Source organism: Echiichthys vipera (genome assembly GCF_963691815.1).
Source record: "Echiichthys vipera genome assembly, chromosome: X".
Taxonomy (NCBI): Eukaryota; Metazoa; Chordata; class Actinopteri; order Perciformes; family Trachinidae; genus Echiichthys; species Echiichthys vipera.
The window spans coordinates 22,245,651-22,534,008 of record NC_139825.1 but is presented as its reverse complement, the minus strand read 5'-3'; the positions used below and the strand labels follow the sequence as shown (position 1 = coordinate 22,534,008).

At 40.6% G+C, this 288,358-nt stretch overlaps 8 protein-coding genes across 13 annotated transcripts in view; 5 read left to right on the top strand and 3 right to left on the bottom strand.

The window, feature by feature from the left end:
* The window catches only part of pax7a (paired box 7a), a gene marked incomplete at its 3' end in the record, with an annotated part of 42,903 nt that extends 13,076 nt beyond the window's left edge, over nucleotides 1-29,827 (top strand). For both annotated transcript variants that reach the window (XM_083939753.1, XM_083939754.1), the window contains exons 5-9: nucleotides 8,259-8,458; nucleotides 16,107-16,272; nucleotides 16,739-16,935; nucleotides 28,353-28,596; nucleotides 29,712-29,827. In XM_083939753.1, the coding sequence (XP_083795879.1) occupies nucleotides 8,259-8,458; nucleotides 16,107-16,272; nucleotides 16,739-16,935; nucleotides 28,353-28,596; nucleotides 29,712-29,827 (923 nt within the window). The remainder of the gene's footprint in view (nucleotides 1-8,258; nucleotides 8,459-16,106; nucleotides 16,273-16,738; nucleotides 16,936-28,352; nucleotides 28,597-29,711) is intronic.
* Nucleotides 29,828-56,327: 26,500 nt separating this feature from the next.
* Nucleotides 56,328-61,364, top strand: park7 (parkinson protein 7). Its single transcript, XM_083939008.1, has 6 exons — nucleotides 56,328-56,505; nucleotides 57,027-57,128; nucleotides 57,901-57,960; nucleotides 58,841-58,910; nucleotides 60,440-60,526; nucleotides 60,866-61,364. The coding sequence occupies exons 1-6, from the start codon at nucleotides 56,416-56,418 to the stop codon at nucleotides 61,024-61,026; spliced, it is 570 nt and encodes a 189-aa protein (XP_083795134.1). The 5' UTR covers nucleotides 56,328-56,415; the 3' UTR covers nucleotides 61,027-61,364.
* A 293-nt stretch (nucleotides 61,365-61,657) lies between these two features.
* On the top strand, nucleotides 61,658-161,891 carry kcnab2a (potassium voltage-gated channel subfamily A regulatory beta subunit 2a; the record flags this gene model as incomplete). Of its 5 annotated transcripts, none has more annotated exons than XM_083939501.1 (16): nucleotides 61,658-61,706; nucleotides 104,029-104,197; nucleotides 106,895-106,936; nucleotides 145,923-145,966; nucleotides 146,901-146,938; nucleotides 147,239-147,318; nucleotides 151,732-151,776; nucleotides 152,300-152,344; nucleotides 152,582-152,625; nucleotides 152,888-152,974; nucleotides 154,436-154,521; nucleotides 154,965-155,085; nucleotides 155,319-155,413; nucleotides 157,023-157,143; nucleotides 158,989-159,077; nucleotides 160,414-161,891. In XM_083939501.1, the coding sequence occupies 15 exons, from the start codon at nucleotides 104,121-104,123 to the stop codon at nucleotides 160,501-160,503; spliced, it is 1,104 nt and encodes a 367-aa protein (XP_083795627.1). In that variant the 3' UTR covers nucleotides 160,504-161,891. The 5 variants fall into 5 exon arrangements, with proteins under 5 accessions (XP_083795627.1, XP_083795629.1, XP_083795628.1 ...); XM_083939502.1 differs by lacking the exon at nucleotides 61,658-61,706 and adding an exon at nucleotides 68,174-68,395; XM_083939503.1 differs by lacking the exon at nucleotides 106,895-106,936.
* A 3,083-nt stretch (nucleotides 161,892-164,974) lies between these two features.
* On the bottom strand, nucleotides 164,975-227,672 carry megf6b (multiple EGF-like-domains 6b). Its single transcript, XM_083938352.1, has 38 exons — nucleotides 227,535-227,672; nucleotides 225,856-225,990; nucleotides 224,584-224,693; nucleotides 216,816-216,920; nucleotides 194,590-194,712; nucleotides 186,501-186,623; nucleotides 183,507-183,632; nucleotides 182,682-182,804; nucleotides 181,571-181,693; nucleotides 181,318-181,455; nucleotides 180,141-180,263; nucleotides 179,786-179,908; nucleotides 179,032-179,202; nucleotides 178,212-178,343; nucleotides 177,834-177,962; nucleotides 176,960-177,088; nucleotides 176,569-176,703; nucleotides 175,917-176,051; nucleotides 175,340-175,465; nucleotides 175,108-175,239; nucleotides 174,581-174,709; nucleotides 174,312-174,443; nucleotides 173,003-173,131; nucleotides 172,793-172,921; nucleotides 172,370-172,498; nucleotides 172,148-172,276; nucleotides 170,671-170,799; nucleotides 170,393-170,521; nucleotides 169,768-169,896; nucleotides 169,483-169,614; nucleotides 169,257-169,385; nucleotides 169,037-169,165; nucleotides 168,177-168,305; nucleotides 167,895-168,023; nucleotides 166,791-166,919; nucleotides 166,562-166,690; nucleotides 165,414-165,542; nucleotides 164,975-165,118 (listed from the first exon to the last, which is right to left on the bottom strand). The coding sequence occupies exons 1-38, from the start codon at nucleotides 227,624-227,626 to the stop codon at nucleotides 165,054-165,056; spliced, it is 4,797 nt and encodes a 1,598-aa protein (XP_083794478.1). The 5' UTR covers nucleotides 227,627-227,672; the 3' UTR covers nucleotides 164,975-165,053.
* Nucleotides 227,673-231,131: 3,459 nt separating this feature from the next.
* Nucleotides 231,132-235,784, top strand: akr7a3 (aldo-keto reductase family 7, member A3 (aflatoxin aldehyde reductase)). The gene is made up of 7 exons (XM_083939516.1): nucleotides 231,132-231,438; nucleotides 232,839-233,026; nucleotides 233,178-233,282; nucleotides 233,713-233,809; nucleotides 234,273-234,372; nucleotides 234,475-234,604; nucleotides 235,466-235,784. The coding sequence occupies exons 1-7, from the start codon at nucleotides 231,141-231,143 to the stop codon at nucleotides 235,625-235,627; spliced, it is 1,080 nt and encodes a 359-aa protein (XP_083795642.1). The 5' UTR covers nucleotides 231,132-231,140; the 3' UTR covers nucleotides 235,628-235,784.
* Nucleotides 235,785-235,908: 124 nt separating this feature from the next.
* On the bottom strand, nucleotides 235,909-238,955 carry mrto4 (MRT4 homolog, ribosome maturation factor). The gene is made up of 8 exons (XM_083939517.1): nucleotides 238,886-238,955; nucleotides 238,599-238,657; nucleotides 237,934-238,037; nucleotides 237,750-237,831; nucleotides 237,590-237,657; nucleotides 237,349-237,500; nucleotides 236,386-236,462; nucleotides 235,909-236,284 (listed from the first exon to the last, which is right to left on the bottom strand). The coding sequence occupies exons 1-8, from the start codon at nucleotides 238,911-238,913 to the stop codon at nucleotides 236,144-236,146; spliced, it is 711 nt and encodes a 236-aa protein (XP_083795643.1). The 5' UTR covers nucleotides 238,914-238,955; the 3' UTR covers nucleotides 235,909-236,143.
* A 2,923-nt stretch (nucleotides 238,956-241,878) lies between these two features.
* Nucleotides 241,879-271,364, top strand: iffo2b (intermediate filament family orphan 2b). Its single transcript, XM_083939231.1, has 8 exons — nucleotides 241,879-242,871; nucleotides 261,193-261,253; nucleotides 263,211-263,306; nucleotides 265,382-265,552; nucleotides 266,486-266,631; nucleotides 267,134-267,305; nucleotides 267,436-267,534; nucleotides 268,228-271,364. Exons 1-8 carry the CDS (start codon nucleotides 242,399-242,401, stop codon nucleotides 268,459-268,461), a joined length of 1,452 nt encoding a protein of 483 aa, XP_083795357.1. The 5' UTR covers nucleotides 241,879-242,398; the 3' UTR covers nucleotides 268,462-271,364.
* A 519-nt stretch (nucleotides 271,365-271,883) lies between these two features.
* Nucleotides 271,884-278,580, bottom strand: terf2ip (telomeric repeat binding factor 2, interacting protein). The gene is made up of 9 exons (XM_083938693.1): nucleotides 278,542-278,580; nucleotides 277,493-277,738; nucleotides 276,279-276,427; nucleotides 275,879-276,114; nucleotides 274,979-275,074; nucleotides 274,227-274,851; nucleotides 273,979-274,082; nucleotides 272,971-273,321; nucleotides 271,884-272,396 (listed from the first exon to the last, which is right to left on the bottom strand). The coding sequence occupies exons 2-9, from the start codon at nucleotides 277,720-277,722 to the stop codon at nucleotides 272,175-272,177; spliced, it is 2,013 nt and encodes a 670-aa protein (XP_083794819.1). The 5' UTR covers nucleotides 277,723-277,738; nucleotides 278,542-278,580; the 3' UTR covers nucleotides 271,884-272,174.
* Nucleotides 278,581-288,358: the final 9,778 nt, after the last annotated feature.

Here is a 288,358-nt window from a genome sequence, read left to right as displayed (position 1 = left end):
GATCTTTGTCTTGGTGATTAAACCATTGTTATCCTGCCAAACAATAAAGCTGAAGGATCACACAATGAGCATACAGTACATCAGGACATCTCAAGCTGTATTATGTCCATGTTAAATTGCACAATGGATGAGCAGGTCAGAGCCACATAATTTATTGAAAGAAATGTAGTTTCCTCCAATTCGCCTTGCCACCTAAGGTTGTCAAACTCTGACAGCTGGCACAGATCGGGGACAGTGTGATGCATTATGGCCATCCACTGGTTACCATGGAGCTGCATTAGAAAAGACAAAAGGCATTTCTGGCTAATTTTATTACAATACAGGAATAGCCCACATAATGTGCAACAGTAATTACGTTTAGCACAGTGTGCCCGTGCTCTCCCTCAGTGATGAATGAGAAACATTGACCATGGTCTGCTAGTTTAAAAATCGCCATTAGCCTATGCTACTTAGGGCCAGAACATTTCACATTTTATGCTCTTGATCTGCTTCACCAATGCAATATTCATTTGTTTTAATTGTGCATGTTGTTTTTTTCACAACCACAAAGACAATAAACATGTTCCCTAAGTGTTGCAAATCAGAAATGTGTTTTTCCCACCAAGTTAAAATGTGTAAGCGGTTGTCCAAACAGTGGGGTGGAGCTCCTGTCCTTGCCGACAAAATAACAACTTCTAATGTTGTCCCCTATTTTCAACTAATGGGCTTATTTCTGCATCGTCAGTCATTCTCTCCTTGGGGAACATGTAGTCTCAGTATAAAAAGCTTTTCTACTCTGCCACATTACAACCCCTCAATATGGAGGGATCGCAGAAATTAATGCCAAGCGCTGTAATGCTTCACTGTGCCCAGAAAAAAGCTCTTCACAAGAAATTTTCATTAAATTGTTTCATATAAAGGAAACCATTTGTTTACTTGCAATCCACTACAACAAGTGGAGTATAATAGTATTTTTGGTTAAATTTCACATCATTTATAAAGATTATAATGTAGCCATTTTTTCTGAGGTTTCGAAACCAGCTATATTGTTTTTATTTCGTTTAGTTTCAGAGATGACTCGGTGTCAGGGATCACAGGATTTAAGAAATATTCAAACATATAAAACAGAAGTAAGAAGGCCATAATAGCTCTAAAAACAGCCAAGTAAATGAAGTGTTTTCTGTAGAGATAAACCTCCCCATTAATTAAATACATATATAGTTTTTGGGGGCTTTATATTCACGTCAATCCTGAGCTTTTATTAAAGTTTTCATCATTCTTCACAACTTTTCTTTGCTTCCTAGTGTCCTCTATATCGCACAAACTTTTCCACAATATTTGCTGCCCAGCCTTGTCCAGAAAATTAGGAAACTATCCTTGGGCACATAAAAATGTCCGCTGTGCATTCCTATACTGTGCCCAGTAATCTCTCTTTGGCTTTGTTGAGAAAATGATTTGTTCCTCCAGGAGACCTCAGCTCATAGCCCTGAGACGTTACTGTTTGATTTCCTGCGTAGGTTTTTTAGAGCTTTTCGTTGGGGGACCGGGGCTCTGGCTCTAGTGCCATTTGGCAAAGGCCCCCATGGGCTCTTTTTTACTTTCTTGTAGTCTGTTAATTTCATTACTTTCGCTGTGACCTCAATTAGCAAAGACTCGAAGCTCAGGCAGTGACATTCTGCTTGACAGAAGCGGAAACCTAGTGCAAAGCTCAGTCCTTAGTGAGAGGAGAAGTGAGAGGTGGCAACAGTCTTCCTAACAGGGTTCACATTTTGTATCCTCTGAAGTCTTTATGGGTCCAATTGGCTCTGTTAATGCCTTTCAAATCTGCCTTTGTTCTGCCACAGTAGGACATTATATCATCATTTAGCAAGTAAATTCATATATGCTCATAAAATGTGTGATTTTGCATTGTGTGAATTATGAAAACTAACTTATTTGCAATGTTTGGTAAGTACATTTTCCCTAATAAGAGAAGTCTTTCAAAACAGTAATTTATGTATTATAAATAAATAAAAACCTAAACAGCGATGGAGAATAGTATTCTCCTCAAAGTATATTTTAGGGTTAAAGACAAACTGATTTTTTAGTATCCATAGTTTTAGTCAGGAGTTTATTAAAGAAAAATAATCCCACCCTTCAAGCCCTTCACGCTTTCACACTCAGGCAGCACAGAGACATGGGGAGTCAATATGTCAGCGTTTATGGATGCCCTGCGGAGCTGCACAGGGCTGTCAGGCCCCTATTCATGCTCTAATGGCCCCCCGAGGAGCTCGTCTCTCTGGGCTGAAAAGGCCGGGAGGCCCAGTGGACACCCTGTTGTTGAAGGTGAGCGTGCGCTCTCATGGACGCGCCGCGCCTTCATCCATATGACAAGAGCCATAAAAGAGCATCGCTTTCGCTGCTTCTCCCTCTCTGTCTCCTCTGCTTTCTCTTGCGTCTCCCCCACCCTCCCTCTTCTCTACCACTTTCTCCCCACCTCAGACAGAGAAAAGGGGGCTAATTGTTTGTTGTGAGAGCCAAAGATTATAGAGCCTCCCATCTTTCTTCCTCCCTTGCCTTTTTCTCCTCTTTTTCAAGCCCCCTACTCCTTTTCTAAAGAATGTGATTCTGTCCGAGAGACAAGGGAAGAAAAGTGTTGGAATTTTCCTGAGGAATGTAAAAGAGAATACAACTCTGACACTGGCAGAGAGAGGTTGTGCATTTCATAGCTTTTCTATTTTCATCAGGCAGTTTGTTTGAAGTTTTTAACAGCGACCTCTTATGTTAAAAAGTAAATTTAAAAACGTACAAGTTTTAGAGCACTTGCTCACTCCTACTTACCTTTCTCACTTGTCTCATATTACTACTTGAAGCAGATCTTGGTCCACCTGCCATAAACTGGTAATTGACATGATAGGCATGAGACAAAGCTGAATCCAATGACATCTGTCCATAAAGGTGAACTGAGAATGATTTTTTATTTGATAGATGGAAGATTTTTAATATTCTTATGTAAAGTTACACATCTCGTCCAGATTCAATTTCAGCTAAATGTCAAATTACAGCCCAGAGAAGGTCACTGACAACCAGAGGAAATTGATGATGCCTTTTGGCACGTTACCAAACCAAGTAAACAGTTAACTTGATTTTGCCACATGCAGCTTTTTTACAAATTATTTAAGAGTGTTGATCTGAATATTGTAATATATATATGAATAAGTTCCGATAATGCGGAGGCTATGCTTACTTTTGGAGTTTGTTTTTGTTTTTCAGTTGCAGGGAGAAAACTATAGGAGAAGATTATTCATAGAGAATTTGTCTTTAAACCATTCTGTTTATCGCTCTCGTCTATCTTGTATTCACATAAGGCTCCTATCTCAGAGACATCCTTCAGTAAATGCCTTGAATCACATGCCTCCTTTAACTTGGCAACCCCTTTAGGAGGAACAGGCAAGTGCATTAAGCAGAGATGCCGCACCATTCTCAGAAAAATGCAAATTGGGAAGTTGTTAGTTATTTGATGTTGCTGCACGATCCCCCCGCCCCCGAAACATCCCTTCACTCCAGTGTTGGTGGTTGAATCGCATGCAGTCCTGGGGACAGGAAGGGCTGTTTATATGCAGGCCTGGAGCAGCAAAGACAGCACAGAGACAGATGCATGTCAGAGATAGCAGATCCCATCTCAGGCAGATGCCTCTTATCACAGGCCTGTTTGCATAATTAGGCCTTTTGATATTCACCCCCTCTGACTGACAAAAAGTATAATTGCAGTATCAACTACGACAAAAGGTAGGCACAAAATAAACAAGTCAACATAAATAGGGAGAAAAGACGTGGTGTTATTTTTGTCCTGTGGGAAAAAAGAGGGAGGAAAAAACAGCATTTTAAACTAAATCTGCTGTCAGTCACAGTCAACTGGTGTGACTCGGTGCTCAGAGGCTGGTCCTGTGAATGCCTGCAAAACACAGAGCGTGAGGCCTGATTGTAATTATGCTGGAACTAATATGCTTTTCAAAATGAGCCATTATGAGCTAATGCTGCACTGCCAAAGCCCTGTCTGTTTTTGTCCCTCTGTCTTGGATAGTTTGCAAAGGTATGGCTGATATTGAGGCCATGGGTTATGATATCAGAGACAGTCTGACAAGAATGATTACTACTTAACTTTAGGCTAAAACGGGTCACAGGTGAGTCAGAGGTGAGGGATAAAAAACACCTGCACCACTGAAAGGGATGTTCTGTCAAATGTTTTTATTTCATTTGCACAAAGAGAGTTGTTTCTTTTTATTGCAAGAATATGTCAGTGTAGTTGTTGTGTTGTTGGTTTTATTTTTCTGTTTTTTCGACACAGCTCTGGGTTGAAGTATACCCCTTTTTTGTTTTAGTTTTTTTAGTTTATCCATTTTCAGAATAAAGCTTATTATTTTTTTAATTGTTTTTATTTTTTTTATACTTATTTCCCTTCATACATGAACACAATTTTTTTTTATCATTTTATAGATTTTTTTTCTCCCACTATTGATTGTATTGCTTCATGACGAACAATTATTCAAGGCCACAGTTATTGTTTTTTTTACTCAGAGCCACCTCAAAGAATCCGACACACGTATTTAGCCAACACTTTTCAACCACCTGGTGGACACGAAGTTTATTGCTGTTCACAAATCTGTAACCTTACAGATCACTTGGCTAATTGCCGGTATTGAGTGGACAGCTGTCTGTTTAATCAGCATTACCTCAGCATCTCGGGGGCAAAGGTGGAGGACTGGAGGACTGCAAGGGGTTGGAGGGAGAAGAAGAGAAGGAGATGGGGAGGGGGTCGATAAGAGGAGGCGAAGGGGGTTTTGAGGATGATGAGGATCCCATCTGTAGTCTGAGGAGTCTGTCTGCGGGGTCAGCAGAGGAGCATCAGGGGAGAGAGCAGGCATTAAACCTTAAAACTATTAACTAGCAGCACGAGTCCTTCAAGAGCAAGGACTCTGTTTTATCTAAAAGGTCTGGTCAGAATTACAGCGTCATTAAAGCAAAGTCACACCAGGGTGAAAGAGGTTCTCTGCGTCTTTAGTGAATATTTCTGTGGAATCGACCACAATAATTAAACCAATTAGTAATTACTGCAAATATGTTAAAGGTCCCGTATTGTAAAAAGTGAGATGTCTTTGGTGGTTATTTGGAGGATGTCTGCTCGAGGGTAGGCTCACACTTCTTGAGAAAGCTCAGAACCTTTGGTGGGAGTTGGGAGGTGCAGCTTTTGTTCTAGTGAAGAGCTTCCTGTGCTGTGGGGTTTGATAACTTGACATAATTGACTTATACAGACAGCCATGGAGATCATGGGAGTCAACAGTCAGCATCTGAGTCTTCAGGATATTTTACTACAAACCATAACCATGCAGTCATCATCTCAGCATGAGGTCCTCCATCAGGCAGACCATACAGGGCTCCCCTCAGCAAATGTTCAACCGTTCTTTTGTCCCCTTGTCAATTGAAGCCCTGAAGTCCACCTAGGCTGAAACATGTGTATGCCATAGCTGTCCTTCTTGTTTTTGTTATATATAATATATATTATATTTTGTATTTTTAAAAACTGTTGATGGATGAATTAATTTGTTTTCTTTGCTGTGATTATTTTTTACTGCAGACAAGGCAATCTTACCTCTGAGACAATAAAGTCTATCTTATTTTAAATGGACACAAACCATTAACTGTGCCTTAAGGTAGCTTTTACTCAAACCAGTGTTATTTTTAATCTTAATACTTAGACAAAGCAATGTGTATAAACCTGATTAATTCCTATTTATAATGGGCACAATTTTAAATCAATATTGGGTAAAAAACCTTAGAGGGCCCCTGGAGGAGAATACATGGCTGTAATCATGCCCACTGGATGGCACATAATTAGATTCTAATGGGACGATAAGTAATGAAACAAGGCATGAGTGGTTTATCGATACCCCATGAACCTGCCAATGGAATTACCGCAGTCGTATCATAGGATGGTCTAATCAAAATGTACCTTTTTGTGCTGAGCGGACCATTAAGGAATTGACCTAGACAGCCCTGCAGGGATTTTGTTCGCTGAGTCTTATTTTGTCAAACATTGGCATGTGTGTGGGGGGAAAGAGACATGAAATTAAGAATTTAAAGAGCTTTTGTAGGTTAAAATCGTTGTTTTCTATCTCTATTCCTGCTTGTGCCCACTGACATGTATTCAAGCCAGGTTTTAGGTCATCTTCTCTTTGGACAGACTGTTGTAGCACCACTGTGTGTTAACCAAGAATCATTGTCAGGCTCTGTTTTTACATCAACATGGAGAGCAGCCGTGTGTTTTAATTTATTTTCTGTGTTCAATTCGCCAATTGTAGTTGGCATATAGATGAGTTTCACATCCAACCCCAATCCCATTTGACCACATGCAGCGTGTGTCATTTTCCATTTTCTCTTGTTCATTACAGGCAGGGCTGTTGACCTTGTGCTGCTGGTTCATGTACAAGAGCAGATGTATTGGCTCTGTGGGGCTTAATGGAGAGCGGCAGTACAAGCTATTGTCTGTTGAGGTTTATCAGTCATTAGCCTGATAGCATGCTAAATGTGACACAGACTGTCACAGCGGTTTACTCACAAAATAAAGTCTGTGAAAGCGCTTCAAACTAAGGGGAGGAAAAGAAAATAATTTGAGGAGAAGAGGACTTTAGTGTCTTTCTCTGAGCCCCTTGAGTATGTGTCTACTCTGGCCCCCACATCTCCCTGTAGGACATGAGGTGACTTTGGAAAGTGATTTGGAGACTGCTGGTCTGGTCTCAAGTGTCGTCATGGCAAGTTACCGGGCAAATGGATATACACATCCTCATGAAAACCAACAAAGGGATATGTGGTGTATGTACATATTCAACTTTGTATGTTCAAGGGTGTTCTGCAGCAGAGTGAGCCTGTGCTTCAAGAATCAATCTTTATTAAAAAGGATAAGACTGAAGAATTGATTTAATGAATGCGGCCTCATGTCCTGCGGCCACATGTAATCCGCAGAGAATCATTGAGCATGAGCTCAGGGGGACAAAAATGTTCGTAGAAGACTCATAGAGTGGCCTGTAATGATAGTCTCCATATAATCCCATAATTCCTTGTTTAATTAAACTCTGGAGCTGGCCTTGAGACTCCGCCAGCTCTGTTGCTCTTTTGTTCTCACAGTTGTTATTTGTAGGCTAGGTTTGAGTATTCTTTTGTCCACTTATGTTTTGACTGGAGTGAGCTATAAGCAGAGATCTGTAAAACAATGAATTAGACGTGAGGAACTCACCCGGGTGAGACATTCAGGTGAGCATTATAGTTTTCAGTTGAGCTGAATAGCGAAAGAGCCTCTGTCAGAAGCAGAAATCTCTTCATACACCCTCTCCTTCAATATCTCCTTTTATTTTCCCTCTCCCACACTTTCTGGACTGTGCGTGATGCAATCCAACGAGGCCTGGAGCAACACTGGCACATCATGCTGCCTTGTCAATGTCTCAATGAGGAAATTATGAAAATATGAATTTTATGACATGAAATGAAAAGGGCCATGTAGTTTGAATAGACATGCAGAGGAGGTGAAAATGATGCAATTTTCTAAATTCAGTTATAATGTTAATGTGCAATGGTAATGCGTATTTGCTGTCAGAAATTTCCCTGTCGGCCTGGATTGTACAGCTTTGTGCTGTATCTATATTCCTCGAGCAAAAATTCAGCTCAGTTGAATGCCTTAAAAGTAATGTAAAATATGTTCTAATTCATTTAATGACAGCAGATGGAAACACTTGGGACTGAATGGTTTTGGTGTGATATTGTGTTCTATTTTATACACTTTGGCTGAGCTGTGTATGAGCAGTGTGCCCTGGGCCAACGAGAGAGAAAAGCAGGGTGAGGAGCAGCAAGGTGGCCTGTGCAGATTAACCCCTCTACCCACCGACACCCCCGCTCCCCCTCAGCCCTCTGCCTTCACAGCCTCTGGGGCCCCTTACAGAGGCAGGATTGTGTATGAGGGCCTTTTCTATATTAAATAAATATCCACAGATTAAGATAATATTCTCCCGGTTGTATATTAAGAGAGGAGTAGCTGTCATCTGAACCCTCAGTCCTGCTCTCTAGGGCAACAAAAGAGGCTCCAAAATGCAGATAATGCTGTTAGATCTCCTTCTCGATCAGTTGCAGCTCTCATTTGATGCTGTTTTCTACAAACATCCCTTGGTTAATTCACACAAAACACTCCTTAACTTGATTTCATTCCATGATCACACAGATGGTCCTCTGTTTTTTCTTTCTACTCACCTCAGGTAACCGCACGGATGAAGGTTCAGATGTAGATTCGGAGCCCGACTTGCCCCTGAAGAGGAAGCAGAGACGCAGTCGCACCACCTTCACTGCTGAGCAGCTGGAGGAGCTGGAGAAGGCTTTTGAAAGGACACATTACCCAGACATCTACACCAGAGAGGAGCTGGCTCAGAGGACAAAACTCACAGAGGCCAGAGTACAGGTTAGACACCAGTGACAGTACCAGACAGACCAGACATCGTGTTGTAGTATGCATGAAGTAAATATGAACATATACATATATATGACAGTACCTAGCTATGCTGAAAGTATACTTTTTTCATGCAAATAGCAGAATTGGCATATTCAAAATTCAGCACCATCATCAATGTCCCTGTTACTCAGGATAACCAAAAGAGCGCACTCTAGAGTCTTTTCATGGGAACTTTTGCTTTGGCACAAAGTTCCAGGGAAAAAAATTCTAAGTGTTGTGCGGTGATCATCCTGCATAACAATGATGTTGTCTCTGGAAAGATATATTACTAAATACTTACCTGACTGTCATAGGGTGAAGGCGGAAATCTCTGAAGAAATGTGGGGTTTTTTTTTCGGAAACTGGCGCTTTAAACGTGTAATTGGACTTGCACTGAGCTATAGTCGCTCAGTGCTGAGACTTGTGAAGAAAAAGAGGCTCACGCTATGTTTCACCTGGTGCAGGCCTTACAGGGATCTATGCTGCCAACAGCAAATATCGTAATTCATAAATCACGCTTGATGCTCTGAAAACGTAACTACTTTTACCAAAAGCAACGCTTTACTTGTCTGTCAGGAGGACGATGCCCTTTTTTATCGTATTGTGCATGTAAGGGAGTTTGCTGCTTATCGTTAGCCCTTCATGCTCCAGATGTTGAGAGAAATGCTCTCCATCTTCACACCTCAGACCCAGTAACCTGTCTGTCTGACAGCCCGAGTGCCCTGCAGTTGCATGTAAGATTGAAGGAAGATTTGTACAGTAGAGTTATAGCAGCAGCTGTTCTTCCAAAGATGGAGAGGGAGAAAAAAAGAGGAGAGGAGAGAAAGGGAATGCATTCCTGATGGATTTCTCATTTCGGCCTTTGGCCAGGATCTCATCCCACCACTTTCAAGCTTGCCGCTGCTTGTAAAACCCTCCACATATCACACAGGGTTCCTCATCCTCTCCAGGGACCCTATGCCCCGACAACAACATTAATCAATCAGCCGCTAGTAAAAAAAAAAAAAAAAAAGGTCTGGGGCACCCCTCTCCTCTTACCACAGTCGTTCACACTCCCTCTGAACCCCCAAGCTCCTCGCCGCATGCTAACTGTTCATCACACTACAAACATGCAGTTGGGGTAACTAATTCCACACATGTCTTTGTCCATCTTGAAACCCCCCAACACGCTATATGTCTGAGTGTTTAATGCCTTACTTACTCAAGGGAGGAGAAATTTATCTCAAGGCTGTTATAAGGCAATATATTAATTTTTCTTTTAGAGTGGATGAGGTAAATGTGGACAAGAGGTGGAAGAACCGAAAGCATCAATAATATTCCTTGAGAATCTTCTCAAACACATCCTGATAACACATTTCTAGAAAGTAAATTCCATTTTGCATTCTGTAGATTCAGTTCCAACAATCTTAATATGGTTTATTACAGCCACATAATTGAACAAACAACATTTTGTGCTCCATTTTTTTCAAGCTCAAAAGCCAAATGCATCAATCTAGTGCAATTCAAAGTTATCATGGAGGACAGTAACACCTCAAGCTTGAAAACAAAATCCATTCTTGTATTAGCACCTGTGCATTTCTGGAGCCTGACAAAATTTCTAAACATGAAAGTAAGAGAGAGAGAGAAATAAGATGGAGTGACTGCTGTGTGTTTGCTGTCAGATAATGGATTTAAGTGATGTCATGTGAAAACCTGAGGAATTTGACTCATGGCTATAATTTGTTAATGCTGTTTGCCTCATAATCTAATTCTTAAAGGCTTTGAAAGTCTCAAAAGGTCAACTCAAACTCAATTTTCTGAGAAGGTTATGAAGAAAGGGGCTCTGCTAGCCAAAATAAATAAGTTGCACTGCAGTTTGGTGAAGTAAGATTTAAATAAGTCTGATTGTTTTATCGCAGCCTTTCCCAAATGCATCTCAAAGAAATTGTTGTTTTCAATGACTACTGGAAATACTACACAAAAACTAAACGTTTGTATGAAGAATTAGATAATAAGAATAAACTATTGTTTGGAATAATTTTGTTTAAATGTGTATTTGATGGTGTGTGCATACGGGTGTTTGCGCCACAGTGTTCTGAAATGTCCACCAGCTGGGCTTTCACATCGGTGCCCAAAAGGCCCATCACAGGGTAGGAGAGAGGAGACCCTCTGGCCTGAGAGCAAAGCTTCTCCAGCACAGCTGCAATGACGTATCTTCCAGATGTCGTTCACAGACAAGCTGGTGTTTGGGGCTGAGAAATTACAGGGGGTGTTGGTGCTCCAACAGACTTGTGTTTTAACTTGAATTTGTGTCCGCGGTCACGCTTCACTGTCAACCGTTAAACATGGTGATAATGTGGAGAGCCTTTATTTCAGGTTGGCTTCAGAGGTAAACTAAATGAGGTGCAAACACCAGCAACACCGACACTCAACTGCCACCACCCAAAGCTGAGTTGTAAATTAAACTGCTAGATTCTTGTGGAAGTGATGAGTGTTTGGCTTAGCGCTGACTCACAACCTAAACTCATAAACAGAGCTAACCCCCTTGTGTCTACCCTCGCCTGCTATTTTAAGACCCTTTCACCATCCATCTTTATCAGCCCTGATGCCCCTTTCAGCAGAGCTACCAGTAGCTCCTTCAGCACCGTGAGCCCTGCAATGGTTTTATCACCCCAAATGACAAATTGTTGTATATGATCCGTATCTCTCAGCAATTAGTTCCAGGCCGTCTCAGAGGGAGGGTCTACCTTCAGTATGTGCTCTGCTGATGCAGTGTGTGCTGCCACTTTCCATCTGATAACCCCTCAGTTTTAACCGGAGCAGGCGGCAGAGCCATTCCATGAGCTTTTAGAGAAGAGTGTCATTTGCGGCCCTTCCCTCTGCAGTCGATCCGTTGGGGGTAGCACTGAGGGGAGGGAGTGCAGGCAATAGGCTGCAGGACGCTGTAAATCAGTGCTCACAGATGAAGCAAATTACATTCTCCTCTATTTAGACTGAAGTTTTTAAGAGAGTAACTCCTGAGTCTCGGCTGAGGCTCATCATCTCAGCATGCTGCCTCCGGCTCGCGTTACCAAATCTGTCACATAGATCCTCTTTCATTCCCAATAAACATTCTGCATGTAGCTATTATACTTAGTGAAATCTAATAAGGTATAAGCATTGCTTTTTATGAAGCATGCAAATCAATTTGGTAAAAAGTTTCTCTCTTTATCTGTGGCTTGTGCTGGCCTGTTGATGCAATGGAATAAGCACAGAGAAAAGAACGAAACAGTGTTCTGGTCTGCATACCACCAGTATCATCAACACCAGTACAGGCAAATTCCAACTCATGCTGAGGCTTTTAAGTTTTCAACACCGCTGCTGGATACATAATCCCATAGGGAGGTATCAGGAGGTACTACACAGTTTCCTGATTGTTATAATATCAGTTGAGTACCAGCGGCAAGAGAGAAAATCACAATGGAGCTGAGTGGTGACAACCAAACCCAACAGGCAACTGTATTCCCGCCAGTATGGGTTTATGTTTCATAAAGGAATAAATAGGATTTGTGTAGATTGTAGTAGAGAAATTGTTGCAGTGCATCAGTGTGAATGTTCTAACAGTTTCTTATTATTAGAATTTAAATGACTTTGGTACAGTGCTTCTGTACTCCTGATACTTATCAAGCTAATCCCACTCTCCTCTCAAATTCACACTCCTAGCTACTTTAATTAGCATAGTGCCAGTCTGGAAGGCAAGCAGGGAGGCAATCAGAGAGAGGGGGGGGGGGGGGAGAAAGGAGGAGGAGGGGGGTATTGCGTGGTAAGAGACAGAAGAGGATTTGTATGTTGAGGCTGGTTGCATCACCCTTCTGTGTTTTTGTGGATATGAAGTCAGCAGCACATTTTGTTTTGTCATTATCTCTGCTCTTGGTATTCATCTACCGAATGTTGCAAATTGGCTCCTGAAAGGCGTCACACATTCGGGGCTTGTGTTTGACAAAATAATTCATGGAGGATTGTCTGAACGGGGAATTCTGAAATATGAGTGATCCTATTTAAGAGAAACAACAGAGAGAGATTTTTACTGCAGTGCAGTGTCACAATGTTTGTAACTGTGTATTATCACTGATCAGCGATAAGAAAATGCAAAATGCCACTTGATCGCTAGGAATCGATTCTGTCTGCTGAGAGTGAAAGGAAGATTAATGGCAAATGAAGCGATGCAAGCCATGAAACTGTGTTCTTATCCGATTTCAGGTTCGAGGTTTGCAACGAGACCCTCTTCTAGTTGTGCTCTACAACAACCTTCACCCACCTCTAACTATGTCCTCCTCTAAGCCTTCCTCTTTTGTTTCACAAGCAGGGCTAAGCTTGCTTCTATAAAATGGGTTACTGCTCTTCCATCCTCCCTGCCTCCCAAAACTTTCCCCATAACCAGTGCAGACATACCCAAGTACACTGGATGCAGAGAAACCCTTTAGTCTGTGAAAAGGAAACAGACATGAGTGACATGAATTCAGCGGCACACTTGTAGGTAGATATGGGAGACATGCAGGAGCGCTGAAGCTCTCTGTATTGCAGAGAATTAAACCGGATTGGGGAGAGCAGAGGAGAATCTGTGGTCCAAGGTGACTTTGTGATCAGGTTCCAGAGCGCAGCTTCAAATCCTCAGCTTCAGGCTGTGTGAAAGTCTGTGTGAGAGCGAATGTGTGTACATACACACATGTATGCATGTGTGTGATAGCGTATGGGCACTCGTGCATTGCCACTTGTGTTTATCCCAATCTGCGCTGAGAACCTGACAGCCCATTCAGTCAGTGGCACATGCCCATAAAGTGGACGCACTGAGCTTTTGTGATTACTTACTCAATAGAGTTGCACCCTGTTTGGTAGCTTAGGTGAGTTTAGTGGGTTAATGCTGAAGCATGCTGTTCAAAGTTTGGGTTCCAGCAAACACGATGCGATACGATACGATAAGATACGGTACGATGCGATGCGATGGGATGCGATGCGATGCGATGGGATACGATACATTATACCTTATTGTCCCCACAGGGACATTTGTCTTAAACTCAAATGCTGCACAAATATAGTTGCCACCATAGTAGAAAATAATAAATAAAAAGCAACATACAATCAAAACAATTTGTATGTATAGCAAATCACAACCACAGATTACACATATGCACATATTACACAACCAGTAATAAGATCACCACAAAGCTATTGCACAACCCCTGCGGCCTCAACTGTAAACTGTAAACTCCAGTAATCATGACGTTACCCTTCACTGAGTTTCCTCTCTGTGATTTTTTCTGACAGCTGGTGGGATTGTGATGAGACAACCCTGTCCCCTCGAAATATATGTTTCAGTCTACTAATTTGCAACAGCAAGCACTCTTTGAAAGAAACTTAATTCAGGCTGGATCATATTTGCTTTTAATGTGTTTGCATTAATGTTGATACTGAAAGTAAGTTACTCCTTCCTTATTTAATTTGTCTTCTCCACATTATCTGCTTGTAGCAACTAAAGCCTGATTCAGCTGCTTTATGGTTATGTTTAGAAACTCACAGCACTTTGTCAGGGTTAAAGAAAAATCGGGGTTTTGGTTTAATCTTGAAAAAATCAACAGTGACCCACTTAGTGTGACAGAGAATTTATGTATTCGTATATAAATGTAATTTCAAGGGGACAGGGGTGGATCAGGGAGGAAACACACTGACATAATGACAGCCAATGAGTGACACAGTCCTGGATAATGACAGCCAAAACAAATTTCAATTAATGAAGGTGTAAAAACAAAAAGAACCTCAGCATTTACGATGGATTTCATCAGTAAACTGATATGTCTATTACTTGCATTCAAATGACAGTGTTAAGAGCCACAGGGTCATAATTGTAAGACATTATTTTTGAAAACATTGTGGTTAAGCGGCTGCAAATAAATCTCTGTATGCATTGGAAACATTGGCATAAAGTTAGGAGAGGGAGAAAGAAATAAAAAAGCAACACTGACAAAACACTGGAAATTGGTAAAAGCAAAAAGCGGACTTCAACGTTTAAGTGTTTTGTGTTATGATGGAACACCTCCTTCCTAAGCTTGGATGACAATGGGGGAAGGAAGTTATAGTGAACATAAAAGAGGGGTGGGGTGAGTGGATGAGGTCGGAGGTGAAGTGGCACTGCGGGATGGGGTGATGGGGAGTGTGTGGAAGAAAGGGGTGTGCCCCCCGTGCCCCCCTCCCCTGGGCCAGGCAGCTGTTTGTCTGGCGTGGTTGGAGCTTAGTTCAGACCTTGGACCACGCTCCACTACATCCCAATAGCAGAAATTTCACTGGAGCCACTCACCACATTTGTTTTGGGAGTAGCTGATTGAGGGATCCAAACAGGGTCTTTAGATAAAGATTTCCTGTTAGTTTTGTGTGTTTGAGGTTTTCCCAACAGGCCCTCGTCTGTTGCATCCCATTTCTTTCTAGTGAGTGCTCAAGATTGAAACGAACTATAGGCAAAAAAGAAAAATCACCTGGTCTTTGCAGAGGCAGTGACTGTGTGAAAAAAGAACCACATTCAAATTAAGATCTCTGTTGGGCTGAGATCCCTTGTAGGCCCATACGAGTTTATATGTATGTTTGTGTGTACAGAAAGAGGCAGCCCTCGAAATGCGGGGAGTATGTCGCTGTGTAAGTCCCCTTGAAAGTGTCCCTCTTTAAGACCTGTTTAAAATGGACGCCCCCTCTTTGTGTCCACTGTTCTCCGTGGCGTATGGAGGGGCTTTTGTCCCCTTCTTTCATGTGCTCTCACAATAGCCCGGGCCGTTTGAAACACAACAGTAGATGAACTGCACTGACAGTGTATTAAACTCTGATGAATTGCCTGTGCGAGGCATAGATCAATGTCCTTCAACCCTTAGCACACAGTGAAGCCCGGGCCTTGTCTTGGTTAAATGGAACAGGTTGCTGGCTCTTTTCAAAAGGCCTGATTATATTCATGTTTTGTTGAAGCAGAAGCCTTTTTAAAATGTGTAAATCTTTGTGTTTCAAAAGAGTCCTATTTTTTTCCCCTTTTCATTCAGGGAATTGACATTGTGTGTCTGCGCTTTGGTCCTGCTCATTTTACGAGCATTTTGCTATTTGATTATAAAATTTAAAAACTTTCTTTTGAACAGACTTTTAAAGCTTCAAAAACAACCACATTAAAATAGTACTGCAGCAGTATGCAAGTTAATGTTTCTCTTTGTCTCCAGAGAAGCAGTGGCCTCTCTCAAAGCATCCAGTAGCTTCACCAACATACTTGAGGTGTGTGATGTGGAGGCTAGTGGCCTACCTCTGACCTTTAAATGACTTCTCCCCTCTGAAGGGGGCTTAGGGCAGCCTGTTTACACAGATCACAGCTTCAGCCACTTAAGAACAACAGGGACGGACCACTGAGCCTCTATGGCAGCTCCCACAGGGACCAGGCACCAGCACCACCACTCACATTTGGCAGATTAATCACAGGTGGCAGGAGCCAGCAGACTCCGCTGAAAGTCTCACAGCACAAACATAAATGGAGTCTAACAACTTGTAACCTGCAGGAGGTCAACATTCAAAGCCGAGAATGCGGAAAAACAATTTGAGTTGTGCTTGGATTTGAAGTTGTGTGTCTTTCTCTTCTCAGGTGTGGTTTAGCAACAGGCGAGCTCGATGGCGTAAACAGGCTGGGGCCAATCAGCTGGCGGCCTTTAACCACCTGCTTCCTGGAGGATTCCCACCCACAGGGATGCCAACTTTACCCACATACCAGCTACAAGACTCCGGCTACCCCGGCACCACGCTATCCCAGGGTAAGACCGGCACAAAACATACAGTATGCTCTGTGCTTTTATTTTAATCTAATTTTGTTGAGATTACATTAGTCCTGTTTATTTGTGGTATGCCCTCTGTATTTTATATTCATGTTAATAACATTATAAATTATATATGAACCATGTGCAGCATATATAAGAACCATGCAGCAAATAGTTATGTTTACAATCACATCTTTGTCACAGTAGAACAAAAACAAGCCTTCGCTTATTTGCTTGTTCATTACAAGCACACAGCACTTCTGTCCTTTGCAACACTTTTAATGCATAAAGAGACATTTCCCTCTGGTTAATAGTTTTCAAGAAGTACACTTAATATATGACTTATGACTAAGTGAGCTTGAACTTTGAGACTTCTGTGTGAGGAGTCATGTTTGGATTCAGCACAGAATTCCAAGTGTTTTTTTTCTCTTTCTTAACTGTTTATGTTTTTTCTTGGTGTCAGAGGGTAGCAGTACATTGCACAGACCCCAACCCCTGCCTCCATCCTCCATGCACCAGGGAGGGCTGACTGCTGACAGCAGCTCTGCTTATGGCCTCTCGTCCAATCGCCATGGCTTCTCCAGCTACTCTGATACATTCATGAGCCCTTCAGCATCCAGCAACCACATGAACCCAGTCGGCAACGGGCTCTCCCCACAGGTCAGTCCAACTAGTTTTACCCCCATGTTTCCTCCCAGCTTATATAATGTTCCCACATATTGGTAGTGTTCACATTCATCCATCTACCACCTCCCTCCTCCTTTCACTGTTCAGAATCTGTAATTGTATTTGAATGAAATTAAAATTCAGAAACAGCATGTTCAGCAAAATAACTGCCAGTGTGGGCTTTTATGTAGGCCTTCCAAAGCCCTGGATTTATTTTAGCTACTCTAAATTGCTACATTTGTAAAACAATTGGATTAACATCAACAAATTAAAATTCATCTTGATAGTACCGCAAGTACTCAAGCTGCTCCAAACAGCGGTTTCGACTTTCCTGGGACATCTAAATCCTTGTGCAGCGCAGTGAGAACACATGCAGATGAAATAATTAGCTAAAGCTTATAAATGTAGACCCATAATCTTCTTCACATAATTGTCTGCAGTTGGAAGACTCAAGTGCTATGTAGCGATTTTCTTCATCTCTTTACCGAATGATTTCCAGACAGCTCTATGTAAAAAGCGGCTGAGGCAATGTGCTCTCTACGTGTGAGGTTTATCCTGCTGGCCACTTCACATGCTCCTGTGCACTCCTGTCATAATAAAGAAGAACATTACCCAGGCTACTTAGGTTCCTGGGTTTCCTAATTACAGTTTAAATCCCTAAAATATCTACTCTACCCATTCTCCACTGTGCCATCTTAATGTGTGACACAGTATGTGCAGGTTTGTTTGCTCCCTCTTATGAAAAGCTCTGCCGGATTTCACGTTAACCTCTTTGGACACCTCCATTAATGAGCGTTTAAATGCACCTCTATGGTAAGGGTTGAGCTTTAAGTAGCACAGAATGAAAAATGATTTGTATTGATGCAAATCGTGTGTACGGAGTGAATTATACACAATTACCCATCAATACTGGCCAGTCTTGCCCACCCTCACCAACAAGATGTGGTTAACAGGCAGAAAATAAGATTGCAATGGTGTGTAAAGAGTTGAAAATGAATTTCAATGCTGCATTTGTCCACAATTACCCCGTCGTTCACACGTGTTTTATAGGGAGTTTTTTTTCTTCTTCTTCAAATATTTCTTAAAGCAGATTGGAAACATTCTTGGTATTACCCTCTTTCTTCAGAGAAGAAAGAATTAAGGATTTTGTGACAAAAAAGAGATTTTCTCTCCTACTGGAGCGACGGAGGATAACATGGAGGCTCACAGCGTGTTTGATTGTTAATCGTGGCACAGGGGCTTTAACTGCTAATGCTCTCACTGCAAACCTGCAGAAAAACACCAGGAACATGGAGTCGTTTTTTTTTTTTCATTAATGGCTCTCTCTAATACTGGCATGGGGTACACTGTCGCTTTCTCTCCCTCTCTTCACAGGCATTCAAGAATGTGTTGGGATATTAAACATTTCCTGTCATAGTGAGGATTAGGAAAGGAGCCTTTGGGCAACTGTACAGCATGGATTTTCACTATTCAATTACTCTATCAAGTGGGATTCAAGTCCTTTTTTAAAAAAAAAAAAAAGAAACACCTGAAAATGCATTTTTTTTTTTGTTTGTTTTTAATTCATTTATTTATTCAAAACCTAAATTGTGGATTTTCTTCTTTTTTCAGAGGGGCATACGCATGTAGTGGATGTTTCGTTGTGTCACACCATGTTTGCACTGCACAGAATTGAAATGTATTGAATGCATGCAGAATGCTGTGTGGCATTCCTATCAGTCTCTCAGCATGGTAATGAATGTTCCCACTGACAGCAGAATCAGAGTTCACTCTGTGGTGCAGCGTCCTGCTGGGCTGGGCAGGCCCCATCTCTCTCTCTCTCTCTCTCTCTCTCTCTCTCTCTCTCTCTCTCTGTTGCAGCTATACAGATAAAACTCGCAACACAACAAACACACAATAAACACTAAGTTTACCGTGTCCAAGTCAGACCTTGTTTTGTCTTTGCATTTAAACAAATTTCAATCGAATGGCAAATCAGTTTCAGCTTTGGAAAATTATCAGCAAAACACCGCACAGTTTCCTGTTTTACTTTCCTTATAATGGAAAAAGCAACACAAGGAGACTCTCTATCAAGATGGAAATGAGAATTTGATATTGTAGGTTACAGACAGCATCTGTTTGCAGGAGATATGCTTGTGCATTGGTATGTGTGCAAGCTATTTCTTCAAGTGTCTGGCATTGATGGCCTAGCGGTTGCTGTAAAGATTGACAAAAATTCTCTGATTCCCAGTAAATGGGCTGCGGTGGCGAGGTGCCAAGTCTGTAATGGAATCCTGCAGCGTTCAGCAGTCCCGACAGGAGCTCGCGTCCATCCCAATCCCATAACCTATCCCGACAGCACACATTTTCCCATTACAGGCGGGAGAAAAGCCGCCCGCACTCAAACTGGTTACTGTCATTGTGGGATATACAACGTGTTCGGCTGGTTGAGTTGAGGGAGGCAGTATATTATGGGTGGTGAGAGTGAAGCTGTGCATGGCTGGGCAAAAGGTATGAAACCAGAAGTGTGTTTTGTTGTTAGTCTTGTTTCATTTAGCGGCACAGCAGGTGTTGGAAAGAAGGAAATGCAAGGCTATACCAGTATTTTTTATCTTTAGCTGAGGACTTAAGCTCATGTTTGCTTTTTCATTGTGGTCTTTTTAATATCCCATTTGAAACTGGTCTTTGTCTTGGCCTCATAAGTAGCCAACATGATGCTTCAAATGTGAATTTTGCATACTACTGCAAAACAACAGCCTTTCCTATAAATGAAGAGGGCATGCTTTGACAACCAAGACATACTCATCTATTAAGAATGATTGTATATTTTCAACAAACCCTGGTAATATGAAACTATAAAGAGCCTCATTATTGCATGACAGGGACACCTGCTGGGAGAGGAAAGAAAACAACTGCACTTGACTGGAGAGTTGAAGCCCTCCAAGAGGAGCTCAGTGGCAGAGCTTGGGTTTCACTCCTCAGAGAAATTTCTGGAAATAATGACATGAGGGAATAATGAGAACAAAACAAATTCCTATTACAGAGTAATGCACTGTTGAATGTTCTACAGTGATGTTGTATGGTGTTCTGAGATTATTCTAAATGATAGGGAGGCGTAATGTGGAGAGTGGGAAGTCAAAGGTATGATTGGAAGAGAATTTATTTTCTGTTTTGATGAAGGAAGTTTGGAAAGTTTTGTGAGGAACTTTTTTTCTGTTTTGCAGTTTTAAGTGTTGTGTGTTTTGGAATGACAAGGATGTATGTGTGTGTATCTGAGGAGGGCCTCTGGGCTGTGTGAGTGGGCCTGGCCTCCACATACACACACACTAACACACACACACACACACACACACACACACACACACACACACACACACACACACACACACACACACACTCACACACACACACTAACACGCGCGCGCCCGTATACGGGATCAGAGGCAGAGCGGCTCTCACCCCTGCCTCCCTTTGATCTGTGTCCCCAGGCCTGCCTGCCCGCGCGGCGCTGCACCGTACCACGCACGCTGACACCATGCTCACCAGCGACTCCCCACAACTGTCTGAGAGAGATAAGCCAGGGGAGACTCCAAACTGTGCTGCTGCTCTTCCATTAGCTAGCGCAGACGCTTCTTTTAAAAACGGGATGAATTATTTTTAAGAAGCAAGCTCTGCTGTTGCCAAAAAAAAAAATGGAGAGGGGAAAATGTACGGAACAATCTGGAGCTCTGGCTTCATTCCGCCTCCCTCCCTGACTTCTAACAAGACATTCTGCACCTGAATACCAATGAGAGGGGGAGATTCATGTAGTCCCCCACATTATTAAAACTTGGGCATTAAGCCTCTAACCGGGCACTGTGTCAGCTGGCAGGCTCCACTGACAACAAATCAAAGGGGATGAGCACATAGCCTGCATTCATAGCTCAGCCACTCGCAGAGCAAGACAGGGAATACATACTGGTTAATTAGAACTCCCATTAAAACAAATACAGTTTCAATTTGGCAAGTATAAAAAAAGATGTAAGAGGCTTTCAGAAAAAAAGACCTGCTGTTGGCAGCTGCCAAGAAAATCCAGGGACTGTAAATCATATCCACTGGCTATACTGTTTCTGCACAGATTATTAGGGTTTGCTGTTGTTTTGCAACACTTTTGAACTCTGAGGAAAGATTATGTGTCTGTGACACCAGAAATGCATCTCTGCACACATCGTGGTCGTTGCTGTGTTGCGTTGGATCCTCGTCTTCTATGATAATGTGTCTTGGTTTGTTTCTGCAGCTTGCAGAGAATTATATCTGCATGGGTGCTAGCTTTTATGTAGTTTGACATCATAATTTAGTAATTCTGAACTCAAAGCTTTATGACACCTTATAGAACCAAAGGGTGCCACTCATGAAGCACAGCATGGTCATAGCATCAGCTTTACATGCAGCCATCATTTACTTGCAGCTGAGACAGCACTGCAGCTTTCTACCAATCTGCATACCTGAGCCATTTGTTGCTCATTTTCATTTCTGTGAAGTGAAGCTATTTTTCTTTTCCATTCCAAAATATTTTTGGTTGGAGCTTTATGTATTCATAATCTATTTTCACCTACTAACCCTCCTTCCCTCCATTTGGCTTTTTGTCATCCCATGATGCCTTGCCAGTAGTGCTTTGCTCTCTCTCTCTCTCTCTCTCTCTCTCTCTCTCTCTCTCTCTCTCTCTCTCTCTCTCTCTCTCTCTCTCTCTCTTTCTCTTTCTCTCTCCCCACCTTCCTTTTCTTGCTCCAACTCTCTCCCCTGGAGAGGCAGCTCTTCTCCCTACGCCCAGATGAAAGGCTATGGCGGACAATAAAAATGCTATTTAAATGCAAGGGTGTTTGTGTGCGGGTGAGAGATATTTCCTGCTGAAAGTGAGCTGCTGCATCCTGATAAATAGTAAATATAAGGGAATGTGATTTACATTTATCTTGCAGAGGCAGCCAATATGAATTTCAGTAAATCCTAGAAGATGGGGATTTAAGAAGGAAAATGACTGAAACTGATTCACATGCTGTGTGTCCCACGCAGTTGAAATGCCTATAAGGTGAAGAGTGGGTACTGCCTTTATTAAGTATAGGCATAGACACAGATCCTATCTAAAATACCTATTACACACAGACATGCACTGTGTCATATGCTCATCTGCAGAGATTTCCAGCCTCATACATAATTTGAAGGTGACTTGTATTAAATATATATAATAATAATAATGATTAAATGTAGTCTGTGATGGTAGGCCGTTGGGCAGGTAAAGTTTTAGTGGGCCATACGCTTGGTGACCTACTATCTCCAGGGTCAAGGGTCAGGGTGTAGGGGGTTATGGGACGGCTGGGGGAAGAAGGAGGGCTGGTTCGCTGTGAACCTGTCCTGCTAGCCGGAGGTCTCGAGTTGTTGTCCAGCTGCATGTGGTTCCTCTTAGTTCCAGATGCCACTCTGACAGGTGCATAGCTGTGATTAATACTCTCTGACTTTTTCTCTCTTTCACGTTTTCTCATTCCGTCCCTCCTTCCCCCTGTCTCTTCAGCATGGTCTCTCAGCCCCTGACTTCGCTGAGTACTCCACTGTGCTTGTGACCCCTTTGCAAAGTTGATCTAACACTCGCTGTTTGCTTAGCCTTTGTAGAAAAAAGTTGAAAAAGGGATAGAAATACTATAAGTAGCTATTTCAGCATGTTTCATTGCATCTTTCTCTCTCTCTCTCTCTCTCTCTCTCTCTTTCTCTCTCTCTCTCTCCCGCTCTCTCTCCTCCTTTCTTCTTCCTGACAATAAGATGAGAATATGGGAGGTGGTTGGGTCCTCAGCTGGTTGTCTCATGCAGCAGCTCTCCCCTCTCAGTCTCCAGCTGAGAGCTATTTCACTATTTATTTACATGTAATTATGGCTATGAGGTGCAGATATTAACACTGTCAAGAACAATTTGACCTGACATTTTTCACTAGTGCTGGCCCCTGCTGTTTTTAGCAAACAACCCTCCGCCTCCTCCTCCTTTTCTTCCTTCCTCTGTTCTCTCCTTCAGTCCCTCGATCCGCATCGCTTTTACTTCTGGGGTTGCTCCCTCACACACACAGACACACAGGCAGACAGACACACACACACACAGGCAGACAGACACACACACACACACACACACACACACACACACAGAGGCCCTGCCTCGCTGAAACCACTCTCATGGAATCAGAAAATCTGCCGTTTAATTTAGAAGAGGCGTTGGTGCAAGGTGCGGAGAGTTGAAGTCTGTGTGTGTGTGTGTGTGTGTGTGTGTGTGTGTGTGTGTGTGTGTGTGTGTGTGTGTGTGTGTGTGCGCGTGCGTGCGCATGCACGCTTTGAAGGGGCCTCTCTTGTTCCCAGTGGCTGAATCCATCCCATAGTTACTCAAGCATATCACTAGCAGAGAATAGAAGATTGCTCCCCACACGTTCTCCAATTGCAGTCCAATAGACGGCATATTAACCTCTGGTTAGCGTGGGGGCCAAGTTTATAGCTTATACTGTGGGGTGTTTAGCTGGGAGGGGGACCTTCCTCCAGCTTTAACAGCTGTGCTTTCTTGAACATTAAAACTAGCACAAGCTAAAGTGGGCAGAAGAGGATTTGGCTTAATGAAAATTTGCAAAGAAGAGGTATAAAATAAATAATCCTTTTCCACTTGTTTTAGCTTTCTTTGTATGCATGAACAGCTTCACAGGGAGAAGAGACACAGGCGCAGGATAGCTAACATGTTGTGAAGAGTGACAGCTTGTTCCAGTGCCCACTAATCGTCCTCATCTGTGCCTGACTTGTCAGTGCCCAGATTCTGTCAGTGCCAATCAGCCAATTAATTGAACACAATTAGCACCCCACCCCATCTCCCCCACATGCACCACATTCTTCAAAGGCCCATTTCTCTCCCTCCAGCACCACCCCCCTCTCATACCTCTCATTCTGTTTCTGTCTCTTCATCCTATGGCGCTAGTGGAAGACACTTTTCAGTTTTTATTAATGTGCCGCAGCCAATTAACGCAGTGGCATGCAGGCCAGAGCTCGTCATCTGCTGCCTGCCACCATCCCGGCTGTCTGCTGTGGCCCCACGCCACCCCTCGCGCCACCTCCACCGTGACCAAAACGCTTTAATTCAATTTATGCAATCACTGTTATTTTTAAATAGTCATTTTGTCTGCTCAGATGAGGGGCCTTACTGCCCGCTGGGCTGGCCCTCTCTTGTGAGGGATGGGGGAAGGGTGGGACGTTGTGGGAGCAGGAGTCGACTGACTTGGGGGGGTATTTTCATTTGTTATTTATTACTTCATGTTTGTTTTGTTTCAAGTTATTACACGTTTTATTTAGTAAAGTTATCAAGGGAAATATCTAGATTTATTTCTCAAGTTCTCAAAGTCAGACACTTTCCAGACACTGGATCTGTGTGACTCCTGGGTCACAGAATTAAACAGTTTATCCTCCTCCTGTAATCACACCCTGAGGACCGGCCTTCAAATATTGATCTGAAATTCAGTGTCATCACTGTGGATCTTTAATCACTCTCTGCTGAAGCGAGTATCAGCCAGGCAGATCTGCTAAGGTGCAAGATGCTATTCTGCACCACTCAGATAACTTACAGCCATTTGGAGTGCTCATTTTTTCCTGTCTGCCCCAGTGACCTCTGCCTAACTTAAAGGTACATCTTGGGGGCATTTTGATTTGGGCAGAACAGGGTGCTATCGGTGACAGAGGAACTAATCCAGTCTTGCGCAGATTAAGAGTATTTGTGGAGTGGGGTGTGTTGGCGCTGGCGCTGGCGCCGGGAATGGAACAGAAGGGGCTCCTATCAGCTCTCCAGGCAGGCTAGCCCTCAGGCCAGCGCAGTCCTACAGGAGTCTTTGTACTTCCTAAAGCCTCCACTTTCCTCTCACTCACTCTATTTCACTTTCTCTTCCCACTTCTGCCCCCCTCACATTTCTGTAGGGTATCATATTTTCCATACTCCATTTCCGCTCTTTACATTTGTGAAAAGGTGTTGTTTTAGTCCAGTATTACAGTCCATGTGTCCACTTATTGTCGTCAGGTGCTTGAACACAGTACCTAATTTTCCTGAGTCACAGATTTGAGGCACACTAAGTTCATACTGATAAGTATAATCACATAAATGCTGAACATTTAAATATTACACGAGAGAACTACAGTATAATGTTAAAGTGCAATAACAGCAACAAGTTCTAATTTTTTTTAAATAATAGGGGTGTTGCAGGACACACTCTATACTTTATTTGCTGACTTCTTTCCCTTGTTTTTGTTTTTATTTTTTCTTGTACCACTCACAGTGTGTCTCTCAGCTCAGTCTCTGGCATATTGTTTTATTCTGGAAAGAAATCCAACAAAGAACATCTCGTCAAACATTCACGCAGACAAAAAAAAATGTTATATGACTGTTGAGGAAATTAGGGAGGTATGAAAGGGTCTCTTTTTGTGTTTCAAATGCGCTGTTTATTTATCTGAAAGGATGCACATTGTATCAATTTACACTCCCCCATTCACTTCGCCACAGGCTGGAGGGCTCAGAAGTTGTGAGAATTAATTACTTTTTTATTATTATTTATAAAGTAATCTATCTGTAGAGAGGGAGCGGAAAAAGGAGAAGGAGAGGGTGAGGGGAGGGGAGGGGGGTGAGAGAGGCAGGGAACGCCCTGGAGCATTGTCCTTTAAACTAGGTCCTGGCTCACATTATCTCCTAAACCAGCACTCACACAACGTCAAACAACAAACGAACTCTGGGCTGCTGAGGACGCTGTATGCAAGAAAAGAGAGGGAGGTGGGGGGAAAAGAGAGGAGAGGAAAGGAGAGGAGAGGAAAGGAGAGGAGAGGAGAGGAGAGGAGAGGAGAGGAGAGGAGAGGAGAGGAGAGGAGAGGAGAGGAGAGGAGAGGAGAGGAGAGGAGAGGAGAGGAGAGGGGAGGAGAGGGATGAGAAGCAAGGAGGAAGTCTTCTCTTCAAGAGTTTAAAGAGTATATTTGGAAAAATAATGCGGTTGTTAGAATCTTATCTCAGATCTGATTTGAACTCCGCAAATTGTTTAATGCACCTGTGTGTGAACTGAGAGGTGTAATTTAACACTTTGTCAATCCAAAAATCACTCCATTAATGTCTTTCAAGATGTGTGCATGTTACATAAATATGGAATTCTAACTAAAAGCTTTTTATTCCTCTCTGAGAGTAAGTACACAGGCTTGGAGTTTTCCAGCAGGAATACTACAGTACACTTTGTGCCATAATTTAATTTATATACAGTGTTGTTTTACATAGCATGTAGCAACAGAAGTATGTGAAGGTATCCGGCTGCAAATGTTTTTTATGAGCTTATGTGACGAAGTATCATTTAACCCCTGAATGTGAAGTGAGAGAACTTTACGGGGACATCAAAGTAGCAAAGCCATGCAATTAAAAGTGACCTATGGGAAACATAAAATACTGTAGATGTGGGTGGAAGAAGACTACTTTTCTGAGAGGCTGAACTGATTCAAACACAGTCCAACCAGGCACTTGAAAGAGAGATAAATTCACCTCTATGTGTACTTCTTGGACAATGTTTAAACAGCATTGATTTTTGTTACAGCGGTGTGAACACAAAATGCCCCTGACACACAGCTAATGAGAACCAGAGGAGCTTACCGTCTTCCCTCTAGCAAAACTCAAATCATTTTGTGAGGGATGACTAAAAGATTGCGATGTCCTCACAGATGACACTTGTTAGACTCTAAAGTGGCCGACCCATGCTAATTCGCTAAAATAGCAAAACCGCTACAATGTCAAAGATAAGAAGTAATTTTCTTTTGAAGAACTTTTATGAGCACGAATAAATTATATGCGGGCCAATTGTTGGCTATTCTATTTCACAAGGAAGCGATGTAATCAAACTTCAATTAACCAATGACTAAAATGGACCCATGCCTTGCAGCTGTCTCTCTCAGGACACTTAACAAGTTCTCAGCCATCGCAAACCATCAGAACACATATTCCTTCTTATCCTGCCCGGCTCCATATGGGAGGAAACATCACATGTGTCCAGAATGAAGAGGGCCATGAATCTCCCGCTTATAGATACATGTCACATGCTTTGTCCGCAGATGTGGAGGGGACGAGGGGTGGGGGTTTCCATACTGATAGAATTAACATGTGGAAATGACTAACCACCCTTTATGTTTCTGATGTGCTTCAAGTGCTTCATATTTCCTGGGAGTCCTTTTCAGAAGATATGATTAATTTGCTGAATATGGTTAATTTTCCCTCTGTGGGATATTCCTGTCTTAGTGCATCATTTGTGGACTGTTTAGCTTGCCCCTGCATTGCCTCTGTGTTTGCAGGGTATGTGAGCGTGCATGCATGTGTGTCATATATATGTCCATGCTTGCAAACATATGTCTGCATGTGTATCACCCCTGTGTAACCAGCTCCATGATGGGCTAATTGGTTTAGCAGCCAAGGGGCCAAAGGCCAGTGCAGCATAGCAAAACTCAACATGAACCTGATGTTGAAAGGATGGCTTCCCTGCTATAGGAGGGAAGCATGTGTGGGACAATTTCTCTTTTTACCACCCCCTCCCACACACACACACACACACACACACACACACACACACACACACACACACACACACACACACACACACACACCATTTTCCTTTTTCACTTAAAGAAACTTGCAGCATAAGAAAATAAATTCTTCACAGTGTTCTTGGGCCGCTATGCTTCAGACTGGGGTAGCACTAGAGGTAATCTCTTCCATTTTAACATATTTTGAGAACTTCTTCTGACGAATGTCACATGCTATTACATTAATCTAGAATATTGAATTGGAAGCTTTTATGCACTGTGTATAATATACACAATGTGATATTCAACCTGCAGTATCAGTGGGCCCCTCAGTAAGGTTTGTGGAGCCTACTTTGTGTGGGGATCTGAGGGGATCATTTACCAGTTCCAACTCCATTACTATTCATGAGATGGGTAGGCTAGGGGCGAGGGATTAGGGACTCCCTTGGTGCTTGTTGTGCTGTAGGCTCAGGCTCAGGCCTCAGGCTCTGGGACAGGGGCTGTCTGGCATGGATGGTGGATCTATTATCACCCTGGGACCCTTCTGTCCCACAGCAGAACACTTACTGGCAATGCCAGCTAATGGAAACAGTCTCTCTTGTTCCTGTTCTCCTTTTTTTAACCTCATCACCCTCCTTGTATCCTTCCCCCTGCTCTCAAAAAAAGAGATGGGGAAGTTTTTCCCCTTCCCTATTTCAAAGTTGAAATGGTGTATTTCTATTGGCATCTTTACCGTGAAGTGCTAGGATGGCACTATATTTGCAGAAAAAAGTACTTTCCCTCAACTCTGTCAATGCTTTGATCCTCAATTTTCCAAATGTCTAACATCCTCCGTTCCTCCTTCCCCTCCCCCAGGTGATGAGTATCCTGAGTAACCCCAGTGCCGTACCCTCCCAGCCCCAGCACGACTTTTCCATTTCCCCCCTGCACAGCAGCCTGGAGAGCTCCAACCCCATCTCAGCCAGCTGCAGCCAGCGCTCTGACACCATCAAGGACAGCCTGGCTTCCTCCCAGTCATACTGCCCCCCCACCTACAGTGCCACCAGCTACAGCGTGGACCCTGTCACTGCAGGCTACCAGTATAGCCAGTACGGCCAGAGTAAGTTAACCCTGCAATAATATTTATATACTGATGTTTGTGTCCAAACGAGAGACATTCCTTTATATTCTCTTTAAGTTGACTACATTTAAAAAGCCTATGAAGTGGTGTCCAACTCCCAGGCAAGACAGCCTCCTGACCTTTGCACCCTGGTTCGTGGAGGCAGACACGTGCTCTTGATAAAGACCCCCCTTCTCACACCACCACCATCCTCCTAGAGAGCTGCCTTAGTCACACCCCACTCCACTTGGATGAGAAAGAGGAGAGGGCCACTTCAAAGAACGGCACACCCTCAGGGGCCAGAGTGTCCTCTTGCCCACCTTTTTCCCTCTTTCTCTCTTCTCCATCACACACACACATACACACACCCTCGGGCTCAGGAAAGAGTTTGTTTTATTAGATTAGCATAATTGACTGATTCTGTCACAGCCATTCATAAGAGGTAAAATAAAGCACACTTCCCCGACAAGCCAACAGTCAGCGCCAGCTAGTCAAAATTTGTTTATTTATATGCAGCTTCTAGAAGTGATCTGCTGTATTGTGCATCGTTTTTATGCTGTTTGTGGTGCATGAATGCACATGAATGCGCGTGAGCGCGTGCCGATCTGTCACGTTTTGTGTGTGCATACCAGTGTTTTGTCAGCAAGCAAGAAACTGATGGCGGTGCGGATGTGAGCTGATGTGAGGTTAATTAAGATGGTGATTGAGCACAGTAGATGGATAATGAATGGAGAAGAGAGGAGAGAGCTGCTGTCTGAGGATGAAAATGATCGGCCATGTGGAGTGTGGAGGGCATGAAATCAGAGATGCCAAGTGTAATGAAGACTGGCACACAGAACACACACGGGGACCCATCTGAGTGACAGCATGGAGACTTTACCAGGATGCACATGCTCCGTGCCAGCAACGTGCCAACCTCAGACAAGGGACAGGGGAGGGGTTTTTATCTTTCACTCACTCTCTGTGAATTGTTTTTCCTTTGACTCACTCGCTCCTGCCACAACTTATTTCAGCCTTAATCAGAGGAATGAAACGCGAGTGAGTTGGACATATGTCTTAGGAATCTTCAACCTGTCTGACGTGTGTTTTTTTTCTGTCTTTTTGTTTCTGTGCAGCTGCCGTGGACTACCTGGCCAAGAACGTGAGCTTGTCCACCCAGAGGAGGATGAAACTTGGAGACCACTCAGCCGTGCTGGGGCTGCTGCAGGTGGAGACAGGACAGGCCTACTAAAAGCTACCCATGACGCATCCTGCCTGCACCCTTGCCCTCTGCCACCCACTTCCATGCTCCATCAAGTCTGGACTCCAACTCCAGCTCGCCTCTCTGCTGCTCATTCTGCAGCCCAGCCATGACATAAATGCACAGTCACGCAGCCTCGCTGTGTACTAGAGAAAGTGACGCTTGCGGGTGTGACAAGGCACTTTGGGGAATGGAACTAACTTTTCACGCCATTGTCAACCACCAGGCGGCTCTGCACCCTCTCCTCTCAATTTGGGCATCTCTGTCTGCTCTTTGTACTCCTTCCCCACCCTCTAAACCTTGTTTTGTTTTGCTCAGAAGGCCAAACAGGACCCAAAAACACCTGAGGATGGTCGCCTGCCTTTGTCATGGCTGAAGTCCAGCACACATTTAGAGCCATCAACAACATGTACTTTGACCTTGCTGTTCATAGTAGTTAACAAAGCCAATATCATTTGAACGACTCTTATTCGTGTTCCTTTTTGATATTGTTAATATTATTGTTGCTGTTATATGATTATGGTTAATGTGATTTATGTTGTTCTTTGATTCCATTCGTATCTCTTTTCTCTGTTAGATGTTGGTGTGTAGATCACAGTGTATGACTGAAGATGATTTGGGAGTGAGTGTCTGTTGCGTGTGCATGTTCTGCGTGTCGGCACAGTCACAGAAAGAGAGGATGATTGTTTTCCAAGCTGCTGTTCCCTGAGCTCTAATTTTCATGAGCGATTTGACCTTCCCCACTTTCATATTCATCTTGACATTCCTAAAGAACTTGGCCACTCGGTGGGAAGTCTGGCTGTATGGATTCTGCAGGGAATTAAAGCAGCATTTTGGCGGCCAATAGCTTTCCCCTTCTAACCTCCATCCCATCCTTAGCCGCAGTCCATGGGGAGGGGGGGCATTGTTAGCAAAAACAGGATTGGGGAAATTAATGTATTTTGTTTAGAAATATAGACCTTGCCAAGGAGGGCTAACTCTACTCACCCACCCCCTCTACTCCCCCCAAATCCCATCTGCCAGGGAACCCTGTGTGACTTTAACAGCAGATTAAAATCATACAAAAATAATGTCAAAGCTAATTCACAGTGACCCTTCCTATTCCTAGGCAGTATTTCTCTTTTTATAGAGTAAAACAACACATTTTGTAAATCCACCTTGTGATGGTTTCCACTCGCAGACTAAACAAGCATTCCTTCGAAACATTCCTCCAGCTCCATATACGAATCACCTACAAGCATTCCTGCGCTTTCTGTTATGAGATTAAGAAGTACACAAGCTGTGCCATTCACATGCACTCTGGAAAATCATATAATCCAGTCAGTTGTGAAAGGGCACAGGTAACACCACTGATTGACCCCCCTCTCTGGTTTGGACCAGAGCCTCCCTCTAATCCTCCGCTTTGACGTACTCACTGAAATGTACAAAAAAGAAGAAAACATTAAAATAATAGTGGTTATGAGACATTTTGTGTAGCACTCACGGTTTGACTTTTGACGATCCAGGACCAGCTGTTCCCTTGAGAAGTGTTTGATATTTTTTGTTGGCATCAATGTGATGATGATGAATTCTTCACGTTTTCTTAAGACAGGATTTTTTCCTCAGTCACCTTTAAAAACTGAAAACTGTACAGTAGCTGGAGCAGATTGTGTATTGTTTGTTTATAAAAAAGTATGTTTTATACTAAAACAAAACTATGTTGAGTGGTAGGTAAGCAAGGGATCTGTGGAAGTAAATGTTTGACTTGAGTTTCCTTAACTGGCTTGTTTTTCTGTTGGTTTTGTTTTAATTGTATTTAACTGGTTTACCTGTTTTGACCGAAAGTTTTGTTCTTGTTTTTTTGGCCCAGATAAGAATGAATTTGTATAAATTAGTAAATATATATACTCCATTAAAAATGTTCCTATTAAAAATGATATAAAACAGGATCAAACTGAGCTCAACGTAAAATGAAAGCTGACACAGACTCTGGACCACAGGACCGCTGCATATTTGAAAGGTGGTTGGATGAAACATCTTGTGTCGGAGCATTCTGAGTGTGTTTTTGACCACAGACTGATTATTAGTGCAGCCCAGACTTAACTGGATCATGGACCTAACACTCCTGAACCTTGAGTCTTTGGTGTGGGACTTTACAGACGGTTCAGGATGGTGCTGAAGCTGGTGAATGCAGCCTCTCTGCACTGAGAGACTGAATCGAGTCACTTTTGATTTGTGGACCAATAAGACTTCAGGAGAAGAAGTCAAAGTAACGCTGACTCGGCACTGAATTGCAGCAGCTCGTGTGTATATTTTAAAAAGGAAGAATTTTAGAATCGTCTTTAGTGTATCAAACCCATTTCTAACACTTGCGTCTATAAACATTTGGATATTTAACGCATACAACTCCTTACCCCCTCCCCCCCCTCCTCCCGTCTGTTTGACTCTTAACCTGTTTAGTTGCTTTCTGACATCTGTGCTTTGCTTTGCTCCTTTTTCTGTTCCGCATGTGTGTATATTATCATGGTATAATTTATTCTGCTGTATGAAGTATTAGAGTAGTGGGAAACTTGTACTGGTATTTACTACCTTCAGCCTATTGGTGTGTTTACTGTAACACTGGCGTAACTGTTATCAATTAAAGATCCAAAACTGATTTTGCTTCTAGTCTCTTTTTTATTGTGTGTACTGTTGTTGTTGTTGTTTTAACATATTGAAGTTTGATTCAGGTGGTTTTACCACATGTTTAAGTATGGGAAGTAAGTGGATTCATCAATTGATCTATTTCAGCTTCTCAAATGTGAGAATTTGCTGCTTTTCAATTATTTGTCATTTGGAATTGAATATCTAAGGTTTAGTAAAAAGAAATCATCAAGACATCACCTTGAGCTCCAATAGGTGAGTATATATATATATATATATATATATATATATATATATATATATATAAATTACATTTGACATTTATTAGAGTATAAATGTAATGCTTCATCAAAAAAAGCCTGCAGAAGAATTTATATATATATATATATATATATATATATATATATATATATATATATATATATATATATATATATATATATATATATTTTTATATATATTTTTTTTTTAACTAAAATTACTTTTAATAATTGTTAATTCACACAATCTACACAAGGTACACACACACACACACATGTGTAATTCAGAGGGGTGGCACAGACTCAACCATGATATGGCACCCAGAGTAATTTTGGGTGGTTAGGTGCCTTGCTCAGGGGCACCTCAGCAGTGGTCCATATGAGGTAGCCAAGCCAAGTCTCTACGGACTGAGCTACTTCCCCCAGTATATATGGTTATACAGTATAAGCATATGCACACTGTGCATGTGTGTGTCCTCCATGTGTGTTCAAATACATAAGTGGAGCCAGTGAGCCACCAGTGGAGTGTTCCAGAGCTGGTGATGTGATTAGGGAGTGATGAGAGCTCAGACGTCCCTATGTCAGAGACAGACTGCGAGCGAGTGTCTGGTTGCAGCTGCAGGAAGTTATTCATTGTACCCACTGACTGACCAGCAGTGCTCTCCTCTCCTACCACTGACCAGAGAGTGTTGTATGCAAATCTCTTTGGTATGGTGTGAATGCAGGGGAACTAACCGGTGTGGTGTGGAAGCATCCGCTGTGTTTCATATTACACGTCAAAATAGTTGAGCTCATTCAGGGTTTACCATCAGCAATGCTGGAGGTATGTCAAACATGTTTTGGGTATGTCAATTCAGTCCAGACTGGTTTTAAACACACTTCAAACATGTTGGTTATGTCTGCTGTCACTACAACTGTAAAATGTCTATACATAATCTTGTATAAATTAAGACAACAAATCATGCCAAGTAGCGCTCTGAGAGATGTATTTACATTTTATATAGTGTAAAAATAATAACTAATACTTTACTGTTGATTTGCAATTAAATGAGGCTAATTAAAGGCATCACTAATCACAAGTATTAACATCATTAACATCAAATTGTATTAGGAGATAAATTTGATGCTAAATAAAGTAAGGACTCATCCGAATAAACTTCTATTTAGACTGCATTACAATTAGGTAACTATCATTCATATTTCATACTTTGTTAAACATCTGAGAGATTTGAACAGCTCAGCTAGTATAAATAGACGCAGAATATTTAGTATTCCTTTTAGATTTGCAGATTCAAATCAGCTCCAATCTGCAGCGTTATCACCACGTTATATCATCGAGGCTCAGTTACATTTGATACAAGTGGAAATTCTCTCCACTGTCCAATTACAAAACACATATTTATAAATAAAAAAAAGACTAGGGTTGTGGAGAAGACTGTTGTCAATAACATTTTTTTTCCTATATGAGTTCGCTCTGAAGAGACTGAACGGTTTCATTGGCTCCTCTCAGCATATTTAATATGCATTGTTAGGTTGCTCTTTGCCTGCTGTGTGTCATCCCTCATATATTCCTCTAAAAGTTTGTGTTCTGGTTGTCCAGATTAGACCTTGGCATGTGCTATGGTTGTCCCCTTTGCTCCAGTTTGTCTCATGAGGTGCCGGCCCGGGAGTTTTGTCTCCCTCCGGTCTGCTGTCACTCAGAGTGGACGAGGTGGCAGCTCAGGCAGTGGTGTGTGGGAGAGCTTTGTGACACTTCCCTCATCTCCTCCTTTGATCCCCTAATTGATTGACTACAGGAGCAGAGGATAAACAGAGCCCACAAGAGCCGATTCCACTCGCCTCTCTGGAGTGGTTTAGATAAAGTGCAGAGGCCCAAGCTCTCCGTTCCTCCTCTCCCCCTCTCTATATGGACATACGGCCATTGAAGGTGGCTCTGTGCCACGGTAGCTTAGCGGTGGGCTGTGTCCTCAGGCCCGGGGCTTGCGTACTGCCCCTGTGCATAAATGGCTGCCGGTAATGGGTTTGTTTAGATCACAGGGATGGAAATGAAACTCCTGAGCCTCACCATAGAGACCAGGAGGCCCTATCGCTCAGGAGGCTGCGATAGAGAAGTCACAGCCTCAGCCCAGTCATACTCACTTTCAAATTGAGTCATGGAATAGAAGTTCTGATTCAGATCTAATTTATATTAGGACCAGGCTCCTGAACCCGGCCATGCTATGATAAATAACCTGCTGTCGAAGACTCAGGAAAGCCATAAAGAAGAAGAAAAAGGTAGAACACAAATGGCCAGCAAGGGCCTCCAGTGAAGAAAAACAGGCCAAAAAATGTCTCCATTTTAAAGAAAATGTGTGTTTGAAAACATGACTTTAGAATGATTTATACCAGATATGATAATTATATTCTAATTTTACAAATCTGTCTTCAGAAAGAGAGTTCAGAGCCGTGTGCAGGTATGCTAAGAAATGATTAAGAGATGCTCTGGGGGTCTTGGTTTTATTCTTTGAGATTATGTGTCACGGGGAGTAAAAAGCTCCCAGCTGTCGCCATGAAAGCACTTACAGTATAATAATCCCCCAAATCCTGTAATTATGCCAGCATACGCCGTGTACCTGAGCCTCAGCTTTGTGCTCGTCACCTCAAGGATCCCACTGACACAGACACAGACACACAGCTTGGTGTGCATATATCGCCTACCCAACTGTGAGTTTTGCATAGGGAGAAAATCTTATTTTCAGAACATTTTAGGTATTCTGAATTTCATGCTTACCCCACACAGGTATAATAGACAGGCAGTCTGTCATGTATAAGTAAAAAGCAGGAGCTCGAATGGGGTATTGTCATAGCTTAAAGTCGTCTGATTTACTGTGAGACTGTCCCAATGATCACATATTTTACTTATATTTCATCAGTTTGCATTTCATTTATGAGATATAACTTATTTGTCTAATATTGCAAATACAAGTGTTTAAATACATGTGCAAGTAAACACACACACCAATGTACACCTCCCTTGAAGCTAAAAAAACAAAAAAAACAAAGGGGTAAGTAAAGTTGTAAATCTAAGAAATCTGAATGAGATAAAAATCACTGTTAAGCCAAGCTTGATTTACATTTAAAATCTGAGCTGCGCTCTCAAACTAATTAATATTAATAACAAAATGGAAATGAGTGCAGTGGCAGCCCTAAGTGAAGAACAAGCTGGGTGCATTCAGTCAGGAGATTCATATATAAGCCCTTTCTCAGGAGAGGTGGGCTCTAAACAGGCATGACGGCAGGGCATAGACCGCCATACACAGCGACAATTTTTCTAGATAATAGCCTATCATGCAGGATACAATTTAAATTAAAAAATGCAATTTTCACCTTGAAATGAACAAATGATTATAGTTTCTACACAAATTAAGGCATCCAGGCTGTGCCTCAGTACTGTGCCAAGGCCATGAAACCTGACATAATTACCATGAAATACATTTTCAAATATTTGTATTTTGTCCATCGCTTTAAAACATGCCACTCTGCCTTCTGTGGGTTTGTGATCTCACCTTCTGGGGAAAATACATAAAAAAGAGAGAAAATCATCAGAGATGAAAAGCTCTTCAACAGGAGAGATAAAAATGTGGAAAAAAAACAACCTCCCATACACACAGTAAATCAGCGCAGCTCTGCACAGCGGCCCCCGAAGCTATCTCTAAAAGCCAAATTACTGCTCCTTATCTAAGGAATCATATCTACTAGTTATCTGCTCCTGAGATAGGCTCCTCTCTCTCTTGTGCCTTGTGCTCATCGCTAGAAATGCTATTTATTTGTGATTACAGACACCCTTTGAATAAAAGATGTTTGTGTTTGAGATCCAAAGTTTCGGCAGATTCTGAACTCTTCAGATTCTTCAGAGAGGAGAGTATTGAAGGCAGAACACCTTATTTGGGCAGCGTTGCTAGGGGTGGTCTGCTGCAGAGAGAAGGATGAAAGTATAGCCGATGGGAAATATGAGACAAGACCTAAAACTTCTCTGACGCTTCACATCACATATGCTTTTGGAGGGGATTCATACTGAGATGAGGTGTCGAATTGACTTTAAATGCAGAACCTCATGTTTGAAACACATGGAGACATGAAGTTGGCACAGAAGCTGCAAAGTTTGGAGTTTTGAGAGTTTCTCCATTCAGAGATATATTAACTGTGAGGAGAAATATGAAAGTAAAACATTATTTTTTCCAGAAAATAAATGGGGATACAACACATCAAATACAAACAATAGTAATGTAAAACACTAGCATGTTTTAAAATTAAAACAAACACCGAATGTCCAAATTTTGAACACGACCTTGAATGAATGGACACAAATTTTCAAGATTCAGATCTTCTCTTCACTTCTCTGAAGTCTTCTTCAGACACTGATGTTTTTGTGGAGGTATACAGATGTTCACCTTCCCATAAAAACACTAATCCTAACATCCTCAGCTCTCTATGGAAACTTGATTTCTTTTCAAAGAATTTTTCAAAATTGAAACAAACAAGTTTAAAAAATCAGAAACAATTTCTCACCCTACTGACAGACTCTCAAACGTGTTTTGAGCAAAGTAACTTTTTAAAACGGACTGCAGTAATGGACGACTTGTTGAGTTGAACTTTTTTTTAAGTGCCTTCCTTCTCCTTCCATTTCTTACCTTTCCTCTCATTCCCTCCATCTGTTGAAGTCCCTCAGCCAGAGAGGCGCACATCAGATTTCAATAGTTGACCTCTTAATGCTGAGGTCAGTGCTGCACCGGCAACGATTTCACACTCAAGATGAAAGGGAAATGAACACTGAGGATGCTGGGGGTGACATGGGGCCCTGACCACGCCAGCCATTGCCACTATAACCGCTTCACTGCACCAGGCTGGGATCTGAGAGGAGCCGAGGAGGAGGCTCTAAGATTGAGGTTGTATAACAACGGTTAAAGTCACTAACCTAAGACAGATATGCAATGATTGGTTTTCGGTGATGTTAAAACTCTTGTGCTTTCTGGTGAAACTAACAGAAGCAGACACAAGTCAAGCAACACCACCAGCACTGGCAGGTGTGGAGAGCTGAGCTCCCATGAGGCTGAAACTCCAGCAAGGCTCTCATGTCTCTACAAGCTACTGAATCCTGACGGAATTTTCTTTTCCACCAATCAGCCAGTGCCATCTCAAAAGTGTCCTGATATTTAGTGTCAGACTCCCGGGCCTGCCTGCCCAGTTACAACCGCTCGTTACTGGTGGTGCATTTCTCAGAGGCCATTATTGAATGAACACTGAGACAAGGCCAGCAGTGAATGGACAGTTTGGTTACACCGCCATGAGGCTTGAGCTCCTCAGAGTAATGTACCGCTTAAGTACCTGTCAGCTTTATAAAGGAGGGAGTAGACTGTGTAAATGTGTGTGTAAATAGAGTGTCAGATCAGGACCCCAGGGAGCAGAGGTGGGGAGTGTGCGTATGTTTATGTGTATGCATGTGTTTATGTGTATGCATGTGTGTGTGTGTGTGTGTGTGTGTGTGTGTGTGTACTCTTTTGTTCACTGATGCATATGTGAGCGCATGTGTGCAGTGTGTGCATGTGAGTGTCACAATAATGATCATTTAACCCTCCTCAGCATTCCCCAGGGCTCCACGTTCCCCTTTCGACTTCATAGTGCTCCCGGCTCCCTCCCTCTCTGTCTCTGTCTCTGTCTCTCTCTCTCTCTCTCTCTCTCTCTCTCTCTCTCTCTCTCTCTCTCTCTCTCTCTCTCTCTCTCTCTCTCCCTCTCTCTCTCTCTCGCTCTCTCTTTGCCTCCTCTGTCTGCTCCTCACGGCTGGGCACAGTTGGGGAGCAGCTCCTTATTCATTCATGAGAGAGGCACCGGATAAATAAAAAGGTTCATTACTGTGCTAAAGTGTTACTAATGACATGTACCTGCCACTGAGCACCTCCGAAAATCTAATGTGACACACTAGAATGGAAAATCTATTCTGCTGCACCAAGGCCTCCAATGGTGCTAGCACATACTCTATGGAAATTTCTCTCCGCTTGCCCTCCAATTGTGTCTCTCTAAAACCAATATTTACAATCCCATAGCCATTATGTCCTACTACGCCCTTTGCGCCTGCTGTTGCGACCTCCATATTAGCTGAAAATTGGACTTTGCAAACTTAGCAGGGGGGGAAGAGACTCTTCTTGGAGATGAGAGGGGGCAACACCAGGGGGACTCAGCATGAGGCTCGCTGTGCCTCTCAACTCCCTGCTGCCCCAACCCTAAACTGACACCCACCAAATGGCAAACAAAAATACAGAAAAATGCACCATGCTGCATTCCATGATTCAGTCTTTAATACAGTCAAAGTGTATTATAATCAAATGCTGATATATCCCTAACTCACTCTAAGAAAGACACCTTATGTCTGAATATTCATCATAAAAAAACACTACAAATCTACTTGGTTTTGTTTCTCTTGAGTTCTCTTTCACTCCTAAAATGTGTCACTTGATCACGTACATTTAGCCACTGGTGGCGTAAAGGCTATGCAAATTAGCACTTGAGAAGCGAGAATGCTTTGCAATTGACTGATTAATAAAGCCAAATAACAGGATTGATAACAAAGAGGCTTCTATTGCCCCCACAGTAACAGCGCTTAATGTTGTTGATGGCACTCTTCAATAGTACTGCTGTTTAAAGCACTTACAGAAATATGTCATTATGTCTTATATATATATATATATATATATATATATATATATATATATATATATATAGATAGATAGATAGATAGATAGATAGATAGATGGATAGATAGATAGATAGATAGATAGATAGATAGATAGATAGATAGATAGATGGATAGATAGATAGATAGATAGATAGATAGATGGATAGATAGATAGATAGATAGATAGATAGATAGATAGATAGATAGATAGATAGATAGATAGATAGATAGATAGATAGATAGATAGATAGATAGATAGAGATAGATATAGATATAGATACAGATACATAGATATAGTTATAGATATATACTGCTGTGTGGTTCTCTATAACAGTAAAACATAATTGGTGTTTTCATGTTCCGTCACAATTGTATTATGTATCATTATATTGATTGTGTAATGTATATAGTGTTTTGCAGATTCATGGATGCAAATATTTGTAAATAAGGGGAATAAATTACTATATATCCTGCTGAAGCAAAAGAAAGGTTATTTTGAAGACTTTTGACTTCCAACGAATAACTGCACATCTGTCCAAAATTGATTATGAGAGTTGTATATTACCATCAGGGAAAATGTTGTTTACTTTAACAAAAAACAGATGCTGTTTAGCTTAACCTTTGATTTGAGCTCAGTATTTAATATTATGATTTGTGACCTTGAGAAGTTAAAGACACTTTACTTGAAATATTGACTGAAACAACATCAAGACTGAGGATGGGATTGACTTCATCCTCTGCTCAGGATGCCATTACTCCACTATATCTTTACAAAGAATATACTTGTTAAGAATAAGATTCTGTCACTATTGTTGTGACAAACTACTCATTGTAGCTGGGTGGATCTATTATGTTATCAACCATGTTATTTAAATATTTGATATCTCAAAGAAATAACATTTCTAATGAAATGCAAATGGACTACAAAATGTGCTCAACGGATGTGAAATGTAAAATGTACTCATGTAGATTAAAGTTAGAGACCAAGTGGTCTTACAGTTTCCTCCTCCTGGATCCTCTAAATGATAAACACACAGTAGCACATTGGTGCAATCTGACTAATTCCAACAATGTTCATTTGCATAGAGAATAAAATATGAGCTGAATGTACAATGTTTCACAATATTATTGCAGCCGATATCTCATCTAAATAATGCATCCTGTCCTCAGGAGGTTTACAGAAGTGTGTGAGTGGTTTCTGTTTCTGTGGTTGTTGATCCTACTCCTGAGCTAAAAGACTTGTTGCATCTTTAGGAGCTCAGTATCTAATTGAATCGCGGGTTCCATCAGTGTCTCAGCAGAGTCTTAAATAACTGTTTGCTCAACATGTCTGCCCATTTCCACTGATTAATTCATACGAAGCCAAACGAAATGTTCTGCCTTGTTTGTCATGTTACATCTGAGCCCTGCAGTCTTTCCTCTATCAAACTAAACATTTGTTTAGATCGGAGCAAAAACACTGAAACATAATGCAGATAATTTAAGAATATATAATAATATAATTAAAGAGTTATATTCAGAATGCAAAGTAGATTTTCAATGGTAAATGATCATCATTACTAATAATTTGGAGGAATAATGTTATCATAAAGAGACTGCATAATTTCCATACATCTACATGTAAATATCAAACCCTGACAGATTTAAAGAGTTGTTGAGGTTTGCTGGCTTGCAGAAGCAGCACCACAACACAAAGCACACTGTGGTGTGTTAAGATGTACATAGACAAAATACATAATTTCTCACAATCACCCCGCCCGACAATGCCACTCACTGCCGTTAATGTTGAAACAAAGTTTTTTTTTTTTAATCCAAAAGCATAGGTAGACTCCTGTTTCACGTTGTTAGACATGATGCAGAAAAAGGCAACAATAATCAAGAACAGGGACAATTTAAGACCCGATGCCATCCGAAGCAGAACAGATTTAGCATCACTGCACAAATCTGCCTGTGTTGTACACTAATTAAATGAATTATTTAACATTAGTGATGCATGGACATTTGGTCAAGCTAAGTGTCCAGAGTGGTCAAAGACATAACCTAACAGCAGATGGAAATGAAAACAGCTAATCAGTTTTACATTTAAATCTAAATTACATTTTGCCACAACTAAGATGAACTAACATCCTGCTGATGTTGACTCTGATCCGAGTGGGTCTGTGCATCAGGCATGAACAATGTGTTTCTGTTGGACCTTCTCTAGATTGGACAGTTTGTGTGTAGGACAAGAAATGTCTCCACTGACATGAGAAAGTGATAGAACCTTTCCCAGTCAGGTAATGTCACAAAAAAATGGTTTCTGGTGCTTTCACAGCAAGCAGCGATGTAGAGTTTGTAGCTGAGGCCACAGTCTGTTAGAAATAAGCCTTTCAAAGATCCTCTGGAGATGCGATGTAGCAATCAATGAGTACCCGAGTATTTGATTTAAGTGTTTATTCATACAACATATCAATTCCTCAGTTCTTTTTTTTTTGCTTTATAACGGACAATAGCTAATTTTTACAGTAACATTGTAACGTACAGCAGTGTTCAAGGGGCTCATAAAGTTTTTGTTAGAATAACTGTTTGGACCCCTAAATACAGCACTGGCTACCCTACAGTAGCTGCAAAGTCGACTCGTCTAATGGTAATTTAGCAAGTTAAAGTTAGTTAACATTACTTTCATTCTATTTGATTAGAATGAAATGGAATAATGTGAATGAAACTTTAATACATTACCTCATCTTTAAATATTGCTATATTACTTCTGCCTGCGTCATGTCAAAAAGACTTCCGTCGTGAATGGTAGTTGGTTTACATTGAAGACGACAACTCTCTCATGCTAGGCTAATTCATGGCATCATCAAAAAATAATCTGATACACAGTTCTCACATTCGATTTTTTTTTGTGAGTAATCCATCATAATCCAATGCAAGAACTAAAATATGGAAATTACTTAAAAATGCCAATCCCCACTAGTATCAGTGGGGATTGCATGTGAATGGGGTGAGTGTTGTTTTACACCAAAAACCACGTGTTTGTTATTTTGCTAATTAACAGAAGAGAAGTTCAAAGATCATTAGTCTCATGACAAATCATCATATGGGTTAAATACTCTGCGGTGGTTTTGTTATATCACAGACCTTGTGACAGCCACTATAATTACCGATGCTTCCTAAGGGTCCTATAAAGCACATTAGCCACTCTAGCCTGGCACATCATTTAGACTTTGAGGCACCTCCTCCTCTGAAGAAGAAGCGGAAGAAGCAGCTACATCCAGAATTTGACACAGCTGTAAATATTCAAAAAAATCTGATTTCATTATAATGTGCCCTCCCTGCATGGAATATATATATCGGAGGTAATATTTGTTTTACCTTTATTTTCGTGCGATTTCAAACACAAGGCATATTTGTCATTTATGTCTTTATATTCTAAAAGTCTAAAATTAGGGTTTCAGCTGCTGCACTGCATCTCTTAGAAAGCAAGCTCAGTTCCTTATTCAGCAACCTGTTCAGTCGGTGATTGACTTTCCCTCAGTGCCCCTCCAGCAGATGAAGGAACAGAGCTTAAACCTGTTACTGTCAGCTTCTCACCTGGATCATAAGAACTCCTGCTCGGAGCATGCAAACCAATATCCTCCTATTCTTTGCCAAGCCGCCCAGGATTCACAGCAATGGCTTTTCACAAAGACCAGGGCAGAGCGCTGTCCGTGTTATCTTATTGAGTTACCTGTAGCTAAGCTCTGAGCGAGCACACACAATGGCAGCCAGTTAATGACAGCGCAGGGCCTAACCCCTTGTCCCCGGCCTTTCCCTGAGCCTCATTTCCGCGCGGCGGCTGCCATTTCACAGCTGTTAGCCACAGACTCTCTTTGTCATGATTAAGGACAAATTAATAGATGCCTCCTGGTAATCAGCTTTCATTAGGGCTGTCAAACCGTCAGTGGCGTTCGCTCAGTACACTGGACACGGGATGATCACCTCCCAGTTGAGAGACACTACAGCTGGCTGTGTGAGGCTGTGGTACTGCCTCTCAGCTGCTGTATTTGTGTGCTTGGTGTGGCTAAAGTGTGGGTAACCAGTGCATTAGCACGCTCCTTCGTGGCACAAGTGCTTGTAGTTGGTGCATTAACAGTGCTCCGTGTGGAGCTGCAAGATGGAGGTCATCGTGGGAATGACATAAAGAGTAGTCTTTCTGCTGGGTGTAATTGGCCCCAGCATGCTGAAAATGGACTGTGAAATGTAAGGGGGGGTCAAATAATTGATTTTCCCCCGAATGCAGAATCCAGGGCAGGGCTGTTTAGTGAGTAATTTACAAGAGCAGTTCAGCCCGGGCTGACTGGCATATCTGTTGAAAGTTCCCAGGGGCACAGGAAGAGATAACACACACCTGAGACCCTGGAGCAGATGGACAGCAGTCACTGTGCTACTCAGAGGGCAGAGAGGATTCACATCAAACTTACTTCCACACATCCATGTATGCAGAGGGGTATAAGTGCACATATACACATACATGCGCGCGCACGCACACGCACACACACACACACACACACACACACACACACACACACACACACACACACACATAACCAGAGGAAGATGGACACAGGCTATTGTATGTAGAAATAGACTCTCTTCTCTCACTCTGTCCATCTCTCTGTGTCCATCTCTCTCTCTCTCTCTTTCTCTCTCTCTCTCTCTCGCTCGCTCTCGCTCTGCAGCATTTTGGGAATTGATGAAATAAACTCATCAGACTTCCAGCAAGTTTGGCATTGTGCAAGAGAGCTGAAGTCATTTCAGTATGTAGATTTCAGACTTAAACCCATAACCGTGTTGCATGGTGCATGACCACCCCCACCTGCTGGAGAGAGAAGGCTGGGGTGTGCATGATGGGATAGGGACGTCTGTAAGAGAGGATATAGCCTGGCCTGCTGTATGTTTAGTGATTTTCCTCCACCACAGCCTAAGGGAATTAAGACAATAGCCTTATGTCAGATAACATAATCTAGTGATAAAATGGCATTTTATTTGCTGTGCCAATGTTGGGCTCAAATACATGTGTAAGCTAATTGAGACGAAGGAGCTGCTTAGCCATCTGCATGGGTAACATTGGTTTCATCTTAGATTTGGAGAATTTCTTGTTAATAAAAAGATGAGTGACGATTGTCAAGATCCATGATCTCTGTAATTTGAATTTATGGAAAACACAATGATTAGCTATTGTTGTATTGTACCACAGAGTCATTGCTGTCAAAAATGTAGATGAGCCACCTAGAGCTTGTATGTCATGCTCACCACAACAAGGCATTTGTATGCCGCACAGTCAGTGCTCTTCAATTTTCTTAAGCATCTTGGTAAATTGCACCAAACAATTTTCAAGATCAATTCCAGCGTCAAAAACAATGCACACAAATCCCAATCTTCAACCCATATTGTGTCGGAGAGGGCCCCTGTGTTTGCATGAAGGTAATTACAGTGGGATTTGATGTTGTGGTGTGCCCAGAATTCTCCAGCTTTAGATCAGGCTCAGGGTGCTCCACCCCATTAATACTCCATATGGGGAACCCAGCTGTGATCAGAATTGGAAGAGCGGGAGGGGAAATCGATTTCATTTGCAGGATTATTGATGTAACCGAGATGCCGTTCGTATGAAACATAAAGTCTCATTTCAGAGGTTATGGATAAAACTGGATCGAGGGGCTGTCTGTTTGTTTTATTCAATGAAACATTACAGAAACAGAGAAGTCAATATACACACTGGTGAACAGACCTCATCCGCATTGCACCACATTAAAGCTTTGGTGCCAGTTTCTCATATCTGTCTTCCTATACTGACACAAACTACTGCATACAATTTGCAGGGCATGTGCTAAAATGTGGGCAATCTGCAATAAAGGCGGAGAAATCGATGTGTAAAGAAATTATAGTTTAATAAATATTAATGTTGAGAAATAAAAAAAAGTGCTTCACTGCATTGCAGGAGGTAAAAAAAAAGTCAAGGGTTGGTGGTCGGGGGTTTGGGGGGTGGGGGTTTCAAAACAACACATAATGTTGGCAGTGAGAAATGACCTGGCATTCAGCCCTTTTTCACCCTTTGCCAAACTTCCCCGTCCACCTGTTCCCTACATTTTTTAAAGAGGCTTTATAAGTCAGGCTGATGTGCTGGCGAGGTGCTCACCCATACATTAAAAGCAGTATCAAACTTTCCCAGGGTTCGGATGGCCTAACAGCTGGATCTTTCAAGTGAATCCATCCCTCTCTTCTACTATTCCAACTTTGTTTCTTCCTCCTCTGTGCCCAGCGCGAGACCATTGTAGTTCCCACACGCACAACAGCAGCAGTTGAAAGTAATGTCAAGCCAGATGGGAACGTTTTTTTTTTATTCCCTGGTTCACAGCATTCCTCTGATGACAACAGCAATGGGGTCAAGACAAGGTAAAGTCTACTATAAAGATATCCTCATACCTTTGATTACACTTTGTAGATAGAGGGAGACATTTTTTACATAATATATAAAGTTCACATAGTTCTTCCATCAAAGAGATTTGTAACAACTGCTCCTGGTCATCAAATTTAAGGTTGGAGGCATTTGTGGGCAGTCTTCTTCCCAGACTTAGCCTACTGTCCTTGTTCAGAGCAGATGTTCACAGTGTTGTCGTGTCAGTGATGGGTAGTGTAAAAGCAGGCTTACACATGTCACCATATTGTTACAACTATAGAGGAGGAAGTTATGTCATGGGGCCAGCTGGCTCTAATATGTGCTGCAGCATTGTTTCAAAAATATAGAGCAAAAACTTGAGGGTGGAGCCAAAACTCAAATCTGGCTGTGTTGCCCACCACAGTATTCTTTAGCTTCAGGTTTGGACCGCAGACACACAATAAGATCTCCAGCAGAGTTTCACAAGTTCTCATAAGTAAGTCATTCATTTTACACTGCACACGCACACGCACACGCGCACACACACACACACACACACGCACACGCACACACACACACACACACACACACACACACACACACACACACACACACACACACACACACACACACACACACACTCCCTGTCAATCCTCAATCCTCAATGTGCAGTTTTGTTTTGAGTGACAATAATTACGGGTTTAACAGTCGAGAAATGGGCTCTTTGCAGATGATAAAGGAAATTGCAGAATTCCATCATAGAGCATTTGAATTTTGACAAGGAGAAAGCTGAGCCAAGTGAAAAAAGTGAACATGCCATTTTTTTGTGAGCGGCGTGTCTGTGAGGGTCTTGTGTTTTGATATGTGCCTGTATGGAGTGAGAAGGGAAAGTGGGCCCCTGTCTGGGAGAAAAGGCTGAAGCTCTGTTATGGAGCTTAGGTCTCCATCTATCCTAATAAAAAACACTTAAGCCAAACAGCCCCCTCTTGCTCTCCCTGTGTCTGATCCTGGGAGCTACCTGCAGGCCCTCCACAGAGCACATTTAATAATGGTCTCCACCCCTATGGGCAGTCCATACGTCTCTTTAGACTTGAGGCTGCAGCACAGTATTCTGGGAAGGCTTGTCGTACCTGCATGAAGGATGTGGTTAAAGTCTGTTTCAGAAATCTAGCAATGCTGTAGTGTTTTCAATAATGATATTTTTCACTTTTTCCCCCAAATTTAACCACACTTAAACTGAGGCGTTTGTGTTCATTTTCCCCCTCTTCCTCTTTTTCACCCATGCTTTTCAAGACACCATTCTTTGATGGTGTTCACCGAGGCAGTTTGAAGTGGTTTTCCTTTGCCACCATAATCCCTGTTTCTGTTCCACACAGACCCTGTGAATGAGCGAGAACGTAATGAAAGACTTGTGCTTTCGACGGTGTTAAACCAGAATAAAAAGTGGCATTTTTTTATTTGTTTTGCCTTGTGTTTGATTCTTGGTAATGTAGACAATCAACAGGGTAGAGGAGTTAAGTGCATTATAAATTACTGAGAGGGAGCCACCTCGCTCTTGGAGCTCATCCTGATGCTGCTGCTGCCACTTTAGGTTATGTGAGAAGTAAAGTACTTTAGCAGAGACCGTGGAGCTGCTCCACAGTACTCCTTTGCATATCAAATAAACAGCAGGGCATGATGGTGGACGGTGCCAACCCAGATAGCTATGTTATATGTACGCGGTGATGCACATGTATATGTCTGTAAAGGTGCCATTGAAGTCTATTGAATATCTCATATGATACAGATCACTGTGACATGAGGTTGAGGTGGTTTGTATGTGTAGTGTAGAGTCCCGAGGAGATGTTTCCAATAGGGAGCTTTACCTTGAGACGTGTTTGATTTGAAGCATCTCAGGTGAATATGCTAATTAAAAACAAATCCATTCACAGAGAATATAATTAGGAATTTTACACAAGAGAGCTTTCATATTAACACTAACACTGCTCCTGTTCATTCATTCTGCTTTTCATGTTTTTGTCAATGTTAAATAGGTATATTTTAATAGTATACTATGCTTTTATTTACAGTAAAACATTCTTTTTAAAAAGATCAGGATTTTCATGCTGGGATGCCATGTTTACGGTGCCCTTTTCTGTGTCCTCAATCCGTAAGGAAAAGATCCATGACTCTTATTTTCATAACAAAACGTTCCAGAGTCCAGCAAACAAACTGTTGTATGGATGTACTATTGATTTCACATTCACACGTCCAGACTTAAAGGGACTATGGGATTGCCCATGAATTCCAAATCTGTGTGCTACTCACAGTCTGTCAAGTTGACATCCACTCTCTTCTGTAAACTGGCAAGATTATTCACTCAACAGGATCTCTCTCCCTTTCATCCTGCAAACTACAGGCCAATCCGGCCGCTGACAGCCAAGTGATAGCATACAGATGGAAATGAAGGCGAGTGGGGGAATGGTGCTGTTTGTCAAACACTGGAGAAAGCTTCTGGGGGTTCAGGGAGTAGACTACTGCACCAAACTGGGTCCTCCGACTCTGCCTTCACTTACTGTGAGGTTTCCGAAATCTTATACTTAACACAGTTATCACACATGTTGTATGCAGGGCCGGACTTAGAACTCAATATGATCTGATTACCACAAGATATATACAGTATGTTGCGGAGCCATCAAAGTGACAGAAGAAATCTCGCTTTTTACCACAAGCTTGTTGCAAGGCAGCAAGACCTCCTTACACTTGAGTTTCATTAAATACATACAGATGTGAGGCACCCGACTATAAGCAAAGATAAAGCATGATGTTACAGTGCCAGTGGTTTTTGGCCTAAAGGGCCTGCTGATGTATGCACAAGAATGTATTTTCTCCCTGGGACACCCTCAATTCGGCAATCTATTATGAGCAGAAGAAGAACACAGGTACAGGAGGAACTCACAGTCTGCTGAACGGACGTCACTCATGTCAGTTATTTGTGGAAGTAAATTACATATGATAACAATCATATAACAACTGAACTGGTCTCAAAAACTGATATGAGCAATATGTGCTGTGAAATGTATTTCCTTCTCCTTGGGCAATAGATAATATGCATTCTTTCCTGTAGTCCACCAAGCAGTACCAAGAATGTATTCAATCATAACATTGGCTTCTGCTAGGAGATGGTCATTCTGCTCTCTGGATCACAATTCACAGTCGCTGGGATAAAACCAATTAAAGCTCCTTTTAAGATAATGGAAATAAATATCAGCGCTGATTTACCTGCTTTTTTTTCCTCATAACTTTCCTCCTTTCCCTCCCTTATCAGCACACAGAGCATTTCTTTCTTTCTTAGGGGTCGATTGAAAGGTCTCTCTTTTCTTGAGAATCAAGGCAGAGGAGAAGTCTGGTCCAGGACTGATTCATGTCGCACACACTGGCGGGATGTTATGCATGGATAATTGATTGTCGAAGCAGCATGGCCACTGTTGGATCTTGATGGTGCTGCCGAAATGTCACCTTACTGATGTTACAGCGGCGCCGATATTAAAAAGGCTGGTCTCAAAGGCTTCCATCCGAGCACACTCCTCTCCCACTGTGTCTGGAGAAGACAGCACTGTTTGTCAGGCTTCTATTTCAGAGAGACATTGCAACCTTATCTGCACAGGACAGTGCACCCACTTCCAGAAGTGCATTGAACATTTCCAATCACAGGGATATATCACTCTGCTTTAAAGTGGAAATCAAAAGTGTGGGAATAGTGATGGGAAAAACAGACATAATTGAGACTGCATAGGATTTATTTATAGGCAGTTTGTCTCCTCCAAACCCCCGAAAAATTACACTCCAAGCTGCAAATTCCCCTTTTGACAACAATAAAGGAGCTATCATTTTAGTGGGAATGTTTTCATACCAATTTGAAGAAGTTTTAAAGGAAGATTGTTTGGAAAACGTCTCAGACATAAAGTCAGATAATGTAGTATGCATTTATATAAAAAGTAAGAGATTAAGTGAGTAGAATCCGGTTAATTTCAGAGTTAGGATAGTGTACGGAAAGCTGAGCAGGGACTGGTAAACTGTGTTAATCTATAAAGGCTTATGCAGGTAAAAATAGACTACACCTGCATGCCTTTTTACCTCCATAATACTTTGCAGAGGGGGACTATTGAACATCCATTTCCATTACCAAGGAACGGAAAAAGGACATTTTACCATCAGTTTTCAGTGTGTGAGTGGCTCCAGCACATTGTTCAATGAAGAGTGGAGAGGCCTGGGCAGAAAAACACGAAACAGAACCAGAATTTTTCCTTGCAAAATTTGTTGCACCATGAGTGATGCTGAGTTGCAAACATATGACGTAATGCTACATAGGATTAAAGCTGCTCTGATAAAAAATATGATATGATTCATAAACCAGTATTTAACTGTAATTGTAAGTTTCTTTATTTTCTAATAATAATGTAAACTGTGTTCTTTTCTTTTTTTTAAATTCCTTGTCAATGGATGTGTATTATTATTTTACTTATTATTACATGTCACAATGTGGGTTTTACTTTAAATTTACTTAAAAATGTACAATGTTTTCAAAGTATTGAATTCCCATTGTGTATATACTGCTAAGGGGGAGGCCTTTTTCTTATTGTGCTTCCCTGACATACTGAAACCATTCAGAACTCAGGGATTCCCCATAATCAAGTGTGAATGAACATGTAAACTTAGCCAAGTATTAACAGAACTTGGCCTGTCTTCTGCACACAGCGGTTCATGCTGCTGTGTGAATCCTGGTTGGCGTGACAAAGGTAAAAGGCAAACAGCTTGAGGAGTGAAGAGGACCTAAAACAGACAGGCGGGAACAGACCATACTGCTTGGCAGAGAGCTGCGGCTGAAAAGGGAGAAAGGAGCATTAATAGCCACCATATGTCTGCATATTCTTGGGTCTCCAGCGTAGATTTCATTACCCAATGCACAAAGTGGACCATCTAAAAGACGTGTGTAACGTGGTCTGAGACAGCTACCGTGTGAAAAGCGGCCCGTTATGTGTGAGAGCCATGGTCTGATCTGTCACGCTGGGGTTTTTAAGGAAAAACGGGGGTAGCAGCTGTTTGGTTCACCTGTCCTGTCCTGTACACGGCTCTCCATCAAACCAGAGGCTACTGTCCTCACAGGCCTGCACCCACTGACATGTTCACCCACAGTAATCTCAGATGTAACACTCCTATCTAATGTGACAACATTTACAAGACCACAGCCCCTCTGTTTATCAGACTTGTACAATTATATGGTGTTCCATTTATATAAGCACACTGGTTATAGTGGGAGAGATATCCATAAACATAGTGTAAGGCCTTTAGCCTGCCTTTGCTCTGCATCAAACCGAATTTTTCCCACTGGACGGTGAGTGGGATAAATCCAGACAGAAAGACACAGGTTGCTGTGTAGGCTAAACTACATCACCATGGGTTCATTGATTTTATTGTTCAAGTGCCTCCTAGTCAAAGAGTAGGAACTTTTTTGTGGGAAAGTCTTTTGTGAAAAATATGCACAGCACGGATATGTGATTGAATTAAATTTAACCGTTTGCACATATGTTCCCTTGTTTAAGGGGGAAAGTTACTACAGCACTGCTTAAGCCATGGATTATCTGTCTGCGTCCTCTGCCTCTTTAGCATCAACATGAATGCACCCACTCAGAGTCTATCACACATCCACAGAGCTCCCTGAGAGAGAGCGGACCTTAGGGAAGCCCAAGCAGGGGGGGACCTCGACAGAGCCGAGTGGAGCTGAGCAGGGTTGCGGGTTGAGCCCATGGGCATGGCCCTCTTACTCTCTGGCAACCACTTTGTTAGGCGCACAACACTAATCCTCCTTGTGTCTTTATTGCCCTCTGTGCAGAGGAGCAGGCCGGGGCTGGGGGGAACCACCGCTGCAGGGCCAGTATCATCAGCATTCCTGTTTGAAGATAGGCCACGCTGTACAGCATTAAGGCGTCTAATAGAGGCAAGCTGAGAGCAAAACAGACTGATACTCACTGAGACAGAGAGGGGGAATAAAGAAAAAAGGAGACTCACTTTTGCGCCCCCCACCCCACCCCCCCTCGTTAAATAGCACGGGTGGGGGCACAATTTGAGGTTAGGCAGATTCTTGCAACCAGAAATTACTGTGAGGCAATTCTGGTTTATGTTGTTAAACATACTCAATAATCTAAACAACACATTAATGTGCTGCCTTAATTTGTAATACTGCCTCTGTAGCTGTAAACAATTTGTCATGCGTTAAATTTATAGGAATCTCATTTTAATAACTCTAAAGCATTTTACACAAATTGTTTAATGGATGTTGAGACATATCTTTGTTCAATTGATGTTTAGTTACCAATATAGATCTGAACATGTTTGAACATTTCACAAAGAGGCCTTTGTTGCATCTTTACAAAGTCAACTTTTGCTTATGTATATATGTATATTTTTTTTTTATCGTTTGCAGAGATTATGGTTGAAAATATTCTCACACATTTGGCCTTCTTGCTTTTTGAACTATCCCACTCAACTGGCGCCATCTTGTGTCTGTATGGGTCTGCTGACTACCGACACAGGTGCATAAAATTGAATGTCACCTTTTCCCCAAGACCTCCTCATTGTCCCCCAAGCTGTCACCTGAGCGCTTGGCAGCATAAGGTAATAGCATCAAGATGCAATCAAGATTATATGCTTGTCACTCATCCCATGCAATCAGTGGCTTACAATGTGTGAAACAGACACGAGATAAAGCCTTTGCACAGAAAGAAAGATAAAACGCTTCTAAATATTCATCAGTTTTCTGACTGCAGCGATGTAAGCCTTGAATGCTGCCATTAGATCACTGGGAAAAGTAACTGGTAAGCAAAGGATTGGACCAGAATGAGTTGAAATGTAGCAATGCAAAGAATAAATAAAGAAAAAACATCTTAAAATTTTAATCTCTCCCTGTAGAAGCAAATTTTCTGTAACCACTTTTGAATTTTGTGGCACTCTTCCTTACTAGGGATCTGAAACAGGGTCTGCAGCTGTATATCTCAACTGAACAGAGCCTCTGCTTGTAAGCTACATCCATATTAGCAGTTTATTTCCATGTTTACACCGTTTCATATTCTTTGCAATAGTAACAGGATTACTTTGTGACAAACAGTAATTTGTGGAATTCCCTCATTTCAGTTTAAGGATTTTCTTTTTCCTCTGTCCCCGTCTTACATTAAAAAAAAATGTTTCTGTATTCTCGTGTCCCCGGAGGTTTGATTCCAGAAGCCCTTCAGGTTTTCAAGCAGACCTCTGCGAAGGGCCAGATAAAGCAGAGCAAGGCCTGGTGGTGTAGGCATGAGGGGGTACGAGAGAAATAATAATATGGAAAGAAATACACTGATGTGCACCCTTTTACTCAATATGCCAGTCTTAAATATCCCAAGAGGAACATACCAATGACACTATACAATATACACACTGATTGATCATTTTTTGCCACACTTATGGCCCATACATTTTTATATGTTTTGCTCATGTACAAACTACACATGCTTTTACAGTTCTCAAAGCTTGCTGCAGTGTTTTAGACTTGTTAAAGTATACGTTTGACATTGATTTACATTTAAAAGAACGAGACCAAATGTGTTAGTTTGTTTCTCAATACTTATTTCTCCAACTTCTCTACCCTCATAGGAAAAAAAATACACTTGTTTGGGACTATTTCAGCCGTGTTAATATAGTATATAATAATCAGTTAGTATTCATGGCAGCAGGGTGGTGTATGTGGGCCTCACTGACTGATTAGACTACAGTGCTTGTGCCGTTTTTATCATAATAAATAAATCCAGTTCAATAATGTGGCTCAAATGTGTTTTTAATTGTTTTTGGACAACAATGGTTGTCTATGACACAAGGGAATAAGCTATTACAGGCTTTGCCTACACGGACAATATTAGTCTAATCAATTTATTGATGGTTTTGATCTTTTCATGGGATTTTTTTACATTAAAAAAATAGAAGAAATCCCCAGACTTATTATTTAATGGGTTTTCATTGTTTTAACCTAAAGAGTTGGAGCCCAGTGCAAATAGTTATATAAATTGTCTGTTGTTATCAGACTCTTTGTTTTCAGTGTCTGCATTACATGTCATCCTTACCACTGTCATTTATAACTATTTCCTCAGTGGGATCCTGTATATTTATAATTACATACCGAAAGGAATTAGTAAATGTACATAAGTGAATTAATGTATGGAAATTAGCTTGAGTGCCACCGTGGGTCTGGTTCAGTTGATCCCCAGCTGCATATGTTGGTAATCACCGCTGCCTCTTGGATTCACTCACAGGCACGCAATAAACAACCTGCTGCCAGCACCCCCTACGCTTTTGTCTAATCTGCCGTTTCACTGGGCTCTAGTTTGTAGCACAAATATGAAAGTGAATCTTAGCAGCAGAATGCACAGAGGCACATTAACTAGGATGGGTGTCTGCACGCTAAAGCCCCAGACATTAAGTCTAGGATTTACACTGGAATAAAACTGTCTTAAGAGTTTGGTGTAGAAGTTCTCCAACAGATTTGGAGAACTTGGTGAACTCGGTGACCTGCTGCCTGGTGCCGTTTTTTAAACCACCTTCATTACGTTACTGAATTAGCTCTTTGAATTGCACCTTACAGCTGACGATAAGCCTCTGATTTACTGGCTTCAACAGGAACATGGATTTCTTTAATTTCTTTAATGTCTAAGAAACATTTATCCTTTTGATTGAAGAAGATGTGAACTTCGCTGCTATGTAAACTTCTTTCTCAAGCTTCCCTTGACGTCCCCTTAAGAATCTCTAGCTAATGCCTCCACCTACTGGAAGAAAGTATGTAGTGCTTGTTATCAAAGGCCATTATAAGCAGGCCATCATGCTTGTAGCTGAACTATCACTGGAAAACTTTATATTTATATATGTATAGCCTACTATACTAAAGAACTGATAATAATATTGTTATCTTATAAATGCGTTCTTAATCGTACTAAAAGCTGTTCAGTTTTTAGATTGCAAGCTGTCTAGTGGCAGCTTGTATGTGCACATAGTAGGCTATATACTGGTTATAACAAGATATAACATTTTAATGCTAATGCCCTGTGCTTAATTCATTAAAACAAACACTAAAATTGTCAAGGCACATTTTCATGAAACATATTAAATATCAAGTTTGTCCATATGGTGTTTTTTATGTGCTACAAGACGTATGATGAGCAAAGTATTTCTATCTTGAAACCACAGTGTACCAATGACTCCACTGTCTCAAAGACACAGATTCAGACAGCACACGTCACATATCTAAGGAACCAATCCACTTGCAAGGTGGGGCTCTCCCGATCAATCCGGCTGTTAAGACGTGACGTAAGACCCTTTCAAAATAGGATTTCTCAGTCCAAGGCGGTCCAAGCCTCGTATTTCTACAAAGCAGCAGGGCCTTGTTCCTCGTTGTTTGAACAGATCTGAGTTAAAAAAACAACAACAATGTAATTGTCTTTTTACCTCTTTCTTATCGATGAAAAAGGTGTCTAACTGAGCTTACAGGTGATCGTAATTGTTCACATGTTTGGCCGTTGTTGTCTGTTTTGTTTCAACGAAGCGTTTAGACCCTGAAATGATATTTTGAAATGGTGTGTTTTATATTTTTTTTTTATGTTAAACAAAATACAAATCATAGCGGAGTATCTTTGCATAGCCTAAATCGTGTCCAGAGGAGGATTCTAATCAACCCCCCCTTTAAAATAATCTACTCTACTGGCCAAGAGCGTAAAGTGGTGGCAATGACCCCTTTCCTACTTTCTACACCCCTACTTCTGATGCCCTTGCTCAGACCACACCTTTGAATTCCACTTTACAGTCTATGATTCCACTTCATCTTGATCTCAACTACACACTCGTAATGTTTTGTGACTTAATCGTGCACAGCGACGCTATCGTGATGACAAAATCCAACCGCAGACAGACAGACATATAAGCACCTAGAAAAATACTCAAAACTGTGTGTCTCCACGACTCCAGTTTGCCACGATGATACACACAAGGTGCAAACAATACCAGGGTTGTTGTTGGGGCTGTTTATCCACTTTTAAATTTGTTGAGTTTGTTGAGTTGTCAGTGTGAGTCCAGTACAGGCTGCCTAGTAATGGCTTGACTTTTTTTCCCCACATTCATTAAACACCTACACATTCTGAGCTATAGGCTACCATTTAAAACAAACCTAAACTTATAGCTAATACTAGAGCACTAAACAGACAATTTGAGCGAGATGGTTGAACTTCCAGTAGTGTTTCCCTACAGAGGGCAGAAGCATATTACTCTTGTTTATGCACGTTTTACAGATCATTTCTCTTTGGATGATACACTGGTGTAAGCCTTGCAACTATTTTCTTAGGTAATGGAGCCGTACTTGACATGTGTGCTGTCATTGGTGTACAGCACAGTCTTTGAAAGGGGGATAGAGACACGCAGCCTGGCAACCCTCCCCCTGTCAAAACCTCACCGCAGAGCATGCCAGTTGCTCCTGGAAGTTGCACACTGACTGAAGCGTCTTTGCACTTGACTGTCGCATAACTGTAAGCTAGCCATGGCAGGGAAGAGGGCGTTAGTGATCCTGTCTAAAGGTGCAGAGGAGATGGAAACTGTCATCCCTGTGGACATCATGCGCAGAGCTGAGGTTTGTTTACTTGTTGTGTGCTAGCAGTTAGCTAGCTGGCTAATAATGCCACTGATCAACATTAGCCAGCTAGCTTAGGTTTATATTGTCGTTAGCCACCCCTTCAGTCAGTCCACAACACTATCATGATTTTAAAGTTTTAGTAGCCATAGCAGCCGTGTTAAGACATAATGTTTCTGTCACTGTGATGATGATTGAAATCATAGAGTTGAACATAGGCTGCATATGAAACTTAACGAGCTGTTAACTAACCTTAACAAACACTTTGCCGAACAAACAGGATCAGTGTCGTTACTAACACTACTCACATATATAATAAGCTATCTGGTCAACTGTTGACGCACTCAACCTTTAAAGTGAGAGGCCATGTTAAATGTCAAAAGTCTAACGCGTCACTGCACTTCTCCACCATTTTCGAGCCTTCAAAATAAAAGTCTCTATCCATCAGTCATATCAGACCGGGTGCCATTTCGTGCCTTTATGCTAATGTTGTACTTTTTTTTACCTACCCAAACCTGAAGATTGCAGTGACGGTTGCAGGACTGACGGGCAAAGAGCCAGTCCAGTGCAGCAGAAACGTCTTCATCTGCCCTGATGTTAGCCTGGAGGAGGCCAGCAAACAGGTTGGGCTCAGCATCTACCGACTAACACTGCAATGGCATGTTCATAGCCTTAAGCTTTATTTAGTTATTATTATTATTATCATTCATCTTCAACCGCTTATCCCGGGGTCGGGGTCGCGGTTATTATTATCATTATTATTATTTGTGTATGTGTGTGTGTGGTCCTGGAGACAGCGAGCAGGGTGTTTATATGGGTATAAAGTTGGCAAGGTGCCTTGGCCCCCCCTACTTTACGCCCCTGGCCTGATAACTATGCACTTGGAGCACAAAGGGTTCCAGTGACATCATCGGCCTTGTGAGAGGTTAAATACCTGCATCTCCACACCAGTTAGTTGGACCAGTCCCAGCCTGGTCAGATGCGTACATGAACTGATGAAGCCTCTTGGATACGAGCTGAAACGTCTTCCTAGACAAATAACCAAGTCCAGTTGCTTTTGACTGAAATTGCTTTGGGGATAACGATGACCTGGACAAATGAGAACATCCACAGGCTGTGACATATATTGTCACAGAACTTTACAGGTTTTTAGTTGAGATCAAAATAAAGTCTGAGTTCAAAGCTGGGTGTGGTCTGAGCAAGTAGGGAAGGGGCCATTGCCCCACAACTTTATGCCCCTGGCCTGATTTGGCATCGCGGCTCGTGTGATCCTATTATAAGATGGTTTCTAGTTACTATTTTGTAATCTATATATTTTCAGTTTGTGCCCCTTCAACAATCGAACCAAGCTATACAAGCTGTCTACAATATCAAACCTTGCAGTTTCTCTCCCAGGGCCCATACGATGTGGTGCTTCTGCCAGGAGGAATGCCAGGGGCCCAGAATCTGGCAGAGGTGAGAGGTCTCTTCATGTTTTGATCCATTTCTTGTTCTTCTTTAAATTTTTGTCAGTCGGCATCCTGAAAGTTGCATATCTACTTCCTTCTGGATTTAATCATCTGCTTTTATCCTATTCAATTACAGCATTGCCAATAGTCTAGTTACTTTCAAAAGCCTAGTCTCCACTCGTCCTAGCCTCTGTAGCCCTCCAATCATAGCCCTTCTTTCCTCTTCATACTTCCTGTATGAAGCCAGGATGTGCTCCACTGAATGTAATGCCCAACTGGATGTTTCCCTATGACATAGTACTATTCAAGTTGTTCAGAATGACTTGCTCTTATCAGTTGATTTCACTATTTCTTACTTTTCCCAACTTAATTTTGTATTTCTTTTAAGGGCTTCCTTTTGTTGCACCGTTCCATATTGTTAGAACTGTTTGATTATTTCCCTCAAAATTATGCTTTTTCCTGCTGATTTTGAATGTTTAATGTTAATTTCACCATATTCTGTCTCGTCATGACATTTTTTTCTAATTGTATTAGTAATTTAATATCCTGCTGAATACACCATTTTACATGCTGTGAGTGTCATGCATTGATATTTGGCATTGGATTACGTTGAGAGGTGTAATTTTAAGCTTTTTTACTCTTTAACTTTATGTTAAAATAATAAATGGCTACATCTATGCTACAGTTGTTCTGTAACCCTGAAGAGTGAAGTTATTGTTTTGTGTTTTTGTTTAATACATCTTTGGTTGTATTAAAACAGTAATGGGTTATTTTGGATGTTTGTAACATTGGCAGTTAGTTTCAATGATTTCAGCACATTCAGCATATACAGTGTGCAATTACACGGCCTGCAAATGACTCACTCTGGTTTCTGTGCTCTCTTTCAGTCTCCTGCTGTGAAAGAGGTGTTAAAAGATCAAGATGGCAGAAAAGGCCTGATTGCAGCCATCTGTGCAGGTACAGTTTGTGAAAACAAGCCAAAGTTTAAATTAAACAGGACAAACCTCTAATAGTTATGCCTTCCTATGGGTTAAAGTCTTAATATGACATAACCTAAAATGTGACCATAATATTGTTATAATATGTTATACAAATACAGAGTGGTGTTTATACTGGTACATGCAGTAATCAAGGAATAAATGCAGATTCATTTTCCAATTTAACAAAACATGCACTATGCCATCATGAGACTTGTAAACATTTACCTAGAAATAACATTAAACAGTTTTAGGTTTGCTCACAAATAGAACTAAAGATCTTGGACAGAAAAAATTCAGTTCAATGTGTATGGCAGTGGATTCAGTGGTTTTTCATGTTTTTTAGTAACCGGATATGCCTTTGAAAGAGTTTATCACATACCTTTACCAAATTTTGAAAAATATACAGTTAACAGTTAATTTATGGTCATGAGTGAGACCTCTTTTTGGCATATGGGATGAAAGGGTGAAGGTTTGATTAACAACTGTCCCTGAGTGAACCCACATGCACTGCCATTTTATTTGACAGCCTCTGTGTGCAGAGAAAGGACACTGTAAGGACATTTTTGAATAGGGCAATGCGGCAAAGTGGATTGAAGGGTGTCCTAGAAAAGAACTGAAATCCTCACAGGAATATAGAGTTTAATGAACCTGCTAGTTGCAAGACTTTATTATTCTACCCTAACATTAAAATGATTATCTAATGTGAAAAAAGTCAGTTCAAAATTGACTCGATTGTAAACCAGTACAATCACAAACATAAATGAATTAACAATCAGGATAATTCTTTCATTAAATATTTTCTCTTTTTGAATATTTGTCACATGCATCCCCACAAAACATAGATACATTTTTTAAGGATTCTTCAGATAATAAAAAAGATGGTCATCATCATCATCCTTCTCTCCATGTGTGCCTCACAGTCTGACTGTGGTTTTCAGAAGGTCTCTTTCTACCACACTGGCGTCCTCTGGGTGGGGACTTGCTGTAACTGGAGTAGTCTGGTTTTAACTGGCAGTCTGCTGTTCTGCCAGGGGAAAGTGTAATCTTTAGACTGCATGGGAATGCAGCCAAGGAGCATAATCAATAACTTTCTATTTATTAACAGTTTTTGGATGAGCTCACTGCAGTGGTAGGACGTTGCCAAAGTTAATGCAGCAGCAGCAGCAGCAGTCAGTGTCTTCGGCCTCTCCCTTTTCCTCTCTACAATGTGGTACAGTGTCTTTGGAGGGAGGCTGAAACTGTATACTGTATGTGTTTATTCTTAGAAACAATGGCACAGATGAGGACAACTTTAGGACATAATGTTGTGTGTTATGTTAAATGCACCATTTTCTGTATTTTGATTTTGTGTTTAGCTTGAGGGGAGTCATTGGAGGATGCAGTATTTTATCCACAACTCTAACTTTTCTGTAACAGCATAACTGGACTGACACAAGCAACAAAACAAGTGTCACTTCATCACAGAAAGCAGTTAAATGAACCTTAAATGGCTTTGCCCCTCTGCAGGTCCCACTGCTCTTCTGGCACATGGCATTGGTTACGGCAGCACAGTCACCACGCATCCTGCCATGAAGGAGAAGATGATGGCTGGAGGTAACACTTGCAAACAAAAGGGTGTAAAATATTGCTGAAATGTACATCTAGGGACTTTGGCATTTGCAGCTTTAACTGTAATTATTTGTAAAGGGCAGCAGGTGGAGCTCTACTAGCTCTTTATCATCTATAGAAAATCATGTCACTATGCAGTAGAGTAGAGCACACCACTCAGATGAAAGCAGATGCAGGAATTTGACAGTATATACTGGAAATGGATCATCTATACCTGAGTGCTTATTTTAACAGTGTGGTGTCTGATCTGTAGCTTTCAGCCTGTAGCTTGGAAGCTCTCATATTGTGATTATCCTTATGGTATTGCTCTCTGTCTTTTTTTAGACCACTATAAATATTCAGAGGCTCGAGTACAGAAGGATGGACATTACATCACCAGCCGTGGGCCAGGAACCAGTTTTGAGTTTGCCCTGACGATTGTAGAGGAACTTATGGGGGCTGAGGTTGCAGCTAAAGTCAAGGCTCCTCTTATTATGAAAGACTGACTGTAGCTATGTTCACTTACAATCCTGCAAGCAGCACCTCATGCTTATAGTCCTGCACTACTGAGACAGCTAATCCAATGTAGCCGACACAAAAAGTCTAAGTCACCATTCTCCTTAGAGGACATGTTTTCTGTTCTTAACAGGTAATTGTCTTCCTTTGTCTTTCTTGGTTGGCAATAAAAGGCACTCTTTTTTTTTAACAAAGACATACAATATTGATTCACAGGCTTTCCAGATTATATTAAATTGATTTTTGCTACATTGTAGTTTTCCCAGAATCTCCTCATTATTTTTTGACAGCTTTTATTGTTTCACTTGACAATAAAACAATCAATCTGACAAAACGTTGTTTGTCTTACTCCTTGGTATATTTTTTACTGTAGGTCAATGTGACTTGTTTTCACATGCAGTTGTTGTCACCTAAATATAGGCTGCAGCATCATGTCATGTACTGTGAGTTCTGCTCCTGCTTAGAACGCGGGAAGCAGAATCCGAATAGATTGGCAGGTGGTCTGGCCAATGAGAAGCCTCGGCCCGGCTACAGTTGTATTCTAACTGTCGAATGGCAGCTCGCCCACAGCCAGTAGGGCGGGGCTCTGGCGCAGCAGCGTGGTAGTTGTGTCAGAGCAACACAATCCAGAGACTTCAGTCAAAAAAGGAAGAGAAGGATTTCAGCTACGGTGAGTACATTGTGTTTTCTCGAGGGACTGTTTGTGTTCTGTGGGTTATCTCTACTTCTATCAACGAATATGTTCCTCTGAAATCAATTTAGATGGCGTTAATGTCGGCTAATTTATGTCGGCAAAGCAGTTCACGCAACGTTAATCACGGTAACTATAGCTACTAACGGGTGCCGATATGACCATGACATTGTCTTTACCGTTAGTTAATTACACGGCAGCAACACCGACATAAGTTACATAATTTAAAGGGGCAAAACATGTTTATTTGCCGTGTTTAGCTTGCTAAGTAGGCTGAATGGTGAGCCTCAAGTTCGCTGCAATTCATGGCATAAAGGATTGACATCAACGTCTCAAATTGGCCGAGTAACGTCACCCCGAGGTAACGTTCACTGCATGTTCGTAATTAAAAACATGCGTGCAGAACTGTGTGTATAGACTAAATGCCTGTGAATTCAGAGGGGCGTCGTATCTTAACACTTGAGATATCGTTCAGCAGATGTTGCAGATGTTGATGAAGCTCTCTTCATCCTCGGCGGCAGCCGCAGTCAGAGTGTGCTGCTGCATACTGACTGTAGCTGCTGCAGAGGCCAGGCTGATCCCTTCATCATCATCATCATCACCGTGACAACGAGAAAAAGCACGTGCAACTAAATAACACAATTAGGAAGACTTTTGTGCATACATTCTTATTTCCAAACACTTCCAATGTAATAATGTTGAAGTTAAGGCATGTTGGTATAGCTGCCATTAAACTACTTGAATGACTTATCCTCATAAGACATAAATGGACAGTCATAATTGGTTTCACCATTGAGCCATCTTCATTGACATGAGGCCCTCAACATGATCTAATTTGCGTTTGAGCACTTACAGGAAGTACCCGAGGTGTTACCGCCACCTCTGTCACTTTATAGAGACAGGAAACGCAATGCAACAAGTTATTTGCTGGCAGACTGACTGCATTTTCAATTGCTGGGAAACCGCCTCTTAGTCATCCTTAGCAAAAGCGTGCAGAACCACAGCAAGTCAGGGGTCATCCAAATAAAAAAGCAACTTGTGGCTTTTTCATCCACCACTGTACAAACAAATGAGACAAAAAAGACTGTGAGGTTCTGTTCCCATTACAGTGCATGAAGAGAGCATTGTTTACTTTTAGGATCACATCACATCAAAATCCAAATCTTCCAAATCATGAGTGCGTTCTTGTGTAGCACTGTTACCTGTGGGTACTGTGCAAAAAGGTTTAGACTGGTTGTTGACAGTCTTTGATGGGGCTACGCCTGTCATGTTGAGGTAACATCACTACATTTTGTGCATGTTTTATTTCTGTTTCAAAAGGAACTAATAGTTGCAAATCCCTGGAAGACAAACGCTAATAGTGTCATGATGACATGTTTTATAGCACAGTCTGATTAATGCTATGTTTTTCAGTTGGATATTTCTGGAACGCTAACATTTTGCGCTGTTGCACATAACATGTTAGAATTATTCTGCTTGAGCAGCTGTACAGTAAAGAGCTTGAGGCTTGACTCCCTATTTCTGGATGGGGCAGAGGAGGGAGTAGTGGGGGAGGGGAGGGGGCTGAAGTCACTGTGACTGAGTCATTGGTTTAGCTAATGATGCAATTAGAGAGCTGCACTTTGCATCTCCTGATTAGATCCCCCTACTTGCAGTGGCCTGCAGACAAAGAGTGGATTTTCTTGCCAGAGTCGCTTTGGCAGATACATTTCAAAAGGTAATAGACAATTTGCAAACAATGTTGATTTTTAATTGCATCAAATGTCAACATTTTTTTTGTGTCATCGGCAACAAAACGGATAGATTTGTCGATCTCTTGCACTTCACCCGATGTGATCTGAATTATAGCTCTTGGTGATTGTACAATTTAGAGCCACTACATCAGTGATGCCTATACTTAACTAACCCTACCAATATGTGAAATACTGATGTTTTTTGATGGCCACATTCACCCGCAGATGGACCGTCTATCAGAACAAACGACAGAGAAACTTAGTTTACAACACACTCAGAGCTGCTGCTCAGGATGCCATAACACCACTATATCTATACATGGAAAAAAGTCGTTGGCTGCTCTGTACAGTCCCTTTTTAATGTTTGCACGATTAACTCCTAACATATTCACTTGTGTCCACATACTTGTGTCATTTGTGTACATTAGCATATTGAAACCGAATCACACCTTAAAGTCATTATGAAACTGAAAAAAGTGACTTTGTAAATGATGCTTTACCATTGTGGTATTGCTGCCTAAGGTATTTGAGGACATGATGTTAGATTATCTGCTTTAAATTCATCAGTATGAGTGAACTTGTTTTTAGGAACCATTTACCCCTTTAATTACCCTGGGGGACATTGTTTTTTCCAGAGACATGGTTCGGAGCAATTACTCTAGAAATGAAAAGTGCAGACTTCATTTATGTTTGTTTTTACAAGAGAATAGGACAAGGGATTTGCATAGATGCGTTAGACTTTTATGTATACCATTTTATATGCCAAGGTTAATGAGAAATGCTGAATTTGGCTTTCACAAAGTTACATTTATCACTCTGTCATTAGGTTGTCTGCACTGCTCTTGTTATTAGTGTTCCATAAAGAAATTGTGTCCCACAGCTGTATATGGGAAAAAGTATACAAGCAGTGAAACTTAATTAATCTACAAGTATGTTTTTTTAATGTATTGCTGATGGCTTTAACTGGATTGTATTTGCACTGACTTCATTAAAGTAATTAGATGTGACCAATACATGAAACGTTCGATTATTTTGTCTGTCCTTAGGTCAGGTACAATTAGCAGAAGTATGATATGATGTATAAAAGAGGACCCTTAACGAAAACAGGAACAATACATACTCGGCTCGTTTGTTGTAGTATGGAATAACTGTGTTTGTTGGTGTGCTTGTTATTAAAGGTGAGCAAATACACAGACAAGTGCAGATCCTGTGCAGTCTCATGGTGACCTGTTAGTTGTGCAGCATCAGCTGTTTGCTGAAGTATCTTCAGTTCTGGAGTAATTGGTAGTCATTCATACACTTACCTTGTTGTCAAGAAAAAAAGATCCTCTTGGGATCCACATGTTTTTTCAAAGCTTAAGCCAATATGTACTGCTTCCCTACCCTGCCAACATATTATATTCCTGCAGCCTGATGGCTTTTGACTTTTCTATAGCACTAGTTAAAATTAAATTGTTTTAAAGATTTTTGCAGTGTATCTATGAACTCGAGTTTTGAGATGTGAGAGTAACTTCACCCTTCATGTCTTTAGATTATCTGACTGAGAATCCAAAACTATAGCAGTAGCCTGGCCTCATCGCCCTCTTGTGTTGTGAGTCTGAGATCAGCCAATAGTGCATCTCTTGGCTCATACCAGGTCAGGAGCTGATCCAGGATTGTGGGGCATTGTGTATTTTACAAGAAGTTACAGACTAATTCCTCAGCCTGTAATTTTGTTTACTTAATGCCTGTCACTTGCTCTGTTCTCTCTGGTAATCCCAGTGAGACTGTGCAGAGACTTTAGTACTAAAAGCCTAATGGCCTTCGGTAATACCCAGAGGACCAAGGGCAGATTTTCCATCTGAAAAAGTAGTTTTCACTTTAGGTAGCAGTGAAATGGACAGCATCTTGCATGGAAGCTTTCAATGATCCACTTACTGTAGAAAAAAATGCAATAGTTTAAATATTTAAGTGGAAGTTAATTTTCCCCATCTTATTGAATGATTGCAGACTCACAGACGCACAGAAAAGTAGTGATTAGTAATAAATCAGGCAAAGGGCAGATAAAGCAGTGTTTTTAGATGCCTGCAGCATCATTCTGTACCAACCATTATAGCGTATAGTGTATCTGTTTAGACTTAAATCAGTTCTTGTATATTGTTAACATTTTTAATATTTCACATTATGCATTTCTTGTTCCAGTCAAAATGAGGTTGAAGTTGCCAACATGTGAACCCGGACAGGAATGCAGAGCTGTGCCTGTTAAACTCACTGGTCTGAGTCTGATGTCTACAAAATGGAGTAGCAGCAAAGCCGTGACTCTCAGATGCTGTCGCTTTATTTAGTTGATACCTTAATATGCCCCCTGATAAAGATCCTGCAGATTGGTTTAGACCATTTAATGTTTATTATCTCTCTGTACAATCCATCACCTTAAAGAGGCATGGTAGAGAAAGGAAGAATGGAGGCTGGCGCCATACATTGTTGTGAAATTACATTTTGGTGTGTTGTGGGGACATCAACCCATTCCTTGCAATGGCAACAGCAAGGATGGGTTAAAATGAACGGCCTGGTTGTTTCTTAAACCTTCCAGCTGGTGTTGAGGAGGGCAACCACTGGAGCACCTGGCATGATCACGGGAGGATCACCATTCCCTTATGCAGCTGTCTGGCAAAGCTTCAGATTGTCACACACAGACTACAGGCCTACCACATTAGGCATACGTATGATGCAGGGAGCCAACCCTCACACCTTTCAGAAGAAACATGGAGTCATAAGTAGAACATTTTGGAGGACCGTGATTGGGGAGTGTTTGAGGTTGTCTATGGAACTACGGAAATGGTAGATTTTATAACTGCGTTTTTTTTGCTGGTGAGTGAAGAAAATGTATTAGCCACTTACATATTTTACCAACATTTAGCCAGCTGATGGTACTAATTTTGTGCCCTGTTTATTATGCATCACACGTGTCATACACATTTTCAACCAGTGATAGAAATTGTCCCGTCCTAGTTGGAAGTGACCCCGGTAGTGTGCAATTCATATTGAAATCGACCCATGTCGGATCCACCGCTCGACCTGAGTTGCAAAGCTGAGTCAGTCAATGCATGTTAAACCTTTCTAACACAAAATCTACCCTTGTGCAACCGTGGTTGAGCCTTAGGTGTGAAAGGGGTATTAGGAAAGTGTAGTTATTGTTGAGGGTGTGGGTGAAGATCTCTTGGTGTAGCCCCATCAGACTGTCTTGCAGATGCACCGCCATGCTTGGAGGCATGATTGGAGAGGAGTGAGTTGTGGAGCCATAGTCTGGCTGGAAGCAGAAGTTGGAGATACCGTGACTGAGCTTGAGCTCACAGAGAAAGACCAGGGACAATGGTGCGCAACAGTGAAGCTGTAGCTTTCCCCTCAGGCTCTGGGCAACGCACACACACGCACGCACGCACGCAGGGTGGAAGGAAAGGAAGGTCTAAAGGAAACTGATCTGACAACTAACAACAGGAAGATCTCATCAAAGAATATTATTTCTTGGAAGTACTTGTGCTTTGAAATCACTTGCCAAAAACTAAGCAGAAAATGCAACATGTCATTTTTCTTTTTTATACAGTGGAGATCAAAATTAGAGAACAAAGCATTAATACTTGATTTATTCTGAAATATTATTTTCATTGTTCAGAATTCGATAGAATATCTGTGGCTATACCACTGCTGTACTAGCATGTTTTTTTTTTAATAACCTTTCACTTCAACAAAAACCTCTATTTTGTGAAAAAAACAGTGTGCAAATTTAGTGAACAGTAACCATTGTGTCAGAAGAGAAGTTTAAACAATGTTTTTTAGGGCTATAGGATTCAGAAATGAATAGGAAGTGTAGAGGCTCTTGCTTTGAATCACTTTAGCACATCTGCGACCACAGGACATCACTAGTTTCTCACACTGCTCTGGTTTGATCTTGATCCATTCTTCTTCAGTCTCTTCCACAGTTTGGTAACTGAGGGTACTACATGTAGCTAGAGGGGCTAGTAACCATAACAACACAAATACCAAAAGTGAGTAAGTGACACATACTGCTTTACTTTTCCTCCTGGCCCGCACTTTCACTTGCTCTTACTCTTCAATCTACCTTTTGAAGAGTACTCAGGTTGTCGGTTTTCGTAAATGTTGTTTAAACATCAATAACATTAAGTGAATTTTCCATCCCTGCTTTTCGACAGCATTGTTTTCATAGCCCATTGATTTGTTTTTGGAACAGGATTTCTGGGTGTTTGCATAGACATTTGCAACATATCATACCCCCTCCTCTCAGAGCTATAGCCAGCTTTCTGAGCTGTGTTCACTTGATATGCAGCCTATCAACTTTGTGCCACTTTCAATGGAAACCACAAATCTCATAGTGCGAGAAAGCAGTGTCTTGTTATTGAATTTAAAATGAACACACATGCTTTTCCTCTGGCCAACCCTTCTTCTCTTTCACCATTTACAATTCACTCTAATTCACTGAATGCATGGTTTCTCGAATGCTGACAGTGCAAAGGGAGGTGTGTGTGTGTGTGCGTGTATGTGTATGTGTAGAGAAAAGAGGGAGGGGCATTTCCTTTTAATGCATCTGCTCTGCTCAGTGACTCTCCAAGCTCACACATTTATTCTGTCTCATCTCCTGTCTCTTTCTTTCTTTCTGCCCATTCCCTGTCCCTGTTCTGTCTGTCTTGTGTCACTTTTGTTCTCTTTCTTGTATTTCTGTCTTTCTCATGTCTGACATACATGCTCATCTCACTCAGACACACAATTTCAGGCACACAGGGTCTCACATTCACCCATCAGTCTCGTATCATTCTTCCTCCCTCTCCTCTCTCCACTCAATCTCTTGGATTTTGGCTGCTGGTCCTCTGTCATAGCTACTGTATTCTGCATTTACTGCCCGGTTGTACTCACTGCGTCAGGAATCGGCAGCAGACAGAGGTAGGTCTTTTGAGAACATCATCGCTAGGTCTGAAGCTACATGTCTTTGGGATCTCTCTCTCTCTTCCTCTCTCACTCCTTTCTCGTCCTACCTCTTCTCACTTCGCTGTCAGTAAGAGCCGGGATGATCATGCTTGTCTGTTACTACAGGGGGGCAGATGCCACTATCTGTATGCAGCAGAATTCAACATAGTCACACACACTATGCTAGCGAGGTAGCATATCTACCTCTCCAGATCTCTCTGACTGTCTCAAAGCTGTCAGTATGGTTGATGGTGCTGTTGCTGCTGCTGCATTGAAAACAGTCTTTGCATACCTTATTAAACTGGCATGTATTTTGCTCTCTCTCTCTCTCTCTTCCTCTCTCTCTCTCTCTCTCTCTCTCTCTCTCTCTCTCTCTCTCTCTCTCTCTCTCTCTCTCTCTCTCTCTCTCTCTCTCTCTCTCTCTCTGTGTCTCTCTCTCTCTTCTGCATCTAGTCCATTGCTCTCCTACGTCTGAATATCTTTCATGTTTTATGCATAGTCTGTCATTTTGAATTCTTGCCAAAGACTTTGTCATTCTCTAGGATTTATAAAACAAAACACCTTAAGACAGGCAGGGTAAAAGACTTGTTTAGGTGCCACAAAAATACACGAGCAGTCATACAGGAGGCTTTATTCCTTTTTTTTACCTTACCTGCCCCACTGCTGCTGCACTTCCATCTGTTGCAATTGCTACAGCCAGTGACAAGCCAAAGACAGGCTTTAACTGTTTGTGTTCGATGGTTGTGGGTCAGTATCTCTGCATACATGCATGCTCGACCCGTGTTTGTACGTGTGTGTGCTTTCTTGAATACAGTGTGTGCGCTTGCCTATGGGCTCTGGTCCAAGAGGAGAGCACAGGAGAGGCAGGCTGCAGGGGTTCAGTTTGGTGCAGTAAGCTGTTGAATGCTCTGTAACAAGCTGAAAAAGGCAGATTCGTGTGCTGGTGTGTCCTTTCACTGGGCTGGTACATCAATATTGCAGAAAGCATAGCTTCTCTGAAATGTCTGCAATTCATTTGTCCTTGAGTCGCCAAACTCTTAGCAAAGTTAGATTGCTTTCGTTAATAAGTGTCATATATTTTAAACAAATTAGCTTTTGATGAGAGGTGTTAGTCTGACAATGCTAGAACACTAATGAGGTATTTTAGGGAAATGCACTGACAAGGACCCACAAACAATACTTCTAACAATACTTCAAAAAATATCTTGACAACAGATTCATCTGAGATTTACAGAAGTACTTTGGTTAAGTGTCATGCCCAATACTTGTTATGCTAGAAACAAGGGAGTCACTACTTCTTTGATGATGCTGGATCTGCTGATCTGACAGTGGACCATAGACGCATTTTTGAGCAGTTATTAGAGTGTATACCTTTCTGGGAAACTTACATCTTTAGCATACAAACTAGTTGCAGCAAAGTGCTGCTGTATGATAAAATAAGCTGCATACAGTCAAGGGTACGTGGGAAGATACTACATGACACACAGCATTCATCCAGCATTTTGAGTGATATTATTGATACATATTGATGATATCATTTGAAACTAGATTTCGGATATCATGAAATAAATAGTACATTCATTACACAAATGTAACGGCTAAATAAATAACTAATAAATGTTACTGCTTTGGGGTAGCTCTAGTAGCTCTATTAATTGACTAATTGTTGTTGACTTTGAAGCATAAAAAGTATTTTTGGGTGAATACACATGTAGTGTGTAATGAGATGCAAGTCATTATGCAGCAGTTATGGCTATGTTGATTAAAGTAGACATGTATCCGTTTCGCGTCATGTGATATTTTGCTCAGCCCTGTCACTAATGTAGGTCTTGACCCTCTGTATTTTATCCAGTTTGGTCTGCTGGATGCACCAGTGGGGGTGTTTTGTAAAATGAGCTCAGTAATCGTTCTGCAGTTGAGCTTTAGTAGCCTGCCTAGCCTCATTAGCCCTGTTTTGGAGCTCCCAAGGGGCATCACAGTCACACAAAAAGGCAAACACAGGCATAAACACAAGCATAAACACAAGCATACACACATTCACACAAGCGCACACACATACACAAGAACTGAGTGAATTTATCACACAATTGTTTAGCAGGTGTGTTATCCTCCTTCCTACTTCACAAATATATCTTTTTGCTTAGGAAAAGAGAAGATTGTGGTTAGTCTTGATAAAAGCTTAACTGGGCAAAAACGTTTAAAATCATGATCTGAAAGAGTGTTATTTGTAATTGTAGGAACGGCTTTCAATTAACTGTCTGTCTGACTGGATGCATTGTGTTTTTAGACAGGTAGTTAGCAACTAGCCAGATAGTGAATGAATGAGGGAATATTATCGTTTAACATTCGTAAATTGGTTATAAGCTTCTAAATCACCATTATTACAAAGGAAATCTGGAGGCCTTTAAATCTCAATGAAGATTCAGAGTAGGACATTTACAGAAAGTCTTTCCAGTTTGAACACTAGTTACAGCTATGACTGTTTTGTCATTAACAGTCTTGAGACAGACAGCAGAAGCTCCGTTCCAGTTGTGGTTGATTATCCTAGTGTGAATACTGAGAAAGATCCACTCTCTGGCTTGTAAGTAGGACTCAACCCGAATATTCCGATATTTGGTCATTGGGTATGTATTCGGCTTTCGATTTTGGGAATCGAATATTTGCGTTTTGCTGACATTTAGGGTCACTTCCCCCTCCTCTTCTCATGCTGGGGCTGGTTGCGCAGCAGTGTGCTGCAACTCAGCAGTCCATAAACTGTTGCCCTTCTACCAACATTAGCTTCTCTGTTTCTAAAGTGTTAGGCTTAAAAACATGCATCTGCCATTGGGCTAGGGCTGTGACTTTTGCCCAAAAATCATATTCAACGTTTGTTTGTATATATTAATATTAATATTAATATTTGAATATTCAAATGAAGAGCTCTTTTCCAAAACGAGATAAGAGCAAAATTTTTAAAAAATGAGTTTGAGCCACTTTGCTGTATACAGAACTTTTTCACTGCTTCATCAATGTTTCATGCCAAATCGCTATATTTCCTTGTTTAAAATGGTCCTCAAGATGCAGTTCCTTTCCAAACCACGACCAGCGCCAAACCTATTTTTAGCCTATATGCGATACGTCCTCTAGACCAATCAGAATTCAGTGAGCGTTCTATGCGATCCAACATGGCGGCGCTCTGAAGCGGGAGAGTTTTTTGTTTGGTCCGTCCGTTCAACATGTTCAGACTGAGCCATAAACCATTTTGACAAGATAAATTGAATATTAACCAAATGTGTGGGTCTAGGTAAAAAATGTAATTTTCCTGAAAACTATTCAAATGGATTTATAGCATTTTGGAAAAGAGCTCCTCAAATATTTATTAATGATATCTTGACCATTAAATATCTTTCGTAAGACCTTATGACACGACTGTTTTTAATTAAAAGTCCAGGCCTCTTAAGTGTCACACATTGAGTGTGACAGTCACTCTTTTCGGTCTTTGGTAACCCACTCCCGCCATACATTGTATTTCTCACACAGGAAAACAATGTATAATATGCTACAGCTCCCAAGAAAGCTCTGGCTGCGGCGCAGCAGCAGCAGCAGCGCAGCAGCACCGCTTTCTTTGCTCTCACTGTGGAAACGGCAGGAATCAAGAGCTGCCACTGACCAGCGGCCAGCCAATTGAAAAAAAAAAAGGACGGGGTTACACAACAGCCAATCAGAAAATAGCACTATTGTATCTGGGTAGTAGGCCTGTTATTATTCACATGATCTAGGAGAAATCATCTCCTGTTTAATGTTACATTACAACAAATTCACAACTTGACTGTTGTTGAATGTCAACAGAATGTTGCCCAGATAATTAGCATCAGTTTTTCAATGCTGAGTGAAACACTCTCTTTCCTCATCGTTCCTGACTGACGCTAACGTCACCTACAGGAGCCCAGATGGACAATAATAACCTTGCTAATGAGATCGCTATTCAGAACTTCACCAGGCGTGAAAAAGCCTGAAAACAACATTTACAAGCAAACACATTTACAAAAAAATGCCTTATATTCGTTTGAATATCATTATTTTTTTAAATATTCAAATTATATTTGAATATCAAAGTTCGGAGTCAAAGTCCTACACTTGGCTTAGGTCCTAAGCCTTAGGAGATGCAAAAGGTTACCTTCCACAAGAAGGAGAAGAAGAAGAAGAAGAAGAAGAAGAAGAAGAAGAAGAAGAAGAATTCCTTTATTAATTCTGCAAGGGAAAATTCAATTTTTTCACTCTATTATTATATTATTCAGGTTACACACACACAGGCCCGAAATACACACACATGCACAAACAGGACCTATATACATGCAATTAATGGAGAGATGTCAGAGCTAGGGGGTTGCCAAATGGATTGGCGCCACAAGCAGTGCCTTTCTCTCCAGCCACCAGTCCACACTCCATTCATGGTCCACACAGGGACTCCAACCGAGACCCTACGGTTCTCAGCCGAGTCACCTATTGACTGAGATACTGCCGCCCAAACTGACCACAAATGGTCCCCGCAGCATGGAAAAATGTATTGAGTGATAAACGTTTGTTACTTGACTGGTTTGGTTTTAGGGCGCACTCACACTGTACCGCGTCTAGACGTGGTGGGGGCTTTTGTAAAGCACATTTGCACATGTACGAGCACGAGCGTGCGCACGTGTACGAGCACGAGGCCTAAGGCGGTTCTGACTTCATTTTATGTGCGCCTGTTCGGACATAGAGAAAAGAAGGACGGACTATGCACGGACATTTAAAACAATGGCGGCAAAAGGTTCACGTTGGTGTGATGCGGAGGTGGAGTGTTTTCTGCAGATTTGGTCGGATGAAAATATTCAAAAACAGTCGGACAAGACGCACAAAAACTCTGAGGTCAATGGAACGATTTTTAAACAAAGTGACGCATTGCGATGACGTCAATCAATGCGTGTGACGTGTTACGGCGTGATGACGTTAGATAGAAGCATTCGCGTGAGGCCCAGGTAGTGTGAGTACAAACGGGCCTGGCCTGCGGGGGTAGATGGAGGGGGGGGACAAGTACCCTAAAGCACGTGGCACGGTACAGATGGACAGTGTGAGTGCACCCTTACTGGCAACGGTTCACACTATTATAAAATGAGATTTCAAAACGTTTTGAAAGTTATTGTGTTCTAGTACTGTAAATTGCTCAAACAACTTGATTCATACTTTACAATATATCAAGTAATTTCCACCTTTTTTTCCACCCTGATGATAATTTACAACTGTGCTACCTGCAACGTTTATCTTATTTTCAAGGTCTTTTTGTATTTATTTTTTAAACCTCAGTGGCCTTTTAAGAAGCTTTCTTGATGTTTCTGTTTAAAATGTGTGTTCTGCATAAAAATTGCAATCAATTCCAATGGTTTTCTGTTAACCAACAGCATTGCAACATATCAAACATGTAGGGCTGCCTCCGACCAAGGATTTTCTTGGTAGACCAGTGAATAGAATAAAATAAAATAGAATAGAATAGAAATACTTTATTGATCCCAAGCTGGGAAATTGGTAGTCATTTAGAGCCATAAGTCCACTAATCGACGCATATATATAGCAAGCCCCCACCACAGCGACTTCCTGGTTGATCCAAAAACTGCAGTTCTCTGAGTGGCCAGTAGGAGTAGTTTGCACAATAGAGCAGTTTCTCATTGACCCCCATGTTAAACAGGCCGATTTTCACAGCATAATTAAATCTACACCTAAACATTCTTGTCTGTGTATTTAGGTCATATCTCCATGACAACACTTAGGAGGGTGAATATTTTTGTTAAAGGCTAGTTTTTATTTTATCGGAGGTTAAAGTTTTTGAATAATTAGGGCTGAGGCCTCTTGAGTGACAGCTAGCCTCTGGCCCTCACTACTCCACGGAGGCTAGTTGTCAGGATTAGCATGCTAACGCCGTCATCTCGACCTGGAATGTGGTCATCCATGTGGAGGTATTACTATAAGTGACAAGATGGTTTACTCTTGATCAACTGTACAAACAGATGGTTTAGGAACACAAACTACAGTTAAGCTACAGTTAAGGATACCTTGATTTGATTTTAACTCAGGCTAGAGCTAGGTTCAGATTTACTTTCTACTTGCTGGTAAATTGACTATCTTGAAACAGTATTGAAGATATTGCTCCTGCTCAGTGACTCACAGTGAGCTAACAGTTTCGGGGTGTGATCAGACCAGCTGTAGCCAACCAGCTTCCTGTCTGTTTTAAAAAAAATCTGGCAATTGTTTGAAGCGGCAGCTTCAGCGGCAACCTCTTCAGACGAAGACTCAGAAAGACAAAGACAGAGGAGTCTACGCAGGAGTCTTTGTGGGAGGCTAAGAAGGCTAAGTATCTTTTTGTCATTGCGCCTCCTCCTCCTTTTTGTTTTGTTAGACATGTGCATTTTCTCTATTTCTGTTCATGTGTCATCTCGTAGATACTACAATCCTCATACTATTTCAAAACAGTACCATAATGTTTCCACCTTTATCTATCCCATCTGCTCCACATACACCCAGCACCTTGTCACTGGGGGCCTGTGGAGCTGCAAGTTAGCTACCCGCAAGACTGAGTTCATCTCTGGCTTTGCTACCAAGCGATGGGATGGGGAAGGGATGGGTCTTTTAAGTAATTTCAATTTGCGAATACTAGCGTTACCTTACCTCTAAAAAAAAAAAAAACGGGAGGTTTGTTTTCAACCTACCTAAGTTCTCTCACACTACACTGCTCCTCCGCTCCCTTCACTGGCTTCCTGTAGCTGCTTGCATCCGTTTCAAGATACTAGCACTTGCTTATCGTGCTACTAACAAATCAGGCCCAGCTTACATCCAGGACATGATTAAACCTTACCTGCCAGGCTGCCCTCTCCGCTCTGCAGCGGCAAATCGGCTTGCCACTCCCTCACTGAGAGGAACACAGAGTCACGACTGTTTCAAAAGGCTGTCACTAAAACCCTTTATGCTCCAAGTGCCAACGACCGTCGTTAGAGTGACAGTCGTTGGTGGGAAATTGGTTTCGACTTCGTTAGTGCTCTATTGAGTCTTCACGACAGTCGTTGGAGTCACAGGAGGCCTGCTTTCAGGATAATGATGACCTGGACAAATGAGAACATTCACAGACCCACTTATATGTAGCACTCTATAGATTGGCTTATTTGAAGCTACCGCACTTACTTAATAACTTGCTTTTCTGGTTTGTACCCTAATTGTTGAATGCACTTATTGGAAGTTGCTTTGGACAAAAGTGTCAGCTAAATTAAATGTAATGTTATGCTAATTAAATATATGCACTTGCACCATGACTTGCAATACAGCCTGCTATCTATGCTATCTATGCTAATGTGAGCTAATGTGACAGACAAACGTATCCCAGACAAACGTATCTCCCTCCCCCAACGTTACATCAATGCCCTTTTTTGGTAAGAGGAAATTAGGCGAAGTCCGACAAGATGGCGGCTCCCAGAGGTCCCCGGTGGAGAGGCTACGTCCATTTTTTATTCTGTCTATGATATATGTATATATATATATATATACCTCCCAGTATAGTATATTATTATAACAACATAATACAACATGATTAATAACCATTATTTTACAAGTGCGCACAGCCATGCGCTATAAGTCTGCTGCCTGTTAATGACACCGGCAAATTATTTCAGATTCTAATTCTTAATGTGTCAGAAAAAATCAGCAAGTACACTGTCGGAAAGGGGCCACCATGGGCAGGTTGCTAGGCTAGACTAATGTCAATTACATGTTTTAGGTGGGAGGTCGTGTTGGTTGTGGACAAGTGAAAGATAAAGTTTTTCTTGCAAAGATTGCATGTGAACTTCTCAGCGGTTATCCTTGTTCTTTATAAAGTAAGCCAATATTTTAGACGTTTTTCCCGACATGATTGGCTACTAACTGTCTAACCGCAATGTACAACCAAGGGAGCTGTCGTGTTAAATCTGTCCTTTCAGCCTTTTAGGCCAGCCGCTGGTCACAGATTTTCACTTAATTTTGACAAGAAACGTCTCCAAATGTTTTTTTTTTCTTCCTGCGAACAATCGACCACTTAAATTTTGGTCTGCTAATGATTTTTTGGTCGACCAGTGCTTGGTTGACTATTTGTGGGCAGCCCTACAAACATGCATGTATTACAACTGCTGTCATGCCTGTGGTATTTTGTGATTAAATGAGCCACAAGTTGCCCGCCTAAAAAAAATTATTGGATGATATGTATAACAGTGCGTCTGCTTTTTGCCTCTAAAGTTTTTATTGTATAAAGGTGTATTGGCATCTTCTGATTTTGGAGGAGGCCCACCTAAAGCAAGATAATCTTTCACATGCAAGTAAGGCAGAGTGAGCTACTGTCTGCATGTAGCCACCTACTCAGTACTGACCACAAACATCAGAGGCTGATGGTCCTACATAGCACAGTGCACATTTTCACACATACAAGCTACTTTTAGATTAAACATGTCAATGTTGATGTATAGTGGGACTATTTACGCCCCCCCCCCCCAAACACACACACACCCCTATATTTTATGTTCCTCTCATAATCCCAGATCTTACACAGATTCAGTGTATTCATCATGATTTATGGTGCCATATTAATTTTTTCAGGGTTTCTTTTTAAGTAATGCATGCGTGTGTGCGTGCGTGCGTGCGTGCGTGCGTGCGTGCGTGCGTGTGTGTGTGTGTTTGGTGATTTGTGAGTGCAGACGCAACGCGATTGACAAAGACCAAACCATGTTGATCATGATCCACTGCAGCACTGTGTGGACAGCACTTGTGAATTACAACAACAATATTTCAGGTGTGAATAACAATTTAGTTCTGCTGAAGTGTGCAGAGTGACTTATGAGACATTGTGCTGTTTGTGATGGCTGAGTTATTGGGGTCATGTCTGTATTTGCTGCAGATATTGAGATTGATTAGTCTGAAGCCTGAGCACTGTGTTGGGTTGTATGTTCGTCCATCTGTACATTCTTGTGAATGTGATATCTCACTGACCCCTGGACTTTAGGGGTTTTTAAATGTGGCAAAAATGTCCACTTGGACTCAACGATGAACTTATAAGATTTTGAAGGTCAAAGGTCAAGGTCACTGACCTTACAAACATTTTTGTCCATACCTCAAGGATTCATATGCTTATTCTTACATTTCACACAGAGGTCTAATAGGATAAAATGATGGTGTGTGTGTATGTGTGTGTGTGTGTGTGTGTGTGTGTGTGTGTGTGTGTGTGTGTGTGTGTGTGTGTGTGTGTGTGTGTGTGTGTGTGTGTGTGTGTGTGTGTGTGTGTGTGTGTGTGTGTGTGTGTGTGTGTGTGTGTGTGTGTGTGTGTGTGTGTGTGTGTGTGTGTGTGTGTGTGTGTGTGTGTGTGTGTGTGTGTGTGCGTGTATCTCGCACTCTGTGTCCCAGTCTTTGGGACATTAGGGGAAGTGTTAAAATAACACATTAGACTGTGTCACTGCCCGTTTGTTTTACCATATATACATCCCTCACACAGACCCAGGCTATGCCTCTTCTGCTCCAGGGTCCTCCAGTTGCCCTGAGCACATGTAGGCTGGACCAGCTAATGTCTAAAAACAGCTATGGCCTGTCTACATTACATAGCCTCAAAAGAGTAAATGTTTAGGTTGTAATGTTTTAGGTTGAGAGGAATTTAAGCCTATTTTAATTCTGCCCACACATGACAAGGATGACATGAGTGGGCACAAATCTTAAGTAATAAGATCAGACACACATTAACTAAGTTGAATATTGTTATAAACAAATCTCAAGAACAAATAAATGACATCACATCCCTCTGATGGAGGTTTGTCAGTCCTTGTTTGTTGTGCTGCAGTGAGAGCAGAGGGCTGGCTGACCTGGCACATAAACCCTCAGACAAAGACGTGGGAGGGGAGGAATAGATTGGAAAGATAAATGCAGGGTAAAAAAGCATGAGTAGACAGACCTATCAATAGGCATATTTACTATCTTTTGTTCAAACTTGTCATGTGGAAAATACACATTATAAGATAGCCCGCAAGATCAGTGGGATTATGTACTATACTAGTCGATACACAATACATATACATATCCTTATAGACTATCCACTAAACTGTAAGGCAAAACTGTTGTGATAGTGTTGTGATAGTCTTTTTCTTGTAACTTGTCTTGTTGACATTTTCTTCTGTAATTTATTAAAATGTAAAACACTGATGTACAGCAGATTTAAAACTTGACATAGCATCTTTAGTTCAATTCAGTAATTTCACCTTCTACACAGATGTAGTGTACACCTTAACCCAAGCGAAATTGTACCCTACGGAGGCCGCACTCGACCAAACATTTATTATCTGTGTATTTGTGTATTCCTGTCATCTATCATTTCTGAATCGAAATGAAAACATTTAGGTCAATATCTAGTTGATATCGTAACAAATAGTGACCTAAATAATCTAAATCAAATCGAATAGTGAGGTTCTTGACAATACCCGGCACTAAAACTTTCTATGGGAATCAACAGGAATTTATGGGAATCAACAGGAATTTATGGGAATAAACCTGGAATTTACAAACATGTATCTTGGCCCTTAGCAGGGATTTTAAATATAGTTGGGGATAATATATTTTAGCTTAATCTTGACAAAAGCAACCAGATTTAATACAACACTTATATCTATATCTATGCTATTCCTCAAAAGATGCAGATAGCACTCAATACCGCAGGGGTATTGAGGCCATGCCCCCTACATTCACTGTGCATTCCTCCACATGCACAGATGATTTCTAGAATCCTGGACTATTGAAGCCTCACATCTGAGCCCATTGACTACATAAAGTGAAGTAGCTTTTGATGATATACTATGGGGTTTCCAGTTTCCAGAAATTTACCAGATACATGCCCAGGTACGGTACAGTATTCATACTAATCAACTTAGGTGTCAACTCGGATCTGAGCACGGTTCACTCATCTACTTAAAATCACAGTTGGTCAAGATCATCCATGCCGTGCTTTAGCGTGTTTGGACTCCCCTTCCCTCTTCCCCTGCGGCCCAGGCCCACTTGCACTAACATTACTTGAAGGGATCTGAGCCTCGACTCGACTTCTTATTGCTTATATGTCATCAACCCTCGGAGATTCAGTATTGTCCAACAATTTTTGAATATTTTTATCATAAAAACTGCAGTAAACACTCAACCTCAGCATCAGACCACCGAGAACGGTTCGGCAGTATCTTTTTAAATGTCCGTCGCGGGCAACAGTCGTATATAAATAGACAAGAGGTCCTCCGTCAATGCTCGTGCCCGTACAAGTGCGCACGCTTATGCCTCGTACATGTGCATCTGTGCTTTACAAAAGCCAACCTCTGTCAACTGGGCCACGGCCGGCAAGTGTGCTGTGCCTGGGCGTGGAACTGTTGTACTCACACTGGTTAAACAAACTAGACTTTAGCCGTGAAGCGTGCTTGGGCATAGTACGAATGGACAGTGTGAGTGCGCCCTTAGTTTCAAAATATCACAAAGCATTAAAGTAAAGGATAAAAATCAGGGACTTTATCCTTTCACTTCCTTTCAGCCTTACTGTATATCCTGTAGTATACATTTTATTTGGTACACCTTGCTTGTAGTATAGAAAGGGTTCATTTTGGCCTCCACAACAGTCTGTTTTTTTTGAAGCATGGATTCATGATGGTACTGGAAACCCTATTTCTAGTCCGACTTGAATGTGTCATTGTTGCTTTTGTAGCCTGACGTAGCAACAACCTCTTTCCAAAGGTGTGATGTAAGGAAAATCGATGTAAACTGAAGTCACTGCCATGTTTAGGAACATTGTCCTGTAGAAAGTAGCCAAAAATGGATGCACCCATTTAGCCATAATGTTTATGTAAACTGTGGCGTTCAGACAGGACTCATTTGATACTAAGCGGCCTAATGCTTGCCAAGAAAGTATTCCCACATCCCATAGCAGCCTGGGCTATTGACAGGCAGACTGGTTACATGCTGTCGATGCCATGTGTGTCCCCGTCATCAACATGTCACACCACAACCTGAAACTAGTTGGACAGGTTTAGGATATCCTCTCTTCCAAGCTTTGGTGATGTTATTTCAACTGTCTTCGTGGTAGTTGACAAAAGTGGAACACACCATCGTCATCTACCACTGAAGCCCAGCCTCATCAGTGTTTAATGAGTTGTATCTGCTGTACTTAGCAGTATTGCTTGCATAATTATGATTTTTTTTTTTAGCTTGAATAAGTTTTGGTATTCTCTTACTTATGCTAAAAAAGATTTTCTCCTTGTGTATCCATTGTATGGCCGTTTTAGTTTTCAATCACTATATTTGATACATTGTTGCTCAAACAATAATGTTGTGGTGCGTCTCGCATAGTTGGGCTGTGAAACAATTTGCTATTATTGTCACACCTTTTGGAAGCAGCTTCTTATTCTTATCTTATTGGTACGGATAGTATTGGTCTTGTAAGTTGTCTTGTTGCCATGATTAGTAAAATGTAAAACACTGATGTACAACAGATTCGACACAGCATCTTTAGTTTAACTATCACAATTCAATGTCACATTCTGCATAGATGTATATTCAACTGGGATAACACTTTAATCCAAGCTAAAATGTACCCTTCTCTTTCTTTTTTTTTTTAAACATATGTTTATTGGTTTTCTGTAAGGAAGAGAAAAAAGGTGAAAAAAAAAAGTAAAGAACACAGCACATCAATCATTACAGCAATAGGTCATGGTCATACAATTGGCTCAAACATAGGACAGAATGTAAGAGCACAGAAAACAATAGTTAAATACTGTAGGTCGGTAGACTTATACAAGATCCTATTCTCGTTGGCACCGTGAGGCCTTGAACAATAGCCAGGGTCTATGAGCTCACATTTTTAAGGTAGTTCAGTACTGGGTCCCATGTTTTATCAAACATATCCCCTCTGTCTTCATTGTAGAATCTCAGTCTCTCCAGGTGTAAAGTGTTTGATAATTCTCCCAACCATAAGTTATAGGTAGGCACAGAGTCCATTTTCCACACACGTAAGATCAGCTTTTTAGCGATCACCATTCCAAACTGAACTGCTCTTCTTTCAAATTTATTAACAGAAGAAAGGACACTTGTGGCCCCTAGTATGGCGACCAGAGGGTTGGGTGCCACATTTTTACCAAAAGCCTTAGAAAAACACTGAAATATACATTTCCAAACAAATGAAGTTTACCACACGCCCAGAATGAATGTGCTAGAGTACCTATCGAGGATTTACATCGGTTACATGTTGGTGGGACATCCGGGTAAAAGTTATGTAGCTATTCTTGCGAGTAATGGAGTCTATGGAGCACTTTATACTGTATTAGGTTGTGCCTGGTGTTAACTGAACACTTTTGTACGTTTCGCAGACATTCTTCCCAAATCTCATCAGTTATTTCCATATTCAACTCATCTGTCCATGCTTTTTTATAAGTTTCTGAGTTCACTGGAGCTCCATCATGAAGCATGCGATAGAAAACGGAGATTGCCCCACGAGTGCCCGGCTCCAGACTATTGATAGTCTCCAGATAATGGTGTTTATTCAAAACTTCAAAGCTTGGTATATTTTTTTTAACAAAATCTCTAATCTGTAAAAACCTGAAAAAACCTGAAGCAGGTATTCCATATTTGGCTTGTAGATGTGTAAAGGAGGCAAAATTTCCCCTCATGTACAAATCATTTATGTTATTAATACCCTTCTGTTTCCAAGCAGAAAAAGCAATATCGTTTAGGCCAGGTATGAAAGCGTGATTATCACAGCCTGGGGTATCAATATATACACTTGGGGCCTTGACATGAAGTTTTATCTGCTCCCATGTGCGTAGTGTACCATTGATTACAAAGCTGTTATTATACTGTGACTTCCTAATTTTGGTGAGGCTGTTAAGTAATGCTACCAAGGAGGTCTTGTAACTTAGCGATCGTTCTAAGCATAACCAGGCAGGGCAGGAGTGTGAAGAGGAGGGGGGACCTTTCCTCCATCAAGCAAGTATAGACAAATGGGCTGCCCAGCAATACATTCTAAAGTTTGGTAAAGCAAAGCCACCAGCATTTTTAGTTTTTTTGGAGATCCTGATGGCTTTGCCGTTCCAAAGGAAAGGTACAATAATTGAAACTAATTGTTTAAAATAGTACTGGGCGATGTAACATGGAAGAGATTGAAAAAGGTGTAGGAAACGTGGCAGCGCTATCATCTTAATTGCATTAATCTTTCCTACAAGAGAGATCGGAAGAGTCTACCAATAGTTTATACTTCGTTTAAGTTGCTCCACTTTATTATGCCAATTCTTTTGTAGAAGGTCCTCAGGGTTTTTTGTGACAATTATACCAAGATATGAAAAGTCTTGAAATGCCTTCTTAAAAGGAGTGGACTGTATATATGTCATATCAACTTTGTTAGAGATTGTTCTTAACTCACTCTTATCCCAGTTAACGGAGAAGCCAGAGAGTCTGCCAAAGTTACTAATTAATGTCAAAATATGAGGAATGGAGACTTGGGGATGAGAGATGAATAAAAGAATGCCGTCCGCGTACAGTGAAATATGATGTTCTTGTCCGTGAATGCCGATAGGAGATATTAGACCACTTTGTCTTATACTAACTGCTAACGGTTCTATAGCAATTGAAAACAGGAAAGGGGAGAGGGGGCACCCCTGACGGGTCCTGCGACTGATCACAAAAGGGGGTGAGATATTTTGGTTGGTTATGACTGAGGCAGTTGGGTTAGAATAGATAAGCTCGATTCAATTCATAAAGGAGGACCCCAAACCAATTTTTTTTAGTGTAAACATCATATAGGGCCATTCAACTTGATCAAAGGCGCGCTGTGCATCTAATGAAATTATCACTGATTCCTCAGTATGTTCGGTATACAAAATGTGGAGCAGGCGGCGTAAATTAAAGTACATATGTCTGCCTGGCATGAAACCCGTTTGGTCAGGATATATACTAGAGCAGATGTGCTCCTTTAATCTGTTAAGTATTTTGGTTTCAATAGGTAGCAGAGAGATAGGACGATATGAGGAGACCAGATTAGGGTCATGCCCAGGTTTGGGTATGAGAGAAATATTGACCTTATATAGAGTAGGGGGCAATTTAGAGACTATCAATGAGTGATTAAGCATTCTTAGTATAAGTGGGAAAAGTTTATGGTTAAATACCTTGAAAAATTCAATGCAAAAGCCGTCTGGCCCTGCAGCCTTATTGCTGGGGAGAGAGGAAATCACTTCTTTTATCTCCTTCAAATTTATGCCTGCATCTAATGAGGAGGAAGATTCTCTTGACAAGCAAGGCAGTCCCAAGTTTTCAAAAAATGTTTCCATATTCTCTGGGTCATGTCCTCCCTGTGACTGATAGACACGTTCGTTAAAATAAGCAAAACACTCATTAATTTTTTCGGGATCCGTCAGGGGAGACCCATCAGCCCCCCTGAGTGAGTGTATGGACCTGGATGCCTGGGATTGTCTTAACTGGTGTGCAAGTAACCTTTGGGGTTTATCCCCAAACTCAAAATATTTTTGTCTTACTTGAACCAGCAGATATGAAACATCTTTGGACAGTATAGAGTTGTACTCATATTTTAATGCTGAGATCTTTTTCAGCAGTACAGGCTGGTTATCCACTCCATATAATGCCTCTAGATTTGATAGTTGACTATCTAATTCAGTTAGATTTTCTTTTTTTGGCTGCCTCATAGGATATGATGTGGCCCCTGAGAACAGACTTCATGGCCTCCCACAGTGTGGAGTCGCCAACTTCACCATTATCATTAGTGTTTACATAAAGATCTATTTTGCTTGAGAGGAAAGAGCAAAATTCCTAAGTATTATTTAGTCGGCAATTGAATTCTTGATGTTTATGATTCAGACTAAGCTTTAAAGAGACCGGAGCATGATCTGAAACTAGAATATTATGATATTTGCATTCCGTGACTTGCGACAATAATTTAGAATCCAATATAAAATAATCAATCATTGAATAAGATTCATGAACGGCTGAGAAATATGAATAATCTCTTGCTGTGGGATTAAGGAGCCTCCAGACGTCCACCAAATTATAGGACTTGACCAGATTATTAAGAGTGATACTGCACTTTGATACATTAATTTGGGAGTGTTGCCGATCGAGGACTGAATCCAAAACACAATTAAAGTCTCCACCCATGATTATATTAGTGTAGGACATAGTGGACATAGTATTGAAAAGATTCTGAAAGAAAATGGGGTCATCGAAATTGGGGCCATATAAGTTAATCAATGTTACTGGTACCGAACTAAGCTCCCCTTTAACAAGCAAATATCTACCTCTGTCATTAGAAATAGTTTGTGTATGTACAAAAGGAGTGTTTTTCTTGATAAGGATTGCAACTCCTCTTGCTTTTGTGCTAAAGTTTGATTGGAAAACATGGGATGCCCATGAGGGACATAAAATCTTAGCAGTAGTTTTTTTGATATGCGTTTCCTGGAGGAAACTATCAGCTTTGAGTGTACGTAAATGAGTATACACTTTTCCTCTTTTTAATGGGCTATTCATCCCCCTTACATTCCAGCTGACTAGAGTAATTTCTTCACTACTGTGCTTTCTTGGACCTCTTAGCATAGGTATTGTCTACAGTTTAAGATAACGTATTTCATGACCATGACAAAAAGAGATGTGCAATAAACTGAGAGAACAGATGTGCTGAAACATAGAGAACCCTGAAAAGTCCCTGAACATATGAACACGTCGCAGGAGGAAAACAAACTCACAAGCTCTGATATTAACCCCAAACTCAAAGTCAAAGCTACACACTGGCGCTGAAAAAAAGCCCAGGTTAGCATATAACTGCTTATCTCCCTACATACCACGGAGCAAACCACCTAGAAAAACAAAATGTTGGTTAGATAATAAGGCATTTAACCTCACCCAAACAACAGTAAATTGACATTACCGGCCAAAATTCAGTCCAAGTAAGATCTTGTCAAATGTCTGTGTCCCAGTCCAGAGCCACTCGACTCAGAAATTTCTCAGCTTCGGCCGGGGTATTGAAGTACCCATGTTATCGTTAACTGTGACCACAAACCTTGCTGTATACCTGAAGCCGCACCGAATTTTCCTGGCTCTGCATTTCTCCTTGATATGTTGAAAAGCCACCCGCTTCTTCACGGTTGCAGATGTTAGGTCAGGAAAGATGTATACAGGACACCCGTCGTGCCGCATGTGCCAACGTTTTTCATGCGTTTCAATGGTGTCGGCACACGTTCACTGGCGACTGATAGAGCCGATTTAAGGCTGGAAAGGGTCCCTTTGAGCTCGTCAAATCCACAGTCAACGGCGCTTTTCCATCTGGCGTATTGCTGCTAGAATATTTTCGTTGGTAGCTGGGATCTCCAAGCTAACAGCGGTAGTACTAGCCGCAACAGCATCTGTCTGTTCAGCCATCTCAGTGTCGGCATCTTTTTCGACAAAATCTTCTTCACATGGGCTTTTTTCGTTTTTTTGCCCCTTGCCCCTTTTCTTGTCATTTTCCTATGGCTCAGTTTCCGACCCTTGATAGCTTATTTAAGACTTATGGGTGAGGTTAATAAGCAAGATAAAGGTGGAGCTCCCGACACACTCAACTACTCCTCAGCGTGGTCCGCCATCTTCCCCCGTACCCTTCTCTCTTAAGTATTTAAAAATGCAAGAGAAACATAATTCATTAGTGTGCATTTGGAATTTAAAATATTTCTTCCAACACTGTAATACATATCAATATATTATTAAGTATAATGGCCCGGGTGACCCCAACGACTGTCGTTCAGACTCAATAGAGCACTAACGAAGTCGAAACCAACGGCCCACCAACGACTGTCAGTCTAATGACGGGCGTGGGCACTTGGAGCACAAAGGGTGTCAGTGACATCATCGGCCTTGTGAGAGGTTAAATACCTGGATCTCCACACCAGTTAGTTGGACCAGTCCCAGCCTGGTCAGATGCGTACATGAACTGATGAAGCCTCTTGGATGAGAGGTGAAACGTCTTCCTAGACAAACAACCAGTCCAGTTGTTTTTGACTGAAATTGCTTTGCGGATAGCGATGACCTGGACGAATGAGAACATTCACAGGCTTATTAAGTATAATAATTTGTTGCACATGCAAAGTTCGGTTTCCTCCATTTATCACATTTGTATGTAACAATTGTACTTGAACACTGATGTTTCAAGTGTGTGCCTTTATAAAGTGATGTGGTCACAAAGTCTGCATTTGATTAATTTGTACAACATAGATCTAGAGGCATCTTGTGATTTTTGTGTTACTGAGAAATTAGTACAAGAAATTTGAATATTCACTGATGAGAGGAATGAAGTGTATGTGTTTTGACTGCAACTGCTGTGTACAACAGGCACAATACTCAGTGACAGCAGACAAAGTGACACAGAAGGTCTTAACAGGTTGAGAGACAGATGGATAACACTGTAGGAGGCAGGGACACGGTAAAGATGGAAGGAGTTCACATGATGCAGGACTTCCTCCTTGCATCATGGATTATCAAATGAAAATAAATAAAGGTAAGCCTTGAGCCTCAAGTCAAACTATTCCAATCTCCAAACTGTCCAATAACTGAAAGGTAGTGAATGTACAGGGATATGAAATGGTGAAGAACCCCCATACTTGAGAAGCTGAATTGAATAATCAATTAGCTACAAACTTACTAATGGTATCCTCTCCAAAACTTTCAGTTTTCAAGATTCAATGAGCATGTGAAGTTTTACCATCTAAAGTTGTCCATTGGCTTTATTTTCTGTATAGAAAGCCGCACACAAAAGACATAGATAGACATATGTGTCTGAGAAGATATAACTCTACTAGAATAGTAGCAACTGACCTCAGGCAAATGCACAAGTTGAATGTTCCAGCACTCCTGTGAGCAGTATTTCACAGCTCTACACGTTGCCTGCTGTCAGCCTCTCGATTTACCAAGGTTAATGTAACAGTACAGAAGGCAACTGGACACATTGCACTGACACACAGGATCAAAACAAGTGCTATTACCTTAACACACATGGAAACCCTTTCTTTTTAGAGCATAGCTGCTATTGCCTCTGGGACACAGAAATCACTTAGTAAACAAACATTTGAACTTCCACAATAATTGTCGTTGACACAGACTATGGGCAGACCAACGGCCATGAATAAACAGCATGACGTTAACCCTTTATGCCTCAAGAAACCTGGCGCTACTCTCGTGCTCGATTCCGGAAGCACTATGGGTTTGTGTAGGTAGTCTAATGTAATGTGAGTGTGTTTGTGTTTGTGCAGAAAATGAAAGCGGGAAATGGACTATTGGTGTCTAACATCCTTCTGTCTTCCTAAAGAAATTCAGCTACTATGTTAAAGCATGCTGAGATGGACCTATACACTAGTCATTGTGTGGGCACTTGCATTAAGCCATTAACTTTGGCCTACTTTCGATGGAAGGCTCCGTGTATTTTATGCTTGCTGCACTGCAGCTCCAGTACTCAGATTCTGATTGAAGGCAATCTGTTTTTTTAAAGTTCTGTGTTTATATTAGGCCTGTTCAGTCATGCTACATGTATACTTTTCCACTTTGGAGCAACTATAAGGAGTACTGCTTTGTTATAACAAAGCAGCTGTGCATATATAGCAAGTATCCTGAGGTGGTGTTTGGAAAGTGACCCTGCCAAGTCATCCATGAGTCAGATCTGCACACATGTATGTGCACTTAATGCACATACATGTGTAATGATTTTCTCTGTAGTCTGCTCTGCATGTGATCCAGGGGTTACAGTGATGACTAAAGGAAGCTGTAGCGCTGGAGACCGTCACTGTCTCAGAGCTGATTACCACAGGAAAGGCTGCAACCTCCATCAGCTGGCATTTAAAGACTGCCTGAATCACAAATACTACGTCAGACAGATTGTCTGTGGTCCACAAATCTTCAGGGTTTTACTGCCATTTCAAAGGCACAGTATGGTGCCCAGCTGACTTAGGGCGTGATCACACTATCCTTTTGGCCGCGGCCAAAACCGTTTTTTCAGCTAAAGTCTAGTACCTTTAAGTAGTGTGAGCGCACCCGCTCCGCGCTCAACTGGGGCCAGCTGGGCCGCCACGGCCCGCTTGAAAGAGGTGGGCTTTAGCGGAGCCGTTTGCACATGTACGAGCACGAGCGTGCGCACGTGTACGAGCACGAGCACGAGCCCTACGGCAGTAGCGTTATGTCCGCCTGTTCGGACATGTAAATAGAAGGACGGACCATGCGCGGACATTTAACAACAACAACAATGGTGGTGAAAGGTTCACGTTGTGTTTACTGCAGATTTGGTCGGATGAAAATATTCAAAAACAGTCGACAAGACGCACAAAAACTCCGAGGTCTATGGAAAGATTTGTAAACAAAGCCACACACACGCGATCAATGCGTGTGACGTGTTACGGCGTGATGGCGTATGGACAGCAAGAAGCATTGGCCGTGGCCCAGGCAGTGTGAGTACAAACGGGGCTGGGGCGCGGGGGGGAGAGGGAGGGGGGACAAGTACCCTAAAGTCCGGGTCGTGGTCCGGGAGGACAGTGTGATCACGCTATTAGAGCGTGATCACACTATCCTTTTGGCCGCGGCCAAAACCGGTTTTTCAGCTAAAGTCTAGTACCTTTAAGTAGTGTGAGCGCACCCGCTCCGCGCTCAACTGCGGCCAGCTGGCCCTCCACGGCCCGCTTGAAATAGGTGGGCTTTAGCGGAGCCGTTTGCACATGTACGAGCACGAGCATGCGCACGTGTACGAGCACGAGCCCTACGGCAGTAGCGTTATGTCCGCCTGTTCGGACATGTAAATAGAAGGACGGACCATGCGCGGACATTTAACAACAACAACAACAATGGTGGTGAAAGGTTCACGTTGGTGTGATGGGGAGGTGGAGTGTTTACTGCAGATTTGGTCGGACGAAAATATTCAAAAACAGTCGACAAGACGCACAAAAACTCTGAGGTCTATGGAAAGATTTGTAAACAAAGCCACACACACGCGATCAATGCGTGTGACGTGTTACGGCGTGATGACATATGGACAGCAAGAAGCATTGGCCGAGGCCCAGGTAGTGTGAGTACAAACGGGGCTGGGGCGCGGGGGGGAGAGGGAGGGGGGACAAGTACCCTAAAGTCCGGGTCTCGGTCCGGGAGGACAGTGTGAGTCCGCCCTTAGTCTAATTGTCTGTGTCTGCCAAGACTTGTTTTGTGTGCGTCTACATTGACTTAATTCTGTTGTTTATATATTTTTCTTGTCATTAAGGATATGCCAAACACCAATCCACATCCTTTAATATTGAGTATCCTCTGATACAGGGACTGTGATGGTAAAGATGGGTTTTTTTTCAAGACACCCCATACACAGCGTCACTATTGAAAGTTAGATTGTGGTAATGTATTTGCTTTAGGGGCAAAATGCAGGAGGTGTGTAGCAGTGTGCATTGTGGATTATCACATAATCATTCTTGACACCAATTTAGATGTCACCAAAGTAAGTAATTTCTAATTCCAATACATAGTATGACAACTAATCTGCTGACAGTACTGAAACATCTACATCTACGTACAGGGTTTCCGCTAGAGGTTGTTTTGTGTCTATTGGAGGTGCGGCTTGTCACTTAAATGCAGGGCTCTTAAGTAACTTTTTCAAAATCCTCCCAGAACCGTCCTGAAATTATATATTTGAAATTATTATAACATTATACAGATGATTAGATGATCGGTCATCAACCTTTTTATTTAAATTTAATATAAGAGACTAGTTAAATCAGTCACATCACAAAGGCTAAGTTGACAACAACAGTGGTGTACTTATTCAAAAGAAGTTGCAAAAATGATTGATTTGCAATTTGATGTGCATTTTCCTGGTGTTTGCTTTCTTGATAGAACCTTAAAATGCAGTATGTATCCATGGGATATCGTTGTCATTGTACATGAAAGACTGACAGTCAATACTGGTGGTGAAAGATGCCTGATGATTTTGCGCTTGCGTACGTGTGTGTGCGTGCGTGCGTGCGTGTGTGTTAAATGTGTGTTGTTGAGGTTCAATAAGATCTGTGTGCTAAACCTGCAGTCACTTTCACTTTCATTGCAGTTCATCTAATGTCAGCATGGTAGTTTCACCTCTCATCATGGTGCTATGTGTGAGTGAGTGCATTGGTCATCCTTGTCAACAGTTCCACACTGAGTGGCCAATGTAGCATGGACTGTGTGAGTGAGGACTGTGGGTGAGTGGGTGGTTATACTATATGTGTAATAGGGGTGCAATGGATCATAAAACTCGAGGTTCAGATCGTGTCACAGTTTTTCAGACACAGATTGGATCATTTTTCATCCCAAAAAGACATAAAACTTTTCTTTTTCTACATCATAAAATAAAATCTTGACTCAAGTTGTCCATCCAATGTTTAAATACAATCTTAAAATATAAAGTGCAAAATGAGGTATTATGAGTATGAGTATGAGTATTTTGTTTTGAAATGTTTTGAAATGGCTAGTTTAGCTATTAAGGCACCCCCCCCCCCCCATGATGCAAAATATAAATACACAAAAGTTGCTCATACGACAGGCAACAACAAACCACCGTCTGAAACATCATCCCCAGATATAATCATTATCATGAAACATAACAAATTACCATTATTATACTACCAGTTCTAGGTGCACTGAACTTGTGTGTCCGAGTGGTTGCTGTTGCTTGCCTTTTGGTCAGTACAATTAGGAAACCTTGAATAAGAATAAGACTTTGTCTTCATGTGAATACATTGTCTACATCTACATTTAAAAGAGCAAACAGTTTGGGGATTTATATTTATGTCTCAAAGTCCTGATCTCAAGTTGGATCAGGTCCAGAGCCTTGTCAGGTGTGGGTAATGGTGTGATCATCACATGCTATTGGATAGTGTGTAAATACAAGTTCCAAAAGATTGTTTAACATATATATGCATATAATATTTGGATACTTACATTTCAGAAAATTGTAATACACAATAAACTTGTTGTATTAAGCCATACATTGAAAATGGTCTGCCCCCCTAAATATATTGCAGCTATAAACACCAAAATCCTGATTCAGTTATGGCTTTAGCCTGGTCTGAGCCTGCAGGAAGGGGCTGCTTAAATGCCGCAGAGAGAAGTTGTTGCTGAGCATCCTTTTTTTCCCGCTCCCTTCACTGATAAAGTTGTGATGTTGCTTTATGTGGGTGGTCATGCTTGATGTCTAACCGTGCTTGTTGTTCTTTCTGGTGCCCCGGTGCTGACAGTTTTGTCCACCACCTTTCTTCCATCATCATTGTGGTGCAGGTAAGCCAAAGTGCTCCCATAAAGGTGACTTTAATGATACGAGAGGCTTCTCGAGCTTATCCGCTTCGCTCGCCCAACTGCCACACTAATTGTTTCCTGTTGGGATTAAAACATAGACTGTATATAAAAGAGATTAAACATGTGCCATTCACGTGAACACAAAACCTGCTTTTTTTATCGCACAATCAAACAATCATTCAGACTAAATCACAGCCAATCTGTGGTGACCTGTTCGGATCAAGGATCAACTGTGGTCCATTGCACCACTGATGTGTAATTTGCCAGTTTGTCACAATGCCTGACTTTAATACTGTGATGTATTTACAGCCTATGAAGGGGACGCTGTCATCCAGTGGGCGGAGGAAATTAGAGATGTTTGCTGTGATTTTATATTTATTCTGTATTAAATTCACACAGGAATATACAAATAGGCTTTACCATGTAGTTATGTGTGACTATATTGTGATCGAGATATGAAAAGACCTGTATTGATGTAGAAGATGGTGGCCATATCACCCAGCCCTACCCATAGCCAACTACGTTTGATGGTGTTAATGCTCTGTACTTGAAGATGCTGGACATAAGCTAGCCTACATCAAAGTTAAGAAGAGGCAGTGGTTTCCTTCCTGTGCAGTACTTAACCAACTCCATAGCAGGACTTGAACTGAGGATGTGTGAAAGCACATTTGCAGCAGAAAAGTAAAAACTCTGAAGTGTAAAGTAATAATAGCACAGAAATATCACCTCCCTCTTACACTTTTCCAGTTCTTTAGTGACCGTCTAAAAATGGTTGACAGACAAAGGAATTGGTAAAGCATATCTTGTTCCAGTGATGTGGCAGCAGCATGCTGTACTGGGAACATCCCACTACTGAAATGTCACAGGGTGGATCTTTGCCACTGTCGTGTGTCCTGGCCAAATTTTCACTAGACAAACACAGAACCCCTGTTTATTAAGTCACCGTTAGCAACTTTTAGTGTCAAATAAAAGCTTACATGTTTTTAAAATATCTGTAGGAGACTGATAGCATTGTCTCTACTGGTTCTTGTAGCCCCATTGAAAAGAAGCAGAAAGGAGCTTGTTTAATATTTTATGTTTAGAGTGGTCTAACATGCTGTTAATGGCAAAAGGCAGCAAGCCTTTTATTAGTGCATCTAGTCATGAGGTTATATTGTCTAAAACAAAAGCATTGCAGATATCCATTGGTTTGAAACAATGGAGTTAATACAAAATATCACTGAAATGGCACATTGCATACATTATACACATTGTATGTTTATGTCTCCCAACATTAGCTTACTCTTCTGTATGATCCATAACGATCATTATCTCCAAAACAATAACCCAGATTATGTGAGCAGTCAAGTACTACAACAGAACATGACAGGAGGGAAGTGAAGGTCTGAGATGGAGAGAGACCACGGGACAAGTGATGCATAGCAATGCTGTTCTGCAGCATGGGGTCTCCCTGGACCAGCCTGCTCTCTAGTGCCTACTCAGCTTCTTCTCCACAACGTCTGCTCAACTGCAGTTTTCTCTTCTACTTTCTCCTTTTCCCAGTCCTCTTATTTTCAGACACTGTTTTTTTTCTCTGACTTCTCCTGGGGCCGCTCAGAGTCTGTTCAAAGAGCTGCCAGCCACTTACTGCATTTGCACCCGATTTTTATTAGGAACTCTGGACCACACTGTTTTCTAAGACCGTTAGAAACAGCATCCGTCAGAGTGGCACGGTAGCACCCCAAGGGAGAAGATTGAATCTTGTATGGCTAGAAAATAGAATACAAGAGGTATCAAGGGCCTAAACGTGTGAAGATGTTTGGAAGATGCATAAAAACCTTTTGAATTATTGAACAGTCTATATACTGTAAATGATCAGTGTTATTGTATAAATAGAAAACAAGCAGCAGAAGCTGAGTATTAATGGCTCTTCTCTGCTGCAATTACTCCAAGGAATGCTTAGCTGACTACGTGTAAACTAAATAACGTGTCTGGTGTCTAATGGTTATTATTACATCAACCAGCTTCCCCTACATAGCTCAGATCAGGAACTGGGTGAGCTGACTCTTCTCTCTGGTTGTGTGTTTGAGTAAGGCTGTCACAGTAGGACAGTACTAAATGTCAGTTTTTTCTTTTCTTTTTTTTTCAGAAGGCCAGTTTACAGTCTGTATAGTCTGTAGCTAAAGACCTAGACGTAACCCACAGTTCTATGCATCTTTTATACTAACCTCCATGTGGACAAAACTGATGTTTTAGAAATGTTATAGATTCTTACTTCTTACTATGCTACAGCAGCAAAAAGCGAAGCCATTAGGTCTGTTGAAATAGTTACTGTATGTGCAGAATTAAAATCCTGTATTGATATAGTTTTACTGATCTCCTGCTGTCCTCTAGATCCTCCCTGATGACAGTCTGGATTTAGATGTATTGATCGCCTGTCTCTCTGCCCAGGAATGTTTTTGTGTCAACTTAATGCTTTCTACTCAGCTATGCACAAAAACAGGTGCCCAGTGGCTCAGTGGTTAGAGCAGGCGCCCCATATACAGAGGCTTAAAGTCCTCACCACAGTGGCCCATGTTCAACTCTGACCTGCAGCCCTTTGCTGCATGTTGCTGCCTTTTTCTCTCTTCTGTTTCCTGCCTACCTTCAGCTGTACTATCCCAATAAAGGCACCAAAGTCCCAAAAATAAACGTTAAAAAAACAATGCACAAATAAATAACAGTGATGTAGATAGAACTGATATATAGTACTTGAACAAGGATGGAAAACAGATGATGCATAGTGAAAGTAATAGAGAAAGCATAGACAAAGCTGTATGTGTGCTGGAAGGATTTGGCCAAAATAAAGTAAAATGTATTGCTCATCTTACATTTGTGAATGGGTGCTTACAGTTATGATTTTAACATACTTGAAAATCTACCAGAAAGACAGACACACAGAGTTCATTTAAACATATTGGTGCATTTAAAGTGTGTGGGGAGTGGTCTGAAAACACTACCTAGACTAAGAGATCAAACACAGACCAACACTTCCTAAAATCACGCTTGCCCTCCAGCGCTATTTTTTATTTTCTTTAGTTGTCTTTGGTGTGAAGAGGGAGAGCTGGGGTGGACCTAGAACAAGAGAAAGATGGTTTCATATTTCTACTGCAGTACGCTGCTCAATGCTCCTGGTTCACTGCAGCATGTTTTCTCTCTGCAGTGTTAGCAAAGGCTTCATTTAAGCTGCAAAAGCCCAAGTTAGCCGTACTTTCCCTTGCGAGCCCTCACTTCTGATATTTAACTCATTATTTTTATATTTTCAGGTGGTCTGTAAACCTGACTTGCATCTGTAATGGGGAATATTTCCGTAGGAGCTTCTGTAGCACCATGTTGTAATGTTAGGGATTGACTGTAGGTCAACACAAGAGTATAAAAAATGTTGAGCAAGGGCATATAGAGTGCTGATTCATCTTCATGCTGCCAGTGATCCATGCAACCTGGGACCATACTTCAGTTGATATGTACATCACTTAATAGGGATACTTCATGGGTTATTTATGGATAAAAGCTTTGGCTCTGTCTGTTTTGCCTTGAATTTTTGTTTCTGTGCTGTTTTCTTTCTTCAGGTTTCTGTCCGTCCATCCGTCCCATTCTTGTGAACACGATATCTCAGGATCTCCTGGAGGGAATTTCTTAAAATGTGGCACAATGTTGACTTGGATTCAAGGATGAATTGATTAAATGTGTTTTTTTTTAACCTTTTCATGGCTTTATTACAACTAAAGGTTAACAGTACACAGGGAATTCCTCAATCATTTCTATGCTAATTAAGACATAATTTCACACACATTTCTAACGGGATAAAAATGATGACATGATGACATTTTATATCCAAAAGGTCAAACATCAGCTTCATGCAACATCATAATGCTCTGTAAAAATTGGTTGGCGGAGGCATATAACTGCAAAGTGGTGATTCTAGTTTGAGGTACGTTTCTGGGCAGTTTGAAAACCTATGGAACAGCACCAAATTTGCAAATATAGCGTTATGTGACAAATTTCAAAATGCACATGGTTTTCAAACATACTAAAAATAATCTTAAAGAGAAACTCTACAACAGACCCCACTTGACTATTATTGAATGGCTATTGCTAAAAATAAAAAAAAACAGACAGCAAACAATATCAAAAAGAGGTTTGATATAACTGAAGTCTTGAGGATTATAACTTTAATGTATGCTCTACATTAGACCTTTGCAGTTGGCCTCTGTGTAGGCCAGTCACAGCAGTCGATGATGGGCATGGCTTAAAGTTGGGTCATCATATGTAATAAACCTCTGTATGTAAAACAGCTGCAGCCATCTTAGAATTTAATGATTCCTGACAGCAGAGCTCTCACTTGCACTAAACTTCCACCAGTTAACTTCTTTTAACTGGTGGGAGGAGGATTTGTATCGGAAGTTTGTTGTATAAATAGGCTATTTATGCAAATTGCTGCTAGCTTTTTTTTTCTGTTGGCAGCCAGTGACCTGCACTGCTTGTGTAATCAAGGGCCCTCAACAGCTTAACAGAAAGGAGACAATTTATGAAGCCACATACTGCCTGATGATTAGAGTAAAGATGATGTGCCGGCATGGATTCACATCTTTACATGGTTTTGACTTTCATCCTCTGATAAATGTCACTGCAAAGGGAGAGGAGATTCCGCTTGAATCCTCTTTGTAGTCTGACAGAGAATGAGGTTGGGTTAGCTTCTCTCTGCCTGACTGATCCACCATGTAGGATATCCCCGGCAGTTCTTGTCTGTTTGCCTGTCTCCCTCTTCCGCAGCCATCTGCTCAGGTCCTTGTGTTTTCTGCAGCTGCCAACATACTACACAACACCGCACTACGCTTTCCAGGCCAGCACTGCCTGTCTGCTTTCCTTTGCTCACGTAAGCCCTGTCTCAAGAGGGAATTCACTCAGGCTGGGTGTAGATGGATTCATGGATGGAAAGCATGAAGAGCAGCCCTTTGTGACTCAATTTTACATTTTGTTTGGAAGCGATTGAGGTGTATGAGACAAGCTTCTTTTTAGTGTAATCATTCATTTGATAATATAGACAGTTCACTTATGATGACGTAATAATCCTGATCAGTGTTAATTAAGAGATCTTGATTAGAAGTTTTCCATAAACCTGGGGCTTATTTTTATTTAGGAGAATAAAATACAGAGTGCTCATTCCTATCTGCTGTATTGCAGTAAAACAATTTGAAATTACATGAAAACATTGTACACTTTGAAAACGCGAAACTCTTGATCCTTCAGGCCGTGTTAAGATCATCAATAACACAGTATCAGAAACGCAAGTGGCTGCGTTCGTGTGGGTGGGTTGCTATTTGCTACAGGGTACTTGTGAGAAGATGCCTGGACATGGATGGATTCCTTTGTACCTGACAGAGAGTCAATTTGGGCACAAAACATTGTACTTTTCTTGACGTAATAAGGAAGAAATGTTAACAGGAGCAGATGACAGGGATGTTGTTTCTGAACAGCAAGCATATTGAATATGGTTGCACCCCCCCCCCCCCCCCCTCTCTCTCTCTCTCTCTCTCTCTCTCTCTCTCTCTCCAGTTTTAATCTGCAAAGTGCACCTTGGACCATCAGTGCAGTAAACTTGAGCCAGGACGAGCGTGTAGCATACCGCATTGCTGCAGTCAGCAGCAGCAGCATCTTCTCCAACAGCAGCTCACTACAGGCAGAGACTGGTGCATTGCTCTACAATGTGCCACAGCTAGTGATCAGATGTAAACACCAAATTGTTTTGTTTCTGTACTGTATCTAAATAGGTTAACATAATTGACAACCTACATAAGACTGCAGAGGGGGTAAAAGTAGGCACTGGAGCTTTAGACCCTATGTGGTCATTTCTCTAATTCATGTAAACATACACTAATTGTACGGGTCAGGTTCCATGTTTGGTTGTTGACCAGTTGACCTGCTGTTACCAAAATATAATGTAGTTTGCGTGATTATCTTTTTCATATAATTGACTGCATCACAGCTTTGCATGAGTTATTTGTTCTTATTGTGTTGGAATTTGATTGTGTCACGCTTGCTAAAATCATTGGTGTCTTCTATTTGGATTGGTATTAGGTCCTTGCTGTGTAAAACTTGATTGGTTATATAATTTCCCTGCGGTGTTAACATTGTTTTTCGGGTTGTCCATCTCTTCTATCCGTCCCATTCTTTTAAACGTGATAGCTAAGAAAAACCTGAAGGAAATGTCTTCAGATTTGGCACAAATGTCCACAAACTGATTTTAGATTTGGGAGATCAAAGGTCAAGGTCACTGTGACCTTATAAAATGCATTTTTGGCCTTAAATTTCACACAAATGTCTAATGGGATAAAATAATGATGTGACAGCATAATATATCCACAAGGTCAAAGGTAAACTTCTCTGTGACATCATAATGTGCTGAAACTGTGGTAATTGTATAAATCTTCTGTACTGACAGGTTGAAGTGCGAAGCATCCACATTTAGAAAAGTACGCTCAAAATTCCTTCAAAGTCTTCACACACATAACCATGGAGTCATGGATGTAAACTGCAACTTGACTGGTTAGCAGAGGTCTACAAATACAAGGCAGTGATTCTAAGTTGGGTTTTTTAAGATCATTTTTGGGCAGTTTTTCAAGCCTTTATTATATAGGACAGTCAGGAAATGGGATGAGAGAGAAAGGGGGGAGACTTAAAGCAAAGAATGCCTTGAGGACCTTCAGCCTCTTTATTTGGGGCGACTACTCTGACCACCGCGCCACCGGCCGCCCCCTAATTCTAGTTTGTTACATTATAAGTGGTGTTGGCAGCAATTATGATAAGGCAATGGTTGTGTATGCGATTGTTTATTATTACCACACGAGACAGAGGAAAGCAGCAGATCCCCGCAATAAATCCTGATACTTGAAGATCCCCCCCCACTGCAACCCACAATGTCCTCTGATCCACTTCAATGACATATAATCCAGCAGGATTTTCCTGTATTGTGTAGTAGATCTACTACAATGCCTATTATCAGGGTCATGCCATCATCATCACCTGATAGCAGGTTTAAATCGTTTCCCTGTCACGTCATGATTGAAATGAGTCCTTGGGAACATGATACGCCGTATTCGCAGCCAGGGGAAAATGATGTGAAGAGAAAGTCACCTTCATGTTATCATTTAAATGCCATTATTATGAGCCCTGACTCACGTGAGTGCAGCCACTGGTGAAATAGGGTTGCCTGGGCTGTTCAGTACGTGGCTTTGTCTGGGTGACATAGATGCCACTCTCTATGCGGCTCTCCTCATTTGATCTTATCGACTACAGCAAACTGGGCTAAAACCTCATCATGGACGCTCCCTCTCATGCCATCGTGTTGACTTGAAATGTTCTAATTGGTTATTTTAAATTTGTGTTAATTGCATCTGTGTGTATACCGGACCACTCACCCAACTCTCATTGATGCCCACCTCTCTTGCTAAAGGCCCTAACTCTCTCTAAAGCAATGGCCTTCTTCCTGTGCAGACACTTTGAATTATTCATAGACTCAAGCCACTCTTAGCAGTGGCTCAGCCCTGGTTTACTGTCATGCACACACATATGTACAGTATACAGGACAGGATGATGAAGTAGACTCAAGATCTCCATGTTAATGTGGGCTGCATGTTGTTTTTGCCTGTTTTTCTGTGTTGTGATGTGATTGTCCTTATTATTTTTCCACATCAGTATACCAAGCCTTTACTGGTTAAAATCTTTATCTCACAGCTGTGGAAAACTACAGAGGTTGGTCTGATTTACTGTATTCATATAGCTCATGTCTGCAGAGTGAGGACATGACTCCATCTAGTGGTGAGGGCATGTAGAAATCCTTTGAAAACAATGATACAATATTAAATACCTTAAAATACCCCACTCTTCCTGACTATTGTATTAAAGTTAGTGTTTTACTTACTTAAAACAAAGACCAAAACAAAGGTGACCCATTTATTGGATCGCCTTTTGGTAATCTATCATTCTGTATAATGGCTGGCCATAATCTTCTATCATCTTATCTCATCTTCAACCCTTTATCCGGGATCAGGTCGCGGGGGCAGAAGCTTTAGCAGGGGACCCCAAACTTCCCTTTCCCGGGCCACCTTAACCAGCTCTAACTGGGGGATCCCGTGGCGTTCCCAGGCCAGTGTGGAGATATAATCTCTCCACCTGGTCCTGGGTCTTCCCCAAGGTCTCCTCCCAACTGGACGTGCCTAGAACACCTCCCTAGGGAGGCGCCCGGGGGGCATCCTTACTAGAAGCCCGAACCACCTCAACTGGGAAATTACACAATGGAGATAATCTTCTATCCACATTGTGTAATTTCATATCTCAATAACAATATATATCACAAAAGCATGTTTCTGTTAATTTAATAAATAAATAGTCTATGAAATAACCACATAGTAAAGCTTATTTTGTATACTATGTGTGAATTGAATACATGACAACATGCAAAGATTATAAGGTAACGTAGGTATGCCGCTGGTTTTTCAACATCACAATAGAAATTATTATAGAAAAATATATATAATAGACATTTGTATACTGTCATATCGGCCTTCACTCACTTGAAGCAGATCAGAGTCTAGTCCTCTGAGGTTAGCTAATGGGCTTTGTGGTGGTTTTACCACCCCTATAGCCCTACATCCTGCACTACACATGCACTACCCTTTGCTCCAAAGAGGCTCGAGAGCCACCACGCTTTAGACCAAGTGGCCACTGACCAACTGGGTGGCTGGTTGTGTCTCCAAGTAGCTGTGCCGGGGTTAATTACTCTCTCATTCTCCTTGTCTGGGATGTGTTGATCATTATCAAATATGCATGATATTTTTATTGGCAGTCTTCTATAGGCCTGTTTTATTGGCAATTTTGGCCACACTGAGCCAAAACATGCCGCAGTGATTTGTGTTTCCAGTACCAGTTTTCACTTGCTTATAGTGTTGCACGGTATACCGATACTAGAAAGGTACCGCGGTACCCAGTCGTTAAGAATGATACTTTTTCACGTTTTATTAGTATCGGTACTTTCTGAATTTTCTGCGACAGCGTGTCTGTGCAGCTTCTCTCTGCTTCCTCGCTGCCTGCAGACGGAGTGGGCGTGGCTTTACGGTGACAGACAGTCACAGAGCAGAGCGAGACAGACATGGCCGAAAGTCTCACGAGTGCTCCTGCCGACCGTCCGAGGCTTGTTGTAAAAGCAGACGCACGGAGCGAAATATGGAAATATTTCGCTTACATTGCAGACAGCGAGGGCAAGCCCGCGGACACCACAAGGCCCGTATGTAAGAGATGCTATAAGTCGGTGATGACCAAGGAAGGCAACACGTCCAACCTGGCGAAGCATCTCGCGGACAGACACCCCGATTTGCACCGAGAGTTCAAAGAGCTGCAGGTTAGCAATAGATAACGTTAAATATCCCCCGGATGAAGTCAAGCGAACTGTTTTCCCCATCAGAATTGCAGGAGGCAGTCAGGGGAGAAGCTGTTTAACAGTCCGATGTGGTTCCACATATCTCTGTCTGCTAACGCAACGTTCACACTGGTGACATGAACTTTACGATAACATGCGCTGGTGTTCACAAGTATGATAATCAACAACACTCATTTTAAGTCAACCGGTGCTAGTAATATAATCATAGCATGTACATTATTGTCAAAAATTTACAAGATATATTGTAATTTACATTATTAGAAAATGGTATGGTAAGAGCACAGACCTCCACCGGGTCTGGGTCATTTGTGTTATACTTTACTGCACTAATGTAGTTTGCAGGCTGATAATACAAGGTTTGAATTTTATCAACTTAAAATACAAATTGCAAATTTCCCTTTTGTGGGACGAATAAAGTATTATCTTATTTTATGAATTGCCAGATTTACAATTATTTTTATGCTGAATAGAATTGTAGTTAATGTGCTGTTAATTTTTTTCTACTACAAACACTGAGCTTTAAATGGAAAATCAGGTCATTAAATAATCTGTGAGAGCAAACAAGACAAATAAACAACACAAGACACTTGTCTTTTTGGACACAGAGATGCTTGTAACCACATTGGCAGCTAAGTTAACTATCAACCTGAAATAATGATGATAATATTAGTAGTATGCAAGCATAAGCATAAAGTTCTGCAGCTTTGACAAAAATCTCTATATTTATTTTGACTTTTTAAGTTTAAGTGTTGTAATGAATAAAAATAAATAATTTTAAGTTCCACATTTTGTCATCTAATATTTTATTCCATTACTTTTGCTGATGTTTTAGTTTTCTGCCGTGGTATCGTTTCAGTATCGGTATCGAGATATTTTAGGCAGGTATCGTACCGAAGTCATAATTTTGGTATCGTGACAACACTACTTGCTTAGCGGCACCGAGCCGTGTCTGAGAGGGACCTTTTCCAGAGTAGGGCCATGCACGCCTTCGCGTCTCGACGGCCGCAGCCAACCAGCGACAACCCCCCTTCTCCCCCTCCAAGAAAGCTGTGTTATGAGACTCAACTCATGTCTGTGCAGCTCGGAGAAAGACATTTTTAAAATCTCTGTGGGTTCAGCTCTGTAAGCCTGGCATCACCAGACTAATTGAAAAGGCTTATTATTCTAGGCTCTCTCATTTTTGATTTCCAAAGGGCTTTATCAACAAATCAGACTTAAATGCTTCTAGACACAATTGGATAGACCTACAACCATCAGAGCCATAAAACGTGAACTACAGTACAAGCAATCACAGCTACGAAATAGCGTTGCTTGGTCAGTGGAAAGCAATGACAAAATGCTTTTCTCAAAACATTTTATGTAAGAAACATTAACAGAATATTGAGTCATATTTGATCAGCCCTGTCTAGTTTGACAGTTTGATCTGAGTTTCATGTGTTTATCCTTTTTGCAGCAGCTCTTTCACCACCTACTCGCTGGCTTCTTCAACAGCAGATATTGTGACCTAAGAACAAGAACGTCTGTAGTATTATCCTACGTGTTTGTGAATTCAGATACATTTTATTAAACTAAAAATATAAAAAACCAAAATACAAATGCACTGAGCCATTGAGCTATAGCCCTGAAAAGACACACCACTGAAGACACACCTTCAAGCAGGTTGCCCTGTTGTAATGGAAATTCAAATCCCCGCTGTACTGGGCTAACAGGTTGAGTCTAGCCAGCATTAGTGTTGGTGGTCGAAAATGCTCCATTTTGCTTCTACCCCCATTTGTTCTTTATGTAAAACACAACATTTATTGGAACTTATATGCATATGATGTGGGAGGGTCCTGCCGTATACCCTGTGGTTAAATGATGATTCATCTCTTAATCTCACTTTTACCCAGAGAAGGCTATGGTTAGCAGGGCTAACTGCAGCCAAACAAATTTTGGTAATGAGATGGAAGCCTCCCTATTGTCTTCGTATCAGCCAATGTCACCTAGGCTTCTTTGATGTACTCTCTTTGGAGCTTTCAATAGCCCGGACTTAGAATGCAAAAAAAACAATGTGGAAGCCGGCACAGTCATATCTCACATATTAGACCCAGATTTAATAATAACTAATAATATTTTTTTTTAAAAGGAATCAAATAGGCCTAAATGAATTCCAAGGATGGAATAGCAGTATAATAACAATATACACAGTATAACTTTTATATATGTATATGTGTGTATGTATGTTCATGTATGTATACATGTAGGTATATATACAGTATATATACGTATATATATACTGTATATATATGTATGTGTATATATATATATATATATATATATATATATATATATGTATGTACAGTATATATGTATGTATATTTATTCATTTATTTTTATTTTTATTATTACTCTATTACGCATCTTTTTTACCCTTATTGCTTTTCTTTCTTTCATTTTTCTTGTGTGGGGTGTGTTGGGATATGGGTGGCTGGGGTGGGTGAGTGGATGGGGTGTTTCGGTGTCTTTATCCACTATAATTGTAATTTTGTGAATCCTCAAAGACAAAAGAAAATGCCTAACTGGTTAATTTAGCCAACAGTAAGGTGGAAATTGTGGTCAGTTAATGTGGGAAGCTGATGTGTGTGCCAGACATATAGTCTCAGCATTACAGCTCATTACACATTCAGTGTTTTCTGACTGGAACAACATGGTTCAATAGCAGGATCTGGGATATCATCATCAGGAAACACTAAGGTTAGTTATATTGTTGTGGAAACAAATCCCCCACCACTGACTGGCACAACTGTGTTCTCTCTCCTTTCAGGAGGCCCTGATAGGTGATAAACTGTACCCCGAGGTCCCGGTGAAAGAACACCAACCCCGGCAGGCTGGCCACACCCCCTCCCTCCTGCCTTCATGTATCCTGAATCTACCACAGACTCCCCTGCTCGCCTTTCCCTCCGACAGACTGGCTCACCCGGCATGATCTACAGGTGAGTTGACGGGAATATACTGTGTACAGTATAAGCAGTCTTTCTGTTACTCATAAACATGCACACTTGCAATTGTTTATATTATTATTGAGGACATGTGATTCTTGGTTATTCCTTAGCCATTACTTGCCTTACCCTAACCTTTACTTTACTCTACTGAGGAAGCACAATAGCGACAACATTGATGCAGTGTAACTGGTAAAGTCTGAAACGGGTACCCGAAATTGTAACCAATGCAATTATGGCAAATGTACTCTCGTACTCTCACACTCTTGCATTCATGCAGATTGCAGTATATTTAATTTTCACTTGTCTCTTTATGTGTTGTGTTAACTTGGTTTGAAAGAGCAGATATGCATGCCTAATTTGTGCAGATGTCTTGGACTCTCATGTTTCACCAGCATGTGGCGCCAGAGATCCATCAGCTTAAAAAGAATCTGTTCCACTACTCTTCCCAAGCAGCTTTATGACTGTTTCACATTGTCCCTGTCAGCTATGGGTTTTGTGGCACTATTAAAGATATTGGACTCTTGTATTATATAGGCTTGAGTAGCATAACAATGAAAGTGGATGAGAGTTTGTCATGATATTTTGATTTGCCTTCACTGGGAAGATGTGGAACACATTATAGCAGCCGTCAGTAAAATTCATAATGTTTACTATACTACTTTATACCTTACCAGCCTGTGAAACACTAATGGCATGGATGCCCTGCCAAATATTTATAGGGAAAGCTATCTAATATTATATTATACTGTAGTACTATTCTGTTAGATGCGTAGTATTTTTTTCTGTTTTTAGTCTTTGTTTGACTCTGGATGTTTTGCATTACAGTAGCTTATGTTTAATTAAAGATAATTTCAACAATATAATGCACATGCCTCTACACTCTACTTTAAAGTTATTTTAAGGAAGCTCGTCATGAATGTCTTTTTGCCTAATACGTATAATTCCTCAGAGGGGCTGGTGGCAGGCTGGATGATAGAACAAGGTATATTGTCGAAACGATATAAAAATGTGTATTGTATATATTTCTCTATATTGTTTCTATATAAAAAGCGTCCAAAATGTGTTATAGCCACAGTCATGTCATTTAGACAACGCTTTACATTCTGACCCTTGCAATTCTAAAATAAAATGAGAAAATACATTGTACTTTTTATTCATACCAACAGAGGCTTTATAATGTGGTTATTTCAGACTGTTTATCTATTGAGTTACTGAAAAACAATATTTTGTCATGATATATAAAGTGATTGAAATATGAAATTGCTTATAACTAGCAACTGCACTGTGTTTTTATTAATTTTGATTGATTAACAATAAGAAGAAAATATATATTTTTCCTGTTTTTAATTAATTTAAAGATCACAACTTATGTTCTTTTCAATTTAATTTCAACTTTAATTTCATTTAAATTACTAATATAAAGACTGTGAATGGATTGCTGTTTGGCTTGTACTTGTCTTTCCCTTACAGACAAAATCTTCTAATATGTAAATTGTAACAAATCTTAAAATATTCTGAATTGTTATCCATATTAACCCTCACAGTTGAAGTAGTTATGTGTATCAAACATTTATCCAGAAAAGATTTGAGATCAGTTAGCTAGATGTAATTAAGATGTTAGTGTTTGTACATTTGTTGGGAAGTCAGGAATCGTATGTTAAGAGATTGTTTTGTTATTTTCTGATCTTAAAAAGTTTAGGACTTGTGTGCAAACACCTGGCAGATTCTGTTTTGTCTCCAAGCTTACACAAATAACTGAACTTTTCATGTAGTATGGTAGCTACGTCTGTGAAGACTTTAGTGATTTCCAGCATACAAAGAATATTATAGAAAACACTTTTTTACTTTTTCTTCTTTTAAAAATGGTACATTAAAACACATATGATATCCGGACAGGACACATAAAAACACATGTACATAAAAACACAATACACAATAGAAGCTACATTTAAAGGAGCGATGGGGCTGTGTGTTGAAATAACAAGCTAACATGACTCAATCCAGTGAGCATTTTGTACAAACAAGGATTTGTGCATGCTTTATTTAATACACAAAATTGCATGTATATGTATAACCCTATATCTTTGTTATTTCAAATGCAGTATTTTTTTATTTCTACTTACTCTTACTACTTTACTCTTTTAACATTTCCAGGGCTTAAAGTTCTCAGGCACCATTAAGACAGAGCAGTTTTAATTAATATAATATTTAAGTCAATACATTTACGCATTTCCTCCTAGACAACTTTTCAGGCTGACAAATCATCTATTGCTCTCACCTCTGCATTGTGCATCTGTGGCAGTTAACATCTTGCATCACCTTAGTGCAGTGGTTCCCAAACATCTTCTGTGGGGCCCCATTTTGTAGATAGAAATATTTTCAAGCCGCTCCTCTCTTTTCATTCCCCACAGTTTTACTTGTGAATCCAAGGTCGAGATATGCCTCATACTCATACTCATGACTCATACTTTCTTGTCTTTGTTTTGGTAGTTGTGGCGTTTGGTGTGGATTCTTTGTCTGCTTCGCGTGTATCTGGCAGTCTCCCCACCCTTTTTATAACTCTAACTCCCAGTTTGGGAACCCCTGCCTTAGTATCTGTATAAAACTGTCCCCACTACTAACGTCTTCCTTTTCCTGCTTAAAATAATCAAAGCTTTCCTTTTTCTTCCTTTCCTCTGATGTCTTCAGCGCTCGTTATGGGAGCCCCAAACGACAGCTGCAGTTCTACAGGTACCTGTTTGTCTCTGTATAATTGTTTGTTGTCCCAAAGCAGGATTTATTTTTCTATGTGTGTGAGTGTGTAAAGTGTACATTTTACTCTATATGTACGCTATGTTTTTATAACATTTTGTGTTTCACCATAATAAGCTTGCTGTTGAGACTTGCTGTTCTGTCATTTTATAACCATACCTCCATTAGTAAACCTCTGCAGCATAGATAACACTTATCATCTACTATTTAGCTGGCAATGCACTATCCAGCTTAAACCTGATAGGGGTGATGATGGATTTTATTGCAAGGTTGCTCACAGAACTTATGAATCAACAATAACCGTCTGAGTTTTGTTGTTTTGTTTTTGCTTTTTTTTCAACATTTTTTTCCATCAGTGGCAATTGAGACACCTGCTGTTCTTGACAAACTTCGATATATGACTCAGAAGCTCCTTACAGAAGTGATTTCTAGACACCTTTGTTTTGTCTTTTACTTCCACATCATTAAGCAGATCATTTTCAGTCATTTTCTTTATTCATCATTTCTATATGAAACCATCAACCTTTTTGACCTCATGGGAGTTTAACCTGATCTTTCAGTGTTGGGGATGAGACGATGTTCTCTTAGAGTAGGGTTGCAGCTCATTTCAGTTGTGCTTTTTTAGACGGTCAGTCGTTCTGCTGCTTTAGAGTAGGATCATATTTTATGGTCTGAAATCCGGCCAAATTTTGCTGATCCAGTCATAAAAAACCCTGACTATGTGGATGTGTTTGTAATGAGCTCACTATCGGATTTTTATCTTGGCGCCTTGCACATTTCTGTCCTTTTTAAAGTGCAAACCGTCCCACTAGCTGCTCTCCTGGCATACATGAGGGGGATCGATTAAGACCCCTTACGCTGTCTGTCTGACAGCCTAACAGATTGATGCTGGGAAGGGAAGTTTAATTATTTTCAGTCAGTTCAACTCTGTAACAGACCGAGTTCTAGTCTACAAAAATGACAACATTTAAATCTGGCACGACTGTGTCAGCCCCACCTTGTCTTTATGATGATTCTTATTTTACTTGGTATTGCTTTATTTTTCAGCATGGGTTGTAGATCCATACTCATCTGTGTATGGCATAATCTATTCAGAGCCATTTCATGCTTGTCTTCATGATTCTGTACTAAGAATGCTTTTAGTAAAGTATATCCGGCTCTGGCTATCGTTAAATCATTTTACAGTTTTCAGAGGACTGAGTGCTTTCCAACAATGAAGGTCATTGACCTCTATGTGTCCCATGTGTATGAGTTAGATAATGTAAAAGACACACCTGCAAAGCTTGTATCTTGCATGGTTGTGATACAATCACGGTGAAAAAAATCTTTCCACAAACAGACAGACATGTAAACACCTGGCAATATACTCAAAACGGCCTCTGTGTGAGTTCCAGCTACAGAAAGTATCTACAGGACCACATATTGCCGTAATGACACACACAAGCGCAGACTCAGAAAGTGAAAACACCACCAGCGCCCCTTTCACAGCTGGTAAATACAGGCCGAGGGCAGATACAGATACCACCACAAACCTTTAGTGGGTCATAAGTGATGATTGAGATTTGTCTAGAAAAACGTTTCACCTCTCATCCAAGAGGCATCATCAGTTCATGTACACATCTGACCAGGCTGGGACTGGTCCAACTAACGGGTGTGGAGATCCAGGTATTTAACCTCTCACAAGGCCGATGATGTCACTGGAACCCTTTGTGCTCCAAGTGCCAACGGCCGTCGTTAGAGTGGCAGTCGTTGGTGGGAAGTTGGTTTCGACTTTGTTAGTGCTCTATTTGGTCTTAATGACCGTCGTTGGAGTCACAGGAGGCCATTTGTGAACAGTTGTTCTTTGAGGTTAGATTGTTGAATCTCCTGGAAAGGGATGAAAGGGCAGCATTGTAAATTGGAGATAAGTGGTGTATTAGTTTATAGATTGTATTTTAGGATAATACTAAATATTATGCCATTAAAGCCTGGCAGGAAGTCAAATCACTGTGCACTACAGTACAACACATCCAAGCAATATAGCATTTCTCTCAGTCAGTCAGTTCAATGTCAGTTAAATAGAAATAGGAATGCCCATATATTTGACAGTATTTGACCCTGGTATACTGTTATACCTTGATACTGCCCAAGCCTACTAAGCACATTAGAGGATTTCCTCTGTAATTAATAAGGCAAGTAAAGATGAGCTACAGTACACATATATACACTTGCCTGACAGTTCTGTGTTCAGAGTTATTATTACATGACACTGATTCTGACCATGCCATGAGCACATGGCATTGTTGGAGAAAGATGCAGCAAGGCGTGCTTAACCGGTGTGATTTTCATAATTCCTCGGTTAGAGAGTACTTGTACATGATTGGCGGTTTGTTTGTTTTTTCTGTCTCTCTGTGTGTATAAATACAGTATGTGTTTGCTTGATACTGTGTATGTTTGCGTGTGTGTATTTCATGTGCACAAAACTCTCAGGTCCCCATTAATGTCTAGCTCTTAGTATCCTCTCCCGTGGAACAACAATCAGAGGCTTTTAGTGCAAAAGCTTTGGTGAATAATTCAGGGCTGATATTATTTGCTGCGGTTAACAGAAACAAGATGGGCCACTAAACGACATAAATGGATTTCTTCCATGAGATCTCACAGGGAGGGGAGGAGGAGAGGTGTTGGTTGTGGTGATAGAGTATGGTCCAAGTGGTGAGGAGAGGGAAGGGATGCACTCTCTTATTCACTAATTGGCTTAGACGTTTCCTAGTAAGACACTCCCAGTTTGGGTGGACCCGCTTCATCACTGTCTGCAGTGTGTGTTTATAAGACCAGACTGACACCCCGCAACCTCGCTCATGAGCCGACCCCCAAGAAATCGGGTGAGTTTGAGGAAAGATTTGCACTTGTAACCACATCAGGAATGTGTTGTTTGCGTATTTGTTAAGTGTGTAAGGGGTTGGCAGAGTGATGAAGAGTGTGTGGATGCATGCTGCCTAGCCTGAAGTCTCCTCCTTTATTTATGTCTTGTGTCTCTAAGCAAGGAAAGCAGCTGTTTGTGGAATTAATGGAGAATTTGTGGGAGAGATCACAGTCTTGTCATGATGGCGTCACCAGTTTGACTCTTCCGTCAGATACTGTTGGATGTCTGTATTTTGTATTAAATGTGTTTGATTTGATAATTTTTATAAGGATTTTTATGCCAGTGTTATGGTAACTGTGTTGTTAGCTAGGTTGTACAGAAGCAAAGGAAGTCCTGTTCAAGTGTTGAGTGAGATCAGTACAGCTCAGAGCATATGGTATGTTGTAAACCAGCAGTAAAATATAATTTCCTTATTCCCAGGTGGTTAAAAGAAGGAATATCTGCATTGATTGAAGTCATTCTTGTTGAGAGTACAGATTATACAGATTATAAATTGCATTTTTATTTTAGTAATTATTCTAATTGATTTAAATGTCAGTATACATCTTATTTCAAGTAATTTTGGATTGACCTGTAATATTAGGCCATAAAGTCATATAGTCATATGTTAATGTTTACCAAATATAATCACGTAATCTCAAAATCATGGATATGATTGGTGTTGTGTTGTCTTTTTATCTGTTTATTTGTTCTTGCTGTTGTTGTTTCCACACAAATGTTATTAAAAAACATCTACAATCATCTTATTTTTAAGTTTTTTTTGTTTTATAATTAATACAGTTTTTCATATATTTGATGTTTTCATAGTAGTCATGTTTAGATTATTATTATTATTATTATTTTATTTTTTATGTGTATTTGTATCACATCTGTCTGCTGGTCAGATAACATATTAATATAAAATTGCAGTCTCAGTGTCATACAATACATTGTCTTCCCCAAGAAAGTGGCTTTGTTACAGTGCTCTGTTGTGCATTCAGAATTAACCTGCATTCTTGTAGTGACGATGGAGCTTTTACAGTACTGCCCTCTACTGAATAAATTCAGCAAAACACTCTGTACCCCTAAAGGAATCAAATAACTCAAGCAAAAGTAAGTTTTAACAGAAGAATGAAGACTAAATGGTTAAAACAAGTGCATATCATGCAGTTGTTTGGGGATTCTTGAAGCGATTTGTTTCTGCCAGTCCAGATGAGCTTGTTGTGACTTTTTGTGAGAGGCACTCATATTTTTTTGTATTATATTGTAGACTCTCTGAAAGTTTGTCTCTTGGGTCTCCCTCTTAGTCCAGTCAGGATCAGAAGTGAGACCAGGTAGTCCCCTCTTGCTTGGTGCATGTTTGAATGCCTCCCTTTCGAAGATAGCATGTGCTCTCTTTGATCCTGCTCCTTAATCACCATCAAGTCACCTGAATGCTCCCTATCAGTGTAACCCTGCCGTTGTGTACCTGTCAGGGGAGGGTGGTGCGGGGGCTATGTTGTGCGACTCTGATTACAGGATGCATGGCCATGCGCTGCCCCAAGCAGGAGAGCAGTTTTTTATGGAAGCAGGTGCTATTTAAGGAGGTGGCTGTGCTCTGCCGGCTCCTCACTCCATCCGTGTCCCTACTTTAATCGTCACTGCACGGGTCGCCTCAGCATCACAGGGAGGAGTAGAAGGAGGGGGAGGGGCATGTTTGCGGGAGGGTACGCTAGTGGCCCCAGGGGGGCTCCAGGCCGGCGCAAGTCCAGTTACTGTATTCCTGAAAACCTGCAGATCCCCAAACCAGCAGCGCCAAGCAGCGGTGTTCGAAAGAGCAGCAGCAGTGGCAGCGGCAAGATGCTGTCTATGTCATACAGCGAGAGCATCAGGAGCGGGATCAACCGCTACCACTCAGACCAGGGGCTGAATCAGCCACCGGCCAGGCCCCCTGACCCAGCTGAGCTGCAGAGACTCCGGGAACAGAGAGTCGCTGCTCAAATTAAGAACATGGAAGACTTCCTGAAGATGAATGGCCTGGCCCTGGAGGAGTGTGTGTCCTATCAGACAGGCATGAAGTACAGGTAAGAGAGGGGCAGAGCTTGATAGAGACTTGGATACTCCTGAGACCTGGACAGTGGTGGGGCTGAGAACCAGTAGGTGAGAGCTTTGTGGTTGAGGGAGGTCAGATACTACTGAACAGGTGCATGTCATCACATCGGTGTCTTTGTCAAGGAACTATTTTGTACCTTTGCAGTCAGGGACGTGTTCATCTGTCTCTCTTTTGTTAATATCAGTGCAGTCTTACTCTATCCATTGGTCAGATTGCAAAGGTACTGGGGCTTTAGTTTTATTTTAATCATCTAGGTCGGTGGCATATTTGCCCAACTGCATGGAAGGACAGACTGCTCCGTGAGGAGTTACCTGGCCCCTTAAAATCTCACTCGCTTTTCTTTTTTCCCCTTTATCACTAAGATAGTCTCTCTTCATCTCTGCTTTTCCTGTTAACAGAGAATTTTGCCCCACAAAGACAAACAGAAACAACTAATTTCTAGGAGATGTTGTTAATAAACATAATAATATGAGACCAGATATTGTGTATGATTTGGGCTGTGATGATCTTGTAGTATAGATCTAAGTATTGGCTTGGTCTGAGTTGTAGTGATTGATCTTATTAGAATACTGGACAGATAATTATCAAAGTCAAAAACAAGTTTTTCTTAGCCGATGAAAAGTTGTTATGTTGGAGATATTTGGTTTTCACAGTCATATAGACATACATTATCACATTATCATCGATGCTGTATCAAGGCAGTGTGTAAAAAAAAAAGTACTGATTTTTAGTCTGTCAGTATGCCAAGCTTTAGTTCAAAAGTTGAAGGCCAATACCTGAGTTTATATGCACAGTATATGTGTATTTCTTATATCTCTAAAGATTACTTATAGATACACTAAAAGTACGTATAAAATGCACAATCGAGGCAGAAATAGCGATACAATTTGAAACTATTATTGCTTATTTTGTCTGTCATCAACACAATGACCAAACCGAAACAAACAGTCCATGGACTGCAGCAGGCTGAGCGGCTGTTGTGTTGGCCAATAAAGCCTGTTAAACTGATGTTGTCATGGACATGGATAGTTTTCATCACACGCAGGCATGACTGCTGTTGTTTTTGACCGAGACCATTGAACTTAGGTATGGTTGGCTGCTGTTGGCAGCTGTTACTATGTCTGGTAACCAAGTTTTACTGTCATCTGCAGGCAGTATAGTGTGTCATCATCTTGCTGGCAGTATTCCTTTCTCATAGCTACCTCCCTGTTGTGTAAAGCTCAGTCACTGGCCCATGACAGGCTTGGGTGCAACTTTGCAAGTGTGCATGTTAGAAAGAGGGTTTAATTTCGCAAAGAGCATTTGTGGTTCTTTTGAACCTCAGAGTGCCTTCTAAAGTAACCATCAATGCTGGTTACATATCAGTAACACTACAGCTGTTTATCTTAGTTTGTTCTGTCCAATCTAATGGACCTAGTAGCAAATCTAAGTGTGATTTACGTTTTTCTTTGTTGTATTTAATCATTAGTATTGGCTTACCACAGGACTACAGTAGCTCATCTAACAGAGGAAGTCCTGCCTAGATCGTCTGTTTTCTTGTATCGTGATCGCCCGCAATTCTGTAATTAGTGCGTCAATTGGGTCAGCAAGTACATGCGACCTCTGACTCAATCTCATCATTATTTCAGGTGTGTAAACAGGAAGGCAGGCCAGCATTTCAACTAAGCTGCAAGTAGTATTTTTTAGCACTGCCTTCACCTCACCAATAATCAAGCAAAAAGGTTTTATCATAGTCCCTCTTCTTTTTAACTCACTAGTCTGCACACAGTTGTAAACTACCCCCCCCCCCCCCTTCGTTGTTAATCAAGGGGGGGATTGTTTTACATCACTAGATAAGCACAAGATTAATTTCCCCTACTCTAAATAAAGTTATTCAACATTACTTCAATATGACATGATTAATAGTTTTTTATACTCATACTAGCCAGTGTGAATGAGTACTACTGGTTTGGTTGTTTTACGGGTGTAAATATTGAGTGATTTACATGAAAGATAAAACACTCACTCAGGCCCGTTTGGAAACTGGAAAACCTTCCCTAGTGTCCATGTCCTCCAACTGAAAGAGCCAGGCAGCAGGTAAAGGAGCCATCTTGAGTTCAGTGAGGAGAGACAGGAAGCTGTTTGAGCTACATGAAGGTCAGCTGGGGGAGTATAGATTTCTGGAGTGCCTTAACACTAATGGACATTGCATTTATTAACGTCTAAGTGGAGATCATTACAAAGCTTGACCATAACTGTTCCTTGATGTACAGTTCGCCTCTCCTGCTTGCTTTAAGGTGGATCCTTTTAATACAAAAAAGTTTTTCTGTATGTAATGAAATCTACATAACAGTGTAAATAACTTTTTGATACCATTAGTAAGCCAGCTAGTTATTGCTTTGATTTAGTAGTTGTTAAGATAAACTAGACCTGCAAGAGGGTATCAGCGGAGTCCACCCCCCCATGCAACTCGGACCTGGCGACCCGCAGAAGTGATGCAATTCGGACCCGTAGATCCATGGGCATAATGCAAGTCGCAGCTTGAACGCTGGACAGATTGTAGTTTTAAAAAGAAAGTGTAGGTATTTTAGTTCGTAGATATTTTGTTTGTTCACATATTGCATGCATTACTCAATTTTTCATAACAGCCCCAGCTTGTGGCCGGTCAATGTCAGATTTTGCACAGACCCTCAGTGCGAAGTGGGAAATAACTTTTTCAAGTTGTGTGATTATCAGAGAAACTACTTCAAAATAACGCACCACTTCCTGTTTTGACTACAGTGTACCAAGTCTTTCCTCTATAACTTTAATATTGTTTGGATTATGAAAATTATTTTGATAACTTTTGATCATAGGGTTAGAAAGATTATATGTGCAAAATTTCGTGCTGATGAGACTCTTTGCCTAGGACGAGTTTGCAAAAGTAGGTTTTTTCGCATGTGTGTTTTGTATTTTTCAATTTTGTGTAACAGATAACTAATGTCCGATTGATCACAAATTTTGCACAGAGCCTCAAGTTACCATGGACAACTATCAGTCCAAGTTTGATGTAATTCGGACTAATTATTGTGAAGATATACAATACTTCCGGTTATGAGAACAACATACAGGTAGTTGTTTCTCCATAAAATACACATGTTTTGGACTATTACAATTCTTTTGATAACTTTTCATCAAGATGATTAAAGGATAATTTCTGCAAAATTCCATGGTGATCAGATTCTTGGCCTAGGAGAAGTTTGAAAAAGTTTTTTTGTTTTTTTTACAATTTTGTTCAAAAATACTAGACAGGAATGTGTCATTTTTGGTGTGTTTTGAGGGGGCACCAGACTATACCTCCCCTGAATGTTTTGTTCCCATAACTTGTAAGGTTAATGCTCCTGTATGAGTGATATTCAAAACAGCACCACCTCCTGGATGATTGATGACATTTTTCTCAAAGCCTCAGACGAGCATCAGAAACTATCGTTTTAAGTTTCTTGTTAATCTGACTTATAGTTTTGTAGAAGGCCTCAGTAAGACAAAGGAAACTAGATTACCAAATTTTGTGTCGATCCGACACATTTGAGGAAGATACGGGGCACTTCCTGTTTTTGCTGTAATCTATAACTTCAGCATTTCTAAAAGTATCAAAATTATTTGGATAACTTTTGGTCAGGACCATCCAAACCTAACATGTACCAAGTTTTATCTTGATCGGACACAGCCTTGGAGGAAAAAGTAGCTCTTGCATATATCAGGTTCAAAGTTTTCCCTCCATAACTTGTACGGTGTAGGCTGCAGTATGAATTTTTACCGATGGAAATTAAAAAAAAATTCAAATCCTTGTTAAAACAATAGGGTTCCCAGCACCGCTGGTACTGGGAGCCACGCTGCTGCTTGCATCGCGTGGCCCCAGCCCCCTCGGGCTTGGACACCTAATTAGTTAAGATTTTCCCACCAGGGGGCAGAAAAACATCAGAACAAGCTGACAGTCAACATAACATCACAGGTTCATTAACAGATCATTATGCAGCAAACTCAGAGGAGCATTCACTTTTGTGTTTTATATGTTCGTTGCCCATCTGATGAATTTGATACCATGGTGTCTTAAATTCTAAGTTGTTAGCTACCAGATGCTCGACTATGTTTACCAGAAAATTTTTCTGTTTGTTGTGTTGGTAAGGTAGTGCAGAGTGGGTTTAAAAGAGCTTCCTGTGCTGGAAACATCTTGGGATGATTAGAGCAGCTTAGACTCACCTGCACAGTCAATTTGTGGGCTGTAAAACCAAAACAGGTTTTCAGTCATTTTAGCATTATGACTTCTAGAATGCAGCCATTTGATGCATTGTTTGTCTGAAGAAATATTGATCAATAAAGGTAAGGGATGTAACTACAAAAGAAAAAAAACCATTCCTTTATTAGTCCCACAAGGGGAAATTCAGTTATTTCACTATGCTATACAAACACAGGCCCGAAATACATACATGCACAAACAGGACCATACATGCATTGAATCGAGATCCGTCAGAGTCAGGGTCTGCTCCATGGAAAACACACAGAGCATTTGGGGAATCAGTTCCTTTCTCAAGGGCACCTCGACAATGCCCAGTAGGTGAACTGACACCTCACAATTCGATTCCCCAGCCAAGTTTCTAGCGGCTGATCTACTACAGTCCCCAACCTAATCTGCCGATCGTTTAGTCTAAAAACATCAAAAAATACTGAAAACATGTCCGTCACAATTTCTCAGAGCCTTTTGTCCGACCAATAGTCAGACCAATCTGTTCAGTTACAGCTTAAGAGGAGTTACTTTTGAGAAGCTGCAACAAGAGAATGACAATTAGAGAAATTATTTCAATTATCAAAACAGTTTTATTAATAATATACATTTTTTTTGTCAATCAATTAATCGACTAATTGTTTCAGATCTAGCTTAAGCAAACATCAACAAACAACCGTTCAGTCATATTATGATCAGTTGCTCCCCCTTTGAGTAGTTCTCTGTTACTAACAGCTGCTCTCCACTAGATGGCGCTGACTTTCTACTTTAACAGTTTATACACTTTCCGAATGTCTCCCACTGCACTGCCATAATGCATTCACTGAGCACACCATGGACATCACTCTTTGCCCTTCTATGCTGCTGAACATCCTGGCCAACTAGTTTTAATACCTATCTGTTTCTATTGAGCTTAGCCTGATTTCAAAATTAGACTAAAACAATTACTTAAAACATGAGACATCCCTGTCTCCAGGTGGCAGCATGGAGGAATGTTTCTTATTTCTTGTAAATGTACTGTCTCTTCTTCAAACACGTTTTCGTAACCTCCTAACATTTCTGTCTCACCCATCTCACTCACACACTTTATTAATCCCTTTTCACTTATTTCTCACTTATATCCACACAAACGCACAGACCTTTTGGTGGGGACATAAATGTGCACCAAATCACTGTAAACTCTAATCTTCTCACTCGTAGCGGCACTGCAGTATGTATGTGTCAGCCCGGGCAACTGTGATGTTTTTCTTCAGGCAATCCCCTACTCCACAGCTAAATTTAGCTACAGACTCTTATACACAGCTGCAGCTGGATACAGCTGAGCGGACTGCAGCCTAACCTGTTAATCCACTATTTTACCTCAAGACTACTGCCTTGCTGCCTTGGTGAGAGCGTGTCTGTGCTTTATCTTTGTCACAGGAGTGGGAGATGATGTTGAGGTATTTGGAGTGATATAGATTCTGTTTCCAGTGGTGACCTCTCCAGTTCTCTCTGAGCTTTCTCTGTCTGGCCTAGTCTGACAGCCTGTCAAAATGTTCTAGTCAGAAATGTTGTGTGGGAACACTATTTTGTTTTGGTTGTTGTATTTTAATTTAAGAGTTTTTATTTATGGCAGCTCAAGAAGATATTTTCGTGATCACAGTTTAAGGGTCAGTACATCTAATTATAATGCGGGAAAAATGTGTGTCTGTCCGTGTATGTAATTCACATATCTAGAGAACCGTTCATCCGATTTGATTCTTCACATTTGGCCAGATGGTGACGTTATAATAACAAACTCTACATTTTAGCCTGTAACTTTTGAGCCCTATGTCTCAGAAACAAAATATTTTTTTGCGGATTCTGTGGATCCACAAAAAAATAGATTCTGTGGATTCTGCGACTAATCTATTTTATAAGCCACGTCCATTTCCATCTAGATTGTTTCCCCACCATTCTGAATTGTGTACAAATCTGTTTTTCGCTACTCTTTCTACACAGTTTGAGCAATCATCACAAAATTTGGTACAGAACATCTCTGGGCCATGCCAGAAAAAGAGAAGTTTTCAGAGTTCTGATGTTCAATACAGTTAAGCTATAGCTGGCCCTCATGGTTTGCTCAAATGCTGTGGGCAGGGCTTATATTATAAAACATGTTATATCTCCTGAACTCTTTGTGCTATTGCAGCTACATTTGGTAGAAATGTTGAGATATGATATCTATAGTGGACATACATATTTGGTCCCATTTGGCCAATGGTGTTGTAGCAGCATCATTTTACTTTAAAGGAAGGAATCTCTGTGTGTGAAATGTTAATCCACTTCACACTTGGCAGGTGTATTACTGAGGACCAAAGTGAGTGCAGTGTGAAGTTGATTGTATCAGCTTTTTTTGAGAATGCTGCAAGCTGCGCTTTCGGGGGCTGAGCAATCCAGAGAGGTAAAAATTCTCTCCTCAGAAGTTTTACCTTGAATTGTGCCACAAGAGGAATGTAATCTCAAATGGTGTCCTTGGTTATTGTCATCATTGGTTTCTTCCGGCTTACAATGTTGCAACTTTCTGATTCGTAGGCCTTTTAAATATGGTTGTATTACATCATAGTTTTTACTTTGATGTCTCTGATTCATGTGAGATGCCATGGACTTCAGGGCATAGCCTTGTCACACAAGTCATAGCTGTTGCTTTTATTTGACATGTTTCAAGTAAATTTGTGAGAAATTGGTCTTTCAAGTGCTGCTCCTTCTGGTGATTTCTAAAGTTATAAATGATTCTCAACAACACAAGACACCACAAACCCTATTTTTGCTATTTCCCTATTTTATATAGTAAGAGCACCTTTATACCTGTACTCTCCTTCATCACACGGCTAAACTTTAGCGCGAAGCGCTGCTCCACATGTGTTGTTTTTCTTCTGATTATGCTTTACACCGTTGTTAACATTGCTCTTCCCCACATGCACTTTTGTGCCTCTCTGCATTATCTGTGTCTTTTTTTTATGTCTGAAAGAGTGTGTGTCTGTGTGTATGTTAGTGTATGCGTCATTCACAGGAGGCTGCAGGGGGATTGCTCTGTACTTTATGAATACCCAGTAGTGACAGGAAGTAGGAGGCCCTCCCCACTGTCCTCACCCTTTTAGAGACTCAGGCTTTAGAATTGTGCCTTTGTCGCTTTGGATCCCTTCAATTTTTACTTGACATTCAGCACTTATTCCGTAAACTTACTGAATAAAATGTGAAGTTTTAGTCATGAAAAGTTTTTTGCTTTCCTTCTCTCTTGAACTTTTAGTTGAACATCCGAATGTGCACCATCAGCGTTGAATTTTTCAAGAATCCTACTTTTTTTTCTCTGTCTATTGTGGTTTTCCCGAAATAAACTATAATAGGTCCTTAAGGGGCAGAAAATATGATGGATGTAAGTCTTGACATGCCGTAAAGTAAATGTGGTTCGGAAAAATTCAGCAAAAGTGTTTCTCTTTCACAAGTCTGAGGCTTTCCCAGTTAAGAAGGAAAGTTCACCCAAGCTTTAAGTACATTTCTGTGGTTTTGTGGTCACTCCTGCAAATTTAATGCAGAGAGAATTTTTCAATTTCACACTTGAGCGCACTTTCAGAATTTCAGCAAATCCAAGTCCAAGTTGGTTGGTGGTGTTTTTGTCCTGTAAAAAATGATACACAGATAATATTTTGATATGTAGTTACTTCCTCTTTAATAGAATATTTTTCATATTTCCTGTCATTGCTTTATTGTTCATTTGATAGGAAACTCTCTCCTGCATTATGGATGGATGAATGAATTTATTAATCCCTTCAGGGAAATTAAATTCTCATAGAAGCTTGATACAGTAACATACAATAAAAACATTAAAACTTTTAACAGTAGGTACAATACAATCATATAAAATGCAGTAACGAAAGGTGCATTAAAATGCATAATGTTCTGAGGATTAATAACAAGTGACAATCAAAATGTTCTTCAATAGAATGGTAATATTATCGGGTAATGCAAGGGATAAAGTTCCAGTTAAAAACAGTCCAGCAATGGATGTATGAGGCCGGTTTAGTCAATGATAAGTTTAGCAGCCTTCTTTATGAGTTTTTTCAGTCTCATGACGCCCCCTTTGATGCCTGCACACCACAGCATAAAAGATCATGCTCACCACGACAGACTGATAAAACATGTGGAGCATCTTATGGCATACCTGAAGGACCTGAGCCGGCGCTACTTCCTGGGGGCGGCTCAGACCATTCTTGTAGATGGGCTCTGTGTTGGTAGTAGTCCATTCGAGCTTGTCGTCCTGTTGAATGCCCAGGTACTCATTGAACCTCACAATTTCCACATGTCTCCCACTGATGCAGACTAGAGAGGGTGGGTACTTCCTGAAGTCGACCACAATCTCCTGTGTCTTATCCACGTTCAGCTGCAGATGGGTTCTCCCACACCACCTCACAAATCAGTCCACCAGGCCCCTGTACAGGCACCCTCCACACACCCTATAAGTACCTTGCCATCTGAGAAGTTCTGCAGAAGACACAATTCAGAATTGTACTTCAAGTCTTATATGTAGATGGTAAACAGGAAGGGAGACAGTACAGTCCTGATGTTGCTCACTAGGCACTCAAACACAAACTGCGGCCTGCCCATCAAGTAGTCCTCTATCCATAGGACCATGGCGGCATCCAAATGCATCCTGCAGTTCGTTCTTCAGCATTCTTGGCTCGATAGTATTAAAAGCACATTGCTCATGGCATCTAAGTATCAGCTGATGACATATTGTTCTTTTTTGCTCTGTTGATCCTTCTGTTCCTTGTATGGTCCTTATTTTTATTGGTTTTGTCACTGAGAATCAATTATGTCCAGTCAGACTGAAACCACTTCCCTAAAACTGCAGTTTTTAACTAATTTCCCATTGTATGAACAAGTCTTTTATTGTGTAGTAATTTCTGTTTCTGTTTTCCTTCTTGATTTCTGCTGGTAATGGGAACCATTTGTTTATACCGAGATCTCAGGCAGGACCACCAGTAAGAAAGTTTGAACTGGTCTGACCTCTCAGCATGTCTAGGTCAGGGATTTACGAACAGGCTGGCCACATTATAAAGCTGCCTTGCTTCTGTATTTGTACAGGTTGAGGCCATTCTGGGACAACTGAATCAGTAGCTGATCTGACCATCTGTTTCATATGCATAACTTGTATAACAGGACCATTGAAGGCTTATGTTTAAATTACATTTTCTAGAAAATGATGGGTCATTTACTGTAATAGACCTACAGTGCCTATAGAAAGTCATAATACCCTTATGAAATATTCACTTTTTTTGTTTTACAGCCTGAAATTATAATAATTAAAAAAAAAAAATGTTTCCAGCGTGATTTACACATTTTTTTGTTTTCAAAATTTCTGAAAAATGATAAAAAATGAAACACTAGAGTAGCAGGGTTGGAAAGGTGATGAGTCCCTTTAGAATAACCATTATAAACATTCTCAGGTATAATCAATCACACTCCATATTATACACCAAATTAACTGGCCTCCTTACATTAATTATGTGTGTGTGTGGGGGGAGGGGGGTGATATGGGAGAGAGAGAGAGGGAACATGCAGCAAAGGGCAGCAGGTCAGAATCCAAACCGACTGCTGCAGCACTCTTTAACAAGCCCGTGCATAGATGCGCTTGCACAGATAATTTTCTGTGCCGTGTTCTTCTACACTACTGGATAAAAAGTGTCTACTTTACTTCGCCGTGTAGTTGTGGCGTCTGTACTACCACATCCCCCCTCGAGCAGCTCACATGCAAATTAGGAGTGTTTCCGTCAGATGGACCCACCTCATTCTGCGTATTCAACCCTAATGGAAATGCACCTATTATGTTGTGGCCCTGTTTCTCTTCAGCAGGGACTGGGCAGGATTGAAGGGAAAATGGATGCTGCCAAGTCCACCCAAATTCTTGAGGAAAACCTGCAGCCCTCTGTTAGACACTTGAAAATGGGCAGATGGTTCATCAGTATGACAACGACCCAAACACGAGATGAAAAACGAGACAAATCCAAACAGACTGATGGCTGTGATTAAAGCAAAAGGTGCCTTCACAAAGTATTCAATCTGGGGACTCATCAGTTTTCCAAACATGCGATTCTAGTTTTTCATTTTTTTCAAATTTTCAGACATTTTGAAGAAAAAAAAGTTTCACTTGATCACTTGTTGTAAGGCAAAAATGTGTAACCATATTTTGTATGTATTATCATTTCAGGCTGTAAAACAAAAAAAAAAGTCTATTTCAAAAGGGTATCATGACTTTCTATAGGCACTGTATATGTTGGCCTTCAGAGCTATGGATTTTTAAGGACCTCACAGTGCCTGTAGACTTTATAAATAGGTTCTTTATAATCAATTGATCACTAGCATGGCTAGTGATCAATTATATCAAAAGTTTTGCAGTGTATAATTTGAATTCAAACATTTTTTACTTTATTACTTCAGCATTATCAAACAGGACAGGTGTGACCGGACAAACCTGAAACTTTGTGAGTTTCTCATATTCATGTTTAGAATAGCTGTCTTCATCCTTCTACTTCTGCCTAATTGGAGATTTTCAGAGTTGGATTCAGAAAATCAGTGTGCTAAGTTGCTACCTGTGTTAAAATAGCATAACACAACCAGCTACATTTCCCTAAAAAAAGACCCAACAGTCCATCACATTTTTCTAAATGATAAGTTCACTTTAAGGCTGTGTATTTTAAATCAGGTCCCTTTACCAGTTGTTGAACTTAAGTTTCTTAAGACAGTTTGTACACAGAATACCAAGAGCTTCAAAAGGCAAGCAGCCTAATTTTTCCACAGAAATACGAAATACGTAATAGAAAGTATTTCTGCCTAGCAACGCTCCTCTGTGTGAACCTTATGTATGACAAATGCACACAGGCAGAAAGGAGGATCTTCTGTTGAATAGAACAGATTATTCTGCTTCCTCCACTCACTCTCCCTTTTTACCAATATTATTAAGCGTGTTCCCTCGGACTGTGTAACTCATCCCTGTTTGGTTTAAGCACACCTTGTTACACAAGCCGTGATGCTAAAATCCCTACATGGCTGGGAGATCACTGCTGTTTAGTAATGGCCGACATATTTATTTAAACCCACTTTGTTTTATTTTTTTATAGACACCATTTTCCCCATAATTAGAAAAACATATAATCTCTGGGAATATCTAATGCCAAAAAGGCATACATATTACATAATAACAGGGGTTCCCTGTCTGCTATTTTTGATTGTCTCAGCGCTCTTGCTCTGTTAGATGTGTCAGCAGGGACAGCTGAAACGACAACTCCTCCTGAGCCCTGCTGTCTGCGGGGAATCTGTCATGTTCAATGGAGAATTAAGAATTGCAGCACTCGTTGCTCACAGATGTGACCTGCATCTCTCTTCGCTCTTCTGCTTCCTGAGGAATTCCCAGACTAACTGAGATAGTATTTAGCCTTTAGTAAACCTAATTTTCGACATTCTTTGTGTTTGTACAGTATGACAGCTATTTAAAATCTTCAGTACCTCTACGGCTGAGATCGTTCAGATCAGCAATTAGAAGAGTTATTTGACTCAGATAATGAAAAGTACAAAGAAACTAAAGAAAAGATTCAAGCTAAGATAACCTACATACAACATTATTATATTGTATTTTTCTGCTTAAGTTAATTACTGTACATCCTCATTACAGTGATGGAAGAGTCAGCCTCAGGATACATGAAGCTGCTAGAAAAGCATTACCACATCTGTCGATCAACACCGTCAATCTGTCTGACCTCACATCACTTTCCATTAACTCTCTTAAGCCTTTTCACCCACCCACTCACACTCACACACACACACACACACACACACACACACACACACACACACACACAAGCACACACACCTCTTCCTCGCCAATTCCATCTTAGGGATGCTATCCTTTCACTCTGTTACTCAAATCCTCACTAATGCTATTCAATTCAACCCTCAGTAGGTGGAACTTAAACCTCCAGAACTTAAACCTCCACACGGCCAACAGTTCAAACGGTTCAACTGTGTTCATCCTCTACAGCCGGGTATACACCGCACTAACAATCACCACCTGCCACAAACAACATTGTTCTGGCCTGATGCCCGTGGATGTGCTTTCTTACGTTAATTGTAAGTGATGTACACAGAAGATGGCTAAGCTAGAGTGAGATGAAGCAGTTGCGTATAGGTTATTGTGTTTACCGAGCTTGAAGGAATCTTTGCTATACGATATAATACCCCTGTTTTATTGCATATTTCAAAGTAGTCCCTATCAGATAAACTCTGCAGTAGTCCCTACAGAGGGCAGAAAGTCAGTGCTTGCCAAACTAACTTGGACAGATCAGGCCTTGCACCCTGCAGCAACACTGAATGCCAGTTCATGTGCCAACTCCAGCTCGATGGATGTACCAAGACTGTCCCTCAGAGCAAACTTGTGAAAGACTGTTTGAGACACTCCTGAATATTCGGGAGTCCTTTTCCCCTTCCAGTAGTCAAGAGTGTTCTTTGTGTTTTTGTCTATGCTCACTGTGTGGAATTGATTCAAAGAGCCAGTGACTATTTTTAGAGCTAATGCTGCCATCGTGGTGAAGGATCACTGCTCATGACGGTGCCCCACAGTACCTCTGTGGTCAGAGAAGTTTCGCTCTGTTGATAAAAGTACAGTAGTTGTCTTCTCCTGCTGAGCTGCAGTATGTGGGCTGTAAGCCAGGAGAGGTCAGCTATGTGAGCAAAATCTCCCATACAGCCAGGAGGAACTACTGGGGCTTCATTATGGTATGGCATCATTGATAGCCACGCTTCTTCCCGATCATGGCTGCAAAGATGAACAGAACAAAGCAAAAAACTCTAAGCCTGTGTTTTTGCAGGTTTCTTTTCTAGTATTGGTAATAAGGGATGCAGGATTATCAAGTGAGATACATTTCCGCAGCTTGTGCTTACACCCGCTCCGCGCATAACTGCGGCCAGCGGGCCGTCCACGGCCCGCTTGAAAGAGGTGGGCTTTAGCGGAGCCGTTTGCACATGTACGAGCACGAACGTGCGCACGTGTACGAGCACGAGCCCTACGGCAGTAGCGTTATGTTAACAACAACAACAATGGCGGTGAAAGGTTCACGTTGGTGTGATGCGGAGGTGGAGTGTTTACTGCAGATTTGGTCGGATGAAAATATTCAAAAACAGTCGACAAGACGCACAAAAACTCTGAGGTCTTTGGAAAGATTTGTAAACAAAGCCACACACACGCATCAACGCATGTGACGTGTTACGGCGTGATGTCGTATGGACAGCAAGAAGCATTGGCCGGCCCTGGCAGTGTGAGAGTACAAACGGGGCTGGGGCGCGGGGGTAGAGGGAGGGGGGGACAAGTACCCTAAAGCCCGGGTCGCGGTACGTAAGGACAGTGTGAGTACGTCCTGAATCTGAATAGTGTTGTCTACTGTTTTCCTACTCCGTTTGGACACTCCCGAAAGAAAGGGGTTCTATTGGTGAATTTTACTCCGCTGTAGTCGTGATCGCAGAAACACACATGGTCTGCTTTATGTCTCCAGTTTTTGTCTCATTTCCCTGTCCCCTGCACGTTGAATAAAGTGCAGTGCCCTATCAGTGCTCTGCTTTCACTCACATTGATTGAGTGTCTGAGAGGGGTTTTAGCAGCTCAGTAGATTTTTGGATAACCACAAATCAGATACTTAATCAAAGCAAGGAGACAAAGGCCACTCAAGAGAGGACATAGTGATAATATGTGGAGTGGGAGATGGATTTCTCTTCTTTACACTGAGATTTATTCAGCAGTGCTATTTAACAACTAGCTGGTCCAGCACTAACAATGGGAAGTGATGGGATTTGGTTTTCAGGTATTGTTCAATTCTTTCCCTCTGCATTGATATAAAAATACTTTTTATCGTAAAAGAACAGTTGTGCATTGGGTTGAGCATTCTGAGTCACCCTGCTGTGCACACCCTAAGCACAATGTCACTAATTAGCAATTTAACAGCGTCACTCTAAGACATTATGTAAGGATCAGAGTTTCTTATTTTTAGATCAGCATCCTTTATTACTTATGATTTATCTTGTGACTAATAATGGATGGAGGTTCATTCCAGATTTGCTCCAACAGTCTCCGATGAATGAACATAAACCAGCTCATAGTTCAGACCAGTATTTGCTCATTAATAGTCCTGATTGAAGTGTGCACTAAAGGCTGAATAAGGTAATAAATGTGTCTTGATTTGTTCATACTTACTTTGACTCTGAGATCACCAGCAGGCCAGGAGGCGATGTGTCCTCTGTAGTGCAATTTGATGTCACACTCAAGTGAAAACTTCAGTAATGAAAATAAATACAGTGGTGGGATGATGAAGAATGAGTGTCAGGCAGATGAAAGGCCTCCCTTTCAGCAATGTCATGACTGCACTGCAGGAGAGTTGATAAGTGGGCACATGTGGTACAAGGTTGCCTGTTTCTAGCAAAATAGTTATAACATGTTTCAGTAATAATCCTTTCACTTCACAGCAGTAGGTGTACAGTAGACCTTTAAAATGGCTGTCAGGCATGCTCACAGCAACGCCTGGTAACATTGTGATTTCTTCAAGAAAACAATACACGTCATGTAGCGATAAGGTGTCAGTCATCGCTAATGATTGCTTTTATCTGGTCTTTTGGTCGTTTTTTCTTTTCCAGAAATAGTCAAAGTGAAGGAAATGCACGCTGTCAATCTGAGGCAGGTTGGCAGATGTGCCTGTTGTGAATTATTAAATCATAGTAAGTGTGACAGGCATGGTTTATTGGATTGAGCATATTTGTTGCTCACTCTGTTGGCATATTTTTGTAGCAGAGTATAGCTCCTGGTGTATTTAATAATTACACTTTTAATGTGATATATTTTACAGGACTGTTAAAGTGAAGATTCTTAATACAGACTTTTGTGGTTTGCATCTGGTGATGAGTGTCAGTAAGCTGAAAATCCCAGAGCCATACGTGAAAAGTGGTTGTTCTATTGATACATTTTGGTGATGGATCACTAGTCTGTCAGATGATGCATGCTTGTATTGATTACTCTACCTTGCATTGCACAACAGTCAATAAATGTGTGGATTTTAGATGCAGATAAATCAAGGGTCAGCAAAGGGTTCATATGGTTTAGCATTGACAAGAAATCAGTCATTACTTGGCTCCAGTAGCCAAGAAACGCTGTAGCAGTGTAGTAAAAGCCTGAAACAATAAGCTAAAGGATGAAGGCTGTATGTAAATATATTTAATTTTACCCCAATGCTTGAATATTGTAAGGCTGAAAGTTGCGGACATGTTCCAATATCTAGCTAGGGCAATGGGATTTATGTCAGGCTTATTATGTGGGCTTAGCATGGATCACAAGACACTGACACTGTATCTGTGTAGTCTGAGCTCCTGTCCCTGGCTTCTCCAACTAATCAGTACCTTCCCCATGTCAAGACTTCTGGGGGCCCTGGAGTAGAGCCAATTGGATCGCGGCATCACGTTTCCAGGATGGGACGCCAGGTCAGACTGTGCTTATGCTCAACTGCTTTGTCAAAATGAGCACAGAGTGTATGGCATCAGCCCCAAACATGTTGGGGCATCAGCCCCAAACCCTCCCTGACCCAGAGTGCAGAACATAACACTGCAAAGGTGTCAAGGTGCTTGTCTGTATGTTACTTCGGCTGCTGCTGTTGAGATTCAGATATAGTCACATTCAGTATGATGCTTGTTCAGGGTCTTTCTTTTTAACTCCTCACTCTTTCTTTGTTAAAGGAAGAATAGTTTTGAAAGGCAGTCTTGAGCCTGGCTTCTGTGCTATCTGCACACGGTGTAAAATTGAAATTAGATTTAATTTGAATTTAAACCACCTTTCCCCTCAGGGCTCTATTTAAGTCCAGAAGACCAAAGGTCATAGTTCCAAGAATAGAGCTGTCAGTTAGCAACAGCCTCTTAACTGGATTCCTGTGATGGAGGTTGCTTCTTTGACTGCTTTAACTATACATGCCTTCTCCCGATGGCATCTCTTTTAATCATCTCCTTGGCACACTAGCTGGTCCACTCAGATAAGCTACACATTATATTACTGGAAGTGTGTGTCTAATCTACTGTCTCTTCCATCCACAGCCACTGTTGCGTTGAGTCCAATTAGTGTGGTATTTACTTTCAACCTCCAGCCATTATCATAGTTTTACTACTCAGCTCTTCTTAGAATGCTTTTACTGTTCATGAAATCAGCTTCTTGTTACTAGTAATAACTGATGTTATACAGTAGTAAGAGCTGTATCCTCACTCTAAAACCTTAATGATGTCTTTGCCAAGTTGAAGAATACACAGGATTAAATAATTTATTTTAATCACTTGCAAGGAATAAAGCAATATAGACACAGCATCTAAGTTATGTCTGTGGCAGCCCTGCCTTTGAGATGCACCGTCACAGATTAAGTTACATAATGAATATTTCATGGGCAGTTGAACAGACCCACGTGAGAGCCCCCTTTTTTGAGGCTATTGCAAATTCGTGACCAGTGAGCATTTAGCTTCACCCTTTTTCTTCTGATAGAAAAAAAAGGCATTATAAAAAACACTGCAGGGCAACAGACGGACAAAGAAGAGCACATTCTTAAGAGTGCTGCTGTAAACACAACAGATTTCAATGCCTTGCTCTCTCACGCTGTTGTAGCTCTCTGAATATTTTTCCTTTCCTCATAGCTTCTCTTCATAGCCCTCCCACCACATTCTCTCTCTCTCTCTCTCTCTCTCTCTCTCTCTCTCTCTCTCTCTCTCTCTCTCTCTCTCTCTCTCTCTCTCTCTCTCTCTCTCTCTCTCTCTCTCTCTCTCTCTCTCTCTCTCTCTCTCTCTCTCTCTCTCTCTCTCTCGCTCGCTCGCTCGCTCTTGCTCTCTCTCTCTCTCCTCCCATCTCTTGCCTGTGTGCACTGTGCAGCTTTACACTGAGCGCAAGGGCGCAGGCATACAGATGTAAGTTTAATCCAGGCAACAGCCAGAGCTGGCAAGTGAATGAGGTTGCCCTTTTGCTAACATGCAGTAGTATTTATTAGAATATTCAGCAGCCAGCACAACTGTCGAGACGGACTCAGAAGGGGAGATGAAAACGTCCTGGAACTGTGTGTTCGTGTTTAATTCTCTCCATCCTTTTGTGTGGATCTATGCGTTTCCAGTCTTAAAGCTTGGCAGCAAGAGGTGTTATCTCTAGCACTGAGCTCGGCTTTAAAAGGAAATTGCAAGACTCTAAATCTGCCCGTCAGCTCTGATGAGTCTGTGATTAATAGATAAAACAAGAGGAGGACACCCAGATGAATCAAGGAAAAACTTGCCGAGGGAAATTCACACAAGCTTTGCTTTTTTTGGACTGTGGTTTTAGAAGATTTAGATTTTTCTTTAATTTATAGCTTCGTTCTGGACCTGTTTTATTTGTCAGAAGTCTGCAGTGATTGCACATATGTCCTCACAACAGCTAAGTCAGAGATGCTGTAATGTTGTGCTTGGATTTGGACTTTCTTGAGGGCACTTTGTTTTCACCTGTTCAGTGGTCCTTCATTGTTTGAATTTATTCTGATCTGTTCCCGACTCTTCTGCCCCTCTTTTTTTCTGCTGAACATTGTGAGCTGGTTAGTCACTTTAGCAACCGGGCAGTGAAATCTAATGGAGGCACAGTTTGTGACGCTGAATTCAGAATAGTAGCCTCCTACAGACTGAACCGTCTCACGCTCTTCAGCGGATCCTCAGACTTCACACCGATTTAACTGAAGGAGAGTTTCATTAGAATATCTCCAGTTGATACGCCTGGATAAAAGCCAGGATGCAGGTGTCATTAGTGTGCACGGATCACCGTGGAGGGGTGAGCCGCACCACGGAGGACCGGCTAAACCGACAGAATGCCAACAGCCCCAACACAGGCACCCGCAGCAAGTTCAGAGCAGTGGCAATGGTGGCTCGCAGCCTGGGACAACTCTCTGTTCAGAGTGTGCCTTCCTCCAGCGAGCAAAGCATTAGGACTGGCATGAAGTATCGGTAGGGCATGTCTAAACTGTTAACTGGTCGCCTTACATTTCGCCCCAAAACATTCAGACCTATATAGAGTTTTTGAATCGATCCTAAGATTCCACGCTAAAGTTGATTTTGAATGATATCACATTCTTCTTGGCTCAGGCTACAATACATCACAGAGGTGACTACCTATTTGTCCAATTTGCTATTGTATGGTAGTTTTTCTTCCTTTCTCCTTCCTGTCAAAACTGCCAAACCTTTTAAGATTATTGAGCGTTATTATGACAGTAACTACTTAATTGACCTCCCCAACCTCCCCTCAAAAACAGCAAGATTTTAGAAGGAAAGATTTGCAATTTGTAGTTTTATCTGATCTTTACACTTAAATGATACAACTAAGTGGTTGGTGTGTAATTAAAATTTAGCTATAGGCCATTGATGTCTTATCTGTTTTGTGCAACAGTGACAAATAATCACTATAAACAAAGTACAGTAAGCTGCATTTGTTCAGCGTTAAAGGGGAAAGTAATTAGTATTTTCACAGATTAGCCTGGGGCAAGTTCAATAAAACTTTTATCATAATACACAATGTATGTGTATGTTTACTTTATATTACTTTAGATTTCGCATTATGTTGGGATAAAGTGATTATCACTGCAGATCCTTTTTTAGGTCATATTCAAATCATATATGCTTTATTTATTTTTATATATATATATATATATATATATATATATATATATAAAGCTACATAAAGACAGTTGTCACCATTAGAATAACCATTGTTGTCATATTAAAGAATGTCCCTGACATTCTGTGAAAACACTTTCCATAATGATAGATTTGACCTACAACACATGTATGTTGACATGATGTTGTATTGAATATTTATCGCACCCCTTCAGTCAGTTGATTACTGATTGCTGCTTTATCATAGTATTAACACTTCTGTTGCTTTCCTTCTGATATGTTGGATAAAATATTTAATGTTTGATTTAAGGGAGAGGACTTAGCATGTTTGAGTGTAGGAAAGAGACATGAAGACTAATGACTGTGTGTTATCTACCATAGCTCATATTTAACATGTAGGCAAAGGCTTACTTGCAGAAAAGCATTTATAACTAAATGCAAATATCTTCTGCGTGGTGTATTATTCCAACTATTCCAGATTTTACACAAAGGCTGAAAAAGGAGCAGATTATGAAGTGGAACTGAGGCACTGAGGGTAGAAGAGTGAATGGCAAATTGTCAGTAGCGGAGGGCACACAATCTCTAGGCAGCATTGGTGAGAAAATGACTTTTCAGTGTGGTAAGGTACAGTACATTATGACCTGCAGCAAGATGCACATTAATGCAATGTCAGGTGTTATTTCGCAATAATGACCTGGTCTCACTCGCTGAAACATTGATATAAATGACAAGCTCTCACCCAAAAACCTGTCCCCATATACTATATTCTAGCACAGCTGCAACCATTGTAACATACATATTTCCAGAAAGTTTTCATTCCTACTTCATTCATTATATTCTCCAACTAGCAACTTACTTATGTGATGTATAAAAGTATTGATAATATTGTAACTATCGTCTATGTTTCTAGCCTTGGTTTGAGTTGCAAAGCATTTGTGATGCATACTGTCTTTTCGTTAAAAGTTGTTTCTAGTTCTTATGATACAAAATTAATATAATTGAACACACTAAATGACTGGAGAGTGATATTGGAAATGATGTGCAGTTATTTGTTTCTGCAGTTATATCAAAACTGCAGCAGACAACAATATAGAGGCTGATGAAGGGTCTCCATCAAAAGATTGTGAGCTAGGTTTTTTTTTACCTTTTTATTGTAAATGTATTATAAAGTTTACTAAACCTTATTTTTGTTCTTATATATTTGTGCTGTACTCTTTTATAAGAGTACAGCACAGTGCATTCAAGCACTTAATGACTTAATTTCTGATAGAACTCTTAAAATTCAAATCAACAGTTTTATCTTTTCAAATAATGTTTTTCAAGCCCCAAAGCCTAAATAAGAATAACCTACACGATGATGTTGTGCCTTTAAAGCAGCAGCAGCTTTTTACGGGGTGAACGATTCTTGGTACTTTGACTGAGAAATTAGGATTGGGTCTTGAGTTGTCTGAAGGAACAGCACAATCTTTTGCATTGGATTTGCTAGTAGCAGCCTTGCCATGTTGGTGCACTGTCATTATTGAGGCTAATGATATTGAATGAGTAAAATAATTTTCAGCTTCGAGGGCCAGCGGCTGTTTGTGTTCTTTGCTTCCGCAGTCCAGAGTACATAATGGGCTTTGTGTTTGTGAATCAGGCTTGCATGTGATGTAAACTCGAGGTAATGCAGGCCTAAATGCAGCGTGAGGCTCGGAAATGCATGCACCGAGGCTACAACATAATGTTTTGTGGCTTTGAAGAGAGGCGAATGAAAGGGAAGGAAGGACAGAGTGGAAGACAGAAAAGGAGAGTGCTGAGGTTAATGCTGTAGTCGGCACTATGCCCAAGAGGAAGTGCAGTAGGCTGGAGTGATCTGTGTTCATGTCACTGTGTATCTTTCAAATGTTCCTCTCTGAGTTTAAGCTTGCAAGCCCTTTAACATGGCCATGCATTTTTCTTTTCATCCTTGAGCACAAGGATTTCTTTTTTTTTTTTTGCCACTTTGACAGCGGAAGAGGTTTTATAACTGTTTCCCAAAGAATACAGTTCAAGCTTATCCATCCAGCAAAACTTTCCACGATTATCCACACTGCAGAATAGCGGTGTGAAATTCAGATCAGCCTCATTTGCATACAGTCCTTGAGCTTGAATCAAGTCTGTCAGTCTACATCCATGGGCAACGACGCAGGTTCAGTTACAAGTGACCTCCTCCCAGAGGAAACGTATAAAGTGAGCATCTTTTCAAGGTATATGGGGGGGCTTAGTGGGCTGCCTCACCACAGACTGAGCTGTTCTTTAATGCGACACCTGGCCTGCTTGACATGACTGGTTAAAATCATCAAGCTTGACTGTGAAAGCATGCACCTCCTCCAAGGAATGATTAAATGGCTTCAGTCAGGACTGAATTAATGATGCACACAGAATGGCTTATGATTATGTAAAGTAGTCTTGCTCAGGGAATGGAAGAATATCTTTGAGATTGGGAAGGGAGTGCAGGTAGAGAGTCAATCCCATAAAGCCCCTGCTTTTCCCAGTCCAGTTATCAGCTCTTCTCTCAAGCAACCAAACTTCAGAAGGGTCTTGAGGGAATGTGTCTTTTTATAAGAGCCACTTTTATTTGCTTAGGTGCAGCACTGCTGCTTCAAAGCAATGCTGAGGTGAATACGTTTTAATATGTTTTACTTTTTGGTTAGACTGCCATTTTTGTGCTTTGTGCAGACTTAGTATAGGAGCTCATAATAAACTGCAGTTTTTTTTTGTTAACGCATGAAATTGTTCTTTGTCACAGTATGTATCAGCTGCACAACATTTATGCTGTGTTGCACTCAGTATCATTTACTGCAGTGGTCATGTAAACCAGAGCTGACTCCAGTCCTCCCCTGGTGTAAATCTACAAGTAACTCTCCTTAGCCCAGGCTGTCAGTAGGATTCCTCACATCCCTGGAGGTCTACTTTTGGTTGTAAAGTTGACACTGGCTGAATCACAGCTACAGTAAATAGCTACTGGCAGTGTTGTGTGGATGGCATTTAAATCCCACCGCTGTGTTGTGTGAAGCTGTGATGTATCATTATAAATCAGACGCTACTTAAAAGAGCCCGTCCCACCAGTTCGGTTTTCATTTAGTGCACCTTGAAGTGACTTGATGTAATACATGGCGACATTTATAAAGACAGACATGGGAGCAGACAGTCACCGATTTACAAATGAAACTTCTAAACATCATCACTAATAAACATGTTTGATTTAATGTTTCATTATTGTATTGTTGCCTGTAGGTTGGTAGGTAGGCTGTTGCAGAAGGTATATTGAATTGGCAGTTAATTATAGCAATGTTTTTGTGTTTGTCGAGGAATTTTTAAGAAAGACGAAACTGAGGATCCTTTTTTCCCAATATTTTCCTACATGGATGCAAAAGCATGCATCGCTCAGGCTTTGGGTGACAAAAGCTGTGGGTGTGAGATTTGGGGCGAGTGTGGGTGCATGCAGAGACATTTTCATGCATTCTGAGGGCTCTTCATCAGGGAGCCAGCATTCCACAGCCTGCACTCCCCCTTAAAATATGAATCATAAAAAGACTGTGGTACTTGAACAGCACACGCATATAGTACAGGAGTACACTTTGGCCACTCTGATGTAAATACTAAGACTCATCCACAGCACAGATTTCTGGCCCACAGTAGCCACTTAAGGTACCATCTTAAATGTGTACAGAACATTTGCCATCTGTTTGCTCTGTGCATGTGGAGAGAAATTGCCAAACTGTGGGATGGTTAATTTATTGATGTAGGCTTGTGGTTTAGTGTATGCACTGAGGTTTTGTCTGTGTTGGTGTAAAAGAAAGCAAGTGAGATGGGGGGTTTGTTATGGAATATTTTGCCTATGTGCCTGCAGTGTCTGCATGTGATACACATGTGTTATGTTGGAAGAGAAAATAAAGACAGCTGTTATTTCTTTGCCTCACTGATGGGGTTTAATTAGAGTGTGTGCGTGTAAGTGTGTGTGTGCGTGTAAGTGTGCGTGTGCGCGTGTAAGTGTGTGTGTTTGTCTTAGCAGCACTCATTTCTCTCTGTAAGGTTTTTTCTTAAATGCTCTAGAAATAGCCTAGAATTATCTTCTATCTACTTCTATTATACAGTATCTGAATGGTAATCAGGATGTTTATACTGTTTCATAATGTATGTGTGCAGAATTTTTTTTCAACTTAATAATATTAATGATTTAGTCAGTTCAGTACGTGTTTAAATTCTGTGTGAGGTTATTATATTTATGAAGCTGCCACACTGTTATTATGCAAACACTAAGGAGATGGGTTAGATTTACAAATGTGTACTGAATCAACAGACTTGTTTTAAATAAAATTTTTGTTTAGCTTTTCTTTCTGCTGGAGAAGCATTTGAACTGTGTATTATGTACTTCAGCAGGAGGCCAGACCTTTAGCTTACTTCAGAAATTAATAGGGCGCAGGTCAGCAGGGGAAAATCCTGTTTACCCCACAGCATCATGCTTAGTCATGTGTATTATGAATATTTAACGTTGACATTATTTTAATCAGACAGATGGCACCAGGCTGTTTGCTCTAAATCAATACAGTGGCAAAGCAATCTCCTTTTCTTCAGCAAGATGGTCTCTTACAAGCTAGATAGATTTAGTTAGTTAGTACAGTTGGGGCCTTCATGTAAACACAGCACCTCTAATTATCTTATTTGAGATTAGGGCAACAACAAACCATTATTTTTATTTGTATTTTGAAATATTTCGATTAATTCTATAAAATAGTGAAAATTGTCCATCACAAATCCCAAAGCCCACTGGGACATCTTCAGAGGTTTTGTTTTGTCTGACCAACAGTCCAAAATCCAAAGAAATTTAGTTTACAATCATGGAAGATTAAGGCAACCAGAAACTATTAAAATTGAAGAAGTTGGAACCAGTGAATTTGGCCATTTTTAACTTAAAAACTCAACAGTGAAGAGTATTGAATAGTTGCTGATTTAAGACATTTACTGTACTAAATGTTTCCATTGAATTTAGTATTGCATAAATGCGTTGAACCTTTCGGAATTGGCGATAAATATACTCTATCCATATCCTTTGGCTACAATACATAATAACAATTTAATAACACACTAGCGCACAGCTCAGTGTGACATTAAAGATACAGTATAAGAACCATTGCTAAGTCTGGGAATCTGAAATGCCCCACAGGTTCTAGTAAGTTTCTCCCTCATTCCTCTCGAGCGTATAGCAGAAGATTTCCACCCCCCTGGGCACTGGCAGATTTATCTCCAGACAAGAGTCTCTGAAAATGCCCGTGTTAGAAGAAAAACAAATTCAACCTCAGGAAAACCCTCTAAGCTGACAATCTGTTTATGTCCAAGTAAAAATAGATAAACTGAAGTTGACAACTGTCTTAAAGTGCTTCAATGCCAGTGGGTCTATGTTTCTACTGTCTGTATGAAGTCTGTTGCATACTTAGAAATTAAATGACATTTGATGCGATCTCAGGCTGCCTAGTCACATCACAAGGGCAGAAATGACCGGAAGGTTTCTCACAGTAAGAAGTCCTCATCAACAGATCCTTAAACTAGAATAACTGTGAAATGAATATGAAATATGTAGTCTGGAAGAATACACATCACATGGTATTTTTGACCAGTTACAGACAATTCCATATTGGTCACAGGTAGGTACAGTTTAAACCCAGTATTTTTGCACAGTTGCTGACAATCATTAGGCTACACTGATAGTATTAACTAGCTTTTTCAGAGCGAAGTGGCTCAACCTATTCCTCGTTTTTCTTATTGCCTAGTCGGAATATTTCTAATCCAGTTTTCTCCACTGTCGCCCCTCACATAAAGTGGAATGGATGTTATATAAACCTGAATGGAGGAGGAAACCACCTGCAGCTAACACGAGCTAGTGGCATTTGGTCTGGGCGTTTTTCTGAAGTTGAAGCCACGAGTTAGGTGGTATTAATAGTTCTGCACGGTGAACATATCTCTCAACACGTTCCTCTGTACAGCTTTGTGACCTTGGTTCCTCATTCATCACCCTGTCCTGTCCTGTGCTTTCCTGTCCTCTGACTTCACATTGATTGTGAGTCCTCTGTCCCACCCAGTTTACCGACTCCATGATGCTCTGCTCTCACACCTTACCTAGACTTAAAAAGTTCATGATTCTTCATTGTAGAATCGGAAAAGAAAGTATGTAGATCTGCTCTTATGCAACTATCAATCCCTCTAAATTCTCTAAACTGTCGTTCTAAGACAGAATTAAGGTAGATTTGATATGATTTAAGACAATTTACAGGTAAAAAATTGGAATTGGAACCGAAAATCCTATGCCCCCAAGCTTATAAATTCCTTTTATCAATTCTCTACAAATATTCTATCTTTTTATCACTTGAAAATTCATCAGAAATCAATAAAGATCGGTACTGACATTAATATCAATAAAATCTCTTCAATTCCCAACCCTAAAATAGAAACTATTTTTGAAGGTTTCTAAAGGTTGTTTAAAGGTAATTGATCAAGGGAGGAGTGGGTCAGTCATGTGACATGAAACCTTTGATGATAATAAGAATAACACATTTTATTTGTAAAGCTCTTTAAATGATTAAAAACAATCACAAAGTACTACAGAGTATGATACAATTTAAAACAAGAGCACGAAGATACAAAGTTAAGAGAAAGCTTTTTCAAAAATAAAGGTTTTCAGGCTGTTCTTAAAGGAGTCAGTGGTTTGTGGAGCCCTCAGGTGGTCTGGGAGGGAATTCCACAGCTAAGGAGCAGCTGAGCAGAAGGCCTCGTCCTCCATGGTGCAGAGCTTGGTTCTGGAGGGCTGGAGGATGAGTTTGTTCCCAGAGCAGAGGTTACGTGTGGAGGTTTGTGGTGTGAGTAGTTCTCTGAGGTAGGGAAGGGCATTTCTTTGGATGCACTGATGGGTGAGTGGGGAGATTCATTCATAGTCAACCACTTGTTTTTATTAAATCCTGAAAGAGACAGGAAGCCAGTGTAATGAGTGGAGGATGGGTGTGATATGGTCATATTTTCATACCCTCATTAGGATCCTAGCGGCACTGTTATGGATGTATTGCAACTTTTGTAGGCCCTTGCTAGGAGTCCCAATGAGGAGTGCATTGCAGTAGTCCAGCCTTAAGGAGACAAAGACGTGGACCAGTTTTGTTGAATCTGAGTGTGGGACGGAGTTGGGCCATGATCGTAAGGTGGTAGAAGAAGGTCTTGCAGAGATGTTTGATGTGGGTGTCAAAAGTGATGCGTCGAATCTTACACCCAGGTTGGTTACTGTAGATGACGGGAGTATGTTTTGACCAGAGAATGTGATATGTGTTAGGGGAGATGACCAGACCTGGTGTGGTCCAACTAAAATAGCTTCTGTATTGGAGGTATCAAGCTGAGGAAAGTTGTTTGTCATCCACGCCTTTATCTCCTCAAGGCAGGTGCTCAGTGTTGACGATGATGAATATGGTAATGATGATGCTGGCGATGATGACAGTGATGCTTTTTATGTAGAGGTGCGTGTCATCGGCATAGCAATAGAATGCCACTCTATGCTGACTGATGATGTGGCCAAGGGGAAGGGTGTAGAGAGTGAACAGGGGACACCACAGGTGACAGTGTGTGTCTCCGATTTGGCACCTCAAGAGGAGACATACTCAATTCTTCCAGACAAGTAGGACTGGAACAGGTTCAGGGCAGACTCAGAGAGCCTGATGGTGTGGTGGAGGTGTTGAGGAAGGATGTTGTGGTCAACCGTGTCCAAGACTGCAGATAGATCCAGTAGGATGAGGAGTGATGGAGAGCCAGTGTCGGCTGCCATCAGCAGGTCATTTGTGACTCACCAGAGCTGCTTCGGTGCTATGGGCTGACCGGAAACTGGACTGGAATTTTTCAAATAGGGAGTGTGAATTGAGGTGGTCTTGAAGCTGGGCGGCAACTAGTTTTTCCAGCACTTTGGACAGGAATGGGAGCTTGGAAATGGACATGTAGTTAGTGAGAACTTATGGGTCTGGCATGGGTTTCTTGAGCAGGGCTCTGATGACTGCAGATTTGAGAGCAGAAGGAACATAACCGGCTTGGAGTGAGTGGTTGATTATTTTGGTGATCAGAGGACTTAGAGTGCAGATGTTTGTTTTCACCAGGGCTGTGGGAAAAGGGTCCAGGGAACAGGTAGAAGCTTTCATCCTGTGGATGTTGTCCTCAACCTCTTGCTCAGTGATGTCAGCAGAGCAGCAGAGGGTGGAGAGTCCCAGGCTGTGGGCAGCAGTAGGGACAGGCAGCAGGAGAGCTGGAGAGAACAGAGCGGATGGTGTCGAAGAACTCGATGGATAGGAAATGTCTGGCTACATCAAGAGTTACACCTATTTTCTTTATTGCGTATTTTAAAGTTTGGAAGTTTAAAGTCCCACATTCGTCTTAAAATTCTTATGTCAGAGAGCACACAATAGCACAATCTCAGAACCTATCGGCTGACTACCTGTCTAACGACAGATAAGCCTTTGGGGACAATGGCTAATACTTCAGACTTACCAGTGTAGCCAGCAGATATTCGGGCCAAGACTACCTCCCCCGGCCAGTGGTCATGTTAACAGTCCTATTAGCAACTTCAATCTTCAAACAGAAGATTATGCTTTCACAAGATTGAGAACATTAACACATTATAGTTTGTTTTTTATATTTGACCATCCAGTTTTGCGTTGATTATTCAGAAGTGGGACTTCAGTTCTCTTTCATAATATTTCGTTCGATGACTCACTATGGGATGCACGCCTCGCTGCAGCCCTCAGAAGCATTTATCTCTACACCAATCCTGATTGGCTGGTGAAAGGTGTCCGTCCGCCAAAGGTAGTCCCAGCTACCTTAAATAGCTCATGCTACAAAGCCCAAGGACCCCGTCACCTCTCGGGATGGAGACGAGAGTAGCACACCAGCTTCTCCCTCTCCCAGCTCGGACATGCTCGACGTGTGCAAACGCGCTGCTGCCCGGCTGGGCATCCCCTGGCCTGCTGTCGTAGCTGAGACCCGGTCACGCTACGAGGGGAAGAAATTGCCCTTGGCCAAGAGTGCGGCGAAGCAACTTTTACCCGTCTTTCCGGAGCTGCTGGAGGAGGTGGCGTGCTCATGGAGAGACCGCCCCTACAGCAGCCGGAGCCCGATTCCCGGGGCCTCGTCCCTCGACTGTGAGGCGATGGAGAGCCTGGGTCTGCTCCTTATGACTGGGATGGAGCCACTCGTTGCAGCGCATCTTCACCTCCAGCTGTCAGATGTGTCCTCCCAGAGCCCCAGCCTTCCATCTAAGTCCGACCGTTTTCCTGGACATGCCCATTGTCCCGGAGTGGATTTTTGGCTCCTCCGCGTTAGCATCGATGCAAGGACAGTGTGAAGCCAAAAAGAAGGCGGATGAAGCCCTCAAGCTCTGCCTCCCTCAAAAGCCCCCGGCTCCTAGGGGCCCCCCACGCCCCTATCTCCCAGCTGCCTCAGACCATGCCAGAGCAGACCTGGAGAGACGAACATTTGACGGTGGAGGGTTCAGCGCAGTGTCAGAGCGGTTTTTACTCCAAATATTTTCTGATTCCCAAACGGGGGGGGGGGGGGGGGGGATTCCCCCTTATCCTGGATCTATGTGATCTATGTGCTCTGAACAAATATCTCAGGAAATACAAGTTCAGGATGCTTACACACACATCCCTGGTGCGACAGAACGATTGGTTCACTTCTGTCGATCTGAAAGACACGTATTTCCACATTCGATCACCTATTCACGGAGATTGTGGAACAGATCTGGGCCCGTTATGGGCGGGCCGCGGTAGACCTGTTCGCGTCGAGAGGAAACGCGCAGTGTGGGCTGTTTTACTCTCTGCGCAGCATGGATGCTCCCCTCGGCGTAGGCGCACTAGCGCACGCCTGGCCGCGCAAGCTTCTTTACGCGTTCCCTCCCCTGGCCTTGATACCCCCCACTTTATCCAGAGTAAGGGACCATGGCCACACGCTGATTCTGGTAGCTCCTCATTGGCGGAGATTTATCGGTTACTGTATGCGCAGCCCTGGCAGCTCCCGCTGCGCAGCCCTGGCAGCTCCCGCTGCGCAGGGCCCTGCTATCACAGGGGGGAGGGACGGTCTTCCACACGCATACGCCTGGTGCTGTGGGTTTGGCCCTTGAGTGGATCTGTCAGCTGTGGGACTCCCACACCATGTGATTTCCACTGAACAAAGTGCTCGAGCCTCCTCCACTAGGTCTCTGTATGACATTAAGTGGAGGGTGTTGAAGGGGTGGTGTCGCAGAAACGGTAAGATTCCTTTTCACTGTCCACTGGGAGTAATATAGTCATTCTTGCAGGACCTTGTCCACGGTTAAAGTGTACCTGGCGGCTGTCGCCGCCTGTCACGTGGGGTTTGGCAGGCAAACAGCGAGCCAGCACCCACTGGTTGGCAGTTTTATGAAGGCTTCTCCCCGTGGCCAGACCATTGGTGCCAACATGGGATCTGGCTGTGGTTCTGGAGGGGCTTAAGGGCCCCCCTTTGAGCCAATGGAGTGTGCAGACTTGAAACACATGTCTCTCAAGAAGGTGTTGTTACTGGCTCTGGCTTCGGCTAAACGGGTTAGTGACATCCATGCGCTTTCGGTGCATCCGTCATACACTTTTACCGGGGGATGTGAGGATAATTTTGAAGCCCAACCCGGCTTTTGTACCTAAGGTGGTGGGCTCATGTTCTCCTATTGACCTTGTGGCTTTTGCTGCCTCACCAGGAGGGCAGCGGTCGCATGCGTTATGTCCGGTCCAGTGCGTACTTACATGGAAAGGACTAAGGGTTTCAGGAGGAGCGATCAGCTGATTGTCTCCTGGGCTAATCCTCATAAGGGGAAACCTATCACAAAACAGCGCCTGTCCCACTGGGTCGTGAAGGAAATTGCTTTGGTCTATACGAGTCAGGGTCTGCAGCCACCTGCGGGCCTGCGGGCGACTCGGGGCTTGGCCGCATCCTGGGCCTTATTCAGGGGAGTTTCTGTTACGGACATTTGTGCTGCAGCGAGCTGGTACCCGCCTCTCACTTTTGTCCATTTCTATATGCTAGACATCCCCGCTCCATGCGTGGCACGCGCGATGTTGCTGTCCTGATTGGAACAGAGTGCCTTTACTTGTGGGTTGGTGGATGCTAGATAAGCCTGTCCGGCAATACGGGAGCAGCCATTACCCATAGTGAGACATTGAACGAAATATTATGAAAGAGAACTTTAGGTTATTTACGTAAACCCGGTTCTCTGAGTGATATGAGTGAGATGTCTCACCAGACAACCCTTCTTGCTTGGGCGAGTGAGAAGAGGTGCTTATTTTGAATGAGGTGGTGCTGTCCGCATGAGCTATTTAGCTGGGACTACCTGTGGCGGACGGACACCTTTCACCAGCCAATCAGGATTGGCTTAATGAGATAAATGCTTCTGAGGGCTGCAGCGAGGCGTGCATCCCATAGTGAAACATCTCACTCATATCACTCAGAGAACCGGGGTTATGTAAATAACCTAAAGTTTTCCAGCGTGCCACAAGGCAAGCATCTAGTCGTGCATGCTCTGTACCTTTCCTTGAATGTTTGTCTTAGTTTGGTTAGTAAATTCAGGATGTTATTTCCCAGCCAAAGGTTTGGGAAATTTAGATGCCCTATGGACAAGGTAATCATCCAGTTGCTTAGATATCATGAACTATTGGCAAGAATAAAGATAATGCATCTTTCCATTTTCCATTTCATATTTTTCTTCTAGGGACAATAATCCAGTAATCAATAATGACTGAAAGGTCAAGTGACCTCTGATATGCCCTGCCTCGTGTTGACCTTGGTGGAAAACAACCTCAGCTATTTTCCACAGGTCAGCTTCCATCAATGGAGGCCAAAGTCGTCAGCAGAGCTGAATGATTGACTTAGACAAGCAGGATTCATTGTGTCAAGCTGAAGTGAAATGCAACCTGCATGTCAACAAGCCCCAAATAGATCTCCAAGATACCCTTAATTAACTAAACCAACATACCAAAATAAAAACCCTTGACTTTTCCACTTGGGCTTCAGGCTGATGGCATTACAAAGCTAATGTTAGCCACGAGAAAGGTTCCCTCATATTTCAAAGTAAACAACCGGACAGGACATGTGCTATGGTCACTACGTGTCTCATCAAGCTTTGTCCCTGCAGCTGCAGCGGTGTTGCTGTCCTGTACTGTGCCTGTCTCCTTCATTATTGAGGAGGGTGTGAGAGAGATGACTTTCCTGTTCATGTCTGCTAAGGCTCAGCAGGAATCTGACCCCTGCATGCTTACAGGCCCTGGCAGAGCGTTATTGCAGCAATGCACAATGCAGTATTCAAGGCTAGTCTAGTAAAGTATTGAACACAACAATGTGACAATGGCAAGGGCAGATCTGTGTATTTTGATGACATGAATACTTATTTTTATGTTAAGGGTACTGTAAGTGCAGTATTCATGGTAAAAGCATACTTATGCAACACTTTAAGCGTTTCGTGATAGGCCCTGATAAAAGCTGATAAAAATGGTGCAACTCTTGAATAATGTATATTGAGTTGTTCCTAGATGATCAAATTTGACAGGTTTACTGTGCATCTTGTTTCCTGAACATGCTTGTTCATGTATAAACATATAAAGCAACACTAATTATTTTAATTACATTAGGTGTTTAAAGTAAGGAGTAGTGCAATACTTGAAACAGACTTAGAGCTAAATGTACAGTTTCACTCAACCGTGTATAGAGATAAACTCTACTCAATGGATGCAGTTGAGCAGTATTTTGAAAAAGCAGATATTTTGTATTAGACAAATGTCTTAGTCTATCATTAAAAACACTCTAATATGCTCCACAAACAATTTTGGTCACTATGCTGCTTTTGGTTTCAGTTATCTCTGTTTGTGAAGTCGAGCAGCAGCCCCCAGAGGGAGTATTTTACTCATGCAATTAAGAGGCAGTTAATTCTAAAAGGGCTCCAGTGGTTTGCCAGAAGGACTTGTGTTAACCTTGTCATTGCAGTGCACCGTAAGGGCACGTGGTCCTACTGGATTCTCTTATCTTTCTCCCTCACGACTGACTGTGTTTGCTAATAAGTCAGCGAGCTCCTACATGGGACGTCTTCGAGCTCTTGGATTCAGACAGTAACACGATTACAGACCTCACTGACCAAATCAGATCTTTTTAATGAGGCTCTTTGTTGTGAATAAGTTTGACCCAAATGCGTTGCGTTGCTTGCCAAATACACAGACTGGATATGATTTAATTATTTTTCAATATCACTCAATCTCACTCTCATCACTTCTGATGATACCAAAAAAAGGTTGATTTTTAGAGTTGGAAAACAAAAAATATAAATGAATGAAGAGACTGCTAGATCCATCGTGGTTCAGTGAAGTAGGAGTGGAATTAATGATGTTGGATGATGAAGTGAACATTAACTGGCTTAACCACGTCCAAAATAGAAACTATATAGATATGCATAAAAAAAACATTTAAGGAGCCTTTTTTGTTTCACTACAAGACACATGTAGCCCACTTAGCCTCCTTAGAGGAGATTTGATACTGTTGAGATCTCAATATTTATTTTAAACAGTTTTGTCTGTTTCTTGGTACTTGGTGTTCAGACCACATTGAATGAAGTGTTTTGTTAGTCACTGCAGCAATTCAGCAATCTTATCATGGCTTCACAAAACACCCACACATGCACAGTCCCACTCACACATACACAGTTACAAGCACAGTCATATAACACACACACCTTTCCGCTGTCTCCCTCTTTACTCATTTTTATTTCAACTGTATTTCTATACAGGCAGCCTTACCAAAATATATTAGATATCCTCCCACACTCTCACTTTGACTCCTGCACATGTTACATCATCTCTAATGCCACATTTCTTTTATCTGTTCACACCGCCAGCTTATCTCTTGGAAATAGGTTGTCCAGAGGTAGCACACTTCATTTTGTATGTTTTAATAATTTCTTACATCAGCGATGTCTGATGAAATAGAACTATTAAGGTATGTAGATGCAATACAAATTCATCCTAAAAAAATAAGTTCAACCTGAACCCCAGAGGGGTCTGTCTTTACTGGGATAGGCTCGGAGATGCCAGCTTTAGGAGCAAGTTGTCGTGAGTAGTCGGGCTTCCTCGTTGCTGTGGGGGGATTTCAGTCAGTTGGCTGCTGAGGGATCCTGGTGTGCAGATCCATTTCAGTTGATATCATGGTAGGCCTGCTTCAGACCCTCTTCCTCTCTCTGACTTTCCCCTGACATTTCACCGCACTCGCACATTCCGTGTCAGCACACGTTTTACTGGCCTTCCTTACACACTCATCGTACATGTGTCAATGCTGCAGTAGATGCAGTCTGACTTTAAATCCATAAAAAAAAAACCTGTTCTTCTCCTGCTTCCATGACTTCAAGTTTTCACTGCAGTAAAAGGCTGTTCTCACATTACAGTAGAGTGATAGGGTTATTTATTTATTCATTGATTTATTTATCAATCAATCAAAGTTTTTAGGCTTAAAGCAGGTATGGAATGATTCACGATTTTATCGCGGATTGTGATAGAAACACTCACAATGAGTCGTTCATGGAGAATTTTCATCATCGGGATAATTGTGAATATCCACGAGTGACTTGAAAAAGCCGCCTAGCTACATCTCTCCAGTCGTTCCAAAATCCTCACCATGGCTGAGGGCTTGCTTTCACAGGAAAAAGTTAAATTGGATGTGTGGAAATACTATGGATTACAAACCAAAGAACTGTAGGGATATGAGATGCTCACCTGCAGAACCTGCCAGATATTTGTATAATGTAAATAAAGGGATTCCAGTATGTTTTAGTGCCATTTTAATCAGGATAATATCATTGATTGCATTTACTTTGGCCAGGATAATTGTGACATGACATTTTCATTTCGTCCCATGGCCAGCTTGAAGTCCCATTCTCATGGTCAAAGCCATGGCCGGAGTGCAAAATATGACAAATTACTGCCACCTCGGTGCTGCATTAATGTTAATGTGATTCTCTCCATTTTGACAGAAACCTTGGGAAGTCGGGCCTGCGGGTGTCCTGCCTTGGATTAGGTAAGAGTCTTTTGAATCATTAGACACACTGAGAAGATTGCTGCATAACCAAAGTCTTTGTATAACAGATTTATTAGGATAACTCTTAACCCCTATTCCTTCAAATAGGGAGAAAAAATATTTTACACTGCATAACATAAAGGCCCCAAATATATTATCCACACTGAGTCTGTTTTTTTTTTTCACTATGTTATGATGGAGGATATGGACCACATCTTCTATCCCGATATAGGTCATTTAATTTATCAATAACATACAATATATACCTTTATATCACAATATGGTTTGTTTTCTGGTAATTTCATAAATAAATAGAGATGAACTAGCCACAAGGTAACGCCTGTTTTTGTGCTGTGAATTAAGTACTCGGCAATTAAAAGTTCTGAGTTTTTTCTCAATGTACTAAGAACTTGAGCGCAAAATGAACACAAGTTTCAGGTAAAATTATAGAGGAAAAAATATAAAAATGTCCAGCTATACACAAACATTACATGCATGCACACATAGTGGGATGTAAAAACAAAACCGCAATCTCCTAATGATATTCCAATATTCACATTAGATTTTCTTAAAAATTTGAGTTAGTATGTTTTTTTTATTATCAATTAAATGTTGATATATGATTTTATCACAATACGATTACGTGTGTGTGTGTGTGTGTGTGTGTGTGTGTGTGTGTGTGTGTGTGTGTGTGTGTGTGTGTGTGTGTGTGTGTGTGTGTGTGTGTGTGTGTGTGTGTGTGTGTGTGTGTGTGTGTGTGTGTGTGTGTGTGTGTGTGTGTGTGTGTGTGTGTGTGTGTGTGTGTGTGTGTGTGTGTGTGTGTGTGTGTGTGTGTGTGTGTAAATACAAATAATATAGTGGCACTGTTCACTTGCTCATCTATGTGCACGTGTGTGTTTATGTACTTACCCCACCTCCCTGTCCTCCTCTGTAGGAACATGGGTGACGTTCGGTGGACAGATAACAGATGAGGTGAGAGCAGATGGATTTTGTCATCTTCCATCAGTCAAAACTCAGGAATGGAAACTCTCCACATGGTCTGGCAGATTCCAGATTGCTCAAGAAGCCTATTTTTACTTGTACTGTAGACATACTGCCAGAGGAAGACGACAGCCCGAGAATCAACATATGTTACATGAAGGCAAAGCCATTGCAGCTTTCTTTAGTCTTGTGAAGGAAGTTTAATAATTGAAAAGTCCTAACACCTCACATCATGGCCTCTCATCCCATCCTGCCAACCTCTCTGTTCCTTCTCCCCTGATCCCTCAACAGATGGCAGAGCAGCTGATGACTCTGGCCTATGAAAATGGCATCAATCTGTTTGACACAGCAGAGGTCTACGCGGCTGGGAAGTGAGTACATCCTGTGCCACAGGTCACATAGCAGTAAGCACTAACACAGAATATTGCCAATACCAGAAAAAGCATATTATTATATATATTAGTTATATTTGCCTTGCTTGAGTTTAAGGTGCAAGTGTGATGCACTTACAGGAGGTGAATACTGTGTTGCTACATCAAGTTTCTATTATGTTGCCTCCACTCTAAAACAATCCCTGACACTAATAGTGTCAGTTTTAGGGCTGTCAGAATTGATATTCAAATATCTTTTTTTGCGCATTATGTCCATTAGAGGGCAAACCAATACAACGGGACACATAACTACTTGTACAGGCATATTTAATTTAAATATGAGCATGTATATAAAACATGTAAAATAAACAAATTTATTGTAAAATTTAATTTAAAACCATGGACCTCTCTCCCTCTAGAGTGTACAGGGGGCAGGACATGACGCGGTGTACACCTTGGTCTTGCAGTCGGTTTGTAATTTGTCATTAACAACAGAATCTCTTGTCGTTACTTGAATTTGTCTGATGATTTTGCCGTCGTCCCTTACCGACAAAATATCCCCAATCTCGTCATCAAGCCATTTAGACATTTTCATTTGCATCTTTGTGGTGTTCACTTCCTTCACCCTTTGTTTGTTTTCTTCGGGTTGCCCCAGCTGCATGATGGAAACGTCATCAATACGCCCACTAACTTGCTCACGTTTAGACAGCTGTGATGGAGCCTTTTTAGTTTTTAATCACAGTTGAATATTAAAGGCACGGTATTTGATATTCAGAACATTAATATAGCAGCAAACAACTATTTTCTTTGTAAAGACATATTTGAGTAATGGCGTCCTGAGTGGAGGATACAGTCACTCTCCCTCTGTATGTGTTGTGTATCAAATTGACTTCATTCTTGGTTCAGGATGCCATTTCTCCACTATCTCTTTACAAAGAAAAACGTTGTTTACTGCTTTATTAATATTCTGAATGTTGAGTAGCCCCTTTAAGTGACACAAAAGATTAATGTCTCTGTCCTTGATCTTCGACCTGAAATTAGGGTTGCCCTTTTTTGTCATTCTTGCATTCATGAGGGTTCAGATATTCATAGTCTCAGTCTAAATTTACAGGACAGCCAGTTGTGATATTTTTAACCTCAGCCTTGTACTATGTCGTTGCTGTATATAGTGATGGTTTAAATTCCAGCATGGATTAATCTGGCTGTGTAGTAACTTGGGTGCTTTGAAATAATCTAAGGGATTATCCTTTGCAAACAGTATCTCTGATTAACAGCACCAAGTCCTTTTTTTAATCCTCACAAGAATAGCCTAGTTTTTCCATTATGTTCGGGGAGATGCGTCAGAGTCTTTTACAAAAAAAACAAAAATCAGAAGAAACAAAAACATTCAGCAGGTCTCTGCTTTTACTCACAGCTCAAGAGCTGCTGTCTGCTAAATGTCATCACTACATGCTTCATTGTTCTCGGGGGCTTTCCACAATCGGTTTGCCTTGTTGTTTTTAAGACGGGGGTGCTGGAAAAGTTGATTTTTGACACAGAAGTATGACCAACTCTGACACTGCTCTTCCCGCTTCCATAAAACAGACCACAGTTTGACAGAATAGACAAATCTGTCAGACACGTGCAAATGTTTGTGACAGCATGTCACATAGCTCAGTATGTGTTGCACAGGTGTTAATCCTGACAGCTTCCACTGCAAAGCAGCATAGAGGAGCTTATATTACACACATACACAAGAGCAGAACAAATCTTACTTTGCACATCAGAATGAGGAAAAAAAGCTTTCATGTGAAGTCCTGGTTCTGGCTTACTGCGATTCCTTCATCAGTCAGACTTAGAGAGCTGGTGGCTATACAGTCAGCTGTTATATTGATTTTGTGTTGCCAGCATGGACTGATAAACAAGGTTTGTAAGCTGTGCTCACACTCGTTCTGCTCATGCACAACACATGGCAGTGGGTTGTTTGTTTGGCATGTTAGTTCTGGGTTAGCCATACAAAACAGAAGCTGTCATAAAACAAACATTCAGCACATACAGATATTTAGATATTGATTGAGATTCTTAAACAGCGTATCAATCCCAATACGCAGACTAGTGCTTCTCAGAAATATAAATTAATATAAATAAAAAAGTGTAATTGCACAACTATAAATGCTCTGCTTATCCCGTGAAGCTGCTGTTATCGGTAAAAGCATATGGCGTCAAAGCATTTAACAGCATACAAATAATTGTCAGAGCAGAATTTCCTTCTTCATTTTGTTTCAGGCTGAGACATTTTGCTCTAGATCCATAGTAATTGCAGGATATTGTGTGAAACCAGTGACAAATTGGAAGGATAATTACTGAGGAATCTGAAAGTAATAAAATATTGTAAATGCATGAATAATGTAGCATTATGTCATCAGCTTCTGCCCTAAGTCATAACATTGACTGGGTGCTGGAATAAAGATCTAATTAATTGATGGATGAAGAAAGTCAACCTGCTCACACATTTCAGAAGGGCAACACAGAGTGCGGTGTGGGTGTTTGCCAGGTAGGTGTTCATTTGAGACTTATACGTACACTCACTATTATGCACACATTATTGCTCTCAGGGGAAAGCAGGAGTGCTCGTTGTTTAAAAAGGTGTGGGTCCAGCTGGCAGGGTCTAAAATGGGCAGTTCAGTACCTACTGTACTCTTACTGCTTGTTGGATCAGCAGAACATACCAGTATTAATATTTTATTTTCCTTTTTTAATAAGTGGCCTAAAAGAAAGGAACAAAATAAATAATAAAACTTCCACTGGATAAATAAGAGCAATGTTATTAATATGTATGTTTGAGTTCCTTGCATTGTCATACTGACCTACTTAACCTTTACAAGCATCTATACATCAGTGCAAAGTGTTGGCACTGACTCATACACATGTAGTACTATATACATATACAAGGCCAGTCAGTTTGGCCGAAATCGACTTAACAGCACCAATAAGATCGTCTGTCTGGTATCAGTATGCAGCATGACACAGCAAGAATCACAGAAAACATCATGTAGTTAAACCTTAAATAGCTCGTCCTGTCAGGGAGAAGACAAATACAATTATATAAGGTAAAGTTGGAGGGAGATGAGGGTAAAGATTTATTACTAAAATAAGACAAATTACAAATTGTTTCACAGTTAAAGCTTTTTGCATTAATATCAAATAAGTGGAAAATGGAGATGGATGGGTCACGCTAAGTTTGCACTCACCACCTCTATTGTAGAATTTCGGAAAATTTAAAAGATTTTAAACTAAACCTGAGTTTCATTTCAGTCCACCTGTATGTAAACATAAATTATTAGCTAACTGTCAGGTGATTTACTTCCAGGCAAACTTGCCCACTAATCAGACTAGGGCTACAAGTAACAACTCCTTTCATTATTGATAAATGTGCAAATAATTTTCTCAATCTATTGTTTAGTCTTTAAAATGTCAGAATTATGTAAAATGCGTGTCACAATTTCCCATAGTTCAATTTGATATCTTTAAATGTCCAAACAACAGGCCAAAACCAATATATATTCAGTTTACTATTACAAAATACAAAGAAGGCAGAAGTTCCTCACACTGAAGAAGCTGAAACTATGCAACATTTGGCAGCTTCGCTTAACAAATTCCTGTAAAAGTTTAGTTTAGAACATTTTTTCACCTTGCAATCCCAGTCACTGGCATCTGTACAGGCATGGTTGTCCCTCAGTCTGGTATAAACCATCTGTATTTCTAGTTCAGCTGACCGATACACCACCATCTGATTACCACAACCAATAAGTCAGACTGTCTCACTATTCGATACAGAGACACCGCCGCCACTAATGTGCTGTGATAGGTGAGATAAATTATGATCCTTTTAGCATGTAGCAACACTTCTGACACTTGGCAACAAAACATCATTTATTTAATCGATTAGAGCAACTCAATTTTATTTATCAGTGCACCCATGATGAATCCAAAACAAATTTAAGTAGTTGTATTTTTTTTTTAACCTCTAAGGGGCGTCCAAATACTTATAATGTGAAGTACCAAGGATGTGTCTCATTATTTGTCAGAGTAAGAGGACTGGAGAGGTAACCTACTCAGGTTTCAGCCCAGCCCTAATGAGCCCCACGTTGACCATAACGTCACTCATTAGCACCCCTGTGGCTGCTAATGAGTGATATAGTGGTGGCTCCACAGCACAGCTGGTCCCAGGCGCCGTTGACTCTAACCTGGCAGCTAATACACACACACACACACACAGACTAAACAGGTGCTCTTCCCAGTGAACGCTCCTTTATGCAGATTGTGTGCATACTATGACTGGTTTCTTTACATCATTCCTCAGACAGTCAGGTGTAAACGCTCTTGTCATTTTAAAACTATCTTCATTCGCTCTTCTCTCCGTTTGCTTCGCAGGGCTGAGGTGGTGCTCGGAAACATCATAAAAAAGAAAGGATGGAGGTATACAGCACACTTTAATTGAGTTTTGCTTTTATTTATTTTTCATTTCCGTCCCAGCCAGCCTCCCATATCTCGTATCACATCCCTCCATGCACATATTGGGAGACTGTGCGTTGTGAACTGGAACAGTAAGGTAGGGAGATGAAAGATTAATGCAGGCAGCCGTGTCCACACTCCTATGTCCCTCCTCAAAGATGCTGAATAATGGATGAACTTCTTGTGCCTTGTCCTTGCTGGCCCTGGATTGGGATTTCAGGTTATATGCCTACAGACACTCATTCATTGGCACCAGTTAAGTTCTGGCACAGTCACACTTATTGTGGGATGTGTTTGCATGTGACAATGAAAGAATAATACATGATTACCCAAAGGTGTCCGAGATCTCCATCCTAATACATATGATATGAGTTATCATGTTTTTGTAGACCTTAGATATCACCATACATAGGGCTTTTTTATTTTTTATATAATTCTCCGGTTTGGCAGATTGTGTAGCAGATGTGCTTTCATTTTTCATTTTCAGACGTTCAAGTCTGGTGATAACAACAAAGATCTTCTGGGGTGGAAAGTAAGTTTCATCTGTCTGCTTCGTTGAATCAAATGAGAAACGATCCTACTGTATAATTTTTGTGTTTGATGCTCCTGGTAATCGGATCATGTGTCATCCAGACTGATCTGTTGTCAGGTACTTTCAATGAAACATTTATTAGATGTATAATATTACATCCCCATGCAGGGGGCCAGTCCAGTCATATTTCAAGCAATTGTTACTGATGTAAAGTCTATTTTTTGTGTGTTTTTGTAGAGCGGAGACTGAAAGAGGTTTATCTCGAAAACACATCATAGAAGGTAAGTAGCAGCGCCGCAGGTTATTGGATTAAATGCTGACACTGCAACAACAAAATACTTCCTAATTAGATTTTAGTTTTGGCTCAAGGCTTTTCTAATAATTGACTCACTCTTTGGGTTGCCAACAAAACTTTTGGGTACAAAAAATAGTCTGAGAATCCTCTACTTTATTTTTTTTAAGCAGTGTATAGATTGAATCTTTATGAAAAACATAATAACAGAGCTTCACTATAACTGTACTAACTTTGTTTTGTGTTTCTAGGTTTAAAAGCCTCTCTAGAAAGACTGCAGTTAGACTATGTGGATGTGGTTTTTGCGAACAGACCGGACCCTAATACACCTATGGAGGGTAATTCTTCTATTGCCTCTACTTTATCCTTTATTGCTTTTGAATTATCATCTGTTTCCCTACTTCTCACACACTTCACCATGGTTTCTGTATGCTTTGTCATATTGCACATTTTTGATAAAAGCACTTCTTCTCTGTCTCTATGACTACTGCAACGCAAAGACTCACATATATAAACCTCTTGTAAGTGAATTATCTATTTTTAAATGCTGCATGTTGTCCTGGTTTTTCCACCTCCACATCCAGAATGAGGATAGATCCTGATGCTGGAGACCTTTAAATGGCAGAGCGCTAACTCAACTGTGTGTGGGCTCAGCTGGTCCCACAGTATGCATCTGCTCTCTGTGTCAGAGTTCTCCTTTTGCGTTACACAGTTCAATCAGAGGTCATCTTCCTGCCTTCAGTGGGGCGCTTCGCTTTAGTGTCTTATTAGTCAGAGGTAGCTGGTGTTGTTTGATGCAAAAGTCGAGGCAATTCTTTTGCTCATCTGCCCTTTAAAGATTGCACGCACTTCACATTGACAGCTTTGAGCCTTTTTAAAAAAAACCACATTATTTAGAGCATCTGGTGTGTTTAATTTCGGCAGTAGCCAGAGGTCAATGTAGAGGGGTGAAGAGGTGGTGAACTGGTGTTCTGTCAGTTTACAGAGAAACTCTTTTTAAGCTAAGCACGATGATAGGAGGGCAGATGTGTATGTCAGAGAGACCGCTCAGAAACAACACGTCAGCAAGGTGAATAGATTATTGAGGGTCGACACACTCCCTTTTTTATTGTGCTCTGGTGTTCCTGATCTTGTCTGGGAAACATTGATCGTTATCAAACAGGCTTGGTATTTTTACCATGATATAGCTGACCAATGAAAGGACGGAAATTAAAGTTGGGTGATTTCATTCACCGTCACACAGGGTCAGATGATGAAGTAAAATGAAATTCCTATCTGATTGATTTACATATTAAAAAATAGTGATGTCTTGACAGAATTACATGAGATGAATCTGTATTCATTCAGTCAGTGCATTAATGGAAAAAACGAATCCCTGGCGTATTTCAGTTTAACAACCCTGTGAAGACGTATGACAACTAAGTGCTGCAAATATCATTTCTTATTTGTTCCACTGGGCTCATCTTGTTGTAGCATGTAGCAGATCAAAAACATTTCTTGTGGATTTTTTTTACTTTAATGTCATCCAAGTGTGCCTTGTTATGAGTAGATGAATGAATCTCTCACCATTCTGATTAACATAATCGGCTTTCCCACGTCTGTCCTGAACGACACAGTCCATTTGGGCTGTAAATTATAACAAATACATATAACAACACAGAACAGCTCAGATACACATACAGTAAGCTCTTAGGACAGTGTGTGCTTTATAGAGAATGAAAAACACTATTCTCTAAACACATTTGACTCCAGCATCGATGTTTGGTGATTTTAACATTTTTGTGTATTTTTTCTTGCAGAAACGGTTCGAGCAATGACCCACGTGATAAACCAAGGCATGGCCATGTACTGGGGAACATCCCGCTGGAGTCCGATGGAGATAATGGTGAGATGGGGCTTGATCAAATTTTTATTTTTTATTTATTACGATTTGTTTAGAAGTTTACGCTCCAACATATTTGATCTTATTAATTTTAATGTAATTTATTTTTATTTATTTAAATGTATATCTATTAACGTATTGTATATTATTATTTTATTTCTAATTTTTCTTTACTTTTTTGATTTTTTTTTTTTTTTTAAGTTTTATAAACACATGATGTTTCCAGATTCAGTGAGTGACTGTTAAATAATCTTGATCTCAATATTGACCAAGATAATCGTGATTATGATTTTTGCTCGTAGAAGGAGTTTTTTTTTTCATCACAAAGACTTGAATATATTTCTGACCTTGCTGTTCCTGTTTCCGCTCTGGTTGTCTATTGATGTTCTTTGTACCGTATGTGTAGTAGTCTACTGTCTATGAGCCTGATTTTTGTTTTCCTGTAGGAAGCGTATTCTGTGGCACGACAATTCAACCAGATTCCTCCCATCTGTGAGCAAGCTGAGTACCACATGTTCCAGAGAGAGAAGGTGGAGGTGCAGCTGCCTGAGCTCTTCCATAAGATAGGTGAGCAGGGATGGGCTCATTGCTTTTGTTGAGGACATCTTTAATGTACAGCAGGGCTACAGAAGTTAGGTGACTGCAATATATTGGACTGGAAAAAACAATGCTAAGTATTTCAGAGATTGAAGAGTTCAACTCAGCAAGGAACTCGTATTTTGTTTTACAAAGACAAAATAAGGACTAAATCTTTATGAGAAAATGTTGGTGTCATGATGATCACATGTCTTTTCTCTCAGGTGTCGGGGCCATGACGTGGTCACCGCTGGCCTGTGGGATCATCTCAGGGAAATACGACGGCAGGGTGCCTCCCTACTCTCGAGCCTCTCTGAAGGTAGACAAACCTGGCTCGCTGTTTTCTTTTTTTATCCCGCGATGATCATTTGTGCTGGTGTCACCGTTCTGTCTCCCTATTGGTTGCTGGTTAGTTTGTTTGTTTGTTTGTAGTGTCTTTCAGGTTCAGTTAATCTGTGCACTCCTTGCATATCTGTGTTGTCAGTGCCATGGTTGACGCCATGCACTGAGCACCCCTTCCTGAGCGAGGCTGTCAGATACCATTTGCCAGCTGGTGTCAGCTTAACGCATTGAGTGCACGGACATGAGCACATAACATACATGTGATACACACAGAAAAAAAGCAGCATAGCACTTGTACATATTTATTTAAATTTGACACTATGGATACCACCCTTTTTAATCGGTTATTATAATAATAATAATAATAATAATAATAATGAAGCAATTCAGTATGTTATTCCAGAAAATATTTTTGGTAAGACTTTCCTCTAAGCATAAGGGAAAAGAACAGTGTTAATAACTGAACATTAATGAGAAGGTGAAGAGTTTTTAAAAATTTAATTCAGTGAACACTTTGAAACCGAGGGAATATTTCACATTAAAGTGACAGAATAACTTTTTGTAATGGAAAACGTGAATTTTAGAGTTGTTCTGATACAAGTATCGGAAATGCCTCCAATACTGCATAATATGCTTGTATCTGTATCCGAGAGTGCATGCAATATCTATACACAGAATCAGAATCAACTTTTTTCCAGAGTATGTAAACCGATTACACTATGAAGTAGTTTATCTGTGTTCTTTTTCAGTTATGACTGACTGTAGACTAGATAATAAAAAAGTCTTATGGCATTCATTCTCTGCATGTAATTAATCATGTTTTACGCTTAAGTTCATGCAACAATGAACACAATCATATCACATCCATACATGGTTAGTAATATACAGATGTTAACATAATAATAATAATAATAATAATAATAGACTTTTGTTATTAATGCACTGGTATTGGATGTATGTTCGGGTATCGGAATCGGTAAGGAAAGAATGGTATCTGAACATCTCTAGTGAATTTAAAGATCCAGAGATTTGAACAATAGTCCTGGAAGACTTCAACACAGAAGCTAACACCTGACTTGATGCAGTGCTGTGTCCTTGTAGTGGAGTGGCATGTTTTGTATCTGTGGTTTGAGGTGAAAGCAGCAGCTCTCCATGTTGGTGTTGTGCAGTACTTTTGGTGATTTGTATGGAATGTGCTGCTTCCTGTTTGGTTCAGTGTTGCCTGTGGATGTTTGTGGTTTTATCGCTTTTTGATTATTCTTACTGGTTTCTAATTTGTTAAAAATAGTATTATGGTATAACTCCTGATCCTTGAGACTATATGAATATTACTGTTTGGCCTCAAACACACAACAGACATAATTTATAGTCAGTTTAAAGAGAATTTTCTTCCTCTAATGTTTTTAACTTTGTAATATGTTGATATAAAGTAAGTGTAGCTCTAGCTATGTTTCCCTGGCTGATGTATTAGGCAGCAGGAGACAGAGTCACGTGTTTAAAAACAGGCCCTGGTGACACAGGAGCTGCGGCGCAGCGGTGTGTGAGCAGGGCTGTGTTTTTGAGCAGGTGTGCTGTGTTTTCAACAGGGTTACCAGTGGTTGAAGGACAAGATCTTGAGCGAGGAGGGCCGGCGTCAGCAGGCGAAGTTGAAAGAGCTGCAGGCAATCGCGGAGCGGCTGGGCTGCACTCTGCCCCAACTCGCCATCGGTACGCAGATACACTCTGCCGCTCTCTCTCTTTCTGTCTGTCTGTCCGTCCCTCTGCCTCGGACACACCGAGGTCAACAATCGCTCTGACAGCTGTCTGGTTTGACTGTTGGTGTGTTGTGTTGTCACGTTTGTGCATGTGCTGTAAATACTGTAGTCGTCTATAATCTTTCTTTTATGGCATTAATAGATTATACAACATCTCTTTTTAAACACGGATCTATCCCTTAAAGACATTAACACAGAAATACAAATATCAACATAAGGGATGCCAACATGTTTACAGTATATATTTGTATATGCAGGTCTGTGGTGTTAACATGTATTGAACAGTTCCAGTGTCAGCATTAAAATAGCGTCCCGGGCATAAATCCAGCGACCGATATTGATCAACTGCCGTGCAGTAAAGTGAGAATGTGCAAACCCAAAGACGTACGCCCCTGTGAGGGCTGTTAAAGCGTCAGACGTTTTGCAACGCAGGCGAGTAAATCTGGGACTACCTCTCCTGTCTCAGAGCAGATCACCCTCGCAGTAATGTGGTGTCATAGATTAGGTTTCGCAGCCCATTAGTGGACACCTTCATCCCTCCCAATTACCATAAATCCTTCCAGCACTCCTGAAGGCAGCACAGAAGATTAATGTCCATCATGTAGTCCTCTACATCACTGTGGCACTCCAGTATTGAATAAAAACTATATAACAATGATGGACTTCCTCCTGCCTCTAGCTGGGTGCTAAGGCCTGGTGCTGCTGGGGCAGGTGCTGCATTCAGGTGTTGTGCAAATACAGTTAATCCAAGTTTTGGGTATCTCAGTGGCCTGAAGGAGAGGTTACAATTCCTTCCAGAGAAACCTTCAACTGATGTCATTATTTGCCACGTTTTTATGTTGGCGAGAATTTCTGTAGAATTATAATCCCACTATTATTACATTTAATTTCTCCCTCTCAGATTACATGCATACAGCTGGATTGCATACTGCAGATCGCTATTATTATAGCACAACAAAAAACAACATGATTTTTTTTGTGTCAGTTTTCTTACAAAAAACTGTGTTTCTTGCATAATATTAGAGTGAAGTATTAGAAGAGAGATTCTTGTACTTTTGTCGTATATACGTTGAATTCTACTTTGTGCGTCTACTGTTACTCCACTACAGTTGAGTCACAGAGGGATGTTTCTGATGTGCCAGATTGGTATCGGAATAGATACTGGCCTCATTAAGCAGATCAGGATTCAGCCACGGCTGATTATGTATGGGATCCTCATTTTAAAATTCGGTTGATGCTATAATTCAGGCATGGCCGGCAGCTGCCACGGAAAGTACCACGTTAGCGGCATAAAAAACACTCCAGTGAGTTCCACGCAGTGACATAAACAGACACAAGAGAAGCAAGCCTTGAGGGATTTCTGCCAGAAAGGGTTTAATTTAACCCAAACAACTATGTTTTCTTCCTTTCAAAGTAGTTTTGTTTTCCAAAACTAAGAGATTTCTTACAGAAGGCCAATATCACCATCTATAACGTTTAAAGCAGCTGAAACATAAGTAGATGAAGTTAATACTGATGAAATCAATTGTACTTTTACGTTTTGCTTTTAATGGAGTTTTTTTATATTGATATGTAAAGGGTCTGTATACTTCTTACTCCATTGTTTGACTGTTGGTGTGATGAGTGCAGAGACTTTTCCATTTTTAAAATTAATTTTGTGTACAGGAAATGTCGCAGTAGCGTCCATGTTTTGTCACACTGGTGCGTGTTGTTGTCTAAATGTGCTTGTGTGTGTGTGTGTGTGTGTGTGTCCAAAGTCATGTTTGGGGTATCATTGTCATTTACTGGTCTCCTGCAGCGTGGTGCCTACGAAACGAGGGGGTGAGCTCTGTCCTTCTAGGGGCATCCAACACCGACCAGCTGATGGAGAACATAGGAGCGATACAGGTGAGGCCACAAGATGAATATGTTTGTTGTTTTGTAGAGCACATCAGTGGCATAACTTCTGAAAACGTGACCTGGCCTGTTTCATCAGGCCCGTATTGGCGCCATACAGTCTGTAACAGCAGCTTCCTCTCCTGGGTACAGCCTCTTGGGCAGTTTGCTGCTGCACGCTCGGGTGCTTTACTGTACCGAGTTAATAAGGTCAGCAAAGTATCATTTGCCAGGGTGATTGGAGACGAGTTTACGGCCACTTCTTCCTCTCCTGATAAGATGCGCTCTTTTAATGGGGTTTTCAAACCGGTGGGGGTTATGTCCTCTCCTCACATTATGTCTGGCCTGTAGTAAAGGGCATTCTTACTCATAGTCATATTCTGTGTGTGTGTGTGTGTGTGTGTGTGTGTGTGTGTGTGTGTGTGTGTGTGTGTGTGTGTGTGTGTGTGTGTGTGTGTGTGTGTGTGTGTGTGTGTGTGTGTGTGTGTGTGTGTGTGTGTGTGTGTGTGTGTGTGTGTGTGTGTGTGTGTGTGTGTGTGTGTGTGTGTGTGTGTGTGTGTGTGTGTGCGCGTGCTATGTCTCCTCTCCCTGAGCACATCTGATATTTCAGTTTTGAAATGCCATGCTCACATTTCCCGAAGGCTTTGCAGTTTCCCTTTTACTGGGAATTTTACATTACAGACCCTGAAATATTTTTTTTCTACACTGGGGGAAGAGAACAAATATTTTTTATTTTCAACATGAGAGCACTTTTCATTTGATTACATCATGGTGAAACTAAACGGTTTGTCTATTTTAAACAGTTTTCTGGATTGTGTAAAGGAAATAAAATGGAAATAATTATATAATACTGAAAGGGAGCATTCTGCTGTAAAACAAAGGCAAAAAAAATAATGCAAGTTAAGATATAAATTTGAATATACAATTTAAGTAATATAATTTGTGTAGCTAATACTTGAGTTAAATTTCCCTTCGAGCATTTTTTGTACTTTTACTGTAGTAATCAACTGAATACTTCATTCAATTACAGTGTAATAACTTACACTAACCAATCAGCTGGATGTGAGTTAACCAACGTACAAAAGTCATACTCAAGTATCAAGTTAGTGTATTTTAAAGAATTTTTTACAGATGAAATAAGCTGCTGATCAGCTATAAAACTGTCAGTGTCTTTGGTTGCTGTATTTGAGGTTACGAGCTGGAAGTTGCAGACTGGACGGCACAATTTTGGTGACAACTTGAAAAAACTCAAATCCCAATCTGTTAAACAATGGCCACTCAAAGTGAGTGGCCATTGAGGACAAAATATTCACCGTTTCTGTCTCTCTCTCTCTCTCTCTCTTCGCAGGTTCTTCCAAAGTTGTCATCGTCCATCACACACGAGGTGGACAGTATCCTGGGGAACAAGCCGTACAGTAAAAAGGACTACCGTTCCTAAACGCAGTGCAGCCTCGTCCGGCAGGGCTGCACCCGGGCTGCAGCCACAGCGCCCCACCTTTGCCTGATCCTCTGTTTGCTTGAGCTTTTACTGAGTGAGACCCTGGCGCATGAGTCTGGCCACACCAAGGCCACCCAGGGCACCTCATTCAGAGTTACAGGGATAAGTTAAGGAAAGGGGGAAAAAATACAGTCACCTCCACAGGAAAGAAAGGGAAGAGAGGTTAGGAATATGCGCTCATACTTAAATCAGTTATACATTCAATTCAGCTGAACGTATTTAAAAAACGTAGAGAAAAATACTTAAAAAAAAAAAAAATAAGCACACGCTTGCTTGGCAGTCAGATTTCTCTTTTTATTTATTACATTTTTTTGCTTTTTTTTTCTAAAACTGAATGCAACTAAAAGGAAGATTAAGTTCATACTGTATGAATATAGGAGAACTACTCTGTTGCACATGTACCATAACCATGCATTTGTTCCTTGGGCGTTCTGTTTACAAACACCTGTGTACTGTACGAGTCTGTCAAGGTTTCTCTGATGAACCTTTGTTTGTGTTGTTGACATTTTCAGTGTATGAGCCTTCTCGTGGGCTTTAACAATCAGCACTTTAGTATTGTCAGTAGAAGGTATTTCTAAGGAGTGGAGAGGATAGGTATTAAAAATAGTTTTATCTTACAGTCGTTGCACTATAGAATCATATCTCCTCCTGATAATTCCCTCTCCTCCTCATCCTCCCTTTATGTCTTCACTGGCAGTACGTTTGTCCAGCCTGATGTTCTGACTCCTGCTTCCTAAGCACGGCAGCCAGGATGAGGAGGGGGAATGAGTGTAGGCTGATGGGGTCAGGGTATCTCGTCTGTCACTGAAGAGATTAGCTATTTATTAATCCCTGACAGTAGGAACTGCAGTCGCGTTAAATCAAGTGCAGTGTCGTACTTCACTGTGTCACCCAGCCTCTGCTCTGAGGATTTACTGTGCAGGAAGTGGACATATCAGTGCTGGCTCCACATCTCATGGAAACTCCCCCTTGATCAAATTTTGTTCAAGTACTTTGCCTTATTTACAGTTGCATCAGACTGTGGGCTTCGGACATAGACGAGCAGCTTGACGGCTGCCCCTTTTGGCCGACTGGTCTCATGTCCTCAGTAAATACTGGAACGCTGACTGGTGGAAGTGGCATTAGGAAGTGGTTATCAGTAGGTGGCAGCAGCTCAGGGAACAGAGCGGGTGGTTTTAGTCGTGTGTTGGCATGCTCATAGTCAGGGGGTTGTATTTATTTAGCGTGGCTTGAGCCAAAGATCTTCTTCTTCTTTATCTATCTTTGACTAGCTTTTCACCCTCACTTCCTGCAAAATTATAGGACTCATCTTGGCGCATGTGCTGTCCAGCTTGTTATCTTTCTATGGTGTATATATATATATATATACATATATATATATATATATATATATATATATATATATATATATGTATATATATATCTTTACTTGCCCATGATGTTATACAGTACTAGTTAACAAATAAGTCCTTCATATACAGAATGCACAAGTACAGCTACTTGCTTTAGGATGTGTAAGGTTTGTTTCAGGCGACATACAACCTGAGACGTATCAGAAATATTACTGCAGAATTTGACGCCGCCCTATATCATTCTTTCTCCCTTGGGTGCTCTCTTACTGTGATTAAAGCACAAGTGGATAGCATGTGATACATCCTCAAAGCATGGACCCTCTTCACCGAGCCTACAGTACCTACGGGACAAGCAAGGTGATGCTACTCCGCTTACTAACAAGTGTAGGTAACAGATCTTTACTAACCACTGATAAACTATTGATTCTTAGCAGATAATAAACAGGTACACATTAAGAAAATCATCATATTAGTGTGAATGGTGACGTGAATGAGACTTTAAAGTGCAGGGGATAATCAAAGTGAGCGTTTCTGTGCGGTTGAGATCTGCTTTGTTACTCCTCTGTGATTCTTTAACAGCAGCAAAGTGATTTCATGTCGCTGCTGTTCATCCTGTTTGTGTGTGCATGGGGAGGGGGGGATCCCTTGCTTTAGCCTGTTGTATTAGTTGATCCCTGTATACATTTGACTTTGCTGTGTCTGAGTGTTTTTTCAGGAGAAGAGAAACAAAAAAGAACATTTAGTTAATTTAGTCTGTGGAGTTCCTGTGTCTTAATATCTTTATCTGCAAGGAGCAGGGAGGATGTTTGAGACTTAAAGTTCGACATTTTGGGAACTATGTTTTTTGCTTTTTTTTCAGAGAAAAGTCTACTAAATATAAGCAGTCTATATTAGCATTAAGATTGGACACAAACACTGCGAGTCTGACCACATTGTCACTCCTCGACAGAGATCTCCGGTCCCTGGAGTTTTATGTTAGACTCCCACAGTGGTACGTGTGTGGTTCTAATCTTTGTGTCTTTACCACTCGATAAAAAAACATCTGACTTTTGTCTTTAGTGGGAAAGGTTACAATCGGCATTCTCTTTGCACAAATGTCTCTGCAGTAGTTGCAGTTATATATCGCCTCCAGCTTCGATCGGAAGCGAACATGCAAGTTTTTGCTTTTTGGCGAGTTGCTTTGCTGCTTGTCACCTCGATCAGTAGCTTCTGCTTACTCTCCTCAGCCATGCAGTGCTCGAACATCATTTAAAATTAGTAGGCACAATGATCTGAAAAAGTAACTATCGTAGCATTTTCCCTGGCCTCTGTGCCGCTTTCTACCGTTTATAACGTTAAACGTGACAAAAAAATACTGAAAGGCATCTCTTTTTTAGCAGGTGTTCCTGTTAAAAACCCACTTACATGTTGATTTTTGTGGAAGAGGGAAGAAATGTCATATCTTGTCTTTATGCTAATACACAGACGTCTGTCATCAATCTCTTCATCTAACTCTCAGCAAAGAAGGCAAATAATTCCATTTCCCAAAATGTCAAACATGCCCTTTAATGGTATCGCTGTGTATTTTGTTTGACCATCAGTGTAATTTCACACTGTGCTGACCCGCCTGACAAAGATCTTGTGGTGTTAAAAGGTTTCTGCGCATTGTAGAAATAACTCAACATTTTTAAGGCTGATGTGTAGTCTACCTGGTGCCCTCGCCTGTGTACGAGAGATTCATGCTTTAAGAGGTCCTAGTTTCTTTATATTTGCTGTTCTAACATTTTAATGACTAGTTGAGAAATGAAACCAGACCCACAGATGGATAGCTTATTTTACAGAAGGTTCTAGGTTATACAGAGAATATATTTTTATGTTTTAGCCTTTGATGCAGTAAAGAGAATCAAAAGAAAACTTTTTATTTTTTTCATCATGCTGCATTTTCCGTATTGTGTCGGATTTAAGACAAAAAGAAGCAATTTCTTTGTGTTGTGTGATGAGAAATGCTCTGAAGTGAATGCTCTGGTGGACTGAATTCACTCTGAAGATGACGTAGTGAGAGCCTGGTATCTCCTGTACATACTTTGACCTTTGTATATACGGTATATCCGGTTGTGATGATCACCTCTGCCTTTTCTCTTTTCTTTTTTAATTTTCTTTTGCAGGCATTGCTATCTGCACTGTGCTTGAATCTGAATTTAGACAGGATGTACAGCTTCGATCTTCAATGAAAATTAAATAATGATAAAATAAGAATGGTAAACAAACATTTATGCGTCTTGTCTTTATTGGCATTCGTGTGTAGAATATCATTCTGGGTTGTTTATTGGACTGTAGATGTGTCGCTCTAATCCAGTGGATGTGTTATATTCAATTGTATACAACAGTGAGAAATATAAATATGAAGCCATTTATACACAAAATCAACAAAATATTTAGACTCTTAACCCTAAAGAAGTGGATGTGTAATCTTAACTTATCTATCTCATACTGAACTGTAAAATCCCAGCGGTCCATTAAGAGATAGTTAGGAGACAGGAATGTGCTTTACTGTGATATAAAGGTCTGAAGATCAATAACGTCCTTGTTACACTGTACAGTAAAGCATGATAGCACCATTGGACTGAGGTTAGTACTTCATAATGTATAGATTGAAAAACAACTTCATAGTACTGCAAGTAATGAAAAATGGTTTAAAAAACTGCCTCAGTGGCAGAAGGTTGCATCAGATTGAGCAATTTCCTTACAAAATTAGAGATTATTTTATACACAGTACCTGCAAAAGGTGACAAAATATTAAACAAAATGCGGAAAAAAGTGCAGTAAACGCAACCACAATCTCCTGACGCTGCACACTGGGGATGTACTGTAGTTTGTTTGTGTTCCACTTTGACTGCAAGAAAATCACAAAGTACCGCCGTTGCAGGACAGGCAAAGGATTCAAAGGACATTTTGTCAGAACAAAAAATAAAGAGTCAATCATCCAGCTCAGGTCCAAACATGTAACTGCCATTCTCATCAGAGAGTCTATTTCCATGAACGTCTTCCAGCTGCCTGCTACGACTTCCTGTCACAGGCTTTCACTCACTCGAGTCACTTTGGAAAAACGTGGCCGATCTGTCCCAGTTGGAGTTGGACTCTTCCAGTTAGATAGAGTTGCTATAACGAGTTGTTGTGCTGCGAGTCTCCTCTGCTGCTGCCGTAGGTAACGCGCGGAGGTCCCCCTGAGGAAACGCACAAAAGGCTGTGAGTCCACATCTGCAAACACACATGCATTCATACTTGATCAGAACAAAGATGACACCAAAAAGAAAGTGCAGCCTCTGCAGGAACTGAACGCTATCAGCACTTAAACTAGTTATTTACTATTTTATCACAAAGTCAGCTAAAATGTCACTTCTGCTGTGACTCCAGAGTCAGCAGAGCTGGTGGTCACCTGCAGTCTGTGGATGTAATGATGAGGTGAGATCACAGCAGGGATGCATGAGTGGCAGTCACATTGTTGCGTCATCACTGTACCTTCTTTACAGGAGAGTCCGATCCAGCTGTGCAGGCAGATACAGCGGCCATTGCGTCTGTCGCACTGCGACCCGTTGTCACACTCGCAGGTCTCTGCACAGTCTGGTCCGTAACGATTCACTCTGCAGTCTGACACGACATACAAATTCACACAGTTAGAGCTGAACAATTGGGAAAAACATAATCATGATTATTTTAAGTGATTTTGCAATTACGATATGATTCATGATGTTGGAGGGAATGATAATTTTTTGCATAATTATTCTCATTTAATTCGATCAATTGGTGTGATTTTTGGAAGGAATCTGATCTAAACCAAGACTTTTTCTTAAGTGTAGAATACTGAGATTTGGTAGCAGCAAAATTGCCTTAATGGAGGTCGTTTAGGGCTTTATACACAGTCAATTAGTTACTCATGGATTATAGATACTAAATGTATACATTTATACATCTTTCTATCATAGTTTTTACACAATATATTAAGAAATATACAATTAGTCAATAAAACCTATGCTATTACACACAACTTTTAGAAAAGGTTAAATTTCCATTTTTTCAACACAAAACAAATTCAGTTCTTTAACCGGTTTTAAGTCATTAATGGATAACTTACTGATTTCATAGTCAATCAGACGTTTACCTCCACAGATCTCTGGGGTTAAAGCAAAAAATAAATCTTCTGACTGAATTTTTTTTTTTCAGGCCAAGTTTATATTTCCTCTCTAAAATTTGTATTTGTAAAACTGTTTTCATATTGATCCCAAATATCCAGATTCCAACAAAAAACAAAGGAAGGTTACTCTCTAATATAGTATGTCAAAGAAAGTCATATTATAGTAGGTCGTAAAAAAAAAGTCATACTATAGTATGTCAAAAAAAAGTCAGTTCTTTAACCGTCTTTGTTAAGTAAAAAACAAAATAAATCCACATCTTTGAGAACAGATATAATTTAGTAGTGTTCACAAAAATGGTTCCTCGTTCAAGCCTCTCGGGCATAAAGTGCCCAATTTAGAGAACCAAGATGTTTCCCTCTTAACAAGCAACTTGTAGATCTTGTCCTCTCTTAAATTAATCATGCTGTGCAGGGGAGAGATGTTTTAATTTTGATTGAGCCTGTGCTCAAAGTGAGAAAAAGGCTAAAAGATTACCGATGTCACATCTGTGTCCAGTCCTCCCTGAGGAGCAGAGGCATCTCCCTGTCGCAGGGTCACACGGAGCGTCGTCCTCACAGTCACACAGCTTGGCACAGCTGAGACCGTAGGTACCCTGCTCACACACTGAGAGAGGAGAAACATTTTAAAAAGGAGGATAAATAAGGCTAAGAAATGCCAGCTACCCTGCCACAGTATTGTGTGAATCCGCAGTCATTTGACCGACCTCTGTGACAGCGTGCTCCGTGGTACCCTGGAGGACAGACGCACTGGCCCGATGCTGGGTGACAGGAGGCTCCATTCATACAGTCACACTGCAGCTGGCACAGCGGGCCGTGGAGACCATGGGGACAGGCTGAGGACGAGGGATTCATGCCACGAGATTTAAAGTCGACCTTTATGGGTTAAAATGTTCTCACTGGATTCATAAATGAGTATAAACCCCAGAGTTTAACTTTGATACCTCAACAACAGAAGCTTTAGTTTTCTGTTTGAACGTTTCAGACAGGGATGGGTATCAAAGAGTGATAGAAGTAAATTACTTTACTTTTACGTTTGTATTTCTGTTTTGTGTTACTTGTCTTGAAAAAAAACAAATACCACAGTCGCAGTGGGAGATCATTACTGTTCTTTGGCCTTCTTGTGTATGAAAATATATAATATTTAATTCCTTAAAGGATAATTCTGGTCAATATTCTATATTTTTATTATCAACAAATCCCATTGTATAAAAAAAACATTAAAAACATTCCCAAGCCTATTGCTTCCAACTGAATATGTGAATCTTAAAAACAAAAATGTTTAATTTTTAAAAATTGGATTACACAATTTCCCAAAACAGGACACGATTTGTAATGTTCATCTTGAATGTCTTTAAACTAACTCATACGACTGGTGAATGAAGCACTCACGGATGCATTTATAATACTTTAAATAATGCACAGCAGCAGAGGGAACAGACGTTTCAGCCTAAAGCTGATTTAAGCCAACATTGCTCAAACAGAAGTATTTAATGCATTTGATGAGGACTATTTTTAGCTGTGGATTAATACACTTTTGGTGATTTTGTGAGTCCTTCCAGCAGCAGGACAGTGAATATGGGACTGAGTCAAAATAAACTACAGTGCCATTTTCACTGTAATGAAAGATCACAGTGTATTGGTGTGGCTTAATAGATGTTTTCATAATAGTTTTCGAGGAAAGAGCAAAGAGGAGTAAGATGCATCATGTTTCTGTTACAAAGACAAAATGTCTTATTTTTAATCTTTAATGGGATTTATTAATCCTTTAGGACACTTCTGACTCTCTTTGTGAGTTAGTCTGTTCTCACCATGTTCACACAGATGTCCATAGTAGCCTGGACCGCACTGACACGTCCCTGTCACTCTGTCACAGGTGCCGTTATTTTGACAGTTACATTTCATCTGGCAGTTGGCACCAAATCTGCCCATAGGACATTCTGGGAGACGATTGAGACAGGATGACAGTTAAAAAAAAAGGGGGGGGGGGGATCAACCTTGTGATTCAACGTAGGTTTAGATTAATGCTACAGCAAATCATGTATGTGATCGTGAGCAGAAGCTTCATGAGATGCAGAAATGTGTGTCGTCACCTTCTCTGCAGTGTGAACCAGTCCAGCCCAGACCGCAGGTACAGTTGCCACTCACAGAGTCACACACACCGCCGTTACTGCAGTTACAGCGTTGGAGACAGTTCGCCCCAAACCAGCCTGGAGGGCAGCCTGAGGTGGAAAACACACTCAAATTAAAGTGCAGAAAGCATTCTGATTCACTATCAAAACAGAACACAATAATAATGTTGTAATGTTGTAAACATGTTGGTTTTCTTCTTTAAAATACTGCAAACTCTTCAGTCCATTTTCAGGTGTCAGGTCTTTTGCTGTACTTCATTTTTGCACAGAGCTTCATCATCCATCCCAGTGAGCACAGAGTCTCGAAGACACTTACAGAAACTAGACTCTAAAACCATCAGAGGGCTTCTTGTCAAGGATCTGAAGTTGTTCAAACTCAGATGTCCTGAGGTCACAGATAAAACAGAGCTAGCCGTCAAGTAGTTACATTTGATACCGGTGCATCAAGGGCTGCTTCACTTATGCTTCAGAAGCAGTGACGTTCCAAGCTTTCTTTAAACTGCAAAAACATGACTGATGATGTCTGAAGTATCTCTAAAGTTCTGGTAGAGCTATGATCTGGCCCCAAGAAACCATGCCCTACACAACATGAACCCAAATAGCTTCTGTTCAAGATGTCATATATTTTGGTGATTTGAGTTTACTTTCTTTTCCAAATATTGAACAAGAGTTATTATCTTTCAATTTGAAAAAAATCAGCAGACAAAATCAACATGCACTCTGCTCACAAGAGAGGATTCAAACCAGTAGTATTCAGGTGCATGTCACTGCAGCAGCAGTAAATGGCACATGAAAACGTATCAACAGTCCTGAGAACTCACCGTGTCCACAGTCCTCTCCTCTTCTTCCAGGAATGCACTCACAGCGACCGGTGACTGGATCATTCTCTGCTCCGTCTCCACACAGTGCCACCCGAGTACAGTCGACTCCATAACGCCCGGCCGGACACGCTGTCACACACGGGACACGCATCAAAACCCCCGTACTGTCATTTATTAATGATCCATTCAGTGTCACCGGCGCAGTTTCTGATGGACTCACTGATGTTGCAGCGTGCTCCTATAACTCCTGCTGGACATTCACAGGCTCCTGTGGAAGGAATGCACTTCCCTCCGTTTTCACACTGGCACTCGCTTTCACAGTTTGGACCATAACGACCCTGTCCACAAACTGAAAATGACATTGAAACAGCAGAGAATAAGCACTTTTAAAAGGCTTTTACTTTAGTGATTTAAGTCTAAAAGTTTTGAATATAAAGTTTACATACTTTGGTCACATTTTGGGCCTTGAAAACCTGGAGCGCAGTAGCACAATCCAGACACCGGGTGGCAGAGCTGGTTTGTCTCTGAGCACTGACAGACCTGATTACAGTTCAGTCCAAATGTTCCTGACAGACAAGCTGATAGAGGGAGAGGATAAGATGTACAGTTTGTAAGAGATGTTTTTGTCATTTAATGTGTTTTTATTAATGCTAGAATGAGTTCATAAAACCAGCTGAGCGTCTTCATTTTCTAAATGGACTGGCAGCGGAAGTTGGTCCTGCAGCACTCACTCTGTTCACAGCCGTTTCCTGTGAATCCAGGAGGACAGCCGCAGTCTCCAGAGACGTGGTGGCAGGACGTGCCCTGAGCACAGCTGCAGAGCTGCATGCAACCCTTTCCATACATACCCGGCAAACACGCTGAGAGGAAACAAAGTGGAAATAATATAGCTTTGTGTATGTAGAAGTATACAGTAAGTGTAATAAGCCACTGGCCAATTAATCAAATTTTATTTTAAATTACAATTTTGGCCAATGACTTAGAAAACAAGATAATTTAAATGAAATGATTATTTTTGCCAAATTCTGTTTCACTTATTTTGATTAGTATCTTATTTATTTAAATGAGTATGTTTTATATATGTATCTCTCTTTTTTAAATTAGTTTTTCAGTTTAATTATATTTTAAACAAACAGTTCAATAAATGCAATAAATGCATGATGATTCCAAAGTCAATCAGTAATCATGTTCAACAACCAGTCTCAATATTGACCAAAATAATCCATAAATCAATGCTGAAAGGCCATAATCGAGCAGCCCTTCCTTGCACGTAGGTTCATGATCCAAACAACAGGACAAAGTCCATCCAGCAGGGGTTGCAAGAGCAGCACAGAGTCTTCAACAGAAGGTTTGTACCTTTGTCACAGAGTTTTCCTCTCCACCCTGGTGGACACTGACACTCTCCAGAGACGTGGTGACATGAAGCCCCGTGCACACACTGACATCTCTCCTCACATCCGGCACCAAACAGGCCTGCTACACATGCTGAGCGGAGAAGGTGCAAATGAGAGGTTCTAATTAACAAAAATGCACAGTATTGTCAGTCCAACAGTTTCCACTGTGCAGCAACTCCCATGAGGTCAAAGTTTCAGTTGGTTCATTAGTTTTGCTTCAGTAGAGACTCACTGGCTCACCTTTTTCACAGCGCTCTCCGATCCAGCCGGCGCCGCAGCTGCATCGACCGGTCTGTCTGTCACACTGGCCGCCGTTCTCACATTCACACTGCTGCTGGCAGTCCGCCCCGAACCGGCCCACCGCGCACTCTGTGTAAACATACATCAGCGTGCAACACATACGTGAGACAAGAGAAAGAAAGCAGAGACGACATAATGTGAACTACACACGACAGGGAAACCTGCCTTGTCATATTTCTGCTGAGGCCGGATTTTCTTTTTTTCCAGTAATTTATAGTTGGACAAAGTATGGAGTTGGCAATCAGAGGTAGTAGCCACAGAGTTTAGAGGGTAAAGACATTCCAGCGACAGGATTAGAGGTTTCCTGAGCATGAGGAGGGGGCTGGGCCTGGCACGGCTCGACAGTGAAAGGTTGTAACAGGCACAGAGGGAGGATAGTGTGTGATGTGGAGCTCAGAGGGAGAACGAGTTGGAATGTCATCGCCGGGTCGACAGAGACTTTTACAGAGCAGAGCTCGTCAGTGGTGCAGCAACAAACTCTGCCAGCGAATAACCAGACTGTAGGCAAAAACAAATGAGCTAAGACAGCGGACTGAACTCAGACTGATGTATTTCCTGGGAACAGTAAAACAACCACAGGCCTCTGTTTTAAATGTTTACCTCAGGGTTCAGGTGATGTTATTCTTCTGCTTTTCTGTCCAGACTAACCAGCATCATTATGGCCTTGCGAGACGAGGCTGGAGCTCGTAGACTTGGGCCAAAAAAACCCGAAGGATACATCAACATAAATGATCAGATTAACCTCCATAACGATACATTTTTTTACATCAGTGAGTGTTTTTGTTTTCTCACTTTGTCCTGTTTTATTCTAGTATGATGAGTTAAAGATGCCAGTCTGTTGGTTGAACTTCTAGTAGGATGTCATTGGTTGTTGTATGTAGCTATTGACATGTAATGAAAATTAGGATGCAAATGAGTTTAGGTTAGTAAAAGACTCACATTTGTAAATTATGTCTGAGTGAGAGTTTAAATATTCGAAAAATCAGCGGTTCGATCTCCAACTCCCCCGGTCCACATGTGGAAGTGTCCTTGGGCAAGACACTGAAGCCCGAATTGCTCCCGGTGCTGTGCATGGGTGTGTGAATGTGGTGTGCATGGTTAGATGAAAATATTTATTTATTTATTTTGCCTTTAGTTTTAGTTTGCCTTTATTTGATAGCACAGCTGAAACGGTGACATTTCAGATGTTCACTTTTGGTTTTACCTCCACATAAAAAAAGTGGCCTGTTTACTAACTCTGTGATCATCTCCTGTTTCTTGCTACGTTAGCCTTTGCTGTAGCAATGTCAGTGTTCCCAGATCTGAGTATGTTATTATAAATGTCGGCCAGAAGTACCAAAAATAAGACCGAAGTTGTAAAATGTTAAAATATTCCATCTGAAGGTGGTTTTGCGGTCACACATATGGAGACTCTTACCCCGTTCACAGGCTGTGCCCATCCAACCACTAGCACATGTACATTTTCCGTTGCTCTTGTTACAGGTGGCTCCATTCTGACACAAGCAGCGCTGCCGACAGTCTGCTCCGTAAAACCCTGCAGGGCATTCTGGGAGAAAAACACACAGAAAAAACCATCACGTGGCCCCCTTATTTACCTGTCATATAGCTTATTACCTTGCCCAGTGCTGTGTTCACTCACCTTCTGTGCAGTTGGGTCCAGTCCAGCCAGGCGTGCACACACACTGCCCACTGGCTGGGTGGCAGATGCCATTGTTACGGCAACTACAGGTTTGGTTACATCCTTCCCCATAGAATCCAGCTGGGCACGCTGCCAGGAGAGGGACAAATAATATCATTACCTCCTGATGAACTTTGCTGATCAAAAGTGGGAATTCCAGCGTCTGGTAATTGATACTGGCCGTAGCATGGGGAACATCGAGTCGGTGCTTTCTCATGTACAACTAAGCTGGGTTTCCCTAAATAACTCTAAGACCAACTGTGTTTTTGTTCCACTGTCAGTCAGCGTTACCACGTTGTTCTCGGTCCTGATACAAGCCATCTTTCATAACACTGGACAGTACCTCTTAATTTCATAACTCTCTGTGGTGCACCTGTGACTCACTCAGGTTGCAGAATGGACCAATCCAGCCAGCAGGACAGGAACAAACGCCGCTGACGTGGTCACATGTCCCACCGTTTAGACACAAACATTTTTCCTGGCAGTCCAGCCCATAGAAACCCTGTGGACACGCTAAAACACACACACAAGAATAGTATTTATACATGTTCAGTAGGTGAATTTGTCTTTGTGATGTGAAGGAGCTGCTCTTACGCCTTTCACAGAAGGTTCCAGTCCATCCCACCTGGCAGGTACAAGCTCCACTCACATGGTCGCACAACGCCTTATTGTCACACTGACACCGATGGCGACAAGCGAGACCAAACTTACCTGATGGGCACTCTGAGGGAATTTTACACACACACACACACACGCACACGCACACGCACACGCACACGCACACGCACACACACACACACACACACACACACACACACACACACACACACACACACACACACACACACACACACACACACACACACACACACAATTTAGGCTTACAGAATTGAGATATTTGGCTTCAAATAACACTGAACTTGTCTTGTTTTATAAAGGTTGGTTGTAAAAAGACACAATTTTTCCCCCTCTGGGGTTAAATTGAAATTGTTACTTTGGCGTCATCTTGTGGTGACACAATGACATTGCAGAATGAAAGAAACGCAAACTGCCAATGAATGAATGAACAGGCTGAAATCATGTGCTATATCATTTTTCCTTTAGGGATTGTTTCATTTTTCTACAAACTGAAAGCACTAAATAACACTAACATACATTTAATTAACAAAGTTTCAGTCCTCAAACTTTCATCTCTGATGACTGAAACATTGATAAAGTGATCGACAGTTTGCAGGATTATTTTGGTTCTTTCATGGCATGTGAGGTTCATGCCAATAACACTTTTCTTGTGTCCAAGAACATTAAAGTATTTTATAACAAACAAAAACTTAAAACATGCTATGATCGTAAAAAGAAAATGTACTCATAGTAACTTGAAAACATGAGATTGAACACTGTGGTCTTAGGGCTGGGCGACAATTCGATATGATAGCGTATTGTCTTTCAATAGCAAAAAGTTACAGTTTTGATGTTATAATCAAAATCACCATATTGCCCAGTATGGCATCCAGATTGTAAAAACAATGTCACAATGTCTAACATATATTATTTTATTGTTTTCCATCGCAATGTCGAAAAAAAAATGTTGATGTTTGTTATAGAAATATTTTCCATCAGAATCATTTGGACACCGCTTTATGCTCTGATCCTTGCAAATTATGTTCATTTTGCACTACTGTCGTTAATAAAATCATCAATTTGTCAAGCATTTAATTCACACAGGAGTATATTAAAGTAAGCTTTACCATGTGGTTATTTCATATAGACTAATGATTTATGACATTACCAGAGAACATGCCATAGTGTATCTAGATATATATCGTTATCAAGGTATGAAATGAGCTATGGAAGGATCATTTTGGCCCTATGTGGTCTTTAAATGCTTTAATACATAACGACATACTCTGGTGGCAGTGTGTTCCCGTGTAACCAGCCTCACAGTTGCACTGGCCCGTCACAGCGTCACAGCTGCCGTCTCCGTTTCTACAGTCACATACTTCTGCACAGTCTGCCCCCCAGTGCCCTGCATCACAGGCTGCAGCAGACATATCACATTTGAGTGTTAGACAAAACACGGGAAACATTTTTACTATCAGATATACAAGATCAGTTTTCTTACATAGTTCTCTTCAGTGCTAGTGGCTGACAATGAATGTTTTCCACCACTGTTACCTTTCCTGCAGTTGTGTCCAGTCCAGCCAGGAGCGCAGGTACACCGTCCACTCACCGCATCACAGCGAGCATTGTTCTCGCACACACACTTCATTTGGCATCCTTGACCGAAACGTCCACTCGGGCAGGCTGCAAGGAAAAGAATTAAAAAAACAAAAACATCAGGACTAATCTATCAGAACCGACTTCACCGGATTGCATGAACGCACAGCAAGTTCCCATGACAGCTTTGGTCCTGTGATTCATCCATCAAATGAGCCTTTAAGAGCCAGTGGATGTTTGAATTGGAATTATATTCTTTCTTCCCAGTAAATTATGTTTGAGGGGGTTTTCAGGCCGCTGAAGGATTTTAACTAATGACCTAGGAGAAAAACTGCTCCTCTGTCTTCTGACATGTTGCTCTATTTCTTGTCCAAACTGCACCACTGTGTCATTTCCATATTCCACAGCACTGCCATCCTCCTCAGCTGGTTGACTGTAAATGCATGTTACTGTGGAAAGTAAAAATGCGCACTGCTGATACTCACAGTTCTGGCAGACTTTACCAATGAATCCTGGAGGACAGTTACAAGAACCGTTGTGTTTGTCACACACGCCTCCATTCTCACAAACTGAGCATGTTTCTGTGCAGCCAGGACCCCAGGAGCCGTCCGGACACACTGTGGAAAAGATTTACATTTTCATCATTGTTATCATGTGGAATTTGTGTAGTTATTTATCCTCAGCTGTTAAAAAGAAAAACAATCTGTCTGCACTCACAGTTCTCACAGTGAATTCCTGATGTCCCCGCTGGACACTTGCATTGTCCCGTCACTTTGTCACATGGAGCGCCGGTGCAGTTACAAGGATGTATACAGCCTGTACCAAACCTTCCCCCTGGACAGTCTGACAACGGACACACGGTAGGGTCTTGTCACAACATGGGAGCACAAACTCTTCAGACAAATGAGCTTTAAAGGGAGAGTTTAGATTTTTCGAAGTGGGGTTGGATGAGGTACTTATTCATTGGCGGAACGCTCCCAATGTGGAGAGGCAGACAGGAGTCCTGACACGGAAGCTAAGAAATGTACTTCTGTTGACGGGGGCAGCAGCCAAATGCATTTTAGCCTTTTTTAGGTGGTCAAACTACATTTTGTTGTTGCCTGTGCTGCCCCTCGTCCACAGTACATTGCTGAGATTGAATCTTCCTCCTGTCTGCTTCTCCACACATGGGTCGTTCTGACCGCCATCTACTGTAGGTGATACACTGACTTAGTACCTATACAACCTCACCTCAAAAAATCTGAAGTATCACTTTAAAGCACAAGGAAAGCATATCCTCTGTAGAGCCACCTACCCTGATCACAGTTCTCTCCATGACGACCAGGGGGGCATTTTCGTTGGCACTCTCCGGTCACATGATCACATGATACTCCTGGTGGACAGGCACACTTCTTCTCACAGCCGGCTCCGTAAGTACCTGGGTTGCATTCTGGAGACAGAACAGGACGGAGCACTCAGTCATTATAGAGAATGGAAATATCCCCTCTCTCCTTTTAATATGTGCCTCAATGATTTACTGTCTTTATTTAGTGGAGACCCTTCGGCTGACTCATACTGTACGTTTGTTACTGTTTTGACTTCCTTTATGGATTTTATTAGAAAGCAAATGGACTTGGCTGTAACTCAGTGTATGTTGATTTATGTGCAGCTCTGAGCGTGCCCATATTTCAGCCTGTATAGACGCTGGAGGTACAGTATAGATATTTATTCATATCTTTGGCAACCTTTAATTTACCTTCTGTTTTCTTTGCCATGTGCACCAACTAAGGGTGGGGGGTTTGACTTGTTGCCTTGTGTTTTTGTACATACTTTCATATTTACTTGATCAAAATGTTAAATTAAAATGTGTCGTCTGTAATCCATATTGTATTTTTACAGTTATAACATCTTATAGTAAATGCAAGTTAGTTCTGTTGACGAGCAGCGCATTGTGACAACGTGCTCACCTTCCTTGCAGGTGTTCCCCTGGTAACCAGATTTACAGACACAGGTGCCGTGGCGACGGTGACATTCGCGAGTGTTCCGCTGGACACACGGACACTCCTCAGAGCAGCCGGGGCCAAAGGTCCACTTCGGACAAGCTGAAGGAGGAGAAGCAAGGAGGAGGAGATGATCTTACAACAGGATGGTGTAAAGGATGAAATATGATTACAGCCACTACAGGATTATTTGTCGGTTTTTCTATTCCATTTGGATTCTTGCAATACTAGTACAATTTACAATGATCCGGCCAATCTGTGCTTTCATCATCTGAGTTTCCTGACATTAGAGTTCAAGGGTGAGAGGATTATAGGGTAGGGTGTAGGGAGATTGTAAGGTAAGGACAGCGGGACTTACGGAGGTGGCAGAAGCGTCCATAGAGTCCAGGATCACACAGACAGGCTCCGTAGGTTCGGTGGCAGCGCCCGTTATTGGCACAATTACACTTCTTATTGCACTGCTTCCCATAGAAGCCCTTAGGACAGCCTGCACACAGGACACAACTCATAGTAAATGCCAGATAACTACCTCCTGTGGGGCAAAATAAATGTTTTCACTGAAGATTAACCCACAGAACCCCAAACCTGGATCTGAAAATCATGTTTTCTTTGTTTTCTTTTTTATTGTCAAAATGAAACCAGATAAAACAGATATTCAACTTCTTGCTGTCCATCATCTGTGACGAACGCGTCTGTCAGGTAAAAGTAAAAGTAACCAGACTAAGCTTAAAATAGTGATATTTCATCAAAATGACTTTATTCTACTCTTTCTAACATTTCGCCAAAGGCATTAACCATATCCTTTTTTTAAAAACAGTAAATTCAATGAAACTACAAGTGACTGCAGGTTGTTGACACATGCAGAGAGGAGACGATGAGAGGTTGTACAAATGTAAATAGGTCAATATGTATAGATTTATGGAGACCCCCTTTTTCCACCACTGATTTCCTTGTATGCCATTATTTGGAAAAACGCATGTATATATTCTACCTTTTCTTTTCTTTTTTAACAAATTATCAAAGAAATTCAGTTTTTTTCTTTTTTTATGATTTATGACATTCTAAGTGTTGTACAAAATACTTCTCCTCACTTCTAACCACGATTGTGCTGACTATTCATTCCAGTGGAAAATGAGACCACAGGGAGTAAAAAAATGACAGGAGCAAAATACACTCAGCTTGGAATTCAGAGGAGCAAATACGCTTGTCTGGGGCGAAGGAGGACAACTCACCATCCTGGCACAAGTCACCACTGACCCCGGGTGGACAACGGCAGCTCCCAGTGACCGGATCACAGCTTGCACCATTTTTACACTTACAGGGGAAGGAGCAGTTTTTACCAAAATATCCCTCGGAGCATGCTGTGAGATTGAAAAATAAAAGATGTCCATCATTGCTAATCTGTCAAGACTGACTTTATAATTGATACAGAAGTGACAGTTTACACGTGTGTGTGTGTGTGTGTGTGTGTGTGTGTGTGTGTGTGTGTGTGTGTGTGTGTGTGTGTGTGTGTGTGTGTGTGTGTGTGTGTGTGTTTGTGTGTGTGTCTGTGAGTGTGTGTGTGCGTGTGTTTATGTGTGTGTGTGTGTATATTTCAGGCAAATCCTCACTCTGGTTGCAGATTATGCCGGTCCATCCTTCGGGGCAGTCGCAACCGCTTTTCCATTGATTACATTTTCCTCTATTAGAACAGTCTTCACATGTCAAACTGCAGTCATTGCCGAAGGTGTCGTCCAAACACACTGGAAAGAAAAACAACAACAACAACAGGGTAATAAATAAGACTCAAGTTAACACCAAGCTGAGACAGGACAGTTCACAGTGAATCATTTATTTTGTATCATATCTTAAATCTAATTGTGACATTTAAAGGCTCACAATCACAAAGTTTAATAACTGCCTCTGACTTTTTGGGGAAGGACATTTTCTCATTGGATGCCAGAGGTTATGAATATGTCAGTTGATTATTACAGTACAAGTTTCAGAGAGGTTAGGAGGAACATACATGTAGGCACAAGGCAACTGGAAGTTTCCAATACCACTTAAACATTTGTCAAAAAGATATGATATATATAAATTAGTTTTGCAGACGTTGTTCCTGTCAACCTTCAGTGGAGTAACATTTCATGTTAAATGTTCTGCTGTTGTCTAAGTTTTGACACAAAACCGAGCCTTTGACGTCCTGTTAGGCGCTGCCAGGACATATAAGCCTCAGCATTCCTGCCAGAGAAGCTGTGGTGCTACATTATGTTCAGACAGTCTGGGAGCATGAGGCTCAGTAATTAACCCTCACCATGTGGTCTGTTCCTGTCTGCAGTAAATGAGTCTGTCAGACAGCTTCACCTCCTGGGAGTCACACTCAGGTAATCAGATACAGGTTCCTCTTAATGATAATGAGCGGTTAATGGTTTTTGAAGGGGAAAAACTCACCAAATTTCTCGGCAAGGTTACTCTCGGCCCTCAGCTCGCCCTCATCGTCTTCATAGTCGTCATAGCGCTCCAGTGGTTGGTTGTAGTCCTGCATAAAGGTGAGCACGGGGCGAATAAGAGGCAACTCGATTGCACCTCCACTGGACAGGGCCTCAATTGCATCTTCTAGTGCTGCGAGAAGATAGAAGGCGAAGAAATGCAATTTCACAGATTACAGTACATATACAGTTAATGTAGTTTAGATTTTTCCTGAAGAAATGTGTGTTTTTTTCTGGCTTAATAATCTCAGAGACTAGATCTCACAGGTTTTTTTTCTTGTAAATTTACGACTTTCATTTTAGAACATTTTTTCTCTGAATGTTACGTCCTCCGCCCGCTCTGTAATTTAAACAGGCTGTTAGTGGCATAGTCGCATTTCACCTAAAGACCATTATTCCAAAACTACTACTGTGATTGACTGGAAATGTTACTGTCTTGTTTTTTTTCCAGTTGTGACATCAAACTGTGGGCCAGTGCAGAATGGCTTGCACAAATGGTACATTTTTATAACGTAAAAAGAGCATAAGCTTTTAACACTTTTGTACAACAATTTGTATTTCCATAAAACCTGCTCTTTAACACTCACAATTTAGACTGAATGACTCTCTACACAGGTTGTTTTTTGCAGTACGACATCAACAGTTTGCCAGCTTTTCCATTGGCATGTCTGTGGTGTGATTCACACTTGGCCACTCTCTCTTATGTTGATACTCACGGATGCAGGAATGGCGGTCCTCGTCCAGACGGAAACCCCGGCGGCAGAAACACTGGAAGGAACCCGCGCTGTTCTGGCATGTGTGATCGCAACCGCCATTAGCAGCCAAACACTCATCTACATCTAAACAACACAGACGCACCACACACTCAAACACTTTTGCTTCATCAAAAGTTAAGAGAAGCCAAAGCAATTTAAGTGAGCAGCTCTCACTTTACATGTTAGACAAAGACGACATTGTTTGTGTTGACGTATTCTGAGTCAAACTGGAACACTCCCAAATTCAACAGAGGTAAATATTCAGCCTCATAAAAGTGTGAGTGCCGTCCACATTTTGACTAAGGGTTAAACATACCATCACAGCTACATCCGTCTGAGTTGAGTCTGTACCCTGCTGAGCAGTAACATTCATAACCTCCGGGGTAGTTGGTGCAGTCTTGCTCACAGCAGGAGCTCTGCTCTCCACACTCATCCACGTCTGCCAAACACAACAAGCAGGGAGACTGAAATTGTGAAGTGCCTGTAGTGATATGTGTTCCTGCTCATGGACAGAAACCTTTTATGAGATCAGGTAAATTGTACAGGTTTTATAGACAATCAAGGTCAAAGTAGAGAATAATAGAACTGAACTTAAACATATATGTTTTTCCTTATTATATGAGTAAAAATTCTAACATTGAACATCTCCCACCTCCTGACCAAGTGCCCAAAAGATGATTAAAAAAAAAAATAATAATGCTGAAATTATTTTAAAACAAATGGTTGGTTGGTTCTGCATGTTGTTTTCAGACTTTTTCAGTATCTTGTTGAATTGAGTGATCATCTAAACTAACTGAGCTGTCAGTGACAACATCATCATAAGAATATATATTTAGCAATAATATCTATTAAACCCATATCTATAATTATAGTACTATATAAGGTGAGACACGGGGAGTTATAATGTAATTACTGTCAATGTGACGTCCTCTTTTAAATAGGAGTGTGCTTAAAAAACATGTAATGGAAAGAATACAATACGACTGCATTCATTTGACATGGATGCACTTAATTAACTGGTAATAAATCAGTTCTGCAATAAATCCCCCATTTATAAAGGTTATAATGTTCAGGCGGTGATTAAACTTAATGGTACTTTTAAAGGACGTACTATACTGAGATGACTTATATTTAGCTTAAATAGGTCATACATAACGATGACACCTCTCAGTTTGCAGCAGAATAAATTAGCAGTACCACAAACTAACATCCCCCAAAATGATCCTAAAGTTGGATGAGTCGAGATGTTTTGTAAATCCTAGAACCATCTTAGAACTTAATCCAAAATAGAAATGGCAATCAGAACCCAACTCAAACGAGAACCAGTCATAAACTCCAATTTACTAATCCACTAAAAAATAAAACAATAATGATTCAATAAGGTGTTTATATTTATTCACTCTGTGAATGAGTGCTGATGTCATGTATGAGTACGCCTTACAATTTCTTATAAACACTTTTTGTGTCAATGCATGTGCATTACAGCATCTTACCAGTACAGGTTTTGAGGTCGTCGTCTAGTCTGTAACCCTGGTTACAGGAGCAAACGGGCCCGCTGGTTGAATGTTGGCAGTGGTGCGAACAGCCTCCGTTGTTGTTCTCGCAGCTGTTCACAATCTCCATCTCGATTCCTTTCAAAAGTTCACAGTGAGATCATGTGTGTCAATTAAAGGGTTAAAATATCTTGTACCAAATCAATGTAAAGGTTTCTATGAATGTGATAATATTAGGAGGGTTCACACTCACTGTAACACTGTTTTCCATCAGATCCCAGCTCATAGGCAGCGTTACACACACAAGCATAAGAGCCCAGTGTGTTGTGGCAGCCATGAGCACAGTTGGCCTCTTCTATCTTACACTCATCGATATCTGTAAAAAAAACAAAAAAAACATGTAAAAAAACAAACACTGAATACATCTGGTCTGCATAGGTTCATTTAGAATCTCACAAATCAAATCCATGTTTGGACTTTAAAACCATCTTTCTCACACCGTTGATAGATACAAACGGGGGAAACATTGGCTCACATATTCTGCATCTTCTTTTTCTTAAAAGCGTCACTTGTTTTAATCATGTCAGGGACCGTTTAGCAGCTTTCTGGAGCATGTGGAGTCTGCCCAGCTGACATGGAAATGTAGATGTTCAAATTTCCATTTCTCCGCTGTTTCCAATCTTCACACTTTGTCACTTTTAAATTATTCACACATTTCTTTTATTTGATAGAGTTTTAACTCTTTGACAACTATGTAAATCTGCTGAGGAAGATGAGTGTGTGATACAATCAAACGCTCCAGAGCAGCTACTCAGTGTGCCATTTTCTATTTGAATCTCCTTATCTTTTCTTTAGTTGACTCTGAGCTACATTAAAGGTCCCATATATTTTATTTTTGGGTTTCTACTAGAATGTGTTTACAGGCTTTAATGTTCAAAAAACACATTATTCTTCTCATATTGTCTGTCTGAATATACCTGTATTCTCCCTCTGTCTGAAACACTCATCTGCTTTAGCGCCTGTCTCTTTAAGATCTTCTACCAAAAAGCCCAGTCTGCTTTGATTGGTCAGTGTTTCCGGGTCTGCACTGTATCTGTATCTCTGCAGCCAGAGAATGACTGTAACGCCACTTTGTACCTTTACATAGTATAATTGACAACACAACAGTACTGAAGTCCTGACGACTCATTTAAAGATACTTTCTGAATACGGGTTGTGTGCATTTGTCTGTGGATTTTGATACTTTCACAGTATTTAGCACCACAACCTGCTTTATAATCAAAAATGACATGGAAATCTCACTTTTTACAATATGGGACCTTTAATCATTATAATTTCACTATTATTGTTATTGGTAAATTTACCTTCACAGGTTTTCCCGTCTTCAGCCAGGATGTAACCAGCTTTACAGTCACAGTGAGCTTTCCCACCATCAACACCACACACGTGCATACAGCCTCCGTTCTGATCTGCACAGGGATTCTGCACTGTAACACAGAAAAAACACACTCATGCACATAAATCACACAATGAGTGTCAGTCAAGAGGGGAATACTTGTTATGCATAGGGAGAAAACTGTAAAAACTGACATCTTAATTCGGAGAAGGTGGAGAGCTTTAAATTCACACCGCTACCCTGCATCTAATTTACTGTTCTCTTGGTATAGTTTTGTGTGTGTTTAACTTGTGTAAGCCTGTCAAGCATCCGGGATAAGAACCTTCGGCTCTGCAAAATTTAGAGGAAGCCGAGCTCAGCCAACAATTACAATTTAAAAGCATCTGAGAGACAGTAATTTAAAATATATGTATGTATCATTTCCCACCCCCAGAGAAGCGTGCTCAATTGCACGGCATCAGAGATCAGACAGATTAAAAAAGTAGCATGGACATCAAAATACTAATTTGAGAAAAAAAAAAAAATGGAGACTGCTGTGATTCACTCCAATTCAATGTATCATCCCTCAGTTAAACCTGCTCCAGCACAGACATCCTGTCAGATAATAACAACTGGCAGCAGATGCAGAAAACCTGTTTTTAATGTTGGAATCACACCTCCATAATCTTCCAAAGTACTTAGTTTTACTGGCTCACTTTCCTTAGTCAGTCCATTTATTATCCCTGATTTCTGTCTTGTGCCGTTTGTAGTGTGTTTAGTGTTGCCTTTCACCAGACAGAGTTTGGGCACTCACGTTTACAGTGCTTGCCATCCTCTGCCAGCATGTAGTTGGGTTTGCAGCGACAGCGGAAATAAGCAGCAGACTGCTGCACACAGTAGTGCTCACATCCCCCGTTGCTGATGGCACACGAATGAACAGCTGAAAAGGTTAGAAAAAAGGAAAAACTAAGAGACATGACAAAAGGCAAAAAATTATAAACTCGAAGGGACAGAAAGAGAGACAGTCCTAAGTAATTAGAAAATAATCAAAAGCCCATAAATCCAATGTTTTTGACCTTGGATTTGACTGCAGTGTCACATACACAGGAATATTTCTCAGAGGTCATGACTGCTGTACTGACATTCCTGAGACACTCAGAGAATTGCTTTGCTCTGATCCACAAGAGATCCATCACTATAAAAGGGAAAATCACAAAGAGATTTGAATGGCAGGACCTCTGTGACTGGACAATGCTCGTCCGCTGATGAGTTTGACGTTAGAGCCAGCTCAATCATCTTTCCCTTAGCAACAGATGAAACCCCAGTAGACGGCCTGGACTCCTTCCCTTCTGAGAAAAAAGCAGGTAGAGCGAACAGCCGGGCGTCCTCAAAGCCGGTGTTTTTTTTTTTTATTTGAAGGCTGGAGTCGAGATCCATCCATCATAAGAACATGTCAAACCGCGGAGAGCTTTCCAGCTCAAATATTATTCAGCCACACGCTAAGTGTGTGGGATACATCTGACCTCTGCTGGCAGATCAAGAGCTGGATAAGACGAGCAGAGCTGAGATTGAACTGATTTGAGGACATCTGCTCTTTTTTTCCCTCCCCATGACTGTGTGCTGACTGGTATGTGCTGTCCTTTACCCAGCATCTATGCATTCATGTTGTGCATAATGCAAAAATGAGAGTTGAGTTCAGTTATCTATTTGTGAATTTTTTTTTTTCACATATTTTGCAGCTTGCCTCTGGCACGATTTGAACATGACTATCAGCAGACGGATATGCAGCCGCACAGATAAGCTTCACCTGGGAGTCAGTCCAGATGTTCACTATGATTATTAGAGCAATCAGTCATTTTTCTTCATGCAACAGCTGTCACATAAGTGCCTCACAGGGACAGTTGGGTCCCAGCTACAGTGTCTGCTCTATAAGACAATGTAACACGCTTTATAAGGCCAAGAAACACATATTCATTTTCAGTCTAAATGCCAGGTTTATACTCTTTTCTCTATCAGTTGTTTCTGAAAGATCCAGAATTACCCAGTGACAGTTTCTAAACCCAAAGAACAGGGTCCACAGAAGGATTCATATATTTAAACCCTTGACTTGCCCTCCGTGAGACAACAAGTTGGCAGGGCCCACCAGCAGACCGGTCAAGGGGCCCTGCCAATATTTTGTCTCTCGGAGACTGTAGCAGGATCAGTTTTAGAGATCACATGAAACTAGACAATCCAATGCATCAATTGGGACCAACCATAACATGCTCACATGTGAGGAAGGGGGCTAAATAACGCTGCAAAGCTATGCCAAATATTTGGTGAGGGGAAAAACTGGCATGGCCATTTTCAAAAGGGTCCCTTGACCTCACAATATCATCACTGTAATAATTATCACTATTTAAAATAAAGATATTGACACTTGTTGCTGCTCATGGGGGAATTGTTGGGTCTCTGTAAATCATGAATAAATCAGAGTGTGGTCTAGACCTACTCTATATGTAAAGTATCTTTAGATAACTTTTGCTATGATTTGCTACTATAAATTGAATTGAATTTAATTGAAGATATGGGTTGTCTTTGAGTCTTTTTAAATTAGAACGTGAATTACATATTCCTAATTCCTTGTCACAGCCATGTAATTCATGTGATAATAAAGTGAATCTCTTTGAGTTTTGAATTGTTTGTCAAAAAAATAAAACTATTTCATCACCTTAGACTTTAGGAATTTTTTTTTTCACAATTTTCTCAGAATCTATAGGCCAACAATAATCAATCAAGTCATCCACAGATAATTCAATAATGAAAACAGCAGGTAGTTGGTGCCTGAATATAAATGTGCTCCAGGACAGTTGGAGTTGATTGACTCACAAACATCTTTCTACAAGATACCCATTGAAGCGAATTCAAAATGCACAGACAGCAAACATTTCACCAGCAAATGTAATTTGAATCATCTCACAATAGGGCTTTATGGCAGAACCAAAAGGGTCATCTGCTACAGCATCATGAATGTGGTTCACATGATTAAGTGTCCATGTCAAGAAGCATGTGTGGTTAAACTTCAATGAAATAATGACCAAAATAATACGTGCAGTAAAGACTTCTTCAGAAACAATGTTTCATTGTTTATGTGAGTTATGAACAAGTGAGGCCAAGTTACAAAAGGAAAAAATCTTCCTTCATACTCTGTTTCTAATCAGATTAAAGGAAGGATGAAACCTCAAATAAAGCTGTGACGGTAACATTAGTCACAGTATGCTAATGAGGATCTAACAGGGCCAAATTTCTTGTTAGAAATAATATTTCAGTATGCAGATGTAAGCACCGCCACAAAAAGAGTGCTGCAGGAATGAGTCCTAAAACCCAGAAAACAGTGGGGAAATAAGGTCTGTGGTTAACACAAATTTAAGAAAGGTTCGCGTTTTGTTCTAAGACATACAGAATTCTGAAGCTCTTGCATGGCTTTTTTTAAAAGGCAGTTGCAAACAAGTGGCTAAATGAGACTACAGAGGTTGTTTAGTGGTGGTGACGTTATCGTCATGCGACCACTGTAGTTTTTTGCCTAATCTTTGCTTTTTACTCATGGCAATTCAATTTATGCTTCAGAAATCATAAAGGTGGTGTTCACTTGTGAAGTTTATCTTGTTGAACAAGACGTGCAAGTATCAATAACTTCTGATTGCAGCAGAGAATATTTTCTGTAATAATCCAAAATTCAATGGAAAATTCCCAACTGTAGGGAAGCTAATTTTCAAAAATCCCACAAAAATACGTCATTCCTGCAACACTTTGCTCTAATGCTCCTTACCCAGGCAGGTGCGGCCGTCCACATGCAAGCGAGAGCCCGGGTGGCATTCACAGTAGTAGGAGCCTCTGGTGTTAACGCATCTGTGCTGGCAGCCTCCATTATGGACCTGGCACTCATCAATATCTGTAGTGAAGGAGGGAGAAAAGAGAAAGACAGAAGCAGGCAGAAAGAGAGAGACAGGAGAGAAATTAGTGCAATTTGACTAAATCCTCTCATTAAGAGAAAAAATTGGTCCCAAGAATAAAGCCCAGATGAGTTGCCAAGCTGAGGGAGGAATTTAATGCAGGTTTTAGGATAAAGATGTACTCTTAGAAGAAAGGAGATGATGGATGAGAAGGAAAAGTAATCTACAAGTGCATTGCAGCTCAAACAAACAAATCTCCCATGTGGTAACAACTACTGAACATTTAAACCCAAATTTAAATTCCTTTGCTTCTTGTCCAAGTCCCTTGGGTGTAGAAAACATATGGAAACTTAAATCAGACGATGCAAAACATACACATTACTCTCAGCCGGGCGTTGAGATTATAAACAAATAAAAGAAGGGGCTTCTTCTTCGTCTGGGAAAGAGGCGGCGAGCAAAACATGACTGACTTGCCATGTGACCAGATTTCAAATGAAACAAGCCGTGGTCCTAAACATTTATTATTTTTGGGGTCAAAGATTAATACATTGTTTTCCACAGAAGACCCCCTGTGAGATGAGAGCGGATTTATGAAGCCCTGCTCTGTTTGGAGTTCTGCTAACAGCCCGTCTGCTGCCATCATCATCAGGAAAATAAGGGCATGAAGTCGAACTCACCTCACCTCCAGGCCAGTGACAAGTTATGCATTTGCTTCAACATTACTAAAATTATACACAGCGGAGTTACTGGAAATGTTGCTGACTGAAAAAAATTCAGAGTCAGAGTGTGAATATATGTTGCCTTGACTTGTTGGCTGCATGATGTCTGTAAGAAGCTAACACATCATAAAAGACTATAAGTCAGCGCCAAGTTAACTCTCTGATTGAGAAATGTGCCGCCCAGTACAGTCCCGATTCCAGGCTGCTATTTTAAGAATTGAAACAGAGCTCGTTTTAAAAACTAGGGGAGATATTACTTTTAACTGTCACTCTTTGTTGTATTCTTATCTTTTACATATTTTGTTGTTCTTAGCATTCCTGTTCTTGTTATCCTCTGCCTCTGTTTGTTATTCATTAGATTGCTTGGTTATCGAGCAGTATGTGCCCTAATTTGCCTGTTTTTATTTATTTTCTTGTTTCTTCACTTTATTGTACTTTGCACCCCCTGTATGATGTGTAAATACCTTTTGCATTACACAGTATAAACAAACCCCCATAATTAATTTTTCCGCATTCATGACAGGGCAAATCCCCTCTCCAAAAATAAATAAAACAGTCTTGCACCCTCAGTGGGAAGAATAATTTGCTAACAAATACACGTGTACATTATATCTCTGTGCAGTTTTATCCCACGGTTCAAATGCATGCCGTTTAGGGGAAAGTTTAAATTGCCTATAGATGTGCATAAAAGTGTGACATGAGTTTAGATAGCAGAGGACGTATACATGTATACAGTCTGATGGTGCTACTGTATCTTTTTTCTAAATCATTTAAGCTGAAAGGGGACATATTCTCATCTTCAGATTCATATTTGTATTTCTACTAAAATGTGTACATGGATAAATGTTTGTTTTTTTAAACACTTTATTTTCCTCATACTGTCGGTCTAAATATACCTGTATATTCGGCGTCCTGTACCATCAATGCAGACATGGTATGACTGTAACAGCAAACTGGCTAGAAAACCAAATCAATGAGCTAAAAGATGCTGAAACTCTCCATCTATGTTGATATAATATAGTAACATAAGGTGTTAATTTAGTGGTTGTGTCACGCTGTGTGGGATGGAGGCAGTGGGACAGTGTGCATCTGATCCTCATCGTGCACATCACACACCACCATGCTGTCTTCATGTTGCCCCAGTACACATAATTACACACAGAACAGTATATGGCCTTTGATTTATACATAAATCAGGTCTTTACAAGACCTAAAACACGTCACCCTGGTTACAGAACATGATATAGGAAGAACAGTGTTGTAAATTATCGAAAAAAGTGTCTCCTCTTCATAATAAAAACAAGGATTAGGAGAAGAACAAAAATGCAGTGGATTAAAGGGACTAAAATCGACTTGCTAAAACCTGCCCAGCTAAATTATAGGAATATCCTTCAGCTGAACCCATCTACTCCCAATAAAATCAACAACATCTTCAAATATAGTATTTGGGGCAGAAACAAGCTTCTATATTTTCTTTTTTCTTTGTCTCTCTGCTGCCAAACTTCAGCTCCACTTTGTCCAGGAAAGCTGGCAGGAGCCGCTCTTTAGTTTTTCCATCCGTACTGCATGCCGTCCTTTGGTTTGGTTTTTCATGAAAAGGGTCCAGCGCTGCGGAGCTGCCGTTCTGTCGACTGCAGTGCACTCAGTGTAGCTCCTCCAGCCTGGTTTCCACTTCCAGAACATGATCCCCCCCTCAAAGCTCAGAGCCAAAGCCTGAGCAGCCGTTGGCTTTTACCGAAGACACATTAATTTTCTGCCCGCAGCCACCTACAGCACAGTGTCGTCTTCATGGGAAACTATTTTGGTCTGTTTCCGAAAGGTGATTTGTGTATTGTGTGCATAAGATAAATATTTCTGAACACCCTTGATTTATCTCCAAGAAAGACATCTAAGTAACGCTGCAGATCAGAGGGATTATCTACAATATGGTAATAATAAATGTAAAACATGTTTCATCTTGTGCATTTATCCCTGAGCGCTGCAGTCCTGCCAAAAAGAAATATTCAGTCATAATAATATTGACATAATCTGTCGAGGGTGTATCTGGTACCTCGCTCTGTTTGTGTTAGCGTTACAAAGCATCTCTCATGATTCATAGTTCATGTTTTCATGTGCTCTAATCTTTGTTGGTAAAAGCAATCCTCCCTCTCATCGGAGACAAAGTTATCTGGGCAGTGCCAGACAGCGTGTGCAGCAGACACATTATCAGTGGGAGTGATACGCCAGTCTGGCTGAGCCACGAACAAACACTGACTACTGTAAATAATTTCCTACTTATGCATTAAGTCCCACTGTATATAAAACATGTGCAACCACAAATATACTTAAATCATTTGTGAAATGAATTAAAATTAAGTTGTTTTAAAATACAATGTCAGCATTATCACTTCTATGTTTAACAGTCGAATAAATACGTTTTACTATACTATCTAACTATATATCTAACTATACTAACCACTCGATGATGGCTCCAGCATTAAAGCACTGCTGCCACAGCTTCATCTGCATTTTGGCTGTGAAATAATCACTTACCTGCTGCCTGGTAGCCACGGTTGTAGCCATGGTTTCCATGGTAACAGTGTGGCCTATAGCAAATCCACCTATAGTAACTCTGTGGATAGTTTGCAGCAAATGTCAGAGATGCCATCGCTTCAATTAACGCCAAAAAAAACGTCCATCGCCCTAATGACAAAGCCATGGCCGAAAGTGAAACGTAAAGCCTCACAGAAAACCTGCTTAAAAAAAAGTTTAAAGATTTACTGTAAAAAAAAAAAAAAAAACTCTTTAAATATAATTCTTTGTGAAGCACATCAGCTATGAACAATTACAATGGCCAGTTCTGCAGGTGCTATATCCTGGTCAGATGTAACATGCTAACTATTTCTTACTCACTCTGCCTGCTGATTTTTCTCTCCCTTCCTCCATCCCCCTCTCCCTTTCACCCTCCCATCTACTCAAACCAAATGCCCACTGCATTAAAGATCCTCCTCTCTTTCCCCTTCTGCTGACACTTCCCTCTCACCCCCAGCCTAAAACTCTCTCTTACACTATAGGTATATACAATCCTGCATGAACCTTGAATAAATAATTCTGCATTTTACCAGTCGACATTGATTGATGTCTTTCCCTCAATGATGTACTACATTTTACTACAGTGCCAAAAAATATTATGTGATAAAAAGTGAGATTTATGAATGCACATCACTCTGGTTTTGGAAAGAGAATGTGAACACACTAAAGGATGTGCTGTCTATATTTTTTTTGATGTTGACATCTATTTGAAAAGAAATGCCACTATAGGAAGGCCAAATGCGATAAGTGCCAGACGTCAAATACAGTATTTATAATCCAAACATCTGAGAAAGGAATGAGCCTTGCAGTGAAATCGGCTATTCAGGAGCTAAGCACTGTGCGCTCTCATCTGCTGCCAACACACACACACACACACACACACACACACACACACACACACACACACACACACACACACACACACACACACACACACACACACACACACACACACACACACACACACACACACACACACACACACACACACACACACACACACACACACACACACCGCAGCAGGACCATGACAGCACTTTATAGAGCTTAAAGCATGTTCATGGTTAGCATCACTTCCCTGATTTGAACAGAAATGGCCCTTAAGATACCTCTGTGGGATACAATGACTGTAAGCTTGACTTCTTATGACCTTTCTATTTAATAATGTGAACTTAAAGCTTCTGTTACATACACCTGTACAGTCATTACATCAGGCCACAAGCATCTGAGGAGCACTCAAGCTCAGACAGACCAGCAGACTGTGATACAGTTCATTTTTTGTCATACCACACCAACATATTCACAACTTGGCACACATTGCACATAAAATGCATATTTTTGTAGACCTCAGAATCCTGCAGACAATGAATGATGCCAGCCAGGTGAGGAGGAAAGCTGCCCACTCAAGCATGGAAGACAGATGATAGGCTCGGAGCCAGAGCCAGACACCTTGCCAGAGTAAAGAAATATGAATAAAATACTCCAATGGGCTTTTTTCTTATTAAAAAAAAATCCTTACAAGGAACTGTCCTGCTCTCAGAGTCAACAAGGGCATCTAATACCTGCTGATTTTGGAAGACGGTCCTACCACACTCCTATAGCTCACTATCAAGACAGGTGCCAAGCACTGGCAGAGCATTACTCCCACCTTCACGCTCGTATTGGTTTGAGGAGTCAAGTTCATTGGGCATGACGGCTAAAATGTTGATACTGTTGCACTGCTCTGCACTGAGCACGTTACTGTTGGCCCCTTACACTTCAGTGATCAGTGCCATTTGTATCAACGCTGAAAATACAAGTATTAAATAAATAAATGCATAAATAAAATGGAATTTGACCAGGAGCTCAAATCTAGGCAATTCTCCACAAGGGATTGAACTGTAAATTCAGTATGTTTTTTTTTTCTCTTTTTTTTGCACAGAACAAAAGATGCATTTGTTCATTTCTTGTCCACGCCAGTGGTATTCAAATACTAACATCCCACAGCAGATGTCTTTCATCAAATTATAGCATGTTGCCAAGGGAAAGGATTCCCCCAAAGTAGTAATGTGGTTGTGTATGATCCAACTCCCCAGAACCATTTATTCTTAACAGTAAAATGAATAGATCTGGTCTCTCATCCGGACTCGTGAAGGCTTTGACTCTGCAGCCCTCCCAGCTTCAGTCTGTCATGCAGAAGGAAAGTTGATCACTTTCTGCAGACGCAGCGGCATACATGCAGGGCAAACTCAAAAAATCCACAACATTCATCCAGCTTATTTTACCTCTGTTAATACTACCGCCAATTACAGACAATTAGGGCATTAATGCTGTGGGTAGCTGTTTTCCTCCAATATGCACTAGTGGCGGAGGGAAAAGAGCTATGAAAGCCAGCCGTGACAACGTTCCCATCGACTCTGCTAATAACCGTGACCTGGATCAGATCTCTCACTGGTTCCTCCTGCAGGCAGCCGTACTGTAGAGCACTCCAGTGTTTCTCCTCTAGGCTTGGCTGCTGCACAGAGAATCATTATTCTGATTAAACCAACCACTGGCAGAGATTTCCTAATCAGAAACATCAAACTCTGATGGAGCAAAATGGGAATCTCATGGGAAAAATATTTGGGAAGAAGCTCCGTGTTTGAAAGCTGTGGTTCAGGGATGCTGGGCCTCTTGATAGAGTGGTAGCACAGACATTTTGAGTCCTGAAACAGCAGAAGGCCACATCATTTTATCATCTAGAGTGTAAAAGATCTGGTTCTGTGGTTAACTCAACTTAAAGTGATCTGTTTTTGATTTTTATTGTTTGCAGAAGCTACATTCACTGAGCCACAAATAAAAATGAAAACAAAACTCCATAAATGCCAACATTAACATGTGCAAAAAGAATAGAGAATAAAGGACCAAAAAGAAATGGATGCTGAATGGGGTAAAGTCCAAAATCCTAATTATTGTAACGTGAACCATTAGGGTAAGATTAATCTTCTAGAGTCTGCATTCATTAGTCTTGATCAATAACTTTTGAGAATGTTTTGGTTGCATTCGTGTAAACAGTCTGTGTGGAGAGCAAACACATTGGTCAAAATGCAATTTTGGAACCCTTCCTCAATTGTCTGACTACGATTTAGATTTTCATTAACTTTTTGTTATTATTTATCTACATTTATCTGCAGATATATGTTTATAGAAACTCTGACTCTCAACTCCAAGTCCAGCCTCGTGCCTCAAGTTGCTAATTGGAGCATAAACAATGACTGCCATGCGAAAGAGGAAGTTGTGGTCAGATATCTGCCATTCGCTGTCCGCCTACACCTGAAAGCCCCAAATATTAGCTGGTCCCTACAGAGGCTAAAACGTCAGACAGATAGCCAATTGGTTTCGAGAGTGGGGTAAGATCAGGGGCCAAAATGAAATAGGTTTTTCAGCATGTCATCATTCAATAATGTATAAGTTGTTTGAATGAGACTTAAAGTCTAAGATTTTTTTAATTATTTTTTTAAACAGCGGTGCTAGATGGAAAGGTTAAGGATCACCAAAGTTGTTGCAATTTAGTGTGACATAAATGTCTGAACAAAATTTCATGGCAATAGTTGGCAATAAAACCACAAATGTCAACTCAAAGTGCCATCAAGGGATCACTAACTTGTTAGGATTCATTCTCCGTGAAACTTAAATGTCTGAACCAAGTTTCAACTACTAAGTGTTAAGATATGTTGGACTGAGTGAGTTACATTTCCATCCCTAGAGCACTGCCAGCATGGCTAAAAACATTAATAGTATAGTGCAGTGACACTCAATTTACAGCCCACAGTCGAGATTAGGGTGTGAGGTGGCCGGCCATTTCTTATTAAAAATTAAAATAAATTGAATAAATAAAAATGTTGTACCGGAGTTCACAAAAAGAGATTCAAAAATAGAGCTTGTTGATAAAAAATTTTTTTTAAATGTGCCGGGGGAGCAACTCATCAGACACCCAGAAAGCGGGCCGGGGCTAAATCCCTAATGTCCTCAAATCAAAGAAAAGGTCCTGCATACACTAACCTGTACGAGGCTGCTGTGACTGAATTTGCCTCTTGGCAAAGATGAGTGAGGACAGCAAATGTCAAAAGGTTGAAAACAGTCAATTTAATGAAAACTGGACAGATGGATTCACCTGTACTTTGCCACCTCCTACAATTCCTAAAACATGGTGTTTCATTTGCTGTATACAAGGTTGTTTTTATCTGATAAATACTGTTTGTGTGTTAACTGACCACTGGCTTCCTGTAGTTTTGCAAAAGTGACCCCTGGGCAAAGCAAGTTGATAGGGTGGCTGGTACAGTTGATGTTACAGTTTACAGACAGTTGAGTAGAGTCAGGACACAAAGAATGAAGGTAATGTCCTGGTTAGGGATCAAATTACATGTCATCAGTTCTTGCAATAGACTGAGCGATCCTGACAAAAATAATTTAGTTTTTTCCAAGGAATACTCTCTCACTTTTTTGGAGATGACCATTTTTTCCATCAAAAGATATTTACACTCAAGAACATTTTGAGTGTATTAATGTGGATTTGATGATCCTGCAGATACAAAACTGCACTCAGTTAGATCAGAAAGGCTGTACATTGTGATAACCAGAGCCCAAATATACCATATATCTCACTATATGACATAAAACACAGCTCCACAACCAAACACTAGAACAGAGGACTCACCTTGACAGGTTTTGCCATCTTCATTCAGTTTTTGTCCAGGAGGACACCTGCAGTAGAAACTTCCAATGGTGTTACAGCAGAGAGCCTCACAGCCTCCATTGGTCTCCTCACATTCATTAACATCTGATGGGGAAAATCAAGGGAAAAATTAATTCTGCAGTTATTAAAACTACATCCAAAAGCAGAAATTAGAAAGAACAAAGATCAGCCCAACATGTTTAAGAAGCTAAAAACATTACTGAGAGCCGCAAAGATTAAGAAAAAAATTGGGCTCTATTTTAATGTCAGTCTGATTAAGTTTATAAAAATTTCCGTGGATACATTTAGATCAAGCTTTTGAAAATGTGGAAAGTGCTCAAGTGCTTGGAAATTCATGGGAATGACTGCAGGAAACTGTGTGTGCCGTTTCCATCCTTAACCTTGTCTCCTGTGTCCCGACTTCAAGGAAAAAGGAAAACGCATAATATATCCAAAACAGGATCAAAACATAGCAAGTAATAAATTGAGTGGGACAAAAGTAAATAAGCAGCATTTACACGTAGTCCTTTTCGACTCCAACTTCCTTCAACATTAACCTAGTATTCATCAATCATGCAGAACCTAAAAAAAAAAAACTTCAACAAGAAGTCACAGGTTTCCATCTCATTTCCATCAGCTAAATATCCTGCCCAAGCTGTCATCAACTGAACCAGATACAATCTTTCCCTCCAGTTCCTAAACTACACATAATGACTCTGGTCAGACACAGGTGCTGAAAGGTCACCATATACCATAATCGCTGCAGAGCGTGAGGAGATATCAAAATTGAAAGGGAGTAATGCGTTACGGATTGTTCACTTTTACACTGCAGTTTTGGGACACGGCTCCACACTGCCTGCATTAATGTTAAATTTCATTCTCATGGGGGTTCGTCAGAAGAGATTATGCTCACAGCGTAGTTCTAAACTTGATGACATTGGGTTGTTTCATTTGCGATGCCAACGAATTTAATCTTGGACTGAAAACTGAAAGCCATGGAGAAAATTAGGAGGGAGCATTCACTTGGCACTAATCAGCTGGTAAACTTTCTCCATGTCCATAAAAGAGGAGAATTACTTTACGGAGGAAGAGTACAGATGCAAAGAAAATTGCTTTATAGAACATTTTCCCCCCTCAAGCAAATTTTGGTGCATTGCGATGCCAGCGTTTAACCAGCCAATTAAACGATTTCCCTCTCAGTTTACAACATCTGGAAATGTTCACACCAAAACACTGCACTCTTTCTTTTGCCAAGTGTTTAAAAACTCATAAAAACTAAACAGCACACAACATGTAATGAAAAAAAACCTTTAACATCAAGAATACATTTTATTATACTATTAAGCATAATTCCTAATCAATTTATTACTACAATACTGCAACCTTACCAAGTCTAGAGACGATGCAGCTGAAGATCCACTTTTGGGTTCTCACTGATCTATTAGGGCACTACAACACAGGAGCTTGATTTCATGAGTCGGGGTCCCGTGGTGAGAGGGAGGGCCAACCTTTTTTAGTACAGTTAATTTAACTGGCTAACTTAGTATAGTAAGAACAGCATGTTTGAAGAAAATTATGCAGAAACAATCCAACTAAAGCATACAACTGATTGTGACCTGAAGTCAAGGGCAGAATCAAAAACCCTGAGGGATCCAGTGGTGAGATCTGCACCACAAGTGAGTGAGTGAGAGTGTGTGTGTGTATGTGTATGTGTATATGTATGTGTATGTGTATGTGTATGTGTGTGTGTGTGTGTGTGTGTGTGTGTGTGTGTATAGATGTCCATCTCCCCCTCTTCCTTCCTGAGGCCACACACCTGTGTGGCAGCTTGAACAGGGGTCTGACCAGGGTCAGCGTCATACTCATCATTCTCTCAGTCTTTCTGCCCAATAAGCAGGCAGGAATGTTGAACTGCTACAGTTCAAAATATGAAACAACGCTGGGAACTGAACGTCTACAGGAGATCGATAAAGTAGCATGTTTTTACCAAGGATAGGATGTTTGTCTCTTTCTCCAGTCAGGTATAAAGTTTAGCCAAAGTCGTGTTTAGAGGACAGAAGAAACTCAGAGGAAAACCATACACATGCTTTATGTGTTTAATATGTAAATAAGCCTTTGTATGTGATTTTAGGATATTTTATTGTATTACTATCTTATATAATATTGTCTTCAATTACATTATTGTTTTGTTTACAATGAGGACCACATTGGAAATCTACAAACCAGATTATTGTCTATGTGGTTGCAGCATGGAAAGATTATCTATCACTATATCTCTATGCCACAAAGCCATTAATATTAGCTATTTTCAAAACAGAAACATTACCAGCCGTAAAGTTATTTTCTCCGAATGTTAAACTCAATGACATGTGAGAGTCTGGGGGTTGGAGCAGAAGCTTCACCTGAATCCAGGGGGCATTCGATTTTGCGTCACCATCACTCATCCATCAATCTGTTACCAAGCTTAATCTCAAGCAGAGTGACCAAACATATCTAAAGGAGCTAAACAAGAGCTGAAGCCTCCTTTAAAAAGGAGGAGAAGGATTTTTTAAGATAACATCCTTCTTTGCATGTTTTCAAGAAGAGATTAGATGCCTTAGTAGTTTGTCTGAGTCCAATTCATGCCTCAAGTCAAGGTCACAGTTCCACAGCTCAGGGTCAAACCCATGCAAGGAGAATCACACCAGTCTGTTTCACCATGTGGTGGACATTTAGACATAGTATTTGTGGTGCCTGAGTTATCTTGGCAAGTAGTTAACAAACATGAGGATTCCTTTAGGAAATTTTATGAATTAAACATTGTACACAGAGTGAGCAGTTCATAACCAACATCTGTAGAGTTTAATGGAAGCATCCTGTCTAAATCTAAATCCTTGTGAAACGTACAGGACTGCAACTAGGGCTGGGCACGAACCTTGATACTTCAAAAGTCACAGACCGAATTGCCCCCTTAGTTTTAAGCATAAAAAAAATCTAGTCATTCAAAACCAATTTTCTATTATGAGTAAATCGCATCGGCATCAGTGAGCTAATAAGCATGCAGGATGCTTGTACCCATCTCTAATAATGCTGGTGATTGCCTGTTACGTGTCATAGAGGCATGCAGGAAAAACACTACGTTAACTATAATGACGGGGGAAGGGATCGGTATCGAAGGTTTTTGAATGCCCTAACTGCAATTACTAATGATTATTTTCATTATCAATTACTGTGATCTGTTTATTATTATTTTGAATAACCAATTAAAAGGGATAGTTCGACATTTTGGGATATACACTTTGTTTAAAAGACTGCTAGAACTTAAATATAGACTTTGTTTGTATATAAAGCTAAGACTGTGGATCTTGTCAACATCACATACCCTTTTGAAGTAGTCTTTTTTTTTTTACAGCCTGAAATGATAAAACATAAAAAGATATATTTTTCCAGCGTGATTTACACATTTTAACTTACAACATTCAAGTGATTTTTTTTTCAACATTTCTGGGCATCAGCTCAAACTAGAGTAGCAGGGTTGGAAAAGTGAGGAGTCCCTTTAGAATAATCATTATAAACCAATCACTGTCCAGATCACACACCAAGTTAACTGGCCTCCATCTGACATCAACTGTGGTGTTTCTGATTTTACTTCAGAAAAAAAACAGCTGTTCTTTGAGGATTTCATTCTTAGTAGTGCACACTAACAAATAATTCACTATGGTTGGAAAGATGCTTTCCAAAGAGCTCAGGATAAAGTTGTGGATAGGCACAAGTTAGGACAAGGATATAAAGAGATTTCAAAGGCTTTAACTATCCCTCTGAGCACAGTTCAGAGTATTGTCCTGAAGTGGAAGGCATATGGCTCCATCCCTGCCTGGCCTAGATCGGGCCGCCCCTCCAAACTGGATGACTGGGCTTGTTTCTCTTCAGCAGGGACTGGGCGGTTGGTCGGTATTGAAGGAAAATGGATTTAGCCAAGTCCATCCAAATTCTTGCGGAAAACCTGCAGCCCTCTGTTAGACACTTGGGGCAGGTGGTTCATCTTCAACGACCCAAAACACACCTCCATTAAAACAACACAGTGGCTAAAGGACAGGAAGGTGAATGTCCTAGAGAGGCCGAGTCAGAGCCCTGACCTGAATCCTACAGAACATCTGTGGATGGACTTGAAGAGTGTAGTCCATCACCGCTCACCACAGAATCTGACTGAACTCGAACAGTTCTGCAGGAAGAATGGGGAAATATTTCCTAATCTAGGTGCACAAAGCTGTAGAGACAGATCCAAACAGACTGATGGCTGTGATTAAAGCAAAAGGTGCCTCCACAAAGTATTAAATCTGGGGACTCATCAGTTTTCCAAACCTGCTATTCTGGTTTTTAATTTTTTATTAATTTTCAGACAAAAAATATTTCATTTGAATGTTATAAGACAAAATGTGTGTGTTTTTTTTTTCAAAGTATTATCATTTCAGGCTGTTAAACAAAAAAAGTGACTATTTCAAAAGGCTATCATGACTTTCTATAGGCACTGTATATGGACTAGAGGGACATGACCAAGAACCCTTTCAATGTAGAATTGGGCATGTCAGAATAATAAAGAATCTTGAAAAACATTAACCCATCCTTTAGCTAATCAAATTACTAATCATTTCAGCAGTCTTTGTTAAAACTCTATCAAGAAAGTGTTGTGTACTAATGCTGGAAGCTGTAGTTAGTGCATGTATGCAGGTGGAGTTTCTGTGCAATGTTCTAATAGGAAAACAATTCTTGTATCAAACTGCTCAGTGCTGTTATGTCTTCTTATAGGTTGAATACAAAACAGACTTGTATAACATGTATTTCCCTACAATGGTTAGTCTGTTACAAAGCAGTCAGGTAAAGAATTAAAAAACAGGAAAACTTTGATTTGAAAACTCCTCTGCAAGTTCAGCTGCAGCAAAGCTCTGGGTTTACATTCCTCTGCTGTATTCTGTGACTTCCTGCGATAAGGACAACAGTCACCGCTCTCAGGACGACGGGGGCCAACGTCTCGGTAGACCACGAGGGGCCAACAAAAACCACCAGACCTCTGATATTATCTCAGAGGGGTCATGGGCCGGAAAATTGCAGTATTCATCAAGGAATCAGGAGGAGGGGAATACAGAGGATAGCCGAACCTGTTTCCTTTTAGGGCCCTGATCTAGAAGCCTGCTGATGTAATAATGTGCTTTGCTAGTGTCCATTCCTGGTTGCATTCCCTGCTGTCCTCACATCTGCTTCCATTTACCAGGTGCTATAAAGATGAGGATTGGCTAGTGGTTTCATTCAGACAAGGATTTTGCACATGTGGCAGCAGGACAGTTCATGACAACATCTTGTCTGACTAACAAACCAACCAACAGTCTATGAACTGGAACTGACAATTTACTTCACACTCTGTCACAGGAAGCTAATCCTAACCACTGACCTCTAGTATAACCAACCCTTTTAATGTCTTTTTTTTAATACTTTGGAACCATTTTATATTATTGTGCACTACGCTATGGTTGCAACATTTTTTTTGTTCTTTGTAGCGGATTTTTACATTTGATTTGGCTCTTTTAAGTCCTAGTTATGCACATCACTTTATATTGTCTTAACCTTGTATTCCTATAATATCTTGTCTTAAAGGGATAGTTTAGATTTTTTGAAGTGGGGCTGCATGAAGTAATCATCCATAGTCAGTGTATTACCAATCAGTGTATGACCTACAAGCTAAGCAATGTACTGTTGTGGATGAGGGCAGCTGCTATTTAAGCCACCTAAAAAAATGTTAAATCAGTCAATCAGTTAAGCGTACACTATATTTAGAACATTTTCACATCTTTACCTTACCATTAAACAGCCCTGTTTAAGTTTGCATGGTGGTAATTGAAGCAATCATCTGCTCTCATCGAAACCACCAGACTCCATTGAGAAAAAGTGTAATTTTAAATTTTAGCTCAAAGAAGTTGCTGGCCTAGAATGGAGTTTTTGACAAGAGCACAGAACAGCTTCAGTTCCCCGTTGTAAAGAGCTATCTGACAGCAAGGTAAAGTGATGAAAATATTCTAAATAAAGTACATTTCTTAGCTTCTGTGCCTGTCCTTCCGCCTGCTTCTCCAAACTGGGAGCATGCCGACCACCATCTACCTCATGTAATACACTGACTATGGGTAAGTACCTCATATAACCACACTAAAACCACACAAAAATCAGAACTATCTCTTTAATGGCTTTTATGTCCTACAGCACTTTAAGTTGCCTCATTGTTGAAAGGTGCTTTACAAATAAACATGCCTTGCTTTTTGTAGAGGATATATTTATCCATACGACAGGCAGCTCTACAAATGCTGCCTGGCAGGAGATCAAAGGAAACAGATGCTGGTGAAATACGCTCACCTTAGCTCACAAACGTTATATACATTATTTTATGGATCCCATAACTCCCGATGACTTCAGATATTCTTCCTTGAGTCAGATATGATGGTGTATTTATAATGTTTTATCCAAGTATTCGTTCTGAGGTTTGGCAATATTGTGGTGTTAGTACTTATGCTCTAAGGTTTCCTTGAAATGTGTTTCTGTCAGACAACTGTCGCCCTGCTGTGTAACATTTACATGTAGACTGCAGGCGAACAAGAGCAGAGATCAAGAAGTCTGCTCACTTTACATGCCAGGTGTAATCAGCTGAAGTAAACAAAGACATTTTTAGGATTCATCTTGTGCTTCAGGTCTAAATGAATTAGTTCATGAATAAAATATAGAAGGAATAAAAGCACAAATACATCTGGCATATTTTTGCAACAGTGTACACTATTGCAGGAGACAAAGCTTTAGAGGGTGGACAGTTGATGACTGATAACATTAGTTATTCAGATCCTCAGATGAGACATGTATAAATAAATAAATACATTTGAAACTACAGGAATATAATTTGATAGGCTGTGATTTTATGCAAAATTAGACAGGAATCCTTTCTTTCCTTCCTTCTCCACTGCAAGGCATCAGCTCAAGTTCAACATTGCCCCCTGCTGTTAATCTCCCGCTGCATCAATAGTAGCCCAGATGTGCTGCTGGATGTTTATCAAGTTGACACTATGTGATTCTGCTCTGCACTCATTCATCATGCAACTAAAACACAGCTGCCACAATATAATAATTCAACGTCAAAGAGGACCACACTTTACTTGTCAAAGTGCCCGCCGTGGTAAAACATCTTTCTCTCTTGTTCACCGCACTGACTTACACCAGAAAACTATGTATGCTGTATTAGGTATCCAATAATTTCCACCCCTAGTCCAATTTGATGCATTCTTGGTGCCTTTTTGGGTACGACTTTCTTCCTAAAGCCCTGTAATTATGGCCAGTGTGGCAGCTGAGTTGCTTTTAAGTGGCACTATCATTCGGACGTGGTGTGGCTTTCCTGAAATTAAGTTTAAAAAATTGTCCCTTTAATGACAAGGAACCAACCACACACAGACCTCCAGGATGTATATTCACTGATGTTTAAGACATCTGTACCTACTTTCACAAACCCCTAATGTTTCCATGAAGTTATTAACAATCTACCTCAAGTTTGCAGGAAAGTCTTACCAAGGAGTAATGGGTATTACAGTAGAGGCGTTGAAATGCACGTCAGTTTCCTTTTTTTTTCTTTTTTTTTTAAACTTTTTTAAAAAACTTTAAAAAACCATGAGGCTACCACACGTCTCGGTGGGGAAGCGTTTTGAGCTGCTGTCTCTCTTATAACTCTAATAAACTCGAACTGTACTAGAGTAAAAAATAAACACCTCTTCAACAACTTCTCTCTTGAAATAGAAAGTGATCACAAGATGTTGGGGACAGAGCTGCGACGATTAGTTAATGATAGAGATGTTCCAATACCAGTTTTTCCATAACGGCCGATACAGAGTACCAATCCAATACTAATGTGAAAAAATATATTAATTATAACCTGTATGGATGTGTTGCTATCATTGTTGTATGGCCTGGCTAGGGTTAAGCTTTGTTAACATGAACAAATACATGCACAGCATGAATACCACATATCTTCATCCAGTTCTACAGTCATGGTAGAAAAAGAACATTAATTAACTACTTTGAAGTACATATGTTTTATTTTTTTAGGGCTAAATTAAGTGTTATCGCATTGATGCATACACTTGCCGATACCAGCATTTTTGGCCCTATCGGGAGGCATTTCTGATACTGGTATTGGTACAACTCTAGTCAATGAATTGATAAGTCATAAACAAGAAATTCAAAAATGAAAGGTTCTCAAATGCGGTAATCAATAGCTTTTCTTGACCTTACATTATAGTAAATTGAATATATTATAGACTTTTGGTTGGACGAAACAAGACATCAAATGGTGTGACAATGAGCTCTTTATGGTAATGTACATTTTTCACTATTTTCTGAGGTTTTATAGACTAAATAATTTAAAAATTAATTGAGATAATAATAATAATAATAATAATCTGCAGATTAATCGATGATGAAAATAATCAGTGAATCGTTGCTACATTAAAGGAAATATTGTGGTACATGTCTTGAGGTGTTTTTGCTGTGTCAGCCCAATAGAGTCAGCTGTGGTGGTCGATTTCCTTCTCGTGTGAAAATGCAGATGAGTAGAATCTAAATTATCTGTTTATCTGCCTTTTTAAACATTTGTTTTTTGTTTTTACACACTTCTTCCCAAGGCATTTGTTGACAAGAAGCCACAGACAAGCAGCAGACTGTTGTGCTGAGGAAAGCACTGAGAAGCTGTCTGAATCTTTGGTAAGAATATCAATCAAGTGACTTGGTAGTCTCTGTACAGCTTATTACCCACCCCACTGAGCCTTAACTTCTATTATTTATGCATGTTTGACCGAGGGATTTATGTGCGACATCAAAGACACTAAAACCCAGTGAGTTTGTTTAGCTAACATTCTGAGTCCTAAACTGCGCTAATCCTTCTTTGGTGATCCAATTCACTGCACCGCAAGGTAAGTGTGCAAGTGTGTATGATTCATATGCACCTATTTGAGTGCAGGTGTGTTTATGTGTTATAGGATACCCCATCCTTAAGAGCCAGCTGCTTCACACTACTGTAAGCTTTAATTTTTTTCTCTAGTCTTGCTGATGGAGACTACTGCAACACCTTCATTTCCAGACGCAGGCAGTTCAAATCACTTCAGAGTCACAAGACTGTCACCAGCAGTCACAGACTTCAAACTGGAAACCTGAGAGTTGGATACTGGTAGAGACAATCCCAAAGATCTTTCACGTGGCTGTTTTGACTAATAATTTGATGGAGGGCAGCCGACAGAGCAATAAATCCTGGGAGAGGTTTGTCCCTTCAAAGCCTATGGACAGTCAAAAGTTCCTGACTCATTTTTACTGTCAGTAAAAGTTACAAACTGCAACACAGGGGAAAAAGTAGGCCAACTGCATGAACTTTTGCATGTCTCCCGAATAACATTTTATGATCTACACACAGATGAACAGGAGGAACAAATACCTCGTGGACCTCAGGGGATTGCCCTCTGACCCTTTGCGTGTGCTCTATCTGCACTCTACCTGTTAGGGCCTGTGTTTTCCCACTTTGACCCTGGAGTTTTGAGTGCCTGGGACAACACATGGATGCCAGCAGGAATCCAAAAATTACTTGTTGTGGTTTCCAGCCTGTCTCCCTCTCGGTCTCGTGTGAAATATGCTGCTGCGGATGGAAAGTGGCTCAGAGCCTTTTACCTGCGGGGAAAAAGGTAGCAGATACATGACAGACTGTCATGCTAAGGGTGTACAGGGGAATAAACGTTGAGGCTCTGATTATTGCTTCACGTGTTCAAGTGTCACACTCTATAGTTTCACAGTTGTTCAAAGTTGAAAGGAACAGCAGTCAAATACACCACCCTCTGGCTACGTCTAATCCAGAGGCGATGGGCTCCATTTTCATGGCAGTGCAAAAACCTGCTCATGCAGCGCTATGACATGGTGGTATTTTCCTGACCTTGAAACAAGTCTATCCATATCTTTGTTGTTTTCATAACCAGCGTGGCAAAAAAGTAGGAGGCAGCATACAGCTTGATATCCAAAGAATAGGTCTGTTTTCAGTACAGCGTGAAACTGAAGATGAATTTAGATCAGTAGTTCCAAAACATTTTTGACTTCATTTAAAATGAGTACAAAGTAAACTCACCAATAGTCATCAAAGGTTCCACATTTCTACCAGCTGTGTGCATTCCAGGCAAGGAGGGATTTATGCCATTGTCAGATAGCCTGAAGAGGTAACACTTTTCAGTATTGCCTAATTTTACAAAATAAATGAACATCATTTTGTGCAGCAGGAAAATGTTATTTGTTACTTGATTGTTTTATGACATTTTCATGTGTTTCTTTAGCTCCATCAACGTCATGTCAATTTCAGGCGTCGCATCCTCCCAGTTCAATTTTCAATTACATCATATCAGTAATTTTTGCTGATCAATTCATTAGTTTTGAAACAGGACTTTTGTAAATTTGATTAAATAGATCGTAAAAAACACAAGATGTGTCAGATTTGGGCTATGCTTGTTATCTAAATGCTCCAGATACATATTCAATCAATGATGCATATCTTCTGCTGCGATGTTACTGTAGTACTCCGTATCGGCATACACACACACTCTAATATTTATACGTTTGTACTCAGCCACCTTTATATCCTGGTAATTCAAACTCAGCTGCAGCTAAGTGTACTCTTAATTTATAATATTTTCATTGCTTTACCCTGCCATCAGGCAGCCCTTTCCAACGGGGAGCAAAAGTTGTTTTATCCATCTATGATCTCTTCAAAGCCACCAGACTCCTTTGACAAACAGTCATTTTACCTCAGTAGGAGGGAGTTTGCAGTTTAGCATTTCCTTGATCGGTTAGTTTCTTTGTGTAACTGTGGTATTTTTAAGGGTTAGTTTGGATCCACCACATCAGTACATAGCTTAGGTTTTGCATCTGTACTCCTGCCTGCTTTTCCAAACTGGGGGCTTTACAACCACCATCAACTGTAGGAAATACACTGACTATAGATAAGTACCATTATACAACCCCCACTTCAAAAAATCCATACTAAGTAATGTGACTATAACAAAAATAAAGCAGCCTCTACTGAGATAAGATGAGAAAAAACAGCCTTGACATGTGAAAGGCAACTGACCCTGTCTCATTACATTTCTTTCAGATTATAATTTGCCTTTTACACCTCATGAAACAATCAGTAAAATGCTGGCTGTGCACTGACAGAGAGCGCACACATGGGTGAACGTTCCCTAGGGCTAAGTGGCTTCCATATGGAGATAATACATAACAGGGAAGATAATGTTGGAGGTGGAGGGAAAACAGAGATTAGAAGTGAAGTGTTTGGTTAAGTGGATACACAAGAAGCTGATAAGGAGGAACAAAGGCAGCAGAGGCAGATTTAGTAAAGATATGGAAGTTTCAGTGCTGTAAAAGGGTAGGGGAGGTGAGAAAAATCAGGGCACAACTGACAGATGAAGAGGCCGGTCCATGCTGATTGTTCCTCTAATTGTATTTTGCAAACTCTTGTCACTGCCAATTTTCACAAACCTGATGCCCTCGCCCCCAGCGTGACCAGGAGTGACCTTTCATCAGGAATTCTGTAAAGAGCCTAATGAGACTGGGTGGGAGCCCAGAAGCACAATTACAGGAGATTAGGATGCTGTGCAGGATGCACTGGCAGATAGGTGGGCAAGGAGGCACCCCACCCTTTGACTGCAACGCACTCCCTCTCATTAGAGGTGCCTTTAATGACTTCACAGGAACAGGGCTGCTCTCTAAACCTAGATATCTCCATTTCTGGATGGGACAGAAGACGCGGGAAGAACAACTGATTTTTAGGATCCATGCTTTTCTCTACAAGAGATTGCAAACAATTATTCTACATTGTCAATGCCATTGCTATTTTTATAATATATAACATTTTTCCACCAGTGTATTTTTGACAGACGTCTTTGATGAGTATTTAGTGATGGGGTTTTCTTCTAAACAAACTTATGTTGAGGTCCAGTGTCACTCACCCAAAATGCATTGTGTGTATCCATGAGGCCTGACAAATGGTTTTAATGCATTCCCGTCATCAAAATGTTTGCAAAGGCAATTCTTGAATAATATGACACATTGTGTATTGTTAACGTCAAGCTTACCAGCTCGGAGTCTTCTTCGCTGCCTTTGCTGCAGCAATACTACATTTCTTTCAGTCTGTTAATGCAAAAACATAGTTCACGCAAGAATGCGGATGCAGTCGCTTCGAGCTACGCAAGATCCGTATCAGGCGTTGTTGCGTTCTGGAATTTGTCACCTAAATCATAATGCAACGCAAACCTGAGCTGCACTTAGGTGCACTATAGCATGAACAACAAGCGGAAACTGAAGGTGCACTTCCCTTCAAAGTAACCACGGCTGACCAGTTTGACCAAGCTAAACATGAATGTGTGATATATTTATGACACTTCACACAAAATCTTTTATCGTTGTTTCTTTTTTATCTTTCTTCTGTGCGGAAAGTGCAGCAGTACATGTTATCATTTGGTCTGTTGGGACAAAATAAACTATATGAAGGGATATGAGAAACTGTGATTTGCATATTCTATTACTTTTTGACATATTAATAGGATTATCTAAAAAAAACAAATCATTGACAATTAATCAGAACCAGAATAATCATTAGTTGTGCCCTAGATTTATGAATTTATATGAATCATAATAAGACAGTCACAGTGTTTATTTCTGTGCGGCCCTCTGACTTTCCTTTTCTTATCCCTCTCTAACTAAAGAATTAAACAAAGAATTAGAGGAATTCAGGACAAAAAGGTGGGAGAAAATGTGTGAGAAAACAGTTGCAGGGAGCTTTTGATTCTTTTGGCACTGCCTATATCTCTATGGCCTCCTTCATTACAGCTGCTCTGGAAGTCATGCTTTGCTGACTTCTAACAATACTCAAAGAACGGGATTAAACCTTCAAATGGCAAAAAAACTGAAAACATGTCAGTGACTGTGAATGGTCCATTTAAAGTCCAATTCATGGCTGATGGAAAGACTGTGTTGAAACAAAACATATCTACACATTATCCAAACAAAAGTTATGAAAAGCAACATTATGTCACCACCTGACCTTGTTTACTGTTCCTTAAACAGCTCTCATTATAACATTTTTCACATTCTTTGTTTTTAACGTTTGACCCTCAAAATCGTAATTCTAAAGTAAAGAAGCAGACTTCAACCTGTTCACAGCCATTTCAGCTGTAGCCTGTGAAACCCATCAGAGAGTAAGAGGGAAACCCTGAAAATGATTTAGACGGTTTGTGATCTTACTAGACATTTACTATGCCATTATCAGCCATTTAACTTTCTATCACCCTCTTAAAAAATGTTTAAAAGTGCAAAACCAAATTTCGAGCAGATAAAACATATGTGTTGATCGTTATACAGCAGTTGTATGACCTAATGCTCTGATGCACAACACCTTTTGACCTTTCAGTGCAGGATTGACACACCACTCTTGACAAACTGCTGCAGCTGGCCATCTCACAGCTTTATAGTCTCATGGTTTAACAGTCTTTTAAACTCACATTTAGCTCTGGGTGTTTATCCCAGTAACAGATAATGATGTAAATTATGGGTGAGTGTTAAAGTCTTTCAATCCAGACATCTGTTCAGTTCTTATACAGTAGTTTCAGAAAGCAGTAAAGATTTAAAGGTGTGATGTTCCAGTAATCTGTGATGAAGCCGCCAAGAGCTAAAAGGGATTTGACCTGGTCACAGCTTCTTTGTAATCAAATTATCTTATTAGGGCATTAGAAATAAGAAGCTCCGACAATTAAATGTCGATACACTAAACGTCAGTTCATGTTTTCAGGAGATGAGTGGCCAAGTTGTGTCGTCACAAACACACACGTATTCCCATTTTACTACTGCATCAGCATCAATCAGGGGAACTGCTACATTAAAAAAAGAGGAACAACAGAGAATGCTTGTTGGACGAAGATGTCCAAGCCCTCATTAGTATTTGGGGGAGGGCCATTCACAGCAAGCAGGAGTTAGTGCGTTGGAAATAAAAAGATGGACCAAAAGCCTTCTCAATGTGTAGCAGAATATAAATAATCACAATGTGCGCAGTAGAGCAAACTGAAAAACTACAAGTGCTTCAAGTCACTGGGTGCTGTTTAGGGCCACCAATCAGCTTGTGCCAGAACCTGCATTAGCAAATAAACATGCATCTCATCATTTTAATGTATTTCAGGGCAAAAGTGTTCAAATTGAAGATGTTTCCTGAGCTGTATAATTGTCGATGTTTTTTTTGCACAAATGCTTCACTTTTGGACTGTGGGAGGAAGTAGAGAGACATCTTCAATCTTTATATACAGTCTATAGTGTATACCCCAAAATGTCATTTTGTAAAATACAGTGGAAATGCATGTAGAACCTAGTGTGGTGGAAATTACAATTTACATGTGTTGGGTTTTAAAACACAAGACAAAACACATTCTTTATCCCCTTGTGATGCAGAAGTTCTTTATCTTAGCATACAATGTTCAGCTCTGTGTACATTGTAAGATACTTCCTATCCTGTGATACAAGTATGATCGGGGTTATTGCCTGTAATGTGACTAAAGATACTGCCTTGCCTTGTACGTCACCCATCTAAACACTGATTATTCATGTATGGTATAAAATGAAAACTGCCCTGAGCTCTGGGTCTGTCTCTCCAGCAGCCTGTGTCTGTGTGCGTGGAGCACAGTCCTTTTCTGCAGAAAATGCTCTGAGAAATAAAACCCCGGAGAAAAGCCAAGACTTGCTTGTGTCTAATCTTTGTTGACAAATTTTTCCCATAACACTAGTACCAAAGCCTCGAGTTGTACCTAGAAGTTTACGTTTGGAGAAGCCTCAGATTTCAGATTGTTAAATTCCTGCAAACCAAGTTTCCCATTCTTTGAGGCTGACATGAACATATATAAACTACAGTGTAGTTTCCACTTTCCAAAACACCAAAACTATACAAACACAAACTTATTTAGTGCTGAGGCAGTGAAACTGTCCTACCTCCAGCCATTACGGACCAGGGAATTCATGTGTGTTTCATTTTGGTGCACTTACGCGCTAAAGTGTGCAACATGGAGCTTTCTCAGATGTTTTTCTTGATCCCAAGTAAAAACCATTCAGACTTCAGGGATTTATTTTTACAACGGGCAAGGTCCCAAGGCTGATATACTGAAAGCACCTCTTTCATCACATTCCTGAGTGGTCCCGCACATCAAGGAAACAGATATTTAGCCAAAGAAAAATCAAAGAGCGTTTACTCGCTAATCAACTGACAGTCAAACGTGTACCCTTGCCAGAGTGGTCAGCATGTCTGAAATTGTTTAACCATACGGGGATGTTCTCTTTTACAACATGGCCCCATGGAGCCCTGCGTCCATTAAACATGACAGATACCATCTGTGACACTGCTGCTCCCTCCTGTCACTGTCAATCTCTAAATGGCCTGACGAGCAGCAATGATGATAGCAGCTACCCCCCATTTTCAAATAGAGTTAAGCCTCCCTGCTGTTCATATCCATTCAGTGCAGCCATCGCAGTTCGAGGGTGCTCTAAAATGGCACAGACTAGGTCCACATGCGGGCTTGACCTTTGACCTCTCCCTTGCTCCCCTGCAATATTCAGCACAGGGCTGGCACTAAAAGTCACAACTGTCCCGTAAATCAGCTTAACTATCACACAGTTATACTAATAACACTATAATCAAGGGTGATCTTCCACTTTGCTAGCTAAAAAAGTTGAGCAATTGCATGTTGCATTCAAATAAAAAATTGCTGTAAGTCATAGAAAGGTTCATCAATACTTCTGACCAACATGCCACTAACTGGGATTTGACATCTGGGAGGCATGAACCACCCACGCTTTTGTTAACATTTGGCCTTAATGTGCTTCAGTGGTTACCATGACCAAGAAGGAATAAACCTTGAATACCTGACAGACATGTAGCGAGAAAAAAATGCTTTTGTGAGAGGAGAAGATATGCACATCATCAAAATTCAACAAACATGGACCAGTTAGAGTTAACACTCCCCTGGCCTGCTTTAAGGGAATTTACCACGTCTTTATGTGTGTGAGGCGAGAGGAGGGGTAGATGAGGGCAGGTTACGACAGGCCACCAGTCCGAGGTAAGACTACTATTGAACTTCAAGTAATTGCAAAGTAGGACAACTATTAGAGAAAGAAGAGCAACATCTGAAATCACCCTCACTGACTGCAGCTATACACCCTCTTCTAGGAAAGTGGCACACATACTTTAGACACATAAAACTTTCTAAAAAGCTGTTCAACTCAATAAAAGACAGAAAGTGAGAGGCGGACAGAAGCGGCAAGTCAGATGTGATGTTCCTAGTTGATGACCAGGTTACATGTTAAAAAATTTCTACAGCCATCTTTCTCTCACACAGAGTTCTTGACCAGACGACCCTGGTTAAAGTCTGTGTACTTCAAAATGGTACCCTTTAACAAGACAATGAATTCCCACAATAGATCCAGGGTTGCTATGCTGACCTTGCAACCAAGCCAAAAGCATGCAACGTCACAATGATCAAAAGTTAAAGTACACTAAATTAAAAAATGTATCGTATTAAAGCAGTATTAATGAGGCTTTTAAGTGTTAGAAGCATTTTTATTGAGTTGAGTATAGTTAATCTTTAACCATGCATTATATTCTATTGTTGTCTAAGTTGTTCACTTTCCAAAAAAGGAACATATTTCACACTGACATTAAAAAGGTTAGAAGTTAAGTAACTGCTAAGTAGCACCTCAAAATTGTACTCAAGTAAAGATACCAAGTTACTTCCCACCACTATCATTATGTTATTGTGAGGATGTGAGCTAACGTCACAGAACATCTTAATCAAAGGTTTAAGAAAAGTTATGAGAAATACTATCAGACATGTTATTCTCTCTGCATGTTGCATAGGGTGTTAGCTCAGAGTCAGATCTCAGTACCTCGTCCACAGGGCTGAAGGACTTGCATCATGTAAAGACAGGACAGAAAAAAGTGACCTCATTATTTAGCGCTTCAGTCGACTGTTTATGTACCTAAAAACTAAAAAACTCTGAAGACATCTAGATTTTAGAAAGAGATAGAGCGACTTCCATCTCTTACCTACAGAGGGGTTGGGGTTGTAAGAATAGGCATGTGTTAATGATGCCACACAAAGTAACATTTCACTATAAAGGGAAAAGAGGATTTGTTTGAATTGTCCATTTGCTATGATTTGTTGTTTTAAAAAGAAAGAAAAATGTAAATGAGAAAGTTCCAATAAAATATCAAAAGCATTTTGCTAGAAGATAGCAGTATAAATCACACTAAGAAACTTTATCCTACCATAATCTTGGTGGATGAATGCAAATAACTCCCCAGATGGTATGATTGATATACTAACATATGCACTGACTAAAAAGCTTCAAAGACAACATGGCCGTAGTTGAGCCTGGGAGCCTGCTTTGAAGCAAACATTACAGAATAAAGATGATGATGATAGCCATCAGCTGTCTTGAGTGATGTCTTGTACAAGCTGGTCCTGGCATTGCAGTGACCCCAAACCCAGCCAACATATGAGCTAATGGTTCAGAAATCATTCGCAAAAAGCAAATAAATGAGACTCAATTAATGTAACAGAGAAAGGGCTCTTTCAGTATGGGATCAACAAACAAAAGAAACATGTTAAACCTATGAGAAAGACAGTATTTTCTTGTCTTGGGTTACGTCTATTTGGAAAAACGTTTCTCTCTGCTATCAAGGATTTAACTTTGTTATCACTGGCTTCTTATTCCGCGTTGTATTTCTAACAAATAACTCTTATAAAGCTATTCCACAATCAATCATTTTTATGTATAGGAGATAACTTTCATTTTACCTTTCACCTCAGGACACCACAGGTAGCTTCAAAAGATACTTCAAGAGTCTTGAACTAGGACAGTAAAGATTCATGTTCCGAAAAGTCTCTACTAGTTTTTTGTCTGCCTGTCTGCCTGTCTGTCTGTCTGTCTGTCTGTCTGTCTGTCTGTCTGTCTGTCTGTCTGTCTGTCTGTCTGTCTGTCTGTCTGTCTGTGGCTAAAGCCAGATGTCAGCTGGTATGAAGACATCTGCCTTGCCAAGGGTCTAAAAGCCTTGGAAGCTTTTTATCCCAGAGGATACCACTTGTCTACTGATGACAGGCTGGGTACTGAGTACATCAGGCACCAAGTGATGAAATCCCCCTGGATATAAAAAGACAAAGAGTTTTAAAGGACTTCAGAGCGAAAACAGAAACCTCATATGCACAGGTACTTGGCTACAGAAAAGGGTTGCCAATTCTGTAAAAAGTTCATTACATTCATTGATAATTACATTATTTTATAAATGTGAAGCTACAGATACAAAAGTATTTCTCTGTAACATTAACTATTTACAACTAAGTAGTTCAGAAATAAATATCTCTTGTAGATCAGATTTGATTGACAGTGGCCTTGAAATAATCCCACAACCGGTGTTGATGACATCAACTTTTTCTAACAAAGCACTGCCCACTTCAAACCATTGATATAGCACAGATAAACCCAAAATACTTTTTAAAAACTTCCCATGTCTAAAATCTTTTCTTTGGCATTTAGGATTTTTGGTTTTACAGAAACGTGTTTCCACCTGCATTTCCGAATACAAAAAATATTTTAGCTATTCCAGAGCAGTCCTCACTTAGGAATTTCCATAGTAAGGTATCCTAAATAAGCCTGGCATAGACCCTGTCCTATATCCAAAATGACATCAGCAGTACTGCTGTCTGTACAGCAATGACAATAAAGATGGGGAACAACATGAGCACAAAAATATAATAATTGTATGATTAAATAAAATGATGTGACCTCTGACATCTCTTGCCTCTTCAACTCTTTGTCCTCGGCTGATAGTTGAGAGGACCACTTCCCGAAAAGGTGGTGTTTCCTCTTGTCTACTGACACAATTACTGCCTCCAATAGCAAGCTAGCCCGTGGCAAGTGAGAGCCATTGAAATCATGTCTTGTCCAATTCAATTCCAATGAAAGATAGAGGCATAACAGGATGAGTATCGATTGAGGAATCACATTTAGAGTTATAGTCTGAATTTCTTAAGATAAGATACGATATCTAAGATTTACGAACATTGCCATGTTAGAAATTGATTCTGTAAAGAAAGATAGGATTTTCCTGTTTTTCTGTAATTTCTCTGTCTTAAAATAATTAATAATGAATAACTTTTAGAAACTTTGGTCTGGCACCTTATTTTCCCTTTGTTCTGGTTTATATTTATTTGATTTGCACTCTATATAACTGAAGTCTTTTATTGTCTTTGAAAGTACTAGAAGAGCCTCTCGGCAGCGGTCCTAATTAAACCACAGCATAAAGGCACAAATACAAAAAAATACTGTCTTCCCTGACACATAATGCTACTAAAGCTAAACAGATGACAATTTCAGACAACTATTGAAAGAAGGGCGCTAATTGCCCCCTTTGAACAACATAAACGCACATTTGCTGAACACAAATACAGACGAACCACATCAAAAGCACCACATGTGACTGCAGAGAAATGCTAACATTGCAATCTCAAGTAATTTAAAGATGGGTGAATCTTTGCAGCTCCTCACATTTGATCTCCGCCATATCTTCCACTGTGGCTTAAGCCTTTACACAAACGTGACAAGGGAACACACGGTTACTGACAGTTGTGTGCATCATGTGAACCGCAGCAGGAAATATAACAGCAGCGGGCTCTCATCTACATAAGGTTATTTTTCTGGGGCTAAAGAATGTGACAGAGATAAAACAAAATGGTATTTCCCTGACACCCAGAGTGTTTTTCATTAATAGCTGAACTATATATCAGAGCCGTCACTCAGCTAAAAGAGTCATTCATTAGAAGTGTAATTGTTCTTTCTCCAATGAGCCACTTTGTACTCAGCCTACAGTTTATTCCCTTTGCCCTCAGGACTCTTGATACTCAAGTGACCTGAATTTGGAACATCCAGGACCTCAAAAAGAGACAGCTGTGAGTGTTTTCCAGCCTATGTCTGACTCTCACAATCCCAAGTGTTGTCCTCTAGTCAGGCGGAGTCACTGACAGCCCCACATCCTTCATCCAGCAGCCCATTCTATGCCAATCACAGGGCAATATAACTGCCAGATACTTTACGGACTGATAGCCCCCAATAGAGGGAGGGTCAGGGCGTAGGGTTCTGTTGCATAGCTCTCCACCAGCAAGGGCCCCTAGGTGTCTGCATTGATGACAGCTATCATTCACAATTTAGAACAATGCTGGCGGATCTTAGTGTGAAAATCAAATAATGTGGCTCAGGGGCTGCCTGGAAGCAAAATTGAAAGGGATGGAAACCTATACAGCCATGGGATACTATGAAAGCTGAGTAAGCATCAAAAATAAAATGTTAGTAATAAATGAAACATATCTGCTCACTAGACATTAGGCTCCCTTGTTTAAATTGGCTTTACTAGCAATGTTTTCACCAAATGTTGTCTTCCTCAGTCACATAGACACAACAGAACACTAAAACAAGAGTATAATTTATGTGTTCTCAATACTACCTCTTTATGCACCTTGCAAAAAGGTGCATTTGTGCCAGAACCCCTACTGTCCTTCTGGTGCTGGAAGCAACAGAATACACTCAAGTGTCTTTGACACTTCCTTGCGTCTGACTGTTGTTAATTAACAGACACACAATTGACCACGTCTCTATTTCACAACATCTTTCATCTACTGCTGATAGGCAGGGGAATTTGAAAGACTCATTATTACCATAGAAGAATAATCTATTAACCAACGGAACTAGTATATTTAGTCTACTCAAGAGATCTTGCTGTTTACAAAATGTGTTTTCCACAAAGACATTAGGGTTTACTGGCTGAAACTCTGTCTTATTTTTTCACAATTTAAGTTTCAGATTATCTGTACTTTTAATACCTCTCCTGATTGTTTGGTGAGGGGTGAAGGATGAGGGGCATTGTACCCCACTGTGTGCACTGGCCCTAGTCTCACCTCTCTATACCATGATACATCCATGTGTATCCTTACTCCTGTCTGTATGCAACTGTATATAACATTTCCTGAAAATTTTGCATTAACGCTGATTGGCAATTATCAGATTCAGCAGATGGCTTCAATCTTCTCAAAGACCTCCACTAGGCCAATTAGGACATGCTTGAAAAAGACGACCAATGGTCTTCAGCAGCACCTCAATACATGTTACCACAGAGAGCTCTGATCATACAGAGGGTCTGTCACTGCTGTAATTACCAAGGCTTGATCATGACTCATATAATAGCCAAGAGGGAGGTGAAGGTCATCTATTGCACCAGACAAGTCTTTCTGAGAAAATAGCATGTGGATGAAAAATTTTGTAAGTTAGATTTGCATTTATAGCTTCTGAATTCTGGCCAGAGAGTGTAAAGTCAGATTATTGTAACAAAAAGGAGAACATGATTCACTGAAGTTTTAACTTGATTTACGCATCAAAGTCAGTAGTGTCTTGGACAGCCTTATTTGAGGGAGAGATGATCTGAACACTAGTTGACACTAAGAGGCATTTCCTGTCGTGTGGTGTTATCAGAAAAACAACAGGACCCTCTGTCGTTTTACTTCAACAGCTCAAATTAAACAATGGAGTTGCAGATAAAATACTTGGGCTGCTGGTCAAGGAGTCAACTGCTGATGTAAGGAGATTCCCGTTTGTGCGTAGAGAAAAGCGATCGCTCAAACAGAGTTCTGTGGAGAGCTGCCTTGGGGAGCTGACTGAAATGGATCAGAATAGTAGGCTCCAGCAAAGAGCCAAAAAGGTGTTTTTAAATCAAATGGCAAGCTGCTTTTAGTTTCAACCCATCTGTCGAGTGTTTTTATGATTGCTTCTTTTACTGTAACTGCATCCACTGACAGTGATGGAAACCGGACATGTGCAAAAAGAGCTTCATGTAAGGGTGCAGTGTGTGATAATATATCCATCACCCTTCATGAACTTAAAAGATCAAAAGTTAAATTATTATATTTTAATAGCAAAAACAAAGGACAAAAAGGTCCTTTGTTTTTAGAAAGGTTGGTTTCTGGGGAAACCAAGAAATGAAGCATAAATAAATATGAGAAAAAAAAGAGATACATAGACTAGAAGAGAACATAACTACTCACCATACTGGCAGCTGGGGCCGTTGAACCCTGCAGGACAGTCACAAAGCTGGGTGGATCCCTTCCGACACTGGCCCCCATTGAAGCACACACCGTAGCTACATACCGCTGCACATGTGGATGTGGACAGACAGGGAGGTAGAAAAACAGACAGAAAAAAAATTGTAAGTGAAGCAGAGAGACACCTGGCCGTTGTCATGAGATGTCAACATCTTTAGTTTCAAACACTGACCTCTTTCTATCAAAGGCATATCATCAGCCCGTTCACTAAAGAGAAACCTTGATTCTACTCCATTCACACTAACCAATGTAAGAGGAATCCACAACTTGGCTCTCTTTGAGCAGTGGCGCAGGCTTCAGAATCAAAATGTTTGACATGAGTGGCGCCAACAGCTTGTAAGAATTTTTAAAAAAGGGAATGTACGCATGGTTTTGGAATATCACCTGAGAATGACATTTATTAATTAGCTGAAGTTTGATTAATGTCACCAACAGCTATCATACAGATTTGCATGGGTGACGTACACAAGACCGGGCTAGAGCTGCAACAGCCCCTCACCCTGTGGGTGCGTCATGCGATAAAATTAAAGAGCCACAGGGTGAGCGTGGCTCATCCATCTCTTTGAGCCAGCGGCCCTTTGTCCATAAATCCATGGAAGTCAAACTGCTCACTCTCGTTAAGACGTGAAATGCAAAGAATCCAGGACATATAAACTAGGTATTTCTGAACATGTGAATCCACCTCAAAAAGTGTACCATCACATTCCCTACACTAGCACAACACTCACATTAATCATGACAGTTCTTGACCTGTGTGTGAGTGCAAGTACAGTACATGTGTGCTGAAGTTTCCCTGCCTGTATCTGATGAGCTGTTGAGGCCAATATCCCTGTGAAGTAGGACACAGCTGTTTAAGCCAGGCCTGTTGTTTGCACTCTCCTGAGCAGAGTACAGTGGCTGGTGATGACAGGTCCAGAGGATTGATGTCTATTATTGCTATTCCCAACTGGCAACATGTAGAGACTGGGAGTGAAAAAACATGGTCCATCTTATCACAAGAGGAATTTAAATGCCAATGATTGTGAAGAAACCCTCTGAATACCAGCTTAACAGTGAGTCTTCTGCCAGATATGCATTTTTCTGCCCATTGTAGCCAACCAGAGGCAGCATGACCAATCATCAGAGCAGCCACTGCCAGCTCTGATGCCATTGATTAACCACATATGGTCATATAGTGATGTGCCTAGGACAGCTCAAACAGAAACTGTGAATTTCATCTAATCCCTGTTCTTATTGTTATGACTTGAACCATTCAGTGTGTCTGTTTTGCTTGCTGTAGGTTTGTTGATCAGACAAAAAATAATCATATTGAAAACATTGTCTTGAGTTCTGGGAAATTGTGAGGGACATTTTTCACATTTCATGTCATTAAAAAAAAAAACAAATGCAAATTTACATTCCGACCAGGTATGCGGGCATCCATACTTGCGTGCATTCACAACCACACTTGACCTCTGTATCAAACCTCAGCCTCCTAGGTCGAAAAAGCCCAAGGGTGGGGAATTTCTTGTGGAGTAGTAATTGTATCCAGTAGATTCATGGGGCTCCTCAGAGACTGGCGTTTAGCCTAAACATCCGCCTGTCATCTGGCTCCATCCTAGGACACCTGTTCAACAGTTGGACCATCCAGGGAGTGTACAACAAATAACCCACACTCACACACAACCTAAGACAGACATCAAGACTATCTCACCCAAGAAAAATACCTATTAGACCAATTGTTTGCCCTATTTGTGAAGCTGCTGAAATCCTACTCCAACTGGAAGACTGCGGCTAATCTGTCCATGATGACTTCCAGTTCCTCAAGACTGTGTGGCTACAGAGGCTATGATACACTACAATAGATCAACATACAGCTACGTAACTATCCCCACTTCTGTGATTATCTAATTTGAGGGAAAATTGGTGCGGTGACAGCTATAGATGACAGACGAGCAGAAAAAAGTATTATACAGTGGTCAGATTTAATGTCAAAAAAATCCAAATTCCTCAGGCCAATTATATTACCACCAGCTGTGAGAGATCAAATTAATGAGACATTTTACATTTTGTTAAAAAAAAGCTTTAAATGAACTTAATTAACAACAAAGTAAAAGGTCACTTCAGGATAGGATGGCTAAGTGACAACAAGGATAAAACAAGGAAAGAATTCCCCCTTCTGAGATGTGAGACACAGGATTGTTGGCAGAGAACCAGGGCATTTTTGGGCCGCCCCCATCCTGAGCTCTTTACGCTGCTTAATCTTCCCTGAAATAATTTCTTAATGTGGCATGCAGCGTGGCATTGAACTCACTCTCATCTGTCGCTGTGAATGCCTCAACTCTATTACAGAGACACCTTCTCTGAGAGGATTATCAGCTCCCACAAAAAATAGAGACAGAAAGAGTAGGGGTCAGCGACTCGTGCAGAGAAACTGAAAACCGACGAACAGGTGTCATCCTTACAGCTTCTGAAGGGGATGACCGCAACAACACAGAGGCAGCCCAGTGTTTGTTTAGGCTCCGTCGATCTGTTTAACCCCCAGAGAGGGAGACCACATTTAGGGCAATTCACAGACACAAAGCCTTGCGCTCAGGGCTCCGTTTGGTGCCATAATTGGTACGCGTGGAGCAGAGCACTGTATTTTGAGGCAACAAATCATGTTTTGCTATGCAGAGGAATGTGTCATTTCAAAGAGTTTGTGTGAAAACCAGGGCCAGCAAAGTTTTCTTTGAAAGACTTTAAATACCATTTGAACTAGACAGTAGGTCGGTTTGACAAAGCAGGCACAATATTACCAAGCAAAAAATGTCTTTGTATGCAAGACCCTGCAATGAGAATATCTGGGGCATTTGCTGCACCTTACATCCTACTCTATAGCCCCTTTCTCACATGCACTGCAAACCTGAAATTATTTAGACATGACCCAGAAGAGCTGTATGTGAGAACGCAAATGTCTGAATCCCTTGGACTGGACAATAAATGGACTTTACCCTGCAAGCGCCGTATCACAGTCTGTGTGAATGGAGGACTGAGTGGACTGAGTGGATGTGTTGATGTGATATATGACGTTTCTTTCTTGTAGCTTGTGCGAAACCAAAAGAATACAAGGAAGAGTGATTTACACGAAGATGAAAACAAAAATGTTTAACCGGAGAGTAAACTAGATTCGCGAACCTCTGTCTGTGAAGTCAGACACTGAAATCATCAGAGAGATTTAAGGAACGGCAAGAGACTGGGTATTTTTATAACTTGTGAAGCGGCTTTGTGAACAAAGTTTCATCTATTACATGCCCTGCCTCCTGCACGCTCTACCCAGGAACCACCTCTCACCAAAACAAAACAGAGTATTTCCAGCAAGGGAGAACGGGTCTGACACGGACAGCTACATGTATGAAAGGGAAATTCTAGACAATGTCCACACCTGATTCTGTCCAGAGTTCATATGAGAAAATTGTTCATGTCTACTACGGATTCCTGTGAGGGAAATATATTTCCATCCTTCTATTCAAATACGTGGATGAGAATATTAAGATCACGTAACAGAGTAAACATGGTCAGAATTTGGCCAACATTTGGGGAGGCCGGTAACACAGTGGTTAGAGCATGTAAAGAGGCTGAAGGTCCTCAAGGCAGCGGCCGCCAGTTTGACTCCGACCTGTGGCCCTTTGCTGCATGTCTCCCCCCTCTCTCTCACCCCATTTCCTGCCTGTCCTTTCTAGTAAAAGGCTTGAAAAACTGCCAAAAAAATAACCCTAAAAAAACAACATTTGGCGCATTGCACATTTCCTCTCGGACAGTGATGTGGATTAGATGTGATAATGGCATGCCTGTCAGTCAAACCAAATAGGAAACATAACGTAAATTAGAAAAAACAAGCAGCTTGTTCATACACTAAGGGCTAATCTGCACAGCCCGCAATACACCCGCATCTGTAATTGGACAGCAATGTCATGCGATAGTTTTAGGTCCGTGTCTACTGTCTCCTTGTTGTGTGAGGACTCTGACAGTCATAGTTGTTTCCCAGACACATACTGGAAGAAGTGTAATTCTTCTATAATCTGTTTTTTTTCCATTACAAGTTCTTCCAGCTGTTGAGAGTCAACTGGTATTTGCTAACAGCAGCAGCTTCCATTTATTTTCAGTATTACGCTGACTCTACATCTTCTGCTGCACGTTACTCATTAGATCAAAAGGAATATGTTAGTGTAACCAGAGGCCGTATTTTGATGGAATCTAAATTACACAACAGTTTTGCCATATATTGCACAATGTCTTAGTTGGTTAATTTCTGTCTGTTTCTTTGTATGAGTCTGGGTCTATTTGTGTTCAGCTATGCACAACGCCGTCCCCACGACTGCTGACATTGTACACACACATGCATGCACAGACCACCCATGGATAGACTGAGGACCATTTCCTCTTCTCAGGCTACTGGGCCTATTTCACATGAAGCTACCTTTGCCAGTCTGCCTCCACCACAAAAGGGGGCCAGTTCCTATTCAACAGCTAACGAGGACGACAAACTGGAGGAGCCATTGTCTGTGTTCCTCAGCCCCTGTCACAAAGCTTATTGTTGTCGTCAATCAACATAACTGCTCATTTCCACTCCTGCCTAACCCCGTCCATCTCCACCCCGTCCATGGCTGCTTGTTGAGGTAAAAGGTTTAAGTCACTGATTGAGTGGTCCTCCAAATGTTTAAGTGGAGGAAGTCGCCATCACAAAGTCAAGAGTTCTTCACCTTCAGGAGAAGAAGATAGTCATTGAGCCAATTGGAGTCTTTTCAAAGCACACAAAAGTCATGTCAGTTGCACTTGGAGGCTTTCAAAAACTGAATAGTGCCTCCACAAATCACCTAGCCGACTTTTTGTAGACAAATAGTCATTGCACATATTATAAAACCTTTGAATAGATGTGGCTTTAAGATCTTAAATAGAACCGAAAATAAATCGGCTATTGATCAATCATTTAAGTCATTTAAAGATAAAAACGTGTCTGGTTCCAGCTTCTCTTTGGAGCATAAGCATTTCTGTCTTTTATACCATTTTAACTGAATATCTTTGGGTGTTGAACTGCTGGTGGAACAAAACTAAACATTTAAAGACATCCCTTTGGACTCTTTCACTTATTTTCCCCACACTTATGACAATTATGATTAATTGATTAATCAAGGAAAGTTATTTGTATATACTTTAAAGTTGATTATTTTCTCTTTTCATATACATGTATGCACAGCGTAGTGTGGTGAGAATTAGACACATTTTTAACCCATTCTATCAAGAGCAGTGGGCATCGATCACACCCGAGGAAACACACTGGGGATTCAACTTAGGATCCACTTGCTGTGAAGCATCAGTGCTAACCACTGAGCCACCATAATTAAATCAACCATTAGTCGCAGTCCTAATTTGCATTTCTGCAGAGCATAACTACATGGTGGAAGAACAGCAACAGCTTCAGTTCATCGATGTGTAATAATGCTGGAAAACATCAGAACTTGGAAACAAAAACTTAAAATCTCAAATAGTTGCAAACCGCATGAGAACTCTAATTTGATGCTATTGTGTACATGGAAAAATCTCAAACCCTTCATAATTAGATGATAACAGCCTGAAACAAAACAAAAAGGAAAAAAAGAAGGTGTGTGTGTGGGGGGGGGGGGGGGGGGGGTGTCAAAATAGGAGAATAAAATGTGACCAGACATGTGCTGTCTTATACTTTTTCTTCAAATGTGTGACTAATTATGTAAAGAATGCTGGAGAGCACGACAACAAAGGCCAGTCACTGCAAGACTGACAGGATGTCAACATCTGTACGGAGAAGAAACACAGGTGGACTAAAGGAAGGACAAAATACTTAACTTGCAGCCACTGTGTGTGATGTATCTACAACATGATTAGAGTCTCAATTCCGCTCAACTACCTCACAATAGTCAAGTCATTCGCCTAATTACCTTACACTGATATTTTATTAGGGAACACACAGAGAGCCAAAGAGGGACAACACAAACAACAAAAGGAGTGCCAGACACTAAATCACTATCTCAAACACAAAGCATTCCCATCTTCCCAATCTTCCTTTCTTTTGAGGTTTTCAGAGGATTTGCTAAAGCTGTACATCTCGCAAAGCAGATTTTTCCCTTTGGATGTTAGAGATGCTGTTGAAAACAGCCTCACAGATTGCATTGTGCTGACTGAGGTACAGTACAGATAGTGCATAGCAAAGTGAGCAGGAGTGAGAGAGGGAGGATTCTGGTGTGAGCTTCCTTTTATCCTGGTTCAATGGCTCAGAGAAAAGGGTGATTAGTTTGTCCCTTCTCAAAGTGCTGCCACGTCTTTGGTTACAGAGATAAAAGCCCTGCCTCACGTCGAAGAGAGCAGCCATTGTCACGCGAAAAGAGAAACCCCCCCTTCTACTTAAGTGGGGGAGACACTGGACAGTCCTGAGGAATGTATCTTAAAGACATTTCTTTATGAGTGTTTTTAAAACTAACCAGACTCATTGCATAGCAGACAGCGTAATGCTTCTTTGTATAGTTCAATAACATAATCTTTTCTCTGGAAACAAAGAGCTCTTTGAAGAGAGCATAGATGCCATAATAAGACACTGATGACAGGCACATCCAGGCGATCTTCTCTCTCTCCACATCCCAGCCACTTCACATCAGCGCTACCCCAAGCAGTAATGTGCCTGTACAGCGGGTTAGCGCTGGCCACTGAGCGCACAGGTCAGTTCCAGGTAGGGCAATGAGAACAAGGAAGTGGGAACTCTCTTGTCAGTCAACCGGACAGTGGACAAACTGTTTACAGGAAGGCTTTGCCAAGGGTCTGTCTATGGTATGCAGGCTATGCGCTCTGGATCACTGGCTGTAAAATCCCATCAAAGGAGGCTTCTTGGTCTTAGCGGTGTGAAGCTAAGCTTATCCGCAAGGAGATGAGCTGCTGGCAGCCCCAGTGTGACCAACAGAACTACTTTTCCATACATGGAACCATGGATTGGAATTACAGAGGGGAGATTCATATTTTCTTTGTTCATTTTGTGTGTGTCAGCAGGTGGTCTCTCCACCATGAGCAGATGGGTATTGTTTTGTGGGCATTGACTGTAATTGGTTGGGGTAAACACTGGATGGGCTTGTCCGTTTTCATATCCATAATACAATCCCCTGAACTGCACTGCCATGTCACACCTCTGAATGAGAAGAGTGGCAAGACTATATGGATGAGAGCCAAGATTTAAACGTGGGACCACAGCTAGAGGGGGAATGTGGCCTTTTGCACCTTTCATCTATCGTGAACTATAGAGAGCTACAGAGCCATGACCTCACCTAGATCGTAATTGTTTTTAGCTGAGTGTAGAACAAGATACTACAAGGCAAACCTCATTTGAGAGCGATGTCAACACATGAACTCTTTCAACACTTGAGATTTTTTTCCCACCATCCACATCTAAACCTTGTGTGTCTGTAACAACTCAAGTTATGTGGACAGGGCACTGACTGAAAACATCTGCTGGGGAGACTGGATGGGCAAAGCATCTCTTGACCCTTTTGACCTTTTTTTTCTGAAAACCTTTTTTATTAGGATGTCTGTGCCAAGAGTAAGGTGATGTTTGAAGCACCCTTCCTCCTGCTGAGTTGGGAAAAGACATATTGCCTTTTAGTCAACATACCTACCTGCAAAACCTGTTTTTTTTACTTTAAGGGAGAGAAAGTAGAAAGACCTGGATACTTACGATACAGACAGCCTGCTTCTCCATTAAGCTGAGACCATCCAGGGCAACACTTGTACACAGTCTGATAATCCTGTCGGTACACTTGTCTGTATGCAGTGTAGTATGCTGTCCTGTTGACATGACAAACATTAAGTTGGAAACTTTCAATCCATCCTGTTGAAGTGGTAGTAAAAAACAAGTCTAAAAAGAAGCAAGAGGTATCTTTTAGTATTCCATTGTGAAACAGTAGTGTATGAGGGAACATGCATATATACACATAGGGATTATCTGATCATTTCTAATGTTTCATGTGGTTAAATACCACAAGATTGGTAAAAACAAACATGTAATCTGATCAAATGCTTCCCAGTCCTTTGAGCAACATGCTGTAAAATGTTCAGCAAACATTTTCCCAGACTTTTAAGGTGCCATTTTAAAGTGTGAGACTGGCAGACTCAGCTTCAGAGAACGGTGCCTATCCCTGTACTTTAGGACCCCTCTCATTGCTCCACGGTCATTACGCATTGTGGAAACATGTTTTGTTTAAAAGCGAGTAATTGTGGCCTTAGCTGGCTTCAAAGCAGCCTTTGACTTCGGTGACACAGTAAATAAAGCTGTGAAAGCGAACTGCATAGCAAAGTGAGAAACTCCTGACAGAGACAGGCTAAACTGTTAGCATCAGGATAAAATAATTATCTTTTATTAGTGTGTAAGGGGATAGTGCTATAACAAAATCATCAATAAAAATGCAGAATATAATAAATAAGTAAACAACTGAAAGGCTTAATATACAGTATTGTACAGGAGAAATATTATTGTAGTTAGGTGTACATTGATAGTGAATTGTCAGTTATAGTATGGTATTTGTGGACTACTTGGAGCAGTGTATAGGACTCTCTTTCAAAGGAATGTTGGCTGCAAAGACGCCTGTGTGTTAAATAGCTGGTAACCCCGATAAAGTGGTGCTACACCTTGCACTTAAGTGTATGAGAGGTTCAAAGCAGTGATTACAGAACAAGAGTGAGAAGAGGAAAGAGGAGGTCAGGGAACTCATCATGTTTGTTACTGTTTGCTGGTGGAGTCAAATGAAGGATCATGCTCTCTGTGATAAATTCTTTTGATTGCATGAATCATGAAGACATAATGATTGTATTGGTCTAGCCCGGGATTAATCAGCAAAGCATTACATCCCCTGCAGGTGAAGATGGGAGTGTTTCTATGAGAACAGAGTAAAGAGGTTTTGACTACAAAGTGGGATGTGGCGACAGACAACAAATAAGGCGTATTACTCACCTCCTCTCGTATCCCATGCACCAGGACTGTCCCACACAGCCTTGCTTCCACACTTTAACCATGCGTGTGAAGGCCTGCACACATGGCTGCCTCTGGGCGACCAGCGTCACCTCCCTTTCCACACAGACATTGGGCCTGAGACGAAAACAGTGATAAAATACTTAAGTTGTCAACATGTTTGGGTTTTTTTTTTTACAGATGAACAGATGTCAGCGGGGCAATTTATGAATGCTGTGAGAGATGTTTCAGCAAAGATAGATGGACTGGGATTCAATAAGGCATTCTAGTGAACTACAATGTGATGCCTGTGAGGGCATTACCTGTGCTGAGGTGTAAGGCTGCTTCTGATGTCTGATTTTGGTATTTTAAAGACTTAAGGGGAATTCCTCATACATCACCTTTCAGAACACTGAGCTGCACAAGATACTACCTGTAGTTCAACCTGAACTCAGCATTCATCTCAAATGTGTTAGTCTTTTAGAGGTTGGCACTGGCATGAAAGAAGCAAGGATTTTTTGTTTTATTTTATATCTTCCAAATGTAAAAAGCAACAAAACCATAACCAAACAAGATCAAAATGTTTCAAATGTGAGCCAGGTTTGTTGTAAACAAAAGCAAATGATGCACAATCTCTGTAACCAGTTACACTTCAATGCACAATATTTACAAAAAATAAATGAATACAAACAAAAACAATTACCCTAATCTTCCAGACAGTTCACAGATTTATAGTGTTCTCACTGGACATACGGTAGAACATGCATGTTTTCACTTGCGCGTATGAGCAGAAACAGGAGGTAGTTTAACATTTTCGGCCCCAGGTAAAACATGATAAGCCTTCCAACTGTGATGTTTTGTTCTTCTTACACAAAGTCTGTCTGGGTTTACAGGCAGACCTGCCACTGATGTCTCTCACACCATTTGCTGCAGTGCACAGAGGAGCCTCATCAAAAGAAGCGCAACATGATCTTTGAAACATTTTCTCCTTTGGTAACTCTCCAAGGACAGACAGGAAGACTCTGCAAAAGGAGATCAGCAGGAATCTTAAGACAACATCCAGCTGCTCATCTCATAAACAATAGTAATCATGATCACCTCCAGCTGTACACATATGAAAGACCTTATTGTAAGTGGCAGGTAACCGCAAAGAATATTCACCCACATAATTCAAGCTCCTTATTTATTATTTTGGGGGTTTAAAATAGCTGTTATAATTGTCGGGCTCTTCACTTTGTGGAGCTTCAAACTAACTCTGACAGAGTTAGGCATGGAGTGCAGACCAAACACACAGAGCTAAGATATAATCATGAAAATTATAATGATACAGTACGTGGAAGACAACAAAGACCATGATGAGAGTGCATAACAGCTAAATGAATCCTCCAGCATCTACCAAATGGATCCATTATCCAGGTGCTGTTTGATACCTATAGCTAAAATAATAAAATAAACAAGCCTCAGTATTCTGCCTCTGGTGGACTCTTTGATACAAGTTTTTGCATGTGCAGGTGAAACAGCAGACTTCCCATACTGTATACTCAAACTTCAAAAGGAATTTGAATCTCTTCAGGAAGATGAAGAGTGAACAGTATCCCTAAAATCCAAATACGAAAACGTAAGTATGTTTAAACGTTATAAAGTTATAAACAACAAAACATATATGATAAAAGGTTACTCACATATAGGGTTGGAGGTTGTTGGCGATGCCATAACGCACTGCACGAGTCTCTATAATAAATATTAGGAAAAAAGAAAAAAGATCCCTATTCATGTTTCTTCTTCTCGGATCAGAGTGTCAAATGATGTGAATTACTCGCAACCTCACTCATGAGTATAGCAGTTTAACCATTAAAAAAATATAACTAAAGAAAGAACCAAATAAAAAATCCGAGCGCTCAAAACTTAAAAGGCGCGTATGAGATCTTCCGCGTGGAAACTATCAGCTCTTTCCAAAAATGACCCAGCCATCACATGCGGCGTGTTTTCTAGCCCTCAGTCGTTGTGCGTGTGTATGTGTGACACTGACTGAAAACTGCAGCTCACCTACGAGTCACTGCAGATGTTGGACTGACGGGCAAAAAGTCGAGGAGGCTGAGCGCGTTCTGCCTCCCTCCATTGACTTGGTAATGATGGCAGGGGTCTGTAGGGGGAGGATGGAAAGGTTCCATTTATTATTCAGAGCTTCCGCGGCGTCTGAAACACACACACACACACACACACACACACACACACACACACACACACACACACACACACAAGACACCGTGCAGTCTGCAAAGTGCACGCGGAGTTGTAAACGGTGCACCTTACTTGTGTCTTTACTGGGATCCAAAGTGTTGTCGTTTATTCTCAATGAGTCAAACTTTGTTTGTTTTCAAAATGTTTAAAAACTTTTATCGCATTCCCATTGAGACTTGTGGTTGTATACGGATATTTACATGGACTTTTATTTGCTGATATTCAATCCCTCCACCAATATGACGTTTAGTTCCATGTGCGCGTACTGATGTAAACAAAGCTCGTGGAGCTGGGCAATTAGCGCACATGCAGCGCAACATCCGCGCGTAGAAAATGAGCCCTGACTCAAAGTAGAGATGCATCTGGAGAAAGAGGAAGTGTAAACCACTCATGGCAAGTATGGACATCCAGGAAAACTGAGTGATATACTATCACCCGCCGGGCAACAGAGGATGTTTGGGGTTGAGTCTGCAGCTAGTGGTCACTCTGCAGGGCAAACAGCTGATGGTGCGGTCACAGGGTCAGCCGCCAGGGCCGTCTACTGCTGATCTCCAAACAAAGCTTTCATTGCGCGCATGTGTGTGCATGACCCCAAAGAGTCCAGGGTCACCACTGTCCATGCAACCTCCGAGGGTACCAGCTACACTGCATGTTGTTTAAATTAGATCAGGGGCTCTCAGACATACCAGAGCTCATCTGAGATATGTTGCCAAAGTAGTAAGAGTATTTTTTTTACTGCAACAAATTAATTTCTGTTTATTTCTAGGCTCTTACAGGCTACCTAAGACCGGATTCAGCTGTTTGTAAGCCCCGGGGTAAAATACTGTTGGGCCCCTAAATTCACCACCTTCTGTGCACTGTCTCCAAATACCCTTCAAGTACATGACAGCTTCATTATCCAGAAACAAGCCATTACTATGAACATTAGCTTTACACTGACCGATAAAATACACAATTGGAGACATGTTTACTGTTAGAACTGCAAAGATCAACCTATTAGTTGTCAACCAATTGTTGAAAAACGCGTGCTAAAGAGCCCCCTGGGACCCAAAATGCATGCTAACACGTGCTAAAGTGCCCTCTTCAATGGCGATGACACGCTATATGTGCCCATTTTTCCCTTTTCGCCCCTGCCCTTCAAAAAGTCTGTGCACGCCACTGGTGTTAACTATTTTATTAATCACTATTTTGATGATTGATTAAATGGTTTGAAGCATTTTAGAATAAAAAGAGATAATTCCAGCTTCTTAATGTGGATATTTTCTTTTTTCTTTACGCCCCTTCCTAAATATCTTTGAGTTGTGGACAAGACATTTGAGGGCGTCAAGGGGGTCGTTTTCACTATTGCATATGACCCCTCTAACAAATAATATGAAACAAATAGAATAATATAAATGAAAAGTCTTAACTAAAACCGACAATTCTGAGACATGGCCATCTTAAGACAGGGTCTAAAAATGTCCTGACCCTTTACTGCACATACTATGGTACCTGCTAAGTACTAAACACAGAGGAAAATCAGATTTTGAATTCTGATTTATTACGCAAAAATACTTGTTCAGAATATTTGGTCACTGGCCCATTTCATTGGCACGAAAACTTGACCTCTCTACGATAACATCAAAGGATATCTTCTGAGAATTTCTTGAACTAATGCGTCTGGATGTGATGTTATCGGTGGAAGTGTAATTACTTCAGGAGTAATAAAGTGGATGTAGACCAGTGATTTTCTGCTATTCAACCCTGATTCTGAGATGAATTCTTCCTTGCTGTCACTTCCCTCAAATTCACTGTCCTCACTATCAGACAGTATTTTCCTAACTTCTTAAGCTGTCCATACACATTTTATTATTTTCAAGTTGTCTCTATTTTTTCATGCAAAACAGTGACATTTATCTGACTTTCCAGGGCGGCACGGTAGTGTGGTGGTTAGCACTGTCGCCTCACAGCAAGAGGGTTCCAGGTACGGGGGCCCTTCCTCCCACAGTCCAAAGACATGCATGTGTTAATTGAATGGGAATTGGTTAATTGTTGACTCTAAAATGTCCGTACCTGTGAATGTGAGTGTGAGTGGTTAAGCCCGATGTTAGCTGGGACTGACAAGCGGTTGAAGATGGATGGATGGATCTTACTTTCCACCATGTGACCACTTCACTTGTCTTTCTGGAAAGAAATTGATACTTCACACCTAGTTCTGCACGTCATGTGATTGTTTACAGATATGTCATAACACTTGTCATGTTTAGGAATTTGTCATGTTTAGGAATCAAAAAAAAAAAAAAGATGGGGTGTTGCCTGAGGGCAATGCTATGCAGTAGCTACAGCATCCATGACCCCTTGAGGTGCCTGAATAACTATTTCGTGTATGGATTTAACTCCAAGAGCAAGCTTTCCATTACTCACAAAGGAAACCTTTCCATAATCATGACCTAATTTACTTACAGGAAAGCCCAGACACTCATAGGCCTCTAATGCAATACGCACAACTAAAACACAACAATATAAATGGAAATTAGCTAGCTCCTCACCTTGCACAGCAGCCGAATTCTCACAATAACACTTCTGCATGTTTTCCAATCTAAACTTGATGCCCTTTCTCATACAGTGCCGATTTTTGCCCCCTCACTTGGCTTTTTGGTTAGGATGCACTGGAAAAACTGTCCATTTTAATGTTTACCGAATAATATTAGCTTACCATGTCTAAAGCAGGACTACTGTTTATCTCGACTGCATATTGCAGGAGAAACCCATGAGCATCTTTAACGAAATGGTGATTTGCTGACACCCTGTGGTTAAAACTAATAACTACATCTATGTGATAAATCCTGTACAGTTTATGCAACTGAAAAGCCAAATATTAACGTCTAAAGCAACAGGAAATGGTCACAGAGAATGAACTTTGCCCGACTGCAACTACAGCCAAGCAACGACGCAAATATCTCTGCATGTTTCGTTTTAAACCGGTTAAGTAACTTTACGACGCTCCCTAATCAACACTTCCAACGACCTTTGCTCATAGTCGTATGCCATATCTGCTGTAGTGTAGCATGCATTGGGTAATAGCAAGAAGAGTGTGCACAGTAAGACAGAGTTGTATTGTTAAAGACGTGCTCACACATTCACCGAGGTTTGTGGCTTGTCGAAGTATGTCGTCGTCGTCTCAAACTAAGCGGCCGGTTTCCATACTGGGAACTATGGCGTTGGGTGGCCGAGCCGACGCCGAGCAGAGTCCGGACATGGTGAAGACTTTCCTGGACAGGGGACACAACCATGTGGACACCGCCTTCATGTACGTGGATGGGAAGTCAGAGGCGGTCATAGGGGGCATGAATCTCCCCAAAACAGGTATATCTGAAGCACCCATATTCTTAGTAAGGCTGTGTGCAGACGCTGTGGACTGAGTGGCCCACCTGCATGGAATTATAAGTACTATGGTTACAAGAACTGTTCTAAACTGTGTCCAACCAACGGGCATTGTTTTGAATACATTTTCACGGATACAACGTTTTGATTTGGGACGACTAACGTTATAGACCTTTTCAAAGTTGTAAACATAAACCTTCCAAATGTGTCCTAGTTTATTTCCTGTTGCAGTGAATGTGAATGACATCAGCTGACAGGAAGTTAACAAGGACCAAATCTGTTGCCTAGCAATGTAATTCCTTTAAAAAGGTCTATTTGTTGTGTGACAAATTCATAGTTGTTCAAAACACTCTAATTAAGCTATTTTCTCATTGTTTTGAGAGACTAAGTCAATATTTGATACTTTCTCATTTTTGAGATACTAACGTTAACTCATGACTCAAAGGATCGTTTTCCCCTCCTCGCTGACCTGTCAGTGTGATATCGGCATACTGCTGTGTTTAATTTTTGTATTTTGTGTCCTGTTCTGTTATGTCACTTGTGTGTGTATGTTTATTATTAACCTGGCAATTGGCTGCGGATGAAAACAAGCTTCTATGTTACACTAGCATCAAATGGTATTGTTTTCACCTGGTGTCATCAATGCAAAATGTGGTCCTGGAGACACATACTGTAGCAGGAACTACGACAGAGGTGGTTTTGAGTATTTTGCTAAGTGTTGATATGTCTGCATACAGATTTTGTTGCTGTGATAGTGTTGCAACCGTACAAGATACAGTCATGAAAAGTTACAGGTGTGTTGTTGAGATTAAAATGAAGGTCAAGTTTGAAAATGGGTGTGGTCTGAGCAAGGGGCCAGGAGTAGAGAAAGCCCCAAACCCACAATACGACCCTGGCCAGATATTTTTGCAGGAAGTAGGGAAGGGGCTTTTGCCCCACCACTTTACGCCCCTGACCCAATTTGGCATCTTAAGATGGTGTCAAGTTAATTGCTACTGATGACAGAGTTGGGTATGGCAACTAGCAGACAGGTTTTGTCTTAATCAAGCCCTGTACTAATGAACTGAAGGAGTTAATCCAGGGGGGCTCACAAGAGACAGCTCAAAAGAAGAATGGTTTAAGATCCGATCAGCAGAGACTGATATATTTCAGTCCCTATATCATAACACAGGTCAAGGAAATTGTGAACATGATAATAGTGCAATGGCGCAGAGTGATCATGATTTCATCTGCCCGTTGAATGGGTTAATGAGCCAGCAGGCCAGTCCTCTTAATATCAGACTCTGAATATCACTTGATAACCACACCACCAGAAACTACTGCTGTTTGTTGAAAACATCCTTTAAATTACACACTTTTAATTTGATGTTTCTCTGTGGCAGTAAGCATCGCTACCAAGGCCAATCCCTGGGACGGGAAGACGCTGAAGCCAGAGAGTGTGCGCTCTCAGCTGGAAACCTCTCTTCAGAGGCTGAGGACTGATTGTGTGGACCTTTTTTACCTCCATGCACCTGACCACCAAAACCCCATACAGGATACCCTTAGGGCCTGCAATGAAATCCACAAAGAGGTAAAGAGACCAGATACCTAATTTTCCGAGTTATAAGTGTTGTTGGAACCTTTCCATTAACATGGTACAGCAAGACGGTGACATTCAATTCTTAAATTCAATGTATAAATTATGTTGAGAAGATTTTATTAAACTATGTTAAATCCTTTAGGGAAAGTTCAAGGAGTTTGGCCTGTCAAACTATGCATCCTGGGAAGTGGCTGAAATTGCCACCATCTGCAGACACAACAACTGGATTGTTCCCACTGTCTATCAGGTACTCTGGTACTTTGTTTGTAGTTGTACTATTGTAGCCATGTAGTTTAATCTCCAATCAATTGCCTCATCCTAGAACAAGTAAGCTGCTCAATTCATGTCCATGTTGCATCCCTCCATATTTGTGGCTATGTTCCCAATCCCATTCTTTTCCTCTTTCATGATCATCGCTGGGGTAGAAATTACTTTCTTTTCAAAGTGAGCCTTTAAATCTTTTGTGCAACTGCTTATCCAGAATTGCGGTAGTTTTTGTTACGGAAAGAAACCCTGGTTAAGCATCCGTCACAGCATGGGGAAAAACAATGTGGCCTTAGTGCGGTTTCTACCTCACGAACTGAATTGCCACCATCTGAATTTTATCTTTGATTACTATACTTTCACTCTTTGACTATTTTATTTCCTCTAACGTAGACTCTTAAAACCTTTCATAGGGAATGTACAATGCCACTACAAGACAGGTTGAGACCGAGTTGCTGCCTTGTCTGAGATACTACGGAATGAGATTCTACGCATACAATCCTCTAGCAGGTGCTGTATATCTTTCTTATGTGTTAGTCTTCATTTGTATTGTTTTATTCAGAAGGAGATACACCCAGTGATAAAGGGTGCACAGAAGAACATAGTGACTTAGGTAATCCCCTTTGATTCTAGTGCCATCGTGAGGTTGACATCAAGGATTTTGAGTGACATGTCTCAAGAGCTATTGGATGAATATAAATACAATTTGGTTCACACATTCCTCAGGATGAATTGAAATCACTTTAACTTCTCATTTAGCACCATCATCAGCATGTTAGGATATTAACATTAGCATTTATAGCCTTTAGCCTCGCATGGCTGTAGACCTTTTTGGTCTTGTTTTGACAGTCACTTTTTCTCAAAATGTAGCACAGAAATGCTTCATTTATGAGTGAGCGACACTATTGAGTGCATAAATTGTAGAACTTTAGATCATTTTCGCTTGAATTCTGACATTACTCCTCCTCTGCAGGTGGCCTTCTGACAGGAAAGTACCATTACCAAGACAAAGATGGTTCCCAACCTGCCGGACGATTCTTTGGTAACAGCTGGGCTGCAGCATACAGAGACAGGTGAAAGACGGTTTACTTTTGAGAAGTAACTTGTTTCATGATAAGTTGATTTCTGTGCGATAAAGCACAGAATAAAACTATGTCTGGCCTCTTCTGCTTCAGATACTGGAAAGAGAGTCATTTTGAGGCAATAAATGTGGTTATAAAGTCATTGGAGACAGCTTACGGCTCAGAGAAACCCACCATGACCTCTGCTGCTATGCGCTGGATGTATCACCACTCCCAACTTAAGGTATGCATTGTGCATGAATCACTGCAGTGGCATGAGATCATATTTCATCATCATCATGGACAGATTACAATATATAAACTCTTGAAAACCTCAGAATTTCAAAAAGCAAGTACCGACGCTGCCAAAATGTGAGCTAAAAGGGACCTTAAAATGCTTTCATCATGCAACATTTAGTCTTTCAAGAATTTAAACACATTTTTGTCGTTACTGTATCAATAATCAGTGTTCAAGACCATTATGGTCATTGTTGATTAATCTGCAAACCATTTCTCAATTAATCCAGTAATCGTTTGTTCTAAGAAAAGTAAGAAAATGCCTGTCACATTTCCAAAAGTTCTTGTTGACATCAAAATGTTGTCTTGTTTTTGTCTTAAACCCAACAAGAGAATTTTTTACATTTTTGCTTGAAAAATGACTTAAACAAATATTTATCAGAATAGTATATTTTCTGTCAATCGACAGATTGTTGCAGCTCTACTGAGAGCTGTTTTATAGTTTTAATCTTTACAAATTATTTTTATTTTGGATTATTCACCGGTCATAAACATTCTAAGGCCTAAATGGCACTTTGACCGTAAGGTATATTATTCATACATTTACCAGGACAATTTATAAATCAACTTCAATCCCCTTGACATACACTAAGCATTCAAATCTGTTCCTGTACTGTAAAAATCCCACTTTTTAAAAAAATACATCATTTTACAGCAACTGGCCAAGCATAGAATTAGGCTGGTCATGACTTGTTAATACCATAATCTGAGATATTTCTTCATCTGAAAGTGCCTGGTCGCTGGAAAATGTTTTACCATGAAACGGATAATTTTTCTCTTTTATCAATTAAATTGTCTGCTGTTCCAGGGTGACCTTGGTGATGGAGTTATCATTGGCATGTCAAGTATGGAGCAACTTCAGCAAAACTTGGCTGCTGCAGAGGAGGGTCCTCTGGATGAGAGAGTGGTCGCTGCCTTCAATGAGGCCTGGAATCTCGTAGCCCACGAGTGTCCCAACTACTTCCGTTGAACTGCCAAAATCTCCATAACAGTCCAATCAAATCGCCTCAAAGTTTATACAGAAAGATCTACTAAGTCCCTTTCCTGTAGTTACTTATATGTAGCTTTTTGCTGAAATCACATTTGAAATGTTTTTTTTTCATGAATGAATAAATTGGAGACCAGTATGTTTTCATGTGGAGAGCAATTCATTGTTAATATACAAATGTAAAAACTGATATTTTTTTCTGACAAAAACAAAAACATTCTGGAGTCTGCCTTAATTAATGGTTACATTAAATTAAACCAGTTCTCAAATCAACAAAATTGTTGTTTTTTTACACATAAAAAGGCATTGAATGGGTTGGTTTAACACATGAAAGGATATCCGTATTTGTTTTGTCTGAGTGACAAAATACTTGCAGTATATGCAAGAGATTAAGTCTTGACTCTAGTCACCAGTTTACTGAACAACAATTCGGTTGAAAGCTGAAGCAAAGATGCTTTAAAAAAAAAACATGTACAAGCTTCTTCCCTTGCAGAGTTTTCATTCTGCATCTTCATCTTCCTCTTCATTATTTTGCATAGGCTCCTCCCCACCAGTGACGTTCTCAAACTCGCCAGTTTCTGAGTTCCACATACATTTAATTTGCACCTTGAATTCTGCCATCTCGATGCCAAAGAGTTTCTATGGAGAGAAAAAAAGCCAGTTTGAACAGTGTGTCAAATGCACCACTGCAGCGTATGTCACGGTCAACGTTTTCCGTAGTCAAACAGTCAAGAACGTACCAGAATACGAGCCTGGTCTGGAGTCAGCACGTCTCCCTCCTTACAGACTTCGTGGTCCTTCAGCAGTGTCACCACTCCTTAAATAACAGATGACACAAAATGTGACTGGTGCAACATATCCTTCTGTGACGATGGGCATTTTTCAGAGGAGAAAGGGAGGGTCATCTGTTGCACTCAAACATGTTTCAAAGATAGGGCTTAGTACTTCCTGTCTAGCCCAAGCCTGATGAGTATATTCCTCTGTGCCATAGATTAAACTATTAAAAACATCAGTAAAGCCGCAACAACTAGTCAATTAATTGATTGACAGAAAATGAATCAGCAACTATATTGATAATTGAATTGCGGTTTTAAAATACGTTTTTAGCCAAACTTTTGTTGGTTTCATGGTTGGCCGGATAAAAACAACAACATTTAAACACATCCCCTTGAGCTCAGGAAAATTACACAGGGCATGTTTCACTTTACGACATTTTGTTGACAAAACAATCGATAATGAAAATGATCAGTTGCAGCATTGGTGAGCTGACTGTTGCCCTAGTAGTCATTTTCCTTCATTACGATGAACGTGGGCACTGTAGTTTGTTCTGAGTCCGTTCCACATACATCGTCCTGCTACCCTGTACCAAATGTGTGTTAATATATAACTGAAAATAGTCCCAGACAAATGCACCATTTACCTCTGTTTGAGTACTGTTTGCCAAAACCCACACGTTCCGCTGTTAAAAAAAACGACAGCCTTTTTTTTTTTTAAAAAAGCTTTACACTTGAGACCTTATTTTAAAGATTAAGGTCTTCAGTAAGGACCACTGGGTTTGGAGCCGGGTGCTGAATACAGGTTAGGGAAGTTGTAAACTATGAAGGAATTGAATATTTCATTGTTCAGTTCATTGTCTCTGAATGGGATTTGTTGACAAAAGACAAATTTATAAAGATACCAGCAGCCCTATACTGTAATTGTACCTTTCTTGAGAGCAGTGGGAAGTCCCAATTGCCTTAACTGAGGCTCCATTGAGTGAGGAAACTGTTCAAGAGGTCCTTCGTCCAGAGTTGTGTCCATTTGTGCACGGTTGCCTGCCCGTGCATAATCCATCTCTTTGAAATGATCAAAATACCTGTGAATGGAAAACACCATTTTGTCAACTAATGAACAATATTAGGACAATAACTTAAACTGTAATACATTAAGTGAACCCTTACTTACTCTTGCACCTCATCCTTTGTTTTATTTGTGAATAGTACTCCTACTTCTCCTCGTAGATACTTGGTGACCTGCACATGATCATAAGGCAATTAAAAACACAAGTCTTTTCAATAAATTATTATATTTTCTGGCTTAAATCCACACCTAAGATCTAACATACCTTGTGCAAATTATCTTTGTATTCATCAGTTTGTCCTTTACCCAAGGCAATCACCATGACTTTGTTTTTGCCAAAGAAGAATCTGTGAAAGAGACGAAAGTCAAGACTCTTTACCCAAGATACTCTTAATTTATTTGAAATAAAGCTAATCAAAAAGCTATCAAATCATCTGACTGATTATTACCTGCTGTGTTTCCATGCTGTCCTGATGTCTTTCAGTTTGTTATTCCTCATATTAGCCACAGAGAATATGAACAAGCTTCTGTAGGTGTCCACGCATTTCCGTAACTAAAAAAATACAATACAATAAAGTGTGAAACATGTTAGCCAATGGTGTAAAAAGTAGTCAGAATTTTTACTTAAGGAAAAATACTAATAATACTACACTGTAGAGTACTCTGTTACAAGTAAAAGTCCTGCATCCAATGTTAGTTAAGTAAAAGTACAAAAGTATCAGCATCAAAATGTACTTAAAGTACAAACAGTAAAGTACTAACTGAGAATGGCCTGTTTCAAACATATCAAATTATTATTATTGATACATTAATGTAAATATCTAATGTTGCAGTTAATAAAAGGTGGGGCTACTTTTAATCACACTGCTTTGTAGCGTAATATATAACAACATTTCCTATTTTGTTTGTTGATACTATGTTTTATTGATAATCTGAATCTGTGAAATAACTAACTGTAGTGGAGTAAAAAGTCCAATATTTCAGTACATAGTAGATTCAGATGGGATTATTCAGGTAAAGTACAGACACCTGAAGTAGTTGAAGGACTAATGTATTCTGTAATGTATTTTGTTTCTTTCCACCGCTGTAGTTAGCTGAGATACCACACACTCACCTCCTCGATTAATTTCTGTTTTGACTCCAGTCCTTTCTTGGCTGTTTTCGTTAACGAAACTGAGGGGAAGATAAGTTATAAGCAGTCAGATAACTATTTATTAACTGGTATAAACGGTTACAGCACCTCGTGATTGTGTTAACTGCCATTTCACACAGAAGGAGAAGCTAACGTCCGCGTGTTACCTCACTCACGTTACATTAATGTAAAGTGTAAAGCCCGCAGTTAAGACACTTAACCCCTTGGTTTGTTGGTACGTTATACAATTTGAACGGCTATTCACATACTTTTCTTGTCCCTCTTTGACTTCGGCATGGTTTCCTCTCACGACGGCAGAGCAGCAGACGCACATGTGAGGTGAAGGGAAAGGACCCCAAATGTTTCTGTTGTGCTGAAGCTGGCCTTGTGGTGCCTGACTACAAAAATAAAATAATAACTTTTCATTTAAATATTTATAACTCATCGGTGTTGCTAGTATGCAGAAATGTACGGCTGTTCCTAACTGAATGTATACACATACCTTGAGTTAAGAGTCATTGTAGCTTCATTTTCTAATTATTTCCACATAAGTCGGGCAAAGGCAAAGACATGTTCATTTTTTCACAACTTTATTTGCAGATTCTCACAAACATTTTTTATTATTCACTAATTCAAAATGCAGTACATTGCATGAAGTACAGTTAAACAAGTGAATCCATTCTTATTACATGCTTGCATGTGGATATGATATAGACACGTAAGACAGACGTAAGATTTACATAAAAGGTTAAGCAGCAAACCAAACAAACAAATAAAAAACAAACAAACTAAAGATAAATGACCCATTTATATCCCAATGGTTTCTCTCTAACCTTGCATTAAAATAGCACAGATACTTGTATAACCCGCTTTTTTCTTCTTCAGAAAAGGGCTTAGTACGCGTTAGATAACCTATATTTGAGTATAATATTTTTTTAAACTGTTGCTTTCGTCCTTGTCATTTTATCAAGGGATTTCGTATATGTGTTAAATTCTCTCTTAAATACTAAAGGGTGAGGGGATGTTTTTAAATATCTCTTTATATGATTCGAAAATTCCCCAATATAATCACCATTCACCATGTAATTTTCTTCTGAATTTCCCCTGGTGGTGTCAGGAGTAATTTCATCAGTTGTAAAACTCGGTCCAGAAATTGTGAACCAGTTTTTCACCGCCACCCAGAAACTGTGTAAATAATTACTAAATATATTTGTTGTGGTTTTAATTTCCTTTTTACAAAACGCACATAAATCTTAGTAAATGATAAATCTGTAGTATAGAAAATCTTTACATTGATACACATTATTCATTGTTTTAAAAAATGCACCTGTTTTGTTTTGGGTGTTTTTGTGAATTTTCAGATATTTAGTTCTAAGTGAGGCTAACTCACTTTCAGTTTGGGAGGTTTCATTTATTTTTCGTCTCACAGGGTGAAACTCTTTCTGCAAGCAATCTCTTATAAATTCTTACTGCATACTTCTGCTGGTTTTGAATAAGATTAATCAGGCATTTAGGGATAGCACTATTATATAGCTACATTTACATTATAATGTGACATAAACTGTTTTTAGAACAGTTTGGCATCATACTACAAATATATAGTATATATATATATATATAATTTTTCGTTTTAATGAACGTTACAATCTTACATTATGATGGCATAAGTCAATTTAAGGAGAAAGAAGAAGTAAAAATAAAACACAAAATCAAAGTAAATAAATAAAAAGTCCTACAATAAAAGGAAATTAAAAGGTAGGATCTCCTGTATGTGTTCAATACATAAAGGTAATGCCAACATAAGCGAACATTACCTAAAATATGCAGATTAATATGGGACCACGTGATTAAATTGCGTACCGGTATTATGGTAACTATGTCAGTGAACAATATTTTCATTAAAAGCAACAGTTTTCATAACCTTGCTTAGCCATCACAAATTAATTTTACATCCAAGTCTCACATGACGACAGGGATCCTCTGTCTTCAGTGACGGGGATTATGGACGGATTAACCCGCTTGGGGGCCCTGAGCCAGAGCAACAAGTACAGTGAGCAGCACAGATATCACTGACAAAATTATAACCTCTGGTGAACCCATGTGGAAGTGTGGCCCCTGGTGTCTGTAAGTCCCTTTCAGTGTCTTTCAATGTGTTGATGCTACCACACATTTTCAATTGGTAGAAAGTTGTTGCAGACTCACTTACATTTGCGAAAGTTTGGCATCAATAGTCTCAAGACATGGCATGGTGGGTATTATATCACTTCCAGAAAGGTACCAATACAGTTACTTATTTTAGTTATTTGCCCCGATTCTGGTAACAAAGCTTTAACAATAGCTACAACTCATCCACAATTATCAACTTTTAAAATGACCTTATTGGCTCTATAGGTACATGATATAAGGTAGCATTCACTTCCGAAAACTGATGCAGATATAAACTCGATATGTTATAACACTTTGATCATCAGAAGAAGATTACAAAAGATGAACTACTACATGAATCAAAATTAGAAAGCAAACTAAATACAATTCAGTCAATGATAGTAAATATTATAAAAGAACAATACAATAAATTGAGATTAAAAAACAAATACAAAATACATTACTATGTATATCCCTACAATACTGCAGATTCCTTATATTTCTGAGAAAAGTGGCTGTATATAATGTTTATATTAGTAGCATATATATATATAACATGTAGATACACAGTATGAAGTATATATGTACATATGTATAAGATGACTCATAAATTATAGCCTATAATATAGCCTGTGTGATATATACATACATCTAAAAAAAACTACATTGTACATTACAAGGCAATGAAAAATGTTTCTTTGAAGTGAAAACAACACACAGTGAACCATAGGCCTACACACATATGAATAAAAGGCATACCTTACAATACATATATATATATATATATATAAGATATAAAAAGGAGTCCCTAGCCATGCATACATTTTGAATTGTTATTGTGGAAGTTTGTCAGTGAAAACTTTTTATTTTCAGAAACTCAGCTGTAAACTGTTTAAGAAATTAATAGAAAAACAAAATGAATTGACAATGCCTTGTTGTTACAGTTTACTTCATCCTATTAATTAAGCTTTTGTTTGGGCATCCAGCCGGGACGTGATGCCTGTCCTTGCTGCCAGTCCTCGAGAGAGAGAAAAAGGGGAGGGAGGTGGGAGGGGCCGATGTGGGCGATAGTGCCGAGTTTAGCACTTTGCAACATGATCCGCGCACACCACGGAGAGGCCGGGCTCTGCGGTCCTGCATCCTGCCAGCCCACCGCACCACATGGAGGCTGGATAGAGCCACAGTGAACTGGGGGATGACAAAAGAAAGAAGGTGGACCATCTTCTGCCGTCGGCTGGCTATATGAACCCGCGCAGCATCAGCAGCTCCTGACAAAAGCAAAGCAAAACGAGGGTGACAGGAAGCTCTGCTGGTCTGCGTCAAATCTCTCGCTCCCACAGAAGATAATGCCCTCGGTGCCTCTTAAAGGACTTTCTGGGTTTGTTATTTGCCTGCTGCAGGGCTCCATATCAGCATGTCGGGGTAAGAATCCAGCAGGGACAGTAATGGTCACCCCGTCTCCAGCCAAGTCACTCTCAGCATCATCATTGTAAGGAGAAACTCGTCGTGGGGGAGTGGGCTTGTAAAGAAATATGCAGAGATAATAATAATTAATAACACACTTTATTATTGTTGCTGCATACAAGCCAGACTGAGCCATATTGGATTACCGGTTGTTGTTGTTATTGTTTACCAACATGAACTCGCTGTTTTTCTCCGACACTCTGCCCGGGTCGGTCTGCAACGTCCCCGGGTCGGGCGCGGTGACCAGCGCCCTGCGAAATGACCTGGGCTCCAACATCCATGTGCTGAAGACCCTCAACCTGCGGTTCCGCTGCTTCCTTGCCAAAGTCCATGAACTGGAGAGGAGAAACAAACTGTTGGAGAGCCAGCTGCAGCAGGCTCTCCTTAAAACGCAGTACCGCCACCTTTACGCCCGAGAAGTTGGCGTGCAGACGGACGGACCCGATTCGCGCTTGCCGGGCACCATCTGGAGTTTCACCCACGTCCGGAAGCAAGGGGAGCGCTTAGAGACCCTGCGCGGGCCCGGAGTGACGTGGTCGCATCCCGACGGAGTTGGGGTCCAAATAGACACCATTACACCAGAACTGAGGGCTCTGTATAACGTGTTGGCCAAAGTCAAGAGGGAGAGGGACGAGTACAGAAGAAAGTGAGTCAAGTCCATTTATTTATAAGGGCTAGAGGAAAGTATTGTTTTTTAAAGACAGATGTTTAACAAGTGTACATGTTGATACTTCCTCCACAAAACTGGTAATTTATGGCAATATTTAAGCTATGCATGGATACACCCTAATATATTTCACCAGTCATTTGCAGGGGAGTGACAAGGAATTAAAGGCCCTGAAAGAACGTTCCTGCAGGGCCCCTTTTCTTTTCTGGGCCCCCATCATCACTGCCCTCACAGAAATTAAGGGGGCAAAGGGCAAAAATGTCCCAGAATGAAGAATGCCCCTAAAATTGTGACTGAATATTTCTAACTTCATATTAAAAATAGTATGTACTATCTACCATTTTTTACCTAGCCTGGGAACCAGACAAATCTGCTGAGCTCACGATGCCAGCCTACTACTTTTTAAATGGCCCTGAAAGAATGTTGCTGTTGTGTCAGCCCTTGGATCCTATCATCACTGCCCCACACACTATCGCTACACAGAAATAACTATGAAACTGAAAATAAGTAGCCTACAGCATGCAAACTATGACAGATGCACTTAAAGCCTCTGTGGGAGTTTTACAGGACAATTCAAGTGACTTCTCGTTAAGGCTACATCATAGTCCACACTCCAGAAGTTCAAATTGACTCATTCAGTGCAAATGTGGTTTATAAGTTGTTCTAATGTAGCGCTACATTAAATCAAGACACATAATCAATACTGCCCTCAAAGATAGACTCAGTTTTAGCATGTTCAATTGTTTTTAATTGTTAGAGCTGAAGAGACTATTCTGATAATCAATTATTGTTGGAAGTGATGCTTCACTGCTTTTCTATGAGTTTCTGTGGGTTTTCTGTCGGTCGGACAAAACAAGACATCTGAAGACATCACCTTGGGCTGAGGGGAACCGTAATGGACATTTTTCACAGTCCACGATGTTATCGAGAGCAAACTATTAATTACTGAGGAGGTTACAGAATTAATCAGCACTCAGAAATGATGTCTGAGTTGGTTGAGTTGTTTTCATCTCCCCATCCTTGTGTGACCTTTACCTTATACCTTATTGGTGTTACTATTTTCTTCCAGCGTGGGTGTGGTTCACCAGTGTCACCAGACACTTATGTGACAGTATAGTGGAGAGACGACAGACTTCACAGTGATAGAGTTTCACGTGTGGTAGTATTTAACATGAAGGATGTCAGAGCTGAGCTCAGCGTTTCACAAAGATGTTGAATTGAACTGACCCTGTTTCTCACATTCTGAGGAAATTCCTTTTCATGGCTCAGTCTCCACCAATTGTTCATAGAGACATTAATTGTGTTTCCTTGCGGACTCACTGCACCGTCCCTGGTTGACCCACGTCACCGCCGGCCTGCTTGGCTGGCTACTTGAGGGGAGACATGCCAAGCAACCGCCTGCTTCTGTTTGCTGCCATGATTTAAGCAGAGAGGCATTTTTACAGGCCTCTGTCTGCTGTGAACTCGGCTATGACGAATACTGACTTCCCTGTGAGTGCACTGACTCAGTGACACAGAATGTGCGTGCTCTCCCACTCCTCTGGGAAACTGGATATCCTGTCCAGTCATTCTCTGTAACACCAGCATATCCTTTTTTGTGCATTTGTGCTTAAGAAGATGGACGGCAGAGACTGGGATGGCAGCCAAATTAAAAAATGCAGCAGCTGAAGTCCAAAATTTTGGATCTTCTTTGGCAAAAATGGAAGCTCTTAACTTTAGAAGTCATTGAAATAGCCATTAATTGGCTTTATAATTAGTGTTTTAGTCAGCAAATTACAGGAAGCTAATGCACATTCACTCATGAAACCTATGTTGTGCCGCAAAATAGTGGCTGTTGAGTTGTTGATATACTGGTATAGGCTGTACATTTTATTCATTATTTTTATATTAGTACAGATGCTATTTGGGTTTACATTTTTTTTAATGACTCTCACAAGTCCCAAAGTGTCAAACGTGTTCTTTATATACTTTTTACATCTAAAGAAGTGAGGAACAAGACACATTTTTTGCCCAATAATCAAGGACATCAATCTCTTTCCCTGCCTCTCACGTTCCTTCTCTACTCTCAGGTCAATAATTGCGTCACTGATGAGTTCACCTCCCAGTTGTCTTCCCTCCGTCTCCCAGTCTAAATCCTCTTTACTACAGTCACGTATCAGCATTCAATCTCCGAGCCCCATCCTGTGATGCCTTTTCTGTTCTGTGCTCTTTGTATTCGGCCATTCCTTCGTCCTTCACTCCACCCCTCTACAGCCCCTATACCCATCGCCACCGCTACACTCCCCCTCTGTGTGATACAGACTGCTTTGTAAGGCCTTCTCAATCCCAATGGAGCCCCCCCAACACCCCCCCCCCCCCGCACTCCCCCTCTGCCCCGGTGATTTATTAAAGCTTAACCAGTTAGGACACACACAAAGAGATGGATGGCCCACTGGTCCATTTCTGATTTGGTCACTAACATTCATACTGTGAGGTACACGGTTGTTTACTTTCTGTCATTTTTCAGTACGCCTCTTTCTCATGGGGAGAGAATGTTATCTGAGCCTGAGGCAAAATGGTGTGATTTGTCATGCGTTTGTTACTTTGTAATATAGTCACTTAAGAATTTCAGAGGTTGCTTAAATACATGAAATATAACAAAAAATATATATACCAGGACAATAATGAGGTATAATATGGGCTTGCTGGAACATGTTTACATGCTTGAATGTTCAGAAAACACATTGTTTTTCTCTTACTGTCTGTCTGAATATACCTGAATATACGTTCTGTTTTAGCGCCTGTCTCTTTAAAACCCCCTTCTGAAAAAGCCCAGTCTGCTCTGATTGCCTGCGCTGTCTTTGCAGTCAGTGAATGACTGTAGCAGGACGTTCTACCTATATATATAGTATAGTTGTGACATCAAAAAACGGTTCAGAAGTCCTGACGGCGTGTTTTGATACTTTCACAGTATTTATATCACATCCCAAACTGCTTTATAATAAAAAAATATACGTGAAAATATCGCTTTTAACAATACGGGAGCTATTCTGTGTACCAAGATTACCAAAATTGCATTTAGGTCATTTTTTTCCAAATAAGGTGGCTTAATTTTCCTTCATTGTTTCAAATGAAATTGGTTTTTGTAACCTCTTTAAAGATGCAGATCAGTTTATAGTCATAATATAGTTGAACGGAGGTTCTAGCATGCTATTTATTTTCAATCACATATTCCCCTCAACCATCTGCAGTTACTGGGTCGAAATGTTCATTGCTCCAAAAAAAAACCTTTTGTTGACCTTAATTTTATTTCCAAATCGGCTTTCCAAAAAACATCCTTTTTGTAGAGAACAGTCTTGTTCTTTTACAGCTACTTATTTGTGGATCTGGGAAAGCTCTTTAACCGATTTATTGCACAACTCATTTATTAAATTTCTCGCTATCAAATGCAAAACACACACACACACACACACACACACACACACACACACACACACACACACACACACACACACACACACACACACACACACACACACACACACACACACACACACACACACACACACACACACACACACACACACACACACACACACACACACACAAACACACACACACACACACACACAGTCCACATAGCAGCACATACACAAACTGTTGTCCAAGCGACCACATAAATCAGACAGCTTATATGAGCGTCCATTTAGTGCAACAGTGTCTGGACTGTAGGGTTACTTACTTCTCACACTGACAAACGAGCGAGCAGGGAAAACAGGTTAGGTCAAAGCCTGTGCCCTCATCCACACTTATTATTATTCCGGTCTTGCATCACTGTGAAATGTATCACTCGGGGGTTACTGAGTCCTTAACGGTAATTGTCAGCAGCATGCGAAAACTGTGGCAGACAATGACAAACATACTTCACGGTCTGCAACAAACTGTATGTTAACTAAGAATAGGAGCTGTGCCTAACTGACTGTGACAGCTACTTTAATGCGTCCGAGAAGGCAAAGTGTACATTTGTTTAGTATTTACATGTTATACTGCTGCTACAGATAGTATGTTGCAGACAGCTGTATCTATTATGCAGCCTACTGCACAGACTCAATGTCAGCAGATATATATATATGTGCTAATATGCTAAAAGGTTTGCAAAGAACTACTTAAATAAAGATAAGGGTAGTTTTTTGCTTATTCCAAAGAACACAGAGCACAGTATGCAGTTTGTTCACTGGTGATTTGGCAAGCAGCAGTTGAGATGATTGCATAGAAAGAAAAGAGATGAGAATAATTTACATTAGTATACAATTTGTAAGGTGCAATGCAGTGTTTTTGACATACTGTAGTGTGAAGAGACACATCAGCTACCAGCTCTGCCTCAGTTGGGACTTAAACCACAGTGCTGTGGCCTCTCCTAATTGGTTGTTTATTCCAACAGTGAATGGAGGCCAAACAACTGTCCTGCTGGATGACAATGTGTGCGATACAGAACGTATAGTGAACAGTCTCTGGGCCTCTGGGGCATGTTCTTCCTGCATGAATAATTCACGTACAGCTGAATTTAGCTGTGTGTGGATCAATGCATTGAGAATTCACCAAAGACACTTTTCATGAGGCTTTGAACTTTCTTCCTGTGATTAAGAGAAGTGAAAGGTAGAGTTGAGCATCTCTTTTGAAATTAAGAGTCAGGGTTGTTTGCACTAAAGAACAGACTAATTACAGGGCGAGGTAGACTTTCATTCCGAAGCTGAAAGCTGCATTGTGTTTCAAATATCATATTTCCCCCACGAAAGAGGAAATGCGCTGCACTGATGAGCTCTTCAGCCTGTCTCTTTCTGTCTGGTGCTGCTGACCTGCCCTGCGTATAATCCAGGCTGTCTATTCAGGAAAGGGATTTTCTCTAAGCTGTCACCTAGCACAGAGGCTCCGACCTCCAGCCAGTCCTGCACCATATTCTGGTTGGCACGCAGCCTCTGCACTGAACTGGGGCCTCTCTAAGTGGAAGACCCCCTGCTGCTGAGATACAGAGAGTCACTTCACTAAGACCATTGAGCTCCAGATGAGAGCCTATATTGTTTCTCTCTTATTTGGTGCACTGCATCAGCTAACAACATGCTTTTGAATTTGCTTGACAAATTATTCAGTATATAGTATATATCATAATCATTGCCAACCTTGATTGTTGTCACTCAAGTATTGTACTCAAAAATACATTTACTTCTACTACTTCTACTGTTTTCTGATACTTTATACTTTTACTTCACTACATCTCAGAGACAGATATTGTACTTTTATGCCACTATATTTATCTGACAGCTTTAGTTCCTAGTTGCTTTGCAGGCTCAGATTAACCATACAGAATGTCATCAACAAATAAATTGATATTATTATATCAATGAGGCTTTATTGGTCTCCATTGGGGAAATTCTCATGTTTCCCAGCAGTATTAAAGTAATATATATATATATATATATATATATATATATATATATATATATATATACAGTATATATAGTAATTCAAGTGAGCTCCACCTTTACTAGCTGCAACATTTAAGCAATAAGAAACATTAATGCATCAATCATTATAATACAATACATATTATTCTGAAATGGACCTTTCTACATAATGCTACTTTGGGGACTTTTTGGGGATTTTACTTCAGTAACATTTTCAATCCAGGACTTTTGTAACTGAGTATTTCTACAGTGGTGGTATAAATACTACTTTTATTGAAGTAAAAGTACGGAGTACGTCTTCGTCCACTAACTGTACTGTACTATTACTAGCCGTGAAAGTGACGCTGGTGTTTTTTTCACCTTGTGAGTCTGTGTGTGTGTGTGTGTGTGTGTGTGTGTGTGTGTCATCATGGCTAAATGTGGTCCTAGAGACACCTACTGAAGTGGGGACCAACATAGAGGCAGTTTTTAGTACACAAATCTTCACGGTGTGTAGCGGCAATCAATATGAAGGCTGAGCTCAAAGATGGGTGTGGTTAAAGCGAAGGCGCCAGAAGTAGGAGGGTAGGAAGTGGGGAATGGGCCATTGCCCTCCCACTTTGCGACCCAGGCCCGATTTGGCATCGCAGGTGATGTGATCCCATCACAAAATGGTCTCAAGTTTATTTTCAGTGACAACTGCTCTCATCTCATAGACCTATGCCAATTGTGATAGGGGTCATAAGTACAGTAGGTGTTGTGTGGCCACAAAGGGTCGCAAGCCAAAAAGGTCAAAGGGACTACTGTACTGTGTAATAATCCACAGCTGAAAGTAGTCTCTAACGAAAGCATTAATTACCTCTTTTAGAGTAACTACAGCGCCCTGCTCTTCTAGGAAAGGAGTGTGTTTTTTATCTAATATCTGGGTGATACCAGGATTTGTGTTTCCCCCTCTGCTTCGTCATGCCTTTGTTCTCCCTGTTCGTTCGTCTGGAGCTGCTGTGCTGTGCAGATGTGGTTGATTATTCATGGGTATCGATACGGCTGAGAGCAGTGGCGCGTTGCCATATTGAAAAGTGCAGGAATGCACCTGTCTTTTAGGAGCACGGACTGCAGGGAGAGTGTACTGTAGGTGTGGTTGCTGGATTGTTGCAGCAGTTGTGGCTTGAGGCAAAGCAAGAGACGTAAAGTTTAATAGGTCAAATAAATCTAACTTCTTACTCCATAATCATCAGACCTAATCCTTATTTACACATTATAATTTTACAAGGGTTTTTCTGTTCCGACCTGCTTGGTTTGAATAGCTGTTGCACCTTTTCCAAAGGTCCAAATGTCTGCTTGTGCTGACACAGCATTCTGAATTAATAAGCACTGTATTTCAAAAGCCTGTTATGCCAGAGGAAATGCTGTTTTGCCAGGCATCTTAAAAACAAACACACACACATCACTAGGCAGGATATAATGTTGTACATGTGCCAGATTGGAGAATGGTGTGCAAGAGTCCTGACAGGCTCTTAAATCTCTGTGTTCTTGCGTGTTTTACCTCAAGGTAGACCAGATGTGTCTCTCCTCAGAGCTCCTTGGAAATCTTTATGTAGTGAGAGATGAAGTGGCAGTGTTTTCATTATAGCTCTTACAGAGGCAAAATAATTTTGTCATGTTAAAGACACAATCCGTGATCTATATGTAAACAAAGTCGGCGTGCCAACATGGGATTCTAACTTAGTTTTTCTGAACCAAAATGATTGACAGGTCTTGACTTTGATACTCAGGCTTACAAATTATTTATGTTTTTTAATACTGAGAGGTTTCTTTATATTACTAATATTTGTGATGTTATTGATACGGATAAATATTTACAGATTGTGTCTTCAATACTGTTGATTTTAAAAATGCTTTTTCTTCTCGGTTTAGAGCCTTCTTGGTTCATTGTGTGCTAATAGCCTTTTCCCACCACTACATCCTTCAAAGTTATGATTTTCTCTGTCATTCAAGCATTGGGAAATATAAGAAATAATCTTTGTTTTTTTTAATTAATTGGAAGTGGACCAACTTGTTATCCCCTCTCCCAAACATTAAACTCAGCATTTAATTGTTAAATTAAACATTACATTTTTAATCAATGCGCTTGCAAACTGTGAAACAGAATTTTTTATTAATATTTTTTATAAATCACAATTTCCCAAAGTAGTCCAAAGCCAAATATTAATCAAGATCAAGATATCACAATCATAGGAGGCTGAAGACCATCAAATATAATAATTTGAGTGGCTGGAACATTAGATTAGTTGATTAATTGACTAGAGGCGGTACAGTGGGTCCGATCCATTAATCGCTGGGTTCGATCGCTTCGTCCTTGAGCAAGACAGTGAACTCTGAAGGTCAGTGGCTTGCATGGTAGCTCGCCGTACTCAGTGTTGCGAGTGTGTATGGATGGGTGAATGAGAGCGAAACTGTAAAGCACCTCTAATAAAGACACTTTGTAAATGCAGTCTGTTTACCAAAACACAAAAATGGGAAAGACCCAAAACAATTCACTCTAAACATGTCATGAAGCTGAATGTGGCCCCCAGGCTGCTACTTTCAGTTGCCTTCATGTGATCAAATAGATATTTTGTTGATTTTAATCCAGTTCTGTGTCACGGCAATGTGGGCAGCGGACTTCCGTTTAAAATTGTGGTCAAGAAACTGAATGGAGCAGTTGAAGTTTTTTAGTCCCTCCCGGGGTTAACCCTGCAGGTGTGTGTACCCAGAGGTAGTGGTGATGTCTCATAGCTCTATTATGTCTCACATAACTTGACTGAACACACCCTGACCAGTGAGGATTTGTTCTAAAAGGGAACATCTTCATCTTCTTTTCTTCTTTAACGTCACTCCCAGTGCAGCTCCACCCGAACATGGCCCGGGCATGCAGACCGTTGTTTGTCTTTCTTATTCTTATGCACTTACAAGGAATCTCACAACCAGAACATCCAACTTAAAGCCCCTCCATTGTAGGATTGTTGAGACGGCTCTCTGTAGTGAGTACTTGAGTATATTAAGTCAACAGCCAGGGGCTCAGAGCTATTACAGATAGATTTGTTTGACATTGATAAAATATACAAAATACTGCTTCACCTGAAGACATTTATCACCTACAGTTTCAGAGATACTGGAAGTTTATTCCATTCAGTAGTGTTGCAGGGATGACTTATTCTTGTAGGCCAACCTGGAGGTTTGCATCACCCAGATTCCCTTGACAAAAAGCCAATAGGATTTTTTCTTTGGGTTTTGGATTATTGCAACTACATAAAAAAAACTCTGTGACAGACACAAAAGGTTAATATTTACTTAGTTTCCTGTGGATTGTACCTTTTGGGTTGGGAGTGAGATACTACTCCAAGCGAAGGAGTTCTTGTTCACGAGTGGAGGTAAAATGGAGCTTGAGATGGACAGGCAGTTTAGTGCGACATCATCAGTGATGCAGGCGCTGTATCGGACAGTTGTGATTTAGAGGGAGCTTAGCTCTTGATTTACCAGTCCATCTACCTCCCAACCCTCACCTATGGTCATGAGCTTTGGGTAGTGACCTAAAGAGTGAGATTCCAGATACAAGCAGCTGAAATAAGTTTTTTAGAGACATTATCTCAGGCATCTTATAAATCAAAACCCATTGACTTCGAGACTTGTCCCTGAAGCAATTCAAGTACCGTATTTTATCGGATTATAAGTCGCAGTTTGTTTCATAGTTTGGCCGGGGGTGCGACTTATACTCTGGAGCGACTTATGTGTGAAATTATTAACACATTACCGTAAAATATAAAATAATAGCCCGGGCTATTATTTAATTTGCCACGTAAGAGACTAGGCGTATATCAGCAATTGTCATACACACACACGTCAACCAATCAAAAGATGCTACCTGCTACTTCCGTACCTATGAGTTGGCGGAGTTGTTCAGAAGTGACACCGAGGAAGAAGAGTTCATTGGATTTAGTGATTAAAAGTGACAGATTGTTTGGTAAACGTATAGTATGTTCTATATGTTATAGTTATTTGAATGGCTCTTACCGTAATATGTTACGTTAATATACCAGGCACGTTCTCAGTTCGTTGTTTATGCGTCATATAACGTACACTTATTCAGCCTGTTGTTCTCTATTCTATTTTTTATTTTAAATTGCCTTTCAAGATGAAATGTCTATTCTTGGTGTTGGATTTTATCAAATAAATATCCCCAAAAAATGCGACTTATACTCTAGTGCTACTTATTTATGTTTTTTTCCTACTTTATTATGCATTTTCGGCAGATGAGATTTATACTCCGGAGCGAAAAATTCGGTAATTGATGAGATATTTGGGGTCGTCATTATCATGCCGCTATATTGTGGACTACAGGGAATGAAATCAGTGGGAAAATTACAGTACTTAACAGCACAGAAGTGTGCTTAGTAGGATGTGGGGTGGGGTCAGTTTACAGTGAAGATGGAGACTGCAGGGGAAACTGGTTTGCTGTCACAAGACTTTGTAACTGCAGAATGCATTGATAAGCAATGGATGAATTGTTGCTCCTGTGTCTATATATTTTTTTCCTTGTTGCTTTTTAGTGTGTTTACTGAGTTCGGCAGTAAAGTAATTTTATCAAAGATCTGATGAATAAAAATCCCTTTCCAAAATGCCTGTCTGTCATTCTCATTTAATAAGAAACATGTTGACAGGAACTGTATTGACTTCCTTCCAGTTCTTCAGGCAAAGGCATTAAAGTGTCAACCATTATAAACATAACAAATCATTAAGTTTGGGGTGGTTTCACAGTGACAGCACCTAAGCATGTCCCTGCAAAGACGGATCATTAACAGTTTGAAAATGTGCCATTACAAACACGTACATGTTTCTTTTCAAAAGCAATTATCCATTTTTTATTCAGGTTGCTTAGGTCATGCCTATTAGTTGGAAATTAATAGACTGTTAGTCTCTTCTCTAAAGACTCTACAGCTAACCTGACATTGGTATACCTCAGGCCAGAGAAAAGAGGGCTTGGAGAGGCTTTGGGAGTTTAGCAATTAGATAATGTTTGTGCGTAGTGCAAACAAGTCAAGTTCACACCCATATAGTGTGGAAAAATGTGGCAACATTGTGGTGCTGGGTCGGGACAGACGATTAGACATGTTACAACATTGACTCCCAATTATCAGTTGGTCGATTAAAAAAGGATCTCCTGGTGTTGAACCAATCCCTCTTTTCAGACAGACGCTTTGATCATTGTAAAATAGTTTGTTATAAAGTCTCACGTCAGGAACATAATTTATGTTCAGGCTTTTCTTTTTATTTTAATGTTGCCTTGTTATGTATGTAGCAGCTAGTTCATGTTGTACAAGAGTTCACACTGCCTGAACTTGCTTCTCAGGGCTCCTTCAGTGTTGAAAGGTCTATGAAAGGTTGTTCCGTTGAGTGAGGATTTACATTCGATTACATATGAAGTTTTAGTCCACTGATGATGTTTGAAGATCCCCCTGACACAAATGAAGCTTATAGAAGCATCGTACCTGTTTGAGTGTGTAGAAACATGTTGTTGCAAGAAATTTAATTAAGAGGCAGATGTCTGGTTTATGACAGAGAACATTCATCAAACTCACAGATTACATTTCCCAGTACACACAACCTCTCATCCTCAATGTTAATGGTTTTTATCCAATCTGTTCCAAACATGCATTACATCCCAGACTTTGACATGTGCGTATGAACTGACATTGTGCTGAATATGTACCAGCTAGTCTAAATGTAATCACATGCTGCAGTTAGTTGGCCTAAATACATCATTAAAGTCATTGGTGCAAATAATTGTAATTTTCATATAATAACATCATGCAAAGTTATTATTTCCTAAGGCATTGGACGATATAAATATGTCATGTCTCTTGCCAGATGTGTTACTTACTTTTTACAAACTCTTTCCACAGTGGAAACACACATGCAGCTTCAGTACCGTTTCAGTGAACATGATCATTTAACATTGATAACCTTGTGTTAAAATGCCAGAAGATCTCATGTGAATAGACTTACTGCATTTATGAGTTAATTGTATTGCTGTTGAAGCAACAACAATAATTGTTCTATTGAGGACATGGTGCAAAAAAGACAAATGGGTCAATTCAACACAAAAATAAGTGATATAAAAGTTGTGTGTGTGTGTGTGTGTGTGTGTGTGTGTGTGTGTGTGTGTGTGTGTGTGTGTGTGTGTGTGTGTGTGTGTGTGTGTGTGTGTGTGTGTGTGTGTGTGTGTGTGTGTGTGTGTGTGTGTGTGTGTGTGTGTGTGTGTGTGTGTGTGTGTGTGTCACACAGACTGGCAATTTATCATCCAAAAGTTGAATAACCTTGAATAATGTTCTTCCCAGAATTCAGATGAGAGCTGTTTTTCCTTCCTGAAGGAACTATCTTATAAATGGGAAATACTCAGTGAGAGACATCTCTAACAACTTTCAAAGCCTTAAGATAAAGAGGAGCTTTGTGGACCGATAAAGAGATACAGGAGGGAACGACCTGTAATTTAGGATTGAGTCCTCAGATTTCACTGCGAAGCTGACCATTTTTGGTACTGCAGTCATATTTCACAACATGAGGGTCTGAAGTTCAGCTTCAACCCGCCTGGTTAGTTGGAAGAGAGATAAGACAGTGACGACATGGTGTAATTTATTCATGTATATTGCTGTTCATTTTACCCCACACTCCAACATTTAGTTATTGGGGATTTCAGTGCTAACAGTCAAATATTTAACTGAATGTTTCAATAACTTGAATATATTATAAAAGTACCACTTTTTTATCCCCTGACTTTTCCTCTAGTTACACCTTTTTTTTTTATATCTCAACAACTATCACATGGATTACAATCCTTGCTGTTACCAAGAAATAAAAATTTCTCCTCTGGAAAACAAGATTGGGAAATCAATCGAACAATGTAAAATATTGTCCCCCTAAATTATCACAATTTACCCGCACCCTAAGGGCCAAAGATGATGGTGGCTTGGGAAAATGTCTGCGGTCACTTAGCAACACCGACATTCCTCCTGCTCCGCCTGGTGGTGTCTGTGTCTTGTCTGGGTTAGGAGGACTGTATTTAAGTCTGCTCATGCCTGTGGAATATAAAGCAGAGGAATCATCCGTCAGTGAGTGATGATGCCGATCTCTGTACACAGTTTACATGAGCCAGCCAGGAATCAAACTGCATGCACTTCCGATGGCACGGTTTCCATGGACACAGGAAGGCTTGAGAAGAAGGGGCAATGGAGGACAAATGTGTGTTTGAGTGGTTGTGGTATGGACATGGGTGAGGTCAGGGATGGAGATGGAGCAGAGCAATGAAATGAGCTTTGACCTTGGTCCGTTGTCTCGTCAGCAGAGACCCTAGAGCAGCCAGGCGGTCGGCTCTTGAGCCTCTTTACCTACCGGCCTGATCCATTTCACATCTCTGCATCATTAGCACTCCACACACGTGTCTCGTGGAGTCTGGAGAGACTATAGATTACAGAGCATCATGGCATTCAATCCCTGGCCTACCATACTCACACCACTCCCTTTTTCTCTGTCAGGGAAGCCTTGCATTGCTCACTATTTCACATCTCATTGCCACAGATGCTTCCAATCACGCTCCTCCTATCCGCCAAAGATTATGTTCTGAAAGTAAATTATGGTCCTGGCTTGTCCTGTATAATTCCTCACAGAGGGTGGGGAATGCTGGTGTCAAGGAGAAGACATCATATAGGCACCTATAGGGATCCATGGGAGGAATCACATGCGCTCTGGACCCTCAGATGTGATTTGTCAAAGCTGTCAGTGACCTAATTTCATACGAGCAGCAAAGCTGAATGTGTGTTTCTCCTGTATGTAGCCAGATGTATTGATCCTTCAATCTGTTATCATATAACACTTCCTGTTTTACTATCGCCTACTCTCATGAGAATGAATTGTAATGGCCCTATTAAAATCTCTTTATAATGTAAAGACTTGATGTGCTAGATTCTGTTTTGCAAGGCTTGCTTTGGAAAAAATGACATGCAAGGAAAGGAAAGCTACTTGTTTACAATACGGGACATTTACCATATATGGTTTAGGTAAGCTGAGCATTAAGGTAAGAAATGCTCTTATTATTGTGATTTGATAATATTCTTGCATGGTCATATTGTATCGCTAACATAGACTGTATAGCAGATAATAGTTTGTTGTTTTTTTACCTCCAGTGACCCATAAACATTTTCATATACCCTTAGACTAACAGTTTACACAGATTCAGCTATAATTTACAAAGATATTACTTGTACTTTTAGAACAATAGAACGATAATAAACCTCAAATCCAAATGTTTACCAGATTTCTAACTTCAAGTATTTATTTATGATGTTTATCAGGAATATGGACAAGTATAACAACAGTTCAACTGTATTGGGTGTTTCTAGCTGAAACTAATGCAGTCTAGTCCTGAAGGGAGGTGTTGATTCAACTTGATAGTCATTTTGGAGGATGTGCTGTTGTTTGTGGTGCTGCTGAACTGTACTGCATTATACTGAGATGTTTTTTTATTAAGCTGTATCCTTTTTGACATAACTGCTACATAACTAAGAAACAACATGAGCTAACTGAGGCCAAAGCATCACAACTGCATTTTGACACCATAAAATTGTGAAAACCAAGTAGCGTGAGGAATAGGAGGAACTTGAGGGTGACAGTTGAATAAAATAAATTCATATGGAGAGGTGTAATAAAGTCTTTGAATCTCTTTGAATCTGTAAACACTTTCCAGTAAAGTATGTGGTATAAATAGGGTGTTGACTCAAACTTTTATTTGCAATGAGCAACCGAGGCTTTGTGGAGTGATACACAACCACACCTCAAAGTTTTCCCTGTGCTTCTTCGGTATGTACTGCATATTCCGTGCTCCTTTGGTATTTACCGCCTATTGCACAACAGATCTTTCAAATTTGAACATCATAAAGAAGTACCATCAATAAATAATAATTAATCATTGCACCTCCAAGATATATTCTTTTTCCTCATTTTAATTGTGGCAGAGATGAACCACCCATAAATCATTATGGTTACCATAACAATATCTCCATGGCACTGTCATTAAAAACAAGCACAGAAACATATGGGTATATTTGATTTGGATGTGTACATGCGCTGTCCTTCAGCACAGTGATGGGAAAACACTGCATGCTTGCGTGCAAACTCCCAGACATAGCACACAAGGCAGGGAGTGTTATTTGGCAGGCGCTGCAGGAATGCTATTGTTCAACAGACAAAATTGTATGAGAACGTCAGTTTGATGTCAGACACTTCATATTTATCCTCCTAAATCACAGTTTATTTTGAACAATTTTACTTATGCTACTGTAGGTATTATGCATTACTGATTCAAGAGAGCTATGATCTTGTGCTCATTCTTCGACTGGATTTGAGAAAACAGTAGGACTGTCCCGATGTCTAGATTGAAGCTCAGGGGGGGACATAGCTTTTTCACTTTCAGCTCCAACGCTCTGAAACACTCTGCCGCCACATGTTCTGCTTTCCTCCACACTTCCTGTTTTTAAATCAAACCTCAAAACGCACTTTTATTCCTTGGCTTTTGGCTCGAGAGAGTTAACTATTTTAATCCTTTATTCCTTTCCTATTGGTCTTAACGCTTTTATTATTTTAATGTCCTGTTTTAATATTTTAGTGTTTTCTTGTGTTGTTTTTTATGTTTAACTGTAAAGCACTTTGGTCAAGTTTGTTATTTTTAAAATGTGCTTTTTAAATAAATTTGGATTTGGATCTAACTAAAGCAAGGAATCTGTATGTGTGTGTTTGTGTGTGTGTGTGCGTGCGTGTCTGTGTCTGTGTGTCTGTCTGTCCTTTGCATATCATAAGAAACGTTTATGTGATCTACTTCACACTCGGTGGGTGTAATGCTTGGTACCCAAAGACGTGCAGTGTCAAAGCAATTCAAAAGCAATTCTGACCAGATGGTGGTGCTATGACAGCTAACTTTACATTTTGGCCTGTCATTTTTGAACCATAAATCAAAAACAAGATTCTGTATTACCTGAATTATATTGGATCAAGCAATTGGCCGCTTCCAACGGGCACACATTCTGAACCATGCACTGTGAACAGAAAGGCATTTATTATTTCTTTCTTGACATGGCTTTTCATTTTCTCAATTAAAATTAGATAGTATCTTTATATGGTTCTTAAAAAAACATAATTCAATTTTTACTACTACTAACTATTTTAGTTGTTATTTGTCTCCCAAATATGAAAAAGAAACCACTGAGTTTATTGCAGCCATTTTAGTTTACTTTGGACAAACTAACACATTTGTAGCACCGCACAGTTAGTTTTTAATTCAGTAGAGCAAGATTACAAAGGATGTGTCTGGCGGTACACAAATGTCTAAGAGTTGACACAGGCTCCAACCTTCCTGCTTTCTTTGTCCCTGTAAGGAGATGCCGGGTGTGTTCGTTTGACTGAGTCACACCAAAGGTACCAGAGCCACAGCTATGGCAGACAGGCCAGATAGAAAGCTCCTGCTATGCAGCCGTGTCATCTTTGTTTGGATTAGCCATTCTTATCTGGATGTTTTAAAACAGTCAGTGGTTTTCCATGAGACTTTTATGGATAGCTGAATTGAAGCTGCTCCAAATTATGTGGAAGCAGTTGCTGCTTAGTTCTGTCAAGCATTTCATTACCTTTGATAGATGACATGAATGGCTTTGACATGTTGTTGACACAGGGAGGCTTTCCCTCCACCAGTAGGTCGATTTAATCATGTTGTCCAATTATCACCCGCTGTATTGAAGAAAAGGAACGCAGTGGTTTCTCCAGGAAGTGACGGAACACAAGTGATGCAGACGCTGTGACAAACAGATCCGTGTCTGCAGAGGATGTGATGCAGTTGTGAACTCCAACGACCTTAGCTAGAGTCCTGCGGCAGACAGGCGGAGTGTTGTGGACACAGTGAAGCAGCTCTGCCAGCATTTTTAGAACAAGGCTTCAATCAGAGTGCGAGCTGGCACGCCCTGCCAAGGAATACTTTTCCCTAATCAGACAGTGTACATTCAGTGTGCCCTTAAAGGAAACCAGGCTGCGTTTTGTTGAGAAAGTGAATCTATATTGATGCATGTGGCTTCTGGCTGTGTTTGTGTTCTTCCATGGTAAAGGCTACAGTGATGTCCCAGAATGCAGTAGTGGACATCAGATATCAGCTTTCTCCCTTACAGTAAACATATATGGTCAGGCATGCACTGCTTACACCAGTAGAAACACCAGCTCACCCGATCTCTCACACACACACAGAAAACCCTGTCTCATTTTATCCTCCACTGTCATCGCCCATGTGGCCAATAGTGGCTCATCCTCACATGGCACTGTGCGGTTACTTCATATTACTGAATGAGTTCCTTATCCATTCAAACCTCAAACTCCATTTTGGGAAGCTTCCGTGACTCAGCATGCCTGCTATCTCATATCCCACCTAGGGAAAAGGATGAGTGTATTAGGAGCGCGCTGAACTGACTGATGCAGAGACTTCTGTGCCTTGTGTGCAGTAGGCTACATATACTGCAAGGCAATTATAGAGGCTCCTAATTTTGTTTTAACATTGCTGCCATGGTGCAGATGATTGATATGACCTGTCAGGAAAAGGTGAGAGAGATAATAATACCTTGTCGCTTATGGGGGGGTCTGGCACTTTATTTTTAGCCGTGCTAGCTGTATGTTAAGTCGGTTGATTGGTAGGTCAGTCCAACACTTAAATCAAGTCTGAAATATCTCAACAACTGTAGGATTGATTGCCATGACATTTGGTTCACACGTTCAGGATGAAACTTAATCGCTCTTGTGATCCCTTGACATTCCCAGCAGCCTCAGCTGTACTGCTGCTATAGTATGCTAACGTGCTAAACTTACACGGTGAGCATAGTAAACATTATAGCGGCCGTGGCTCAGGAGGTAGAGCGGTCGTCCACTGATCTCAAGGTCATCGGTCCGATCCTTGGCCCCTGCAGTCTAAGTGTCCTTGGGCACATTGCTCCTGATGATTGTGCCGTGCATGGGAGCCTCTGCCACCACTGTATGAATGTGTGTGAGATTGCTGGCTTGTGTTGTGAAGCACTTTGAATGGTTGCTAAGACTAGAAAAGCACAATATAAATGCAGTCCATTTACCTCCATACAATCATAATTTTAGCATTGTCATTGTAGCTCATATCATTTTATTTTGCTTGCAAATTGACTGTACCAATAATATGAGCTGACTCATCTGCCCAGCTGGTGATTATGATGTGATGAAAGATTCAGTTGATCTTATCTTCCGTAAATGTTGGAATTACTAGGAAATGGCTTTGCGCAAGGATAGTGTAAGTACATGTTTAACTCTATCTGTTTAGGTTATTATCTCTGTCAATAGCATGACTAAAGATTTAATTTTCTTTTAAATGTCATCAGTGAGATCTTGTAACTCCCTCATGAAACTTCATGAGGAAAGAAGCAGTTAGCATGAAGGAATTCAAGCTGCAGCAGAGAAATTCACTTCTTTTGGGTGTGTTAAAGCTCAAATGTCCCTCTGCAGTCACTCAAAGGTTCAAAAACTATTCACAAGCAATGTTTGATCTGTTTGGAGAAGGATAGAACTCCATTATCTATACTTTTTATGGAGATAGTAGGATTGTAAAGATTACTGTACAAAGAAGGAAGGAGACAAAAGACTGAACATGGGGGAAGTGGGTGTGAGCCCTCACTGTCAAGGGCATTTTGTAATCAGAGATGGAAGTATTATCCCCACAAAAGTACCATTAACCTGTCTCATGGCCCTCAGGGGACCAGGCCCGGCAGCAACTGACCCACCTCTGTGCTCTGTGTTGCAGATGGGAGGAGGAGGTGTCCAAGCGTGAGCAGCTGGAGTCCACGGTGAAATCAATGCAGCAGGTTTGGAAACAACAAAATATATTCCACTAACATACTCACACACATCTTATTTAAATCTTGCCAACAAACATTTACTGCATGCAGACAAGGAGCACAAATATGATCAGAGGAAAAGCATGTGTAGACATAAAGTTTCAAAACTGCATAAATAGCTCAGTTCTTTGTGGTGTTTTATTCCATGTTGACTCAGCAGATCTGGACTAGAAGCAGCAGGAGATGTGTAAGATTAGGATAACCATATTACCATCAGGCTGAGCCTGGTTTGGCTAGATATAGATATAACCAACAAACATCACCAGCAGTTTACCATTGTGTTTATGTTAAGAGCAGGCAGAGGAAATAGATGTAGAGGCAAAATAAATTTAAAGTGTCACACCTTGAGGTTATATTACAAAACATACACATTACCAGCTGATGTGAGTACCTCATCTGGTCGGCATCCATTCCCTCTCTCAAATCGATCAGTGATAGCATGCGTGTTTGTCTTGGATTCTGGGTCAGCAAAACCCCCAGATAGAGAGGTGGAGTGCCATCCCACGGGGGCTTTAACCTTTTAGAGCACACAGGCAGATGTCAATGTGTACGGAAGAGCTGGAAATCTGTTCAGAGATATTAAATTCAGCCCTTTATTGTTAAGGGCTCAGAGCAAAAGGGCTGTTACCATGTGCTGACTCATTACAGAAGCAAAAAGTGCCACTCTTCTAATGTCAGAATAAAGTCAATCAGGTTAGTCATCCTTTTAGTCTTTAATTAATTCAGTCTTTAAACTGCTGTCATCCATTGAGTGGGAAATTATGGGAATATTTTATTTTGCAAGTGCCTAAGAAGCAAGTTGTGTTACAAGGGTAAAAGGATTTGTTAATTAGGTTTATGGTAATGTTTATGACCAAAAGAAAGACTGGACCATGAATGTGATGCTCCAAAACAGGTTGAGTGTTTTTGAGTCTGAAAGTTTTGTGAATGTCGTGTTAATGAGGACTGTCCAGATGTTTTGGAGCACAGCATTTTAAGTGCAACCTTAAAGGAAAAGTTTGACATCTTGGTTAACACAGTTATTTGTTTTTTTTGGTGAGAGTAAGTTAAAAAGATCGATTCCACTCTCATATTTGTACAGTAAATATAAAGCTACAGCTAGCGGTCGGTTAGCTTAGCTTCGCAACGACACGCTGTGGTTTTACAGGGGTGTTATACTTTGGAATACTTCTGGTGAGTAACTTCCAGATGTCACAGTGATGATGAGACTCCAGAGAATCATTGTGCAAAAAGTCCAGCACATAATAACCTGCAAAACCACAACATGACAATTTTCCACTTGCTTTTTTACGTTTTATACAAACAAGATTTAATTTGTTAATCTTGCGGTGAGCTGCTGCTTCTTCCTGTTTCCTGTCCATGCTATGCTATGCTAAATTAAGCTAAGCGGCTTCTGTAGCTTAATATTTAGCCGACAGGCATGATAGTAGAATAACTTACCACATCTGACTCTCGACAAGAGAGAATAAGGATATTTTCCTACCGTTGAACCATTCAGTTCAGCCTCTTGGACTTAATTTACCCAAACCTCCGTCTCCTACCTTTGTCTGTGTTCAGCACACGTCAGGATTCAACATGGTTACCTTCCCTTACATGGCTACAATGCCAGTATTGTTAAGTGCTGTCAGCAGAGGCTCACATTTGCATCATCTCAGTTATGGAAATATGAAAAGGAAAGTAAACTATGACCTCTGATCATAAAATGCTTAACAGTAACAAGTATGAAAATGTACAACAGTATAAAAGCTTTATTTGATAAGAAGGGCCTTATCTAAGTCTTTCATCTAGCCGAATGTGTGTTATAAAGATTTATTCAGTTAATTCACTTTATTTTTCAAGTTTATTGATACTCCACTAACCTGAATAGTATCTGTGTTTGCCTGTTATGTATCTTATTTTGAACACTATATTGACGTCCTTTCAGAGCGCCCAGGAGTCAACCGAGGTCCAGGATGAGCTCAGCGAGAAGGTGGACAGATTGAAGGCTGAACTCGTGGTCTTCAAGAGTCTGATGACTGATGTAAGTATTTGATCATTGCTATAGTTATGTCACATCACTTGCCCAAGTCTGACTAAGTGTTCACTCCCTGTCTTAACTCCCATACTTAAAGCAATGATGTTAAGCAGTCCAACAAAAGAATTGTTTTTCGGCACATTACTAAGCGTCTGATAAAGGCTGTCATTCATACAGGCCTAGGTTATAACACTAAACACACACCCCTCCTTCCTTCCTTCCTTCCTTCCTTCCTTCATTCATTCTTTGGGAAGAATGTATAATGCCAGAAAGTCTCCAAGACAAGCATTCATTGAAAAAAGCTCAAATAGCAGCTGTAGATCAAGAGCACTTCCTGTTCTGTACAGCCGTGTATTGTTCTTTGGCAGGTCTGCTCAAGTGTGATATACAGTTAGAATATACTGCAGGGGGCCCAGCACAGCTAGTGCTTGCTCAGGGATAAATAAACTCATATATTGTTTTTGTTGTTCATCCTTTTGCTCTTCACTGTAGGCATCTGTACATTGTAGATTTTTATTTATATCATGTTCTGTGCTTGACTTCATCCCTGGTGTGTGAATCCAGAGACGGGTAAGTGACGTAGAAGTAGTATGTGTCTCTTAGGTTAGACGTAGTGCTTAGACAGCTTGGATTTTGTGCTGTAGATGTGGTAATCTTCTTATCATTGCTCCCATTGTTAAAACTTTCACTGTAGCAGGAAGAACCGGTCTATATGTGACCTATTTTCATGATTCATATCTGTCCTAACAAATCTTATCCAAACACAATGGCGCGTAATTATTGAATTGACAACATTGTGATGCAGACTAAGTGTTTTACCGCTCTAGATATATATGGTTAGGTTTTATATTAAAAAAAAAAAAAAAATGATTTAACCTTAATTTAACCAGGAAAGGCTCAGTTTATCTGGCCTATATAGTGACAGTGAATGGCGGATAACACAAAATATGTCACAAGAACAGAATTGGACAAAAAGGCTATTATACTCATCAGGGCTTGACACTTACTTTTTTGCTCACCAGCCACTGTGGCTCGTGGTTTTCAAAAGTTACTAGCCACTCAGCATTCTCACTAGCCACAAATTTGTGTATATAGTATATTAAGAAAAAAAGACCCTATATGAAGGGCAGCTTCTTATCCATATAAAAAAAATGGTGCATGGATGAAGAAGATTAATTAGAGTGATAACTCTACTGAAAAAAAAACCTGTAACCGTAAGAAAATACAATCTGTTTTCCTTACGGCACCATACGTTAGCCCCTCTCTACCTTCCTTCCACTTCTCGTTGAAGACACTTTTCTTTTTCCACCACATATCGATAGTTGCTAATCACGTCTGGATCTACTTCTCTAGTTGTAGCTGTGTTTACTGTTGCTCAACTTAACTGTTTCTTTTTGTCCATCCAACACTGAAGTGCCGTCCGTCGCAAGTGCTCATGGGAGTTGTAGTCATCGTATCACTTTGTCAACAGTTTTTTAATTCAGTTGACGTTTGAGAAGACTACAATTAAATTCAACCAGCCAAAGTGGCTAGTAGGAGAAACTGTGTTACCTGCCACAGCTGAAATTCACCCGCACTTGGCAGGTGGGCGGGTGTTAATGTCAAGCCCTGATAGTCATATATAAAATGCTAATTTGAACAATGAAAATAAGCGCAAAATGGCACCTTTAAGTCACTTTACCTTTTACTCCCTATTTTACAACTGTTTACACCTCAGTATATATATATATATATATATATGTGTGTGTGTGTGTGTGTGTGTTGGAGGGAGCCTGAGACTTTAAGATTTCCATTGCTAACGACCGCTGAATATGTCAGATGCTACATAAATTCATGGACGTAAAATTTACCATTAAAAGTTTAAGGGACACAATTTTATGGAGATGATTTCCAACGCTTACTTTATTCAACTAAACTGATATATATAATATGATCAGTTCTTCACCTGCCACAGTGACTTTAATACTGTACTACAACAATACCCTACTCAACTTCACGTACTGTACGTGTGCATAATGTGAGAAGGTGTTTGGACTGCACATGACGATGATGATCTTAAACACCCATCCTTACCTGTGCAGCAAATGTCCGACCTGGATACCAAAATCCAGGAGAAAGCCAGGCGGGTTGACATGGACATCTGCAGGCGGATCGACATCACGGCCAAACTGTGCGATGTGGCTCAGCAACGAAACTCAGAGGACATGTCGAAGATGTTCAACGTCAGCCCAGCCCGGTCGCTCCCAGAGAGGGTGGGTACCCATCTGCTGTTTCACTCTTTGACAGTAATCGCAGCAAAAATATGAATTCTTCTGTGAAGGAAAGAGTCAGCACTCTATGAATGAAATCAGAGCTGCCGGTGGCTGAATGTGTTTAGTTTGTTTTTCACCGGCTGATTGTGTACTCAGTGACCTTTCTTAAAGCTGCAGGAATGCATGCCTGCATGTTCGCAAATAAACACATAAACATACAGAATACTTACTGTAGTGACTCTTACATATGCACACACAGAAAAGTGAAATGCTGATGTGGTAACTCTTCACTGCGCATAAGGTTATCACATTGCGCCGACAGTGCTGGCTAAAGCCCGAGTATAAAACCCCTGTGAATCAAGCTGGCTTTACTTGTGATATGCTATTCAGTATGTCCCTACTTTCACTTGTTGTATTTATGTGTTTATGAAGGAGATTCCACTCAAAAAGTGTCTCATCTGAGCAATATTCACTGCTTGTGTCCTATAAATAGGCCGGAATTTATATTATATTGAAAATATATATTATATATATATTTAATGTCCAGTTCTTCTTTAAAATATATTTTTTTATCTCCTCTTATATTTGTTCTATTCTATTTAATTATATTTGACATGTCCTTTTACTATTACTTAATATTTTTATTTAATGGAGCCTCCCAACAAAAGTATTTCTCACGATTGTACTTGTACCGGAATGACATTAAACATTGTGAATCTATAGACTCATTTATAAAGCAGGCAGAAAGTAGAAATGCTTCTTGCACACTATTCAGAAAAAATGGCTTATTGGGTGCTGATGATGATCAAACACATTCATTTGATAAATTATGTGCATGTTTCAGCACAGGTTTCTTCAGCTTCGCGTTGGATCGTCAAGCAACATGTATGTTTATAGTTTATAGTTTATATTTGTTTGTGTGTGTGTTTGCAGGGTGCCGTGGCCTGCAGGAAAAAAGAGCGTAAAGCTGTGTCTGATGAGGAGTGTTCAGAGATGGATGCCGAGCCCAGCCCTTTAGAGGACGATGGTCCCGGGTCACTCAACATCACGGACGAAATGAAACGCATGCTCAACCAGCTGTAAGCGACACTCAGACACGTATGCATAGACCAACAATGATGCACATACACACACACACACAGACACACACACACACACACGCACACAAGAATCAAGTCCTCTCTGTGTTGAATGAGCCTGAATATTAAATGCAGTCACACCTTGCCAGTACAGATGTTGTTTTGATGGAACTGTACTTCTTCATCTCCATCTAGTGTTTATATGGAGTAACTTACAGTATTCTTATTCAGCAAGACTCAGCAGATATAAATACTTTGACCATTAAAATAACTTAAATAACTAATGATTGGTTCAAAATAGAGTTCAGTGACTGTTCGTGTTTTCCATAAACTCTTTCTTCCATCCTATCTTCCTTATAAGCGCATCTTCCTCTTTGTTTGTGACCTTTTCTGCATCTGGTATCTGTTATACTTTGTCTTTCCTCTCCTCCTTCCCTCCTGTTCTTTCCGTTCTTTCCTTGTCCATATGCAGACATTGTTCAGATAACTCCTTTGTTGCTAGGCATGAGACATTTGAAATTGATGACGACTGCGACAGCCTGACGTGGGAGGAAAACGAGGAGACTCTGTTGCTGTGGGAGGACTTTGCGAACTACAACATGCCGTGCAACGTCACCGCAATGCCCAGCACAACTGCCTGCTCCACAGATGGCAACGGGGAAGCCGCTGGGCCAGTGAGTCCTGTTTGCATTTTTACGGTGCTTTTGCACAGTATATGTTTTTAAAGAGAGATCATTGCAATGGGTGCTGTGTCAGACATTTACTCATGCATGAGGAATGAGATCTCTGTCTGTGCTCTCTAAGGACTCCCAGGATGGAAGTCTTGGCAGCCTCATTGATGAAACAGAGTCACTATTTAAGACCAGAGAGCAGGAGTACCAGGAGACCATCGGCCAGATCGAGGTAGATAATCTGTGTGTTAATACGATTTGCTAGCACGAAGCAAGATTAAAGAATATCCAAAACAGTAAGAAACATTAGCTGTGATAGATGGACACTGTTCCCTCACAATGCGATGCAAAAAGGTAACGGAGGTACAACGCACAGCTGGACAAAATCAAAATAAATTGTGGGTGGTGGTGAAACAGCTCTTCAACATGTCCTAGTCAAACACTTTGATGTTTATTTGTGAACTTTAGTTGGTAGTGACCTACTGCATACCCGTTAGTATAAATGGTGTTGTGAAGTATGCTGATATTTTGTTTACTAGCTGCTAAAACAGTATATTATGACCATGACTTTCATTATCTAGAATATAGAAAACGTATGTAGTATGGATTTGGGACAGAACTACTGAATCCAGGAAATATTTAATCTTTTTATCTATTTGCTTAGGGACCGTACGAAAATGATTGAGGAAGGATAGTCAGGAAGAGCAGGAGAAAAAAAAGTCTCATACAAGATTTATATTAATTTCAGCCTTCTTGTGAGCTACTCATTTAAACACTGACAGTGTTTGCTTAGTAATTGTGGCTGAAAATTATTTTCACATTAACATCAAATGTTACTAAACCTACGGAGGGCCTAGCTCCAGTTGACCCCCCTCCTCCCCACACCAGGGGTTTTTGAGTCTCTAATCAGTTTCCCTTCTCTTAGATGGAATTGGCCACAGCAAAGAGTGACATGAACCGACATCTGCACGAGTACATGGAGATGTGCAGCATGAAGAGAGGCCTGGACGTACAAATGGAGACCTGTCGGAGAATGATTAAAGGCGGCAGGAACTCTCCATCTATCAGCTCTGTGGCCAGCAGCGACTCAGGGAACACAGATGAGATCCAGGACGAGATGTCGGACAAGGACGCAGAGGCCGAAGTCCCTGTTAGTTGATAGGAGCATAGCTGGTCATTGTCCCATCTCTTCCTGAACGCCCCAACAGGGGTCAAATATGTATAGAGCTCCACCCAGCTAGAGAGGTGGAGCAACCTAACTCTGGGCCTGTTTGATCTGTTAAAGTTCTGATGGTCGTGCTCACTGATGCAGGCCCAGAACCGGTGCTTTTATACTATTTCTGTTGTTTAGGAAGTGGTGGGGGGGATGTCTTTGCTTCACAAAGAGAACGGGTGCAAACAGAGTCCGAGCTGTGCTCTTTCCTTACTGCTGCCTCGCTGGATCCTTGTCCAGAGCTTCACATCATTTAAGGGGAGAGAAAAAAAATCTCTAATATTTTAAACTGGCTGATAAGTATTTTGTACAAATTCTTACCCTCTTAATGTCCTTTTATTCTAAAGGAATTGAAAATAGTACATATTGTGCTCCTTGAAACCATTCACACAAAAAATACAACCATCTTTACATATACTTTTTAATATTTAATTTGGATTGAAAAATATCCTAACTGGATCCCGACTTTGTTTTTGTTTGCAGTCCAAACTAAACTGTTGGGGGTTTAAGTATCTTCTGCCAAGGAGACAAAACAAGGAGTGGAGATAAATGGTGTTGGAGTTCTGGTGGTTTCTGAGGGAACTCTGCAGAGTTGCCAACGTTGACAGAGGAAAGGAGCACAGCCTTTTGATGCATCAGTGCACTACTGAAGTTCTATGCAATTCAGCTGGCCTTATTTTTGGACTGGCTTTCACCCTTCCCCATTTCTTTTCAAACCAATACGATTAGCCTTTTAAGCAAAGCAGGTGTTTTCTATGTATCATTTTGAGAACTTTTTTTTGTGTGTGTGTGTGTGTTTGAGCGTGAAATAATCTTAGTATGGGACATTTTCTTTTTTCATGGACACCAAGAGTAAAAACTGGAACAGTGCCCCCTCAGCAAGGGGACACATATCTTCATTCAGCATCTGCCAGATGCTTCTATATTCTGATTCTAATGTATCGTGAATAATTGTTCTCATCATGTGCACACGTTATTTTAAAAAGCTGAAATCTAAGTTTTTATAAAGTAAATCAAATTAAAGTTATCAAAGCCAAACAATGCCCTCCAACATCTTAAACAAAACCAAAGGACACATTTTGAAAAAGTCCCCTTTCACGTTCTTTGTTTAAGTGTGGTTTCATTATGAGCAGTCACCTTCTGTCCTGCAGGGGACTCTGTTCCAGACGGGTTGCACATCTTGCTTTGTCTGTTCTGAATCGGGGCTAAAATGTCAGACTGTACATAGAGGGCTGTAGGCATGTGATCGTATACCCCAGAGGCCTTTTTGTTCATGTTAAGTCTCTTCGCAAAAGATTGACATGTCTCACAATTTCGCTTTTTTTAGTGCTCTTGCCGACCGACGCATGGGGGAAGAAGTGATCTTTTAATCACCTCTTTGTATTATAATGTACGTATGGTTTGCTGGATCAAAGATTAAGTGCTACTTCTATCTTGAAGTTTTACAGAAGCAGAATGTTACAAAAAAAAGGCATTTTGTCATTTCAGCATGTTTGTGTGGAGAAAAAGAGCTATGGGTCTTTTTTTTTTAATATATTTTTTTTATAAACTAAATAGCTGCAAACAGACTGTGCGTCAATCCTAATCATTAATTCATTGTATTTGTGGCATAAAATGTAATTTTCACTGTTTTGTAATCATTCTATGTTAACCAAAAACTGTGTTATTGTCTCTGTATTCTGTTTTTTTATTAGGTTTGCAGGATTATTAAACAGGATACACAAACCTATATCAGATCAACCGTAATATAAACTAACTGACTATATAAGACAAGAGTAAGGAACTGTCTTACTCACAGAGATCCTTCATATCATTTTATGTTTGAGTTGATGTAAAACCAGCCTGATAAGTAACAAAGAGCCATTCTTTTTATTGGTACTGTACTTTGTATTGACATCAAATGCTTTATTTATTGATTGAATGGCTGTAACATCAGAGGCACAGTTCGCTCTTCCCGGTTTAGATCGTAGTCCACACCACCACCACCACACTAACCAGCCAACCAAAGCAAAGTGTACAGAAACGTGACAAAGATGCAAATCAAGCTATGAAACCTACTAACTCTGGAAAGTCTCAGTCGCAGTGTTTGTACCAGACATTTATCTGTTTTTGAGACTTTACGTTAAGTGTATTATCCCCATGTTCTCCTCTTAAAGCAGGTCAAATTCAAACAACATTCAGTTGATAAAACTTTAGCAACCCTCCTTGATGAATGTAGCTTGATACCTTACAGGGAAAAGCTGAGCAAAATACTGTAAATGTAGCTGTTAAAATCCAGGGATATATGGTGTGCTGTTATTGGAGACCTTGGTATGTTTTGCTTTACTAAACTCGTTCTTACCTGACCAACTTACAGTATGTGACCTACACGTATGTAAATTAGGTCTGGGTGGATGTGAATGTTTCATATTAAAAAGGGTTTTATATGATTGGTTTTTATCAGTGTTGCATTGGGATTATATGGTTGTGTTATCTGTTGTGTCAACATACAGTTTTAGGCGTTCATTGGCATACCTGTCTGCTGTTAAATGTCATTATTTCTTATATTTAATTTCATAACATGATGGGGAGATAAAAGGTGCAGCATAACTTGATGCCATATTCGGGTAAAATCTACTGAAATGTATTGGATACTGGTCTTTATGTTTCACTTGCATCACAGGAAGCGTCCTGTTGGTTTAATTTTAAGCGGTTGATTGGTCTGCTTTAATTTCTTTTCTCTCTTGGAGTTGGTTATTTTGTTTAAACTGTTGATACAATGTATTCATGTGGGTTTGGGGCTGATCGTTTTAAAGTTATGAATGTACTCAATTGTTATTGGGGGAAAATGAAATAAATGGTGGATTGGATAAAAATAAAGGCCAATTAGTTTCATTTTTCAAACTTTGCACTCGATAAAAAAAATAATTACAGAGCAGGCTTCATATGTTCAGAAAAAGATTGTTTTGTTAATATTATATATATTAATGCCCTGTTTAATAGCATTAGTAAATAAAGTTTATTATTAATATTTGCCATTGATGCTGAAGTCAGTGATATATATATATATATATATATATATATATATATATATATATAGCCACTAGAGATACTCCTATCCCAGATTCAGTGTCATTTTTCTTTTAATGCAAAAAGGTTTACATCCAGATGATAAATTCTAATTACTGGACAGAAGAACATGTTAAATGTGTGTGTATGTTCATGTGAGCATTATCTAGTGTGCGCTCTATTTTTCAATCGATTTGTTCAAATAAGTGGTGACACCCAAATGATATATAACAAGAGATTTATTTCATTAAAAAACAGGTGCTTTTTTTATTGTGTTAAAAGTATTTTTACGCAATTTAATAAACTATTAAAAAGAGATACAACAGTGGGTCCATTTTAAAGCATATTGTACTGTAGCATAGCACAAATAAATACTGTTACTTAATCTACCTAAGATGTTTAAAATAAATCATCTGGTTTGATGCTTCTGATTTTACCTCATCAAAGTTAGTCAGGAGGAGCAGCAATGAAGGAGAGGTACACAAAATGTGTATTTAAATGTAAAAAGCACAAAATATCAGCTTAGGTAGGCAGTATAATGATGAGTATACTCCGTATGTCCAGATCTGCTATTCTTCTCCTTTCTATCTGTATTAACTGATCTTTCATTTTCACCCCTCAACCTCGAGGAACATGATTCGTTTGGCCACACCCTCTTCGCTGTATTTCTCTTGCAGCTGCTGTCGGACCACAGGATCAGCTGAGAACAAAAGATTGGCATCACAGCGATTCCAAAGTGGTCCTGAAATGGAGGAGGGATTCAAAAGCTGTTCTCGAGCAGCAGAGAAGTCTCCACTGGTCTTCAACAGGGCTTTGGTCACACTGACTAAGTCCTGGACAAAAAAACAGTTAGGTGAGATTAGACATACTACACAGAATAAGAATTAAGAGCCTATAAATGCAGTAAGATTATAGCCTTGAAACCAGACAAATCTGCCAGGCTCATGTTTCATTTACTCCAAGGTACGTCTAGTCCCTCTCCCATTCAGACAGACTTCCAGTTGGCCAGATCCTGGGGAAGCCAATCACAGCCCTTTATCTCATGTGAGCGGGTTTAGGATGCTACAATCAAACTAGGCCGCGCTGTTTTATTACTGGTTTGCCTATTTCTCAGCTAAAATTGTTTTCAGAAACACATTTTAGTGGGCTGTTAAGCTGTATTTGTGACCCAGCCAGCACTGTTTTCCAACTTCAAATGTGTCGGTCACATGGTTGCACAGCGTCATTTCATCGCTCTGATGGGTTGTAGGTTGATCTAATTGCATCCAGGCATTTTTGAATATGAATGGAGAGGTTCCAGACTAATACCGCATTTGTGATTTAGATGGATTAGATAAGACTGTGGAGTGAATGAAGATTAGTGTGCTGCTTCTCTTTCTAATGTATCTACTGCACCAAAGTGCTCACCTGGTTTGTCTGGTTCATCAGCTCTTTGATTCGCTGCTTGTCTTCTTCTAACTGGACCTGCGTCAGTGAAAGTGCAGTGTCTTTATTCATTACTCTCTGTGGGTTGGCTGGAGCTACCGTGATATTTTCAATAATGGACTGAGAGTCTTCCATCTGAGATTCACTGTCGAATATAAACAGGTGGGCCTTGGAGGTTGCATCGACAGCCTCAGTAGCTGCAGGTTTTATGCCCCCTGTCTTTGGTTGGCGGTTGCACTCGGAGGCCTGGGAAATGGGAGGTTCTGTTGACGAGGGTTGTATAGTTGCTTTTTTAGTTGGGTTTTGGAGATCTGAAGGTTCATCTTCATCAGACTGAGAGACAGGAACATAACAGTTTAAATATTTAGAAGAACAACTCTGGATTTTCAGACAGGAAAATAATACGGTCTTTTGCAGCGGTGGAACATGTACTTAAGTACAATTTTGACATTCTTATGCTTTACTTGATTATTTCCATTTAATGCTACTTTATACTTCTACTCTGCTACATTTCAGAAGTAAAATATTGTACTTTTTATTCCACTACAATCATTTAACACTTATAGTTACCTTTCTCCTAAAAAAAAAACATATGCTTATAATTGACGCAGCACTATGCTACTAATCTACCCAGTCACTTACAAAGTTCCACACTGATAACGTACAGTATAAAAATATTGTTTCATATTTGTTGCTGATAAAAACATGATATAATATTATCTCATAACATACCATTTTGTTAATGAGTTCTTTTACTTTTGATACTTAAGTAACATTTTCAATTCAGTTTCACTTTTACTCAAGTAAAGGATTTGAGTCCTTTGAAACTGGTCCTAAGATAAAGGACATAAAAGATAAGATAAAGAAAAAGATAATAGCAACTTGAGCTGAAATTATTTGTTAATTGGTACATTGATTAACAAATAATCTCAAATATTTTGACAAGCATTTAACAAAGCACAGTTGCTAATCTCTCAGCTAATGTCTTACCTCATTTTCATCTTCAAACTCCTTTGAAGCTAAATGTAGAATACACAACTTTCTCTTTAGTGTCTTCTTCTCTCCTTTCTGTGGTACTGAATTAGACTCTGTATCTGCAAAACAGTGATGGACATAGAAAGCTGAGAGGAGAGATCGTCCTCTGCCCGACTGTGCATTGAACTCAAGTCTGTAGTACAAAAGCATGCAAAGACATAAAGATGTGTGTGTTAGGCCTCCCACTCTGATGTATAACAAACCTGTGTGTGCCATTTCAGCGGCAGCAGCTTGTCCACTCTCCTCCTGTTTACTCTCTGTCACAATCTTAGAAGGCGGCTGCTCAGATGTTGTGTCTTTTTGTAGAGAGGACTTAATGACTGTTTTAGTTTTCTTTGAGGGCTGAGGAGATGACGACAGTTGTCCCGGAGAAGTTGTTGATGATCTGAGTTTTTTGCCATAGGGTTCAGGTGTTGACAGCTCCTCGAGCAGAAGCTGTTGGCGTGTTATTCGACGCTGTGGTTGTTCCGGTTTGGGAGAGGCATTCTCCTTCTCTGTGGGCTTTTTTTGAGAAGAGGTATCGGGCTGAGCTAGAGGAGACTCCTCTGGCACACTTTCTTTTTGTAGAGAGATGATTGATGTTTGTGATTCATCTGTTTCTGGTTCCATGTTCTCAGCTGGAATGGGGTGAGCATCTGTCTTTGGGTCCAAACACGGTCCCTCTGGTCGGGGCGAGCTAAATGTTGCAGCTCTTACAGTCTCTACTTGTGTGCTTTCAGCTGGTTGTTCATCTATAACATGTTGCACTTCTTCTTGGGGAGAGAAGGCTGTTTGAGCTTCTTCAATGTCTGGTTGTGTGCTTTCAGATGGGATCAACTGGGCCTCTATCTGTGGAGACACCACATCTGTTGTGTTCAGTTTTTCTCATTTGAATAAATTATTAAATCATATACAAACTTATTATTAAATGCATTAACTGTGGTGGTTGTTGCAGGCAGTGGCTTCTGGTTACTACCTGTGTTAGGTCTGTTTCTGCTGGATGTGTCTGAGGAGAAGCAGCGTCTTCTGTACTGGAGGGTTTTTGAACATCTGTCTCTTGGTTCCCTTCAACCTAGAACCACACAGAGAAAAACGTCAGACTTCATTTCCATAAAAAAGAAGCAACTATGAGGACATCTGGAGTTATTATAAAGCTGAGTTTGTACTTTGCTAGAAAGTATGTAATAAAGTCTGCTGCATTAAACTGTATGTGATCTCATGGTTACCAGGAAAAATTAAAGCTACTAAGTGTACAACTGATGTTTTTATCTGGCGCCATCCAGTGGTTGTACCAAAAATATACTCATCATTTTGAAGCTGTCTAATAGCATCTTTGGTGTATGCCTGGACAAAACACAATTTTATGTTATTTTATATGGCAGTTTTGTTCTTTAAATAGCTGCACCAACCCACCATGACTATAATAATTATTTGAATGATGCTCGGTGCAAGACTGACATGTCACAATGGCAATATAAAAAGCTTCTTGATTTTTTTTGTTAACCATATGGAGACATTTTGATATCTGGGCCCTCATCTGAAACACAGAGATAACCTGGGCGACCTGCAGAAGTCGACGTCTCACATTTTCCACTCACCTTTATATACATGATACAACCAAATAAATACATATACAATAAATACATGATACAATAAATAAAAAAACATCTTTCAATACATGTAGCACAATGTGGCACCAAATAAAAGAGCACCTTTCTTGAAATCCTGCCATCAAAACCTGAACATTATACGCTTCATGCTTGGATTTATTGCGGACTGTTGTTTTAAAATGAATTATACTGTGCAGTTGCACTGTGACCTGTGTGGTGTCTTGTGTAAATTCCCAAAGAATCTCAATACCTTCAAGGTAAATTACCTTGGGCTCTCCCTCTGTTGCCTTGGTGTCTTCTTCTGTGGTTTCCACCTCGACAACCTCTGATTGTCTTTTAGCCAGTCGCACTCTGTAGCGGTACTTCATTGACTGCCAGCTGTGACTTGTCACACGCTGCTTCTCCATCTCCTGCCATAGTCGGTTTCCTCCAACCTCTTTGTTGTGCTTGCTGACATGACTCAAAATGGCATCGTCGTCTTCAGCGGTGTAGGCAACCCTGCCTAAGCATTATGAAAGTACATTCATCAGTAGATTGAAGACAATGAACAACGTAAGGTAATATATAGTACAGCTAATACAAAGCCAGTCCACACTTTTCAAGGGATTTTTGATACCTAATCTTTGATGATGCTCCTCACATCAAAGTTAGGTCTTTACATCATACCTGTTGAGTGAGTTCCAGGAGACGTCACCTTGTTGTTGTTGAGTCTAGCAGACTGTGTCGGGACCACTTCGGGATTTAACCTGTAGTCCTCTAAATCTAGCTGTTCATCCTTCTCTATACAGTCGTGAATGTACTCAGTGGACACGTACCTGAGGAGAATACACACAGCAGCTTCCTTTCATTGCTTTGAATATATTGTTTTATGTTAACTTTTGCTTAAATGTAATTATCAGGCTGATTTTCACATTTACATGACAAGGAGGGATTACACTAAATATAGAAATATATGTTTATTTATGGAAGAGTAACAGTAGTAAAGCTCCTCCTACAGAGCAAAATGCTCTTTCCATGAACCTTAGAAGACTTACCATGTACAAACAGCAGCTACTGTATTTGCTTTGACAGTGTGGTAAACGCAAATAATGAAATGTTTACATCAATATGTCCATTCCTTCTAACCGGTGTTTGATGAGACAAACTTTAGCCCACCAAGGCTGAGATGAGTCTTATTTACTGTCATTAATAATTAATCTGTATAACATACATGTTCAAATATGAGAGATAAATTGGCTGAATAAATATATGAACACAAATCAATAGTCTTGCATGGTGCACACATTAGGGATGAGAATAATACTATTTTAATGATACCAATGCTGTTATCGATTCTGCTTATTGGTTTGATTTCCCTTATTAATACCTGAACAATTTACTGTGGGGAAAAAGGAATAGGCCTACACAGGTTTTCAGCATCAAACCATCTGTTCTATCTGAACACAGTATACATGAAATAAATGATATTTGTAAAGTATTCGTTTTCATTAAGGTTTTCTTAGTCAAAGACTAAATCTGCTTAGCCTTTCTGCATGCCTTTGATGTTAATATAACAGGAGATTTACCCTCTGTAACAGACATGCTGTTCTGTTGGGAAGCAGTGGCTCTCAAGCGTAGAGTGTAAAATAGATGGCATTTGTGGAATTTAAGCCCATGTTACACAAGATGTTTCGCCATACTGCTGCTATTTCCACACACACTTTAAATTCCTATTTTACAGACATTACAAGCTGCTAAACTGTTGTCATCTTTCTTTGTGAAATGAAGCCATGCTTTGGATGGCCCTCACAACCATGCAGTTTTCTTTTTATTAACTGAATAGGCTGAAGAGTATTTTTCATGACAAACACTTTCTAATGAAGTCCCAGTCCAGCACCTACCAGTGAGCCGTAGTTTCAGGAATAGAGCCTCTTTCCTCCGGGTAAATCAGCAGGATTGCCCCTGGCTGCTGCACGTTGCACAACATCCCTCCTCCAGCTGTGATGAGCGGCTGGAGCGTGCGTTTAATGGGACCCGGTCGCAAGAAGAAAGACATGGGTTCACCTTCCAACGTCAAGAACAGAACTGGGGAGATATTAGATTTGGACACATCCTGCTGTTTGGACGGCATGGTCAAAATGTCTCACCTGGTGGAAGAGGAGGAAATATAGAGAGGATTAGTACTTAATATAAACGTTAATTATTAAAGGTGGCGCTCTAGTAATTAACATCAGAGGAGCCAATAAAATCAAGCAACAACAACCTTGCATATAACATCAACTAGTTTATTCAGTGATTAGACTAATTTTATGAAAGATAAAGTAATTTCTTCAACATTTAATTGGGTTTTCTTGTCTTAAATTTAAGTATATTGAATATGTTATGGTCTTTAGCCCGTTTTGTTAGGCATTGTCACTATTGAGCACGGTTTTACAGCCAAAAAGATTAAAAGAGGAATTGAAATAACCATTTTTAAACACAGTTGCTTCACTTTCTACATTACATTAACGGACCACATTATGAGCTAGACACAAAGTGATGCAGTCTAATGCAAAAACACTGCAATAAAATATATCCATTCTGCATTACAGGATTAAATGAGTTTCTGTTATAAAATGTCGCTATGGTAACTGGTCACTAAGGACGAAGCTTGTGTAATAACCCGATCACAGCAGTTAACGTTAACATATTGGGAAACATTGTCGATTAAGAGCCACACAAACAGCAATGGAGCCATTAAAATGTCATAATTTGACGTTAAAATTGATTATCTTCTGTTTTCGGCCGTTTTCAGCAGCTCCTATCTGAACAGCCGTTGGTGACGCACGATTACCTTACGTTAACCCGTTTAAAGGCAGAGTTTGGAGAGAGTTGTAGCCTAATTAGTTCATTTCATTATGGTTTAATAATTGAACATAGCTTGGGTTTAGACACTGAACTTAAAACTTACACGTAGTCTGTTTACTTCCTCGGTGAGCTTTCCCGCCGCCACAAAAAAAAAAACGAAAAACCTCAACCAACGTCCGGGTTTTCTTCTTCTTCGGTGGATCAAATCCAGTCAGTGTCTCATTTCCGCCCCCACTGTTCAGGAACTGAATCGCTTTATTGTTATTGCACATAGTGCAACGAAATGTAAATGCCATCCAAGCGGTGCGACTCACAACACATTTATAAATATATAAGAAAGATAAAATATATGTAACAAATAAAGATTAAATGGACAGATACATAGGAATATCAGCTGAGGCATACAGTATTGCTCAGTAGTGTTGTCCAGTTATTTAGTAGTGCAAAGTGGTAGGTACATTCAAGATGTTTCATTCATTCATCTTTAACAGCTTATCCCGGGGTCGGGGTCGCGGGGGGTGCTGGAGCTGATCCCAGCTGACATCGGGCGTGAGGCGGGGTACACCCTGGACAGGACGCCAGTCTATCACAGGGCACATAGAGACGAACAGAGACAGACAGCCATTCACACCTACGGGCAATTTAGAGTCATCAATTAACCTCACACATGCACGTCTTTGGATTGTGGGAGGGTCCATCAGGATGTTAACTGCCCTGTCCAGGCAGTGAGAGCTGAATATGTCCTGTAGATGTAGTTGGTATCTATGACTGTAATTTAAGTTTTATAAAAAACATAGCATTGGGGCAGCCGGTGGCTGAGTGGTTAGAGCAGTCACCCCATATAAAGAGGCTGAAGGTCCTCGACTCCGACCTGCGGCCCTTGTATGCATGTACCCCCCCCCTGCATTAATACACTTTCCTTAACTAAAACACTACTACATGCAGAGGAACAATTTCTGCTATTCCCCTTTGCTTTTTAACTTTTTATTCACATACTAATACGTTTATTTGATATAGCACCTTTTACAGATTTAAAAAGCGATTCACATGATACCTTTGTTAAAATAAGCAATCAAAAAAAAGAAATACAAAATAAAAACACATGACACAAAAGGAAGGGTGTAAAGCCACTATGTATTTGTTTAACCCTGTTTTATGAAGATATGGATACAAAGGGCAGCAGTTCAGTGACTCGGACTAATTCTGAGAATTCGGAGAACTAACTGTAGCCTTTATAAAGTTATGGTGAAAGCAAAGCATGTGACTTAAACTTACTCTCCCATTTATTCATTGAGAGAATAGGAACTTCAAAATTTAATTTCACGCTCCAACATGGTAAGAAAAGGGCTTTTTTTCACATCAGACATTTTGACTTGTTATAGTAGAAATAATACATATATGGTGCTTTATTTTGTTTAAATGTCGCAGTAAGCTCACACGACATCTAGACCCTTAATGCAACCATCATTCATTTTATTTTCTAAACTTGTGCTTTTTTGTGACATGTCAAAATGGCCTCTGTGAAAAATGTCTTTTGTTTTGAAATAAATCGTAAATGCTTTTGCTTAATTAAATAATTCTTAGTTCTTCTTATTTGTCTTTTCTGTTTGCTTTTCATTTAATTCTGGCCTAAAGAACGTGCACATATTAAAGCCTTGGACTTTTTGTGCGATCCTCGAAATATGTCAATGTGTGTTATTTGATGTAAGATAAGATAAGATAAACTTTATTGTCCTGAAGGAAATTCGTCGTGGTCTAAAACTGCCTCGTACAGCTGCAAATCAACAACATACACAGTGACAGGACCAACAATACAACGATAGTTAATGAGGTGGGTGGGTCGCATATTGCACAAAGTTGGATGATGCATATACCCTTGGGTCAACAACATAGACTTCTAAGGCACATAAAAGAAAAAGGGTACAATAAATAATGCTTTGTATGTGATATGAAATAAAGTATGCCCTCTTGTAACGTCAAATCAACTTGTCTAAAATAAAAACAAAAAGCAACGCGATGACCTGCCTCTTTTGGAAAAGTCAGATTAATTGCTAAAATGTGTCTTAAAACTGGGCTGAAAATATTAGATTGGGTTTCCACATTCAGAATATACTGTAACAAGAGCATAAATCAAAACTGAGCTCCAGGCAGTATGAATGCTGTACAGGCTCAGGAGGACCGCACACAGTCAGAGAGCACTGTTGATGTGAGCTTCCTTCAGTGGAGAAAAATTACATCTCCAGAATCAAACACATAAACACTGACAGTCCAGCATGATTGGTAACTGCTGCACTGATTTCAGCACCTCATTATGAATAAGTATAAATACCAAAATGGTCACAGAAAATTAAAGCCCATGTGTTCCTCAGGGAGTCAGCCAAAAGTCGATGACCTATTTTTGTAATGTAACAAGCAAAATTTGACAAACTTTGGGAATACAAGTGTCCATATACCAGTGTGCAAATATATATATACACTATATATGCCTGTATATAAAAGTCCCATGACTAATCAGATGTTATGTCTAATGTAAAATAAAGAAGGAACAGTGTTATTTTCAGATTTTGTTCTGGACACAATATAGTCCAATAATCTGCTCTAATATAGAGGGAACTTTCTAGTTATTCATCTAATTTAGGATGTTCTGAAGCTACTTTAACTCTACCTTCTCATATAAAAACAACACTGATTGATGGACATGGGCTGAACCAAAGCATTGATTCGTATAGACAAGAAAAACAACCTTTAACAAAGTTTTAATGACTAGAACATTTTGAACACTTTTGCAACATCTTGACACCAAGTGAACATAAGTAACCCATTGGTGCCCACAACTGAATGTTTTAATTTCCTTTGGTGGAAGTGTTTTCTGGACTGGCCTAAGCACAAATCTAAAGTAGTGCCATGTACCAAAAGACATAGAGTATGATAAGAGATTATCTCAGAACCTACAAGGATACACACATATGTAGTGTGAAACAAATATTACATATGGAAGACATTTAAAAGAAACATTTTCATCATTGTTTGTTGACTTTGACTTAAATAAAAGTGTGATTTTTGAAATGTGATAGAAAAATTCCAAACTCTTACTGGTAGATACTTCAATCAGAACAAATGTTGAGGAAAAAGCTTGAAGGAACCACAACCTAGTATTTATTTATTAGGAATTCATTAGTAATTGCACAAAAGGCCAACAACTAATCAACATTTCCCAACAATATGAGTGACTCATTGTGAAATCCAGAGTCCAGCTTTAACTTGTTCTTCATGCAGTGAAGCCAGGAGGCCATGGGAAGGAATTGGGCTGGCCTGTTTACTGTATCACCTCAGCGACCTTACCTCCCTCACAGTCCTGACAGCTACATTATTGTTATTGGACTCTATTGTTCCTCTCCCTCTTCGGCTCAACCAGCTGAAACAATACAACAGCCACCTAGGTGCTTCAACTCCCCCAAGTCAATGTATGTTTGTGGACAATCTGTTAGAATTAGATTAGGCAGCACATCCGTAGTTGTTACCATCCTGCAGAGGGAGATGTTACACTACTTTAAAGCACACCAGAGTTGTCTATCAAACGGCTCACATTAGTCCAGAATAACGCTCTTACTGGATCCCAAATAAAGTGCATTAATCTGCACAGTATTTAGTCAAGTGCATCTGTTTGCAGAATTAGTATTTGGAATGAAAATGTTTCAGTGAACAGAAGAAACCTCCATGTGGGTGGTTTACTTTTTATCCATAACCAAACATCTAAATCTCACAGGGTTAATCCTGAGTCACTGGACTATAGACGTGGCCTTCACCTCCCCATAGACTTCATGATAGTCTCCGGGTCACCAACTGAAGCTTCTTGTGGAATCAGAGAATTACGATGTTTTGAAATGGGAGGGTCTAAAGTCGAGCTAGTTCAGAGCAAACGCAAAGCAATTTTGTGTTACTAAGTGTTTTTTCAGAGTATTTTGCAAGCATATTAGCCTTTATGTCAGATACATTACGAGGTTAATGCTAACTTGGTCGTAGTAAAGTACAACCATTAGCTGGAGTCAGATAACAAATACATACTTTGAGGATGATGGCTCTGAGGATTTTTTGTCCGCCTTGTCTGTGTAAAACCAGACCCGAGGGGCCCGGGTCACTCACAACCACTGTAAGGCCTCAGTTTCATTATAGCACAGCATTGCTACTGATGATAACCTGACAAACTCATAAGGAAAATAAATGAATCCCTGTCCCTTTTTAGTCTAGAACTAGTTTGCCCTCTGTGAATCTTTGGCCATGAAAGTGATGCTCATTGAGCCTGTTTAAAAAACAGACAACCTTGAAAGACTCCTCCAGAGTGAGACAGAAAGGCACAAAAACAGTTACCAGGTAGAGCTGAGATGCTAGAAAAGTTCATGACAGGATAGTGACAATGTGGTGCAGCGAGCGGCGTTATTCACTTTCTTGTTGAGAGTTAGATATGAGAAGATTGATAGTACCGCTCTCAAATTTGTTCTTGTCTATGCGTCTGCAGCCTCTCTGAAGCTCACTTACTAACATATTTTATCTCATGTGTTTAATATGTACAGAAACTAAATGGTAGTTGAAAAATTGTTTCCCTATGCTAAGCTAACCATACCATCACCTGACTGATTTGCACTACAATTAGACTGCTTGTTTATACATTTTTATGTATCTTTTTATATTGTATTTATATATTACTGTTTCGTTTTGTGTCTGTGTGTAATGCTGCAGCTACACTGAACTTTCCTTGGTATCAATAAAGCATTTCTATTCTATTCTATTTATATGTAGTGTACATACTATGGGCATAGTACTCGAGTACCCTTTTGGCGCTACTATGACAAGAGGCTCATGCCATCAAAGCTCATCCGTATGTAATAACATTACAACAACGTTCTACACACTCAGAAAGTTATTTATTATATTGTTTTGATTGCTAATAATAGCACTGCGGCTAACCCAGGACTGAATTTGCCACAGCAGCTGTATATTAATAAGTTAAAATTACATTAGCAAGCATCCCTTATGGCTATTGGCCTAAATTAGAATGAAATGACAAAATGTGAATAAGCGAAACATAAATATATCTTTAATACATTTACTCAGCGATGATTATTTCAGCCTGAGTCCTGTGACGTCAGACTTTCATCAACAGCAGCGGTTGTTTAACCATGAAGACAATAACTCCCATGAGCCCAAACTATTTCAAGACATCACTAGAAACTAATTTCAGACCCTATTCTTAGTTTAGGTTTTTGTTTTGCAAGTACTTGAGTAACTGATAATTATTCAAGGTAAATACCTGGATATGAATAATATTTAAAATGCCCATCCCTAACACCTACAGATTATGCTTTAATTTGAAATAGTGTAGTCTCTAGGCAGCAGGTGTGTCTGTAGCCTACACATATGATGAAATATCAAGAGTAAGAGAGTAACCAGGAATGATGTGCAGCATGTTTACCTGCATTGAGTCATATGCCAGCAGCTTAAACCAGGTCACAGTGCACTAACTTTCCACTAACTTTCCACTCAAGTGTCAATCAATGTTGTTAAAGTGTGAGTGAGTGAATAAGTGAATCACTTGGAAAAAATCCACCTGACAAAGGTAAACTGAAGAGGTGAGAGTTCTGCCAGAGAGGGCTTACAAAAAATGTTGGTGGGTGGAAAAAAATGCTGTGACGTTTAATGACTGTTATTTGTGAGCCTACTTTCATGTGAACCTGGTTTTAGGTGGGGTTAAATCAAATTACCAGTACATCAAATCCAGTGAATTCTCAATTAATTCTCATAATATAATATACATATACTGTATATACATATACATATAATATATACATAGAGCTATATTAACATTTTCAAATTGTGAACGAGAGGTGACTTTATACCATATCCTATTATTACTGTAGGATTAGAGAGAGAGAAAGAAGATACTCATACCTTTAATGCCACTGAATAATCCTCAATTTATGATGTAAATTATCTGTGAAATAATTCAAATCTGGTGCATGAAGCTACACTAATTTGGGGGAATTTTTTGCTTTATAGTTTAGTTACAGTGTAGTTACAGTGCAACAAATATCTCAAGCCAGAGTTAAACTTATCTACATTATTTCTTCTACTGAAAGTCTAAAATGTCTTCCTGTACAGCTCACAAGAACGTAAAGTGCCATAATATCAATTCCTGAGGTGTTTTCTATATAAACACCAGATTAAACATTTCTTGAGAGCAGTATTCATCCTACAGCGGCAGGTGTATCACTTCAGAAACAAATCTTGTTTAAGGACCCACATACACATATATCAGGTGTCAGTCCTTGGTGGGAGTAAAATTCCTCTCTGACGCTAAAACAAAAAAGAAGAAAAAAAAACAAAGCTGCTGTTTCTTAAAGGAGCTCAAACAAAAACAAAATTTCCTTGTGTAAATCACAGCCGCTATCTTTGGACTTGGCTCAGTGGGGAAGGATAACTGCAGAAATACATTTTATGAAAATTATTTGGCAGATTAGCTCAGGAATCTTGGCAGGGGTTGGTCAGCAGAGACCGTCCGTAACAAAGTGAGGATATGCTGACTTGACATAAAGAACACATTTAATTACCATCATCATCAACCATCCAAGAGGACCATCCGGCTCCGAGTCAGAAATCCCCCCACCCCCCACCATCATCTGCCAACTCAAATGCTTATTTTTAGGGGCCAAACTTCTCCTTAATCTGCTACATTCTCACGGCCGGGCTCTCTTCTTGTCTCATCCTCCTTTTTACAGCTCACACATGTTCCTCTTATTCCTCATTAGATCTTTTTGTTTGCATATTTTTTGTTTGACTTAATAAACTGAGAAAAACATCTCAACAGATACAGAAAGAACGGGAAATACCAAGAGACCCATAACACTTGCCCCAAGGCAACCAGATGTCTCTTTGACTCTAAAGGCCTTTACACACTGGGGCGTGACAAATAAATTAGACGAAAATGCAAACTGCTCATTTGCCAGTATTCATACCAGTGATATGCTCTGCCTGTCAGATCAGCTCAGTGACACAGTGACGCAGTCTAGGGCTTTTGTTATGAGAGGTAGGAACGAAAAGAAGTGGACCTGGTATGTGCTGCCTTCGTCAAGGCTGAAAGGAGAATAGTTTTCCGTCTTGAAACGGACTACAGAGTGCCTGTGTTGTGTTTTATTATCCTGATGCCTTTATGGCAAAAGCAAAGAATTGTCCTTGTTCTGAAAAATGAATTAGGTTGCTTTATCGCTATGTGCTGTTCACGTCCTGCGTGAAAGTGTTCATGACTAAAACGGAAAAAGTACTTCAGAAAAGTTTGTTGATGTGCAAAATCATCGCACAACAAATTTCAGGCCGACCACGTTGTCATTTTCCTGGCCAGTGCCAGCGTTGTGTTAAAATGAGATGTGGTCAGGATCATTGTTGGTGTACTGCTATTTTGAGGCAACAGAAAGCAATTGCACCATTGTCCAACAAAATCCTGGTCTAAAGTCAAAGGCCAGTGTTTCCCTGATATTTACAGGGTGCATTAGTCACAGTAAGATTAGTGATTCACGGATTGCCGTTATATGTATGGCCCTGTGGTTAATCCACAGATCGGCAGAGATGGCAAAAGTACCCAAATTCTTTACTTAAGTAGAAGTTAAACTACCTGTGTGAAAAACAACTTAAGTAAAAGTGAAAGTACTGATCCAAATATTCATTCAAGTAAAAGTAAAAAGTACGGGGCTCTGAAATTTACTCAAAAGTATTCTAAAAAGTAAAAAGTATTTCTACTGCACGATTCACTGCAAAGCTAATAACCCCACGATAATTTATATGGAATCCATTTAATCAATGTCATTGTTTGAACAAACACAATATGTATCCTAATGTACTTTACCATAGTCAATTGTAGGCATTTGTATTGTACACGTCAGGTTCACACATCATACTTTTGAACATTAAATTTTGGACCAGGATTGGCTTCTAAACTGTGGTGTTACAAATTATACTCGTAGGTCCAACTGTTAATCAACCTTTTGAATTGCACATCTGGCAACTATACTACTACTTTAACACATACTAGACCCCCATCTTCATCTCTACACTACATCACCCCATCCCTCTATGCAAGTCTAATGTGAAGGCAGGGAAAACAAATCTACCAAAAGTAGTTGTTTGTTCAACTTCAAGAGAAGAAGGTTTTCAAAGCTCTTGGAACATAGCTTAGCCCTCTTGGGTCTAAAAATCATCTATCTGATTTACTGATGGACAGCCGTGTCTCTGTCGTGCCTCTCTCAAGATGGCAGGCGGGAACCTGTAGCAAACACAGGCTACAGGCTGACGTGCATACGTCACAGCGCCAAAAAAAGAAAGAAATGTTTTTGTTTGTTTTTAAGAGTAACGAGCCTTTTTGGGAAATGTAAGGAGTAGAAAGTAACGATAATTGTGTTAAAAATTTACTGAGTAAAAGTAAAAAGTTGTCAGAAAAATAAGTACTTCTAAAAGTACAAATTACCTGAAAATTATACTTAAGTACAGTAACGAAGTATTTGTACTTCGTTACTTGCCATCAGTGCAGATCGGTGATTAATAGCGGATGGTTGAGATACATCGTTAATAGACTTAGACTAAGACTTCTCTTTATTGATCCTCCCGCAAGGAAATTGAGATTCCAGCAGCAAACAAAAACACAAGGGAGGTATAAAAAAAATACAGTATAAGATAACCAATAAACTATTTAAATTCATAGAAAATTAAATGAGATAAGTTAAATATAGAGGAAATGTATAAGAATAAATATGTATGACTGTATATGACAGAAATGAGCAGTAAGATTAAATTATTGCACTTAAGCGGTGGATAAAGTTATTGCACAAAGAAAAGAAGAAAAGCATCCAAGTGTGTAAGAGTAGATTATTAATTGCACAGTGAGAGGCTCCCACTCCTTCTGTCCTCTTTATTTCCTCCTCCCCGTGAGTGAAGAGTTGTAGAGGATGACGGCCTGAGGGACAAAGGAGTTCTTGAGCCTGTTGGTCCTACACTTGGGCAGGAGCAGCCTTCCACTCAACAGGCTCCTCTGGGTGCTGATGATGGTGTGCAGGGGGTGGCTGGCATTGTCCCTAATGTCAAGCAGTTTGTCCAATGTCCTCCTCTCTGCCACCGTCACCAGCGAGTCCAGTTTCATGCCGACCACAGAGCCGGCCCGTCTGATCAGTTTATCTGGAGGTGTCCTTCTTGGATTTGCTGCCCCTTACAGCACACCACAGTGTAGAAGAGGACACTGGTGACCACAGACTGGTAAAACATCCACATCAGTTTGCTGCAGATGTTGAAGGACCGCAGTCTCCTCAGGAAGTACAACCTGCTTTGTGTCTTCCTGTACAGGTGGCTGGTGTGTGTTGTCCAGTGCAGTTTATTGTCCAGCCACCGCCCGGGGTATTTGTATGAGTCCACAGCCTCCACCTCAGCTCCCTATCTAGCAGGACTGGTTGCGGTCTTGGTCTGGACCTCCCAAAATCAATGACCAGCTCCTTCGTCTTGGAGGTGTTGAGCTGTAGGTGGTTAGTGTGGCACCAGAGAGCAAAGTCCCCCACCAGACTCCGATACTCCTGCTCTCTGTCACCCCTGATACATCCCACGATGGCTGTGTCATCAGCGTACTTCTGTATGTGACACAGCTACGAGTTGTAGCAGAAGCCCGAGGTGTACAGGATGAAGAGAAAAGGGGCCAGCACTGTGCCCTGAGGGGCTCCGGCACTGCTGACCACAATGTCAGACGTGGTGTCCTTCAGCCCGACATACTGTGGCCTGTCAGTGAGGTAGTGTCTGACCCAGTCCACCAGATAGGGGTCCACTCCCATCATGTTCAGTTTGTCCTGCAGTATTGGGGGCTAGACGGAGTTAAAGGCACTGGAGAAGTCCAA

Coding starts and splice junctions, on each gene's coding strand:
- iffo2b (XM_083939231.1), top strand. CDS start 242,399: ATGAACTCGCTGTTTTTCTCCGACACTCTGCCCGGGTCGGTCTGCAAC. Junction 242,872..261,192: donor AGGGACGAGTACAGAAGAAA/GTGAGTCAAGTC, acceptor TCTGTGTTGCAG/ATGGGAGGAGGAGGTGTCCA. Junction 267,306..267,435: donor ACGGGGAAGCCGCTGGGCCA/GTGAGTCCTGTT, acceptor GTGCTCTCTAAG/GACTCCCAGGATGGAAGTCT.
- park7 (XM_083939008.1), top strand. CDS start 56,416: ATGGCAGGGAAGAGGGCGTTAGTGATCCTGTCTAAAGGTGCAGAGGAG. Junction 56,506..57,026: donor ACATCATGCGCAGAGCTGAG/GTTTGTTTACTT, acceptor CCAAACCTGAAG/ATTGCAGTGACGGTTGCAGG. Junction 57,129..57,900: donor TGGAGGAGGCCAGCAAACAG/GTTGGGCTCAGC, acceptor TTTCTCTCCCAG/GGCCCATACGATGTGGTGCT.
- mrto4 (XM_083939517.1), bottom strand. CDS start 238,913: ATGCCGAAGTCAAAGAGGGACAAGAAAA. Junction 238,658..238,885: donor GTCAAAGAGGGACAAGAAAA/GTATGTGAATAG, acceptor TCTTCCCCTCAG/TTTCGTTAACGAAAACAGCC. Junction 237,501..237,589: donor ACAAAGGATGAGGTGCAAGA/GTAAGTAAGGGT, acceptor TTCCATTCACAG/GTATTTTGATCATTTCAAAG.
- terf2ip (XM_083938693.1), bottom strand. CDS start 277,722: ATGCCGTCCAAACAGCAGGATGTGTCCAAATCTAATATCTCCCCAGTT. Junction 275,075..275,878: donor CAACAGAGGGAGAGCCCAAG/GTAATTTACCTT, acceptor GTGTGGTTCTAG/GTTGAAGGGAACCAAGAGAC. Junction 272,397..272,970: donor TGATGAACCAGACAAACCAG/GTGAGCACTTTG, acceptor TTTTTTGTCCAG/GACTTAGTCAGTGTGACCAA.
- akr7a3 (XM_083939516.1), top strand. CDS start 231,141: ATGCATTGGGTAATAGCAAGAAGAGTGTGCACAGTAAGACAGAGTTGT. Junction 233,283..233,712: donor TTGTTCCCACTGTCTATCAG/GTACTCTGGTAC, acceptor AACCTTTCATAG/GGAATGTACAATGCCACTAC. Junction 234,373..234,474: donor GCTGCAGCATACAGAGACAG/GTGAAAGACGGT, acceptor CTTCTGCTTCAG/ATACTGGAAAGAGAGTCATT.
- megf6b (XM_083938352.1), bottom strand. CDS start 227,626: ATGAATAGGGATCTTTTTTCTTTTTTCCTAATATTTATTATAGAGACT. Junction 172,277..172,369: donor TGGACCCAACTGCACAGAAG/GTGAGTGAACAC, acceptor TTTTTCTCCCAG/AATGCCCTGCAGGGTTTTAC. Junction 165,119..165,413: donor CGGACTCTCCTGTAAAGAAG/GTACAGTGATGA, acceptor GCGTTTCCTCAG/GGGGACCTCCGCGCGTTACC.